This window comes from Solanum lycopersicum, chromosome 8, assembly GCF_036512215.1.
Source record: "Solanum lycopersicum chromosome 8, SLM_r2.1".
Taxonomy (NCBI): domain Eukaryota; kingdom Viridiplantae; phylum Streptophyta; class Magnoliopsida; order Solanales; family Solanaceae; genus Solanum; species Solanum lycopersicum.
The window spans coordinates 62,549,344-62,832,635 of NC_090807.1; the positions used below are offsets into that span (position 1 = coordinate 62,549,344).

General features: G+C 31.4%; 32 protein-coding genes, 2 long non-coding RNA genes and 7 other non-coding genes across 68 annotated transcripts; 21 read left to right on the plus strand and 20 right to left on the minus strand.

The window, feature by feature from the left end:
- The first annotated feature begins 899 nt into the window (after positions 1-899).
- On the plus strand, positions 900-8,583 carry LOC101264047 (lysine-specific demethylase JMJ13-like). Its single transcript, XM_010327271.4, has 11 exons — positions 900-2,762; positions 3,995-4,373; positions 4,650-4,806; positions 4,884-5,103; positions 5,396-5,449; positions 5,546-5,625; positions 5,700-5,977; positions 6,164-6,559; positions 6,656-6,999; positions 7,112-7,378; positions 7,806-8,583. Exons 1-11 carry the CDS (start codon positions 2,760-2,762, stop codon positions 8,166-8,168), a joined length of 2,541 nt encoding a protein of 846 aa, XP_010325573.1. The 5' UTR covers positions 900-2,759; the 3' UTR covers positions 8,169-8,583.
- Positions 8,584-18,911: 10,328 nt separating this feature from the next.
- On the minus strand, positions 18,912-22,781 carry LOC101243626 (probable transcription factor KAN2). Its single transcript, XM_004245934.5, has 4 exons — positions 21,798-22,781; positions 21,202-21,278; positions 19,517-19,559; positions 18,912-19,374 (listed from the first exon to the last, which is right to left on the minus strand). Exons 1-4 carry the CDS (start codon positions 22,372-22,374, stop codon positions 19,280-19,282), a joined length of 792 nt encoding a protein of 263 aa, XP_004245982.1. The 5' UTR covers positions 22,375-22,781; the 3' UTR covers positions 18,912-19,279.
- Positions 22,782-26,616: 3,835 nt separating this feature from the next.
- LOC101258293 (probable inactive shikimate kinase like 2, chloroplastic) lies at positions 26,617-30,984 on the plus strand. Its single transcript, XM_004245898.5, has 8 exons — positions 26,617-26,888; positions 27,837-28,024; positions 28,095-28,289; positions 28,618-28,679; positions 28,954-29,020; positions 29,102-29,220; positions 30,217-30,393; positions 30,549-30,984. Exons 1-8 carry the CDS (start codon positions 26,646-26,648, stop codon positions 30,656-30,658), a joined length of 1,161 nt encoding a protein of 386 aa, XP_004245946.1. The 5' UTR covers positions 26,617-26,645; the 3' UTR covers positions 30,659-30,984.
- A 366-nt stretch (positions 30,985-31,350) lies between these two features.
- On the minus strand, positions 31,351-40,275 carry LOC101254819 (inactive poly [ADP-ribose] polymerase RCD1). Of its 11 annotated transcripts, none has more exons than XR_011211298.1 (8): positions 39,927-40,275; positions 38,421-38,539; positions 36,773-38,016; positions 36,079-36,320; positions 34,300-34,901; positions 33,569-33,748; positions 33,388-33,483; positions 31,351-31,914 (listed from the first exon to the last, which is right to left on the minus strand). XR_011211298.1 is itself a non-coding variant. In XM_004245886.5 (8 exons), the coding sequence occupies exons 3-8, from the start codon at positions 37,891-37,893 to the stop codon at positions 31,858-31,860; spliced, it is 1,794 nt and encodes a 597-aa protein (XP_004245934.1). In that variant the 5' UTR covers positions 37,894-38,016; positions 38,421-38,539; positions 39,927-40,272; the 3' UTR covers positions 31,351-31,857. The 11 variants fall into 11 exon arrangements, 5 of the variants coding, with proteins under 5 accessions (XP_004245934.1, XP_025888166.1, XP_025888167.1 ...); XR_011211299.1 differs by having other exon boundaries at positions 34,492-34,901; positions 39,927-40,268; XR_011211301.1 differs by having other exon boundaries at positions 33,393-33,483; positions 34,138-34,901; positions 39,927-40,268.
- A 2,730-nt stretch (positions 40,276-43,005) lies between these two features.
- LOC101261843 (uncharacterized) lies at positions 43,006-49,029 on the plus strand. 5 transcript variants are annotated; one of them, XR_011211304.1, is made up of 6 exons: positions 43,029-43,163; positions 43,992-44,239; positions 44,837-44,919; positions 46,009-46,604; positions 47,443-48,052; positions 48,673-49,029. XR_011211304.1 is itself a non-coding variant. In XM_010327268.4 (6 exons), exons 3-6 carry the CDS (start codon positions 44,840-44,842, stop codon positions 48,707-48,709), a joined length of 825 nt encoding a protein of 274 aa, XP_010325570.1. In that variant the 5' UTR covers positions 43,029-43,163; positions 43,992-44,239; positions 44,837-44,839; the 3' UTR covers positions 48,710-49,029. The 5 variants fall into 5 exon arrangements, 3 of the variants coding, with proteins under 3 accessions (XP_004245958.1, XP_010325570.1, XP_010325571.1); XM_010327268.4 differs by having other exon boundaries at positions 47,443-47,554; XM_010327269.4 differs by having other exon boundaries at positions 43,992-44,193; positions 47,443-47,554.
- A 742-nt stretch (positions 49,030-49,771) lies between these two features.
- On the plus strand, positions 49,772-54,737 carry LOC101253516 (uncharacterized). 2 transcript variants are annotated; one of them, XM_004245880.5, is made up of 11 exons: positions 49,772-49,919; positions 50,227-50,491; positions 50,605-50,688; positions 52,610-52,743; positions 52,838-52,935; positions 53,133-53,221; positions 53,297-53,402; positions 53,531-53,679; positions 53,763-53,833; positions 53,987-54,101; positions 54,264-54,737. In XM_004245880.5, exons 2-11 carry the CDS (start codon positions 50,237-50,239, stop codon positions 54,432-54,434), a joined length of 1,272 nt encoding a protein of 423 aa, XP_004245928.1. In that variant the 5' UTR covers positions 49,772-49,919; positions 50,227-50,236; the 3' UTR covers positions 54,435-54,737. The 2 variants fall into 2 exon arrangements, with proteins under 2 accessions (XP_004245928.1, XP_010325569.1); XM_010327267.4 differs by having other exon boundaries at positions 49,799-49,919; positions 50,232-50,491.
- Positions 54,738-58,449: 3,712 nt separating this feature from the next.
- On the minus strand, positions 58,450-63,289 carry LOC101260462 (uncharacterized protein At1g32220, chloroplastic). Its single transcript, XM_004245905.5, has 7 exons — positions 62,991-63,289; positions 61,437-61,536; positions 61,232-61,320; positions 60,993-61,048; positions 59,921-60,067; positions 59,074-59,196; positions 58,450-58,860 (listed from the first exon to the last, which is right to left on the minus strand). Exons 1-7 carry the CDS (start codon positions 63,119-63,121, stop codon positions 58,580-58,582), a joined length of 927 nt encoding a protein of 308 aa, XP_004245953.1. The 5' UTR covers positions 63,122-63,289; the 3' UTR covers positions 58,450-58,579.
- Positions 63,290-68,548: 5,259 nt separating this feature from the next.
- On the plus strand, positions 68,549-72,227 carry DAD1 (dad-1 protein). The gene is made up of 5 exons (NM_001246888.1): positions 68,549-68,675; positions 68,800-68,847; positions 71,559-71,646; positions 71,730-71,773; positions 72,039-72,227. Exons 1-5 carry the CDS (start codon positions 68,589-68,591, stop codon positions 72,120-72,122), a joined length of 351 nt encoding a protein of 116 aa, NP_001233817.1. The 5' UTR covers positions 68,549-68,588; the 3' UTR covers positions 72,123-72,227.
- Positions 72,228-72,862: 635 nt separating this feature from the next.
- On the plus strand, positions 72,863-74,376 carry LOC138338080 (uncharacterized). Its single transcript, XR_011211305.1, has 2 exons — positions 72,863-73,066; positions 74,089-74,376. It is a non-coding gene; the product is annotated as an uncharacterized lncRNA (long non-coding RNA).
- Positions 74,377-76,040: 1,664 nt separating this feature from the next.
- GPAT (glycerol-3-phosphate acyltransferase) lies at positions 76,041-89,301 on the plus strand. 4 transcript variants are annotated; one of them, XR_742866.4, is made up of 14 exons: positions 76,059-76,527; positions 80,246-80,343; positions 81,374-81,460; positions 81,607-81,704; positions 83,401-83,458; positions 84,766-84,867; positions 84,956-85,017; positions 85,096-85,206; positions 85,836-85,914; positions 87,081-87,200; positions 87,276-87,386; positions 88,645-88,823; positions 88,935-89,008; positions 89,092-89,301. XR_742866.4 is itself a non-coding variant. In NM_001306067.1 (14 exon segments), coding segments are annotated over 12 exon segments (1,413 nt in total). In that variant the 5' UTR covers positions 76,106-76,175; the 3' UTR covers positions 88,780-88,823; positions 88,927-89,008; positions 89,092-89,241.
- Positions 89,302-90,037: 736 nt separating this feature from the next.
- Positions 90,038-93,407, plus strand: LOC101266439 (plastoglobulin-1, chloroplastic). The gene is made up of 3 exons (XM_004245925.4): positions 90,038-90,771; positions 92,364-92,559; positions 92,773-93,407. The coding sequence occupies exons 1-3, from the start codon at positions 90,242-90,244 to the stop codon at positions 93,079-93,081; spliced, it is 1,035 nt and encodes a 344-aa protein (XP_004245973.1). The 5' UTR covers positions 90,038-90,241; the 3' UTR covers positions 93,082-93,407.
- A 3,584-nt stretch (positions 93,408-96,991) lies between these two features.
- Positions 96,992-100,055, plus strand: LOC101244797 (probable calcium-binding protein CML18). Of its 3 annotated transcripts, none has more exons than XM_004245939.5 (2): positions 96,992-97,848; positions 98,993-100,055. In XM_004245939.5, the coding sequence occupies exon 1, from the start codon at positions 97,339-97,341 to the stop codon at positions 97,828-97,830; it is 492 nt and encodes a 163-aa protein (XP_004245987.1). In that variant the 5' UTR covers positions 96,992-97,338; the 3' UTR covers positions 97,831-97,848; positions 98,993-100,055. The 3 variants fall into 3 exon arrangements, with proteins under 3 accessions (XP_004245987.1, XP_010325568.1, XP_004245986.1); XM_010327266.4 differs by lacking the exon at positions 98,993-100,055 and adding an exon at positions 98,427-98,692 and having other exon boundaries at positions 97,339-97,848; XM_004245938.5 differs by lacking the exon at positions 98,993-100,055 and adding an exon at positions 98,430-98,692 and having other exon boundaries at positions 97,339-97,848.
- Positions 98,958-99,899, minus strand: LOC104649001 (mitogen-activated protein kinase kinase kinase 20-like). The gene has a single exon (XM_010327386.2). It carries the CDS (start codon positions 99,897-99,899, stop codon positions 98,958-98,960), a length of 942 nt encoding a protein of 313 aa, XP_010325688.1.
- A 3,011-nt stretch (positions 100,056-103,066) lies between the features above and the next one.
- LOC101244216 (uncharacterized) lies at positions 103,067-106,779 on the minus strand. Its single transcript, XM_004245936.5, has 2 exons — positions 106,425-106,779; positions 103,067-103,789 (listed from the first exon to the last, which is right to left on the minus strand). The coding sequence occupies exons 1-2, from the start codon at positions 106,553-106,555 to the stop codon at positions 103,333-103,335; spliced, it is 588 nt and encodes a 195-aa protein (XP_004245984.1). The 5' UTR covers positions 106,556-106,779; the 3' UTR covers positions 103,067-103,332.
- Positions 106,780-109,387: 2,608 nt separating this feature from the next.
- On the plus strand, positions 109,388-110,632 carry LOC101268496 (uncharacterized). The gene is made up of 3 exons (XM_004245933.5): positions 109,388-109,882; positions 109,957-110,001; positions 110,211-110,632. Exons 1-3 carry the CDS (start codon positions 109,570-109,572, stop codon positions 110,354-110,356), a joined length of 504 nt encoding a protein of 167 aa, XP_004245981.1. The 5' UTR covers positions 109,388-109,569; the 3' UTR covers positions 110,357-110,632.
- A 6,341-nt stretch (positions 110,633-116,973) lies between these two features.
- LOC101261352 (binding partner of ACD11 1) lies at positions 116,974-122,561 on the minus strand. 2 transcript variants are annotated; one of them, XM_004245908.5, is made up of 5 exons: positions 122,187-122,561; positions 120,180-120,283; positions 120,003-120,078; positions 117,831-117,914; positions 116,974-117,753 (listed from the first exon to the last, which is right to left on the minus strand). In XM_004245908.5, the coding sequence occupies exons 1-5, from the start codon at positions 122,190-122,192 to the stop codon at positions 117,178-117,180; spliced, it is 846 nt and encodes a 281-aa protein (XP_004245956.1). In that variant the 5' UTR covers positions 122,193-122,561; the 3' UTR covers positions 116,974-117,177. The 2 variants fall into 2 exon arrangements, with proteins under 2 accessions (XP_004245956.1, XP_004245957.1); XM_004245909.5 differs by having other exon boundaries at positions 122,085-122,450.
- Positions 122,562-127,898: 5,337 nt separating this feature from the next.
- LOC101259184 (syntaxin-22) lies at positions 127,899-132,149 on the plus strand. The gene is given in 8 exon segments (XM_004245900.5): positions 127,899-128,328; positions 129,652-129,745; positions 129,976-130,115; positions 130,509-130,583; positions 130,784-130,941; positions 131,022-131,122; positions 131,676-131,682; positions 131,685-132,149. Coding segments are annotated over 8 exon segments (825 nt in total). The 5' UTR covers positions 127,899-128,140; the 3' UTR covers positions 131,747-132,149.
- A 960-nt stretch (positions 132,150-133,109) lies between these two features.
- On the plus strand, positions 133,110-133,305 carry LOC112942107 (U2 spliceosomal RNA). The gene has a single exon (XR_003247986.1). It is a non-coding gene; the product is annotated as a U2 spliceosomal RNA (small nuclear RNA).
- Positions 133,306-134,424: 1,119 nt separating this feature from the next.
- On the minus strand, positions 134,425-135,323 carry LOC138338069 (uncharacterized). The gene is made up of 3 exons (XM_069288543.1): positions 135,195-135,323; positions 134,898-135,131; positions 134,425-134,697 (listed from the first exon to the last, which is right to left on the minus strand). The coding sequence occupies exons 1-3, from the start codon at positions 135,321-135,323 to the stop codon at positions 134,440-134,442; spliced, it is 621 nt and encodes a 206-aa protein (XP_069144644.1). The 3' UTR covers positions 134,425-134,439.
- A 2,829-nt stretch (positions 135,324-138,152) lies between these two features.
- LOC112942092 (U2 spliceosomal RNA) lies at positions 138,153-138,348 on the plus strand. The gene has a single exon (XR_003247968.2). It is a non-coding gene; the product is annotated as a U2 spliceosomal RNA (small nuclear RNA).
- Positions 138,349-138,739: 391 nt separating this feature from the next.
- LOC101264849 (uncharacterized) lies at positions 138,740-141,463 on the minus strand. The gene is made up of 5 exons (XM_004245919.5): positions 141,228-141,463; positions 140,062-140,170; positions 139,517-139,859; positions 139,264-139,430; positions 138,740-139,063 (listed from the first exon to the last, which is right to left on the minus strand). The coding sequence occupies exons 2-5, from the start codon at positions 140,161-140,163 to the stop codon at positions 138,773-138,775; spliced, it is 903 nt and encodes a 300-aa protein (XP_004245967.1). The 5' UTR covers positions 140,164-140,170; positions 141,228-141,463; the 3' UTR covers positions 138,740-138,772.
- An 827-nt stretch (positions 141,464-142,290) lies between these two features.
- Positions 142,291-145,687, plus strand: LOC101246949 (protein SAMBA). The gene is made up of 3 exons (XM_004245947.5): positions 142,291-142,691; positions 145,155-145,265; positions 145,386-145,687. The coding sequence occupies exons 1-3, from the start codon at positions 142,526-142,528 to the stop codon at positions 145,448-145,450; spliced, it is 342 nt and encodes a 113-aa protein (XP_004245995.1). The 5' UTR covers positions 142,291-142,525; the 3' UTR covers positions 145,451-145,687.
- Positions 145,688-147,274: 1,587 nt separating this feature from the next.
- Positions 147,275-150,652, minus strand: LOC101258888 (heat shock factor protein HSF8). The gene is given in 3 exon segments (XM_010327263.4): positions 147,275-147,454; positions 147,457-148,645; positions 150,258-150,652. Coding segments are annotated over 3 exon segments (1,461 nt in total). The 5' UTR covers positions 150,510-150,652; the 3' UTR covers positions 147,275-147,434.
- Positions 150,653-155,974: 5,322 nt separating this feature from the next.
- LOC101262742 (uncharacterized) lies at positions 155,975-160,204 on the plus strand. The gene is made up of 7 exons (XM_004245913.5): positions 155,975-156,170; positions 156,272-156,361; positions 156,438-156,592; positions 157,357-157,477; positions 159,364-159,483; positions 159,564-159,634; positions 159,729-160,204. The coding sequence occupies exons 1-7, from the start codon at positions 156,063-156,065 to the stop codon at positions 159,976-159,978; spliced, it is 915 nt and encodes a 304-aa protein (XP_004245961.1). The 5' UTR covers positions 155,975-156,062; the 3' UTR covers positions 159,979-160,204.
- TRNAW-CCA (transfer RNA tryptophan (anticodon CCA)) lies at positions 160,069-160,140 on the minus strand. The gene has a single exon. It is a non-coding gene; the product is annotated as a tRNA-Trp (tRNA).
- A 1,753-nt stretch (positions 160,205-161,957) lies between the features above and the next one.
- TRNAW-CCA (transfer RNA tryptophan (anticodon CCA)) lies at positions 161,958-162,029 on the minus strand. Its single transcript has one exon. It is a non-coding gene; the product is annotated as a tRNA-Trp (tRNA).
- Positions 162,030-162,820: 791 nt separating this feature from the next.
- Positions 162,821-164,375, plus strand: LOC101262842 (probable aspartic proteinase GIP2). The gene has a single exon (XM_026032387.2). The coding sequence runs from the start codon at positions 162,936-162,938 to the stop codon at positions 164,244-164,246; it is 1,311 nt and encodes a 436-aa protein (XP_025888172.2). The 5' UTR covers positions 162,821-162,935; the 3' UTR covers positions 164,247-164,375.
- Positions 164,376-164,858: 483 nt separating this feature from the next.
- TRNAW-CCA (transfer RNA tryptophan (anticodon CCA)) lies at positions 164,859-164,930 on the minus strand. The gene has a single exon. It is a non-coding gene; the product is annotated as a tRNA-Trp (tRNA).
- Positions 164,931-166,431: 1,501 nt separating this feature from the next.
- Positions 166,432-168,070, minus strand: LOC101262548 (probable aspartic proteinase GIP2). Its single transcript, XM_069288561.1, has one exon. It carries the CDS (start codon positions 167,955-167,957, stop codon positions 166,635-166,637), a length of 1,323 nt encoding a protein of 440 aa, XP_069144662.1. The 5' UTR covers positions 167,958-168,070; the 3' UTR covers positions 166,432-166,634.
- Positions 168,071-171,136: 3,066 nt separating this feature from the next.
- On the minus strand, positions 171,137-171,208 carry TRNAW-CCA (transfer RNA tryptophan (anticodon CCA)). Its single transcript has one exon. It is a non-coding gene; the product is annotated as a tRNA-Trp (tRNA).
- Positions 171,209-173,410: 2,202 nt separating this feature from the next.
- Positions 173,411-174,902, plus strand: LOC101262240 (probable aspartic proteinase GIP2). The gene has a single exon (XM_010327262.4). It carries the CDS (start codon positions 173,462-173,464, stop codon positions 174,788-174,790), a length of 1,329 nt encoding a protein of 442 aa, XP_010325564.1. The 5' UTR covers positions 173,411-173,461; the 3' UTR covers positions 174,791-174,902.
- Positions 174,903-186,921: 12,019 nt separating this feature from the next.
- LOC101250326 (alpha,alpha-trehalose-phosphate synthase [UDP-forming] 5) lies at positions 186,922-193,165 on the plus strand. Of its 3 annotated transcripts, XM_010327261.4 has the most exons (5): positions 186,959-187,332; positions 187,597-187,645; positions 188,132-190,155; positions 191,623-191,896; positions 192,588-193,165. In XM_010327261.4, the coding sequence occupies exons 3-5, from the start codon at positions 188,168-188,170 to the stop codon at positions 192,912-192,914; spliced, it is 2,589 nt and encodes an 862-aa protein (XP_010325563.2). In that variant the 5' UTR covers positions 186,959-187,332; positions 187,597-187,645; positions 188,132-188,167; the 3' UTR covers positions 192,915-193,165. The 3 variants fall into 3 exon arrangements, 2 of the variants coding, with proteins under 2 accessions (XP_004245918.2, XP_010325563.2); XM_004245870.5 differs by lacking the exon at positions 187,597-187,645 and having other exon boundaries at positions 186,922-187,332; XR_011211306.1 differs by lacking the exons at positions 187,597-187,645; positions 191,623-191,896; positions 192,588-193,165 and adding an exon at positions 190,644-190,704 and having other exon boundaries at positions 186,925-187,332; positions 188,132-190,507.
- A 1,236-nt stretch (positions 193,166-194,401) lies between these two features.
- On the minus strand, positions 194,402-197,027 carry LOC109120954 (uncharacterized). Its single transcript, XR_002028368.3, has 3 exons — positions 196,887-197,027; positions 194,876-195,014; positions 194,402-194,789 (listed from the first exon to the last, which is right to left on the minus strand). It is a non-coding gene; the product is annotated as an uncharacterized lncRNA (long non-coding RNA).
- On the plus strand, positions 196,819-201,594 carry LOC101252314 (nucleolar protein 12). Its single transcript, XM_004245876.5, has 6 exons — positions 196,819-197,868; positions 197,980-198,038; positions 198,406-198,475; positions 198,577-198,702; positions 198,791-198,919; positions 200,984-201,594. Exons 1-6 carry the CDS (start codon positions 197,026-197,028, stop codon positions 201,452-201,454), a joined length of 1,698 nt encoding a protein of 565 aa, XP_004245924.1. The 5' UTR covers positions 196,819-197,025; the 3' UTR covers positions 201,455-201,594.
- A 789-nt stretch (positions 201,595-202,383) lies between these two features.
- On the minus strand, positions 202,384-205,911 carry LOC101263342 (uncharacterized membrane protein At4g09580). Its single transcript, XM_004245915.5, has 4 exons — positions 205,240-205,911; positions 203,528-203,798; positions 203,274-203,444; positions 202,384-202,797 (listed from the first exon to the last, which is right to left on the minus strand). Exons 1-4 carry the CDS (start codon positions 205,503-205,505, stop codon positions 202,675-202,677), a joined length of 831 nt encoding a protein of 276 aa, XP_004245963.1. The 5' UTR covers positions 205,506-205,911; the 3' UTR covers positions 202,384-202,674.
- A 6,291-nt stretch (positions 205,912-212,202) lies between these two features.
- TRNAT-AGU (transfer RNA threonine (anticodon AGU)) lies at positions 212,203-212,276 on the plus strand. Its single transcript has one exon. It is a non-coding gene; the product is annotated as a tRNA-Thr (tRNA).
- A 435-nt stretch (positions 212,277-212,711) lies between these two features.
- Positions 212,712-222,556, minus strand: LOC101248321 (MITOCHONDRIAL TRANSLATION FACTOR1-like). Of its 5 annotated transcripts, XM_069288562.1 has the most exons (5): positions 222,064-222,498; positions 220,913-220,987; positions 217,957-218,154; positions 216,710-216,770; positions 212,712-215,084 (listed from the first exon to the last, which is right to left on the minus strand). In XM_069288562.1, exon 5 carries the CDS (start codon positions 214,932-214,934, stop codon positions 212,772-212,774), a length of 2,163 nt encoding a protein of 720 aa, XP_069144663.1. In that variant the 5' UTR covers positions 214,935-215,084; positions 216,710-216,770; positions 217,957-218,154; positions 220,913-220,987; positions 222,064-222,498; the 3' UTR covers positions 212,712-212,771. The 5 variants fall into 5 exon arrangements, with proteins under 5 accessions (XP_069144663.1, XP_019070869.1, XP_019070870.1 ...); XM_019215324.3 differs by lacking the exon at positions 220,913-220,987 and having other exon boundaries at positions 222,064-222,503; XM_019215325.3 differs by lacking the exons at positions 216,710-216,770; positions 220,913-220,987 and having other exon boundaries at positions 222,064-222,556.
- A 13,462-nt stretch (positions 222,557-236,018) lies between these two features.
- Positions 236,019-240,385, plus strand: LOC101248031 (inositol-tetrakisphosphate 1-kinase 1). Its single transcript, XM_026032389.2, has 2 exons — positions 236,019-237,467; positions 240,058-240,385. Exon 1 carries the CDS (start codon positions 236,268-236,270, stop codon positions 237,363-237,365), a length of 1,098 nt encoding a protein of 365 aa, XP_025888174.1. The 5' UTR covers positions 236,019-236,267; the 3' UTR covers positions 237,366-237,467; positions 240,058-240,385.
- A 432-nt stretch (positions 240,386-240,817) lies between these two features.
- On the minus strand, positions 240,818-243,299 carry LOC101261353 (transcription factor MYB53). Its single transcript, XM_004246138.5, has 2 exons — positions 242,362-243,299; positions 240,818-241,592 (listed from the first exon to the last, which is right to left on the minus strand). Exons 1-2 carry the CDS (start codon positions 242,625-242,627, stop codon positions 240,986-240,988), a joined length of 873 nt encoding a protein of 290 aa, XP_004246186.1. The 5' UTR covers positions 242,628-243,299; the 3' UTR covers positions 240,818-240,985.
- Positions 243,300-254,137: 10,838 nt separating this feature from the next.
- Positions 254,138-255,876, minus strand: LOC101261056 (transcription factor MYB41-like). Its single transcript, XM_004246137.5, has 2 exons — positions 255,520-255,876; positions 254,138-255,064 (listed from the first exon to the last, which is right to left on the minus strand). The coding sequence occupies exons 1-2, from the start codon at positions 255,783-255,785 to the stop codon at positions 254,353-254,355; spliced, it is 978 nt and encodes a 325-aa protein (XP_004246185.1). The 5' UTR covers positions 255,786-255,876; the 3' UTR covers positions 254,138-254,352.
- A 7,519-nt stretch (positions 255,877-263,395) lies between these two features.
- ABCB13 (ABC transporter B family member 13) lies at positions 263,396-273,262 on the minus strand. The gene is made up of 12 exons (XM_004245861.5): positions 272,805-273,262; positions 272,299-272,353; positions 272,022-272,197; positions 270,006-270,206; positions 269,287-269,546; positions 267,923-268,463; positions 266,763-267,142; positions 266,092-266,507; positions 265,402-265,643; positions 265,077-265,324; positions 264,313-264,725; positions 263,396-264,216 (listed from the first exon to the last, which is right to left on the minus strand). The coding sequence occupies exons 1-12, from the start codon at positions 273,099-273,101 to the stop codon at positions 263,672-263,674; spliced, it is 3,774 nt and encodes a 1,257-aa protein (XP_004245909.2). The 5' UTR covers positions 273,102-273,262; the 3' UTR covers positions 263,396-263,671.
- Between the last annotated feature and the right edge of the window lie 10,030 nt (positions 273,263-283,292).

The window sequence follows — 283,292 nt, forward strand, 5'->3', positions numbered from 1 at the left end:
CATAAATACTTGTATGGTCTTAGAATAAAAATAAAATTTCAATTTTTTAGTGAAATGAGTTGTAATTTATTATGCTAGAAATAATTCAAATTAATATCTGAAATTTTATACAAAATAATAAGTCTCAATATATTAATCATGCAGTCTTTATCGTATCCATATTTAGCTTGAATTAAAAATTTTATTTTGAAGGAAAAAAACTAAAAATACCGTGAATTTTTCTTGTTCAAGAAAAAGTGACAGTTTTCTTCTCCTTTTTGGACCGAGAAGAAATCAACAAAGATTCTTCTAACCTGAAATTCAAATTTTCTATATGATATTTACCATTCAAATATTGTAAGAATTCAATTATTAATTCGAATCAATATAGAAGACCTGAAATGTGAGTTGCTATAACATACAAAATATTTTAAAAGATATTTCTTGAATTAATTTTTAGCATAGAAATATTATTATTTTCACTTTGATTAATTATTTTGAAATAGTTACGCCATATGTTATTATCCATCAATAAGGTGTACTAGGTTGTAGCACACAGTAATAGCATGTGACTAAATTATAGTATAGCTAAAATAATGGGAACCCATTAGCACGGCTCGGCTTGGCTCAGCCTAGCTGGATAAAAGCTAGCCGAATAAAAAGGCGAAGGATGAGCCGCCGCCAAGCGAAGCGAAGACCATTTCTCTCTCGTCCTTTGAAACCTTCGTTTTCGCTGACTCTTTCTGTGTGTGAAATTCTAATCATTACCCTCTTCCAACCAACGTCCGCGTAACCAAAATTTTAAAAGAATTCTCTCTTACGTCATTTTAATATTTCACGTGACATATCTAGAACATTTTGATACATTTCATATCTGTAATGACTTTTATAAATGTTTACTCATCTCCCGTGACGGAACTGATCACAAGGGAACATGATACATGTATGTAACAGCCCAACAATTTCCGTTCTGGCAATTTCTTTCTTATGATATATAAATAATTATTTCAGAAAGCAAAAGCACACAGTTATCTTTACCTTCTCCTCATTGGTCCACGTTTCAAATGACAATAATTTTTTTTTACATTTTAAGATTTCTTATTAAAAAATGATAGTTTATTTACTATACCACATTATCTATGTATAACTAACAGAAAGGTAGGTTAAACTAACAACAATACGTGTGAATATGGTAACTGTTATGCACATGGACCTTTGATTTCACATCAAAACGCGGAAGGATAAATCTCTACCGTCCATACAGTAATTGAGAAGTAGTCCACAAAGTTCTTCCGTGTACTGTAGCACATAGGAGTACTTTTTTCCTGCTTCTTCCCTCTTTCCTCATTGTTCAATTTTAATTCCAAAATTACCCTTTCTTCTTTTTTTTTCAAATTCCAAAATCATTTTTTAATATTGTAAATAGAAAAAAGCACATAGCCCATATAAATACTACTCATCTTAAAAAAAGAAAACTTAATCACAAGCTTTTTGCATAGGCAGAATTTGAATAAGTAAACATAGTTTAGATTTTATTTTACCAGATTTTACTGAATTTATTTTTATTGGTATATTAAAGTTTTAAATGATGATTTTTTTTAATTGAATTGTTGAATTTTTTAGTATGTATAAGTGTGATGTGAAAATTTTGTTCTTACTTTTAGAATGCAAAACTTTTGTTTTTATTATAGTTGTATGTATTGATTATCTTTTTTATCTTCAAACTTGGAAATGTTGCTTTCTGTAATTAATTCAGAAGTACATTTGAAGTTTAAGAACTAAAAATGGAAGTAATTCTATTCAATTTGTCTACCTACTTCAAAAAAAAATTGTGAAAAAATAGCATTTCATCCTTTTCAATTTTACTTATATGATTAAATTTGATTGAAATTTTGAATTAGAGATATGCATAGTATATTAAAAGATATTGATATAATATGTGGATAATTATAATTTTAATTAAATAAATAAAACAAGCTTAGTAAAATTCTACTATTATGTGGAGTATGATGAGAATAATGTGTACGTAGATAAACACGATTCAAATATATTAGGTTAATTAAATCAGGGGTATTATTGGAAAAGCACGTGTTAGTAACTGTTCAAAAAACGGGGTGTTTGAAGGACGGCTGGCATTTGGTTGAACGAACCTAACTAACCACCACTTTCCTTCACACTTCTTAGCTTTTACCAGTAAGCTATAATTATTAATTATTTTATTCAATTTTATATTATATTTTCCATCTTTATATTAATATTATTTTTCAAAAATAAAAATAAAAAAGTAAATATATTTCCAGCTTTTTGCTCTATATATAAAACTATAAATTATCCTTTATTTTCTCTTTTTTCCGTTTTTTCTAAAAGCCAATACTTCTGGATTTCCATTTACTGTTCCCCTTCTTCTTCTCTCTCTTCCCTCTCTCTACTTGCCGGGAAACCTCTTCCCCTCGCCGGCGAACAACTTTTCCGTTTACCGGTGAAAAGAGTCGACGAAAAATTCTAATGCACTCACTCTTCGTATTTCGTTCGGTTTGATTATTGCTTTTACCTTTGGCGTAACTGAGTCACTTGGTTGGTGGAATCGCTCTGATCTCTGAGTTTGACTCGTTTTGTGGAGTTCTAGGGGAATGTGGCGAGCCTAAGGGTGTTTTTCTGGCTCCTTATGCCCTAGATCAGGATCTAGGGCTTGACTGAAGGCTGTATTGTTGTTTTTGGCCTTTTTTTGTATTGTTTTTTCTGTGAAGACGAAGAAGAGTAGGGAAAAGCTTCGTAATGAGATGGTACGTTGTGAGTTGGATGTGTTTTGTATTGTTGTAACATTTTGAGTTCTGAATGTAATTTTTTGTTCCTTGCTTGGAAGTTTGGATCTCAAGTATTCTTAAGATTCCAGAGTAAACTTATGGAGTTTTCCTTCTTCTTTTACATTATGTGTTCCCAGTTATTTCTGCTGCTTTATATTAACCAGTAATTTCACATATTGTAATGAGTGCTTGTTCATGTTATCCATTAAAGAGAAAATTGAATGAAGATTAACTGTTTTATAAAGGAAAGTTTGAGCTGATTTTTTCAGTATTTACATAGATTTCTGATTGAATTGTTTGATGCTATCACCAAATTTCTGGAATTTTTTTTCTCGAACTCAATTCTGTGCTGCTTAGGAATTTTTCCTGTTTGTTTCAGATCTTATTAGTCATATTATGGGTCGTTTATAAAGATATCTGTTCATGTCTGGTTTTTGATAGCTCTTGCTTTCTTCATCTTCTATACTTTTACCCCTCGTCTTATTCCGTTGCAGAAAAAATGTTGACTAAATTTATAAAAGTTTCTTTGAACCTATGATTTTGGTTCGTAGTTGAATTGTTTTCAGTTGTCAAGTTAAATTTGTCAACTATCTTCTTAATGTTAGTTTTAATCTTCTCTGGGTTTACACCTGTTTATTCTTTGTTTCAGGAATTAGTAGTGTTCACACTGAACTTTTTTCATAATTTGTAAGCATAGTTTTGTGTGAGTAAAACTTTTTAAATACTTGTTTGGTTAATAACTAGTGCTCTCAGGTTATTATACGCCTGTAATTCATTTGTATCTATGCACTTAATCGACGTAATTGCAAGCTTCAGTAGGGCAAGGGATGGCTAATTACATGCTTGCGGCCTGAGGGCCTGTGACAGCTGGTTTCTCTGAACTTAAATTCTTGGATTTATTAATAATTGATATCGATATGTTTCAGGGTCATACTCTTTCCTCATTGTGTTGTGGGTTCCCGTGTCTCATTACGTTTACTACTTTACAAGTCAATATTAAAGCTTCGAATGATTGACTGTCTGTTCTGATTTCTGAATAAATCTTCTGGATGTTTTGGTTTGGCCCTGTCGTAAGACCTGTTTTTCTTACAGCTGAATAACAATTATTATTCCATAATGTAGCTGCATGAGGTCTTTTGTACTATGATTTTCTTTTTTAATCCTGTTTGGTTTCCATTTTCCACCTATTGAACTTATTTTCACTGCGGCAGGTGGAAGGGAGAGTCTGCATGTCGAGGGAGGCTAAATTGGAATTTTTGAAGCGAAAGAGGCTTCAACGAATGAAAACAGAATCTTTGAATGATCTTTCTTGTGTCAGCAATATGCTGAGTAGAAGCGGAGGAGATGCCCTACGATCTTCTGCTTCATGTGGTGTTAGAATCCAGGTTAATACTGATTCATATCCAGGATCTGGGGCTTCTTTTAATGGAAAGGATAATTTCTCAAAGCACAAGGTAGCAAAGTTTGACACTTCCAATCTGGACTGGATCGATAAAATTCCAGAATGTCCAGTATACTGTCCAACTAAAGAGGAGTTTGAGGATCCCTTAGTTTATCTCCAGAAGTTAGCTCCCGAAGCTTCTAAATATGGTAAGGCTTCATTGTTTTAATTTGTTCGTCAAACGAATTCAGTGGTTTTGCTATGACTCTGCATTCTGCGAGAATGTGTTAGCCTTTTTTCATTTGGAGTTGCTCTTCAAAAAAAGAATAAATTATTCACAGCTATTCTTGCAATTTACTGACTGTAAAATTATATACTATATGATTTTTCTGGATTGTGTTAGTTTTTCTTTAGGCAATTTATGGTGCTGCTGGTAGGCTTAATTGTGACTGATACAAGCTGATGCTATATTTGAAATGTCACAGGTATATGCAAGATTGTTGCCCCTATAACTGCTTCTGTTCCTGCTGGAGTTGTTTTGATGAAAGAGAAGGCTGGTTTTAAATTTACTACTAGGGTACAGCCACTTCGGCTAGCCGAATGGGACACGGATGACAAGGTCACCTTTTTCATGAGTGGAAGGTTAGTTTTTATTTGTAATTGGTAATTGCATCCTTTGGTTAGTTTTATTCCTCACTTTGACTAGCGTAATCTTTCAGGAACTATTCATTCAGAGATTTCGAGAAAATGGCGAACAAGGTATTTTCTCGTCGATATTATAGTGCTGGATGCCTTCCTCCTACATACTTGGAAAAAGAATTTTGGCATGAAATAGCTTGTGGAAAGACTGATAGTGTAGAATATGCCTGTGATGTTGATGGTAGTGCGTTCTCATCTTCTCCAAATGATCAGCTCGGAAAAAGCAAATGGAATTTGAAGGTGTGATTCCTATTTACATGTTTTTCTGACTCTTGTCATGTTTTGGAGATATCTCCCTCTCAAGTCCTCCTTTGTTTGATTTTCTATTCTTTTGGTCTTCTTCTTTTACCCCCCTTCTGGTCCCTAGGCAAATAATGTATTACCTATTTCATTTCCTGCTTAGTTTCATAGACCACAACTCTCCCCCTCCTGTCAACATTTAGCTGTAGTCCTAAAGAGGTCAACGGTGGCCTTATTGATTTGAATAACTACTTATCAAGTTCTAATTATGTTCTCTACTTTCTTTTATCAGGAACTTTCTCGGTTGCCTAAATCAGTACTGCGGCTCCTCGAAAAATCAATCCCGGTATCATGATTACCTTTTCTCATCATCTATTATTGGAAATATGAACAAACAGAAAATGTGTCTCAGTTTCTGATTGATTCAAGTGTTAATTTTCAGGGAGTTACTGAACCTATGTTGTATATTGGAATGCTATTTAGTATGTTTGCTTGGCATGTGGAAGACCACTACTTATATAGGTATGTATTATTTGATTTGAACCGTGTTAGTCCTTGTTATTTCATGGCCTGATCATCTTTTTGTCTGTTTGTAGTATCAATTATCAGCACTGTGGGGCAGCAAAAACGTGGTACGGTATTCCAGGTCATGCAGCACTTGACTTTGAGAAGGTCGTCCGGGAGCATGTGTACACCAATGATATCTTATCAGCTGATGGAGAGGATGGAGCTTTTGATGTGCTTTTGGGGAAGACAACACTGTTTCCTCCAAATATTTTGTCAGAGCATGGTGTACCTGTGTATAGAGCTGTTCAAAAGCCCGGCGAATTCGTAGTAACTTTTCCTAGAGCGTATCATGCAGGATTTAGTCATGGTAAGAGTCTTCCTTTCTTTAAACCCATAAAAGTCTGTTTTTCCTGATTTTAGTCCAAGGAAACATGTGCGTGAAACCTGCTTAATCAGACACATCCCAAACAAATAATAATCTTTTCCTCCACTATTTTATACTTGATTGTTCTGGTTCCTTTAAGGACATAAAATTTTATTTCTTTCTATGCAGGTTTTAATTGTGGTGAGGCAGTTAACTTTGCAACTGGCGATTGGTTTCCTATGGGTTCAATTTCTAGCCGTCGCTATGCACTTTTGAACAGGGTGCCCTTACTTCCCCATGAGGAACTTCTCTGCAAAGAAGCAATGCTTCTGTGTACGAGTTTGAAACTGGAAGATCCTGACTATTCCTCTTCAGACTTGATCACTCATCGTAGCATCAAAGTTTCTTTTTTGAATTTGATGAGGTTTCAGCATCGTGCTCGTTGGTGCCTCGCAAGGTTAAAAGCATTTTCATGCATATCTTTATTCACACATGGTACCATTCTTTGCAGCATATGCAAGCGTGATTGTTATGTAGCTTACCTTAACTGCAACTGCTATGCACATGCAGTGTGCCTTCGCCATGGTATTTTAGAATGAACCTTTTCTTTCTTTTCATTGTCTAGTTAAATTGGCTGTGCTTGTGAAACTGATGATTGGTTGTTTGGCTGTTGTTGATCAGAACCTAGGTCACTTGATTTTCCTTGCGGCAGCAATAGAACCCTTTGCCTAAGGGAAGATATTTTGGACATGGAAACTGCAGCTAGACAGTTTGAGCAGGATAAGGTAGTTCTGCATGAAGTTCAACAGCAACACAGAAAAACTGATGACTTTTCTAAACTTTTAAAAATGTTTCCACGAGCCGAGGATGATGGTTATGTTCCATATTGTGAAATCAATTTTGAATGGCCAGAGGACTCAGTTGAACAAACAATTTATGAGGAAGCACCAAATGGTTCTGGTCCTGTTGTGTCTGATCTCAACTCTTCAATGGAGCCAAAAGATTATCTTTCAACTGGTGTTAATGTAAGTGGTCTTCTTTTGTGTAATTCTCTATATGCCAACGTTCTTCAAGTTTTGTCTTGAAAAAGCATTACTGCTTTATATGATCTCAAGCTAATCCAGCTCTCAACTGTAGGTACAGGGAAATGCTAACTGTAACTTAGGGGATAGTTCATCAATGAAGCTCCATGGTGATGTTTTTAGTTGTGGGAGTGAAAGATCGGAGATTTCATCAAGTGCTAGCAGTAAAGTCCATCAGAAAGTAGCTCAAGAGACGGATTGTAGAACTATTATAGATCAAGACAGTGATGAGTCTGATACAGAGGTTTTCAGAGTGAAGAGACGTCCTCGAGCAGAACATAGAAGTGTACATGATTCAATGTCTATCAACGTTGAAAATCAGGTAGAGTTCAATAAGCATTGATGCTTTTTAGTTAAAACCAAATATTCATCAATTAGTTTGATAAGAGGTGAAAATGTGTGATTAAATGCTTTATTTTTCTCTTTCTTTTTTCCATATGCGTACAATTTATTCCTTTGTAAATACAAGTGCAAGGACAGTTCTTATCATCGCTTCTGTCTTCGTATGTTAGGGTTCCATGTTTGCTGGTGAATTTCCTTCTCTTTTCTTATCCAGCTTGGGGGGAATGTGGGAATTTTTTTGTTGCCTTACAAATTTCTTCAACTTGACGTGATTTGTTGTTTAGAAAGTGAAACTAATTGTCTGTTAGAAATTAGTATCCTTTCAGTTTTGAATGTAATTTCAATGACCAATTTGAGTGTATATTCATATCCTTCAGCTCTGAAGTTCCTCTCCTTGTACTTTGCAGAGTTTTAAAAGATTAAAGAAACATCAATCAGGACGATTGGGGTCATTGTGTTTGCCAGAGCATTCCTCGACTTGTGATATAAATCATAGGTCCGTTGCTATTTCAAGCCAATCGAAGGAAGCATTGGACTTCCATCCCAGAGACAAGTCAGTGAGAGGTGGTACAGTTCCAGTCTGTATTAAGTTGAAGAAAGGGGTTGGTTATGAACAAGATGAGCACAAGAGAGATGATAGGTTACCGTTTGAATTGGGGCAGAGTAAGAGGAGGGAACCAGGGAGAACAGAGAGTGGGTCGAAGCGTTTGAAAGTCAGAGGTCCTTCAGTTTTAGGGTTTGGAGGTCGGATGGATGGATTGAATAGATAGGTAACTGAAAAAGTAAAGGAGCATCGACTTTGCTAACACACAGATATTCTCTAACAACACGATAAAGAAAGGTAAGCATTAGATTAAAGAAGAGTTCTTTGTGCAGGCCTCTAAAGTTGGGGCAAGTAGCACAGTGGTGATTGTTATTGTTCTTTGTCCAGGGAGGAGAACCTCTCTCCTTGTTATTCCACTGCAGATAGATAGTAGGTGAATTCTCTCATGTACATTTTTATTTTTAACAAGTTGATCCAATTCTTGTGAGGTGCAAATGGGTATTCCCAAATAGCCCTCTGATTTAATGTCAAGCCTGTTGCCTTCTCCCTAGTTTAGGGTTCATTATTCTTTTGTAGCTACATGTCCTTTTTTGGCTTGAAACTACATGAATAAATACATAGCATTTTTTTTCCCCCTTTCACTTTGAATTAAAATGTATACTAGTAAGTTGCTACTTTCTTTGATTTGCCAAGTCAAGTGCCACAGGACCAATTAGTTTGGATGTGTTCATAATTTATCATCATTTTGGAATGGGCTATCTTCTTGAGGGCTTCCATTTACCATGGGTTAACATTTTGGTCATTTGCCTCTCATCCATAATTTAAGTAAATATTTTCATATCATAATTATGTCAGGGCATGACTACAGTTTCTAAAGAATTTATGCCCTATTAAGTATAAACACGATTGCTAAAAGGACAAAAATTAAACGTCAATCAATTTTAAAGGGTAAGGATTAACTACCAACCCATTTAAAGAACCAGAATGAAAAGAACAACCCATTTGACACAAATCCGTTTTAAGGAACAAAAATTGAAAGACAAAATATACAATTTTATCTTAACACTAGGAGTTAAAAATACAAGATGAGCTATTATTATTTTAGTTGAAGGCTTGAAGCGCATCAGATAAAAATTGGATAGTTACGTCATCACTTTCTTTTTTCTATTTACTATAATATAATATTTCTATGTCCTAATTTATATTATAAATTTTTTTTCGAGAAACATATAATTTAAGCTTGATAAAATAAGTGTATGGAATTTTTAATTTTTTTAAAAATAAAATTTATATATTTGTAAATTACGTAAAAAGTACTATAAATCACAATAATTGATAATCCAAAATATTTAAAAGATATATAAAAAATTTACGTAAAAAATTAGATTTGTTTAAGACTCAAAATCCAAACTGTCACGATTAAGTTAAACTAATTAGATTACGGCCTTAGCTCTTATCAAGTTTTAATTTCTATTTTTTTCTTATTATTTGCCTAATTAGCATATGAAATTGATGGGTTCTTTTTCTTTATTATGATATATTATATCACACAAAAATCAATTCTTTACAAAGTGATTCATGGATCAATTTAAATTATACATTTATTAATTTAAATCAACTCAATCTTTAAATAAAGTTGAATTGAGCAAATTAAAATATGTCAAACAAGAAAATGATTGGAACATCAATCTACCCACTCTCTTTCAAGTGAGAACACAGTGAATACGATTAGTAGTTATTTGGTCTTTTTCTTTGTATATTATACGAAAAATATCCGAATTTTATTTTAGCGAGTTATACCAAAAGCTTTTTTTTCAAGTAAATATATTTTATGTTTAGTCTATACGAAGCTACACTTCAGGCATAAATATCAAAACTCGTACGAGCATTTTTAATTTCAGCCGCATACTTATGAAGTTAGTTTTGAAACAATTAACTTACCAAAAAATTAGATGAACTTCCGATATAAATTAAATGTTTAATCTCAAAAACGGGTATTTGTATCCTTCACCTTGTTTTTCAGAATCTTATTATTCTCAATTTTTCTAAAAAAAAAAGTTAAAAAATTAAACCCGCTATGTCATCTTTGATAAATACTCAATAAAAGTGCATACCAAATTTCATGCAAATATATTTTATGTTGATTGTTCATCATACAATAATCATACCATATAAAGTTTGTAAATATAAAATTTACCCTCTATTTTTCAATTTATGCTTGACATAATTGAAATTTTAAGGTTCAAACTAATAAATTTTGATCATAAATTTCTTGAAAATAAAATTTTATATATTTAAAACTTAGAGTAAAAAGTATTGGAAGTTTCACTATATAACAACTTAATATTAAAAGGTCACTAGTCATGTTCACATTGTAAAAGATTCAATTGGCCCATTTATGCTAATTTTTCATGTGGGCTCACTTTACTAAACTAATTGGGCAAATCATGAAAAATTGGAGACCACGTTCTATCCCTTAACTCTCTTATATCGCTATCTAAATCGAAAATTATCTAAATATACAATTTATTTTATCATACTCTTCATAATGACCTATTATTTAAAAATTTTTACAAAAAACTCTCCTATTCTCAGAATCATTACTTTATGTGTTGTATCGTGATGTACACGATACATCAGTCGAATATCGTATTCAAAATCAAGACAAGATGTATCGGGATTTTGAAGGATGTATCCAAAACCGAGATGCTATGTGACATTTTGAAATATATTCGAATTCCACCAAATTTTTAAAAGATATAATAATTTGAAAAAAAATTAAAATTAGATTTAACTAATTCTTAACACTATGAGATTTACGTAAAATTTCTATCTAATTATTAGATTCTTAGGTTAAATTAGTAACAATCTAATAAATTCATGACACACACATATTTATGGTTGATTAGTTATAATTTAATTATTATAAATTTTTAGATATTAAATTTAATTGAACCTGGCTATCCGCTTATAATATTGTGGATTCACCTATAGACTATAGTGATAGAATGATTTATGGTCACATAAATATTTATTACTTATTTTAAATCATAAATTTCAAAAGTCTTCATTTCTTTCTTAAATTTTGTGTCAAGTGATACTAACTCAGTAACTCATATAAAATACGACATAGGAGTATAATTTTTGAGATAATTAGATTAAAGGTGCATGCATCTTCTTCTTCTTTTTTGAAAGTGGAAGGGAAAATGGAAAAAGATTACGAGGCGAACGATTAAATTCTCATAAACAAGATTAAAGTTTAGATAATCAACTAAGTAACTAATACCTTACATTCACTCCATCTATGCTTTTTTTTTTTGGTGATTTTTTGAAATTCATCTCAAAGAATTGATGTTAATTTTGTTAAGTGTGTTTGGGTTAAGCTTTTCAGAGGCTCATGTTTTTTCTAAAATGCTTATTTTACAAATGGTATTCAATCGAAAGATATTTTACTAGCTCAGTTAATCTAACTATGTAAAATCCTCACCCTTGTATATAGTAAAACAATCTTTAACATTTTCGTATATTTACTTAATTTTAAGGGATAATGTCCAAGTACTTCTTTAACCTATGCCCGAAATCTCAGAGACACACTTATACTATACTAAGGTCCTATTACCCCCTGAACTTATTTTATTAATAATTTTTTACCCCTTTTCGACCTACGTGGCACTATTTTGTGGGCCCAACAAAGGTTGACTTTTTTTTCAAACTAGTGCCACGTAGGCTAAAAAGGGGTAAAAAATTACTTATAAAATAAGTTCAGGGGGGTAATAGGACCTTAGTATAGTATAAGTGTGTCTTTGGGATTTCGGGCATAGGTTGAGGGGGTACTTATTGAGGAATATGCTAAGAGTATTGATAATAGTTGAATAACTAGTTAGTTAGAGCTCAATTAGTTAGTTAACTAGTTGTTAGTTTAGTTTGTTTAGTTTGTTAGCCACCTGTCATTCTGTTATTGGTTCATTTCCATTGATTAGCTAATTGTATATATATGTGAGTGTTATGCATTGTAATAGTTAGTTAACACATTGTAAAAGCATGAGGGAGAAATTCTCTCCATAACAAATTTCTTCTTCCTTCTTCTTCTTCTTTAATCTTCCATTGTCGATTGCATAGTATCAACAAATTGTCATGGTATCAGAGCTCTTGTCCATATACACCTCAACAAAATGGTGTAGTGGAAAGAAAACATAGACATATAATGGAGACAACAAGAGCTATTCGATTTCAAGGCAATATCCCAATCAAGTTTTGGGGAGAATGTATTTTAGCTGCTGTTCATATCATCAATAGAATTTCATCCACTGTGTTACTTAATAAGTCTCCTTTTGAAATGCTGTTTGGAAAGCTACCAGATTTGTCCTACATGAAGATCATTGGATGTTTGTGTCATGCAACTACATTGTTGAGATCTGATAAGTTTGGTTCTAGAGCCATCAAGTCAGTACTTATGGGTTATGGCACTACACAGAAGGGATACAAACTTTATTATCTACAAAATAAGGTCTTCTTTGTCAGTAGAGATGTGGTTTTTAATGAATCTAGATGATTCATCTTTGAGCTCCAACAGACGACAATCAACTAGTACTTCTAGGCCTCCACTTTGGCAAAAGGATTTTGTTACTACATTCAAGTCCAGATCAAAGTCTAACTGTTTGTACTCACTGAAAAACAGCATTGTTTACAGTAACTTGTCTCCCTCTTATCAATGTTGCATTGCTAATCGTTAAATCGACACTGAGCCTAAGTTCTATCATCAAGCTGCCAAGGATAAGAGGTGGGTCACAGCTATGAAAGAAGAGATACAGGCATTAGAAGACAATAAGACTTGGGAGGTAGTAACTTTACCTGTTGGAAAAAAGGCTATAGGTTGCAAATGGGTGTACAAGATTAAGTACAAGGCAAATGGTGAAGTTGAGAGATTCAAAGCTAGACTTGTAGCCAAGGGATACAGTCAGCAAGAAGGTTTAGACTACCAGGAGACATTTTCTCCAGTTGTTAAAATGGTCACAGTTAGAACAGTGCTTACTCTAGCTGCATCTAAAGGATGGGATGTCCAACAGATGGATGTTTATAATGCATTTTTGCAAGGTGACTTAGTAGAAGAAGTCTATATGCAGATACCTCAAGGATTCTCTCATATGCATGCTGGGGATCAACATGTGTGTAAGTTGCTTAAGTCATTGTATGGACTTAAGCAAGCTTCACGACAGTGGAATGTAAAGTTGACTCAGGCATTATTAGTTGCTGGATTTCAGCAAAGCCATTTGGATTATTCCCTATTGATCAAGAAGTCTAGTGAAGGCATTGTGATTGTTTTGATTTATGTTGATGATTTGTTAGTCACTGGTAGTAACATCACATTAATCAATGACACCAAACAAGTGCTAAAGGATAACTTCAAGATCAAAAATCTAGGATCATTGAGATATTTCCTAGGGATTGAATTTGCCAGAACCAATGAAGGAATTCTCATGCATCAGAGAAAGTATGCCTTAGAGATTATTTCAGACTTGGGTTTAGGTGGATCTAAACCTATTGCCACACCTGTTGAACTGAATGGAAAGCTCACTACTGTAGTTTTTGACAAGTATGTAGGAGTTACATCTGATCCTGTACTATCAGATATTGGTGAGTATCAAAGATTGGTTGGAAGATTGATCTACTTAACCATTACTAGACCTGACTTGTCATATGCTGTTCAAAACTTAAGTCAGTTCATGAATGCTCCCAAGCAATCTCATATGAATGCTGCTATTAGAGTTGTTAGACATATTAAACAATAACCTGGCCTAGGTGTTTTGTTGTCTGCTCAGCATTTTGGTTCTTTACAAGCATTTTGTGATGCTGATTGGGGATCATGCCCTGATACTAGAAGGTCCATTACTGGATATATGGTTAAATTTGGAGAGTCTTTACTTTCCTGGAAGTCTAAGAAACAGTCTACAGTCTCCAGGAGTTCTGCTGAAGCAGAATACAGAAGCCTGGCATCTACTGTTGCTGAAGTTACATAGATACTTGGTCTCTTTCGTGAATTAGACATACCTACTGTCTTGCCTATTGTTGTATATAGTGACAGTACTGCCGCTATCCAAATTGCATCCAACCCTGTGTTCCATGAGAGGACCAAACATATTGACATTGATTGTCACTTTATTAGAGAAAAGGTTCAAAGAGGTGATATATCCATTCAACATTTGGCTACTACTGAACAACCTGCTGATGTACTGACTAAAGGACTTGGTCGATTGCAACATGAATATCTGGTTTCCAAGCTCCGAATGAAGAACATCTTCATATCTCCTAGCTTGAAGGGGGGTATTGAGGAATATGCTAAGAGTATTGATAAGAGTTGAATAACTAGTTAGTTAGAGCTCAATTAGTTAGTTAACTAGTTGTTAGTTTAGTTTGTTTAGTTTGTTAGCCAGCTGTCATTCTGTTATTGGTTCATTTCCATTGATTAGCTAATTGTATATATATGTGAGTGTTATGCATTGTAATAGTTAGTTAACACATTGTAAAAGCATGAGGGAGAAATTCTCTCCATAACAGATTTCTTCTTCTTCTTTAATCTTCCATTGTCGATTGCTTAGTATCAACAAATTGTCATTATCCCTAATTTTAATGAATTTCTCTAATAAAAATCACAACTTTGCCAATTTAACCCTTAGTCATGCCTGAAAATTTGATGGTGCATAAGACAATATATACGTATACTGTCAGATGAGTGTTTTTTTTTTTTTATCGAAATGAATGAATAAGAATGCATGCATGGTTAATTGTTGTGTCAGTTCATTGATTAAAGTGTCAATCATAAAGCACTCGATTGCAAAATCATTGAATTAATTTTTATATTAATTTGGTCCCCTCCCTTCCTTTCTCTTATATCTATGAAGCAGCAAACATAGAAAGGTAAAAGTAATTTTTTTGTATATATGGTTTGTTACATCAAAATCCCAGTTTTTTGTTTTCAATTCAGACATTTAGATCAGTAGTTGCAGACACAATATATAATGTGTCATGCGTTGATTATGATTTATGTATGTATGTTGCTTTTTACTAGGATTACGATTGAAAAATTTGTTTGTATATTGAATTTTGTTTGTTTTTCTTTTAGGAAAAATGTTTGAAATATATATTTGAATTTCGATCGAAATTATTGTTATTATACCAAATTTTGGAAAGAATCTTTTATTCCTGCACTATTTAATAATGTATTTTAAATATATATATGTGTCCACGTGGACATAAAAAATACCATTGCATAATTATAATAGTAATGTGTCCACGTGGGCACATATATATCTTTAAAATACACTATTAGATAGTTTAGAGATAAAAGTTTATTTATAAAGTTTGGTATCGTAACAATAATTTCGATCAAAAGTTTTAGTATTTTTCAAACTATTCTCCCTTTTCGTTTTAAAAGAAAATGTATATATCACAAATGTATGTGAATCTTCTTAGCTTTTGTGTGTTTATTTTTTTATATTCGAAATTTTTTGACTTAGACACTCTACTTCTAATGTAGGACCTTTTGACGTAAATTCATATTTTTTTAAAAAATTACTAATAAATTCTTTTGTGATATATAGGAATACCTTTTCTAGGGTAAAAGTGGTAACCTTTTTTGGTGTTCACCCGCGAGAATCACGCCTTGTATTATGCGGTTCTTGTAAGAGGTGCTTTTCACTTAGGTCCCTGAAGTTTGGGGAAGTGACACTTTGATACACACTTTTGGTTAAAGTCAAGAAACACCATCTTTTCATTATTATTTTCTTTGTTTAAGGTATTTAAGTTGAATACAATGAAACAATAGATATGATTACATGTTTTATTGGGTCGAAAGCACGGCATCAAAAATGATTATTAAGGATAATTAATTTCCATTTATTGTTAAATATATATTTTTAGCAGCAATTAATACTTTTTATATATATGTCCCTTAGTGATATTGATTCTAATGACACTTAACTAATGTCGGTAACACTTTAGCACTATTTATTAATATCTATATTTATTGCTGCTAAATTGTTTTTTTTACGGTGAGTGAGGAGTACAAAACCTCTATTTGACTACTTTGCACTTGAAATGAGGGAAAAAAGAGAAAGGGGAAATCACTCTTACCCTCTATTTTCCTTCCTACATAAATTTTTCTGTACAAATGGAGAAGGCTAGATTAACATTTTAAAATGGAACATCGAATTTTTAATAATAAAACAAAAATTTAAATAGTCAATTAACTGAACTATCATATTCTTTCATTTTTCTTCCACCACTTAATTAGTGGATGAGATGAGAGTCATGGACTCATGATGATAACAATTATTGATAAAAGGTTAAAGCCTTCCACTTTTAGTATATACCAAAGAACAAGATATACATTAAGTTTAAAAGTCCTTTTGGTGCTTCACTTAATTAGTTTTAATTTGCTCTAAAATGTGCCACATACACCCACCTTTAGAAGGCTATGCCATTGTCTATATATGATATGAATGGAATTGCAACTTTAATAATATAGCAACTCATCATCCTAATTTTCTTATATATTCAACAATCATAGTCCATTATATTACCATGTGACTATTGGAATATTATATTGTTTGGGTACATGAGAATTTAGACTTAAAAGTAGATACGTCTATAAAAAAAAATATCTTTCTAAATTTAATAGCAATTCAATCGTAAACATTTTATTTTATAATTAATGAGATCATTCACATATAAATATTTATAAACTTTTCATATCATAATTTTTTTTTAAAAAAATAATCTCAAATAACGTATTTAATCAAATAATATCATATACATTGCAATAGTGAGAGTTCTTTATTATAAAGGGACCTATAGGTGGGAGCTTTGTTCTCTTGAGGTTTTAGCTTAATTTTGTTGAAACATTATCATGTGATCTTTCCTTAATGCTACTACTAAGTACTCTTTTTTAACTTTTAATTAAGAAGAGAAAGTGGAAGTTCCTTTGTCTCCACTATTTTATTGATATATGTATATATTATTGAATTTTACTTTAATACATTATTATGAAGAAAAATTAAATACTAAAATATATAACTTAATAAGAGAAATTTGATAAACACAACAAAAATAGTTTCTAATTTTTTAGACTTTATACCCTATTAAACGATCTCATATAAATTGAAACAATGAAAATTAACCGAACGCTTACAAGAATTTCGAATGTATAAACTGGGGTCCTATTATACCTTCATTTTTCTTCCTTTCAATATACAATTTCCAAGGAAAAGATATCAGTTTATTATACAGTAGATACTCCTAGTACTAGTCAAAAAGATAAGAAAAGTAGTACACAAAATCAATTAGATTTCATTGTTTCCTTTACAAGAATAATATAATATTACTCCTGTATATACTCTTAAGAAATAAAGATTTCATTTTACTAGTCTAATTTAATAAATTAAGATTTTTTTTATAAAAAAATAACCATCATTGTTAAGATTAGTTTTAAAAAAAACATAATTTTTAATTTTAATTTTTTTAAAATATATGTCAAATCAATAGAGTAATATATGAAATGGAAAAAGTATCACTAGTAACTCCAAATTAGGCATCTTTGTGTTTTGTCTCTGTTATACTTGATGACTTCACTTCTGCTGCTGTTTGTTTTTTTTTTATTTTTTATTTTTTGGAATAAAACATAATAAATGTGAGCCATGAAAGGAATAATCAGAAAAAATAAACTCAATAAAATATATAATAATCACATAAGGGAATATTTTTATCAAGCACTTTCATGTAGTACATTATAAAGTAGCCTGCGTTTACACTTTATCTTTATGTTTTATGCATTAACGACTTAAATTAGTATTTATTTAAGCAATTAATCAAAGTAAGTTTCTATTTACTTGTTCACTTTTAAATTAATATTACTATTAAGAAAATATTTTCTTCGTCCGGTATTATTTGTCTTAGTTTTTATTTTTAGAGTCAAATTATAAAAAATTTGACTAACATTTTAAGATGCATTTTTTCATCATATTAATATGAAAAAATTGTAATTGATAGTACTTTTCATATAGTTTTGGAATCTCTAATTTTTTTTGTTTGAAATATCGAATTAATGTATCTAATTTACCTTTGAAAATTAGTCAAATTAACTTTCGATAAGCGTAACATGACAAACATTTCTCGACGGAGGGAGTAATTATTGACATATAAAATTTACCATTTTACCCCTATAAATTATGAACTGAATGAACTAAAAATTTAAAATTTTTAAAAAATTCTACTTTTTCAATGTAATTAGCTGAGGGTACAATGGGTAAAAGATATTTGTCTCGTCTAAATTTATCAAAATGAACAAGTAATTAGGAATAACTAAAAAGAAAAAAATGGATAAATAATTAGAGGACAGAGAGAGTATAAAGTTAATGATGCACATATTTGTTGATTAAGCAATGATAACATGAACTACTTTTATCTTTTACAAAAGCTGAGATTCCTCTCAATAAAAAAATTTAATTAAAAATTTGAAATTTATGAATTTTTATGACGATTTTAAATTAATTTTATAATAGTAATTTAACTTGCAATCAAATATTTATAGATATTCAGTTAATTTGTTAATGTATATCAATAAAGGTCATTGCCATTGAAGAGAATAACTTTTTTCTATCATGCATGCATGCACACAAGATGAAAAGAAAAGTAAATTTTGAGAAAAAGATGACATATCTTTTTTATTTACTTTTAGTTAATTTTAAACCTTTCTTTTCCCAACTTTTTCTTACTTTGCTCTCATTTCACTAATCATATTCTTTTTGGGTTGATAGAAATAAAAGTTGCACCCAACCTATATGAAGAAGCCACATCAACTACTAAAACAACATTGGAAAAAAAAATCAAAATAATTCATTTTACATGTTGTATAATATTTTACACTATCAAGTTAACTGTAATAATAAATCAAAATTATTTATGACAATTCTGATACGATAATTTTAAATAACATTTCAATCACAATATTATAAAAATTCTTTACACTGTCGAACAACTAGTGCCCTCTTTGCTTTTGGCACAAAAACTAATTTCCACAAATATAGGTCCATCATTATTTACTAGGGTTTAGCATTCACCCTAAGACCCTTTTGGCTATAAAAGAAATACAAATTCATTTTTTTGGGAATAATTTTTTATAATAGCATATGAAATTTCACCATGAAGATTTATAATAGCATATAAAAGTTCACCATGAATATTCCTTTCATCTTGTTGAACAAACTTTCTTGAACATTCTTCATTTTCGATCAGAGGCAGATGCAGGATTTAGAGTCTCTGAGTGTCAACTAAATTCATCTATTATATCAATTTAGACTTTGGATCAAAATATTCATCAACCATCAATTCCTCTGATGTATCTCCAGATGACAAATTGTCGAATACTTCAGATTGGCCTAAAATATATTCAATGAAAAAAATTAAAATTAAAATTTGGTTCTTGACATAACAAAAAGTTAATAAGGACTCAATTTTTTTTTAGAGAATTAAATAGCTACAATAATAATTTAATCATATGCTAAGAGGTGAATAATTAACCTGAAGAAGCTGATCTATCAGTTGTCTTTACAGTCCGATACATCTGCAAGATATATGAGAAAATTTCGTTAATAGCATTATTTGTGACAATAATTTATTTGTTTTTTTTATGTGGTACGTATATAGTTTAAAAAGATAAAAAAGACGTTTGAATTATATGATTTTAAATTAAAGATATGTCAAATATATTAAAATATCTATTAATTTTACAATTTTAAACATGTCACACATGAATATAAAAATTGTAAAAAAAATAAGATATTCTTTTTTTGGGAGTGTGCATAAATAACATGTACTAGTACTTAATACTATTACAAATGACCAATTACATGAAGTTCTTGAAAGTTGAAACTGTTTTCTGTGTTGCTAACAATTTTTTATAAAGATATGGAGATATCATTGAGATATGATCACTGTGTCATGTACTAGTACAGCAGTACTTCCTTTCTCCAAAAATATAAAAAACTAAAAAAATATAGTAACTTACTAGTAGATTCAATTACAAATTCGATTTTGCAATATGAGTGAAATCTATCCGTATATTCTAGCAAAATTTAGAGGTATTTTAAACCATTTTTTCGGTTTTTAATAATAGAATCTCATGCTTATATAAGAGTTTGAAATTACTTTGTTATGTCCAGATGTGAAAACATGATTTGACGATTTTGGATGCACAAATGTTACCTTAGCTCAAATATGAGCTCTTAGATAAACTTTAAATAAAAACAGTGAAATAAACACTCTAGCTGGATTAAACTCAAGGGCCAGGTCTCTTAGGTAGATCCTCTAGCTTGTACTAGCAACACAATGACACTCCTATATTTTTCATGGGTGCATTGGTAATTAAATCTTAATTTCTGTCAGTTTTTCAAGATATATATAAATATATATGCATAATTTTTCTAAAGTTAACGGATGAACGTACACCCCTCCTAGAGGGATGGTCCACTTCCGACTATGTCATCAAGATATATATATATATATATATAAAAAATTTTCTGAAAGTTAATAAATACACATACACTTCACCTTGAGAATTAATCTGCTTCTGGCTATATCATGTTGTAAATTGAGGTTTTCGAATGGATTTATAAGAAAATAGTGTTAACTTATTTTCCTTGTCCACCTGATGTAATTATTGATGAATCATTATATGAAGGAGACTTTTTCTCCTCTCTCCTCTAATTGAACTCACCCTTTTTAACTTTTACAAGTACTATTCCTTTCACACTACACATGAATGGATGTTTGGTTCTCCCAAAGTATATAAAAAGAAAAAAAAAAGCTGCATAAAGAAAGCCTGGCATTGCAAAGGAAAAAGATAGCATTGGAATTTGAAATGTAGAATCAAAACCTTTTTTTTTCTTCAAAAATCACTTAATTAAACACATTAAAACAACTTCATATAAAAGAAAATTAATATGGCGAAAACAATTTTTAGCAGCATAAATATGCATATTGTCAATAAGTATAAAAAAATTTATCAGTAATAGTCAATTTTGTCATTAGATTTAATATTATTATAAATTTTAGAGACATTTACAAAAAAATGTCAAATGCCTCTAAAAATATACTTGACTACAATTAAACTATTACTGTTGACTAGTTACCGCTAAAAAATCATTTTAATTTGATGTAGTGGCATACTAAGGAAAAATAATTAGTAAGATGTTTAGAAAAATTACCTGTAAATGGGATTTAACATGTGCTAAGGTGAGATCTTTGACATCCATAAGCTCAAGAACTGATTTTGGTGTTGCTCCTAAAGACCCCCCAAAAAAACAAAAAACATCATATATTCACCATTATTTTACTTGGTTAACAATGAGTTTAAATTAAGTAAAAAGAAAATATAGCTTTCCTTTTCCTATCATAGTCTATTCGATAGAAAATCGAGTACTTCTTGATCGTGAATATCTAAACTAGTCTTAAATCATAACCATAGAGTATGACATATATAAGAACTACTCAAGGTACTTTGAAACAGAAACAACAATTATTGGAACACCAACAACTAGTCAGCTACTAAAAAATGAGCTCTCATCATGTGAACTTTATGTCAGTTCTTTGTCGCTCTGATTCGTTAAATTGAAGAAAAGGAGATCGAACACTACAAGAAAACTGCGAATTATATGGCTATTTTCCTGGAAATTAATATGAAAATTTTCAGGAAAATAAGTTTCATGCGAATTTTCATACTAATCCCCGTTGTAATTTACAGTTTTCTTGTAGTGAAACCATCATGAAATTCAAAGTGCACAAGGGATATGAAGAAGCTTACTTTCATGGCCACCCAAGAGTTCAACAGCATGAACAAAATGAGCATGGAGAGTACTTGTCCAACGCATCCTTGGAGCCCTAGTGCTCCGTTTAGTCGAATATCTTGATAAAAATCTTGATCTAAAAAACCCTCCTTGTTGAAAATTAGGTCTAGTAGAGGCACAAGAACTAATTGTGTTCTTAATATTATTATTGTTGATAATAGAACAAGGTGAACAAGTTATAGGAAATGTAGTAGTAGTAGTAGTATTAAAGGGCTTTTGATGATACACCGGAATGCCTCTTATTATAGTTTGATTTTGTTGTGAGATGTTGTAATTTTGGAGATTATGTAAATGATGGGAAGAATTAGGGTTAGGTTTAGTTGGATTATTGGATAAAGAAAGGTCAAAACAAGAAGAAGAAGAAGTGTTAATAGGATTTGTTGATTCCACCACATGAGCTCTTTTACAAAACCCTAAATCCATATGAATATCATCTTCACTTGTAATTTTCCTCTTCCATGTTGATGATGAAGGTTTGATGTTTGGTGGGCTAATTTTTAGGGATAAGTCTGGTTGTGCTGGGAATAGTTCCATATATCCTTGTTACTTCTTTCTACGTGGCACTGTTCAAATTTCGAGAGTCTGAAAAAAAAAAATTTTAGTACATACCTAGATTCAATTTTTTTTTTCTCTCCACCCCTTTTTCTTCTTCTCCTCTTTGTTGCTCTCTAGGTTTTCTTTATTTTGGCTAGTTGTTTTTTTTTTTTTAGCTATATGATATGTATATACACTAGAAGATGGATTATTTTTGAGAAAATTAAAGATATAGGAGGAGGGAGAGAAAATTGTGGATTTTTCCTTTGGGATTTGAGGTCATTTGTAGGGATTTGAGATTGAGAAATAAGAGAAAGGAGGTAGAAGAAAGGACAAAGTATAAATGAAGTGAGTGGTTGTTTTTTTTGTTTTTTTTGTTGAGTGGTTGATTTTTTTTGGTGTGTGAGAGGTTGTATATCTTAGAAAATGACACTTGAGGGGGCTAGTGTGGGGGAGAGGTTGGTAGAGTGGGGTTATTTCATTTCACCGGGTGAATAAAATTCAAAATTTATATTTTATGAGTTTTGAATTTTAAGAAAAGATAAATTTATTTCATATATACTTCTTAAAATTAATTATTTATTTTTTAAAATTTAATACTAAACATCAATTTATATGAATAATATAGCAAAATAATCATGTTATCATATTTTTTTCAAAAGATATGTAAAATTAAAGTGGACTTAAAAATGAACAAATCAACTACTAATATAATAAGAAAAAAAATAATGCGGACTTATAATTTTTATGAGACGTGAAAATGTGATGGAGTAATAGTCTATTCATTTACTTGTCATAATTTGACTTGACACATTTATTAAGAAAATAACGATTGATATAATGAATTTATTATTTTATTTTTATTAATTAATAGAATCTCAAATATATTTACTCATTATATTTTTTAAAGGCATCAACTCAATGTTAATAAATTAAAAGTATAATTAAAAAACCATTATTCCACAATTTGTTAAATGTGACAAGAAAAAGTAGAAATTAAAAAAAAGTATTTGATAAGTAAATCATGATGGAGAAAGTATGTAAAGGGGGCGCATATTTTACTATTCTTTTTTGGATTCTTATTCATCATTTGGAATTCACGTTGAAACTTCGATTTAGTAAAATATATTTAGATACAATATTTAATAAGAATTTTTATATATTTAAAATTTAAATTTAAAATTTTTAATTAAAAATAATATAAATATTCTAATAAAAAAATTTTCATACTTAAATTTTAAATTCAAAATTTTTAATTAAAAATAAAGCAATCACAACGCCATAATCAATGTTGACGGTATTTTTCATTTTATAAGGGTTGGTGGCCGGACAACCACAGAATTTCTAGACCTATATACACACATGAAATGATTTTGCATAAATTCCCATATTGTACCAATAATGAAACTTACTAATCACCAATTTATGATGAATTATTTCGAGTCCATATTCAAAAAGGGTGAACTATTTTGAGAAGTTTGTATACAAAATTTTCGAAGTTTAAATTTTTGAATTTAATTTTACTAATTAATGAATCACGATGAACTATTTTGAGTTCAAATTTAAAAACGGTGAACTATTTTGAGAAGTTTGTATGCAAAGTTTTTGAAGTTTGATATTTTGAATTTAATTTTGAGGTATTTTTGAGACACGTGGTGTCTAAGGAGAATATCAAAGTGAATTCGTCTGAATAGAGGCAGTTAGAGGTTGGACTAGGCCTACTTTAGTTACTGAAATACGAAATTTCATATAATTTAAAGTTCAAATTTAAAAATAATGAACTATATTAAGTTTTTGTAAAAATAAATTAAAACTTACTCATTATCTCAGAATATCAATTTTCACAATTAAGTATAAATTTATAACAATAAACAATAATGATTTACTTTCAATTATATGGCTAAAATATAGATATTTATAAATCTTCCTGAGATATCTACTTTCACTCGATACACAAGTTTTAAGAAGCAAATGATATATCCAAATTATGTAAATTATCTGATTTTCTATATTTAGTTACAAAATTTCACGGTACACACATGCCTCATAATAGGAAGATTTGTTTCGACTACAAAGGAAAATTCTCCAAACAAATAATAATATAAAAATAGACCCTACAAAAATAAAAAGACATACTCTTGTCTTTATGGATTTCATTTATTATGATTCAATTACTTAAACTCAATCCTATTGTGTGTGGTTTGATTCAATTATGTATTTTCAATTGATTTCATAACTTGAGAATTGTGCTTTTGAGGTTGAGGAAAGAAAAGTTGTAAGCGGAATTCTCCAAGTGTGAATATGTGCTTGATTTTGAGGCATTTTTGGAATACGTGGTTTCCAAAGTGGATATTGGGTGAATTCATCCAAGGTTGAGGCAGTTAGGGGTTGGACGAGGCTTACTATAATTATTGAGGTTCAAAATTTCATGCAATTGATAACCTATGACAAACATCACTCCACCATAACTTTGATCACCAAATATGATTAATGAAATAGTAACTGTCACACTCTTATTATCCAAACAATATATAACTGTCACTCTACCACAATCCTGATCACAAAACATGACTAATGAAGTAATAATGGTCACACTCTCATTATCCAAACAATGTATATTTGACATAGGTGTAGGATCCTCCTATTATAAGACTGACCAAATTAGCCAAAAAGTTGGAAACATATTGAATTTTTCTTGAGACTTTTATCAAGTGAACCTTATAGAAAATCCTCAATATATCTTATGATAAAAACTCATTGGATTATCCTCCTTTTTATTTTGATAAGACCCCATTAATTAATTAACTTTTAGTTATGAGCAACTCAATACAATTAACAGTTCAATTTTGTAAAGGGTAAAATCAAAATCTTCTACTATGTGGTATCTATAGCTCATTGGTCATAGTTTGTCTTTATTTACCTCTAAAAATATTCTGTTTCTTTTCTCGCCCATAGTTTTCTCTTATTTTTCTCAAAATTCCATGCTCATGGCAAAAAAAAAAACAAGAAATGACACTACTAGGATATTTGGGCCTACAATACACAGTAGTACAATCAAATATTTTGTTTTCCGTTCATTTTAATTTATATGACGTAATATACTTTAAGATAAACTTTTAAAAAATTATTAATACTGTTTACATAATTACTTCATTTTATCGCTGCACATAAAATGAAGGGCAATTTTCACATATAACAAACAAAAATATTATATTTATATGTTATAACAAAGTTTGCATAATTGCACTCTATAGCAAACATATAAATGTATAATTCGCACAATTGTATAATTCGCTGGCCCAAATTATATAATTCGCTGGTCTCACTATACATATACAATTGTATGATTTGCTGGCTTATTTCACTGCAATTGTATAATGCACAATTGTATAATTTACTGACCTATTTCGCTGCAGTATTTATATAAAATTTGTTTCGCATACAATTGAATCGAAGTAAAATGTTTGTATATTGTATAATTATAAGTGTATAGGAAGAAGATATATGTTTTTCTCTCGCTTTATACAAAAACAGAAACACAATTTATACACTTTTGTTATATAAAGCAAGAGAAAATTGTATTTCACTGCAATTGTATAATTCACAATTGTATTCGCTGGCCTTTTCGCTGCAGTATTTGTATAAAATTTACATTTGTATACAATTGAATCGAAGTAAAATATTTGTAAATTGTATAATTAAGTGCATTGCACAAAAATATATGTTTTTGCATGTGTATATACAATTTTTTCTCGCTTTATACAAAACAGAAACACAATTTATAGACTTCTGTTGTATAAAGCGAGAGAGGCGGGTAGAGGGAGAGTGGCGAGCGAGAATAGTAGAATGGCCAGCAAGAGTTTTGGGAGAGAGGTGACTGGCAAACTTTGACAAACGTTTGCTATGAGACATAATTAAATCAAACAGTAGTTATTTCATTTATTTTAGGTTATTAATTTACTATTATATACAATTATTTCTAAAATAAATATTTCAAATTCTTAAAAATAAAATTATAATAATAAAAATAATGTTATTCTTTTAGAGATGGAGAATAATATTACATGTAAAGTACATGGAAATTGTGATAATTTTGTTCACGATATAGCTCAAAAAATACATCGTGCAAGAATTTAAAATTTTGAAAGTAGTTCAAATTAACGGGAGCTATTTGTAATTTTATCAAACTAAGGGGAGCTATATGCAAATTCTTTAAAAGCCTATATTTCTTATCTGCTCCATTTTTTCTCAGAAGAAACAGAGAAGCAAACATGGCTTCTTCTTCTTCCTCTTCTTCTTCTTCAGTGGCTCTCAGTTTTCTCTACCAAAACCCCATTAAAGCTTCACTCTCAATTCCAAAAGCTCTTTCTCCTTACTCAAAACTCACATTCCCATCTATTGCGACCTTTTATTCTGCAATTCCCCGTTTCGATTACAGTAATTTCAGAAAAATCAATCCATGTCTTCATTGCAGCAATCTTCCTACTGCTTCCACAAATAACACGCATTACGAGGTAATTTTTTATTTTTCATTTAAGTACATGAATACTTTAATCATAGACTCACTTGGCTGCTACGCAAAATTCATCTTCTTTTGGGGAAAACTGTATTCTACTTTTTTGCCACTGACATATGCAACTTATCATTACGTTCAATCAAATAACAGATTTGTTTAGTAATTAACTTTCGTATATTTTGATTAAATGTTTTAAGTAGTACAAACACATCTTTAAGTCTAATTATTGTTAACGTTTATTTGCAAATTCGAGCTACCCAAATGATGCATATTATATGTGGAAATTGCATTAATACATATTATGTATTGTTTCATAATGTACTGTATTGTATCATATTGTGTTGTTTAATGAATACAATTGTATTGATTGTATCGTTCTCCGTCGTTACATAATGTCACACATTCATAATTTTTTGATTGGTAAACCTACAAGAAGTTGTAGGATACGGGCAGAGTCACTATGAAAAGGTAGGGTACATGATAAAAACAGAATTATTAGTAAATAATAAGTAAGAGACAAAATGAGAAGAAAATACTAAGATACAAAATGGGTCATTTCGTTGTTAACTAACGATATGGATTTAAACGATACAATACAATGGAATATAAGTAACAATCAAAATAGATATTGTACTTTAAATAACAATACAATGCAATACAACGGGTAACAACCATCCAAACAAGGTGCAAGTCTACATAGTAACCTGTATCCAACAAAATATTTTGTTCTTGGTATTTGTTTGTGAAATTTACCTCCACGAGGTAGGGGTGATGTCTGCATACACTCTACCTTAACCGAGACCGCACATGTGGAATTTCACTGTGCGTGTTGTTCTTATTGTATTTGGTAGTAAACTTTTAAGATAGTATCAACTACCTGTAAACTTTGCTATTATTCAGAATGAGTTTGCTTCTCTTTTCCGACCAATTTGTGGAACTTATGCAGTTTTCAGATGGCTCCTCTGAGGTGGAGCTAAGATTAGAACTTGGGCAGGGAGATGTAACTCCTAAGGATATATATGTAGATGCAAATGAGAGCTCATTAGCAATTAGAGTACAGCAATCTGGAATTGTTCGGACTCTCATGGAAACCAGTACTCTGTATGAGAAAATAAAACCTGCAGAGACAATATGGTAAATGAAAACATAATTTTAGTGAATCTGTTTTATCCTTTTGCAACGTTTTATGAAACAAATCGTGTAGGTACATAGATGAAGATCAATTAGTAATTAGCTTGAAGAAGCAAAACTCCGAGTTGAAATGGCCTGACATTGTGGAGTCTTGGGAGTCCCTAAGTGCTGGAATTACACAACTCCTTAGAGGAACATCAATATACTTAGTTGGGGAATCTACTGAAATCAACCAGAGGATTGCTCGAGAACTGGCTGTTGGACTAGGGTATGTTCCTCACTTTCATGAGTAAATGATAATGCTGCATAAAGTGACGGAGCTACAGTATTTCGTATATGCCATATATTAGTCCTCTTTCACCGAACCTAGGTGAAAAGAGATGAATGGATCATGATAAATAGCCTGAATGGTGGTTTTCCTTAAAAATCTGTTTTTTTGACTTGACAAAAGATATGGATTAGTTATAATTTTCCTTCTTCCACATTCATGATCGTCCATTTGCATTAAGTTACTGCAACCCCTGCACCCTTGGGATTCTTGCTTGCTTCTTTAGTCAAGATCTTCTAAATTTTCGTTCAACTCTTATGGTGGTTAGGTACACTCCACTTTGTACAAAGGAGCTGCTAGAAACATATGCCAAGCAATCAATGGAAACGTGTGAGTTACATCCATTTTTCTTTTCACAGAGAAGATAATTATTGTTAAACAATAAGTTTTACAAGGAAGAGCAATAGAAAAAGAATTGTTTACATGGAAGATCTGAATTCTCACAACTGCACAATGATAAATATTGGAATTTGAACATGTGTCAATGATGCTCACTGGAACAATTTATTTACTTTCTCCAAAACATCTAAAGGCATAGTAGCTCTTTGTTTGGCTTCACTTCCTTTTTCTTTTCTTTATTCAATTTTTCTCTAACCAATTCCAGGGGTTAATGAGGAGGGGTCTGATGCTGTAGCAGAAGCAGAAAGTGCTATACTAGAGAGTCTGAGTAGGTATTTACTTTGTCTTGCATATCTTACTCATTTCACTTGGAACTGGAAGTAAAAATGTATTTATATTTGATTCTTGTTTAGCCAAGCCCGTGCTGTTATTGCAACCTTGGGAGGGAAGAAAGGCGCTGCTGGAAGAGTGAACCAATGGAGGCATCTTTTTGCTGGATTCACAGTCTGGCTTTCCCTTTCTCAAGCTACAGGTTAGGAAACTAAGCTCTCTCTCCCCTTCTTTTGGATGTACAGTATGTTTTACAAGCCTATCTATTGTTATATCGCTTTTTTTTCCGTCCATGTGTTTCCAATCCCCTTCTTTAGATAGTCGAGCAGTGTCAGAATACGTAGTTATTACAACTTTTTCTTTTTTTGAGCAAGGAATGAAGAACTTAAGTGTACATCATAAATCAGCTGACAAACTGCTCTGCTTGCATGTGGCATCATAAATTGGTATTTGTGGTGAATGCTTCTCTGAATCGACTCAAGGGAAGTGGTAAAATTCCTTAGTTGACAGGCCAATATAGGTATGTACATGTGGACTACAAATAAGGTGGGAAAAAAAAATCACAAAAACTAGTCCCCTTCTGGGAATATCAGTTTTTGCAGAAAAGTAGTATATTTTCTTTATCTGATTATTTTTGAGTCTTTCAATTCCTAGAAACATCTCTCTACTGTTGATACTATATAACTTACACAGAGAAAGAGATAACAAATGGACATGAAAATAGGAACTGAGGTAGAAACAAGGTTCTCCTGATTCTAAGTGCTTCTGTGAACCCCTATGTGAACCAAACTTAGTAGACAACTGTAGGAAGAAACCCAAAATTGGCATTATATTATCACTGAGTAACACCACTTAGAATCACTGGTTAACACCTGATCAAGTGCGGATAATTGATCATTAAACTGAGAGCAACTGGAGTAAGCAAGGAGCATCAAAAGTAAATGGGGCTTCAACTTTCAAGTCCATGTTGAAATTTTGTAGGAACGTGACATCACCTCTCTTGCAACACGGGGACCAGACTGGGGGTATAGCAAACAGTATCCTTTGGAGGATTCCATACATACAGTACAACCCATTAAGAAACCCTTCTTTGTTGTGCTGAAACAGTTCACACCTACCAAGTGCACCACCAAATTATAATGGGAGTTTTTGTCATATTTCTTAAGCTTGTCTTTGTCTTTGCTAATATCAATTTCAGATGAAGAATCTGCAAAAGAGGAGGCAAAAAGGAATATGCAAGATAGTGGTCGTGGTTACTCTAACGCGGAAGTGGTAGTCAAGCTTGGAGGTTGGGATCCTAACTATTCAAAAGCAGTAGCTCAGGCTGTGCTTAGTGCCCTTAAGCGCTTAATATTGGCAGATAAAGACCTTCCAGGTACGCTAAGCTTCATGCTTTGTTCTATTCTTAGTTGTCCACAAATGAACTTTGAGTTTGTTGTGGATATAAAATGAACCCATCCTGTGGCATGAACCAGAAGTCTACACAAGCTTGTCATATGTTCTTTACTGTTATTTTGTTCTGCTCTGAAGGGAAAAAGAGTTTATACATAAGGTTGGGCTGCCGAGGTGATTGGCCAGACATCAAACCCCCAGGCTGGGATCCATCAACGAGCCTTGATGCATCTTCTCCGCGGTCATAACTCATAGCAGAATCACAGTATATGTATCTAAATGAAGCTATTTTTCTCTACCCTTAGGCTCTTGTATCAATGTATCAAAATTAAAAAACATTCTTCTTGAGGATATCAAGTTGGATATTCTCAACATGATCTTTCTATATTAAGGGAAAGAAAAGACTAAGGTCCTGGCGTGTATTAATTGTCCAGAAAGTTGCCATTGAGCCCCGAAGGCCATCTGGTTAGTCAGAATTTTTTTATGGAAGATGGTCAATTTTGTATGCTGTGAATAATTGCCACAAATGTTGCTTATATTCATTCTTTATTCTAATACAGTAACACCTTTTTCATTGTTGTGACTGCATTAGTGAGGTGTTCTTACATACGTATAATATATTTATATCTAATGTTTACATATCACTTAGCAAAACGAAAGAATGTATTATTAACCAATTCAACCAAATGAATATATGGATGTAAAGAATAACAATATTTTTTCCCCGTGAAATTTATCTGCATAATTGATGAGCATACGTTAAATACAATTCTCCTGAACTTAAAAATTATGTGAAAAAGATTAAACTTGATTTTCATGGATATTCTAACATTTCATTTTTATACAAAATATTTGAGTAGTTATTAAGGAATAATTTCGCGCAGAGTGTACCACTTACTATATGCAGTATACATGAAAATCGATTCTAGAGAAATTCATATTGTACCAGTGAAATATTACAAGTTCATACCAGAAGGCTATTATAACAATGTTCAAGAATTTTTAGGCAAGTGAATTAGAAACATAATAATGCGAAAACTCAAAGGAAAAATTTCACCCCTCAGCTTCAAAGTGATAACAGTACAATGCCTAAGTTTTTGTTAAAATACAACGCCACCGATGTTTGCTACAGTTTTATTCTCTTCAAACCATGATTAAACCGACTAGCAGCACTTTCAAGATGCCAACCTAAAACCAATTTAAGCTCCAGTAACTCCTGCTGTGCACCAATTATTGCCATCACAGACGGGAGAGAATTGGAAGTCGCATATATAGAAGAACAGAAGGTGCAAGTCTAGACATAACTGCATATAATCACAAAATGTTCAAAGAAACTAAAGCTACATAACACCAAAAACAAAGAGAGATAGAGAGAAGAGGACGACGCTTGATTGGTAAAAGTGGACTCTTCGCCACCACGCAGCGATCCACCCTTGCTGGTACAGCCTCAACAATTACTCTCCCCACTCGGCACATTCAGAAAGCATGGAGATGCGGAAGGCGGCTGCAAACATAAAGAACAAACTTCTAAAGGCCCCCTCAGATAACATTCTATACTATTCATTCAGTAGCCTGCATATACCAAAACTGCACATCCATTTACTTACCAAGAGTAGAATATATAAATCCCACCACATAAAAGAAGCAAAAGAGACGACAGAGAATACAGCAACAAAGGGAAGGCCCAAATAGATGTACTAATAAGTCGTGTAAAGACCTATACCAACCAGACTAATAAAATAAACCCAGGAAAATGTGTCACCAAGAGAAGTCACGTCATGGGACGAGACTTAACAAGTTCCACCCGTACATCTGAGAAATTCAAAGATCCAGGTAAAAATATATGCAGTACCACGTACTACAGGTCAAATAAATGGTATACTTAAAGAGTAAATTGCACTTGCCACTCAATTCCTAATCAATCTAGTTTTTGATTTATTGGAATACAAATTTGTCATGTACCATAAAAACAAATCCAATCAATTCTTGAATAAAACACTACAAGAGGAACAAAGTGGTACTTTACAAGTCAATAGTCACTCAACTTTGGCTAAATATCACTAGAAGTCACTAAACAATGTTTTGTAATAAAAAGAATCATTCACTTTACTCAAATATCATACAGAATGTCTTATTTGTTTCCCTCTAAGCGACTCCATGATATTCAGGCAAATTTTAGCTTCTCTCCTCAGTAACAGACTTTTATTAAAAATATAGTTCAGTGATTCTATGATATTTAGGTAAAGTTACTAACTTCATTATAAAAACATTTGTGACTTGGGTACACTAAAGTGAAAGCTGAGTGTATTAATGATATTATTAATCCCAGAGCCACTTCTAAAGTATACCAATTGACATGCATGTCCTCTACATAAATTAATCACATTAAGACATCTATGTTGTCTAGCCTTTAGATTCTAAATTATCTTTAAGGTTTTTGAAATGACCAGATTCTTGTTCTGATGTTAGGACGATCTCATGCATTACATTTAGTGGATCATTAGTTATATAGGGAATGGATTTCATCATTGCCCATACTGTAATCCGCGCCCCTACTTGTAAGCATTCTTATGATGATGATAGTACATCAGAATAAAATTCACTCCTTGGAAAGAAAGGAAAAAGACAACGGAGAAAGTATAATAATGCCGCCACAACAAGGGCATTTAAGAATCGAGCAACCACCACCAACAGAAACAACCAGATTGACTATATAGTGACAACAGTAAGGTCTCAATACACTTTAAACTAGAGGAGAGATTCTTGGACCAAAAAGGAAATATAAAATAAAAGGATACATATGCCACCTAAACTTATTGAGAAAAACTTGCCACCCAAACTAAAGAGTAAACCAACTTTTTTTCCTACTTCGCTTAAACCAAAATTAATATATCAATTCGAGACAAGTGCAGTTGTCAACAAACACCCCATCGGAAGTACAAAACTACCAAATCATATATGGATCGGAGCACAGTACCTTACACTGGAGATTGGTTATGGTAGACTTCAATAACTGATCACCCACTATCAACCTCAGCCTTCTAATGAAATCATTCCGGGAAATTTTTTTGCTCTAAGGAAAAAAAAAACAGAGATAGGTTCAGGGCGTAAGAAGAAAGTTAAAAAAGAAAATTATTAGACCTGTCAACACAACATACCCTGAACAAGTCATAATGTGCATGAACCAATTTCAAATCTTTTGGAGACACTTTAGCTGAAATAGCTCCGAATAACATAGAGAAAGGCATCCAGGGGGATTTAGGTGATTTATTGGTACCCACACCAACACCATGGGATTGCTGTATGTTTCTTACAAATTGATATTGCTGACAGTTCCCCTAATAGCATAAAACAGGAGATGTTAAAACAAGCATATCAACTTAATGAGAAAGACTTAGGCTAAAAATCCAAAGAAATTTTTTTACTTCTTTGCAAGTAAACAATAAATTATTAAATGGAAGAAAAAAATCGAGCAAAATGGAATAAATTTTCCCCAAAATTGCAAACACTGGAAGAAGGCAGAGACTAAAAATAGAAATATATCTTTTGAGTTTTGACTAGGTTATTTCTTAACAAACGGAACAGTTCCAATTATAAAACAAGCAAAACTGCCTTGCACCTAATAGTTTCTACGTGTAGATGTGCTCTGTAAAGCAATTGCATTGACAATCTCATTATCGTGCCAACATCAACAGAAGTCACAAGCCAAAACAAAAAAAATTATCACCTAGTTTGCTTCCTATGGTGTCAAGATATCATCATACTGAATGCTCCTTTAGCTAAAACTTGAGAACAGTTCCTCAACAGAAACTAAACACACCCTTTGCTCAGACTCGGAAGAATCAACTAAAAGAAGAGATCATTCTCTTTCTTCCAACAGTAAGATTACCGTAAGCGAGGAGATCAAGTGCAACAATGCTCAACATCAGAACAGTTCTGCTTTCAAAATGATCAAAATTATAGAATTCACACATCCTCTGAGAAGCTAACTTTATCCACCTCTTACAAGTTCGCCAAGGACTGTCAATGAATGAAAATTCATATATAGACAAAAATATGTGCTGATACAAAGCCTTCAAACCTCATATTGCAAATTCTTGTGCACCCGCAGCAAAGAATACTATTTCAAGTCAAAGTTCAGTTTTCTGAAGACGAGCGCACAGAAGGTACCCACTGGAGCAATCAACTTGTGCCAAGAGATGCACTTCATGTTGCCCCATATAGATGTAGTAAGGAAAATAGAACTCACGTTAGTTACCTTCCCCTCAAAACTTTTTTTACTAACCTTAATCATATTAGCAAAACAACAACAAAGACCAATCATATTTACTTAATTTTTAATGCTTGCTGTTCTTTTTTTCGGGGCGGGGAATCGGGTGGAGTGAGGGATTACCAATTCTGTAGGCAATTTATTCAAGTCCAATCGCTCCTCAGATCCCTGAGAAGTAACTCTGGAGACATCAAGCCGACTTTCTTCCTTTATTGGAGCCCCTGGAAATAAAATACAAACTAACCATCAGTGAGTGGTAATTAAGTAATTTGAGAAGTACAATTACTGAATGGCACATTAAATCGGCATAAATGTTCTTTTTACGCCTTGGATAAATAAATCAATACGTCATGCTCTAAATAGGTGGAACACCTTTATCTCTCTACATCAAAAATACCTTTGAGCAGTGTATTATGATTGCAAGTTTCCCTCTTTTAATCATTGGTAAGTTAGTCTTACTCTAGAACATTCTCCATAATGATATGAAAGTCCCTATGTATAAAAAAAAAAAAAGTCATCCTGCAACTAAATAGCTAGTGCCATCGTGCTTAATGTCCTCCAAAAGCCCAAAAAATATCAACAATGTACGCCAAAGTCCCACAAACTTCTTAACAGTGGACTATCAAGCCCAATTATCTAAAGAAGACGCCAAACAAATTAATCTACGGATTCCAAGCAATGTTCCATTAAATGCTGCCTTCAGCAGTTGCGATTACATTTTGAAAATCTAAAAAAGGAAGTCAAACAAAATATAATAATGATGACCCTCGGTTCATAAATAGTTTAGATCAAGATCCTTCAATGTGAGGCACTAGAAATAGAACAATCACATAACGAGGCTAAGAAACGTGTCATTGTCACAGTGACCCGAATCCTCAACATTAATTGTGCGGAAAGTGACAACACAACCTGAAATTTTTAAGAAAGTTACAAAGCTATTTACTTCACAAATACAAAACAATAGTCTTGCACGTCATAATAATCATTACAAGTATTCAAAACCAGAGCCAACTTCTGTGTTCAAAACTTTTCTCTAGCAGCAAATATCCCAAAATCCCATCTTTAAATAGTAGGAGAAGTAGTAACACATGACATGATCTCCAAAGCGGTGCACATCCAAATTCTTGTGTTAGTTGATCAAAAATAGTAATTGTATTTTTAAGGATGTAGAATTAACAGATAATATTTGACTGATTTCAGAGATAAAACGTGAACTAAATACTCTTTTACTTTGGAAGTCTAAAGTACTGCAATATTAAAAATAGCAAAGAGGAAATGCTGCAGTTTCTCTTTAAGGGAAGATGAGACATACTCAGGGTAATCAACACACTATTTAATTTCATACTAATCATGATATTCTGACATTTAAATGTAAGGAAAACGAGATAAATAAGACACCTTCTGCTCCTGAAGACATCCTGAAGCTCACGACATATTCAGGATATATGTGTGTATTCATATTCATGTTCCAAACAGTATAGTGAGTAGGACTCTCGAGATCATCAACACCACTATCATATCTCTCATTGCTTGGATAAGATTGATGAGAGCCAAAATGCAAAAGTTCTTCATTGCCCAAAATGACACGACAAAGAACCATGTAACGGATGCCATTTTCGTCAATATCACAGCTAGCGGCACTGATGAAGAGACAAAAAAAAGTGAAACTGAAGTTAGATCCTCCTGAAAGATAAGATCAGTGGAATACAGAGGACAATTATAATTTTTATTTTTGTTTTGACAAAATTATTGTTTCTTTCATTTTTTCTATTTTTTTTAAGGGGGAGGGGGGATGTTTTCATTAAATATCAGGAGATGATATCATAACCACAACCAAATGTGTTCAGAACACAGCATTGTGTACTTTTAAGATATTCTTTCCCCTTTTTATTTCCTGACCCCACCCCCACCCCCACCCGCAGTTATAGGAGGAGCACAGTAAAAATATTTGAACTGCATCATCACAATGATCAATGATCTCCACTAAGCAACTGGATAAATTTAAAACCCATTCTAGATCATGATATTGGAACTCCAAACAATAATGAGATCATCAATAAAAATGATTTCTCATTACAAAGTATTACCCAACCTTTTAGAGGCACAGTCCTGGGCAATGAGGTGCACTCCAACACCAAGCTTAGTCTTCTGTCCACAGGCCCCATGCATAAGCCCATAGTTCATAATTGTAGATACTACCTCTTTGGAAGCGGCAAGCCAAGCATGCCGAACATTGGATTTCCCACGATACTTTTGAGTTATCTCAGCCTGCTTCTCAAACAGTTCCAAGCGATTTCTCATATATTTACTTGAGCATTGACTAATTTTGACTATATCCACCATATAGATGGTATTCATTCCCTTAACAAACATAGTTTTAACCGATTCTGCATCCACCAACTTAAGTGTATCTTCTAATATAGGAGACAGACTTTCCTGATCCTGTTGATTTTCTGCCACTACTTCCATTTTAGGATATGATTTTTGATCAACAGCAAATTGTTGATTATCTTTTAAAGGATCGACTTTAATCCTTTTAACACGGACATTTGACTCTTCCATACCTTCATCCAATTTGCAATTGTTCGGTCCATTAATATCTATTTCAAGATGCAACTTGATATTAGTAGCCCTATCTGGCTCAGCAGCACTGAATCCTTCAGTTCTCTGCGATTGTATCTCAATGTTGTCGTGCGCTTTACAACTAACGAGACATAAATCAGGGAAGAAACAGCCACCTGCTTCGTCTATCCAGGCAATAGGTTTCTCCAATCCGGTAACCAAATTTACCTGAACCATATATAGAATATCAAGTATTACATGAAAGCCACCAAAGTTCACCTCAATCACAGCCTTCTTTGCACGGAAATCTTCTTTGACAATACGAACAATATCTTGAGGGAAATCATTCCATTCACCATTCTGATGATATAAAACACGTTGTGGCAGTCCACTTTTAATGAAATTTGAGTAGTTCTTAACTGTCGATTTCCTGAGATGTGATCTGCAATTAGTTTCACCTTCCACAGTCCTCTTCCTCTTACCAAGCGTGCTATAAAATGAGCTACAATTTGGTTGAAATGATAGCTCCTCCAGCTTCTCAGTGCCAGCTCCAACTATACGTGCCACGTACTGAGACGCTACTTTACTTTTTGAGTCGACGTCAGCTGTCCTACGGTCATTATCTAACACTTCAACCCAGTTTGACTCCATTTATCTACAGGCAACTACTATTTACAAATTTCTAACAGAAAGACTAAATCCTAAACTAGTATAGCACAGGTCTGTCATAACAAATTTCTGAGAAGCCGCATCATGGAGAACGAAATGCAAAACCTGGCAGGAGAAAGACATTTAGAAAGTCATTCATTCGAAAAAAATGGATAAGGATTTCTTCATATGAGCAGAACGATACTCGCATAAAAGAACATGTCATAGTTAAAAGTTACATAGCTAAGGTAAACTAACACTAACTGAACTGAATCCAGCAATAGAAGTAAATTTCATGTTTTTTGGTGTGCGAAACAAAAGGAAATATTTTTCGCACTCTTGTGAAATAGAAGTGAATTTCATGCCTAAATGCATATTTTTCGCACTCTTGTGAAATAGAAGTGAATTTCATGCCTAAATGCATATAACTATGTGCCAAATTTATTTACTTCCTGTAAGAGTGAATCTCTCCGTAAAATCAGTAAATTGTTCTGATGCTTATGGAATGTAGCTAGCCTATAAAAACCTACCAAATTCTGCAATGAGTGGCCATCTCGGTAGAAGCACGTTCTCTCCATAATGTTGATGTCAAGTCAACAAATTTCCCTTTGTACAAAGGTAACTTACGCGCTAATTTAATTCACCTCCTCTGAAAAACATAATTTTTGTTAGCATTGAAAGACAAAAAGATGCACATAAAAATGCCAAACCCAAATTTCCAGATAAATTAAATAAATAAAGAAAAAAGGAACTAAGGTCTATCACTATCTTTCTAGCAAACAAATAAAGATTAGCATTACACTTAAATCTCTTACTTGCTCTGAAAACTTCAGCTAATATTCAACCGTGAACAAACACCAGAGAAACAACCATGTGAACTTTTTGTGTTTTACACCTTTTTGTTTTTAAAACCTTCTTGAATTAACTTATAATCAGCAAACATGTAACTCCCACAAAATATATACATACATACATACAACTTTTTTATTATTCTATTGGGTGTACAATTGGGCAGTAAGAACTTTTTTGTTAATTATTGGGTGTACAATTGGGCAGTAAGAACTTTCTTGTTGATTATTGGCGCCTCACGCCTAACCATTCAAGATAACGCTCCTATCCTCTGTATTTCAGAGGCAGTTGGCACAGCGTTAGCTGAGTGTATAAATAGGAGTCTCCTGTCTATTGATAACACCAAGATAGAGACTATGAGTAGAACTATGAGGGACAGAGATTCTAATCAGCTAATTTCTTCACATGCCGCCTACTTGACTGGAAAGATACTGAGGATGTACTTAATACCATGTGGAAATGTCAAGGTGCCGATATCGCCAATTTACGAACTAGCTTTCATGGCTATACAAAGTTAGCATTATTCTCATATTTCAATTCTTCAATATAAACATGCGCGCAAATTCACCATATGGTCAAGTACCCCTTTAATTAGTCAGATCCCTCTCATTGTTTTCTCAACAACTGGGACACACAATCCGCATGTCTAATTAAGAACTGATAATCAAATCAAGTATTCCGCTCAAGTGTAAAAATATTTAATTTAATCTTATCTTCGTTTATATAAAACCTCAATAAACTTACTGGAAAATAAATAAAAAAATTCCTACTTCAATAATTTATCATACCGCACCGAAAATAACCAGCAATATTCAAATAATTTTCATTATCTATGTAATGATAAAAAACTTCAAAAAAAAACGATTTTTCTTCTCCTTAGCTAGAAAATTAAAAAAAAAATCAACCTTGCTACTTCAATAATTTATGACGCCGCAAAATCAATTTTTCATGATTTATATAACAAGAAAAACATCAAAAAAATCTCATAAATAGAAACAAAATCGGAAAATTTTATTTTATTACAAATTAAATCCAGAAAAATGAATTCCGAGCCGATCTACCGTGGAAACTTCGTATTTAGTAAAATCATTTCCAAAACAACGCAAATCGATACAAATCAGTCCAGATCCAAGCAGTGAACCAAAGAAAAAAACAAAAAAACTTGTTTACCCTGTTTTAACATATACCTTTCATAGATCAAACGCCGTCGTCTTTATCTTTGTCGTCGTCTCGGAGAAAGAACAAAGGATACAGGGATAACTGAGAAACAAACGATCAAACAAAGCAACGGAGATCTCGAGACGACGGCGTTGATACGGAGATGGAATTCACTGAATAGCTTGTGAAATTCATCAGCTAAATTATTATTATTATAATTAATAATAAAGATAACATTTATAGTTTGTGAGAAAAATTCAACACTTTGAATATTGTAAGTTACTTGGGCGAAAAGAAAGAAAATAAATAAAATTAAATATTTTTCAGCGAAAAAGGTAGGAAGGAGAGGTCGGCAAACATTACCTTGTAGCTTCCATTAGTGAAGGTATTATCTATGTAAAGGGGTAGTGTGAAGGCAACGACGCCGTTTCAGTTCTCGAAAATAGTTAAACGACGTCGTTGTAGTTGTTTTGTCCGTTGGTATACTTTTTTGACCTTTTGTTGGGCTATTGAAAAAGTTGTTTTCAACTTTAGCCTCTTTATTTTAAAGGTGTGTTTGGTTTTTCAATATTCTTTTTTTATATTTAATTTGTCACATCAAAATATTTTTTTAAAAAAAATAATTCAGAGAAACAAAAAATTAATAATGTTACTATGTTGATGGTGTGTCTATTCATAGCCTTCGTTTCCACTGTCGGGCAGAAAACCCTAGTTTCATTTGAGCATATTTTATGTTTATCAATCATTTTATTGAAGTGAATTAGCTTAATTTTTTAAAATTTTAAATAAGCATCATTTCAAAATTTATGAGCAAGATTTTGTGGAGTTTTAGATGTTTTTTATTTTATAATATTTTTTCTAAATATTAATATTTGATTTAATTGAATATATTAATTTTTTTAATTATTGAGACACGTCTAGCGAAATGTAGAAATCAAAATATAAAATTAAAATAAGCGGGAGATGAATGAGGGTAAATGGAATTAAAAAATTAAATTTATTATTAAAGGAAAAATATAGTTCACCTGAGGAAGAAATAAAAAAAAATGTGTTGAATACTATGAACTTCTCCCAAAAGAAGAATGGCAATTTGATTATTTACCCCATTTCTATTTTTCTATTTCTTCAATAGAAATGAGGGAGGTCAATTTTCTTGTAAAGCGGTATGCACAAAAGATGCATGTACAATTTTCATCTTTTGTTTCAACATGGAAAATAAGGAAAGCTTTTACATGAATTTTATAGTATTTTTTATATGATACAAGTAAATAAATTTGTTTCGAAAGCAATAGAATGGTGAAATTGCGTGAAATCCTCACAAAGATTTTATGCAAAAAGAACGGGCAAATCGTTTATACACTGAGATATTTTTATGTCAGCAACAGAAGCCCAAGTTTATGAAAATTGAACTGCCTTTAAGGTTGATGTTATATTATTTTGGATGACTTGGGAGTTGACGAGGAAAACAGGGTTAAGGAATGGTATCTATTTTGATGTGTGTTTCTAGAGAGGGTTCCTTTTTGTGCTTATGATTCAAAAAGTGTATATTTTAATATTGGACTATATTGTTCTTGACGAGTCAAAATTTCAATGATTTTTAAAATTTTAATTTAATTTTTTTCCGCATATAATTAGATTCATTAAACACATTACGTAAAATCCTTTAATATAAAATATTTTATATCATAAGTAACATGTTAAAAAAATTGGTAGATTTTTAAAATTATAATAGTGTCATATAATTTAGGGAAAATTATATATAATGGCAACCTAATGATTCAAATTAAATGTTATAACCAAACTCTGATTTAATTGTGTCATGTAGCAACCTGTTTGCCAGTCGTCTCTCTCCCTCAAACTCTCGCTCTCCCTCTCTCGCTTTTATACAAACACAAATGTATAAAATGTGTTTGTGTTTGTATATAGCGAGTGAAAATTGTATATATACATATATTTTTGTTCCCTCTCTTCCCTCTCCCAGATCTCGCTTGCCACTCTCCAGATCTTGCTCGTCACCATCCCAGATCTCAATCGTCACTCTCGTCTCTCTCGTTTATACAAACAGAAACGAAATGTATAAATTGCGTTTCAGTTTGTATAAAGTGAGAGAAAATTGTATATACACATGCAAATACACATATCATCCTATGCACTTATAATTATACAATATAAATATTTCCTTACGGCCTTACCCAATTTCTTTTATCTCTATTTTTTTCTCGTTTTATACACAAATTATACAATTGATCTTTTGTATACAACTATTTTCTTTTGTATATGTATAATGAATTATACAAATGATTTCTTTGTGTATGTATAACGAAATATGTGACTGTTTTTTTTAATATGTATAGAAAAATTTATATATTTATGTTTGCGATGAAACATAGTTATATAAGTATAACTATAACATATAAATATGATTTTTATGTTTGCTTTATGTGAAAGTTACTCTATAAATTATGACATAAAAATTAATGTATAATATTCTAAAATAACATAAAATATATATGAATAATATCACTAACAAATATCTTTAGAAAAATCATATTAAAATTTAATTGATTCTTCAAATTTCATTCATATATTACACAAGTTCAACAAAAAATTATTACAAATACACAAACACTTATTTGTAGTGCAAACATATAAGCAATAATAGTGTGGTATATAATGAAATATATATAAAAAAAAAACTACATAAATATACTAAAATTAAAAAATATTTATTATTTATAGAAATAATATATTTTTTTCACTTGATTACTTTTAATTCATTTATAATACAAGTTTAATGCATAATACAAAGAACAATTTATTATTCATATATAGTACAAGTTTTAATGATAGATAATGCATTTATCACACATTTTAATGTGTCAAATTTTTATCAAATAAAAAAAAATATTTCAAAAAACAATTATAATTTATATATATTGCATTTATAAAATTTACTTTTAATTTATAATTCATACTGCAGATTTAACTTAGTATTATTATACATAATAATAAATAAAAAATATTAATAAAATCAGTAATTATTTATTAACATGTAATAATTTTTCTAAAAAAAAATTAAAAAATTTAAGTAGCTAATCAATCCAAAAAGGACCCATCAAATTTAAACCCTTTGCAAAACGCAGCTTAAACCCTGCTGCAATTCTCTTTGCAACTCAGCAGAGTAGAAAGCGAAAATGGGGGAAAACGATTTGTGGGACGATTCAGCCCTTGTTAATGCGTTCAACGATGCCGTATCCAAGTACAAGGTTCTTCCTTCACTCTACGTTCTATGAAAACTCGTACTTCCATTGCTCTTACTATTTCTATTTTTCAACATCTTCAAATGCATATCAGCTGTATTTTCAATATTTGCTTTCAACGCAGTTCTGCTGAACTTAGAATTGCTCGTCTTTCTAGATGTATTAGTAATCTAATCATTTCATATGTATTTCTCTGTTTGGCGATAATTTTTGGACTTTGATTAGTATAATTTAGGTGAAAAATGAAATTCAAATGGAGTGGAATGGGATAATAGCGGGTTCATTAACCCGAACAGTGTTGTAATTGAGGGTAGCTGTTGTTTTAATATTATTTTTGCAATTGTAATACTTTCTGGCTTCAATTTAAGATATTCAGGAAGAATATTTAAGAAACCCCATTTTTTTGTTTTTCCTTGGACTACCAGCACGAAATTGACCAGGCTATAGAGTGTTGATCCCATTGTATGTGGTCAATAAGGAACATGGTGCCATTTGGTCTTGATTATAGTTGTTTTCAGGTCATCTTGTACGCACTCGACTATTCAACCAAGTAACTCATAATTCTGAGTCCTCGACTAGCACAGGTGCGGGGTAACTCCCAATCAAGGCGTCGGTATAATAGCAGCGTAGTTAGTCTCTTTTAGGTTTAATTTTTTCACTTGACAACTTTTGCTATTGGATTTTAGTCTTGAGTAAACCTCTAGGCAGTTGGACATTGTGAAGAGATTGGAAGCGTTAAGTTGGACATGAGAAAATGATATTTACATGAGGACCCATCTTTTCTACTTTAATTGTGCCTTTCATTTATTTGACTTTGGGTTCTAATATGTCAAGGGAATGATTTATGGTGTTTTTTGCTGCCAATGTATCTGAGATGACGGGGAAGAAAAGAACAGAAGCGATGTGGATTCCGTTATATTGTGTTTTAGGAGGAGCACTAGAGAATTGTGTGGTGCTGGAATGAGGGAAAGGAGGGCTAAAGAGAGAAAAAGTTGCTGCTTTCTGTTAGGGGAGGGAAGAAAGCATATCCTACAATGTATGTACCAGAGAGCAATATAAAGTTCTTTTGAAGTAATTTTTAGGTAAACTTTCAAGGATATAGTTCATTTAATTTACCATGTCCTGCGTTTGAGGATGTTATGAGAGATGTTTTTGTCTTTATCTGAGTGCAAGTAGAACTTTCCTGGGTGCATCTTCCGACTTCCATTGTGCAGGCTATTTTCGTATGTGAAGTTAGGTCTACTAATTTCTTTTCTGTCGTTCTTACTTAAAATTTTGTTGAACTTGAATTTAATTTGTTTTTATCTCTGGGATACTGGATGCCTAGGTTGAATGAAAGTATTGTGGCTCTCTTTTCTCCCCCTTTTCTGTTCCTTCTTTTTCACGATCATAATTCTTGACATCATTTTGATTCCACTACTTCTCTGCATTGGCCATGATCTTTTGTCTCCTCCTAACTTCCCTAGCTTCCATACAGCCTGCTTTTCTCTCAAACCCTCCAAATCAGTCTTCATCCCGACCCCTTCCATAAAGAGAGTAACTTAAGTCACAGCTGCTATTGCACAGAGCTTAGAATCAAACACAATACTTGTTTACTGATTGTTATCATTTCTTACTCCTTTCCCCTTTCTAAGAAAATTTTATATGTTTCTCTTGATGTTCCTCTTTCCAATTTCCAGATTATGCATAGTTTAGAAGCTAAAGTTAGCAGCAAAGAGGAGAATGTGACAGCTCCTGATGACGGAAGCAATGAGCTGAAAAGGTCCATTTATGACTCAATTTGAGTGATATCTCTTTTTATTTCTTATATCGAGCTTAATGATTAAAAATTATCATGAAGGAAATGCTACCAGCTAAGAAGACTTGGACATTTCTAGCTCTTAATGAATTCAATTTTTAGACTCAAAATGAGTGATATTAAATGGAAAAGTTTGTTATTTTCTAACTCTCAATGAATTCAATCTATGACTCTAAATGAGTGATATTAAATGAGTTTGAAAGGCCTATTCATCATTTGAATCAACAGACATTTCTTTTTATCTCTTCTTTGAGCTTTTTAGTGTTGAAATGATAATGAATAGGAAATGCTACTACTTGAAAAGATTTGCACAAATCTAGAGAATTAGAAAAGTTTGGTGTTCTCAAACTCTTTTTATTACGTAATTCTCTTAAATTGATGCATCTTGAGATGTCTGCTTTATTCTGCTTGGGTTTCAACTTAGAGGTATGTTAAGCACTTTTACTTTGCCTTTCTAGTAGGGCTCTGATTAAAATTCTTACATATTCTGGTTGGTAGACTCATAGGTCAGATATCATCTTTCTGATGATTTATCGTTGCAATACGTTGTTTATATGCCACAACTTCCCCTGTTGATTGCTTTATTATTGAACTTTAACTTCCTCCCTGTATCCACTTCTTCTACTTTTTGTTTGCTTCACATGTGCCAGCCTGGGCAGTAAATATGCAGAGGTACTTCTTCTGTCCCAGTTGTGAAGGAGTTTGGAGTACTTGGGTCAAAACACTTAATTTTTACTATGAATAAACTATACATATTTGAAAACTATCCCTCATTTATGGGATTTCACTGGGTATAATGTTGTAAAAACTTTATGACATACTACAAGTCAAATGTCAACATCTAATGATTCAAAATATTTTTAAATATTTTTAAGAATAGTCAAAGAAAAAACTGTTTTACTCCCCAAACCGTAACACCTTTACATAAAATGGGACTGAGAGAATACTTCTTGTGATAAGCTTTTTCAAGTGACATCAGGAAAAACAATTAACTGTCTGGAGACTGACGTTCTGCTTTATTTCTCTTTTTTGTTTTCACCTGTGTGGATGAAGCAAAGGGGAGGGAGGTGATAACAGCAAACTTGCACCAGATACCACTACAGAAATGGGGGATGCAAGCAGCCTTCCACCAGTAAAAGAAAATTCCTCTTTTGAGGCAGTTCCTCCTCAAAACCACACTGGTCAACTGAATGAGCAAAACACCCAGTATAAGGCCATAGAGAAGTGCAGTTCACAGAGTTTAGAAGATTACAACCAGTTACTCTACAAATATTACGAACTTGAGGATCAAAGGCAAAAGATTTTGCAGCAACTTAACCAGTTTGGCATTTGGGGTGATCAAAATTCTGGTTCTGCTTCTCAAGAACATCAAGCTTATGCATCACATAATTTAAATCCAACAGAGTCTTCTTTCTACTGCCCATATGGATGCCAAAGTTGGGTATCTCCTTGCACTGCATCACCTTGTTGTTTGGGTGTAAATGAGGATGACAAACCATGCGATGCGTCTATACGATGTGTTCAAGAAAAAAAATCATCTCCTCAAAACCCTAGTTTGGTTGATACAGCAAAAGAAGCTGCAGAAAAAGCACTCTCCTCTTTAAAGCAAGCTTCTAACACGGCTTCACTGAATTCATTTGCAAAGGAAGGTGAGCAGCTCTCTTGATGCTTTTGTGCATGACTGCTTCTTTTTATGTCTAGGGTGTGATGTGGTAGTAACTGGAAGATCCTTCAATTTTCTATTACATAATGAGGTGAAATGAATACGGACAAGAAGAAGACAGAGGTGGAGAAGAGGGGGGGGGGGGGGGAGAGCAAGTTTTGACTTGATTGGTTATGGATTACATGTGTGTTTGGTACAAAGGATTTTCCAATTTCCCATGTTTGGTTGGTCAAATATTTTGGAAAACGTTCTCTAGAAAAACGAACTCCTTGAAATCAGGAAAATGACTTGCCTAATGAAGTAGGGAAAACAAGTTTCAATAGTGACATTCCACATTAATTGTGTCCTCCCACCTTCCAACACATCTCATCTTTACCCCCACACCCCTTCCTCCCCGCCCTCACCTACCATAATATTTGTCTAAATTATATACAATTGCTTTTAGGATAATATTTGCTTACCTACCGAACACGAAAAATTAAGTAGGAAACCCACTTATTTTCCTGTGGAACATTTTTCAAGAAAATATTTCCGTGGAAAACACTTCCCTTCATACCGAAAACACCCTACAAATGAAGTCAGTATCTCTGGGTAGCAGGGCAATCGAGTAATCTTAGTCCATTGATTCTAGGTCCTGCTATACTGAATGCATGTTGATGACTTACTGCTAGGAGCACTAGCATCATATAATACAATAAGGATCTCAAATGTGCTACAGAAATTCAAAGAACAACTTAAAAATCCAATATAATGTGAGAAAGAACTTTAATCTTTCAAATGTCCTATTCCTTTAATTACTTTGTTTTTACTCTTTCTAATTTCAGGAAAACAAATAGAGATGATGAACCCTGTTGCTGCAGAGAAAACTGGCGGCTTGGAGACGGATCTATCGGAAGTGCTAAATGCATGGTATTCTGCGGGCCTTTACACTGGAAAGTAAGTTTATGTGAAGTTCGATTCTTCAATGGATGATATGATATGCCCCAGTGTACCTTTATGTGGAAACTGTTGCTTAACACCAAACTCTTGCAAATATGGTAAATTTGTAAAAAATTGAAAGCAAGCTGTTTCAGAATCAGACCATGCAAATATTTGCTCGTAAACATAATTTTCTGGTTGAATTTTAAAAAGGATCCATATCACCTCTTCAGTTTAGTGACTTTACTCTATAAAGGTTAGCTACATGAAGTTCTCTTGCTGTCCCATAGAGAAAAAAAGGGCTGCTGATATTTTCTCATAAGCTGCTTGAGAATTAGTGGGTATGGTACTCCCTTAGTTGGTAGGAGGTAGCAGGTGTGAAATAGTCAAGGTGCGCCCAAGGTCGTCCAAACAACATCGTTGTCGAAACAAAGATAAAGTCTTCACTTGATGGAACCTTTAAAGGCATCAGTGTAAGAACTCGAGGTGTGGGTCAAAGGGAAACGACAGTCAAGGGTATGGTTCTAAAGTCTTGCAATACTTGTATCTTTTCTGTTGTGAGTATTTGAAGTGCTCTCATAGAAGGATTTGGGTTAATATTCATTAGAAGATGACCTGTCTTAGGGTGTTGTTCGGTGCAGAGGTTTTCCAATTTTCCCTCTTTCGGTTGGTCAAAAATTTTGAAAAATATTTTCTTTACGAAAGTAAGTTCCTTAAAAATAAGGCAAAAATGACTTGCCTAACGTAATTAATGTAATCAAGTTTCACAAATGGTATTGAAATAAGGCCACCTTTTGATTGCAGCCAAGGCAAGAATGCCACGAATGGTGTTTAGCAACCTGAAGCAAATGTTTTCCCTATCTCTAAAGGGGGCCCTTGGGCCACCTCCAACACAACTCATCTTCCCCGCTATTCCCATAACCTCATCCGCACACCCGTACCTACACCCCAACCTTCCATAGTATTTGTTTAGACTATATACAACTGTTTTTACTTTTTAGGGTAATGTATTTGCTTACATATCGAACACAAGAAAATAAGATGCCCACTTATTTTTCTAGAAAATTTTTTCCATGAGTGTTTCCGTTTTAATTAGATTTGTAGCTCAACCCCTGAAATATTTGAATGTGATGCAGGTATCTTTCAGAGCAATCCAAGAAGAGAGATGGTTAGCGTCGTACTGATTCAGTTGGAACTTAAATGTGGTGTTGTCGATACGACAAGAGGAAAAATTCATTGTACTAATGTTTGTGCACTAGAATTCAAAGCTGTGATGTAAAACTAGATGTTGTACAGCATTTCTGGTAGGTTGATTTTTCCAAATATTGACAATACAGTTGTTTTTTCCCCTTTTTTGGGGGTGGGGTGGGGGTTCAAGTGTTGAGCTTCAGTTTTTTTCTTTCACCCTCACTGTAGGCGTTTGCACATTAATTTGATGATGTGTGAAAAATGAGAGTAGTATTTGAAGTTAAATTGAATAGTGCATTAGAAAATTGAAGTTGTGTTTGAAACGTGCAATTTACTTTAGATTTTATGAAGTTTTGTGAGGGAAATTAAATTATTTACTTGAAAATGTGGTCCAGCAAGTTTTTCAAATTTAAAAAAATGAGCTTCAAGTTGGAATGAAAAATTGACTTATTATTGGACAAATTTTGTTCTATTATTTTGGGAAAAGGAAAATGTTTTATTTGAAGTAGAAATTTTTGGGTTGATTTACTCAAATGTCCTTTTTTAAGTTTGTAAATTTTGTTTTTATTTTGATAAGTTGTGTATTTGGGAAATTACCTTTCAGACAAAAATAGATAGAGGTGTAATGTTTAAGCATATATTAACCAATGTTGCATACAAAAAAACTAGACTGTTGTTTAATGTTTGTAAAAATTTACAAATTTAAGTTTGTGATTTAACATTTTCTCCTTAGACTTTGTTGAAAGAGATCTTTTAAGTTATGATTTAAAAGGTATAGACGTTACCAGAGAATAAAAGAAAATTACTTTTCAACACGAGAAGATACAATCTTTTAACAACAGAGAACGATACAATCTATCCAAATATTGCATTCATTAAAAATACATTATGATACAATAAAATACAATATAATATAATACAATACATTATGAAACAATACGTAACAATCATCGGAACAAAATGTAATACAAGGGGCAAACGTGCATTTTTCCCATGAGTTGGGCCAATTTCTAATAACCCACATTTATTTAAGCCCAATTATAAATAGAGGTTTATGTCTCTATGCCTTTAACCCTTCTCCTTGGTTGCTCTGTTCCAGCTGTTTGCTGTTTGCTGTTTGAGGTCTCAACACTCGCTTAATCTCAGCTAAATATAATTCAAAGCTGTAAAGGAAACGAGAAAACATCTAATTTAGGTATTTTTCTCCTCTTAATCGTTGTTTTTCAAAGCTTATATGAGCTGGTTCTCTGTAGAAAAGTAAGTCTTTTTGATGGGAGTTCGTTATTTTCCCAGTTGGTTCTTCAACATGAGGTCTTTTTAACCCTTTATTTACTTCTTTCATCATGACATGAACTGGGTCTCCGTAAAAATCGAGTCTTGATGGAGTTTTAGTATTTTGCTTGTTGTGAATTCCCTTAGTTTCTTAATTGGCTCCTGAACATGAGGTTGTGTGATTTTTCTGGGAAGTAATTGGTTTGTTTTTCAATCATCATTGTGGATAGTTTAGCGAAAATGGAGGAAGAATTTAATGCTGGAAGGATCAAAGGCGCTGCTAAGAGGACTTTGCAAATTACACCTCTTGATGAGGAAGATCAAGAAGAGGTTCAAATTGATGACAGTGGAGATGTTGATTCGTATGATGATGATGATGAGACGGAGGAGGAGGATGAAGACAAGGAACCTGTGGGATTAGGGGTTCTTGAAAAGCCTGAGAATTCATGGTCACTGCTACGTGAGTTATTTCCAAGCAAAGCTGGGGGTACTCCGGTATGGTTAGAAAAGTTCTCTCGTTGAGTCGTTTCCGCTATCTTCCATATTCATTAGGGTGAAAGACGCCTCCAAGGTTGATTGAGTTTTAAATTTTGTTTCTGTGAATGTAGGCTTGGTTGGATCCAATAAACTTGCCAACAGGAAAATCCTGTCTTTGCGATATCTGTGGCGAGCCTTTGCAGTTCATGCTTCAGGTATATCTTTATGTTCTCGTGGAAGTTACAATTTTAGCTGCACGTTGTATCTTACATATCCTTTAGCCTAACAACAACAGATGCAGTGTAGGTAGCCTCACAAAGTGGGGTCTGGGGATCCTTTAGCCTACTAATTGGAAAACATTGTCTGATACAAAATGAAGTTAGAAGTGAAGTCTTTTTAAGTTTAGGGAATAATATTGATAATTCTAGGAATATATTTCATTATTTCATGTCATAATATGCTTAAACAATGAAGGAACTACCCAAATAACCAGTTAATGTTACTGAAGCTAAAAGTAATTATGGTTTTAGCTTGTAACTTTTTGGAGGTGGCCAGCAATACCCTTAATGCTGAAGAATACAACTTTAACGGTATCAAAAAAAAAAAACGTCTCGATCTAATTTACAAAAGACAACATTTCCAATCTAACTTGACTTTTATACAGCATAAAAGTCTAAATCTAACTGTACAATATACAACATAAGAGGAGATGTGGTTCTTTTTTCTTATTATCCTCTTGGAGTTGGTCAATGGAACTTTAGCTCTTCTGTAGGTTTAGGATTTAATTGTTAATGACTTCTGAATATATTTCTCCTATCTAAGTTTAAGTCTATCAATGTTTCTCCCATTGCATGTTTCTTTCAACTAGATGGTCTACCAAATGGCTTGAGCTTATAGTGCGAAAAATTAGGGCCATGTAGATACTAGTACAACGCCTCTTCTTTTGAGAATTCTCGTATAAGCCCCAACCCCCTTTCTGTTCCAGCAGTGCAGCAGCTTTGTAATGTAGATATGCATGATCCAATGCCTGAAATTTTATAATACATGCTCCATAATTGACTTGTGACCCTGCAATGGAAAAAGAAGAAACTATATTCTTTGATCGCTCCACACAATGGACACCTTCTGCAAAGCTGAAATCCCCCTGTTTGAAGGTTTATTTGAGTGAGAAAGCTTCCCTAATCAAAATCCAAGAAAAGCAAGAGACCTTCAAAGGAGCTCTAATCTATTGAACCAAATCTTCCAAGCCCATATATCCTTCTTGTAACTTGTTAGATTCCATCATAGTGTAGCAACTTTTGACTGAATAAAGTCCTTTGGAGTGTCTCATCCAACTGATGGAGTTAACTTTGTTGTGATCCAAAACTACACTGTTTAGCATCTGAAGCAAAAAGCCTAAGCTTTCTACTTCCCAGTCATTCAAACTCCTTCCCAGAAAGAGATTCCAACCTTTTGCTAAATTAAATTTTGTAATTTTCTTTCCATTGTGTTGTGGGGGGATAAACTGTATATGTCCAAGAATTGGTCTTTAAGCAGATGTAGCCTTACCATTTTTTTTGCCAAAATCTGATTCTCTTTCCATTACTGGGAAGAGAAACCGATATTTGTTTCAAATTTTCTCCAATATCCTCGAACGTTATTTCCATAATCCTGTTCAATGAGGTGCTTAAGAGATTTTGGTGTACCGTGGGTTCTCTAAAGTGAACTTCTCCAACCAAGGTTCTCTTCCAAAGTGCATTTTCCTCAATATTGCATCTCCAAAGCCATTTCATCAAGAGGCATTTGTTATGACTTTTAGGTTTTTGATTCTCAGTCACCCATTCCTTTTGTCTCTGGTCACTGTTTTCCAATAATCCAATTTACAAGGAATGCTAAAGTTGTTTGTTTATCGTCGTGCAAAAGAAAGTCGTCTCCTTAAGTTGTCCAGGCGCTTCACCTTGATTAGTTCATTTGCTGCCTATTTTTCAATAATGTATTAGTTATTTCTGCATCATATGGGCTCTACATCTACTTGTGTGCAGGGTTCCTTTTCTACCATTTGTCCTCTTTTTTGTTTTTCCCGGTGTGGCAAAAGAAGAGTGGAAAGAGGAAACTGAATCGTTGTGTTTCCTTTTTGTTTTTTTACTCATTGTTAAGGTTTACGCACCACTCACGGAGAAGGATTCGACTTTTCATCGCACCTTATTTCTCTTCATGTGTACATCAATGACCTGTCTCCTTAAAGATCAACATGAGCAGTGGAAAAGGAACCAAGACAAGCAATCCAGGAGGTACTTCGTCATAATTGAATTTCGTTGTGTGACTATAAACTACCATGCTTAGTATCCGTTCATCTAACTCTGATTACTGAATGTGTTTTTCAAGTGTCAAGGTCTTTCGTTGCCAATTGCCCCGTGATAACTCTTTTTACTCCAGTGAACCCCCAAGAAACAATGGGAAAGATAAACCTTCTAGTCCTGGAGGTAATTCCTTGGAAGGATCTACTTTTTTCATTGGTCAATGACTCAAGTTTACAATTGATTTGATTAAGTATTTGCGATTATCTATCAAAGTCGTTGGCCTTTCCTTTTCTTTCAACTCCATATTAATTGATCACCCAAAATATTTACACATAAATTTCCTGTATTTTTTGTAATACGTCTTGTCTTTCATTTCTCAGCTGTTCTCTGTGGCTGGTGTGGTACATGGAAAGGAGATAAAGTCTGTGGTGGTTGCCGAAGAGTACACTACTGCTCGGAGAAACATCAGGTCAGCAACGTGTACCATGCTTTGTTTGCTCCTTCCTGTTTGGACGGAATTTTCCTAACTGAATCCAATTTGCAGACTGTTCATTGGAAATCAGGTCATAAACAACGCTGCTTACCCTCAAGCATTTCTCAGGATGCATCTGAACCTAGTAATAGTAAGACTCTTAGGGAAGTGCAAGAAGGTAAGGGCAATCAATGCTTTGTTCTAAAATCTTTCTTTAATGATATGATACTAGAAAAACGGTAAGAATGTTATATATTTAGAATGTCAGTGCATGAGAAGTTCATGGAGATTATAATCCTTGAACAGTTGCAAGCAAGAGTCTCTGGCCAGAATATGAGATCGCAATTACTGATGAATGTGAGGATAACGTTTCTGATGATAATGGTCTAGTTAACTCATTGATTTCTTCAAGCCGTGTGGATGAATCAATTGAGGCACTTATGGACAGCTTCGAGGTATGCAGAGCTATTCTAGTGGTTGATGGATATGTCGACTATAACTTTCTACTTCACAATTCACATAATTGTTTCTACAACAGGGGGGAGATGACAAGAAGAGTTGGGCATCTTTCCAGGAGAGGATATCTCGTACCCCTGAGCAAGTATTAAGGTGATTGAAGTACTTGCGCCTTTTTTCTACTATATTAATCTTGAAAAACACTATGCGTGCATAGATAAATGACAGCCGCCACCTTCTTTGCTATTCCCAAAGAATTATGATCACATGACTTGTCACTGAGTTCGATCATTATCTTGGAAATAGGTACTATAGAGATGCTGGAGCAAAACCATTATGGCCAACGTCAAGTGGCCAACCATCAAAAGCTGACATCCCTAAGTGCACCTATTGTGGCGATCATAGGGCTTTTGAATTTCAGGTATAATGAAGCTTTTGCTTTGCTTACAAGTCAACTAGTGGTGATTCTCAAACTACTAAAAGCAGTTGTATGTCTCTGGCTGTCTTGTAGAAATTGTAGCTTAAGTTGTTGGTTGCCTGAAAAGTATTTTCAATCCATGCTCTTTTTTTCTGCCGCTTCCAGGTTTTACCACAAATACTCTATTATTTTGGTGTGGAAAATGATGTGCATTCTCTTGATTGGGCTACTATTGCTGTGTACACCTGTGAATCCTCGTGCGATGGACATATAGCTTACAAGGAGGAATTTGCTTGGGTTCAAATTGCATCTCAATCAAGCACAACCCAGAGATGAGACGCGTAAAGCATGGTTTGAAACAAGATTGATAATGGACCGCACTCTACCCTTCACTTAAATACCAGACTTCTGGTTTGCCGTGAGATTCAACTCATGATGTGCACTTAACCTGCACAACATGCCTCGCGCTAAAATTTTGTTTTCCTTTATATTAATTTTTCTCAGATCATTTTTAGTTTTCCTGGTTAATTTGCAAACGTTTCACATTACAACGTCAGTAGTGAATATTTTGTTGTAATAGTATGTTTTTCTCATCAATCGAGGTGTTCAGCGTAAAATTGGGATCTTATGATTTCAAAAGTTTGTCTCTCTTCTACCAGATTTGATAAATCTGTAATAGGTAAGTACCCTTACTACAGTAGCTAGTATTCAATCTATATATATATATATATATATATAAAAGAGGATCTTTAGTTTGCTGTTGTGGCATGCCTAAATGATCAGGAAATTTATTTATATACTTTCTCAAATTTTTTCCTATTTTTCCATATTAATGTCTTTTAACTAATTAAAGTTTAAAAATAGAAAGACGTCATTTACCGTTATAATTGTATCCCTTTAACCGTTTCCTCAAATTAAGCCCATAATAATTGCATACGTCGTTTGGCATTCTGAATTCAAAATTAACGTCTACGCAGAAGTCCCATCACATCATCCTCTTTGCGAGCAAAAACTCCATCTCCAGGTATACCTCAAAACTTATCCTATTTTTGTTTTCCTTTTTTCTGGTTGTAATTTCAACCTTTTCTTCCTTCTATGCTACTGTAATTTGATTATGAATTATCTAGCATTGGAACAAAAATGATTTGCTAATATTACTCTGATAAAATTATATTCTTTTTCTGGCAGAAGTTCACAATGTTTTGCCAAGTTCTTTCTATTGGAAGTGTGTCAGTTTTTATGGAATATTCGCACTGAAGCCCAGTTATATATGGACTCATACATAATAAGGCTCCATTGGTACGGAAGTACTCTACCAAAGATTTGAACCAAGACCTCTGTTTACAAGGATAGCAATCCCGTCCACAACATCGCATCTTGCTTATAAGTTTTTGCAGTGAGTATATGTAAATATATGTGTATAGTCATTTTTCCTTTTACAAAATACATAGTAATATTTTAGTATAAGGATTGTAGTTTATTACTAAATTGATATTGTAATGTCAAATTTGGAACTAATGAAGCCAAAGTTTATATCAACTCCGTCTAACAGAGTATCTTTGAGAAGAAAAAGTTAAATCACGTGAAGCACAAGATTGTTGATGCTGAGCACTAGGAAGAGATAACTTCTTGATGATATAGATTTTATACAAAGAGAACTAAGGTTGAGCATGCTCCGTTGCCCATGGATGAAATAAGGATGCTGCTGGAAGTGGTCGAATATCAGCAATATTATCGCAATGCAACAGGAAAGGAGAAATTTGCTTCACCTGAGAAAGGGCAAACAAACGGATTGCAAACAGACACTTTGAACTCTTTTTTAGGTGAACTCAATTTTGTTTGTCCTAAATTAGATGTTTGCTATTTTATTTTTGACAGAGAAATAATTTATCTAGCTTCAAATGTAATCTTTGAGAGTAGTTCCTCTTCATGTTCTGGAGTGGGCGTATTTGTGTATTAATCTATATCTATAACAAAAAAGGTGACGTAGTACTGGGCGTGTTTATCTTATTTATAATAATTTTAAAATTGCCTAGATAATTACTCAATTAAATGAAAAACTTCCATTTCCTAATTAAATTGCAATTCATGTTTTAATAACCAATGAGAGTGAATCTGCATAAAAATTGTGGCAAAGAGTGTTTCTAACGTTAAATCACAAAGGAAAAGTAACATTGTGATATTTAAGGCTCTCTTCTATGCAATTGTATGATTCCAATAATTGAAATATATACATATATATAATACTTTTTGTCATTTTTAGTTGTTATGTTGTGGTTTTTGAAAGTCAAATTAATAAATTTTAAATTTAAATTAAATTACATTTATTTGATATTTTAAACAAAAAATTCAGATATTCAAAAACTATACGGAAAGTACTATACATAGCAATTGTTTGCATAGCAATATGATGAAAAAATATATTGTAAAATGTTAGTCAAAATTTTTATAAATTGACTCTAAAAATGACAAGCATGACAAATTTTGATAGTGGACGAAGAGAGTCTATATAGTCAATTTCAAGCTTATGAGTTTCAAATTTTGATTCTTTTATATTATTGGATTTTAATTTAATCAATAATTTGTAGAGTTGATAGATTTATTAAGATACATATAAAGTTTGGATTGAAGTTACTCAATTCACTCAAACTTAACTGAAAGTTTAGCTTAGTTCCTGAATACAGCTGAAAAAATTTTACTGGACAGAAATTTTTTATTTTTTTTAGTATTTGCTAGCTCTTTTATTGAACTTTATTTACCTATTGTATCGACATAGTGCATAGAAACAAATTGATTAGGAGTATATAGGTTTCCGCATAGTGCTTCTGTTAGTAGTCTCTATTGAAAATGTCTATTGATTAGAGTAGCGGTGGCTCCAAGATTTTAAGGTAAAGTTTAATGGATGCTCGAGCATTTGGAAAGGTCAACATAATTTCGTCACTTAATTATATATGGTGCTTTAAAATAGATTATTATTGCAAAATTTATTAAAATTTACTTTTGCATATGATTATTATTATTATTATTATTATTATTTAAAAAAAAGTGTAGCTCAATCTATAGATTTTTGTACAAAAAAATCTACTACTATTATTCATTTATACATAACACAATTAAATAATAGTTGAAGATGGCTATTATTTTTTTAGTACATTTATCATGTTAATTATTTGCTTCCATTGTTTTTCCTGACGTTACTTTTTCTCATGTCTTTTTATATTCATGCCTTAGGATATAATAGTGGTGGTTAGTTAGATAACAGAGAAATTTTGAGATTAGTTATAATGATATTAATTTTTATTGACAGTTTTATATGTTATATTAAACGTATTTTGATTTAAATGTCTTACACTGTGACATTTCAATGGGCATATTTCCAATTCCATAGTATCATCGGACTTTATATTATATATGGGTACTGTTTCGACAATTTACAAGTAGATATTACCAACAACTTTGGCTTAGAAAGATTAATTAAGAAGGTTCTCAATTAACCTCATGCCACATGCATCTTTGAATTCCAATGTTACGTTTTGCTTGATTTTCACTAGCCAACAAAAATATAGCACAAGATATTTCAATGAAAGACTATACAAAATATTTTATAACTTTTTTACCTGTTCACATGCTTGAGAACAAGAGGGGATACATTTTAAAATTACGCGTGTCATCATGTGATAGAAAATATGATGAAAGAAGAAATTTTCAATGTTCTATGGGTCTCCTTATAACTTATAAGGCTTGACCAATTTTTTTTTTTTAAAAAACTAATCTTTAAGTTAAATTTAATTTAATATGATATTATAATCGAATTTCATGCGAACATTCAGAAAATTAAACTATTGTAAGAGTAAAAATATGATTGATCTATGAATATGATATAAAAAATGAATCAAAGACCTAATTTAATAAAATAAATATATTTTTACAAGTAGCCGTGCAACTAAAAGTTAGAACTATGCAATAAATTCTAAAGAAAAAGGAAAAACAAGTACATATATACATATGTTAAATAATACACAAAGGAAGACTATAATTTAATCTAGACACGAGTAGATCAATTGTTCTTCGAAATCTATCAACACTTTCAAGGGATGGAAAGTTATAAGGATAGTAACTGCTAATAATAAATTAGATTAAAACATGAAATTTTATTAGTTTATGTTTGTGATTAAAATATTATTACTTAAGTCTTCTAAAAGAACTACTTTAACAATAATTATGTCCGCGCGAAGCGCGGTTCAATTCACTGCTATAATTTCAATCTCCAAGACTTCCAACACATGGTGTTTTGCAAGATGGAGTATTGATTTGCTCTTCTTACTAGTAAATACAGGATGAAAATAGGCTATTTTAGCATCAAAAGGTCCATTATACTATGGATATCATAAGCAAGAGTTTTGTATGACATGATACATGTTCTACATATATAATTTTGTTACAAGATGTATGTCATTTTTCTTTTTGATGTGGACCTTATCTTACACCTTAACCCCTGCTGCTGCTTCTTTGATTTGGTTGATGGTAAAAATGCCAAAACAGTCGTCATCCTTAACAGCATTTATCACTGCATAAGCAACGTCGTCCACGCTAACAGGAGGGGCAAGAATTAAATCGGATGCTGGCAACGAGTTCAATGGTTTAGTGAAGCTCTCTGTTGCACGTAATAACTTTTCAAGAGGTTCTCCAATCAAATCTAGAGGGATCTCGAAGCCGTCAACCTTCCTCTTCCCATATATAAAGGCAGGTCTAAGAACCACACCTGTTACATTTCAGTGAGAAATTCAAGTATGTAAGTAACAAAAAAATTGTGGCTGGACTAGTTCAGGGTAAGCAACAAGCAGAACACTTTCCCTTTTCATTTACAAACTTGTTGCAGACATGGTGCTGTTGTACATAATAATTTCAAAGAGACAACCGTAAGCTTCAGACTGCCACGGTCACATCAATGGGAAGTAAACATCTAATAGAGTACCTGAGCTAGGGAATTTGGAAAGAACTTCTGATTCTGCTTTTCTTTTCCCTATGAAGTAACTTGATTGGAGGAATGATGGTAGATTGTAATCATGCACAGAAATCAATATGAACTTAGGGGTCCCTGCAAATAACAAAAAATATAATGTAACACTTGGCATGAGTAGTTATGGAGAAACAAGGGAACAATGATAACATGGTGTGCAAAATGACTAGTTTAAACCTGCCATAAGGGTTGTTCTTAAACACAGCAAAGCAGTACCATACTGTTAATTGCAAATTGTAGAGAACCTCTGTTTTAGACAATCCCAAATTATTGAATACTGGATAACAGGTCTAGGTGAAGAAAAATAGATCATGAAGTTCTATATAACGAATCCCAACTAGTTTAACATTAAGGGGTAGTAATAGTTGTTTGATAAGTAAGCTAAGTTCTATTAATAAACAGACCAGCACCCAGCCAGTGCAAGAGAAATGCAAAATATCTATAATAGCAGTTACTTCATGCATATCCTACAATTTATACTTACTCAAGCATTTTATTTCAATCTGGGGACGGATTCAGCTTTTGCTTCAGTTGGTAAATGTCATTAAATTAGAAGTGACGAGCAGAATTTTCTGCTCATTAAAATCTTTAGCTCTGAGCTAAAGTAAATAATGGAGTCAACCATGCCTCATGCTTCATCACAGGGAAGCATGACTTATCTGATTCATTATATATTGCAAGTTAAAGTAAAAATAAGATAGAGAAGATAGGCACTGCAAAAACTAACCACTCAAAAGTTTATCACTAAAGGTCACTTCAGCTTTACAGATTTCTTCAAATAAATAAAATGAAAGCTACTGACCATATTCTTTAGCAGCATTGACAGCCACAACATTAGCTTCACCATTGATCCTAAGCATTTGTTCATCAGAACCAAAACCTCCTAAAGTTGAAACAACTGCTGTAGCCCCAATAAGTACTTCATCCCAGTTTGCATAGAAAACATCTCCTGCATGATAAGATGATCATATGAATAATCTGAATTGGGTGGAAAATATCAGAAAAGGACTTAAACCAAAAGTCAAAACTACACCAACACAGATAACATCTGTTACTTTTAATGGGATCTTCTTTTTTTCTGATAGAGGTAGTTTTAATTGGAATCCTCTTTCAAGTTCGCATATGACCAATTGACCATAAAAACCACACTAGGCAAAACAGTCCAGTAGTTTAAAGACTCTTTACACTTCTTCGCTCCTGTTTGGTCCGGGATTCATATTGTTTGAAGGAACTTTAGAACTTGCTCCTTTTGTAAATCTTCACCTATGGACTATGGCAAAGATTGAATATCCAGTTTTTGACAACATGTTTTGACTTCTAGGCTTCAATCATAGAATGAATAATAGAGAATTATATTTGGTCTTTCAAATGGTTGCAAAATAGAGTCTGCCCCCCCCCCCCCCCCCATTCATCTTTAAGGGTAAACTGAACCTTTTTTTTCTAGTGACAGAGTTACTTTGCTTGACTATGAGGAACTTCAGTAGATTAATCTTTCCGTTATTTAGTGTGGCGAGAGAGTCTTCAAGTATCTTCAGCAAACACATTTACCCCACACACACATGACACACCAACCAAAAAATATATGTGGGATTCATTCATCAATAACATTATTATCCATTTTATATTTTTGACTCCACAACTTTCAGAGCACACAATAACCTCAAAATCCTAGATCCACCACTGCACACACCAACCAAAAAATATATGGGGGATTCATTCATCAATAACATTATTATCCATTCTCAATGAACTACGATGGCTTTCATCAGAAAGAGGGCCTGGAAACCAACTTCTACATTGATTTCATCCATGTAAATCTTTTAATTGAATTCATTGTCAACCTACTCAAGTGCATGATGAAGAAATGAACCTGCCTGTTATCCAAGTGACTTGATCTACCCATGAGTCTGATTTAGAGGGACGCCCTGATCTGAGTAGGAAATACTAAAATTTGAGAACCCATAATACGAAAAAGTAGCATAAGAGGATAGAGCAATTGTATAGATCCTTCTGAATCAACAGAAAATGTTTAAGATCCATCACATTCAATCTATAAAGATTCTTTTATTCATTGAAATCCCTATTGAACTGCTCAGTCATGTATTAAAAATACCTGCTCAGACTTATGACCTCTATACCCTCTGACACTGCGGCCTTGCATATTGCAGAGCCAACAAAGCCGCTGCCTCCTATAACTACAATCTGTTAAAAGAAAAAAGAAAAAAAAAGTGAATGACAAGTAGTTGCTATTGAGACAGTTGTAAATGGATTTGATCTCAAAAGGAGAAAGAGAAGATGCTTAAGTCATGAAGTAATACTCGTTCAGTCTTAACATCTGCTACAACATCAATTGCATCCGAGTTAGGATCCCCTCTGACAGCTTCGGCATAACTGCTTTTAATACAAAGTCGGCAAGAACTAAAAAGAAGAGAAACATTGCAAACATGTCAGGCTAGAATTCTGATCATCCCAAAGATTGCGAATACAGCGCATACAGTTTTACTTGGAACCTTAATCCAGTTCTCAGAAAACTAGTTTAGTCTTTCAAAGGATATAGTTTTCTGTGCAGATCTACATATCTCGCTTCTGCTGTGGAAAAAGGAAAGAAAGAAAATTCAACTATGCCTGACATGGAACTAAAAAATCAAAAAGATCATCCTGGAACATGATGTGACAACAATTGCTAAGGTACAGAACTGACAATCTGAATGATCACTCTTTTATTTCTATATACACTGACGATATAATTCTTAGTTTTCTTTGTACATTATTTTTAAAGCTGAAATTCTAATTTTTTAATCTGCATTCCTTACCTTTGTTAGGATTTTGAAAACCAACTCCACATGCGTGAGTTTTACAAAACTTCATGATCAGATAAAGGAAAAAGGTCATTGTATGTAGACAGACAGCCAAAAAGTAGTACTCCAAATAACCATATAATGAATACTCTTAGAGGTAAATGGACCTTAAAAGAGCGAAATGACTATCCCCAACTAATTTGAGACTGAGGGGTAGTTTGGTTCATTGATTGATTGATCTGGAACAGCATGGTCATGTACATTTTATGTGGATCATTTATATTCCCTCCGCCCCACTTTATATTAAGGTGTTACTATTTGGGGAATTAAACAATTTTCCCTTTGACTATAATCTTCTCAAACTTCTTAATTTTTTTTTAGAACTGTTAGCTATGTTGACTTATAGTAACTCTTCATGTAGTAACTAGAAAGACCATTTTCTTCTATTCATTTTGTAAGTGACCAAGAGATCTTAATTTCTCGAGTGTGTAACAATAACTGATCAAACGATAAATGTTTTCATCAAGATAAATGGTGTAACATTTGAGAAATGAGAAGCCTGCCTCTACAACTCTTAAAGAAACTAAATTACAACCATTAGGTTAGGTTTTGAATAGTATTTCCTTTCTCTTTCCCTGAGGCAGTGTGATTTTTTGTTTGTCATATTCTTATTCAATCAGCAAGCTCTTTTCAACCATCCTAGACAAATTACAGCCCAAAAAGTACTGGGAGCGGAGCTAGCTCTCCGGTGAACCGATCCAAACCTTGAATTTATATCAAAAATCAACTAAATATACCTAAATTATTAATTTAGAATCCAATAACTTGGGATATACAAGGATTAATCCCGAACCAAATTTATACTGCATTTCGTTGATGGTATAAGTTAATCCTATCAACCAAAAATGATTATAAATTTTATTGTAGGCTTAATACTTGATATCTAACTTGGAATTATAATCTCAGGACTTTAATCCCGAATAAATCCACCTATGGAATAGAATTCAAAACTCATAAACCTCAAATCACAAATAAAAGAGCATTAGAAGTTGAGCCAAATCAAGGAATACTGACCGAGAGCGAGAGACTTGTGAATGACTGTAACTGCGCAAAGTCGTAGGAAAGAGAGCTCTACTACTAGTGCTGCTAAGAGAAGGAGCTGATGTAACTTTGCAAATGGCACCGATGTTTGAGAAAGTCGCCATAGTTTTCTCTTCCACAGTTCACAGAGATGAGATTGAGAAGTTATCTAATCAATGGAAGAAAATGAATAGCAAAGGCAATAGTTGAACTTTGGCAAAATGCTTTCTGAAATTTGGTTTCTGTTTTGCCAGATTTGTGGTGAAGCCTTTTTGGGTGGGGCCATACTGGGTGCACATTTTTCTTGAATATAGCTATTAGTTAAGTTCGATTTTATGTATTAACTAATTTACTTAATTAATTTTTAAATATATTAAATTATTAATTAAATTAATAAAAATATTTTTATTAAGTTTTGGTCTTTAATAATTTAGTTTTTGATTTAAATCAATTCAAGATATTCATAAAATAAAAATATAATTTTTTTAATAATTTAACGCGATAAAGGATAATGTAAATTTAAGGGCAATTTTAACATATAGCAAAAATAAAATTTAAAATTTGTATGTTATAGTCATAGCAAACATATATATATATATAGAGAGAGAGAGTTCGCTATTCATATACAATTGAAAGTTATGCCTATTTCAACTATACATATATACAAAGAAACAATTGTATAATTCGTTGGTTACTCTTCAGATTGTATAATTTCACTGACAGACCATTTGTATAAGTTGTTGTTAGCCTCTCAATTCAACTGCATGTGTTTGTATATCTGTATAAAATTTAAATTTGTCTACAATTGAATCGAATTATATAAAACGAGAAAGAGAGAAATTTTATACAATTCAAATTTGTAATAACGAGAAAGAGAGAAAGACATTTGGGCATGGGAATATACAATTGAATCGAATTGTATAAAACGAGAAAGAAAAAAATTATATACAATTTGAATTTGTATCAAACGAGAAAGAGAGAAATGCAAAAGAGTCTTAGGCATGGAAAATTTGTATTGTATAATCATAAGTGTATCGGATGGAGATATATGTATATGCATATGTATATACAAATTTCTCTCGCTTAATACAAACGGAAACACAATTTGTACAATTTTATTGTATAAAGTGAGAGAGGCGAGCGACAAGGAGCTAGCGAGAGAAGGAGAGTGGCAAGCGAGAATATGAGGGAGAGAGGGACTGATAAATAGTTTGTTATGTAACACAAATAAATCAATCGGTAGCTACTGTATTTATTTCACTATTAGTTTGTCATTTTATACAATTATCTCTAAATTTGAATACTCTTATAAAATAGACATAGCACTATTAACTAATAGAAAAAAATTATATAAGTGCAATACAAATAAAAAAACAAAATAATAATGTGAATCGAAGGCTAAATAGTAAATGTGTAATGTACTGATAATAAAATTTAATATCTATCTAGGGAAAATGAGTAAATTACTACAATTTTATTAGGTTATTTGATAAAACCCAATATTAAAAAAATTAAAATTCAATAAAAAATTATAAAATCATTAAAGAATAATGACTCAATATCATATACTTCCTTCGTTCAGAATTGTTTGTCATGTTGCGCTTATTAAAAGTCAATTTGACTAATTTTTAAAGGTAAATTAGATAACATTAATTCGATATTTTAAACAAAAAAAAAATTTCTAAAACTATATGAAAAGTACTATAAATTAATTTTTTTTACATATTAATATGATAAAAAAATACATCTTAAAACATTAGTCAAAGTTTTTATAGTTTGAATCTAAAAATAGAAACCATGACAAATAATATCGGACGGAGGAAGTACTTTTTATTTAATTTATTGACCATTTTGATTTCTACACACCTCAAATAAATCAGTATGAATTGTAAGGGGAAAATGACATATATATATATATATATACACACACACACACTATCGTAAATGGTATGTAAATATCCTTCGTCATATTTTTGGAACATTGATGTCCCCATCGCTCAAACTAAAACATATATACCCTTTATATTATTAGACATACATGTGTTATAATTTTTTCTACCGATCAGACATTTATTAAATATCGAATCAACATATAAGATTACGCTAAGTATTCCTATTTAGTCTTCTGTTACAATGGAGTATATATATGCTTTAGTTTTTGGACGATAAAAATATCAATACCCTAATAATACAATAAAATATATCTTGATATCGTCTATAATTGTTCAAAAGTATATTTATTTATTTTTCCTAAATTGTATTAACACATATAGTATTGATTGAAACTTGAAAGCAACATATATGTATTTGCTATAAAATTTAAAATGTTGTTATAGTTTAATTTGTCACATCGCAAAATTTTTAAGGCCCGAAAAAATTGGTAAAAAGAAAAAGGGTAATTGCCTAATTTCTTTTAGTGGAAATAATAAAACGAGGAAACAGAAAAAAATAAAAAATTATCATTTATTGGGGATGAAAAAAAAAGAGATTCTTTTTGGTAAGTAAGAAAAAATCTCGTGGCATTTGGCATAACATGTCATCAATTTAAGTTTGTAGACTCTTGAAAGTTCTTTTTTTTTTTAATAATAGGAAAATTATTTATGGCTATTTTTCTTCAAAATTTTAACTTTTGAGGATATAATTTGTCTTGTCATTTGAACTGGTGTGTGCATTCAATTTTTCGCTTCGTTCTTATATTATTTGGTTTAGATTTTTTATTTTTGATTTTGAAGAAGTGTAAGTTAATTCAAATCAAAATAAATTTGATTTGATTTGAATTTTCTCTTTTGGGTTTGATTTTTTTTCGATTTGGTTAATCGATTACGTCAATAGTTATAAATATAACAAAGTTATATTTGTAATTTTTTAAAAAAATATATAAATATATGTAGAGAATATTGAATTTCGTAAATATACTTTTTAATATAAATGACAAGTAAAACACCAAACTCAATACTTAAAAGTATAACAATTGTAGATGTCCAAACATAAGAAAAATAAACTAATTCATAATGAAAATAACAAAAAAGAAATAAAAGTGGTTAACTCCAATTTAATTCTAAACACACACACATATATATAATTCATTTTTTTTAATTTCTAGATTTTCATTTTTTCTAAATTCGAAACCAAACAAAATAAATTATAGATTCAAAATAAAACCAAGAATCCAAAAAAAAAAAAAACAATCCAAATTAGAATTCAATTTGATTTAGTTTGGTTTTTCAATTTAATCCAAATAGTGCACACCTATATTAAAGAATAGAGGCAATATAGTTATTTCAACAATTTATAAGAAAAATATAATTTTACTCATAAAACGCTACTGAACGTGATTTATGTATAAAGAGTAGTGGAAATATAGTAATTTCAACAATTATAGCTAAAACATAATTTTACTCACAAAACGCTATCACTGAACTTGATTTATTTATAAGAGTAGGGCAATATCAAAATTTCAACAATTTATAAGAAAAACATAACTTTACTTATAAAGAAAATTAAGTAACCGATTAGCATGTTTAAAATCATAACCTAGTAACGAGCAAATAATTATGATATTTATTAATTTGTCCAAAACATATTTGTGATTTATTATATTATATAGAGAAAACGTGTGTGGTAAGTTTAAATTCATTTGCTTCAAAATATACAGTATATAAATTGTTTTATACTAACCTTCCAAAAAAATCTATTTAAAACAAAATGAAATTATGTACTAATTTCTACTTTTATTTTTCTTTTTTCATCCTTTATAATGTTGATGGGTGGTGTTTTTGTCCCGTTCACCAATCAAAAAGATAGATTTTGCTTGCCAAAAATCATTTCAACTTTCACCATAATATATATATATATATATATATATATATATATATTATGGTGAAAGTTGAAATGATATATATAGGAAATCAACAATTAATTATAGTTAATATTATTTTTCAAATTAAATTATGAAATTGTCTTTTCAAGCTCAAATTCACATGAACCCTAAACTGAATTTGAGGTGATACAAAATATAAAGGATTGTTATAACAAAGAGATGTATAAATGTGTAATCTCACAAAACTCTTAATAGTATGCAGTATTACTTATAAAATACAAGATAGTGAGTTAATTCCATATTCTTGACTAGTAGATGAATAGATGCAATGGATTAAAAAACTCATAGAAATTTGGATCAAGATCTCAATTAACAAAAACAAGTTTTTAGATGATAAAATTATTTGATGTTTATATTGATTAAAAAATAAGCATATACTTAGATTGTGGATTATAGCTAAATTATTGTAATCTAATGCCCATAGAAATTGAAACAAACCTCTCCACTTACATGTTACAATACTTAGAACATCCACACCCAAACTTATAATTCTATTCTTACATCTTGCATATTAATTTTGAAGAAGTGAGATAATTCAGTAATTCGTTATAGCTTTTGCGAAGCCAATAAAATAGCAAACGTTTTGTTCAACTTAGGTTTCAAGCTAACAATAATCAATCCACCACTCTTTTTGCTAACTCCCTTGAAGGAATCACAAGTCAAAAAAGATCAAGATGAAGCTCTATTCATTAAACTAATATATTATGATCTATAAATAATAAATTAGCTCATTTGACAATCTATCTATAATCTCTAAAAATGTTGTTACTGTGCAATTATAATAGCTAATTTGCTTACAATAAAATTATTTTAGAAGTACATAATATAAAACATAAGTACTTGTTATCTTTGACGGTTACAAAATTAAATAATAAGTTTTTTTATATTTTTAAAAAAAATTAAATAAGTATATAAGAGCAAATTATTAATTCAAATTAAATACTATAATTCTAGTTTGATTTAATTGTACCCCTTAGTAAACTATTGTTATTTCGCTTCTCTCCTAGTGAATCTCGCTTGCCACTCTCATTCTCTTCCTCGCCTCTCTCACTTTTATACAAATGCAATGTATGAAATATGTTTGTGTTTGTATAAAGCAAGAGAAAATTGTAGATATATATATGTGTTCGTTCCCCTCTATCTTCTTTCCAGATCTCACTCGCCACTCTTCCAGAAATTGCTCGCTCGCCTCGTATAAAATGCGTTTGTGTTTATATAAAACAAGAGAAAATATTATATATACACATACTTGTTCCCCTTTCTCAAATCTCACACGCCCATCTCCCAGATCTTGCTCACTCGCGCCACTTCCTAGATCTTGCTCACTCACTTGCCTCTCTTACTTTATACAAACAGAAATGTATAATTATGTTTGTGTTCGTAATAAAATGAGAGAAAATTTTATATTTAAATACTATGTATATATTTTCGTCCTATACACTTATGATTATATAAATACGAGAGAAAATTATATATATAAATGCTAATTATGAAGACCAATTATACAAACTATTACTATAACTACGAGTATGATTTTTATGTTTGCTACCTTTTGAGTATTTTAAAAATTATTTTAACACCTAAAAGGCAAATAGAGACCGAGGGCAATTTTGGTCATTTTCATTTTTACTTTTAACGCCTTCGGGGTTTAGACCGTCCATTCTCACTCCATCGAAATTGAGGTCACACAAGAGAACTGAAGAGTGACAAAAATGGCAAAGTCGTCGGCGACCAAAGACGCCCAAGCTCTTTTCCATTCTCTCCGTTCTGCTTATGCCGCAACTCCGACGAATCTCAAGGTAACTGACTCTCTCCTCGATTCCCGTGCAGCAATTTACTTTCATACAACTTTCAAATCTATACAGTTTCAGTCAATATTCACGTATTTCTATTGGGTTCTAATTGAATTGTTTTTCATCGCAGATCATTGATCTATATGTCATCTTTGCGATCTCTACTGCCTTAATTCAGGTATTTACTTAACAACTTTGCTGTCATTGATCCATTTTCTGTATGTATGTATCTTATGGGGTCAATCTTATTGCTATAGATCTGTAATTATTATGTTCTTACTGTGGTTGTATTGGTAAAATTTTGGATGATCCATGTTCTCATAAGCTGTTAACTTTCTAATGTCCTTCGAAATTTTTATTGAAAATGTATGTTATGGGGTTTGAATACTGATGGCTTAATGATGTCAGTTTAAGCATTACCTAGATTGATTTGATCTTGGTCTAATGCTTGTTTCAATTGAGCATCTGATGCATTAGAGATATGCTTTTGATGCTAATGGCGAAGTGGCTGAGGCATAATTTTTTTGGGAAGAATGTATTATAAGTAGAAAGTGGAGTTTGGGGCGGAGTATGTTTTATGCTTTGAGGGGTATTATCTTTTATTCTGTAAAGAAGATTCAAATTCAATCCTTCAATTGTTCAAACAACACCAATAAGGTTAGATAGTATTTATTATGAGAATCTGTCATTTTGGTTTGTTGTGAATAATTAGCCTAATCAGAGCTAATATGGGAGGTCTAGAAGGTCACTGTTCCCTCTGTACATCCAATGAAGAGTCATTTGGTTTGAGTCAGTTCCGTCATGAATTTTGACGTTACAGTCTGCCAACGTGATAGTCACCTTTCATGAATTTTCATAGTAGTTACTATCCAATTCCTCTAATCCTTTTTTTATAAATCAAAATGATTTCATTAATAACACCAAGAGGGTATCACCATCCAACCATCTCTTCTATATAAAGTATCCCCTTTTCAGTAAATAAAATGGAAATAAAGGTCTCTTGTCACCTCATAGTAGACTCTCTAATCCTCCAAAAAGTTCTTCTGTTCCCTTATCTCCACATCAACCAAAGACATAAAGGGGAAGCCACTCTACATGTCCTTCCAGCATCTATTTCAGGTCTCCACCTCTCCAATGTTCCTGTCAGACTCACAGAATTAGGCTGATATTTGACATGGGATGTACCGACAATAGTTCCATTGTGAACTAATTATAACCATCTCCTTGTCAAGCATCTGCTGTTAAAGGTGATTTTCAACTCTGCATACCATGTGAAGAAAGTTAGTTTCTTTGGTACCTTTTTCTCCCATACTGATCTCTATTTTTTTAAAAAATCAGCAACTGCGAAAGACAATCATAATACGATTCTAAGGCGGTGATCTTTTCCACATCACTCTATCTTCTTCCCAAAGCAGTCATGTTTACATCATCCGTTTTCCACTCTTGTATGTATCTCTAAAATAAAATTTGACAATACTTGGCTCCCTTCTCTTCTGAGGAGTTTGTCTGCTGTTGCTTCTTTGTCACTATCCTTTAGAAGTTGGATCCGAATACCATGCATCCTACCAATGTTGGATTTGGTTACATATCCTTACCTTACCTTACCATACAACCAATGAATTTGGAAAATTCATCCTTCCCTTCCTGTTTCTTCTCTGTAAGCTGCATTACGATGTAATACCTCCCATGGGAACCATCAATTTTGATGACACCAGCTTCTAGTAACAATCACCTTCATCCATAATGTATCCATTTGAGTCACACACATCTAAACTACTTTTCCTGAAGGATTTGATTAAATATTACTCAGGTCACCCAACTCTAGAGGGGCTATCACCTTATCCTATTCTACGAATGATATCATTTCTCCCCCTTTGTGTCATATCATTAAAAACTCATTAATTTTTCAGCTTTTCTTTTCCAAGTGAGAGGGATAGTGAATAATGACATAAAATAAGTTTACAGGTAAGTATCAACTTGGTGAGGGTGATCTTTTCTCCTCTTGATAAATACTGCATCTTCCACTTGTCCAATCTCTTTTCAATCTTGTTGAATTACTGGTCGCCGGAGTTCCAGTATCTTTTAACAATTCTCCTCCTATATGGTCGTGTTGATTCTTGATTCATTATAAAAAACATGATTTCTATGAAGCATGCTAAACCAGCTCCTATTAACTATGTTGCTCCGACTCTTAAAAAATGTCAATGGGTGGTTGTCAGATTCTCCAAAAGTTGTGTATTTCTTGTAAAATTCGACACGAGTGCGGCATCGAAAGTGAAGTGTCCGTGAAACTTAGCCTATTAGTCAGTGGTGCCATTCCGGCTCTTTTACCTGCTCCTTGCAACTTTCTGTTCTTTTGCAGTGATGGACATTAAGGATTGGGCAAACCGTACCTCTGCTAAAGATAGTGCTTACATAATCAGATATGACGCCCAGAAACATTGTTAGACTATCACAGCCCAAATTGCTGAAAAAGATCTTTAACCTATTTTGGCAAAATTCTCATATTTATTTGCCGATTTCAGTTTGTATTATTGCCAAGGAGCACTCCTTTTACACAAGTCACTACTTTCTTTTTCTTTGTTATCCTATTCTTCCTAAGCTCTTATCTCTGTAAAGTCATTGCAAACACAATGACGTTGTGTGAGAAAGGATCATTTTCCTGTAATTTGTTATTTGACTGTGCTTTCTTATGGGAAGGCAAATATAATGTGCCACTCTCACAAGGCAGCAATTTGCCTGTGTAAATAGCTCCTTTGCTAATTCATTTGTTGCCAATTTGAAGAGTAAAAACATGATTCAATGTCTGAGAATCAAGATATTTTTGCTTGATTTGTACAATTATCTGTTTGATGGTTGACGTATTTTTCACTTCTACTGGCAACTCAGGTGGTATACATGGCTATTGTTGGATCATTTCCATTCAACTCTTTTCTCTCTGGGGTGCTTTCTTGTATTGGCACAGCAGTCCTTGCTGGTGAGCTTGAGTGGTCTATTTAGATGCACTCCATTTTTGAGAAAACGTTTATTTGAAATGATTCATTAATATCTTTCTTACAGTTTGTCTTCGGATCCAAGTAAACAAAGAAAACAAGGAATTCAAGGTAAGCTTTCTTGGGATATGATCTTCCATTTTACAGTTTTACCTTGAATCTCCCCTCTAATTTAGTTGTGTTAAAATATGTTGCGACGTCATAGATTATCAATGAATGTGTAGCATGTCATGCACTTCTAGTTATGCGGTCTCTTCCTAGAAGAAGAGAAATGTAACTTGAGGCAGCTGGGCTTATGTTTGTTTTTTCCTTTCAAATTACTAGTGCTTACAGAGTATGTCAATGAATCTCATTTACGTTTGGTCCACCATTGCAGGATTTGCCTCCGGAACGTGCTTTTGCAGATTTTGTTCTCTGCAATTTAGTGCTCCATTTGGTGATCATGAACTTTCTTGGCTAGATTGAGGCACCAAATCTTGAAAATGTTGCTCTTACAAATCTTGGTGATTTTTATGTAAGAATAATATAGAGTCAATCGTAAAGGATTTTGTTAGGCTTTCGGAAATATTAAGTTTCTCATGCATGAAACTATTTTACATTTATGAATCTTATATGAGTATTAGTAAGTAGACAATCTTTGGCCATTCTGAGTTCTATAGCCCAAAAAGGAGCCAAACTTTTTCGGTATCAAATTATTTTGCCTTTTTCTTTCCAAGTGGTGACACCAGTAGCCTGAACTTGTTCCAACACTTGATCATGAACTGTGTGCATATCCTTGGGCAGATTACTCACAAAGAGAGGAACTCTATGACCATTTCTTTATTGGTATTTTTGATATCACTATAATGTATGGCTGATTCAAATTGGCCCCTCGTTGATATTGCTGGCTGGCAACAACATCGTGGGTAGATATGTGTTCAAATTTCAACAACGATGAATACTAGGTGTTCGGTGTTTTCTTTCTCATATGCTTAAGCTTTGATGGTCAAAGTTACTCTACGTCTCTTACGCTGATTCGTTTGAGGAATTTCGTTACTTCCAGCAAAAGAAAATTGACCATGGACTTTGTCATTCTAGGACTTGTGAGTTTCCATTGACCGTAGATTTTAATAATTTAATTGAACTGATATGCCGATATCGAGAAAGACCATTGACCATAGTTTTAAATCATTTAATTGGCCAAGTCTATGTAGGTTTCTTGCATTAGTGATTCATAGTTTTTAATCATTTAGTTGGCCAAGTCCATGTCTAGTAATCACTGTGGTCCTTTTATAGTCTGTTAGTCTTCATTAATGATGCACAGATTTTTCTGATCCATGTTGTTGTTCATAAATTTCTTGATGACTTCTACTGCAGAGGCTTTCTTTGTAAAAAAGAGCTTCCACAACTTCACAACTTAATTAGGTATGCAACGTAACTTTCTCTTCTTGCATTACCTCTTTAGGTTGTCGATTGTTATTATGGCCGCGTTAGAAAATATATTTTTTTTCAATTTTTTCACGTTTGATTGCTCAAATATTTTGGATTTTTGTTTTTAACTTCTACCATTCCCCACTTGATGAGTTTGAAAGCTGTGCCTTAAAGAATTTTTACAACAGTTATTATAAGTTTTATAAAAAGAAAATCAGTCGATAATTTTTTATTTATTACATGTGTTAACCAATGCATGCCTTCCACATAAACAGAATCAGACAGCAAAATATCATATCATGTCTGTGATTATGAGACAACTTCCGGTGGTGAGTTAAAGGACAAATGCTTAAGAGTTTTGGGATTAGCGATATAAACCAAGCAAAATTTTAGAGACTTTCTTAAAATACAAATTAACATAATCTGATTTTGGTCTACTTTCTAACACATCCTTATCTTATGGGATCTTATTGTCCTTGTTGATTTGATCCCATAATTAAGTTTTGGATTATCATTGCAAATTGCAACTAATTAATCTTTTATGTATACTTTATTATTAAATAAAAGACAGTACATGAAATACAGTCATCAAGACCATATCAAATGCAATATTTGGTCCATGAGTTTTATGGTTTGCATAGCCTATTTTAGTAATTGATTTAATAACTTCTTTTCTCATTAAAGATGAAGTATCCATTGAACATTCACATTGGAAGTGTGTTTGTTTGTATATTCTTTTTGGGTATATTCCAATTGATGAATTCTTTATAACTTGTCTTAGAAAAAACATTGTTGTTTGTGTGCTTTTAGTTAACATTTGGATAAAGTAAGAGAGGTATATTTCAAAAGTTACGATTTTTTTTTGCGCTAAATCAAATTAAATAAATAAATAAAAATGAAGAAAATGCATCAATTATAGTGTAGTTAATCCTAAGACTGCGATCAAACACAAAATATACTATATGTATTCTATTTTAAAATTATTTTTATTTACGTTGATATCAATTTAAATGCAGAGCAACCGCTACCTCTCTCTGGGACAATAAATATAAAGGTTTTGTTTTGCAAATAAGGGTAAAATTGCACATGGACTAAACAAAAATTAATGTCTATTCAAATCTTCAAAGGCTTATTCTCCTCTCATGTATGTCCCACTCCATATATTATTGCGTTAAAAGTATTTTCTTAATATTTTGTTTATAATTATGAGATATACCTTAAAGTATAGTTTAATGTAAGAAAGAATATTCACACTTTATTTGCCCCACTAACTCATGCGCGTGGAAGAAATTAATTTAAATATATTTTCATCTCTAGATATTTTTCTTAACGTGTGTTTGATTTTTTAAAAATATTTTAATACGTAATTTAATAAAATATTATAGAAATAAGATTGAATAGGCGGAAGTGGAGTTTGGTGTTGGTTGGAATGGTCGAGCGATGGGGTTTGGATGAGTTTGGTGGTGATAGCGAACTTTTAATTTCAATTTCGAAGTGTTTTTTTTTTTTTTTTACATTTCCCTTAAAAAAATTAATATTTTTATTTTTAAAGAATTAATTTTTCTAAACTTTTTAACCCGTCAACATAAAAATAAAAAATATTCTTGAAAATATTTCCTATATAACAGACACATAAAAGGATCCTTTGGTACGCATACTAAATTATGTTGGTACTATAAATTTCGAACTTATTTATCCCCAATAAAAAATGAGAAAAATATCAAAATTGAATTATACGTTCATACTTCATGCCATTAATTAAATACAATATAAATTTTATTTCATCCTTATTCTTAAAATACCCCCATCTTATTCAACCCCTCAATTGGAAATGAGTTTTACCATTCTTATATTCTATCATCATTTTTTTTCTTCACAAAAACAAAGTTTTAACAAATGTCTTCCCTCATCTCGTCGGGACGTTATATTTTCAAAAATAAAAATAAATTATATTTTTTTTCTTCAAAAAGTATTCAAGTAAGAACAAAATGAATTTTTCCATGCTAAACTTATGGGATTATTTTGTTGAAAACAACTTATACCGTCATTCTTTTTTGGGATAATGTCATAGTCTCAACCTATGCCCGAAATCTCAGAGACACACTTATACTATACTAAGGTCCTATTACCTCCTGAACTTATTTTATTAATAATTTTTTACCCCTTTTTAGCTTACGTGGCACTATCTTATGGACCCAACGATGATTGACTTTTTTTTCGAACTAGTGCCACATATACTAAAAAGGGGTAGAAAATTACATATGAAATAAGTTTAGGGGTAATAGGACATTAGTATAGTATAAGTGTTTCTATGAGATTTCAGGCATAAGTTGAGGGGTACTTGAATATTTTCTTTTTTTTTTCAAAAAAAAAGTTAATAATTATTATAAGCCAAATCATCCCACACATACAATAATTTATTTATCATTTAGTAAGATTAGGAGTAGAGTTAGGTGAAGTTTCATGAGTTTGGACGAAATTATTAGTTAGTCTATAGACTCTATATATAAACTTGTCATAACAAAATTAATTCACAATTAATAGTAAGGAAAGGGAGATAGAAATGTTTTTTACACTAGTGATTATAGGTTCAAATCGTTCTAAAATTTAAAATTTTCCCATTTCTAGTTTTGATTCCACCTTTGAGTGAAATAATAATTTAAAATTTTCATACTTCTAATTCTGATTCCCCCTCTAACTAAAATAAATAATTTTAAAACTGCTTAATATTTCGAACTAATACTTCCCTTTCATTGGAGAGAAGTTACTCAAAGGTTGGTCTAATAGGCTATTGCCACTATTTCAAAAGAAGGGTGTATAGTTGTTACACGTGTCCAGATAAGACTAGCTTAGTTCCATATAAAAGCCAATGAAATAAATGAAGAAGTATTTTCAGATAAATAACAAAAAAAAGAAAGAGAAGAAAAGAAAAACACTCAAATAACTGTATCACAAAATTCACACACACAATTGGGTGATGGAAAGCACGTGCTCGTTCCTGATAAAACACTCTCTCTCCCTCACAACACGCATATATTCATTTCACTCCTCACTTTTTTTCTCGACCCTTTCTCTCTCTAAACCTCTCCATTCTGTGGTGGTGATGTTGATCCTCTCAGCGGCTTCGTCTTCTTCTTCTTCTTCTTCCTCCTTCATGCTTTCTTCCGCTTCGTCTTCTTCTGCACGCATTCCGAGGCCGTTATCTTCATTTTCAACTTGTGTACCAGTAGTAGTAACAACTGTTTCTTCTGCAGCAACTTCGACGCTATTCCCGATTTCCTGTTTCGGTGTGAAATCGAGGACGGTTGGGATTCGGAAGCTACGGTGTGCCGTTTTTTGTGCTTCGAAGGTACGTGGAATGGCAGAAATGATTGAAGATGCCATGACAGTTTCTGCTTCTGAGAGTCATGAGCTTCCGCAGTCCCGAGACTTCCTTGACGCACGCACTGGAGAAGGTTTATCTCTAGCTATTATTACTTTTTCTTTAATTTGAAATATCTTGTGCATTTTTTGCTTTCTATTGCTACTTTCGCTTTTTTCATTTTTGAATTTGAAGTATCTTGTGCATTTTGTGCTATTTTCGTGCGGTTTGTTACTCTTGTTCTCTGTTGGAATATCTTGTGCTATTTCGGTGGGGTTTAACATTTTGTGCGTATTATGCCAGAGACTGTTGTACACATTCACGCTACAATGTTTGTTTTCTTTCGAATGCATTGAATTTCTCAATATTCTTCACAATTAACAATGCTGAACATATGAGGCGCGTTATTACATTTGCAGAAGTGCATTTATTTTTTGTTAATTTGCCCTATGCTTGTTGCTCTGAAGAAAATGTGTTGAGCCCATAGTTAAATTGAACTAATATTGCATTTAGCATGGAGTTAACTGTGAATTTTGTCAAGTAATAATTTCTTTGCCACATAAACTATTGAACTCTATGTCCATGGTGAAATTAAACATCGTTATCTAATGTTGTCTACTCTTTGGTTTTTCCTATAAGTCCTATCAAATAGACTTGTAGTACATCAGTTCCATTCTAGGAGATGAATTGGTTGGTTGCAATAGCAGTTTCAGTAGTGGTATTAATGAAATTGGTGTTGGCATAAGGTTGCAATAAGAGTACTTATCTGTGCAAGCATGCTTAACAGTTTAAACATCAAGTCAATGAGTTCTTTTAACCTTGATGCACCGGGTATAGTATGTTTTGATCTTTCTAGTAATCTATGGTGATATCTATTAGGACGGACTTACAGTAAGCTCAACGATTGTTTTATTTTTAACGGTGAACTGGATGTATTGTCTATGAAGCACGTCAGTTGGCTTTGTTGGGTCTAACTTTATAAGGGACTTCTCGAATGGATAGTTAGCAGAACTACACTTGAGGAATGGTGCTACTATAATGTAACACCAATCCATCTTGATGGAAGTTCTCGTTAACCTGTGGATGGTGAAGGACTCGACAAATTTATAGTGGATGGGATGATGGGAATGATATCAATTGAAGAGTAAGGTGAAATGATTAGGAGGTGGAAGATCTTGTTATGAACACCAAATCAAACAGGCAGACAAGCAACAGTGGATTGTTAAAGAGAAATAAGACGCTTATTGGTTTCTATTCACTTTCTGCTTTCTCTTTTGCCCCCCATTTGGTGTGAAGGATTTAATTGCTGTGAGGTAGAATCTATAGACTAGTTTGCATTCATGGAGATTCTGTAACTATTCCAAAGAGATGGGAAGTTCGAGACAATTGAGGTTTTTTCTTGAAATTGGAAGCAATTACTAATTCATGGTAGGACATGTACTGATGTACATAGTAAAAACTTCATTCTCGAATTCTCTGAGAACTTATGTTGATAATTTTTTAGCAGTTGGTTAGGCAACAATTATTTTTCATAGAAGTACTCTTTTGTTTTGTACAACAAGCTTTCTCTAGACTGTGTTTCATATTTGACATTTATTATGGACACGTGAAGTTTTGATGGTTGATTCTGGAATCACCAATTTGCATATTCATATTTGGGACATTGAAGTCACCAATTAAGACAAAAGGATCAAATTTTGACATTTTGTGGTAGTATCTCGTTTTTAGCTTTCTTTACAAAATTGTATTGCTATACAGTATCTCTTGCTCCCTGTCTTTACAGTCACCATTCAATCTCTGCCTCCCTTCATTTGACTGCTTTTTTGTCTACCGCTATGCATGCGTACTCCATTCTATTACTGATGGTTGGTGATGTATAGTTGGTTCCTTCTCTGGACATACACTAGGTTATTATGGTAACTTTAGCTTGGTTAAGTAATGCTTGGCAGTTTCTGCATTTTTTTTAAATGTATAGATCTCCTCTTGATCGACAACAAAGTCATTACTTCGTATGAAGCATTCGTGGATCTTAGTTTCAAGCTAGCTTACACTTCATTTTGTCGTATCTTAGGATCTTAGTTTCAAGCTAGCTTATACTTCATTTTGTCGTATCTTACAAGTCTCAGAACCTATGCAGGTATTGTAAAAAACATGACCTAGTTGGATCTTTTTTCCGATAACGCGTCACCTAGTTGGATCTTGACTGACATAACACACACTCATACTATGTTTGCACTTTGAATGTGGTTTCTTATTCATTTGAGAAACAGAAACAAATACGATGCTGAAGACTTATGTGGTTTGTATGCTATTCTGATAGATTTTCGTTTCAGTAAGTAGTTTAGAATGTGGATTGGAAGCTTAGTTTTCTTTCTGATTTTGGTCTTCAACTCCTTTTGGATCTTCCTTATTGCTTTCTGGGGGATTTCGATTTTCCTGGTAATTGTCATGATGTCGTAATCATATACTATCTTAATACACGTAAGTGTGCCACAGTGGCATAAGGGGGATTACCTATGTAAAGAAAATTACATAAAGCAGTTAAAGCACTATAAACTAGGTCATCTCCAATGATATAATCTTATATGGACTAGAATAGGATTTTCAGCAAGAAGTACATTTAAAGAACCGTGACTTAGCATAAATGTTAAAATTATTGTACAAATGCGGTCTTAAGTTTCTTGTAAAACAGGATGAGGTATAAAGTTGTGATTCTCAGAATGCTTCCTATTAGACTTTAATGGAGCAGTTTTCCTTCTTTTCCATGACTTGTTTTTCTTTTTTTGATAACCACGGTGTCTGAGCACAAGTACCTGGTAACTGTGCCTATCAAGGATTGGATATATGGCAAAAAGTCATTTTTTGAAAATTAAAATATGGCTGAAAATCTGGAGTGCTTTTTTTCTGTCTTTTTGGTAAACTTGGTATAATCTTCTCCTTTCTTTTTTCTTTTCGGGCTGTGGCTTGTGTCTTGTGCCTTGACAGACATCTGAAGCAGTTGTCAACCAGCACTGTCTGTCCTAGGGGCTGGTCATCTACATGAAATTTTACAAACTTGGTCTTTAAAACATGTCATGTCTTAGAGGTTAGTCATCTACATGAAGTCTTACAAAGTAGGGTCTTAGATACATATCATCTTGTTGGCTTATATTTTTGACAGGTGATATGGGATCAGGGATGAGTGCAGTATATGTTGCAAGGTATATATAAATATTTGTCAAGGTAATCAGATAGCTTGAGTCTTATACTTGTCTTATACATGTTGTATACTTGGTACTTCTTTGGGATTTGAAGTATCTCATAGGTTTTTTCGTGGTGTCTAGTTTCCTTTGAATACTTGTATGCTTCAACATTTATGGGTGCATTACCATATGGAACTATTTATTGATATTAATTACCAATCAACAAGAGAAACCGTGAACATCTGAGTAAGGGTTGGTATTGCAAGTTATAGTTCAAGAATAGCGGAAGTGCTGCAATATTCTAGAAAACTTCGTCTTAAAAGGATTTAGATACCTACTCAGATGTTAGTGGCAGTTGCAAGTATAAGACATTTGCTGCCGATTCTTATCTACTCATCCTGCTATCTTTTCAGTTGCAAGTATAAGACATTTGCTGCCGATTCTTATCTACTCATCCTGCTATCTTTCAGTGTCTTGATTCTATTGTTTGCTAAATTTAAACATACTGCTCAGCAGATGATTCCCTTGTTCTTCTGCGGGGACTTTATTTTGGTAGATCTATTCTAATTGTTCTGATTGAACCTGTGTCTCTCTTTCCCCCGTGCATTGGGTGTTCTATTTTCTGTGCAGACTTGCTATCTGCTGTTCGAAAAGCTGTGGAAGATGAAAAACTGCCACTGAATGTTGCTGAAGGAATGGAGGAGTTGTATCAGAACTATCAGAATGCAGTAAAACACCTTTCTTTGAACTTGTGGTTAAATGTACTCTTTTAAGTGTTGGGTCATGGGTGCTTTGTTCGCTTAGATATGTTTGCTCATATGCAAGAGTCTTCTTGCATGAACATACTTTCTGGGTCATAACATGCTTTCTTAAGTTACTAAAGAACAGTATATAATAGATTTAAGATGGTTGAGAATACAATTAAATAATAAACGTGTGCTCTCTCTAATGGCTTAGGCTTTTAGATGAGATGGTTACACACTTCAACAATGATGAATATTTTTTTTCTTCTAATGTATTTGATCATTTGAATTTAGTGGATGGTATTATGTAACTACACGCTGTTGGTATAAAAAAAGTTCACGTTGTACCTATAACAGTAGATAAAACGCTGGAGCTGGAAAAGCTAAAGTGGAGAGAGAAATCACAATTTGGCATGCCATTACTTTTTTGTGACCAATTATGTGGAAAGACATTATTACGGGGCCAAATGTTTTCAGAAAATGACCTGAAGATAATAGGTTAAGCCCTTGTGAAGATTCTAAATGTAGTCTAACATTCAACACGTTCAGTATCATTTCTTCCTAGAGCATGGAAAATATGATCTTGTGATGACAAAACAATAATAAAGATAAATCTAGAGGAGGTGCTTATATTTGTATGTTTGTCTTTGCCTGATTTTTCCGCACGTGTCTTTCTTGTTCCTACTTCTCTAGTATATCTTATTTTCACTAATAAATAATAACTCGCCTCCTCCTTCCCTCTTTCCTACTAAATTTTAGAGAATTTCATTTATTTCATTCTTGGAAAGACTACTACTTTTGGACTTACCATATTTGGTGAAGTAATCCAATCTATCTTTTAGACTTGTCAGATTATCAATCTGTTTGGATTTAATTTATTCATGATACTCGTGCGCTTTTCTTTGAGAGAGAACGAGTTTGTTGAGACCTGGAGTTCGGCATTTTCTTTTTTGTTTATTTGGAGAACTTGTTGTGGTCATGTGCCCTCTTGATTTTTCCTGATCGTTTTTTATAGGTTTTACAAAGCGGCGTTCCCAAAGCAGATGAGGCCATTTTGTATAACATGGCTCTTGTATTCGACCGTGTTTTTGTGGATGTGAAGGTATTCTTCTGCCGTGTTGATCTTTCAAATTCATGCTAGAAGTTTCCCCTATATCTTTGTTTCTCGTTACTTCATCTAAGCACACATGTATTCTATCAAGTTGTTAGAATGTAAAATTGTAAAATGTAGCAATGCTCTTATTTCAGGATCCTTTTGAATTCTCGCCGTATCATAAGGCCATTCGTGAACCTTTTGACTATTACAAGTTTGGTCAAAATTATATCCGCCAGCTAGTTGATTTCAGGTGAGTCTCAGTTCTCTCTCTGTAGTGTGTATCATGTAATAGTTTGACTAACTTAAAAAATGCGCGGTTCTTTCAATCTTGTTAATGATTGAATTCACAGGAAATATTCGAGTAAACAGCTTAAAATATCCTTTGATTTACATCCTTTTGTCGTTGTAATATTTGCTTGTTCAGATCAACGTATTCAAGACCAGGCATGCTCTATATGTCGTCTTTATACCTTGTAAATAATGGAATGATGTCTATATAGATTTAGGTACAGATAAGATGGTGGCTAGTTCTAGTACATATACAAGGTGGTGGGTGAATATATGTGAGAATAACTTGTTGGAATATTGGGTTAAGAGCAGATAGTAAAACTACTGAAATCATTTATATCTCTAAAGGGGAAAGGGCTTATGTCATGTTAGAATAATTGTTCTAAACATTAATGGCCAGCAGAAAATCATTTTGACCATATTGATGAAAGGGATAACTAAATCTTTTGCAATTACGTATGGGGAAAAATATTTTTGTTATTACCCTAATTATTTTTTCATTGTAGTTTAGGTATAATGATGCTATTTTCTCAATTGGTTGGGAAAATCCCAATTTCTTTAGCTGAAAGAAAGAGCTAAGCTGTTGCACTATTCTGATGAATAGTTCATCATCCTCTGGTGTCTGTATATTATTTTTACCCAGTGATGTTCTTATTAATGCCTCATAGCAATCCTTAAGTCCAAAAAGTATGACGCGATTCAAAATACTGGGTGTCTAACAATTTAATATCCATTCAATCAGACCTTATTACATTGATTTTATGATCTAAATATGGATATTTTGAAAACAACATAAAAAGTATCCTTCTTTCATGATCTAAATATGGATATTTTGAAAACAACATAAAAAGTATCCTTCTTTCAAAGAAGGATACTTTTTAAGTATGTAAGAAACCTCCTGAAAAGAGGAATAATTAGTACTTACAAATTGAAGTCCTGTAGTTATTGTATGAACAACCTAATCACCACACTAAGTTGATTTCTATTTGACTGTTTAGCAGCTAGTTAATCTGTAGCATTTTGACGAGTTGTGTGGGTTGAGTCACCAATGAAGCTTAGCCCATGTGTAAAATTACTATTGTGTAGGGATATATTTTTCTCCCTCCGTTTCAATTTATGTGTCTTAGTGTGGCTGGACACGTGTTCAAGGTAGGGAGATTTTTTAATCTTGTAATGTTAAACTAAAGATATAGGTAATGTATCAAAATGATTTTGATTCTTGTGTTCTTAAACATGCTATGCAGGATGTTTGGAATTAAAGAGTTAAGCATACCAAAAAGGAAAGTAAGACGCATTATTTTTTAAAGTAAGACGCATATTTTAAAACAAAGGGTGAAGTTGCACATTGTTGAGTAGTGGATAGGAATTCAAAATTTGTAATTCCTATATATGAAGTATGATGTTAGAGGGTTGTTTGTCTTGTTCTAGGAACTCCCTGCTTTAACTCTTAACAGGGGTGTTTGCGAACAATATCTCCATTATTGACAGACATACCGTTGCTATTGAATATTTTTAATCAGCTTTAGTGAGTGTATATCAAATGTGGTTATTAGAAATTGATCTTTCTTTGGCTCTTTGCTTTAAAGTGAACAGCCTTGTTCCCTGCAGATCTCATGATTTACTTCGGAATCTAACCTCTACTATTTTCGAGTTTGTAGGAGCTCTTATGTTGGGAATATGTCAGTTTTCAGTGAAATGGCAGAGAAGCTTAAACAGGTTCGGCATTTCAGATTGTTAAGAGTGTTTCTATTGATTAGTTTCTTCTGTAATTATGCTAACTAGTTTCTGGGAAGGTGCGTTGCATGTTTATCCCTTGATCAAGTTTAGCACATAGTGATAGAGTTCTAATTCAGACTACTTATGAAAAAGGTTGAAGGAGTAGTAGTCTCTGTTTCCTTATTTTCTTTTGGGGCACACAAAAAGTTCCTCATCATATAGATGATCAAGTGGAGATCGTAGAGAATTGTATGTTTTGTAGATTCTCACCTTTTGGTATACCTTTTGCATACAACTGTTTATGGTCATGTATATGAACGAAAATACTTTTACTTGATAAAAAATTTAAAAAAGATTTCTTAACAAGCTATTGCATAGGAGCGAGGTTTTACCATGTGCATACCAAAAGGGTAGAGGCTGTGGGTTCCCCTTGTCATAAAAAAATGAAAAAATTCCTTGATTCATCAAGCAATGATGTAAGATTTTTTTAGAGCTTATTATCAAAATTTGAGCTTAACATGACCTTGCTTTCAGACCCCCTTACGCGAAGATCCATATTTTCTTCTTATTCGCCTTACTGGATGAACCAGATAACTTTTCCCGATTTCCACGCTATTCAGCAGTTTCCTTGATTGGGGGGGCGAATGTACACAAGACTTTGTAATCCTCAGCTTTAATACATTATAAGAGTGAACCTCCAAAAGATGGTAGAAACTCTGAAGTAGGAATATTGACATATTTCATACTTCCGAACTTCTGTCATCTTTTGTTTGGTGGTTTGTCTGTCTTATTATTGAAAATATTTAGGTATCTTTCTCATTCTATGCGTTTTGTCAAGTGAAGTTACTTGCAAGTTATAGATGTATGTGGCTTCTTGTCCACCAAAATTATGTGCTCACTATTTATACTGGAGTTACGAATAACAGTCTTGGCTCAAAATGTTGTGGGTGGACCAACTATCTCTATATCACCTGCGCGACCACTGGTTTACGCCTAAAGATCTTCTTGTAAAGTTGAATATTTTTCTTCGATGCTGTATAACACTAACTACAGATGGAGAACTCTTGAGTGCTTACTGTACCCTTCATCCCCCCCCCCCCCCCAAAAAAAAAGAGCAAAAAAGAATGTCACTGTATAATTTTTATTCTCTCTTGATATCATTTTGTTAGTTCATTTACTGTTAATAAATCTCAAACTTAGTCGCTGATATGCTTACCCAGTTCTTTTTTGCATGGCTTTTTACACATTGCCTTGATCATTTTTCCTGTTGCCTTTACCAAATCACTATTTCTGTATACTAATTTCAGGGTGATAATGTTGTCTTGATGTCAAATCATCAAAGTGAAGCCGATCCTGCGATTATTGCACTCTTGATTGAATCAAAGCTCCCAGATATTGCTGAGAACATTGTTAGAACTTTTTCCACCCTCTTGCACTTCATAAGATATTTATACCTGAAGTAGCTTAATTCACTAGATTATCCTTTACTGGTAACAGATATATGTTGCTGGAGATAGAGTTATTACTGATCCTCTTTGCAAGCCATTCAGCATGGGAAGGTGCACTTAGATAGCATTGTCAGAGTATGTACAGAAATCACCATTTACTTAGACATTTGACAAACTTAATATGTTTAGGAATCTCCTGTGTGTTTATTCGAAAAAACATATGAATGATGACCCCGAACTTGCTGAGATGAAAAAGAGAGCAAACACAAGAAGCTTGAAGGAGATGGCTTTGCTATTGAGGTACTTATTCTGCTATTGCTTTGTCTTTCTTGGAGTATTTTGGTGAAGCTTTTACTTAAGAAGTTTTGATGTCACACAGTATTTTATCCTGCGCCAATCTCTCATAAACATTTTTCTGCCAAGTGTTACGAAAAAATGAAAGACTCGCTCTTCTAAGCTCTACATGTATTGAATATGATTAAATGGAAAGCTAAGCCTAATGTTGCATGTGTACTCTTAATCTTCCCTACCTATCAGAAAATCTTGTTTGCTCAGGCGTGTAATAGTTCTTTCACGAGGGGGTTAACCCTGCTTGATTATTCTGCATGGAAGAAAACCATAGAGCAAGTCACGGTAGAAATGACTTCTAACATGAATGTGCAGAAGATAATACAGATACGATAGATGGAAGTTTTCTCATGATCATGGATGTGAAATTCAATCATCATCCATTATATGATTGCTTTATCAGTTTCATACTTCAAGTCCTAGTAAACTGTTGGTATAGTTAGCACAATAATGGAAGAGGAAATCAAATGATACATGTTTCTTTGGCAATTCGAGATAGCTCACAAATGCTCTTTTTGATATTCCACTATTGCTCTTTTGATGGAAGCATACATCTGAGGATACATGTACTTGTGATCCAGGGGTGGATCAAAAATAATATGGATTGCTCCTAGTGGTGGAAGAGATAGGCCAGACCCTGTTACAAAAGAATGGTATCCAGTAAGATTCCTTTTTCTATTTAATAATTATAGTTGTCTTTCCATATATTTATCTTTTCATTCTATTTGATGGACATACCTGCAAACATGGCCAACATACATTTCTCGACAAGGTATTTTCTCCGTTTCATTCATATGACTATGTTTGTACAGAGGAGGGGGTTTAATATATTAATTTGACTCTGTATCTTAATAGTGGCAGTATAGGAAATATTTTAAATAGTGGTTCAAAAGTTAGTTTTATGAAGAACACTGAAACAAATTTGATTTCTTGGAAGTCGTATAAAACAATAATCTAAGTGGAGTGGTGAAAACATTTTGAGAAGTCCCATAGTTGAAAAGCTACCATAATTTGAAGGAGGAAGTGTTGCTACCTTATTCATTCTTTTAAGTGATTCTTAATTCCTTTGTGGGCTGATTTGCTATCCCTGCCTATGAAATATAGGGCAAGCCTCATACATCTTCTGAATTACATCTGATGCCAGTTTACATCTTAAGATTTTCTTCCACGACTTAACTGTTCTGTTCTTGATTGCTTCCATTTCCTTGGTGAGGTTGTTCTTGACTCTTTAAGAGAATAGTCATCTGCAGCCGTGTGCTGGCACATTTATGATTCAGTTCTCAGAATGTGATTGGCATTATTTGCCTGAACTTTAAATGAGAGTTAACTGTTCGTATCCAATTGGGATTTACATGGATACATGCTATGGTTCACTGCTTCTTCCTATTCTGTATGTTCAGCAATACACTTCTCCATTACACTTGCCTTGTGACAGTTCTAGGGTGATGTTGATAAGCGTGATAATATCTCTTCTTCTCCAGCATAGTTCTATGTATATGATGGGCAGTTAGTTTCAAAAGTTTTGGTATTTATGCTTCGTCATGATGCTTAATTAAGAGCCATTTTTTTAACATTTAATTTTTTTTTCCAAAAGAGCCAGATCCATATAGGTAATATCAGTTAGTTAAGACGCAGCTAATTATTTTTCAATGAACAGGTGTTTGGTTTAGATAAACCATAATTGCCTTTAAAAGGCCAAGTATTATGCATTGGAATGAAATGGGCCTGAATGGATATAGAGGAATCATATAACAGATTCCAACTGATCTGTTGATTAATTGATTTTGAGCAGCTTGTGGTTGAACATTTTGCTTGTATTTCTTCAGGCACCATTTGATGCTTCCGCGACAGACAACATGAGGAGGCTTGTACAACATGCTGGTGTCCCTGGTCACATTTATCCTCTAGCAATATTGTGCCATGATATTATGCCCCCTCCCGCCCAGGTTGGTCCTGTGTCAATTATGTTTGTTTCTGTGATGACTATGTTTTTTTACATATCCCTGCTTGCGATAGTACAGGTTGAGAAAAATATCGGAGAGAAAAGAGTTGTATCTTTTCATGGAGCTGGCATATCTGTGGCACCCAAAATTGATTTTCATGAGGTTGCTGGTGCTTTGGAGGACCCTGAGGTTAGTTTTTATGGGAAGTCCACTTTGGTTTAATACTTCAAATTATTGGAAGCTTTTCTTAAACTAAATTTGGCAGCCTAATGAGAGGTTTAGTGATATTTGTTGGTGAACCTTTTGGGGGGGGGGGGGTCATTCTATTTAATAGAGAATGAAGGAGGAGAAGGGAAGTTGGACCAAACTCTTTCTCTTTCCTATTTGAGACCCAAATGAACAGCTAGTTGACCTTTGCTAAGAGGGGCGCAGGTTCAGCAGAAATTTTGATTCCTGCAGTTGAGCTTTTTCTTGTTGGAAAAGTTAAGAAGTAAAGCTCCAAAGGAACTTTCAATATGCAAATAAAACATTCATCTAATACTGTTTTGTTTATTTATTTTTTGTCAAGTTAATTCTATAAACTGAAGAAAAGATATGCATCTACAAGCTCTCTGAGGATAGTTAAATCTGTCCCCAAACCATAGGAAAAGAAAATGAATAAAAGATGGAAATTTTGTGATACTTTTTTTCCTTAATAATAAAATTAGATAGAGAAACCTTCCCATGTGCCTAAAAAGAAAATATTGTTTCCATGAAATTCAAATGAATGATGAACTAGCGAAGAGTGTTGAATTATATCGGATAATATAAAGCTACCTCCACAGGTGTAAACCGACTTATTTGGGTGTCATCTGTGTTTTCTCCTTATATTTTAAGCTACCTAAGCTGCTGTACTTGATAGTTGTACTATTAATTTTTCTACCTCCAACGACTGTAGTATCAGTTTTCTGTTGCAAAATTCTTCTCTTCCCAGATCATTTCAGATCTTTAGCTCAAACATTTTTCTTTTGCCTCTCTTTTCTATCATTAATATATAAAGAAGATGGTTCAACTAATTTCACTGCCCTTACAAACCTTAAGCTCAAACATTTTCCACTTGCGTCTGCTTTCTACTGTTCACTGAAGGAAATGGTTTCACCAATTCAGTCTTCTTTCATTTCACTGCAAGAATTCTCTTTAATGTTCTATTCCATGGGGTTTTCAATCTTAAATCGATGTTCCATTTCACAGCCAAATATTTGCATCTTATTTTTATGAGATGCTATTGGAACTCTTTTTTTTTCTTCTCCCCAATCCCCTCCCTCCTCCCAAATAGATGGGAAATGCATCATGGCTGGTTTGATCAAGGAAATGAGAGATGAATCGAAAGCTAAAAAAACTGCACACCGAAAAATTAATTGCATATAAATAAAAAGGATCTTATGAGTAAATACTTTTCTTGATGCAGGCTAAGATGGTATATACAAAGGCAATTTATGATTCTGTAAGCCAGCAGTATAATGTGCTAAATTCTGCTATACATGGCAAACAAGGACTGGAGGCTTCAATACCTAGTGTTTCATTGTCACAACCATGGCAGTAGCTTCTCTTCCAACTTTATTTTTCATACCTTGTTGCTGTAGTCAGGTATGTACTTCACCAAAAATGATCTGTTGACAAAATTTAAACTGGAACAATTGGCTTCAATCCATGTATGTCTGATTCTTGCTTTGTCGGTATATATTACTAGTTTTGCAGATGTTTGTTTGGCAGTTACTATCAAATCACAAGGATTACACTCACAATCTTTCCACATACCACGCTTGCATGTGGTTAGTCTCTGCGGAAAGTTGATACAAACAAAGTAATTCTTGAAGTTACAGCAAACATAATCTGAAGGATTTTTTTTTGGCAGGGTTAGATGATTCTTTTGACACGAATGTACAGTTGCTTTACATTGTATTTGTATCAAATGTTAGATTCAAATTTGTTAGTAATGATAGCTTTCAAGTACTGTTATGACTTTCTAAGGTTTAGTGTTAGTAGCTATTCTAGATTGCTGCTCATCTTACCTTTGAAGTGGTAATCCAATTTGTTGGGAAATATAATATTTGATGCTCTGCTACAGTTGTGTGCGTGTATTGTAGTTTCTATAAGCGTTAGATGCTATTTGATGCAACATTTGACAGTATTGTCTCAAAAGCTCAGGTGTAGTTTCTACGGTAGTGACTATTAACCTATCTCCTTCGATTGGCCGCGTAGTGTGATTTAACCTATCTCCCACTACAACATGCATATTCCAGCGGGTTCTCCTGGCTCATTGTGGTCTCTCCTTTTAATTTATGTTCTTTGTAAACTTTCTCTACTTGTGCTTCCAGACATCCTGTAAATATTTTGTCTTAGTCCCTTTACATGGACATGTTTCTTTGATAACTACCTTTTTGGTGTCGGTTTCAACCCAAGAAATTGTTTTGGTGAGGCATTACGTATCTAAGCGTGTCTTGTTACAACAGGGTCATTTTATGCACTATGATGAAGGCACAGCACAGAATTTAATTTTTTGATCAAAATTTCTTTTTTGAGTCAGGCATACAGATGACGTTTTAAAATGAAATAAGTACTCTTTTTTGTCCAATTTTGAATTGATATGTATTAAAAATAATGATTTGCATAGTGATTTTACTATTTTATCTTTATTAGTTATGATGTGAATAAGTCGAATTTTTTTTATTATATCTTAATTTGTTTAAATAAATAAATAATTAATTATGCTAAAAAAATAAAAATGAATAAGTAATCATAATACCAATTTCTAGCAACAATCCAAAACTCAAATAATATCAAAAAAATAAAAATAAGTCAGCATGACATGTGTCCCTCCTGACAACAAAAATTACACAAATTTTGTGAAGCAGAATTTAATTCAAAATAAAGTAAAACGTGCCAAATCCATCTCCACCATCTATAAAACCGAAGGTCTCAAATCACCGTCGACAACCACCGCTTCCGCCGCCATTTCCACGGTTACACCGCCGGAGGACGTCCGTTTCCAAAAGTAATTAAATATGTCCACTCTCTACAATCCTCTAATTTTCACCATTAAAAACCCAAAAGGCAGCCTTAAACCTCACACTTCCCTTCCTTCTTCTGTCCCGACTTTTAGGCTTCGTAAATTTCAAAATTTCTCAGTTCAATCCTCCATTTCCTCATCCAATGAGCCGGAAAAACCCACCTCTATTACACCGGATAATGATAAAGCTGACGATAAAATGGTCGAGTTCGTGGATGAATGGGGAGAGAAGTCGGAGCCCGAACCCGGACCGGTTACGAAGTTAGCGGATTCGGATCCTCCGGAGTATGATGATGAGTGGGGTAATGGAAGTCCCGGAGTTGACGTGAGTGGTGAAGAGGACGAGAAGCTTCTAGAGCTGAAAAGGTGTTTGGTGGATACAGTTTATGGGACGGATTTCGGATTTCGGGCTTCATCAGAGATTCGGGCCGAGGCATTGGAGTTCGTTTGTCAGTTGGAGGCAGCCAATCCTTCTCCAGCACCAACTGAGTCTCCTGAGTTGCTTGATGGGAACTGGATTTTAGTGTGAGTTTTTTTGCTTCATTGCTGGATCATTCAGTCACTTCTTTTACTATAGTTCCTCCATTTATTACGTTTTGTGTTGTTTTTATATGAAACTAGCTGAGTTTTGATATCTTCTGCAAGCGTGCTGGCTTTGGTTCGGAAAAAATGGGTGGTTTACACTTTACAGGACAAACCAAATAACAATCTCTAATAAATTGATATTGATCTCACGGGGCTTATATTTAAGGTTAATGGGTAGTTTCAGATAATCAAATGACTTTGATTTCATTATCTATGGGTTAAGGCATTGATAGAATGGGTACTGGTATGCTTATCTTGAGCATTGACACCACAGAACAAGTTGCTCTCCCTAATTCTAGGTGCATGATAGAAGTTAATCGTACAATGTAGGCATTGCACCCAAAGCAGTAGCTAGAACTTTATGATGGGAGTTCACTATGCAAGATAGGTGCATCATAACAGTTATAAGAGGGATCTCGAGATTGGCCTCTAAATAAGCACCTTATGAGTTGAGCGGTCAGACGGTTACTTGTCAATATACTTGCATTCGGCTGTATCCTCCAGTTGTTAACAACCATAATTAAAGACCATGTATCTTTGTTTGTCCTGTAATAACATGCTTTGGATTTCCGAGAATTTCATAAACTAATTAGCCTGGTAATCTGGGAATAGGACGAACCAATGCTTCTTGGATTATTTTAATCTTGATGCCATGTATTTTCAACTAAGTATTGCACTTTCTTCACATCGCAACTACCATTAATCTAATCTAAACAATTGTCTGCAAACTTTAATGTGAAATGTATTTTGTTTTTCCTTCATACCCTTTTGGCTAGTCAAACTAGAATCTATTCAAGAGTGCAACAAGAAAATTGTTGTAGTTACTGGAGCTTGAGCTCATGATTCATATTCATTCTATGGTTCACATATCACAGAAGAAAACCTGAAGGCTGAAGATTGTTGTTGTTATTATTATGTCTTTGGTTTTACTGGGAAAGTCGAGTTTTAGTAAGTACTGTAATTTTAAATGCTTGGAAGTGGTGATAGACTGTTTTTAATAGTTCTGAAGTACAATTTTATAGGATTAAATCTATGAACTTAAAATCGATGACATTTACTATCTTGGTTCACATATCACATAAAAAACCCTGAAGGCTTAAGATATGCCTTGTAAAGCTATATTTATAGTTGATATCCTGTTCAGGGTTTATTCGTCTATAACATAGAGTAGGAAAATGTCATTGAGGCATAAATGTTGATGATACTTGCTGTGTGCTATGCATTATTAAAAGTTTATTTCTTCATAAGTTTATTTTTAAAGATTTTTGGTTGAACACATCGACAACACCTTAAAATATGTTATCTCCTTCAATTATACACAATAGTCTTAATAAGCCGTCAGGCCTATTCGATGTCGATGTATATGAATAAAGGGATGATTTGTAACTTAGCCCAATCTTAAGGGACAATTTTGGGCTTTTCCTCCTGAACATTGTAACTTTAGTTGTGAAATTTCATGCAGAAACTGATTTGAAGTAAATGATAAGTGATGTATCAGCAAAGAATCTTATTTTTCTTCCTCAATCTGTCAGGTTCACTGCATTTTCCGAGTTGTTACCTCTTCTTGCTGTGGGTAACATTCCTCTGTTGAAGGTAGAAAAGATTAGCCAAGACGTAAATACAAACAGCTCGACTATAGAGAATGCGACTACATTATCAAGCCCTGTAGCCACCTTGTCCTTTAGTGCTACTGCCACTTTTGAAGTTCGAAGCCCCTCTAGAATACAGGTATACTCGTTGACTCCATTCTGATTTCCTTAGAAAGGTACTTGCAGCAATTTTCTGCACAAAGAGAGAAAATGAGAATTTTGGATCTAATTATGCAAGATATTGAGAAATTGTAGGGGTCGATTATGTTTTTTTGGTTAACTTCTGTAGAGTATGTTGGGAGTTTTTTAATTTTTCCTTCCGCATTTGGCTGACAACTGCTTACTTTTGCAGGTTGAATTCAAGGAAGGGAATTTTAAACCTCCAGAAATAAAATCGAACATAAATCTGCCGGAAACTGTGGATTTGTTTGGGCAAAAGATAAGTCTCTCTCCTGTACAGCAATCTCTAGGTCCTCTGGAAAACGCTGTGGCAGGCATAGCACGAACTATTTCTGGTCAGCCTCCTCTCAAGATCCCAATTCCAGGTGGAAGGACAAAATCCTGGCTTCTCACAACCTACCTTGATAAGGATATGCGGATCTCCAGAGGCGATGGTGGGCTTTTTGTGCTTGTTAAGGAAGGGAGTTCTCTTCTATATTAGTAAGGTATCCATTATCCTATATTGTGATTTACAAATGTCTTAGGAACTGCAATGGTATGTACTGCTACATCGATTTATCGCGGGATGTAGAGTTTAAAACTCCTTAGCTGTAAGGTGGGACACTCTTTTAGGACTCAAGTACTTGCACTGAATTATCTCAGGATCAAGCTGTGAGATTAGTCCTAGTAAGAAGTGTGCTGAAATAAAATGTGATATAGCTTTGCATTTTCCTATGTAGTAAGATAACGATGTTTCAGTAATTTGGAGGTCAATCATCTGTAATTTCAGCTTATCTGGAAAGAAAATAACTTAACAATTACGTTTAATCTAGACTTAGCTAATTCTAATTTGGCAGCAACTCATATACACCATAACTACCCATGAAGATACCCTTCTTACTTGTTTTAGAGAAGACTGCAATATTGGTTCCCATTCATATTACCACTCTCTCAACTTGAGTAACCAAATAATTTTACTATAGAGATTTATTTGTGATCGAAGTGACTTCGATTGTATAAATATCTTTTACGACGTTATGTAACTGTGCTGCTACTGAGTCTAAGATGTGTGTGGCACACCACACTTTTTCTTTTAGGAAGATGGCAGTTAGCCTTGAAAGTCTTCTTGATGAAAGTTGAACTTTTCTTTGACCCAAAATTTATTTATGATAGTAATAATTGAAATAGTTCTAGACTTTCTCCAAGTCAACGGTAGTTCTGTAGCAACCAAGTCAAAATTGAAGACTTCTATTTTTCACCAAAAGCTTTCTAAGAATGGGTTGTTCAAAGAACACATGAGCATCTCCAGTCAACTACAAAATCCTTCAAGTCTTGTTTAGACTCGTGGATTTGAAATTTGACAAATTCACTAAATTGTTCCCTTTAGAATTTTTCTTCTTCTTGTTTTGCTATCAGATTATAATTGTTTTATTTATAATAAAAAAAAGTTAAAAAACAATTAGAACTGTTATTTCATTAGTGTGAGGTTAAAAACAATTATTACAAAAAGTAAAACAAATTAGGAAAATAATTATAATATGGCAACCCAAATTTGGAGACTATTTTGAAATTATTCCTTAACTTAATTATTGTTCATCCAATAGTTGATTAACTAGGCACTTTTTTTTTTTTGATAATTAAGTGATTTTTTGTCAGGTTATATTTTCCAAGGTCTAAATGATAATACAGGAAAATTGGCCCTGTGTTGATATAATAAAAAGTATTAAAGAACATTTCTAAGGGTTATCAATAATTGATAGCTTTTATAATTAGTGGATTAGTGGTTTGGTTATTTTTTTTAATCGAACAGGTCTTTTGGCAGCTGCATTGTGATTTATGGAGACCTTTAATTTGTGAGAATAATTAATCAAATAGAAATTAAGAAAAAATGAATAAAATATAGGAAGTCGCACATCATAATTATATGCCATAACATAAATTAGTAGCGTCATTTCACATAATTTAGTCAACCTCACCCCACACCACCTAAGCTAATACCAACCTTCCAAAAGGTCCCTTTAGTGTTAACATAATTCTTTTCGTTAATTGTTGTGATGGTTCTGATCTTTCTATCAATAATTAGAGATACGTAGTTTTAATGTTCTGGAAATGAAAGAAATTATATTGCAAGTGTTGCTTTAAGAAAATACTAGGACCCTTATAATACGTAAATCCAAATTGATTCGAATGAAAACAAAAAAGAGGAAAGTTCCAATCAAAAGCACCAACAATCATAAAGTACAATTATTGTCAACAACTCAATATACTAAATTCAGAATTATTGAATGCTAACTCATAAACTACCAAATGTCCTACCAGCAGGCTCGCTCTTTCAAAATTCTATTCAAATATCCATGTATCTCCTAAATCACCTATTTGCTTCGACTCAATTTATGTTATTGTTAATATTATTTGAATTTTGATTCGGCACAAAGTTCTGGTTTTTTTTTTTGAAAGGATTTGAAACATTTTTTGTGACTTTTTGTGCCTATAAATATTTCATTAAGATAAAAGAGAAATTATATACTTAGATCCTTTTAAAATTATAAAAAAAAAATGACATTCTATTTGGGACAGATTAAGTGAACCTTGATATCCGAAGGTTATATGTACACCAAACTACTTTTTTTTATATATATATTTTATAAATTAATTGGCCGGACTATGCATTGATAAATATCTCGTCTTTAATTATTTTATTGACTTCTCCTTTCATAATTAAACTAGTCATCGACCTTGTAGAAAATCTTTCATCATTACTTTTCGATCATTTGTGAAAAATGTTGAGCATTGTCTTTTCAAATTATTTGATTGAAAATACACTTCATCATCAACCATGGTCAGAGCTAAGGCCGTAAGGGTTCATCCAAACCTCATACTCTAAATAATTATATAGTATATACGAGATAAAATTAATATTTTTATATATGTATAATATATAGATGTTGATTTTTTTTTTAAAATCTTGATTATGGGAAATTCTGAATCAGCCAATCGGCACTATCACAATCTATTTTTGTTTGTTGTCATAAAATATTGAAAAGCCAAAACAGGCCCACACGACATGGGGAATCTGCCATGCCAATCACGAAAAGGTAGTACTAGTAATTACAATAAGAAGTCTAGGCTGAAAAAAACAAAAAGAGAATGAAATTAATAGTTTATTTGTTAAAATATTTATCGTCCTTATTGAAAATATATATACTTCATACTTGTTACTTTAATAGTTTGTTTTTGTTTGATTTAATATTTTAAATATATATTTATTTATTTATTTTTATTGTCAAATTTATCACGTTAAGAAAAAAATTATTTTACCAATATTAATTACTTTCATGACTTAAGATTATAAATCAATATATGCAGTAAAATATGTCAATTTTATGAAGAAACATATAAAGTTCAAAGTTAAGAAGTAAAAGTAAATGAGTGAACTAATTTAAAAGTATAAAGATAAAACTATTAATCTCTTTAAGATTACATTTAATTGCCATGACAGGTGGTAGATTAACTATTTATCTATATTTAATTAATTGAATGATTTTTTTTTACAAATTTAGAAATAAAATTAATAATTTATACCATTTTTTAGATACTTCTACTCTCTCTTTAAAATTAAAAAGAAGAGAGTTGACAAAGTCATAAACGACGTGCTTTATCCTCACGAAACTCCCGTGTTTTGTGCCGCAACTTTTTGCCCTCCTCGACTCTCAAGTCCATTCATTTCATGTTTCATCAATCATCATCATAATTTTATTTCTCCAAAAAAATTAAGTATATTTTACTTAAATAAAACAGGAATATTGACTACTGCACAAACTATATAAAAAAACCTTCTTTTTTTTTCTGCTGGTACAAAAGAAACTAAACAATCTGAAAATTTGCCAATTGTGTTCTTCTCATACATGATGTGTTTGCTTCTTTTAAAAGAATACGATTTACTGTCAATTTAGTGCAAGCAACTTATTACTAAAAGAATATATTAGCACTAAGCACCTTCGTAACTTAACAAAGTCTATAACTACAATTGAGTAACAAAATCATTTTTGCATAAATTTAATCAAATTATAATACAATGAATAACATTTTTTAGAAGTTCTTTTCTCTTGCTCTTTATAAATATCACAACTAATAATATGTAGCCTTTATTGTGAAAAAAATAAAATAATATATATATATAAAATATATGATAGTTAAATTTTCTTCTTCTTTGTATAACCTTTTCTATATTTATATCAAAATTTGATTAATTTAAATTTACGGCGTATTCAAATGTTCATATTTACAACTTAAATTCGAGTGTTATTTATAAGAAGAGGAGACCCCATCCCCTGCCCCATTGGTTAGATAACCTTCTTACGTTATAGGAAAACCAACTCTGTTTAAAGAAACAATATAAAAAGTCTTTCTGTAGACTAATGACAATAATCATCTCCAATTCATTTGGGAAGAAGTTGTCAATATTTTCTTTCAATATCAATTCTACAAATCTGTATAACTTTTCCTTGTAATTCAACAAATTCATAGAATTTGGTGGATCCATTACCAAGTCCAAGAAAAATAGCTATTCGAAAGTGACACAAAATTGAGCAAAGAGTAGTCAAAAGGTCAGTAGAACAGCAAGAGAAAGAGGACGGCACGAATAGCAGGAAAACAGAGTACCCAGTTGGTTGGAAAAGGGTATCCATTGATATTCTTTCTTTGAAGGACAATTTTAATCTGCAGATCAAGTGTTTGATTTATTGCTTCACAGAGAAATATGAGCAATAAAGCACCTGTTAAGTTAGATGATGAGCAGTTGGCTGAACTGCGAGAAATTTTCCGATCGTTCGACAGAAATGATGATGGGAGTCTAACCCAACTCGAGCTTGGCGCGCTATTGAGGTCTCTTGGTTTAAAACCAAGTCCTGATCAGCTCGAAACTTTGATTCAAAAGGCGGATAAAAACGACAATGGCCTTGTTGAATTCTCGGAGTTTGTATCACTCGTAGCACCGGAACTTCTTCCAGCGAAGTCCCCTTACACAGAGGAACAATTGAAACAGCTATTTAAGATGTTTGATAGGGATGGAAATGGTTATATTACGGCTGCAGAATTGGCTCATTCTATGGCGAAGCTTGGACATGCTTTGACTGCTGAAGAACTTACTGGGATGATCAGAGAAGCTGATACTGATGGAGATGGCAGGATCAGCTATCAGGAATTCACTCAGGCGATTTCTTCGGCTGCTTTCGACAACTCTTGGGCTTGATATGTGAATCTCCTTTCGGTATATCTTGTCAATTTCTGTTCATCTAGTTTAGATATATATGTTTTGTTTGTTAATGTACTTTTTGTTGTATGTTTTTAGTGAGTTTACTTTCCGACTTCCTCTGCTAATGTTAAATGTGTATATTATTTCAAACGATGATCGCTATGTTGTTTCTGGGATTTAAACTGATATACTCTCTTCTACGTGACTTTTTCTCCCATTGATTTAGCATTGTATTAAGTTTTACTGGATTATGTGATCGAGTAATACATATAAACTTTACCAGATGAATTTGGACTTTAAATGAACATGTAATTAAGTGTGATTCCTGCATTTATTTCTTAACTTTAAATGATCAAGTTAGTGTGACATAGTTATAATGGAACAGACCAGCAGAAAAGGAATATGATTGCAACGGTCTAGATGGTGGCATAGGTATAAGCATTCTCTGATTTTAACCTAATCATGAGCCAGGAAATTTACACTCTCCTTGTTAAAATTAATGTGCCATTAGATGTTGTAGCCATCAAACAGGAGAATACATCGATTTATGCTCTACGTGTTCTGATCAAAGAATTTCAATTATCTACTTGTAGCAGGCCTCCTGTTCTTAGCAAAATAGTTGGAAATGAGCGTTGGTGCCAAATGAAGAAGTAGAGGATTTAAGATGCAGAGTTGGTGTTGTTGTGTGCTTACATCTTAATGTATTGCTTCTATCTGTGATGATGCAACATTATCTTAGTTTAGCATCCGATAGAACGTTTCTTGCCTAGAGAAGAGATACTTCTTTTGTCATTCATTTTCCTTTATGATTTATTATTGTACTTTCTTTTTAGAGTAAATAATACTGTTTGAGTGATAATTTTCAGTTTATGTTAAGAGTTTTTTCATACAAGGGTTTCATTAGACATAACAATGTTTTCTTCCCAGCATAACTAAGTTTAACTAAACAGAAAAAAAATAAAATCTAGATAGGAACAAACAACTGGTTTTACTATTATTAGAAAGATAATGCAATATCCAAGTAATAATATGACACAAAATTGTTCTGTAGAATAATATATACATAAGCAGCAGACAATAAGTACTTAATTTTGCAATCTTATTGGCTTCATTATATTGTATCCTTAAACTAGTCTGAAAGAGTGCATCTTCTGATCAGGTACTCCAAGTCTGCAGCCAAAAGGATTAACCCTTGATGTTATCCCGTGAGTTTCACGCATCCTAGTACATAATAAAGCTTGTTGAATAAATGGATGTTGAAGTAGTTGTTGCGTCGTCCATCTTTTTAGAGGATCCTTTATCAAACACTTGTACAAAAAATCTCTGGCAATCTCAGAAACATCACTAGGAACCATTGGTTCTTCATTCATAATCTTCCATTGCAAATCCTTAGTGTCGCGATAAATCCAAACGCGACACCCAGTCATCATCTCTGCCACAGTACACCCTAACGACCATATATCATAACTCCTGCCATGAAAACCACTGATCAAAGATTCTGGGGGCGCGTAAGGTAGAGTCCCTCTGTTGCTCATCGCAGCACCAGTCATATATGCCACACCTTCGGGAACTCTCAACGACAATCCAAAGTCAGCCAACTTTAACTTGTGCATCCCACCACGTTCAGCGTTGTTGAAAATCAAAACATTAGCAGGTTTAATATCACAATGAACCCACCCTTTCTCATGAACGTGTTGAATACCCTTTAAGAGTTGATATGCATAGAAACCTACTTCCACTTCAGACATCCGTATCCTTCTCATCTTCGAATTAATGATCAAATCGTGTAGCGATCCACCATATGCATACTCAAGAAACAGATTGTAAGTTGAGACATTACCGTTATCGATGCTAACGTCTGATCCAATGAACTGAACCACGTAAGGTGAATCTTTGAGGGTTGTCAAGATTTCTGCTTCTCGTTGGAGTGAAACAGAACGGTTCATATCAGCACATTTAACAGCAGCAACAGAAACACATAACGAAACAGGATCCATCTTCACTGCATAATAAACTTTGCCGTAAGAGCCAGCGCCAAGAACGTAAAGCTTCTTCCACTGATCCATAATAATATTTTCACTTTCTTCTCACTAATTTTTTTTTTTTTTTGGTTATTGAATGATTGTGATAAATAATAAAAGGGTAGTTACTTCTTTTTATAGAGAAAAAAAATTATTCAATCCTTGGTTGATATGGAAAAGGTGAAGAGTTAATTTTGGTAACTTTTGCGTATCTTACCATTGTATTTATTTTTGGTAACTTCTTAAAATCAAAACTTTGAGGGCAACACGGTGTACACTTATTTGTACTTCAAATTTGTAAATTCAAAAAGTTTCTAAAACTTTTAAAGTAGTTTTTTCCCAAAATTTTATATACACGGCAACATAATTAAATAGTTACCAAAAAATTGTACGTATGGTTAAATTTACCATGAAGCTAATTACTGTTAAGTTGAGTAATCACGTAGCTTTGAAATTATTCTAGGTACTTAAACCAAATGGTGTTAAATTTAAAGAACGCAAATGTAATTAAAATGTAACTTGTTATTAATAATTATAAGAAATTAAAGCTCAACTTTAAAAAGGTTTTTCTTCTATCCCAAAATATTTATCATATTTCATTTATCGAAAATCAATTTATTTAAATTTTGTCTAATATTTTAAGGTGCAATTTTCCACCATATTAATATGAGAATAGTTGTAATGTATATTATTTTAATATTATTTTTGAATGTATCTAAATTTTAAATTTTGAATATTGAGCAAATCTAATCTAATTTAGCTCTAAGATTAATCATATGAACGTTATTGAGAAATGAGGAATGCTTGGCATTGAAATAGCTCCCTCTTATCTCCACGGGCGGAGCCACCATATACTCTTTCGACGAAAAATTATATAATTTATATATAATTAAAATAATTTTTTATGTATATATAGTAGATTTCATACCGCCTTTGGTTACTTCTGTGCTTATTTTTACATATTTGAAATTCACTTGTCAAAAATTCTAATTTCAACACTACTTATCTCCCTCTTTTATATCTCGTTTATCATAAACTAATTTATAAACATACATTTTGCCCGTGTATATAAACTACTTACAATAAATTAACTAAGATATTATTTGTAATTGCATTCGAGGTATAAATAATATTATTTAACGGTAAATCATTTAAGTGGTCTTTCTTTTACAAGTATGTGTATTAGATCATCTCCCATTCATCTCTATTTTACTCTTCATTCTCTATATTTGGAGAGTAACACAGAGAATTGATTCTCTAACCACTCTCTATTTAACTCTCTATTCTTAAATTATAGAGAAGCGCTCACTATTTACTTTTTGATTATTATAATATTATTTCTATTATATTACTAATTTAATATTTATCACTTGTAACAAGATACTACTTCCGTCAAATTAATCAAATTTTTATTTTATTTTTAAAAGGAGATTGTCACTTTAAATATAAAACTTAAAGTTATTTTAATATTAATTATATTATATAAGATTATTAATTAAATCTCTAATATTTGTAATTATTTCTCAAGTAATATAACATCTAAAACATATTATTGATTTTTAATTATTATTTTTGTCATTTAAATATGTAATTTAGATTACAATTATTTTTCATTATGAAATATGCACAAAATTTACATGATAATTCAAACTACTTTTTATGTTATGGTGATAATTATTAAACTATACTTTTAAATATCAATGAAAAATTATTTGATTCAATAGTTCAAAATAGAATATGGGAAGTAAATAGTACACAAAATTATTGGATACAAGATGAAATTGTTAATTTATACAATTTTTAGCTACGCATAAAAAATAAGGACAAAAAATGTTCATTTTGAACTCCGTAATACATTGATAGAACATTCATAACTGCAACGTAATAGTCTTGAAAGTTTAGTATTTATATAAGATTTAAAATAAATTTTATGATAATACAATATTTATGATGCAATTATATTTCATCAATGATTTCACTTTTATTTGAATTGTTCGTTAATATGTATTATATATACTCCTTCCGTTTCAAAAAGAATGTCCCTTATTTTCTTTTTAGTCTGTTTCAAAAATAATGACCCCTTTCCTTTTTTGACAACACTTTAACTTTAACTTTTCACATGTCATGTTTAAGGCCACAAGATTAAGGGGTATTTTGGTACATTTGACATAAGTTTAATTTCGAACCACAAGATTAAAAAAAATTCTTTTTTTTTCTTAAACTCCGTTCTAAATCAAAGTAGACCATTCTTTTTTAAACGGAGGGAGTAATATTTATCGCAATTTATGTTATTTAGAATAAAATATAATTTTGTATTAAATGAAGAACTTGAAAAAAAATTGAATTATATAATCTTTATAGAGTGATTATTTTCAAAAAGAAGAAATAATTTATATTATGAAATTAATAAATTAAAATGAAATAGAAATAATAAATAATATTGAGGAGAGTGAAAAAAATAATTCTTCTTTAGAGAGTAAAATAGAGATTTGGATCTGAGTTGATTGTCTGGAAAATAGAGAATTTTATATTTAGAGAGTAAACTAGAGGATACAGTTGGAGAAGATAAAAATCCGGTCAAGTATAATTAGGTCAAGTAATGTTCAATGGTCTTATAGATTCATGTCATGTGTACTACATAATAATTTATGGTTAAAATCTATTTAAATTGTATACTCATTATAATTATAAAAATAACAAAGCTATAAATTTTTTTTATTTTCTAAAACTATCAAATAATGCAATTAAGTATACCTAAGCTAATATTTTTTAAAAAAAAATTAAGATTGACAGGATTATGCAAATTTCTTTATTTTTTACCCGCCAACGTACATGTAATTTTGTACTTGAAGAAAATGTAACTTATTCTAATAATTATTAAAAAAATTAAAGCTCAATCTTATGAAGGGATTTTTTCAATCCGCAAGTACTTATCTTGTTTCAGCTACTTAAATTTTTAACTAATATTTTAAGATGCATTTTTTCACCATATAAATATGAAGATAATTGTAACTTAATAGTACTTTTAATATATTTTTTGAATTTAGATTTCAAAAGTTAATTTGATTCAATTTATCCCAGAAGATTAATCAAATCAACATTAAAGAAGTGAAGAGCCCTCTTGTCTCCCTCTTTCATAATATTACAAACTAATTTATTTTGAACACACGTTTTGCATGTATATTTTTTGTATGAGTAACTAACAAAAAAAATTGACTTCAATACTATTTGTTATTGCATTAGAGGCTACAACAGAGTAGAAACAACAGAAGAATCAAGGTTGGTTGAGGTACACACAGGTCAGAATCTGAAACGAATGTACAATATTGACTGTTCAGCCAAAAGAAAACAGAGACTAAAATTTTTTCATGACGGCACTGATCTAGTGAGCTTTTATTTGTGCCGTATATGCACCTTCTGCAGACGTTCAAGTCCACTAGTGTAAAAGCCAAAAGGCAGCAACAGAGTAGTTAATGGATTAGCTTCGTTGAATCCACTGCAATATGTCCGGTCGGATCACTCCCTCAAAACCATGTTTCATGGGTTTGAAACTAGTAGGCGAAACAGTGTTTAACTGCCTGTATTGGATATTTGTTCCAGCTGGGCTTCTTGGTTTCATCATCATGGAAATGGTCGGGTATGCTTTCTGCCATGTGTTACTAGCTGAGGTAAACAGATGCCTGCTGCTGGATTCCTTGTCTTTGCCAGCACCGTATTTCTGGAAAGCTTCAGGCTTGGGGGAGTGAGATGAGTTCCTAAGCTGCTTAGTTGCACTGGTAATTGCAATGTTATCTGAGCCTCGAATATTAGCAGATGGCTTCATTTTGTCAAGCCATCGAAGGATCCAATTACCAAGGTTCCGACCAGCTTCAATATCTCTTTCCTGTACCTTGCGATGAACGATCAGTGCCATATCAAATGCAGCTCGTGTTCGCCTGGAAAAGAAAGAAATATTTGAAAAACAATAATACAAGGATGAAGGAACAAAGCAATAAATAGTAGAAAGAAAAGATCCTAAACAAGCATAATCAATTTTGGACAGAAAAGATCATAAACAAGCATCGAACAACAGGGAAAAACCATCCTTAGGCTAATCTGGCAATATTAACAACCTTGAATATTATCCAATCAACAGGTGACAGGGTACATCTCAAATATGAAGAATAAAAAAGGTAGAGACAATGTGAAAATATTGTGTGTTGAAACAGGACCAGTAAACATTAGACATTAACACTTCCACAAGGTGAAGAATTTGATCTCACTACCGTAACAAGAAAATTGAGGAATTACATACTAAATATACCATATAAAGCTCAACACAGATTCATATTCATGATAAACTTGGATGTGTACACGCTTGACAACAAATACCTAATTAAATTTGCCACAGTTCATGTCATGGATATACTACCTTGTATCAACACACACACAACATTTTCTTCCGGGCCCTACATTACTGATTGTTGTCATGAAGAATATTCACTCTCAGCTCATCCTGCTGACTTAAAAGCTATATCTAGCCTCTTCTTCCTCCTCATATCAACAGTTGTTCATACAAGGCGTGAACAAGAGAAATTATGCTTTTATATCACTCAGAATCATTGATTGAACAGTATACTATTTCAACATGGCATAACATGGACAATGTGGTGAAGATGTGGTTAGTTTGGTCATATTAATTGAGATATTTTGACATCTACTACCAACTCAGACAGTAAACTAACTCATAGATTTTGATGAAGAGAAATATCAAAAGTTCTCTTCTAATTTTATTATCCTCATTTTCCTTAAACAGTAAAAGAATCCACTCTTTATCATTTATATATTTACTTTAAATTTTCTCAGACATGCATGCAGCATCTTTATCCATATCCTTCCATCTTGAACATAAAGGATTTGGCAAATCTAACACCTTAAAACACATAAATGATCTAATGGATGACCTAACGTGCCTACACAAATCCAGGAAATATAGGCCAGTGTTGCATGTTAAACTGAAAAGTGCTCACCTCACCACCTACATGCATCATCAGCTCTAAAAGTATTTACCAAGCAACTGTTCTTGAGATATAAGACAAGCATATATTCCAGTCCCATTGCTTATAGAAAATTTAACTTTCACGAAATTCCAGGAACAAAAGAAAGAGATGTACCTGAAACAATCTTATTCCAACAAGATTGTCAAATGTCGGGGGAGTCCGAGAGACAAAACTGAGAAATGGGACATTGAATCCACCATTACCACTTACTAGAAGATAGTTCATTTTAAACACAAAAATAAGTAATTTCCAAGCTAAGAGACCTTTATTCAATAGTTGGGAACAAAACAATGGATCTGAAAATCCATATCAACAATACTCAAACAAATAAGAACAAAATCAAGTGGTTGAAGCTGGAATAGCAAACTTTTGCCGTTTTATTTGAAAGAACAGCAACCATTGTCACTGAGAATGACTAAAAGCAGAAAGATACATGGGATGATGGGATGGGTATCATGACAAAAAAGGTCATTTAGGAGAAAGAACTGTATAGTACTACAATCAAGAACCATTACGCTGAGCTAAAATAACAATAAAAGTTGATGAAGATATAACAATAAGAAAATGACCAAGATAACATTTCGAGCTTAGACACCTATGTGAAGTTCTCCTCTTGACGGACTCCTCCAAGACAACTTCTCCATTTGCATTGGGGAAAAGTGACAAGTTTGTCACCGAGTCCTATAGAAACTATGTCAAATACTAGAACATGAAACTGCATATGCATTCAAACTGGGCCCTGAAATTGGAAATGTCCGCCAAGGACGCTGAGTCATCCTAAGCTTCTCTCTTTTTCCAACATTGTCCTAAACTTCTTTTCACCTTCCTTTCTATTAGTAGTGTTGCTCCATAGAAAGCCGAGAGTAGTAACAATAGATGATCGCTTTTGTCGATACATTAGTCTCTCAATCAGTTTTATCGTAATAATAACTCCCAATCAGTTTTACCCTACTATTACTCTTCCAATGTCTCTCACACTCTCTTTCTCTCATGGTTCTCCCAGTCCTGATAGCAAAAAAAGTTTGCCTCAAATTCAACTTTGTCTTCTATCCTTGCCTCTTTTCTCATTCTTATCCTCTCTCTCACTCGTCTTTCTCCCCTCCTCCTATCTCTCCTCTCTCATTCCTATTACCCTAGTTTTTCAATCATTAGATAAAATGCAGAGACCATGTACATTAATATCCCACAGTAACCTATCTTTAGCCTCTTGCTCTCCATTCCCCTCATTTACCTAAAAGCACGAGGACAATGACAATGGCAACCGCTGCAAACACTCATATGCTATTGCTTATTGTATGATTAATTATGAAGCTGTTTCTCCAGATACTAATTTTTCACTTTCCTCTCTGAGACTTGCCCTGAAATTGAGTGTATACACTGTAGAATCAATCACATTGAATCAAATTGCTTGTCTCTATTTCCAGTCAACGGATTGATAAATTATATAAGCTAAGAAAAACTAAACCGAATAATCACAAAAAAAAAATATCATTAGAGATCAAAATCAGATCCAATTCAAATAACAAAATACCTTTGAGCGAAATCACGAAGCCTAGGATACTTTGGACTAATGAGCTTACGCTGAATCCTCAAGAACAGCCTGTAAGTTCGCTTCAGACCCAAAAAATACGCCGTTCCCAATGTGATCTCCCATAGAACCATTTTCTTTCTAGAACTTTCTTCTTCCTCTATCAGTCTCTTTTTCAGGCCAAAAAAAAAAATCTGTTTTTCTTCTTCAAGCTTTATGAGAAAATATGGCGTTTCCGTTTACGTTTTCAACAAGGCAAGTTAAAGTAGTCCCTTTCTGGATAGCCGCCGGAAAGTACCAGCAATTTCCCTTCTGTCGGCTTTCTACCCTTTTCTCTAAATTTGGGCCATTTTGGGCCACGGTAGACTGACGGCCCATTTAAATTAGAATGACTTTCAAAAAAGGAAAAATACTAAAATACATGTATTATGTTTCTCTTTTTTTCAATATACATTCTATTTCTAAAACCCCCTAAAAAAAATTATTTCTTCAATGTATTTGAGATACATATCAATGTTTCCGAACTACGTATTATGTATCCGATTTATGTTATATTGTATTTGAGATACTGTATACGGTTTATGTTATAATGTATCCGAGATACTCTTTAATGTATCCAAGCTACATATTATGTATCCATTTTGTGTTACTTTTTAAGGGATTCATGTAATTACAAACTAAAGAGGGATAGATTGTAATTTAATATTAAAACTGTGTGATTCCTAAAATTTATACTTTCAAAAGTGACTATAGATTAGATGTCAATAATTATAGTTTACTTAATTATGATTCATAGTTATATGTCAGAAGGAGAAGAGAGGAAAACAAGGTTGGTAGAGGAAGGATAGAGGCAACAGAGAGCGTGAACACGTGTTGTATTTGTTGTTTCAAGTTGTATCGCGGAAAACAATTGATTTGTATCAATGAATACAATTATATCAAGTTGTATCAGATTGGATCAACGAATATAATTGTATCAAGTGTATATGTCACTTGTGTATTCACTTTGTATCAAGTGTATAAATGAATAATTATATCAAGTGTATTTGCTCCATGCGCATTTAGTTTGTATCGATGTATTTGAGTGTATCTGCAACTGATTATAAATCTGTATCAATATAATCAAGAGTATTTTGTCTTAAGTGTACATTTATCATGTGTTGTATACTCTTTCATAATATGATTGATACGATATCATATCTTTCTATTGTTCAGCATGAGACCTATTGAGAATTTGGGCGTGAAATCAAAGACGAAATGATTAAAAAGAGTGGTTTCCACCATCTCTCATGTGCTTTGACTCATTTTATATGAACATATTAAATTATCACTCATCTTATGTTGACACAATAGTAATTCTTCCAAATTTAACTGAATTTTCTTCAACAATCTTCAATCCTCATATTGGTCCAATTCTAAAAGCAATGATTGACGGTAGTAGATAAGGCAAAGCGTCAGTTTATAAACACATACAAAAAGTTGATTATCTTAATTAACTTTATTTAAAAAGTATATGTAAGAAAGCAAAGTTCACTTGCCCATTTTATTTCTTTTTAAATAGCTTAAGCTTCCACTTTAAGCAAGAAAAATGGTCCTTCTAGTTTAAAGCCCGGTCAATTACTTGATACTGTTAGAGCAATTTCATGAACAAAATGATTAAAAAGCAATTTTAGTACTTTTTTGTTCTTGAGTTTGACATCAAAATTGAATTTTGATCGTGTTATTGGATTTCCACAACTAATTTTTAAAAAGTCCATGCAATCAATCTTAAAGTTTTGACTTGTTTACAATTTAAAAGGTTGATATAATAAAATGTTTTTTTTATTTATAAATTTTTAAGAATTAAGAAGTGTGCAGAACTAATAGTGAACAAATTAAAAGGAATATGGCACCTATTAGGTGCGGAATAAAAACATCTTTTCGAAAAGTAATTCCTCTTATTTCGCCCACTTATAAGCTAATAAAGTGAACTACAAAATCCTTGTAGGATATTTTAAGAGATTGCAGATTTTAGAATAAATTTTCTTCTTATGTGATCTCTCTTCTTAAAGACTTGTATAGAGATATTAAATTTACGGTACTGATAATTTAAATTATTATTACATATAAAAAAGATGTTTTTTATAAATTAAAAAGGAAAAAATGTCAAATAAGTTAACTTAAAAGACAATATTAAATGAATTAATGTGTAGGATTTTCATAAATATCGGGAACTAAAGTGTCTTTGCAATACGGAAGATTATCTTTCTTACTGTGTTGTCAGAGCTACGGCTGTTTAACACAAATTATTACTCTCTTAATTTTATTTTATTATGTAATATTTTTTGACTTGATATAATATTAAATAAAAAAAATAAAAACTTTTAAAAATTCTTGTCTAGAATAATTTTTTAATATTTGTGTGATTATTATTTATTTTATTAAGAATAAAATAAAATTTTAAAGTTAAATTAATATTAATCACGATAAAATAATATTTTTTAAAAGAAAAAAAGAATAAAATGTCAAATGAAATGAATAGAAGAAAGTATATTATTTTGTTTTTGGCACATGTGTATTCTCAAATTTAATGGTACTATTTGCTGATAAATTCCTTATTAATTACTTTCGATATCTCTAATTACTGATTCACTTTTGAATTAATGTATTTATCAAAAAATTAAGTATTACGTAAATTTATTATTTTATCTTTTTTAATTATAAAATAAATATAATAAATTAAAAAAAAAAATTTGATTCATCAAAATAAACGATAAACGAGTATCATCTAGGACGTAGGGAAGATTAATGAACGACACAATTTCAATAAATATAAAGTATTCAAATGGCTAGAGATTTGAGTTTAGGTGGCTAAGTGGAATAGGTGGACAAATCTAGGAGGTAATGTGTACAATTTCATAAATATTGGGGGCTAAACTGTCTTTGTAATAAGGAAGGTATCTTTCCACCTCAACGGTTAGAGTTACGGATGCAATTTATTACTATTAATTATTATTTTATTTTTGTACTCTTATTTTAATGGCATTATTATTTGCGAGTAAATCCCCAGACTACTAAATAACCTCAACAGCTACCAAACACTCGCTTCGCGCACTCTTTCTCAATCGCCGTTTCTCTCTCATTCTCGAATCTCCAGAATCCGGCCAACATGCATAGACAATCACTCGGCTCATCGGGATCGAAGTTACACCTTGCACATGGAGTCGTCCTCGTCGGCGGCAGCAGGGACGAATCCGCCGTCGTGACGGCGGCAGAGTCTCAGAAGATAATGGCGAAGGACCAAGCCTCTCCGTCGTCACTCTCTAACAACTACGATGAAGGAGAAGAACAAGTACGCAAGTCAATCAAGGCTCTTAACAAGTCATTGTCTAGAGCTGAGAAGTACATTCACCTCATTCCTGTTCTCACATTTCTCTGCTTCTTCATCCTCTATCTATTCTCTCACAGTCCGTCTGATAAAGGTACACTGCATCTTAGTTTCGTGATTCAGAGAAAAAACGAACTCGTTTACTGATTTACATGTTTTTTGTTTCAGATTTAGCTCAATTTCAAGGATTTGAAGGCTTCGCTAAGCGTATAGGTATGCATATTGCGCATTTTGTTTCGCCGTTCCGCAATTGTTTCAATTTAGATTTCAGATTTAGTTCCATACTTCCATTATACTCAAGTATTCATCAATTTCAATTCAAAAAAATCGGCTCTCAATGTGTTTTACATACTTCTCAGATGCCTCGTGATCCGTATTTTGCTTGCTCTAATGAGTTCTCTCTTTTTGCTCTGTATATACAGAATCAGCAAATATTGACGACGAGTTGCAGAGAGTATTAGAAACTAAAAAACCGGAAGTTTTAGCGATCCGAAGCGTAAGGAACTTGCAAGAGATTGATAGACAGGATTCAAATCATCGGCGCCACCGAAAACTCGCCGATTTTTAAGCCGCTGTTTGTGCTTCTTACTCTTCTTTATTCTCCGTATATTACTCAACCACCTATTCATGGCGAATTCACCTTCGGCGGAGCTTCTCTCACGTGCGTAACTCGTTTCCTTGCCAATTTTACCGTTTCATTATTACCACGCCTGTGTGCATGTGAATTTCTTATACTAGTAATTTTGGCTGTTTTGAACAAAATCAAATTTACCGGTGAAGTACTCTGTAAATATTTTACTTTACTATATATGATGTACCAAAAAAGCAAAATATTCACTTCCAAGTTTTGGATACGTTAAATGGAAATTTCTGAGCTGGAGCTGGAAACTAGAAAGGAAAATATCAAAATTTGTGTTTGTATAGAGTTATAAGTTATAACAAAAGATCTTCGGTGAAACCGACAGTTTTTTTTTTCTTTTTCAGTATTAGCCATTTATCGTGAGTTTAAGTTGATTATTTGGTCAATTAAAAGATTTGATCAATCTCTAGGAATTTAAATCAGAATCAATGATTACTGATACTAATTTAATACTAGAAATAAATGGATTAGCATTTTTAACTTTTAATTCTCAAGAATTTAAATTAGGAATAACTATAAATATTGGATAGGGCAGAGGGAAAAGCCAAAAGGTGAGGCAGGAGAGTGAGAGTGTGATAGAAATATGAATGCAGAGTGATTGTGGAAAACAGCTGGAAATTTGGGACCGTTACAGATGCCTCGTGTTTCGTTTGGAATTTCCAGCTGGGAAATACTTATATATTCATATGCTAACCTAGCTGAGCTTATTTAATTATTATTTTTTATTATTCACATTTGAGTTTAACTATTTTAAATTAATATTGGATTCATCTTTCTTTTTAATATTTTTTTTATATTCGGGACTTGAATTTAAAATTTTCTATATTCACTGACAGTAGCTCAGTGAATCACTGCACATTTATTGGTAATAGTTCAAATACGCAGCTAGACGTTGGTTCATGGGTTCGGACGAATCTACTAGCTTTTTCATTAACTATATATTTTATTGAAAAATTAAATAAACATACGTATATTAACATGTGAACTTCAAAAAAATTGATTTAGAACCCTCAAATTTCTAACAATGGCTCTGCTGCCGAGTAGCTTAGTATATTTTTTCTTTTGCTTTTCTTTTGTATAGAACACGTTGTTTTTATTTTGCTAAAGGTATATTTTAACTTACAAATTCAATATAATTCAATAATTTTTTAATTAAATTTTATATTTATATTATTATTCATTTTAAAACTAGTTGTCCTCTTCCAAAATTCATAAATTCAATTGGTTGATTCATATATTTTTTTAAAATTATTTTTTATTAATCTAAACTAATCTAGCTCTAAAATAATATAAAACCGAAAACAAGAAAGTATACTTCTCCTTTCCCTCTATAAACTTCATCTTTTTATTTTTGTGGCTAGATAAACTTTTTTTTTAATTATTGTTTAGTACTTCCATTATACCTCAACTAATTCAGATTTATAGCTCAACTAATTCAAATTTATGTCACGTAAAGTCACATTCTAAAAGGAAGCCTAGATAAACCTTTTCCTCAACATGTAGGAAGAATCTTCTTCTGCAATTTTTCCATAACATCTCACTGTCCATATCGTAATGGGTGGTTGTCCATTTCCATTTTCCAATATCTGACCGTGTCATTTGAATTCGTCTATGTTTGGTAACTTTCCCCTATTCTTTTTAATTTACTTTTGCGACATATTAGGTGATTGAAAGATCTAACATGTAATGTTTGGTCTAAGGCATGATTTTAGTCACTAAATATTTTCATAAAATTAAATGCAATCCTTCAAATATTTTTTTGATTGACAATAAGCAGTAAATTTAAATATTCCATAGTCCTTGTCTAGTTGGAATTTTTGGTGTCCGATAATGTAGGTTGCTAGTACATGGTTTATATCCATATAAATATGTTTAACTTATTATATATCACAATTTTTAATAATTTTTGTTAAACTTGTTTCTCTATGAAACAACTTCACATGAGTTGATAGAGAGTAGTATATTTGTTTCACGAAGTTTTAAATAGCATAATGCTATGTAAAATATTACACTATCAAAAGATATATAGTATGAGAAAAGTATATCACCAAATAGTCGGTGGGTAACACAAGTATTTTCTCTTCTTCGTTGTTGGTCCCATTGAGCTTACAAATTGGGATAAGATGAAGCATTTGTGTTATTGAATCATATGTCACTACCAAAACAACCTACCTAGCTGTGATGATTTTTGTTTATTTATTTATTTTGGATAATTTAGATATTTTCTTTTTGCCCCCCAACCCCCACCCAAAAGAATATGGGAGACTGGGACCCAACTAATAAACTTTGGTCATTATAGTAGTAGCTTTTTTCTTAAAGCTGATTTTTGCGGAAGAGGCTCCTCTCCGTTACGCCAATCTCCAATTGGTATACTGTATATTTTATTTAATAATATTTATCAGTTTTAAAATTTAATGATTTATATTTATATAAATAAAGTATTTTTTAAATCATGGTTAACAATAAAAATTCTAATCAAGTAGTTTTCTCTCTTCAATCTTTTTTTTTTTTTCAGGAAACAACCTTCCTCTCTTTTTAATTTATGAAATTATACAAATTCAAGTAAGAAGAGTACTGAATTGAATTCGTTCGATGGAAATGGTGTTCTAAGAAGCTTGTTATCATCTTCAAGTCGGCAAAATTATTTTTAGTTTGGGTTTCACAATAATTATAAGGGCGTGAAAAAGGGCAAAATTGAGTAGAAAATAAAAATGATATTTGCTTTTTGCTTCAAAATTAGTTCAATGGTTATTTAGACAACGAATTATTAATGAAGAAATCCTCTAAAGAGAGCAAAATTGTAGTACTACTAACTAGAGTTCATATATTTAATCATAGTTTAAAAGTTGCTTTATTTAAATAAATATGAACCATTAAATTTTAAAATTGACAACTGTCATTAAGTTAAATATGTACTGGATCAACTGGAGAGATTGGTGTATTGGAGATGAGCCTCTTTCGAGTTTTGCTACTTTTCACTTTTCAGCAATTTGGATACAGTGAAAAATGGCAGGACAAACTTCAAATGGAGCAACACAAGAAAACTCGAAGGGGTGAAATTTTGTTAACTCCTGAGACTTGAATTTCATGTTGATAATAATTGGAAGCTAATGTGGGACGTATGTAGTTTAGTTAACTTTTGAGAAGTAATTCAGGCTTTACCTCGATTTAATAGGAAGCTAATGTGAGACTTATATAGTCGTGGACTTTCTCACCTTAATAACTAACTTTTGAGGTGTGATTTTGGATGAATTATATTAAAGACGGGGCAAAAGGGGGCACAGAATTGTGCAGTTATATTGAGTGGTAACTTTTAAGGTTAAATAACATAACATGTTGATCACCTCATAATCCCAGTTATATATTTCGGGTCTCCCAACTTTAATTAAAAATATAAGACGTCCATCGATAAAAGTATGCTCTAAAATTTGTTATAAATGTTAAAATTTGAGTGAGCATCAAAGTTTGATTAAATTTCGTCATGCCACCATTTGACCCATGATAGAATGTTTGAACAAATAGGCAAAAAGAACACTTGAAAACTGAAGTTAAGCATAAAATGGACAGCATTCGATATGGATTTATAAAGTGAGATTTGGAAGTTGATTAGATTTGTCTCACTGGATTTGTTGATCTCTTGTTGGTGGACACTCATATTTCACTGTAGCAACTTTAAGACAATTGAAAAATAAAACAAAGAAACTTAGAGACAATTATAAGTGTTCAATTATAATACTAAAGTTAGACACCTTGAGTCCCAGAGCTAATAATTGACCATAACAGTTTGAGGTTCTACGATTTATTGAAGTTAATCTGTATAATCAATGAAGTTAAGACGTTTAATAATTTAGATATCTGAAAACACAATTTGTATTGAAAGTGTTTGATAAGAACAGTTTATCACATATATCCGAATGTTCAATTGAAACAAGTCATAATTCAAGTGTCTAAATAAAATTTAATTACAAATATTAAACTTATTAAGTCTACGTGAACATATAAATTATTATAAATTAGATACAGTCTTACCCTGCGCCACCTATCGATATTATGACGTATATTATGTGGGAAGTTGAGTGGAAAAGGATAAGATTATAAAACAGAAAATAAGTCTCTACTAAAACACAAACTAAATTTCCAAGGTGTCAAATGTTATTGGCTGTAGTCCTAATAATTGAAGTAATAATGTATAATTTCTTTGTATTATTATATATAAAACTGAACCAACTGCTACGCTATCCAACTTTTTTCCCATCAGATCATCATTGAAAAAAAAAATAGCTAGATACTCATGGTAGGTTGGTTGATTTTGTCCCTAACCATTTAGCTTCTCTTTTATAGGAGGTAGCAGACTTGCAGTAGGAATAAATGATAAGAGGTTAATTTCGTGCTTTAGATATAAAATTATCTTTACTAGAAAGTTTTACTCCTAAATGAGGTTTTACAATATAAATTTAAATCAAAAAAAAAATTAAAATCAAATGAATATCGAACACCGAATAAAATAGAGTTGTGATAGGAGTCCATTATCACGAGTTCATTTCAAGGACACCACGAACTATATTTTTTTATTTTATTATATTGCATGCAATTTCTGGCCCTACTGATTTTTTGTCAAAGCTAAAAAGAGTTTGCTATCAGATAAGCATCCTATGAATGGAGAAACTGTTTCTTTTGCTTATGGAAGGATTCTTGTGTTTTAAGTCACAAACATGTCACTTTCGACCTTTTTTTTTTTTTTGGGCTAAACTTTTACTTGTTTATCTTTAAATTATTTTCGAGTAACAATGGGTGGTGGAAATATAATAGGGAAGAAATATAAAGAAAAGATAGAAAAAGAGGAATTGTTTTGATTGGTCAAACACTCGATACCTATACTTTAATAGCACAATGTAGACCTATAAATTACATTAACTAACCTAAAACTCCAAATGCTATTGAGCTGAAAATTTAAGTAGCTAAACTACTGGATTATCATAATTTTGCTAATTGATTCTTTCTTTATCCCAATTTATATGATACAAATTTAATTTCAGGAATAAAATCTGAAAATCTTTTATCATGATTTACTTGTAAGCGCCTTAACATTAAATATTTTGAATTGTTCATTCCTGTGACTTATAGTAATTTTTATGTAATTTCTAAAATATGTAGAGTAGTTTTCAAAATTTTGAAGATATCCGCATAAGAATCTAGCCTACTTTTGTATAATAATTGGTTGGGTTTTTTTCACCGGAAAGCATAGCATGGCTAATACATTATTTGGTTAATATTTTTCTTTTTTCACATAACTAATATATGTATAAATTATGAGAGATTTTTGTATTATTTTATTCGAGATATACATCATATATATATACTTGCATAACTCTTACCAACAACTAATCAGCCAGAGTAAGGACCAACAAGGCAACAACAGCCTTAGAAAATTCGGAGATAAGAGTCCATCCTTCCGCCTCTCCACTTAAATACCCCGCTTAGTTCAATGGTGAAGAACTCGACCTAAGCCACAATTCCCTCCACCTTTATTAGTTAAACTAAGCCCTCAACGCATCCTCCCATGAATTTTATATCTTAGAGACCAGAATCAAAGGAAAAGGTAGAAAACCTAATCAAGTATATGCAAGGGTTACTATTTGCGACTTGATTTGTCCCCTTTACTTCCATAGTGCTATTGGTCCCCATTGCTGAAGGCTTCTCAAGTGAAGTTCATGTCATTCCTAAGTTGTGTACATCTAAGCCTATCAAATAGACAAGAGGAGAAAATGGTAGTGATCAAATCCTTTGTTCAACAAATGAGCATGGAGATTGACATAGAATTTCGAAATATTTAATTTGATAAACAAATCTATCTGAATTCCTGACAATTAAAAAAATAGATAAACTTGAAGCTATTATGAACCTGTTGAACAAAGAATTCTTGATAGTCTGATCAAAGATTTAAATAAAGGAAAAAGCACATCCTTAACACTGAATATTAAACCAGGTTGTATGTACTCATGTGAAGAACGTCTCCAAGACTTTGATCTAAAGGTTTCAAGCAAAACCCGATTCAGATGTTTGTAGTGTAGACTGCAACATAAACGTTAAATACCTGGAATAATTGGGCATTCTCCAGTATAGATGGATTGAGGCATACATGACTAAATTACATCTGATTTTCCTATAGTACAATGTTAAAGAACTACACACACTAATAAGAGTGTGCCCTGCTTCAAATTTGGCCAATACAGAATACCCTTTGCATTGGTAAATACTCTGCATTCACACCCAATGAACTGAAAAGAATGCTAAAAAATGCCGAAATAGAATTCTGCAATGCCAGTAAAAAAGAGGTGCCCAGCAACCGCCTCACTCGATGTAAAACACAATCCGCATGTTAGGTCATTTACTCCACAGAAGTATATCCTTAAATACTATCTATGGAAATTTACTGAAGTCAAGAAGGATGTCTCATGCAAGTAACAAGAAAGATGATGAAACTTCAAGTGCAAAAGGGTGGGAGCACGTGTATGTCTGTCAAGGCATAACAAAAGACTTGCAAATTTATCTACTTGGAAATACCATTGATGTTCAATTCAATCAAATTCTGTAGCAGTAAAAAGCACAAATACAAAATAAATCATCTAAATATTTGTATTGGACATACTGTTTTACATTTGCCATTTCTTTATAAAACAGTGGATTGCAAAATGAAATGTAGTACGAGGTGGAAGTCTTCAAAGATAGTTCTTACAAGGGCCTTCAACTCAAAGGACTAAACCTTGTACTGGTGCAGGCTTGGCTGGCTGATGTTCTGTGAACTCGGAAGCTTTCGGAGACTCAGATAAATGAACCTGTGCGAAATCAGTAACCATTTTCTGCCTTTGCTCATCCTCTGTCATTCCCACTTTCTCTTTTGTCATCTGGCCTACTTCCCCTGCTGCCTTAGCAACCTTACTAAAAGCGCCGGCTACCCAAGTGGACCCAGTCAGAACATACCGATTTTTCATAATGGCTGATCCAGCGCTACTAACTGTTTGCTCAGCTGCAGAAAGTGCTGATTTTGCTTTATCAGAAACTTGGAGTTTCTGATCCACCTCTCGAACTTTGTCATTAACAATGGAAGTACCAATGCTTATCTTTTCAGTGAGACCAATTTTTTTGTCGAGAGAGGCCACTTTAGCAGTTGCAGTTGAGGTCAACTGGTGTTTCTCATCAAAAGACTTTGCTTTCCCTACAGCATCTTTACCTAAGATATAACCTTTTGCGAGCATGCTGCTAACAACGTCTTCTGCTTTCTGAAAAGCGGATTCTGAATTACCAGCACTTTTCTTTCCAGTTGGCTGCAGATCACAAATATCATATAAGAAAAGTGTTCTTTCATGTTCAAAGGACATGTATGTATATTATTTCTTTTTACCACTGATGCTGTAAAAGCAGTAGGAGGAAGCTGGTAAACTGGATCCAAAGTCACCGTAACAGACATATCAACTATTGTTGCACCCTGAAATAAATACAATCACACTATTGAGAACTCTTTCTTGTTTCTATGTTTGTAAACACTCAAGGCCTACCACAATCTCCACATTGAAAGGGAGAAGTGATAGCCATTAGGAATAAAGTGAGAAAAACTACAAATTTATTTCACAAGTATTGCCACCGACACTTTCTTGCTTCCAGAAAAGTTCACGATGTATCAGAATTTTTGAGCCCTTACAAAAGAATTTGCAGGAAAAGGCTCGAAAGAAAATGAAATCAACCACTTGGAAGAATACACTTGTTTGCATAAGAATTACATCATAACTGTTAATACCCTTTTTAAGATGAATTGTCAACATATAAACTTCAAATGTTACAGGGTAGAGGTAAGCATTGAGGATATACATGACACTGTTCTGAAATGCAGTATGGTGCTTCTGGCATAATTAATACCTCACTTGCATCATAATAATATGAAATAATAACTTGAAAGAGTTTACATTATCATTTTAGGGATCTGCTAAAGCTCACACCCAAATCTCTGACCTAATGGTCAAGGAAGCTGGAAAAGAAATTGCAACAGACAGTGTTCGATTCACAGCAAGGGGCAAACAAGTCAACTGATTTCTTTCAATCTGCCTAAGGCGTGATAGGCAAAGATACCTTGAACCTGCCATGGCAGGAGGATGCAGGTATCTAGCTGAATAGTTTAGTTTACCCCAGATGACCCAGAAACCAGTTTTATAATTTTTTTTAAAAAAGACATAAGCCAAAGGTTGCATTCATTGAATACCCTCTGATCCTAGAAAGCCCAACAATACCTAGGAAGAGAAGGAGACCAACATGAATGGCCTTCCATTTAAGCCTTCACACAGTATGGACTCAATGCTGACCTGATGTTAAACCTCCAGTTCAGTGTTCAGTCTATTTACCAAGTGCTAGCTCATGTTAACATTCCATTGAACACTAACATCTTCCCTAGAACGAAAAAGGATAGAGAAACTTTTACAAGTATCTAACAAAGTTTTGGAAGTATCTGACAATTTTGTGCAGATCACCAGACTTAACGGTCTTTGATGGAGAAATAGCATAACATCAAACTAATAAACATATGAGCAATTGACATTAGGAGAAGAGTTAAGTTTGTGTATAGAACCTAAAATAAGATTCTTCCGTAATCAACATAAATCAAGAATTACTACAACTGAACACCATCTTTGATCTTCCTTATAAAAACTTCAGACTTTCAGCTTTGCACCTCCCTCCTTATAACCTATTTAAGCAGAATTTTACACAATTCCAACAGCCCTAAGAAAGTTTATTTTCCCTTTTCTCCAATAATATTTATATGATAACTTATCTTGGGAACACAAATATGGTGAGTTAGCCAAACTCGCTCCTAGTATTTTCAAGGGAACCCTGCAGTAAAATCGTCTGCCCTACAATCAAACTCTCATGCTTAGATAAGCATTTAAGTGAGAACCTGGACTTCTGCAGATGAAAACCGAAAGCAACATCCCCAATGCCAGGCTATGTAGTAGCACTAATTTCAAGAATTTAAATTAGCTTTAAAAATTTAAATGACTAAAACAAAGAACTATCTAAATGAATACATACAATGGCCTCAAATAAAAAGTTTTTTGTCTGGCAATTGCATCGTCAATTAGCTTAAGTCATTACTTCATATCTTTATACAGTCAAACATAAAATAAAAATTATATCCATACATACATATATATATATATACACACACACAGAGAGAGTCAAACATGGCAAAGAAATCTGCCGGCAAACAGCATATTGACGAGATAAAGAAGGCACGAGACCATGATGGAGGTTCGTTACTAGAAAATAACTGTTCTAGCAGTGAAAACTACCATCTCAGTCTCATGCTAAAATGACAAATAGTAATTCGCCAGAACATTAATGAAGAAAATAATCATGAATACTACTTGATATAAATGCACTTATGCGCATAGGAGGAAACATTGTTGCAATGGTCAATCTTCAGATTTCAAATTATCAGCTTGATGTCCCAGCCACAAATAAGCATAATGCAAAGAGTAAGGGAAACAAATTGTAAAATTTGACTGATAGGGAGAACGATGATAACCGAAAGAAGAACTGCAGTGTCAGCTCCCTGAGAATCATTGAACGTAACATATGCTATTTGACTTCGTTCAGTATCACTACAAAGTAAGAAAAAAGATAAAAAAAAAAAAGTGGTGTTAATGACAAACTAACGAACGAATTCACTCAAAGAAAATGGTAAACAACCTCAAGCGCTAACCTTTGCATCTCAACATATTCAATATCACCAGAGAAAGAAAAGAATTCCTTGATATCACGCTCTGATGCCCCTAAGGAGACATTGCTAACTTTAACAGTTTTCACCTGCTCATGAAAGCACACTGTCAAGAGCTTGGGAAGACAGTCTCATTTTCAACATTTCAGTTATATATGTAATCCACAATAAGACATATTCGAACAACATTTATCATCCTTTAAAACAAAATAGAAAATGCAAAGCAAAACGATCATGCGACGATGTGTAATAGTAATTTAAAATGAAGATTTGGGACTATTAGGAGTAAGATATGATGAGAGAGGTCTTGAATTGAAACTTATCAGCAAATGTTTGAGCATTAGGTTGATTGATTCTGATTAAACGAGAAGTTACACCCGTTTATTTTGATCCCTTTCCGCAAACTAATTAACATACTCCCCAACTCCACTATTCCTATTCAACATGCATTTTTCCATTTTTGCTGCTTGACATTGTTGGAAATGTAATTTAGTGATAATTTATACTCTTTCATATCTTCGTTTTGAATTAGATGACCCCAACTTATTTGGGACCAAAGCCTAGTAGTTATTGTAATACTCTTTCACACAAAGAGCAAAGTAATGTTTTTTGAACTAGTCATTTTAGAAGAACGTCATGAAATTGCAATTATGAATATTAAATCAACTTTTATTTGATATCTCATGTATGAAAATGCCCTTGGCCTTAAAGACGTTGTACATCCACCTGTGACTTAACATTGCATATGAAGATGTTGGTCTAACTTCTTTGGTCTCCTTAAGCACAAAATTTCACATAATTGACGGCACAAAATTTCACATAATTGACGCACAATTTAGGAAACCAGCATGGGAAGTAGCAAAGCTAGTATTATACTACGCCACCTCAAATCTGAGGATGACCGATCTTATCTCCTCCAGCCTCTCCTTTCTAACACACATGTATATAGGAATATAATATTCCTCTAATAAAAATAAAAAAGTGATCTGGCCTAGAAATAGTAGTCAAATAATTACAGTTTGAGCCAGAAAATGCATGTCAGTATACTCATAATCCAAACATGTTTTTGTAAAAGTTCAAATTGTTTGTGCAGGAATTGTTTATTTGCATGATCCGCAGAATAGAGGATTCATCGAATTACAATTATCTTTAAGCTGGCTAGACATCAGAATTTTTTTATATACAAGTACATGAATGATACGGCCTCAAATAGAGTTGACTGAATGTAGAGGGGATCTAGTCGACTAGTCGACTCCAACTAGCTAGAGATCCATACTTGGTCAACTTATGATATGATTACTATATTAATCAAATGCAGAATATGTCGCATATAAGCCAGAACTCCGATAATACACAGTATTTGTTCAGATGAAAAAGGCATAAAACTAACATTTTCCAGGATTTTTTTTTAACTAGTCAACTTTTTAAATAAACGCAAATCTTATACTTTTATACTATTACAGCAAATTTTCCAACAATGTCGCTTATACTCCTTTTGATGGCTTCAACTTTGACGATTTCAAGCAAATCAATAACAATATACGAGTAACATAAATATTTCAAATATACTTAAAAAGCTATATTAGCTTATAATTGAAGTAATTAGACACTTCAAATCATCTCAATCTCAGAGCTCAAAGATAATCGTAGCTGAACTTCAACAAAGGCAATCAACAGAAGCAACATCCAAAACTATCAAATCAGACGAATATACAGCAGAAAATTCCGTTAAAAACTTATAAAACAGAATCGCAACATGAATGCTCAAAATGTAGCTTATATTTGAAGTAATCAGATAATTCAAAACATCTCAATCTCAGAGCTCGAAGATTTAAGAAGACAAGAAAAAATCGTAGCTGAACTTCAACAAAAGCAATCAATAGAAGCAACCTTCAAAGCTATCAAATCAGATGAATATCCAGCAGAAAAATCCGTTCAAAACTTGAAAAACAAAATCGCAAGTGGAATACTCAAAATGTAGCTTCTACTCACCGACATCGCAGCAGTTCGATGAGAGATCGGAAAAAATCAGATGTTGGAGAGAATGAAATGCAAAGGAGTAGAGAGAAGAGAGGATTTATGAGGATTTTGGAGATGGGGAAGAATTGAGGGTTGACGGAGTTTAGAGAATGAAGAGCCGGCGAGAATTAACGGCGTTGACGGTGGTGACGGGTGAACTTTTTCCAAATTGACGCCACGACTGAATAAAGTAGAAGATAATTTGACTAATCTCTTATTTAATACTACTTCTCTTCTACATCACATTAATATTTTTTTCCATATTTATAATTTAGATAAAAACGAATTATATTTTAATTTCTTAAAAAAAACTATTTTAAATTATCTAAATTTTAATGGAAATAACATAAAACAGTAATAGCACTCCGTCCAATTTATTGGTGGTATTCAAATTCTGAGGTTCAATCAAGTTTTTTTGTGATTTGATAAAAGTAAGATAAATTAATATTAATAATATCAAAAACTTAAAACAATTTCTATTATAAATTATTAAGTAAAATTGGTACATATTATTTTCACATTTTGAAATTTAGAATATTTTCAAAACGAATACATGTACAAAGTACAAGCTGCTTTTTTAAATATTGATAAAATTCCCATCTAAGGAAAATTAAATACTCAAATGGAAAATTAGAATTAAAAATAAGGATTTATATACTTTTTGTTGGAACAAAATGTATTTAACTTATGTAATCATTAAGGCATGTTTAATCACTTAGTACCGGAATAAAGCTTAAATGTCGTAATCACTACTACATGATCTACCTCACTTAATATCCACAACAACCTCATTTACTAGATGAATTAAATACTATATTTATGTAAATGATGATTCCTTTCAGGTTTTTGGTCACGATCATTCTTAAATTATATCGGAATTTTAAATTATAATTTTAAAATATTTTTTTAACATAAAATATTCTTTAAATATTTAAAAAATTAACAATTTTATTCTTTGATTAAAATTTATTAGAAAACTATTAGGTTCCATAACAATTAAGTTACCGATTAATATTTATTATTTTGAGATACGCTAAAATTATTATTGTGAACTTTTTTGATAATTGTGTTTAGCATTATGCAAAATCTTCTAATTTGATAATTTTCTAATTTTTTATTTTTCATGTGATTTAATATCTTTTAAAAAAATCAATTGAAATATGTTTCTTCTCAACTAAATATGCTAGTATCGTTATTTGTTGGAGACTTTCAATAATGGAGAATGAAACTCAAACGCGAGACACAATCAAAATTTTGATGACCTCAATATTAGATTGTTTCAAAAACAAAACTATTGATTAAACTGTAATTTGATTTTGAGAAAAGTAAAGATAATTAAGCTTCAACTTTTTTTGCGGTTATAAATGAGAAATAGAGCACATTATGTATCTTTACACCTTTCTAACATTTTTTTTTGTTTCAGAAAGCAATGGTGTCCAAGAATTTTAATATTCTTCTTTCATATGCTTTTTATGAAATTACGCCTGAACACTTTTGTTCATAGTCATGTAAATTGTACATGTTTTTTTATATAGGATTCTATAGTTTTTTAACGATATCTGATAGAAAGATGAAAGTTATTAACTTGCAAATACTTGAAGGACGTTCTCTGTCAAAAAACATATTTCGAAAATATAATTAAGTATATTTTTTATCAAATACTCTTTTCTTTCTTGTGTTGCGAAGAGGAGAAAAAGAAGAGAGGTTGAAAAATATTATATTGTATTTGCGTTTTGAGGGCAGAGTAATGAAAGAGAGAGCTAAGACAAAGAAAAATATTTTAAGTCTTCAATTTATTTACTATTCAAAAGATAGTAACTATATGTTAAAAGGAATATCTTTTCTTTAGTGAAGTTTTGAACTCTTCAATTAATTGAGAATTATTCAAGTGATATAACATTATTGAATAATAATTGAATCTGGATAGATCAATATATATTCATACTCTCACATGTCTTATAGAAAAATTTTACGAAGGTTGTCCAAGTATTACATAAGCAATTTTTTTCGATGAATGCATTTTGAAAAAATTAAATTTGAACTGTGTAATTTTAATATTACCTTTTTTATGAATAAATATTTCAAATTTTTAAAAATCAAATTGCATAATTTTTAGCTTTAATATTTGTATTTAATTTAATATAAAGTGAACAAACAAACAAAAAATAAGGGGTGGGAGGGGGGAGGGGGGGAGGAATTAAGCTTAAAATTAAATCATTTTTATATTTCAAGCTTTCACTAATCTATGATGATCACAACAATAACGAGACATGAATAATGGAAGCAAAATCAAACATGTGTTTTTGTGTGAGTTTTTGACTAAATTCATCTCTCAGTTATGACTGGAATTTAATGTACATCTTTATATTATCTAAGTGAGAAAAAACATTTTCATACTATTCAAAAAATAACAAGAATCATCCTTCAGTCTATTTTTGTTAAGAAACTAATTGAACAAATAAAAAAGAATATTTTTTTTAATTTGATTTTGTCTTAGCTACATCGAGAAGATCAATATTTCCCAAAAAGAACAAGGATATGGATATAAAATAAATATTTTATTCTCATAATTTAAATTTTGTGTGATGTTAGTTTATATTTTTATTTTTTTTGCATAATCAAGTAAATTGACTTGCAACAATACATAAGTTTTGAAATATATATACAGTAGGATCCAATTGTTTGAAAGATTATGCAAAAAAAAAAAAATATTTAAAAAATATTATGTGCAACTATTTAGAGATTCTCTTTAATAAAAATATATATATAGTACATATATACTATATCGACAATGCAATTCACATTTTATACAATATATAAAAATACCGGTAATTTAGTGAAATTATGTAGGCATTTTGTTGTGAAAATTAAATAATAATTACTTTATTTGAAATTTTTGAAAATGTAGTTGTATTTGGACAATTTTTTTTACAAATAATATTAAGAATTTGAATATATTTTGTCTGAATATTTTAATTCTCAATTTCTAAAAATAAAAAAAAAGTCACCCAACTTGACTAACTTAATGAACGTACGTACATATAATCATTCGACTTGACACATTTTTTGTTGATGGCCTGAGTTTCTTAAAAAGAAAATAGACACAAGAATGAATCTTGCAACTTTTTGAATAGATCAACGATGTCTTTTGTTCATTTTTATAAATACAAGGATGTACTTTAGATTTAAGTTACAGTTGAGGGATGATTTTAGCCAAAAACTCATTTTTTTTCTTTTAGTAGCTTTATAGAAATAATTTTTATTAAATTAAATAATTACATTTAAGTTTAATTTCAAATTTTAATTAAAAAATAAAAAATCAAATTCATTGAAAATTCAATAACCTACTAAACCTAGATTTCTAATTAAGAATGTGATTAATTAGCTTAGACAATCAGAGAAAAAAGTTAACAACTTAGAGTAATAATAAAATAGGAGTGTTCTATTAAAAATGATTGTAAAGAGCAGCTATGAGGAATCAAACTCACGCCTACAAGCTACAATGTAGGTAAGGAAAGCCTCACAGTGCTAAGCCGCAACATTATATTCATAATGTCCAACATGTTAAATTTAACAGTTACAAATATTTTTTTTACTTATATATATACAATTAATTTTTCGATAAAAAGCATCTAATTAGACACCCTTAAAACACTGTACTCAACACTATTTTGTCAATTCCAAACAAAAAGAGAGCTTCTATTGTAGTAGCAGTAGCTTCTTATTTTGTCATTCTGATACTCTTTTAAGTCTTGTTCATGGTCCTTGGATATATAATGTAGCTTCGTGTGATGTTTCTCTATACTCAACACTATTGTGTACTCCATTATTTTTAGTGGAGTCAATTTGAAGCTATCCTTTTATATTAAAGATGAACGTTCTTAAATAGAGTTCTTTTTTATCATTATTATTTATATGTCAAAGGAGAGGTAACAGAATAACAATAATATTAGTGTGATTTTATCAAGTATTTTTTTTAAAAAAAATGAATTTTAAGTATTATGCAAATATTAATCTTCTCTCCGAAGTATAAAAGTTATTTCTAATAAATGATTTGTAATTCAAAGAAAAACATTTTAAAGCAGTACATAAAAAGAATAATGGAAGCACAATAAAAAATATATATAATAATTTTTTTAAATAAAAATTACAACAAAATAATACATTCAAAGCTCAAAGTAATAGAAATCAAAAGATAAAAAAATTACAAAAACAATATTAAACTAGTAATAAGGATGAATATCAACACAATACATTGCTACCTAGTAACTTTCTTCGTTTCTTTCGTAACCTCTTATCCAAATTTTAAGTAAATAAAAAATATATTGTATCATTTTAATCATCTTTTTCTAATGCTTCTTCAATTGATCTTTGCCTCTCTCAAATTGTCTATAGTCAATCTCTCAATCCGTCTTTATATATTTGAATGATCTCAATTTCATTTTTCATATTTTATCCTTTTCTAATATCTTCATTTCTAATTTATATACTTTCTCCGTTTAAAAAGTAATGATCTCTTTCCCTTTTTTTAGTTAGTTTAAAAAAGATTGATCTTTCTTTTTTTTTGGTAACAATTTTTCACATGACATGTTTAAAATCAGTATATTAAAAGACAATTTTATACATTTGAAATAACTTTAAATATGATCAAAAGTTTTCTTTATTTTTTAAAATTACATGTCAAATTAAATTAGATCTCCGTGAAACGAAGAAAGTATTATGAGATGGAATACCTACACATCCATCCCGACATTTCATTACGGCGATGGAATAATTCTATAATTCTGTTGCGTCGTGCATCACTGCTTATTTGATTACACTAGAAAATGTGTTGCATGTCTTATAAACAATTCTAATATGAACAGCTAAATATACAAAGTACATACGCATAAAGCTGCCGACAATATCCACCTGTCACATTATATAACCACACCAGTCTAGCCGGCCATTACATGGCGCTGATTTATTACTATTTTATTCAAAAATATATCCCGCTAAACCTAACCCCCACCACCCAACGCATATTTAATCATTGTGTCCCTTTCCCACTATTTATTTTCTTCCATATTATAAAATAAAAAAATAATAATTTATGTTCTAAACTACTCCTCTTTTCAATCTCTTTATGAGTTACAAATGACATATCTCTTTATGAGTTACAAATGACATATTTTATATTTTTAATAGTTTCTTTATTCTAGTTTTTAGTTATAATTTTATTTTGTATTTTATTAAGAACTAACGTAATTTTATCCTTCTATATTTATTTAATATTTTTTAAAATTATATTTATTAATAAATAACAAAATTCATTATTTATTCTATTAAGAATATAATAGGTAAAATATGATACTTTATGCATAAAATATATAAAATAATAAGTATTGCCAAATGATTTATAAAATGAAATGATATATAAGATGAAATTGAAGGAGCAATAATTTAACTTTAGAATATTCATTTTACTTATAATACTCTAATCTCTAACCATATAAATACCTTTGACTTATTTTAGATTAAATTTTTTAAAATTCTGTGTTTCTTTTTTAAATTCTATAGTAATGAATTGAAGCTGAAAAAATATTTCTTAAGAGCAAAAAGGAATTTAATATTAAATTAATTTTAATTATAGTAAGGGAAAAAAAGGTTGACACGTAAAAGGTGAAGTAATAAATAAAAGAATAAAATTTTTTGTTCCTTGAATTCCTCCCTCAATTCACGCCCAATTTTCTCTCTCTTCCCTTACCCCAAAGGTTCCATCTCTTTGCCCTCTTTCCAAATCTCCCAAATCCCCCAAAATTCTAGGGTTTTCATTTCCCTGTTGAAATTTGGATCGGTGCTTTGTTTTAGTTTTTGTGTAGAGGTTCCGATTCCTGGATTTTGTGGGAGAATTTTGGGGGATTCCAATTGTATATTAAGAGAAAGAGATGAGTTTTCAAGATCTTGAAGCGGGTCGACCATTGGGGCCCCGTAGAGGGTATATGAATGGTAAGCAAGACCCAACTCAAGCTGTGGCTTCTGGAATTTTCCAGATTAACACTGCTGTGTCAACGTTTCAAAGGCTGGTCAATACACTTGGAACACCCAAAGATACACCCGAGCTGCGTGAGAAGTTGTAAGCTCTCGAAATTTTGTACGATAAATTGAAGTTGTAAGCTGAATTTTTGGATGAAATTTTGCAATTTTTAATACAGTTGGAATTGCTTACATTTCTTGTTGAATTTGATGTTTTGTGGACTTACTGTATTGTCAATTGATGGATTAATTCTGAGACAAGTTTATAGCTTTTGTGGTGATTGAGGTCGCACTTTAGCCATAATCATTTATTGAGATAGACCGGGTCAACTGATACTGTTTTGTGGTATTTTTGTTAGGCGATTTCATCTTTTACTGTGAATTCGTGAATTTATAACTCTTCCTGTATTAGTTTTAGCGTACACACAGAGAGTCAGAAAGAGCATTATACTTGAAACTGATGTTCTGCATTTGAGGAAACTCTTTAGGAAGGCCTCAGCACATGGGCACACACTAAAAATGATGTCTAAATTATCACTGAACATGTGCAAATGAGTTCTTCTGATCACTTTGAGAGTTTTGATATAGAGAAAATCAGTAAGCTTGCAAAAATATTATAAATCAAAATTTTAGAAAACCATTTTCAGTTTTTTTGTCCACCTGTACTTCGTGTGGATGACTGGGAAGTATATATTGTTCAGTATATGGTTCTGATGAATGATAAAACATGTTTTTAGGCTAATTATATACATGTTATGGGAAAAAGTTTGAACTTTATGTTCATGTGCCTTTTAGAGGGTTAAATAAGGCTTTGCTCCACTACTTACTCAAACTGGAATTGATTTACTGAAAGTATTAACTAGTGTAACTTTTCAAAAGAAAAGGGATTAACTAGTTGGATGTTTGCGCTTAGACTTTTATATGAACAAATTCTTTTAAAATGCTGCCAGCCTACTATGTTTAATATTGAAACTTCTCTTTGTGTGTGCATACAGTGTTTATTGTGCAATACTCTACAAAATAGTATTCAAGTTGTTGAGTGAGTTCTTACGGGAAGAGGTTTGCCTATCATTGCCTCTAGAATGGGAATGTGGTTGAATGTTGCGTCGCTCATTCCCATGTGATAAGTGAATGTAATATGGTTCACCGCAAATAAGTGGGGTGAGGAGAAATGTGATATGCGGCAATCATGAACCGGAATCTGGCATGTTTTGACCATCACTTGAACAGAATCTATAGTCAATACTACCTTTCTGGTTCAATTTCTGTTTTCCAGCATGGTGCTGCAATAATGAGATTCTGTTGTGTTTAGTTAGCCAATATGTGGCTTTGCTGTTATCTCGTACTAATTAATACTACCAATTAACACTGGATTAAATATCTTAGTTTCACTCGGGGATTATGCTAACTTTCTCAAGTACAGGCACAAGACGAGGGTACATATTGGGCAGTTAGTGAAAGATACATCTGCAAAACTTAAGCAAGCCAGCGAAACAGATCATCGTGTTGAAGTCAGTGTAAGTATTAAGAGCTCACCTATTTCTTCTTCTCCTTGGTGTTTTCCTTTGTCAGTATGGATTTCCATGACATATATTTGCAGAATACACATGCTCGTTTTCTTCTGTCCTCATTATATATATGAGGTTCTCATCATTTTTGATTGATTAGGCTTATGTTTACTTCTTGTTCTTCACTCTTTAACTTTCTCTTTCACTATTAACTATAAACTCCTGCTTTCTTCTATCAGGCTAGCAAGAAAATAACAGATGCTAAACTTGCTAAAGATTTTCAAGCAGTCTTGAAGGAGTTTCAAAAGGCTCAAAGGCTTGCAGCTGAGAGAGAGACAGCATATACACCTTTTGTTCCCCAAGCAGTTCTTCCTTCAAGGTAAGTTTTCCTGATGGTACTTTATCATATGAAATTTCTGTCAACTTTATAAAAGTATAAAAAGTATGAAATACATATAAGCGATGTCCCCTAGGGCTTTTATGTGATGGTAAGAGTGCAACATGGGATGTGTGGTCAAGCGCATGTTGGGGTTCCTAGTATTTAAGTGGAGAACAGTAGAGGGGTGGGTGCATTATTCATGCAGTGTCGGACCTTGTGCCGCATGTTCTCTTTCATGATAATAAAGAAAATAATACATATAGGCAACTTCTGCCTCAGACCGCAGGAAATGATAAATTCATTCTCTCTAGTTTACAATCTCAAGTGAAATGTTTTGCCATCAATTTTATTGATACCTCTCATTTTTGGGTATGGTCATCTTTTGGTAAACAGTTATACAGCCAGTGAGATAGATGTTTCTTCGGGAAAGAGTCCAGAACAGCGAGCTCTCCTTGTGGAATCAAGAAGGTCAGTTAGCTGATTTCTTGTGAAGATTTATTTAAATTTTGTGCTTATCTGTGAGATTGTTAATATCATAAATTATTAAATTCAGCTATGCGTTAAGTTTATAGACACCATGATGATTCGATTAATTTGTTTGCTCTTTCCTTGTTGGCTTGTTCAAAGAGTGTGCTTCTTAAAAGTAACTTATATTTGTTGTGTTGCAGACAAGAGGTTTTACTTTTGGACAACGAGATAGCCTTTAATGAAGCAATCATCGAAGAAAGAGAGCAGGGAATACAAGAAATACAACAACAAATTGGTGAAGTGAATGAAATTTTCAAGGACCTTGCTGTGCTTGTTCATGAGCAAGGAGCTATGATTGGTAGGTCACTTTGTTTTGTTTTAGTATTCCAAATTTCTATATGGAATGTCCTTTGATATTTACAGTTCTGTTTTCTGCAGATGATATTGGTTCTAACGTTGAGAATGCTCATGCTGCGACTGCACAGGGGAGATCGCAACTTGCTAAAGCTGCAAAGACCCAAAGATCAAATTCATCTCTGGTACTGTCTCACATATGACCATTCATCTTACTGATCATAGAACTCTTATGACTGGTATGATTAAGCATGATCGCTTTGGCTGAAGTCAAAGCTTTAATAGGTTTATGATTCTGATACTGTGAAAAAACAGTAGGACCATTTAGAAGTTGGTGAGTTGTGCTTTGCATTTGGGAATATTTTAGTTTATACCTTCTACATTTTAGAGTATGTTTGGTAGAGTAGATGGAAGGTCCAAATTTGATTAACATGCCGTCTTGACAAGTGTTCTCACTGGACATATTGACTGTGATGGTATGATAGGAGAGGGAAGTCATGAAACGACTGGCAGTGGTAGGTTTCATCCTATTGGGATACTTTAGATGGTTCCTTTTTTAGATCATACAGTCCATTCTATTTTTACATGGCCCTTATATCGAATCCGGTTGAGAAACCAATCACATTGCGTATTTTCTTTCCCTTCTGAGTACCACTTGTATTTTTTATACTTACATTCCTTACACCGAACAATATATGCTCTGTAAATGATTTCCCTAACTTATAACATTTTCTGCAGACTTGCTTACTCCTGGTGATTTTCGGAATCGTGCTCCTCATTGTGATCGTAGTACTTGCAGCCTGAGCTGAAGATTACTGGGATATAGAGAAGGGTCCCGAACTCTGTTCAGACACAGAAGTGAGTGCTTTGATTCGAAAAAAAGTGACTGTTATGATTCGAGTCATTTCAATAGGCATCCTGGAGTGTGGCTCGGTTGTCCCAACCCTTGTTCTTCTTGTCATGGTTGATAAGTCGTGTAGTTAGGGAGGTGGGATAAGAAAGGTTCCTGTTCAACTTGTAAACCTGGTGCTGTGTTTGCAAGATGTATTGCTGACATGTATTGGTGGGTCTGTCAATAACAGTTTATTTTTGTTTGAGGAGCAATCTCTTATATTTGCCCTTTGGATACTCTTGAACCAGATGACATTCAATTCTTTATTGATGCTTGTGTGTGTGTGAAGTTATCACTAATGGGATATGTTGATTTGTTTATCTTGTCTGGTGGATTATCTTGCATGAGAAGTTTCCTGCTTCTATTTCTTGTATAGCAACCTGATGTGTCCGTAATTATAAGATAAAACTTATGCACCCAAGGGTTGTGGCCACCCTGTGTGACCAATGAAGTGAGAAGAATCATCGAAGTCTTAGGTTTACGTTCTAATTTATGGCGAGACAGGTGAAGTTTGTTCCGGACTATGATCTACTTGTGCTGAATTTAGTAGGAGATAATACCCTCCATATTATGGACACTGAAGGTCGCCATGAATAAGTTCAGTCTCAAATATGTAATTCTGTATATATTTTTCATTATAAGTGGCTGTGAAATCATATTAGTAAGGCAATTTGTGGCGGTGAAAATTGTAATAGCATATGTAAACATCATTGGATGTGTTCCTTTTGTAACTATGAAAGCTGTACGTATAAATATAGTTGATCCGAGTAATTAACAAATGGCAAAAGCACGAACTCTTGAACACACAGCAGAAACAAACAGCTCGTGTTAGGTTGTTTTCCTTCATCGTGGCAACGCAGAAACCAGTCAGGTGAAGCAAATTCAACTCTTGAGAAATAACGGGTGTCCTAGTGTCTGTCTCACAACTCATGTTTCAGTCGTTCAGTGAACTTCAAGACTGGGTCTACCAAATTTTCATTTTGTTAAATTAGGATTATTGTAACATATAATTTATCAAGATTAGGTGCATGGTCCTGAAGAAGACGGGGAAAATGTAAATATGCATTAATAAAATTGAGTCTAAGGTTTCATCAGCAACACCAATCTGTTTACAGTTTTCTGTAAATTTTGAAATTGAGTCTAAGGTAGCAGCTGATATCTATGAAGCAAAGACAATGAGGATATTTTTATAGACCTTTACATATACCACATCGGAATAAGATAATGTGTAGACAGCCGAAAACTGCTACATAACGGAATGTTCATTTCATAGTAAAGGCATACCTTTCTCGGCCTTTTGGCTAAGATCAAGTGTAGTATCTGTTCTTATCAGTTTAATATCTGATATGTGGACCATTGGTTCACATGATATTAACTCAATTTTTTAAGGGGAAGAGTCCATCAAGGTAGCTTGCTGCCTGGGCTCTTGCGCGTCGCCCATGCGTTGCACTACTGCACGGGCCTGGCGCACCCCACCAAGTCTAGTACAATTTTATTACAATTTGATGAGATCTCATTTGTTTCGAATGTCTTAAATTTGAGTATTTTGATAGCAAAGTGCTTGAGTAGTCTAAGTTTTGCAATCACTTTCTTATTGTGCATACAGTAACTTTAGAAGGCATCACCACTAAGAATCAATAATAGATAAATACAATCAGATACAGCAGCCAAATCTATGAGTTATGAACATGCATCACCAGTAAAAGCTGAAACAGATCCGATAAGCTTTGAGAAATGAGGTGAAAACCAAACGCAATCTATAAACATTAACCAGCAATAAAGCTGAAACAGATCCAATATGCTCGAGAAATGAGATGAAAACAAAATGGACATTTCAAACAGATCACGTTGTCAAATAGCAATCTTTTGGAGGCACGTACACAGCTAGAAACAAACACTATGTTAGGTTCAAATCTACAAATCCTGGAAACAGCAACAACACGTAAACATGATTCCAGCTGAAACAACCCCCCTCCTCCCCCCCCCCCCCCCATACACACACACTTTGTGCAAGGTATTGGGGTTGAGTCCCACATCAGCTCTTGAGCTGTGGGGGAACTTGAATAACCCTGGGTTCTCCCATCTGTAATTACGAGCTTTTAGGGTGTGATAATCTCAAGGTTGTGTCAAAAAAGATGGATTAAAAGGAGCAGTTAACTAGGGTTATCATTATTTTTCTTGTCTGCTTTTTGAGTTATGGTAAAAACACCACTGGTTATTGAGACGAATAGAAAACGCAGGCAAAATGGCAGACAACATAGATTTTGGTCTTTGCTGTAACATAGCATTTGCAAGTTCCCAACCTTCTCAAACATCATTCCAGATATTAATTTGTATACAGAAAATTCTAACTAAAAACAATACACATGTTATGATTTTGCCAGATAATTGGATTCAAATCAGTGACCAACAGCAAAAACAATGTCTTCACATAATAGTTGATTTGAGAAATTAGTAAATGGCAAAAGCAGCAAAGCATTTCAAAACATAGTAAGCAACGGCCTAAACTGATAAAGGTTAGTGAGGCTCTCTTGCCAATGGTTAGTCCAAAAGGGGGAAAGAAAAAACTTGCTACATTTGTTAATTACTCATGATTGTTTAAAGACATTACTAGATGCATTTAATTGAGGCAACAATGATGAGAAGAGCTGATACAAGAGCTGAGATGAATGTAAAAGCAGATACAACTTCAGTGTGTTCTCGATTTCCACATGGTACTTCCCACACAGGGTGAGTATCAATTGATTCAGCATTCTGTTTGTCTAGCAGAAACAAACAGCCCGTGTCATATTCTTTTCTTTCAAGGTTGCAGCGCAGAAATAAGTCAGGTGAAGCAAATTCAACTCTTGAGAATCCATGTCCTAGTGGCTGCCAGTTAGAAGCCGGGATGTTACAATAAAGTCGAGAAGCTTAACAGATATTCATGGCTTCCTACATACTTAATGCATCTTTTCTTGTACAAGTATCAACTTAAATTTCAGGGGAGTAAAAATGACTGACTACACTGGATGCCTGGAACATATTTTAGAGACTCCGACATAATTTTGGGAATTATTTATGTGATGTACCTGATAGCGTGCATGTAGAGGAAGTTCCATGTGTATTTCCAGTTCATCCTTCTGTTGTGATGTTAAATTGGTACCCACTTCCAGATGAACCTCAACAAGCGAGCGGTTTGACAGAAAAGAAGGCAACTCTAAATTTGTATCTCCAAATACGGCAGCATCCCTGAAAACTACAACAAAACGTGGACAACAACAAGCCTCAAAATGACGGGTAGCAGTGCTAGAAACCCATAAAATCTAATGTTGTAGCTCAAAAGGATCTGCAAAGACTCTAGAAGGCAGTCTTTCAACAATTATAACCTCACAAGATTTCGGAGGCCTGGAAATGGACTCTGATGACAGACGCCGATGGGAGCCTTCACCAATAAGCTTTCCATGTAAAGCAGGACTCTTATATTTGCGCGGACATGATAAGAAAGCTTCAAGCATGTCAGTACCTAAAAGATTACCTTGTATGTTTTGTCTCCAAAAAAGTGAATTTCATTGAATTCTTCAAGGTATCTCAAACAATAAGTCTTATCCCAACCTTGGGGTAAAACCTATCATGATCAAGATCCCCAAATCATCTGTCAAATACTTAAAACGTTTAGCGGTCAATGAGAACAAGAAAAGGCTAAAAGATTTTCACATCGAAACTAATTTGGCCTCCAATGGAGAAGGTGAGATTAAAATGTGCAAACTTTTCTCTAAGCACTGATACCAATGTTTCGCGCATCTTTTGTACCTGATTATAGTTTCAATTGTCTTTAAATCACAGAGAAAAAGAATCTATTGCAGGTACATTACTGCAAAACATATATGCAATAGTAGAGCAGTTATCTATACCTTGTCATACTTTTCAAATTCGTCCCTGGCTACAGTTCCTCCCAAGAGGCGACACATTTAGCATGCGACTTCTGAACTCAATGAATGTTCCTCTACAAAGAAGAATGATTAAGAAGTTTGTCACAACGAAGCAGATAATTTAACCTTTGGTCTATGTTTGCTTGGATCCTTCAAAAATGTTGTCGGGTGTCTGTCAGGTCCTCCAAAAAACAATTTTTGGAGGATCTGACAGACTGGCATGGATGCGCGACATTTTTTGAGGATCCAAGCACCACAGAATTTGATATGCTTACCTCTTTATTGGAATATCCAAGTCAGCAACGTAATGGAGGGTAAAGTTAAAAAATTCATGCATATCATTTGCATCCCATCAAGATTCTTGGCCATCTACATATAAACTCATTTCTACTTCAATTGGGTGAACCTAAGCTATAAACATGAATTCTCACCCAATTATACGCAACTAACATACACAATTGTAAAAACTTAGTTTTCAGATTTTTATTAACTATTATAAACATTGATTTGAAAACTTACGAAATACCACCTTAGAGCAGTTTTTAACAAAGTACAAATAACATAGTAATCTCTCTTTTTTGCTCTTAGGCAAATTATTCTTCATCTTATAGATGAAGGCATACACGCAGAGACAAGTTTATCACTTCAACGAAATTATTTTTCTTAAGCTAAACAACAAATAATTAGAAGGATCACTAAGCCTTTATCGAACTGCACTTGGTTGGGTATGCTCCCCTCTTTACAATACAACAAAAATAAAACATTTTCTCATTAAATAAGAAAAACGTATTGACTAACCTTGAGCTTCTCATCTCCAAGATATGACAACAAGCTCTGCCCGCATACCAGGAAGTCGTGTCAATTCAAAACAAATCGCCCTGCTAATCAACAACTAAGGAGAACGAAAGAAGCAATGCACATTGAAGATGGGTAGATAGAAAATTTCTTCAAGTTGTTCAGTAGTTCCAATTTTCATGAGACTTTTTAACTTGGTACAAAGTGCTTAAGTAGTGGCAACAAGGATGTTGTTTTGAGTTGATATAGTATCCGAGATTTTGTTTTGTCACAGAATGAATATGAATTCACAAGTAATATAATACGGATACGATATCAAATTCTAGTCATTAGAATTACCTGTTTCCTAATAAGCTTGCCATCTTTATGTGCTACAAGGCCATTTTCAGAGAAAACATAATCATAGTCATTTGTAACTGCGCGCATCACAAATATTAGAAAGATCCAAATGTCATTATTCTCAAGGAAGGGAAAGGTTCAGCAATTGTGGTACTTTGCTCATAAAAAGGTCACAATGAATTGGAAATACTTCAATGCTCAAACACCTATATTATTATTGAATTATGTACCACAGAGTAAGATTGTGGATACCTCGTAGACCTTGCTCTGTTTGCTTTTTATGCTCTTTCACTGCATAATTTTTTACATGTGAAGGGAAGAACTAAATTCTTGGATCATATTAAATTTAGGGTATATCATACATTGCCAAAAAAAATATTTGTTCTTGTCTAGCAAACATCCTTCACTGGTGCTGTTGAACGCGTGCCTGAGATGTGAGGAATCTAACTTTGTTGGCACTAGAAATGTCTTAAGCCATCTTGATTTGAAGTTTGCTAATTGGTGACACATTTTATTGTCAATTTACGATATCTTTCAAATGCACACAGACCTATCATTCAGGGCAGTTCTAATTATCTTCTAAACCTTTACATGCAAGGTACTAGTGATTACTCACAGCTTTTAAACAGTTTTAATGGCTGAATGAGTTTTCCTTTTGGAGGATGGATACTTGCAGGAGGTTCTTCTCTCCTCTCTTTTGGACAGTCAAAGTGGCTCACTGGCATCGATGAGCTTAACAATATGATGTTTATATGTCCTAGTGTCTCACAAGTCATGTTTCAGTCGTCCAGTGAACTCTTCAACACTGGGTCTACCAAATTTTCATTTTGTTAAATTAGGATTATGTAACATATAATTTATCAAGATTAGGTGCATGGTCCTGAAGAAGACGGGGAAAACGTAAATATGCATTAGTAAAATTGAGTCTAAGGTTTCATCAGCAACACCAATCTGTTTACAGTTTTCTGTAAATTTTGAATATTACTAACGCCCAAGCTGCATATAAGGATGAACAATTGTGCATCTTGAATATAAATCTTAAAGACATTTAATTGTTCTAAGCATAGTACATTACTCCATATTTATGCAAGTTGTTTATATAACTGAGAAGCTGGATCATCAGGTATTCATTTCCATGTGAGGAGGCAGCAGCTGATATCGATGAAACAAAGACAATGAGGATATTTTTATAGAGCTTTACCATGTACCACATCGTAATAAGATAATGTGAAGACAACCGAAAACCGCTACTTAAATGAATGCTCATTTACTTGTCAAAGCATACCTTTCTCGGCCTTTTGGCTAAGATCAAGTGTAGTATCTGTTCTTATCAGTTTAATATCTGATATGTGGACCATTGGTTCACACGATATTAACTCAATTTTTTAAGGGGAAGAGTCCATTAAGGTAGCTTGCTACCTGGGCTCTTGCGCGTCGCCCATGCGTTGCACTACTGCAAGGGCGTGGCGCACCCCACCAAATCAAAGTCAAAGTTTTTTATATTTTTAAGCAGTATCATATTTTTGTTTCTCCATTACTTTTTAATGATGTAACAAATTTTGAATATTTCTTGTTTGACTAGTCTATAATTTCTCTAATAAGCAATCACTTTCTTGTTGTGCTACAGTATATTGAGTTTCCAACCTTTTCAACACCATTCCAGATTTGTAGACAGATATTATGATTGTGTCAGATAATTGGATTCAAATCAGTGACCAACAACAAAAACAAACTCTTCACATAATAGTTGATTTGAAAAATTAGTAATGGCAAACCATTTCAAAAAATAGATAAGCAACGGCGTATACTGATAAAGGTTACCTAGCATTAAGTGAGGTTCTCTTGCCAATGGTTAGTCCAAAAAGGGGAAAGAAAAAACTTGCTACATTTTTATCAATTACTCATGATTGTTTTAAGATATTATTAGATGCATTATCAGAGTACTTGATTGAGGCAACAATGATGAGAAGAGCTGATAAAACAGCTGAGATGAATGTAAAAGCAGATACAACTTCAGTGTGTTCTCGATTTCCACATGGTACTTCCCACACAGGGTGAGTATCAATTGATTCAGCATTCTGTTTGTCAAGCAGAAACAAACAGCCCGTGTCATCTTCTTTTCTTTTAATGTTGCAGCGCAGAAATAAGTCAGGTGAAGCAAATTGAACTCTTGAGAATCCATGTCCTAGTGGCTGCCAGTAAGAAGCCGGGATGTTACAATAAAGTCGAGAAGCTTAACAGATGTACATGGCTTCCTACATACTTAATGCATCTTTTCTTGTACAAGTATCAACTTCAATTTCAGGGGAGTAAAAATGACTGACTACATTGGATGCCTGGAACGTATTTTAGAGACTCCGACATAATTTTGGGGATCATTTATGTGATGTACCTGATAGCGTGCATGTAGAGGAAGTTCCATGTGTATTTCCAGTTCATCCTTTTGTTGTGATGTTAAATTGGTACCCACTTCCAGATGAACCTCAACAAGCGAGCGGTTTGACAGAAAAGAAGGCAACTCTAAATTTGTATCTCCAAATACGGCAGCATCCCTGAAAACTACAACAAAACGTGGACAACAACAAGCCTCAAAATGACGGGTAGCAGTGTTAGAAACCCATAAAATCTAATACTTAGTAATTTACCACCACGCTGAACAAGGTGTTGTAGCTCAAAAGGATCTGCAAAGACTCCAGAAGGCAGTCTTTCAACAATTATAACCTCACAAGATTTTGGAGGCATGGAAATGGACTCTGATGACATCTTCAATCTGAGAGTTGATGACAGACGCCGATGGGAGCCTTCACCAATCAGCTTTCCATGTAAAGCAGACAGTTTTGGTGAAAATTCGACGTTTCCTTGCAGTGATTCACATGCACCGTACAATATGTCATGTGCAATGAAATCTTCAAACTTTGAATCTACCAAATTGTCATGTTTGTTAAAGTAGGATTTTGACACATAATTATCAACATAAGGTGCATGCACCTGAAGAAGATTGAGAAAAAAGATAATCTGGTGAATAATGGAAAGAAGTTAATGATTGCATGATTAAATTGAGTCTAAAGTTTTCTTGGAAGTACCAATCCATTTACAGTTTTCTGTAAATTCAAATATTACCAACACTGAAAATACATGTATCGAGAAATAATTGCACATCTTGAGATATTTTAGCAGCTGGTTTACTTACTTCACTTAATACTGCAGTATTGAGACATGAGCTGATCCTAGCAATTAGTATCACTGCGATGACCATTGTCGAAGATCGTGCCAGAAGTTCATGAAGTTCCATTGTAAATCTGCGAAGGTTGCATGGACATTAGGCACGACTCCATTACACACGATAGATATTAGATATGTTATACATTTATGCTTCTGACAACAAACAACTTCTACTACAACTCATCAGATATTGTCACATTAGGTGATTTTCTATTGAAAGAACTTCCTACATCTATACATAACTTCCCATTACTAATATAAATTGAAGATTATGAGATGCAACTCAAAGTATCATTGTGGCAGGACAAAGGCAATATATAACCGGTTCCACTTAAAAGTACAGCTGAAAGTATGCTCAAAAGATGATTATTGTTTCATATTGAGAGGGGAGATTAGTATTATTCAAGTTAGTTACATTATCAAGATGGTTAGTTAAGTAAATGAAGATGTGTGACCTCCCACCAGCTCAAGCACCGGATAACTACGTCCATCAATGCTTAAACAATTGGGAAGAACCTAGTGTTTTTACCTCCGCTAGAATTTCCTGATTCTCAACCCACTTCATTATTTTTATGCTTGTATGTTTTTGTAATAACTTCGTAAGAATGTCTTATATTATATCTAATTAGAGTAACAACAAAAGAATCATTTTCGCTCGATATTGAGCTCTTTGGGATTCATAACAACATTGAATCTATTGTGTTTCCTAGTATTCGGATTCAATCCTCATCTCTATATGAAACCCAACTCTTTGTTCAATCTTGGCTCCAATATAAAAGGAGAAAGAACAAAAATATTACTTCCCAAAGAACATCAACATATTAACCACACCAATACAGTAGCTGATAAAATAGAGAAAATAACGGCAATATCATCAAAATCTACATGAAATTGTTCTCCTTCAGAAAAAAAAAAAAAGGTAGCAGCAGCATTGCAACAAGATAAAGATTCAATTTTTAGGGTGAAATCCATCATCACACTTCAATTTCCAGATGATAACAGAAGCTTCATCAATCAAATTGAAGCGAAAAATTACCAGAAATTGAGGAGATTCAGATAACAATGGGGTTATCGATTTGAAGTTAAAAAAAAAAACCCAGAAAACTTCAAAGCTGAATTTGATGAAAATCTTACCAGAGATAGCCTCTTACAGGGGAATTTTAATCACTAATTTCGTTTCAATTCAGCTGATCTGTGTCTTGTAAGGAGAAGGAAGGAGGATAACAAATCAGATCCTATTCCAGTTCTTCTGTTTTTTCTTTCTATTTCATTTTTCTTACTGAGTTTTTTTTTTGGGGGATATTATGCTGAAAATGAATATATAAAAGTAAATAAATACAGTCAATAAAATAAAATAAAGTGATTTTTTTTATGAAGTTTTGTGAATAAAATAATATTATATAAGTTCATGAAAAATATATTTAATATTTATGGGATTCAATTTTAAATGAACCTAAATTTTATGGATTTCCATTTTCCATTTCGTTTTATTCCTGGGCATATTATTCCAACGAATTTAACCACTTATGAATTATGTCAGAGTTGTATAAATGTGATATTAAATCACTAACAGGAACGGCTCAAGCATATTAGTAATCCAAAATAAAAATTAACGAAATTTTAAACTTGAGTTGTTAATAAGTTTTATATAATTGATTTCTTCTAATTTTCAATTCATAATATAACTATTCCTATTTTTAATTAGTTTTCATGAGATATACTACTTCAAATATACCATTTTTTTTTTATAAATCGTTCATTTTTCATGAGAAGTTTACTTTTTTTCGCAAATAATATTCAATATTTATTTATTTTTTTAAAAATAACCTATAATTTATTATTTTTCAAAATGAAACCCCTTAAATTTAAGGATCTAAGACACACATCTTTTTTTTAATACTGTCGAGCCACTTTAATCACTATTTTGTATCAAAACATCAAATTTTCATGAGAATTGAGAAGCAATTAACGAAATGTTAATTTTTCTTAGGTAGGTTTTAATACATTTAGTAAAGTCTGAGTTTTTTACCACTCAAATTTGAATTATTAAATATATTCTGTAAGTGCAAAATTTAGTAATAATCATTTGAAGCATATTTATTTTATATTTTATTTACAATCACTTAATGAATTTAAATAAATATGTATGTAATTAAAAATCTATAATAGAATCGTTAAATGCTACCTATTTAATGATTTTAGTAAAATTCTATTTCATCCGCCCCTACATTTATTTTCACAACCATTAAAAATACTTACCGGAAACTAAAAATGTTAACTTAGCGACAGATTTTAGATACTTAAAAGGACCATTTTGAATGTTATCTCAAACATAGGGAAATAGTTTTGTCATTTCTCGAAAATTTAATTTGTATCGCATACATAGGGTTTGGGGACTCACAAATCTGAATTTTCAGGCGAAAGGAGGGAAAATGAGCACTGGAAGTTCGCTGACGTCGTCACCGGCGAGGTCATCGAGTTCGACAATGGCGATGATCGGAGGAAATGTCGGGCCGCCATCGTCTACAGCTGTTGATGACTTCAATTTTCCAGTTGATCTCATCTCCGTTCAAGACCGCAAAGATGAGGCTCTTCAAGGTCAGTACAATTTTTCGCATCTACTTTTTCTTTTTGTTTAACCTTTTTAGTTTATCAGTTATAGTTATATTTGTTTTCATGTTATAATCTGATTGCTTGTAAAAAGATGGAGCAAGTTATTTTGCAAAATAGCTGATTAACCTCAAGCTAGGCATGTTTGTACTGTATGTTGACTATATGAGTAATTGATTATCTTAAGTTATTGAATATTTACTCTAGCCTACAAATTTTATTGCAAGAAGTTGCTTGTATATTGAAACTTAGTAAAGTTATGCTGGTAGACAAAGCTCTAGCCTTGAGAGTGTTAATATGTTTTATTAGTTGGGGAAATGTCGATAAAGCTCAATTTTTAGTTTTATACTTCTGTGTATCATCAGCATGTGTATATTGTTCTATATCTAGGTTCCAGTGAAAACAAATAAGTTTCATTGGTTTTAAGTGTTTTTTCTTACCTTTTTTTTATTCTTTAATAGTATAATGAGTACTCGTTATTATGATTCAGTGGACAGATTTTATTATGCAATAAATGAAGTTGTATTCCCTAATCAAAAGTTTTTGCAAGGAACCTGTGTCATATATCTAGATTGATCTTCTTGTTGTTAATAAAGTAGATAATGAGTGTTGGTTACTTTGTTTATAAGAAGTAAAAAGCAAGTTAGAGGGCCATTCTTATAACTTTTATTGCTCGATAGTTATAAATGGTTGGTTTAGATATGTACCGTTTAATAAGTTTGAGTAAATTCACATGTTAATAATGAAACTGAGTGACTTTACTCTCTCTGAAACAAGTCTAATTTTGAATTCTTCTTGTGAAATTTGAGGGACATCATATTTCTGATCAAATGACAAAGTAGCAATAATGTTTGCATAAATTATCAGGCATCACACCCTGTGCTATATGGGTGGAAATGATAGGGATAATGTTTCAAATAGGTGAAATGTGATGGTGATTTGGTTTATTCTTGTAGAGATCAGGTAGTGAGAATGATGATTGTGGTTTCGAGTGTGTTAATCATTAAAAGTATGCATGTTAGACTGGTTATCAAAGGATTAAGTTAGTCTTACATTTTATGTGAGAAAAATTCAAGTAGATGTGTTCCGTTTACTCAAATACTGGCACCTTTTTCTTTGTTATTGATGGAAAATGCTGAAAGCTCCTTTAAATTTAAGTGACATTGACTCCATTTTTGCTGGACGGAAGACAAACTGCTAGAGATATTAACTGAATACGTGTCTTAGTTTCCCTACAAACTGGTTTAATTTCCATTTTTCTAAGATGGAAGTAAAAGAAATCGACCATCTAACTGACTCATTTGCCATCATCATGTTTAGAAATAATCACTGGGTGTCCACTCACCAAAAAAATACTTAAAAAGTATAACTGAAACGACGTGTTTTATTAGGATCCTTTTAAGCATTGTGCAGTGATTGATGAACCACGTATCCAAGATATCATTGTTTATCCTATCAGATTTGCCTGTTATAACCTCTGCTAGATGTTTTCTTGCAGAGAAATATTTGTAAAATCGTCCAACTTTTTGGTTATTTCTTTTTCAATTTTTGACGAGATGGTTAAAGTCATGCATCTGGAACAGCCTCCGCATCCTAAAGTTCATTTGATAAATGATGAAGTAGACAATAAGTGCTCCTTATTTGTATGTGAAAGTAAATAAAGGTGAAAAACTAATATGAGCTGTATTTCAGAAGGTTATGTCTTTTATATTGAGGTTTTTTTTTATTTTTTTGCTAAAGCTATCTTATCAAGGATTTAGCATGGTGTCGTATAAGGTAGCAAGATACTTAATTTGTGCCTTATACTCTATATATGCGATACTACACTGTCTTAAATCTGTCAGTACTTCATGAAGAGTACTCATATTTGATAACTTTTAGCTGTTGGTTCAGGTATATCAGATAACTTGTGATGCAAGAACCTAATTTTTTTGGATTATTATTAAGTAACCTGTTGTCAGTTCAGTGAGCTTATTTCCTCAATTTCATCTTCTCGTGCCCTTTACCCTTGAGGAAGGATCTAAATGGTCCATGTGACTTTCTATCTGATGGAAAAAAGTTTTTGCCATTGTTTTAGGCCATCTGTACTTGGTTTATACGTGGGAGCTTTAGGGTAGCAGAGCAGTGTCATGTAACTAGGCAAACTCCAACCAAAACATCATGAACGGTTCTTTACCACCCCTTTTGAATAAGATAACATCGCTTGCAATTAGTCAAAAAAGTTTGGTCTCTGAATTTGGCTTCTTGGGTTGTTCGAAACAATTTTCTTATCAAGCTGAGAAAGCCAATGCCATAGTCTTAGCCGTATTTTCTACCGTCTTACCAGTGGAAAGATGAACTACACTAGGTCAATAATGCAACAGACTTTCTTTATTCGAGAAATTTTCAGTTGTTAGCTGATGATATAGTTTGTTTTAGTTTTGATTCAGAGAATTAATGTTCTGTTTGCAGTTCTCAAATCTGATCTGATGGCTTCACTGAACAAAGAGGTTAAATCCCTAGACGAAGATAGCTGGATGTTTGATGGACCTAGGTCTCGTATTCACAGGATTTCTAGGCCAGGTAGCTCACGAATAGCAAAAATGACAGCATCGTTCATTTAGGAAACTTGGTGATAATCTTCTTTTCATTTAGGTGACATTATGATAGTGTACTTGATGCATTACTACTGTGCATTTACAGGACGCCTTCACAAACATGTAGAAGTTGGAAAGCAGAAATCTAAGTTGGCGGCCACATTAAAATGAGGAATGTTTTCTTGTGCATTATTTGTACGAATAATTTTTTACTGTTAATTTTTGCTCTAATGATTTTCCAGAAGCGTGAATTCCATATGAGATTTTGTTAGATTCAGGAAATTATCCTTTCCGTTTCAGATATAAATGTGTATTGTACTCCTAATGTAACTACTTAGCCCAGACGAGCGATAACGAGTATAGATACTCTTATTTACTAATAGATGGATCTATATTGACAAAAAAGAATATGATATGTTTTCTCCTCAACAAAATTGGATTGTAAGACTATGTTTTATGTCTTATTTTAGACGTAGAGTTGCATCAGTTTTTCCAATCTTACGTTGTTTTGGTAGATGTTTAGTATCACCATGTTATGAGGTTATTTCGTATTTGATTCTTTTATTCCACACTTGCGATTTATTAGGAACGGTTTATTTCGCTACGAACGTTGGTAGACTTAGATTTCCAATCACAGTTTTAGTCTATTCTAGTGGACGGTTGAATTGGTTGTCAAATACTTGTATATAATGTATGTATATTATATTTATATCCTATAAATACTCGGTTTTTGTTTTTTCTTTTAAATTTGAATAATCACTTGTACATATTTCACAAAATTTGAAACTCTGATATTCCAAAAGAAGTTACTATTATTTGCACTTTACAGCAAGAAATTATCCTTTGCAGTGTGAATTTCGTCTTTTGTAAATGCAAAAGTTACCAAAAAAAAAAATACACGGATTTTCTCCACATCGTATACGTATTTCGTCTTTTGGAAATGTAAAGTTACCAAAAAAGAACAACACGAAATCCTTGTTGTCCTCCGGCGAGTTTCTGCCATCCAACTACATACAACTTGCTGAAGAAACTACTCTTACTAGAAGAACTGGAAATTACCACCTAACCATTACTTAATCCAAAGAAAATACAATGAGTGATCATACAGGAAAAGCATGCTAAGATAGAACTTAATGACGAAATTAGACGAAAACAAGGCAAAAGGAAATTCGAAAAGAGAAAACCAGACAAAAGAAAATTCGAAAGTCATTTTCTGGGGTTGGGTTACAAGAAATATTTTCAAGGGAAACATCTTCCACCCAAAGGGAGAAAATGACTACCCTTACTCTTAGTGCTCCAACCAACATACATTGCAATCATCCTTTAATACTAAAAAAAATTTCAACACTTCCTGTTTGCAACATCATAGTTATCTTAATATATATGCCATCTCAAAAAAAAAAAAAAAATCTTCTATAAATGTTTTTACTTGAAAAGTAGTTTCTGGTCTCCGACTCGATACCTGAAGATATCTTTCAAAAGATGAGTCATTTTTCAGAAAATAGTTTTTGGGAAATGTTCAGAGTTTTGCCGAACACACGAGCATGAAAATGGATAAATAAAACCAAGTTGTTTCTCTTAAATCTGCAGTGAAAGACCCCCAGCAAGCTACGGATCTCAATCTTGCATTGACTTGGTACATGCAGGATAAGTTCTCTCTCCCACAATGGCAGACCTTTCCAATTGCCGCCTTGAGAAAGGTTCTTAATTGTACTGAAGACTGAGAATCTAATTAACTACATAGTACTAAATTACTTGCTAACAGACTATAGTTTAACAAAGGGTTAAGGCATCTTCCTAATAACAACATCAAAAGTTTTATAACTTCTACGTACTTATGAAATTAAATGACCGGAGAGCTTATACAGGGAGAAATTATAAAGGGGAAAAGGAAGTGTCCGACATAGATTTAGGCATTTAGCATGGTGGATCGACTCAGCTTTATGCAAAGAAGAAACAACAAAATGGAGGTGAACTCCATAAGACTCATCCAGATGAATCATGAAGCTTTTCCATATATAAAAATCCAGTGACAAAGGTGAAAATAGGTATTAGAGCTACTATCTTATGGGAAGTTTCCCGTGACCCAATACACTAAGAGATGAGATTTCTGGATTACCTCAGGTACATCTTCTCGGTGACTGATCATACTTTTTTAGTGTTTGATGTTAGTAGCCCCATTTGCTCAGTAAGATGTTCCATATGCTGAACATTGTACCATCCATTTCCTAGCAGCTCTGTTTCAGTAGTCTTATCATTTTCTGTTTCAACCGAACCCATCTCCTCTGTCTCAGTAGGAGGGTATAGGCTTTGAAGAAACTTTTCCCAGGAGGGATCAGTAACAGTAGGAGGCTCTCCAATATCGTCAACCAAAGCACTTTCCCACTTGATTTGAAGGTCGGGGGGGAAAATATCATTTTCCAATGGCAGTTCTCCGTTTCCCCACAATGTGGGATCCATGAAAGAATCATTGCCCCTCTCTGTTCCATTAATATCCATATTGTTTTCAGGCACAATTTCTTGTAACTGTGAGGGCATAGGCATAATCATATCTGATGAAAACGGTACAATAGGTGGCAAATTTTGAGCTCCAATTGGGGAACTGCTCTCTGAAAACTGAATGTTGGCAGACAATGAACTTTGTCCTGCAATAGCTGAAGTTGTACTTGCAAACGGCTGCGAAAAAGCAGGTGAAACTTCCTGAAGAGTGACTCCTGAAATTCGACTGTTACTTCTGCCATCAAATGCATCACCAATCGGTGGACTTTCAGGACTGTTGCTGAAGTTCTCTAACCTAGGAGAAGAATCTAGTTTTGTTATCTGTGTGAGCATTCCTTTCGCTGTCTCATTCATTATAGGGTGGTACTTCACAAGCTGTCCATCAGCAGGCCTAACAGAATGATCATCTGAAGGAAAATCTTGTCTAATCCTGCGTTTCTTCTTTCCTTCCATCTTGCGCTTATTGTTGTCATTTTGCTGCTGTACAAACTGTGCAAAGAATCCAGGGCTGTTAACAGCTTTTGCCAGGAAAGACATCATCTGTTGCTGCCGCTGCTCCATAATCTGAAGGTTCTGCACCATGTTTTGCATCTGATTATCAGTAGTCTGCTGGTGTTGTCTCAGCTTAACCAGCTCTTGCATAAGCACATTCTTGTCCCTTTTCAGCCACTCAACCTCTTTCTCAAGCCCAAAATTTCCAACCTCGACACAAGCCCCAACTGACGCACTCTGACTATGCAGCTGCTGCTGCTGCTGCTGTCCATGAGCAGGCTTGCGCCTGCTAATATTTTTAAGCAGATGCTTTTGACCTCTTATGAATCCATCATTAGAAAATTTCCAGAGGTCGGAACCAACCTTTCTAAAGCCCTGTTTGTAGCACAAGAAAGAGAAATATTATAAGCCTGACTTGAGGTTCACTATTAAAATATTACTCTAACATGGGTTAATTAGTCAAGTAGGAAAAGAAAAAGGATATTTCACAAGTGACTTCACATAATCATTATGACTTGCTAACCTTACCTTAATACCCTGAAGAAAATCTACAAATAATTAGAGCTCTGTTCAAACTCAATATAGCACCTTATCTCCAAATCAACTTTTAGGCAGAAAGGAACAGGAAATTATCTATAGCCTTAAGAACAAGTATGATGAGATGGAAGCTTAAGAGTTATGCAAACTTAAGATGCATTTGGAAATAACACATTGTCTAATAGCTCCTATATAAGGAACCACTTAGTATTGAGTTTTGATTATAAAACAAGTAGTGCTCGTCTCTTTTTTAACTAGGTACCAAAATAAGGAGGAAAGACATCTGCAATACACTTATCGTTGAAGTTATCTGGCAAGTTTAAGAAGAAGTTCATTTATAGTATAAAAAGAATTGTTTTCGTCTCATCAACAAGTCAGTGAATTGACATACTAGGAGCCTCAAGTCGATGAGACTAACATAGTGACCCAAAGAGCTCACTATTCTTTGATGCATGCACCCACGTGTGACATCACTATCCCTATCACTCAATGTTTCGTAACTTCACAGGCCACATGTGCAGATATCATCGTGTGTGTCACGTCAACATTATTTCTGCATTCTCAGTCCACAACAGTAAAATGTGAATCTGGATTGAACCCTAGCATGTTGAATGCTCTCTCTTCTATCAACATTATATACTGCCTCCATCTAGCTGTATACATTAATAATATTACCATCACTAGAGTTGGTGAAGAAGGGATTAACTGTTGGAAATCTTTTTTCCTAACATTAACGCACTGAAACAGACTCTTTCACCGACTTCTAGACGAAAGAGTAGCAATGACTAAAATACTTTTGGGGATATAGATTACTCAGTCACCACAAGAATGGACATCTCTTAGAGGGAAATTTACTCTGCATATCCTGGAGGGACTGTAGGCTGATTGACTACCATTTTCAGTAGTAACACCATGTAGAGAAAACAAAAAGGGTTACTTTGTCCAAATCTTGTAGCTCTTGTTGAAATTCTTTTAGTCTGAATACAAATTAATATGCACTTAATGAAAGAGAATTAAGTAAATAAATAAAAGTGTGTTCTCTCCAGCAATTTAAACTTTTAGATAAGATAGTCGTTACACTTGAACATGGTAGCAGAGCAAACAAAGATATGGGATCAAGTCTTACCGCCGCCAATTATTTTAAAGAATTTTTGCGTGCTTACGGATGAAACCACTAAAAATGTAGCAACCAAATATCACCTGATGTTGTGAAATGACATTTTAACTAATCAAGACTAAAGAAATCCTATAAATATTGTCGCTATCAATTCAAAGTTTCTCGATAACAATCCACTTTCTACTCGAATTGAAAAATAAAATAGTCAATAATTAACATTTCAGCTCAAAAAATTCAATAAATGCCAAGCATAGAACTAAAAATCACCAAATAACCCAAAACCAGTACAGTTAAATCAGAAAAAACTCAACTAAGACCAAGAGAAATGCATACATAAGTGTTCAACTGACGAACGAAGCTGGAGAAGTTACTATGCTTAAAATACTTGGGCAGTAACTGCTTGGCGAACTCCGGTGGATCCCAAATCACAAAGCTACTATCGGTAGGACTCCACGAAACAATCTTGTCAGTACTCGGGTCATCAACCATATCATAAGTCTTCATCAAAAAAGGTGGTACCGCATTTGAGCTAGGCATCGGCGCCGGTGTTATTTCCGGCACCGGAGAACCTCCTCCGGCGTCCATTGAATTAGAACCTATTCCTAAACGAAGAAATTAAATTTTCAATTACTTAACACAACGCTGATCATATATAAATTCACAAATACACAGGGTTTTGGGGATTAGGACGGAAAATTGGAAGAAGAAAAACTAAGTTTTAGAGAGAGAAAGACGATTGGGTATTAAAGTGGAGAGAGAAAGTAGTTTGTACGGCGAGGGAAGAAGAAGTGGGTATATATATATCGGAGGGAAAAGGGAAAGAGAAGTAAGTATTTTTGTTTGTTTTTTTAAAGAAAGTCTATAATTGTAGTCTTTTTGACAAACATTTTGGAATTTTGGAAGGTTAAAAGTGCAAAAATAATAATTAAAATTGAGATATTGTTAAATATTTTAGAGAAAAAAAGTATTAAATAGTATTTCATTCATTTCATTTTTACGTGTTATTTGCATCTTTGAGAGTCTAACTCGATTAAATTTTCAGCTAAATGAATAAGATCAATTTTTCAAATTAATATTATATTTTTAAAATTATATAAAAAATATTATAAGTTATAAAAAATTTTATATATTAATATGATAAAAAAATATATTATTTATTAAATTTCATATAATTTTACTCTCAAAAAATAAAATGTAATAAGTAAAAGTGAATAGGATAGTAAATTTTCCCAAAATATTTATACATATACTTTGAGGAAATATTTTTAGCATCACTTTCTATTGGGAAAAGTATTTATTATATATACTTTTGAGGAAATATTTTTGTCATCACTTTCTACTAATAGTTGCTCAAAACTATTTTTAAATTGTTTATCACACAAATTTATTTCTCTATCATGAAAAGATATACTTCTCACAATAAGTTAATTTTAGAAATTTGACCAAATAAATTATATGATTGTATTTGGTATAAAATAAAATGTTCTTAATAAAAATATCTTTTAGAAAAGAAAACCGTATTGAATTTATCCTTTTTCATTTGATAAGCATATTAAAAAGACAATAACCACTAACCTATGTTATGATATAGTAATGAAACTGTTTTATCCTTAATTAAAAAGTCTCAAATTATAACATTAAGGAGATGTCATCCTTACGAGTCCTGTAATACGCAATTCAAATTTAATCGGATTTTTAATGCGAACTTCTGACATCATATAGAAACAAAAAAAAAGTCTTAAAATTTATTAATAATGCTCCCTCCATTTCTACGTAATTATCACCATTTTAGATTTTAATGTCCTTAAAAAATTAGGTAAATTTATATTTACATATTTATTTAGTGTTCTTTCAAAATATTTTTTTAGTAAATGAACATAAAATAATTTATTTTAATTAATTAATTTAATCAATATATATAAATAAATTAATATACATAATATTTTTATATTGATCAAATTATCTTTTTGGCTAGAATTTAATCAGAATGAGATTTTTTTTAATATAATTTTACTTTTTAAAAATATTTTTATTCGTTTAGCTTTAATACCTTATACTAAAAAGAAAAAAGAAAAATCATTTTAAAACAAAAAAATATTATAATTTTTTAAATTTTTCTTAAATTCTGATTAAATTTTCTAAACATTTATCACTTCCCTCTCGCGAAATATCAAAGTTTGGAAGATATAAATAGAAAGAGAGAAAGTGGCAACTGGTAACTATGAGTTAGAATAGGAATGTGAGTGGATAGGGGGTGGTGGAAGTTGGCAGCTTTCAAAAGCATTGTGCTTGAATTACTGAAAATTGTTTTTTTCTTTTTTTAATATCTTCGATGTGAGTTATTTTAGTTATTTTAAAGAAATGGTTTTTTCTATTTAACTATTCTATTTTGTTTTCTTCGTTTTTCTTCATTTTCTTTGTGCAAAATTCACTTAAGTTTTATGATAAGAATGTATTTGCATCAAATATATATTAAGCTAATTTTAAAATTAATTTCAAAATTCAAATAAAGTATATATATCATTCAATTACAATTAAATAATTTATAAAAGTTATATTTATAATGAAAAATTTAAAATTTGCTCCTGCGCCATATAAAGTAAGTCATATTTTCATTATTAGTTGGAAATTGGGCCTTTGCTAAACTCTCATTTGTCCTCTTTCATCATTTTTATTTTTTATAAAAATAATTCGCCTGATTTTAGTCATCGAAAGGAGGACATAAATGATAATTTTCCTTCATAGGCAATATTTCGACTTTTTCCCAAAATACAAAAAGGAGAACACATTAACTTGATTTCTTGTACGTTAAGAAAACTTATGCATTAACTCTAAGAACATGTATACACATACAAACACCTTACAAGTAATTTGGCAAGCTGTTATGCGAGTCCGTGATATAAAATTATAATTTTATTTGAATATGTAATTTTAATATTTTTATGTAGTATGTTTTTTTATTAACGTAAAAATTTTATAAGTTGTAAAATTATTTTAATTTTTTATACATATTTATCAAATAAGAATAAGTAATGATAAGTTTATGTTAGTGAGAATAATCATCATATGAGATCTTAATGGTTTAAAAAGTAATGACATGAATTATAAATTTTATTTACATGTGATATATATATATTTGAAAATTTTCAGATGAAGTATTTGAGATTTTATCTCGTAATATAAAATGAGATGAAATTAATATGAAATATCGTGATTTTAAATTGTTTTGTTCTTCTATAATCTATAAATAAGAAAAACAATTCAGTTTACATATATTACAATTTCTTTTAGTTATATCTGTTAGTAATTTGATATATTTTTTTTAATTATTATTATTATTATTATTTCATAAAAAGAGTCATTGATTTGAAGGCTATAATATTTTAATCAATACTTTAAAAACATGGAAAATATAAATTTATACTTATTGTATTCCATAAAAAAAAAAAACTCAGGATGATTAAATTTATTTACGCTTATGAAATCTAGTATACTTTATTTAAGGTATATTGAAAAAAAAAATACCTACCTATATATATATATATATAGATATAGATAGATAGATAGATAGATAGATAGATAGATAGATAGATAGAGAGAGAGTCTGGAGCCTAAAGGATATAAAATTTTATATTAATCAAAACGGTAAAATTACTGCATCAACAACAACTTACCCCATCGGAAAAAGCAAAATCGCTGCAAAAAAATGAAATCGCTGCCTAGAGAGAGAGTCTGGAGCCTAAAGGATATAAAATTTTATATTAATCAAAACGGTAAAATCACTGCATCAACAACAACTTACCCCATCGAAAAAAGCAAAATCGCTGCAAAAAAATGAAATCGCTGCCTAGGCAACGATTTTCAATTTTTTTTTTAAAATGTTAAATCGCTGCCTTGACAGTGATTTTATAAAAAAAAAATTAAAAAAAATGTTAAATCGCTGCCTTTAAAATATGTAAATCGCGCAGCGATTTTATAAAAAAAATATGAAAATCGCTGCTTAGGCAGCGATTTTCAAAAAAAAAAAATCAGCGATTTTATAAAAACATAAATTTATAATATTTTTTGAAATTCAAATATATAACTTATAAGAAAATATACATTATTTTTTTAAAAAAATAAGAATAAGTAAGGTAACAAATATATTTTCTTTTAAAAAAATATATTATATTGACTGAATTGATTGAATTGTAATTCACATGTAAATAGTGTAATTTTTATTTTGTTATAAATTGACTGAATATTCACATGCAAATAGTGTAATTTTTATTTTATTATTGATTGATTGAATTCACATGTAAATAGTGTAGTTTTTGTTTTATTATAAATTGTTGAATACAGTTCACGTGTAAATAGTGTGTCAACATTTTTCACTTTGTTATAAATTGATGAATTGTTCATTCATATTGCATTGTACTTTTTCAATTTTCCAACAATTTTAAAAGTCTTTCTATTTTTCTAATTTTCTAAGTTTTTAAAAGCCTTTCTTTATAAGGTGAATTTGAATTTATTTTATTTTTAATTTATTTTAATTAATTTTATACTTTTATACGATATTGTTGATATTTCAATATTTTAATACTTATATTAATGTTAATATTTTTTTATTATTATATGTGTATAGATATGCATCCGTCAAATGTATACGTACATCCTGGTCCAATAGAGCATGATGTATTAAAAATTCAAGCAAATCATCGTTCTGAAGGAATTTGGAATGGTAGCATAAAAGAAGAGAGGTCTTGCTTATATACGCGTCGTGGTGATATTGAATTTTGGCAATAAATAAAATATCATCCATTACATTCTCGATCCGTCAATATTTTGAAAATTGTAGATTTAAAGGAATTCTTGATGTAGGATGTATGACGTATGACTCCAGATTAATTTCTGCTTTAATTGAAAGGTGGCGTTCAGAAACTCATACTTTTCACATGCGAACTGGCGAGACTACCATAACTTTACAAGATATTAAAATTTTATTCGGAATGGTAGTAGATGGTAGTCCTATAATTTTAAATAGAGTTGATTCTTTAGGGATTATAGGTAGACAAGAAATGATATTTGAATTAACAGGATGGTTAGCCGATACTAGTTATTTTTCTGGTGTTAGTAGATTGTTAACATATAAATTGATTGATTATATTGAAGGTTTGGATGGTATTAATGATCACTCAACTGAGCATGAAGTGTAACAAAGATTTAGATTATATTTATTATGGTTATGTGGTGGATCAATATTTCCGGATAAATCTAATAATAAGATTAATTTGGACATTTTGATTGACATGAGAAATTTAGATTTAATGTCAACTCAAACATGGGGAGCAGCTGCATTATCATATTTGTATAATTGTTTATGCCGTGCATCAATGAAAAAATCAAATGAAGTTTGTGAATTTCTCTCTTTAGTGCAGATATACATATTTTTAATTAAATATTTTTTATATACTAGTAATATGCACTTTTAAATTTAAGTGCATATACATAATGGTGAATTTATTTATTGTAGATTTGGGCATGTGAAAGAATTATTTCCCTGCAACCATTGCCAAAGCCTCTACGGACCAATCAACTTGAGGCTTCAACTGCGGTTGCACGTAAATGAACGCGACGTAGAAATCATCAAAATGAGGCACGAACTATAATCGGTGTAATTAGGGATGTACTAGATAATCTAACTGATGAATAAGTATTAAATATTATTAATATCTTAAACTATTTATATTTTATTTCATTTTAAATAAAAATATGTTTGGTAGATCTTTAAATGAGGCACTTATATTTCACAATCCAAAAAAATTATGTGAATAAAATGACATATACATAAATTCTTGTTAGGTCCTTAAAAGTAAAATATCTTATGACACAATGGTACAAAAAAATTATTTTGTAAAATTGTTTATTTTCACGTACATATATTTTTTTATTTTTCTGTCAATGTTGTTTTTACGACACAATGGTACAAAAAAGTGAATAGTGCTTTTTGTGAAAATGTAAGGATGATTATGAGTATAAACACAAAGATAAAGGTCTATTTTGAACATTTAGAAAAATTAAATTTAATAATGAAACCCCCTCTCTGCTCACTCCTTTTTAAGCCAGTGTTCTCCTGGTTCCAATTTGGCGGGAAAAAAAATGAGCTCGTCGGCGGTTGAGCCGGAATCTCCCGATCTAGTGTGCCAGCTTGACAACGTTCAAGGCGTCGTCGATGCTCTCACTTCCGTTCGCTGGAAACGTCAACAGGTTCCTTCTTCAGCTTCTTTTGCAGAACAAAATACTTCTAAAATTCCTATTGTATCAATAATTTTCTGTTTACTCCGTCACTAACTCAAATTTTCCACCAGGATGCAGTCTTAGAGTTATCGGAGCACGGCATAGTGTTAATTGTTGAGGAAACCGCTTGTCTTCAGGCCAAAGTCTACTTGCAACGAGAGGTTTTGAATTTTTCTGTTATATGATGTGAATTTGTAGCCTTCTGATACTGAATTAGGTGTTTATTTTCTTGTGTAGTTATTTGTTCGATATGAGTATAGTGCAGAAGGGAGGCCGCGTTTTGGAGTGAGCTTAGGGTTATTTGTTGATTGTCTGAATACATTTTCAGTTCAAGGACATTCAAGTGCTATTGAACTACGCTATCCTGGTCCTGATATGCAACTTCTTCTCAAGTAATTATCCTCCAAGCCTTGTTCTCTGTAATTAGGTTTTCGAATAGCTTTTGGCACCTCCACGCCATTTCTATGCTCTTTTGAAATGCTCCATTGGTTTATCTAGGGTTGTTTAATCAAATGCATTTTCAAGTGAGAGTACAATTTGAAAGACTGACACAGTGAATTTAGACCAAAAAGATGAAGAAGAGAGAAAAAATGACATCTTTAGGTATTTGCGCCCCACTTTCCCATGTGAAGTCAGGGCAAGATCTTCTAACATTTGAAGTTAATGGGTGCACCTCTTGATATAATGTGCATATTTTAATAAGTTTCTTTATAATTTCTATATATGTTTATAGTGTTCGAGTATGATACAGTGAGCGCACTGCTTATATGCTGGATCCACCTTCGGTCTCGAGGTCATACCAACTTACGTGGCATTTTAATTAGCATAATTTCATTTATGTGCATGGCTTTCTATACATCTGCCTTTTAGAGAGCAGAAGTGTAGAAAGACCTCAATAAAGAGTGAAATGGGAGTTGTCAATGTTCAAGTAATTTAGTAGTTCAGCCCTTAAATCAATGTTGATGAATCACATTCTTTACAAGTTTTGTTATGTGTTAGCCTTCCCTTAACTGATAGAGGAGTTCTGCAGAATCTAGGAAGCAAATCACTTTATCTTTAGGCACATTTTTGCTTATTCCCAAGTCTTCGTTCACTGGATGGAGCACCATCGACTATCTTTAAAGTTTTGTAACCTATTTTCTAATTCTGGGGTTAGGTCTGTTGAATCTTCAGATTCTTGTACTTATGCGGAAATCAGAACAAGGATTCCTGATACAATATCATGGGACTACAATTTTGAACCTGCTGGAAGTAGTCCCCTCAGTTTTACTGTGAAGGTAAATATTCTCTTCGGCAGCAATTGAAGGTAGTAAATCCAGGTATATGGCCATTGGTGACCACCAGCTCCACAAAACACATATATCTGTATGCTTCACATCTTATGCTTTCACACTAGACAGGATGGACTAAAGAACATATACTAATCATAAGTCACTTAGAGGAACTCGCTCTTGTTTCCTAATATTTACTGAAAATTGAAATTCTGCAATTGTTCTTTTATTTAGTCTTGGGGAATAAATGCTATCTATCAGGTTAGTGAGTATATCAAGCTAAGTGATTGAATCAGGTCGTAGGCAGGTTTTCTGTGATGTTTGTTATAAAGCTTGGCTTCAATTTCTTCTAAGAGCTGGGGAATAGAAAAGGTCTTAAACATTTTAATGTCTGGTCTGTATTCAAGCAAAGTATATGTTCTTTCTCTCAGGACTGTACAGTAGGTAGTATTTCATCATTGTTCTACTCTTTTATCATTTGAGTAAAGGTTGCAGGGAAACTTCCACAAGGAAACTTGTCAAAAATGTAAAAATGTTAGTATTTCATCCATACTTCCGTTTTGTGATAGATTGGTTATTCCAATACTTTGACATGGAACTTATGCTTCTTTTGTTGCACGAGGAAGAGTTCACTATATGTTTTGCATGCCATGAATGGGGTTCTTTTGTTGGTTTTGTATTATTTCAGACCTTGAGGTCTAGGTTGTTGTAAGCGGTAAAAAAAATCACGGACAAATTCCCTGATTTTGATATGTTGAAAGATCAATATAAAATGTTTTGTTGGTAGAGTTACAAACCATTAGCATTATAATTCGGCTCAAACACCATTACATTACTGCGGATGGCCTAGGCAAAAAATAAATTTGGAGTGAGGAGTTTCTTTGCATTTGTCATTTTGTCTAGTATTTGACTTCTTCAGCAATCTGAGAGTTTGAACAACCAAACAGGTCTTTACTACCACAGATTCAGCTCAGTCTGCTAGTGCACTACACACACTGTCAAACTAACCCCATTTCCAGTTCCTTGTTCTATAGAACTTTAAACTTGAAATTAAGGTTTAGTATTTTGACGGCATTTGATTAGTTGTGTGAATGTGAAATTATCTATCTCCATATGTTACGCCTCTTTGAGGAGGCTGCATCTGGAAATATAACCTAATTTTCTGCTATTATATATTGTGGACTTTTTGTCCCTGATACTGAAACAAATGTGTGCTAATGCCCATCAACCAAATTATCTGCTAATGATGCCCCAGAAGCAGCTGCTTGGGTTCAGAACTGTTGTATCCTATTTTGACAAATTTGTCAGTGACCCTGGTCATTTGCAGAAGCTATCAACAAATCCAAGGGTAGTGCTCCGTTCTTCTGGTTTCCTCCCCATATTCTCTCTTAAGTTTGTTCAAAAAGGAGGGAAAGGGAAAGAAAGGTAGGTTAATAGCGAAAAGGAATATAAAAGAGGAATTGAAGGAGACCAATTTTATTTCCGAAGTTTGGTTCCAGGGGATTTGAAGAGGAAGAAAGTTGTATTCGTTGCCTTCCTCTCGAAGTAAAGTTGTACTCTTCTTCCATGCTTTTGAAGTTAAACTTGTTTTATTCCTCCTCTTGCATTCCTTGTGCTTCTAAATGGTAAAGCAAAAATCAAAAACAAAACTTAGGAGTTTCATTGATTTTGTCAATTGTTGGCTTGCTGTTACTTCAAGTACCATGAGTAGAGCTTAAGCGACCTTTCTGAAGTTACCTTCACGTTTTTGTAAGTGTAAAGTGCAGTGAATTCATACATGAAATGTATTTTCTGTCCTTCAGACAAAGTTAGCTAATCGGATTGTGATTGGTTGAAGTCTCATCCCTTTACCATTGAGCTAATTATCACCATATCATTGGTTCAATTGATAGTCCGCAGCTCTAAAGGAAGCCATTGATGACCTTGAGTGGCCAGGATCAAGCATTCATCTTATCCTACAACCTACACCACCATCGGTTACCTTTAGAGGTGAAGGCCATGGTGACTTACAGGTACGGCTTGACCTGATATTTCAGTAGTATTCTATCCTCATGTTCTCTACCCTCATCTGTTTTTGCATTCATTTTTGCAGATAGACTTTATGTGCCAAGCAAACACGGATCTTCTGGTTGCATTTCATTGTGATCGTGAAGTCTCTCACAGGTTTCTCTCCTGACTGAGTGTGGAGGAGTAAGAAGCCACATGCTTTACATTTGTGCTAGACTATATGATCTGATCAAGACCTTCACATGGACAGGTATAAATACAAATTCCTCCGTGCTACAACCTCAAACATACCCAGCAGTGTCATTCGGGATAATCGAGGAAGTAAACTGACCATTGGTAGAGGGGGAATGCTCAAAGTTCAGCATCTGGTCTCAGTTGCAAAACCAGCAATACCACACCCCCATGTCGATTCTGCCAGCTATCAGCAACCCAGCCGTATTGCTTATATTGAATTCTTTGTCAAGCCAGAGGTAGACGAAGACGATGCTAATGATACATAGATGATAGGAGGCTGTTGCTTAGCAAAATTAGTTGCTAAATGTGAAATGTTAGGAGAAAAAAAAGTAGAGACCGAATTATTTCGGGGATTTTGAACCCGATGTGAATCGAACACGCAACCTTCTGATCTGGAGTCAGATGCGCTACCATTGCGCCACGGTTCCCTGTTGGTTCAGAATACAATTAATTTAATTTATCAATACAACAGTAGCATGTTATGTCAAATAATATTATGTTTTATCCAATACAACAGTAGCATGTTATGTCAAATAATATTATGTTTATAACCCAGGTCCCAGCGACTGTCTAAGCCTTATAAATTAATAAAGTTTAGGATATTTATACTGATTTAAGGTTTAGTTTGAAATTTTAAATAGGATTATAGTTGGAGCATACAAAAGGTATGCGCTCTATAATTTGAATCAAAGACTTTAAAGTTAATTTTTCGTGGTCATTCACTCAAATAATAACTTTTAGGATACAAAAAGATAGGTACTCTATAGTTTGAATCAAAACTTTTTAGTTAATTTGTCAAAAAGTAACTCAATTTTGTTTTGTGAGATATAAAAGTCAATTCGACTAGTATTAATATTCTGAGAAAGAAACTCAATTTTATTTTGTAACACAAATTTCACTCAACTAATAATAATTATCTCACTAACTCACTCCGATCATTTCACTAAGATTTCAAGGAAGGTTTGTTGGAAACAAAAATTGGTCGCAAATGTGTTTATCCAGGATATGTCAAAATTGATTTGACATGCATTTTAGGTACTTTGAGTGAGTGTTGTCAAAGCAATGGCCAATGATTGCCTAGTAAGCTCCAACGTATTATGTTTAGAGCTTCACAAAACCAATTAAACAATATTTCATACCAAACAAATTTTTAAATCTCTAAATTTAGTATCTAAATTAAATAACAAATATAGTATCTAAATCTGGGATCTTCTTCTAACTTTGACAAGGCAAGTCCAGACTAACGTATTTACACTTTTTGTAGAATTTGGATGATGACAATTCTATTAGAATTAGAGAAATCAGAAAATAATGAATCGAGGGGCTAACATAAAATGTTTATATCCAACTATGGTCTACAAACAAGTGTAATTCATCTCTATATACGTAATAGAGTTTCATCGATCAATATTAATGATTTTCTATGAGAAATTATAAAAGTTGGATTTTATTTATTATAATTATGATGTTTGAATTAGCTTGCGCGTATCACAAAAAAGATCGATCTAAACACATGAAAAGACCGATAACAGAGTTTCATCAATCAATATGATGATTTTATAATGAGAAATTATAAAAGTTTGCTTTTATTTGTTATAATTATGATGTTTGAATTAGCTTGCGCGTATCACAGAAAAAATCGATATAAACACACGAAAAGACCAATAATAGAGTTTCATCAATCAATATTGATGATTTTCTATGAGAAATTATAAAAGGTTGCTTTTATTTGTTATATAATTATGATGTTTGAATTAGCTTACATATATCACAAAAAGACCGATGTAAACACACGAAAAGATCGATAATAGAGTTTCATCGATCAATATTAATGATTTTTCTATGAGAAATTATAAAATGTGGCTTTTATTTATTATAATTATGATGTTTGAATCAGCTTGCGCGTATCACAGAGAAGATCGATCTAAACACACGAAAAAATCTATAATAGAGTTTCATCAATCAATATGATGATTTTATAGTGAGAAATTATAAAAGTTTGCTTTTATTTATTATAATTATGATGTTTGAATTAGCTTGCACATATCACAAAATGACCGATTTAAACACACAAAAAGATCGATAATAGAGTTTCATCGATCAATATTAATAATTTTTTAATGAGAAATTTATACAAGTTTGCTTTTATTTATTATAATTATGCTGTTCGAATTCGCTAGCACGCACACAAAAAGATCGATCAAAAATTTAAAAAAATATAGGGACCAAATTGTTTCGGGAGTCTTGAACCCGACGTGAATCGAACACGCAACCTTCTGATCTGGAGTCAGACGCGCTACCATTGCGCCACGGATCCCTGATGCCTAGAAATATCAATAAATAATAACTCAATAAAAATATATACTGGGCGATGGCATAAAATTAGACAGGTCAGCTAATGAACTTATTAATATAATATATATATATATATATATATATATATATATATATATATAATTCCACATTTCATATTTTTGTTATGAAGCTAGCTAGGAGTAAGGTAATCTGCATGAAAAATAACTTAGATCCATTTTGTTAATGAGTTCAAATTATAGGAAAAAATGTCGGTGCATCTTAATAATATTAGTACATATTAAAAACGTGAAGATACGATAAAAAATAATAATATAACTTACAATATTATCGTATTTTTTCTATTCTTTCAAGTGAGGTACATATATTTTCTATTTAAAATTCATCTTCACATCTGGAAAGATGCATCTTCATTCAAATATGTATATAATAATCCCCGTGAATTAGAGCGTTATTTAAATATTCACATGGGTTGCATTACTGTTTAACTATATATAATAATAAACTTCTTTTTTCTCTTTTTTTCAGGATTTGGTATATATCTATATTGATGTTCGATTAAATTTTTACTCACATTAAAAAATTTCATTTAAAAAAAAATACTTCTTAACAAATACGACTATATATCTAACATGTCTCAAACTTGAGATTTCTAATTAAAAATGAAAGAATATCTAACACTCCACTTCATTTCTAGTTTGTTGTTGACTTGTTTCAACTTTCTTATGTTCCCTCCAAGAAACTTCGCTATTGGAAAGGCTCATGTATATTTCCACACATGAATAAGATTAATTAAAATAAAATCAAAGTGATTCGAATTAAAGTGTCAATCTCAAAGTTCAAACTAGCTAGCTATAAATAAAAGCCCAACATATCCATTATTTTCACACTAAAATCATTCAAATTCACAATGTATTCGTCTAGCCACTACTATCTCTTCCATTTTTGTTTACTTTTCATCACTTGTCTAGCTCAAACCAATTTCCATCCCAAAACTTTATTCCTTGCAGTGAAACAAGACCCTTCAACTCTCCAATACATCACTCAAATTCAACAACGAACACCTCTAGTCCCCGTTAAACTCACGGTCCATATTGGTAGCGAAAATCTATGGGTGGATTGCGAAACGGGCTTTAAAAGCTCAACGTACAAGCCCGCTCGTTGCGATTCAAGGCAATGTGTTCTCGCAAGATCCATAGCTTGCGGAAATTGTAATACCGAAAATATAACCCGGCCCGCTTGTAACGATCCGTGCTACAACATTGTGTCTAACCCGGCTATGAATACTTTCTATTCCGGTGGTGAAATTGCCGAGGATGTTTTGACGGTTCAATCCATTAACCATTCTACTCCGGGCCCTGATTCTCGCGGGCCCGTAGTAACTGTTCCCAAGTTTATCTTCAGCTGCTCTCCATCATTATACACCCAAAAATTAGGCAAAGATGTTAAAGGAATGATTGGATTTGGTCAACAAAGTCCAGTGTCATTTGTTACTCAACTTGCATCAGTTTTTAAATTCAGCAGACAATTTGCTATTTGCTTGAGTGCATCACCTCAAGAAAATGGAATTATTTTTATTGGGCATAGGCCTTATATTTTTGCACTGGGCTTTGATGCATCGCGAGATCTAATCTATACACCTATTATAACCCACCCAAATTTCTTTCTCATCAATCGCGGTTCACCGGAATATTATATTCAAGTTACGTCCATTACAATTAACGAAAAATCGTTGGTATTTAACAAAACATTGCTCTCGTTGGATGAAAATGAAGAAAACGGAACGAAACTCAGCACGGCCGTTCCTTATACGGTATTGGAGCGTTCTATTTACGATGTTGTGAGTAAAGCTTTTATTAGTGAAATGCCGAAAGAGGTGAAGACTGTACCCGCAGTGCAACCTTTTAAAACTTGTTTTGACTCGACGTATGTTGGGATGTCACGCCTTGGATATAATGCACCTAGAATTAATTTGGTTCTTCATAAGCCAAATGTGCGTTGGACTATTACTGGAGCGAATTCATTGGTAAAAGTTAGCGATCGCGTAGTATGTTTAGCGTTTGTTGAAAGAAATCAGACGTTTGGACAGGCTATTGTTATTGGTGGATTTCAAATGCATGACAATCTTGTGGAATTTGATCTTGCTAGAAGAAGAATTGGGTTTAGTAACTCGTTATATTTCCGTCAGACAATGTGTTCGAATCAATTCTATACTATGTGAAACTAAGTTTTTTTGTTATTCAATAAGGTTCATGTTTTGATGATCTTTTGAATCATGATTTAGTGGATCATGTAATGCAGTGTGTGCGCCATGTGACGCTGAATAATATATGGTTTCAAAATTACTTTATAGTGTGTTTCTCTTTTACTCCTATCTCTTAATAAAATATTAATTATGACGAAAATCAATTCTTTGAGTAGTCATAACCACGCTGTGTTAATCTTCATAATCAACTGTCAGCATCACTAGTTATCATCAATATCATGACAATCACCAATTGGCTCCTTATTGATAATCATTGTCATCATTCGCTATTATACATCTTCAACTAATTTATCATATCACCATCATTTTCATCGACATTCACAAATTGTCAACCAACAACAACAATCATATAGTATATTTAATAATTTTTAAATAAAGGCCATTTTTATATATTTAGATGCTCGCAAACAAACTTTAATCTTAACAAATATCAATGATGTCTAATAAAGGATATTAATATGAGAAAAACCACCAACAATAACCATATAGTATATTTAATAAATTAAATAAACGCAAATATTAATGGAAAAAAAAAAGAGTATAGGGACCGAATTGTTTTGGGGGTTTTGAACCCGACGTGAATCGAACACGCAACCTTCTGATCTGGAGTCAGACGCGCTACCATTGCGCCACGGATCCCTGTTGTGTTTTAAAGCATTCTTAATAATATATATAATAACACTTAACTAATGCCGATTATTTTTGTTGTAGTGATAGTGGTCGTCTCTTTTTTCCTTTTTAATCAATGCTTACGATACTCATTGTTGATAAAATAATTTGAATTGTTTATTGTAAATTGCATTTGTTTCGAGAGATTCACTACATCAAAAGTTATTATTAACGGTAATTAATTTTTAATTACCACTAAATATGTATTTTTAGCGATAATTAATACTCTTTATATATGTCCCTAATAAAAACTTTAGTGATATTGATTCTAATGACACTTAATTAATGTCTATAAAGAATTACCACTCTTCATTAATGTCAATAAATATTTATTGTCGTTAAAAATTATATTTGATGTAGTGATTTTACCTTCTTTATCTAATGTTGCATCACGGATCTACTCTAAATGGAAAGACCATTTTGAATTCAAAAGAACATAAGTTTGATAATAATTTCATAGTTTTTATTACAGCTCCGTCTATTTTTATTTGGCATGTTGTGTTTTTCGAAAATTAATTTGATTAAATTTTAAAGTCAAATTAGACTACATTTATTTGATATTTTAAATAAAAAATTAGACATTCAAAAACTATACAAAAAAGTACTATATATTGCAACTTTTGACATATCAATATGATTAAAATATATTGTAAAATATTAATTAAAATTTTTATAATTTAACTCTAAAAATAAAAAGTATGATAATTAATAGTGAACGAAAGGCTATACTGTAATAAGACCGTCCTTCAATATTTTGGTCATAGTTAATCTTAGGTAGAACTTAGAATGTTTGGCTAAATTTTCAACTAGTATTGAGGTTAGGAACATATACGTCCTCAATTTAGTCTAAGTACGTTTTATTTTATATGTCATTTTTTTACTTCATATTTGTATTAAGAAATGATATAACTTTATCTTTCTTAAATCAACTTTATTAATAAATAATAAAATTAATTAACTATTATATTAAGAATATAATAAATAAAATATAATAAAATATGCATAAATTTATAAAATAACAAATATCGTGATTTAACTATTCATAAAAAGAATTAATATATGTAAGACATGATTGCAAGCGTTATTTATGTACCACAAGTTACAATCACAATTAATGATAAAAATGAACAAAAATTATAGTGGGGTTCAAAAAATTTGGTTCTCTCTTTTAAATAGATTCAAGTTTATTATGATATAATATATAATGAGATACATAGTCTAATAATATAATATAATTCAAATTACTCTGAATTAGTTAAAAAGTTAAAAACTTCACCATTAAAACACATTCCTTCAAAACATATAAATTACTCTCTAATTTTGTGTAATAAATTAGTTGAAGAAAGTCTCTTCTCAGGATTTACTGTTTTTGAACTATACTAACCTTAATACAAACACAATATAATACTTCGTTCTCATCTTTCTTAACTTAATATATTTTCTTTGTACATGAAACATCACTATTAAAATATTACGAGAATCAACAAAGTATTTTAATTTAATCACCGAAAATCATGAATACATGAAGCTTATTGAACAAGAAATTGAAAACCAAGTTAATTAAGGTCTGATCATCTTCATATTTTTTTTTTTGAAGATTCCCGCCTTAAATCAGATTTGAAAATTCGTCAAACACCAAATTGAATATGAAATTTAAGAAAATAAAATTACCTCTTAAGAAGTATAGAATTGATCCGAACACATCATCTGACGGAAAAAAAGAGAATTCGTAAACCCAATTCTTCTTCTAGGTAGATCAAATTCCACAAGATTGTTCTGCATTTGATAACTACCGATAACAATCGCTTCTCCCAATGCTTTTTTCCCTTCAACAAACGCTAGGCAAAACACTCCCTGTTTTACCAATAACAATGAATTCGCTCCAGTAATTGTCCAAAACACATTCGGATCATGGAGAACAAAATAAATTCCAGGTGCATTGTATCCAAGGCGCGATATACCAATAAACGACGAGTTAAAACAAGTTTTAAAAGGTGCTACTGGAGATACTGTTTTCACGTTTTCCGGCATTTCGCTGATAAAAGCTTTACTTACAGTATCGTATATAGAAGGCTCCAGTACAGTATAAGGAACTGCCGTACTGATTCTCGTCCCGCCTAATGAGAGTAATGTGTTATTCAATGGCAATGTTTTCGCGTTAATTCTTATGGAAGATACATGAAGGTAATACTCTGGCGAGGAGCGAATGATAGGTGTGTAGAAAAGATCTTGCGAGGCGTCAAAGCCAAGTGCAAAGAGATAAGGCCTATGTCCAATAAAAATGATTCCATTTTCTTGAGGTGATGCACTCAAGCAAATAGCAAATTGTCTGCTGAATTTAAAAACGGATGCAAGTTGAGTAACAAATGATACTGAACTTTGCTGTCCAAATCCAATCATTCCTTTAACATCTTTGCCTAAATTTTGGGTTAAAAAACATGGAGAGCAGCTGAAGATGAAATTCGGGATAGTTACAACCGGCCCGCGGGATTCAGGGCCCGTATTGGATCCGTTAATGGATTGGATTGTCATAACATCCTCCGCGATTTCAGCACCAGAGTAGAAAGTATTATTCAGAGCCGGGTTGGACACAATGTTATAACACGCGTTGCTATTGCAACCGGGCCGGGTTTTATTTTTGGTTTTGCAATCTCCGCAAGATGTTGATCTTGCGAGATTGCATTGCCTTGAATTGCAACGAGCGGGCTTGTACGTTGAGCTTTTGAAGCCCGTTTGGCAATCCACCCATAGGTTTTCGCCACCAACGTGGACCGCGAGTTTAACGGGGACTAGAGGTGTTCGTTGTTGAATTTCTGTGATGTATTGGAGAGTTGAAGGGTCTTGTTTCACTGCAAGGAAGAATGTTTTAGGATGAAAATTGGTTTGAGCTAGACAAGTGATGAAAAGTAAACAAAAATGGAAGAGATAGAAGTAGCAAGAGGAATACATTGTGAATTTGAATGATTTTAGAGTGTAAATATTGGAGTTGATGTACATCTATTTATACTGATAGCTACTTCGTTTCAGTTCAATTTGATCATATTTAGTTTTATTTTTACTTTGTTTGAAAAAGAAAACATTTTTTTTTTCATGATATATTTACAATCATAAAATTTTGCTTTCAATATCATCAATTAATCATAAGTAAATTCTTTAATAACATAACTGCATAAGGATGTATCTTTCCAGATCTGAAGATGAATTTTAAATGGGTTAAAAAATTTCCACTTGCTTAATCATAATTGTGTGTAGTCATCATTCTTGTTAACTCAATATATAATTAATATTTTATAGTTTTAGAATCCATTTTATAGGGTCCCACACATATTTATCAAGGACTAGGTCAAAGTCAAACTAAGGAAGCTCAAATTGCTATACCATATTTCATTTGTCTGGGAGATTTTATTTTTGTACCATTTTATATATTTTTTTATTTTTAGTTTGACGAAGTTTTTCAGTAAGATTTGAAAAAGAAATCAACTTTTATATTTAATTTGTAAGTGACAAACTGACAATAATACTTTTCCATTTCGGAGCTCCACGCGTGTTTATCATCTGAGCAATTCTTTATCATATTAATAACGTTAATAATATTATTAATAATTTTTTTTAAATTTATAATAACAAATTAATTATTACTCTATATTATTATTCCCATTTTGTAGTGTCTATCAAGATATTTGTCTATAATTTTCTAATGAGTAATTATCTTTAATACCATTATGTTATGATAAATATATAGATATATATTCAACATTGTAACGTAGATGAATTTCTAAATTATACAAAAATAGTAGTAAACCATATGTACATGTAGCTATGTAGGCACAATGCAACATCAACAACGATTGTGGTGAAGTGGTAAATATTCTTTCATTATAGTCAAGAGGTATTATCCCCGATGCGGGACTTTTCATGTGCAAATTCGCATTTAGTCTGGGCTCAAATATTGAATATCGGACGTCTAGCAATGCACCAACGATAAAACATACAAGTGTCCTTGTTTTGTTGGTAGTGCTAGGAGAACCACCCTAACTGACACCAACCTTTTTTTTATTATTTTTATTTTAAGTTTAGCTAAATAATATTGATATTATATTTAAAATTTTTAAATTTTAAATTCTAATATTATAATATATTTTTTTAAATTGTGAATCTATTAGAAATAATATAAGATTTTACCAAAGATAACGAACGCACTTTAATTTTCACTTTGAAATATTACATTTTGATCCTCTACTTTTTGACGTTGTATTCAATCGCATTATTAAGTATTAAGGGAACAACTTCATACGCTTCTTCTAGGTTTCCTCGAATATATATGCAGTTAAGTGTAAAGGTAAAATTTGTCTTGTTATAATATTTTTATTTATTGCACATAAACTATATAAAGATATAATTTTAGGAATAGCAAATTAAAGATAATAATCATACTAATATTCTGTAGCTACAATTTTATTATTTGTGCTCATTAACTATATTTTATTTGTTGTGATGAAACCTTTGATGCAGAATATCTTAAATTTGTGAACAAATTTTTTAAAAAGAAAAAGAATAACTAAAAACAAGCTAATTTCGGCTTCTAAAAAGGGAAATAATCCCATAAATCAAAACACATTGTATTTTAATGTATTTCTTATCGATTCGTATATGATCAAACAATGAAATTGTATTATGAATATCAAATCGTTTATGCGTTCAGGTGAAATGACATAAATTATTGTGTTCTATATAATTTGATTTGAATATTTTATTTTATTTTTGTGAATTTGGACGTATACAGTACGAATTTGTTTGTGTCTACGATTGTGTTTGTATATTTACTTTATTTTCACTTATATATTTACTTAGATATCAATATTGAGACTCGAGTATATCAAAATTCGAGCATTGCAAGATTTTCAATTTTCATTCTGAGAGATTCAAAGGAAGACCTTAATTAAGAATAAAGAAATCTTAATCATCCCATTACACTTATATATATATATATATTTTTTTATGTCAATCAATATATAAATGTTTTAATAGAAGTAGTAAATATATTGATAACCTAAAAAAGAAGGTAGCTAGGTAACCAATATGGAACTGGTCAAATTGATTTTATATTGACACATTGCACTTTGCAACTTCCTTTGTTGGGTAACAAATTAATTCTTAATTAGAAGTAGAGTAATAATTAACAGGAAAGAAATTAAATTGGACCTAGTCAAATATTCACATGCGATTTTTATAAAGTGGGTTCATACTCGGATTCAATCCTGGATTGGCTCGGAGAACTTTGAACCATCTCAGCCATTCGATCAAGCTTTAAATTTGTGTTAGTGGGGTCAAAATTATATATATATATATATATAATATTTTAAAAATTGATTAAATGTATATATATATACGATGTTATTTTTTAACAAAGTGGATTCATATGAACCCACTTGCACCACTGTAGGTCCGCCCCTGATTGCTTAACCGACGTTAGGTCCTTGCACTTAGCGATCCCTCGCAAGATATTATCTATATGCCTATTGTGATCCATGCAAAAAAAAAAAATTTAATCATCAATCGCATCTCACTAGAGTATTATATTCAAAGTTTCGTCCTATACAATTACCAAAAAGTCATTGCCATTGAACAAAATATTGCTCTCGTTAGAATTACTATGGTCGTTCCTTACTATATTGAACCTTCTAATTTACAGAGTAGTAAAGCTTTTATTAGTGAAATGCTTGTTGAAAGATGTGAAGATTGTGCCCGTGGTATCAATCGAAAACATTTTCAACCGACACTAAGAACAGTCAACCACTGTTACTATGCATTGCTATTACTAGTCACCATATAACTTTTAAATGTTTCGTTGAAGGTCTAATATAGGATTTACGCAGCGTCATCACTAGTCACCATATAACTTTTAAAATGTTTCGTTCAAGATCTAATATAGGATTTACGCATCGCCATTATCAGTCACCATATAACTTTTAAAATATTTCGTTCGTGGTCTAATATGGAAATTACGCATCGCTATCACCAGTCACCATACAACTTTTGAAATGTTTCGTTCAAGGTCTAATATAGAATTTACGCATCGCTATCACCAGTCATCATATAACTTTTGAAATGTTTCGTTCAAGGTCTAATATAAGATTATTGAAAAAAAAAATTGGGACTGAAATGTTTCAGGGTTTTGAACCCGACGTGAATCGAACACGCAACCTTCTGATCTGGAGTCAGACGCGCTACCATTGCGCCACGGATCCCTGTTGTGTAACAATCTACATATTATATAACTCCAATTTTGGTTTTTATTTAATAAAGATATTTATTATTGAGAAAATATATTTTAACTGTTAACTGTAAATTGCAAGAATGGAGATTTTACCCTTTTTATCTAATATTGAACTGACTGCCTATTCTAAGTAAGAAAGTCTTTTTAATTCGAACGAAAATAACTGTTGATATATAATGGAAATTTATATAAATATACTATAATAATAAAATATTTTTCATTTAAAGTAATAATATTGTTTTTTACTTGATCACTTTTAATGTATTTATAATACAAGTTTAATTCATATTATAAAGAATAATTTTTTATTCCCATATAATATAAATTTTAATGATAAATAATTCATTTATCATACATTTTAATTCACTTATAATACAATGTGTCAAGTTTATACTAAAAAAACATAATATATTTTAAAAAAATAATCATAATTCATATATAATTCAGTTTTAATACATATGACAGATTTAACATAGTATTATTATAAATGATAATAAATAAAAAATATTACTAAAATCAGTAATTATTTATTAAAATTTATTAATATATGTAATTTTTTCATATATTTACATATTATTTATTTTATCAGAAGATCGTCCCTCATATTTGGTCATAGTTAATACTGGTAGAAACATATGGAGTACATTTTTTTAGATTAAATATTTTAGAGTACTTTGGTCAATGTATTACTCCTATGTAGTATGAGCCAAGACTTTGTGCACAATAATTTATATATTTTATGTGCTACAAATAGATAAGATTAGAAAGTATTTTATTTTTTAATATAAATTTAAATTTAATTATATTTTTATATCAAATAAGAAACACGAATAAGAAAGAAAAACAATTATAACTAGACGAATGTCACCGTTACTCTTTGCTGCAAAATCGAGAAAACTCATTTTTACTTATATTTATGTTTATAATATTATATTATCCTAAGCATTTATGACTCTTGAAGTAACTCTAAGTATTATTGTTGTCACATTTGAAAGAGTCAAATTAATTCATGTTAAAGTTAATTAATTAACGTAGAAAATAGTTTAAGTTTTTTTTTAAAAAAAAAATGTTTTATCGTTATTTGATCCAACTACATTCAAAGAATGCATTATAAAATTATCAATTTTTATTTATAGGAATTCGAACATGAGATGTTTAATTAAATCAAAAATGTAAAAATCTCAATTATTTCACCACAACTCATGTAAGTATCTTAAGTTACTCTTAAAACAATATATCCAGTACTCGATATTTAATCCAACTAAATTCGAAATCATGCATTCTTTAATTTTCGTTATGGAGAACTCAAACACAAAGAGGTTTGGCCATTTTGAACTGGTCAAACATATGGTCACAATGAAGAAGGATCTGCAATTTACAACTTACTTTGTTTGGCAGCAAATTAAAGCTTAATTAGAAGTACATTAATAATGTATTAATTCACAGGAAGAAAATAATTAAAGGGGAGTTAAGTCAAATATCCACATGGGTCACATGACTGGCGTTATAATTTGAGTACACTAAAAGGTTGTTGAAAATGAAAGCAATATGTTAGTTTAATTTAAGTTTTATATTATGAGTAAATTATGTTTATCAAATTATATCTACAGGTCAATCTTTTCAAAATTTGGAATTTAAAATCATAAAAACAAGATAAGATGTGTTACCTATCTATATTTCAAAGTGGCTGAAAAATCACTCTTGTTTAACGGATTAATCACTAATTAGCTAGCAATCATAAATAAATCACATCCTTTAGCTTAAAGATGACATAATTAGCTCATTGGATCATATCCTATTCATATTTGAGTTGATTATCAATTTCCTTATTTATTAGATCAATTATATCAGTTCAATCTTTTTAATCCATCAAGTTTGGATTGGTATATAATTCAAATTAATTAACGAGAAATCTTGTTAATATTTTTAAAAGTATTCTTTTTCCTTATAGCCATAATAATAAAGAAAAATAATAATTTTGTAAGGTACAGAATTTTACAAATACAAGTTGAGTTATGATCCGCATTATAGTCCATTTCAGCCTAAGTAATTTTTGAAAGAGTCAATAATTCGTTCGATTTTTAACTCAATCTATTTTAACCTGTCCAAATTGAGTCCTAACCATTCATTTTACGCTTTGCCTATAAATACATGCCTAAGATATGTCCAAAAATTTTGTTTACAAGCCTTTTGCTTACATTCTTTCTACTTTATACTACACATCATGAAATTATTTCCCATGTCATCGACCAAGTACTATATTTTTCTCTTTAATTTTCTTCTCATCACATCCACTACTTTATCAAAATCCAATTTCCAACCCAAAACTTTGTTCCTATTAGTCAAAAAAGATCCATCCACCCTACAATACATTACTCAAATTCACCAAAGAACACCTCTTGTCCCTCTTAAACTAGCCCTCAATCTTGGTGGTGAAAGCCTATGGGTTGATTGTCAAAATGGCCACAAAAGCTCAACGTACAAGCCCGCGCGTTGCGAATCAGCGCAATGTGATCTTGCCTGGTCAACATCATGTGGAAATTGTTATGAGAATGACACATTCTTACCAATTTGCAACTCGTGCTATAACGTTGTTTCAAATCCTGTTACCTCCACTATAGGTGAAATCGCGGACGATGTTTTGACAATTCAATCAATTAACGGGTCAATTCCAGGACCCGCTGCAATTGTCCCAAATTTCATCTTTAGTTGTCCTCCTACTACATCCAATTTAACACAAAATTTAGGCAAAAATGTTAAAGGAATGGTTGGTTTTGGGCAGCAAAGTCCAGTCTCATTTGCTACTCAATTTGCATCAATTTTCAAATTCAGTAGGCAATTTGCCATTTGTTTAAGCTCATCAACTAAACGAAACGGTGTAATTTTCATCGGACATAGCCCTTATTTCATTAGCCTTGCGTTCGATGCATCGCGAGATCTAATCTACACACCTATAATCACCCAACAACGTTTCGTTACCATTACCTACCCACATTATATAAGCGTCATTCGCCCCTCGCCAGAGTATTACATCCAAGTTAATTCCGTTAGAATTAACGGAAAAACTTTACCATTAAACAAAACACTACTCTCGTTAGACGAAAACGAAGAAGGCGGAACGAGAATCAGCACGAACGTTCCGTATACTGAATTAGAGCCGTCTATTTACGATATCGTAAGTAAAGCTTTTATTAATGAAATGCCTAAAGAAGTTACAAAGGTACCCTCAGTGCAACCTTTTAAAACTTGTTTCGACTCGACATATATTGGTGTGTCACGCCTAGGTTACGATGCACCTGAAATTAATATCGTATTTCAGAAACAAAGTGTTTATTGGACGATTATTGGATCGAATTCGCTAGTAAAAGTCAAGGAAGGTGTTATATGTTTAGCATTTGTTGAACGAAAAGAAGCAAGGGGACAAGCAATTGTTGTTGGTGGATATCAAATGCAAGACAATCTTATAGAATTTGATTTATCGAGGAGAAGAATTGGTTTTAGTAATTCACTTTTTTATCGTCAAACTATGTGTGCAAATCATAATTATGCTTAGACAAATTGTGTCATTTGTGATTCTAGTTTGACTTGATTAATTGTAATTTGTAATATTATAATCGTCATTTTAATTAATTTTATTGAATAATATTCATATACAGTTGCAATTATCTTCAAAGATGTGAAGATGCTATCCTCAAAATATATAAGCTAATATTATCATAGTATTGTTTGGACTTTGTCATATGAAAGTTTGAACAATATTCTTCTTTCAAATAGCTGCTCAGATTTACTGTTTGTATTATTTTTATTACTTTTAATTGAAAACAATTCAATGAGCAACATGAGTTGTGATGCAATGATGAGACTATTTTATCTTTAATCATGGTTCTTGAATTTGAACCCTGAGTATGATTTTTTCGTTATTGAGAGCTTTACCTCCTGAATTGATCCTATAATGCATAATGTAATTTAAATCGAAGCTCCAATATAAACTACACAGGGTGAAAAAAAAATATTAACTCGAGATACAAACTCTTTTTCATTAATGGGCTGTAAAGAGAGTGAAAAAAAGTCTGTGGGCCGTGAGTGCACGAAATGGTCAAGTTTTTAAATATTAATGTTTTTCTTTGGTAATATTTAATCTTTTATTAATCAAATTTAAATCTAATTAGGCATATGTTTTTTAAAATTGAAATCATGTCCCAATATAATTTTTGAGATATTATAATGTAAAAATATAAATTATGTTCTATAAAAATATATTTTTTTAAAATTTCATGATAATTCGTAGCCGCTACAATCTTTGTCACAGTCTTTGTCCTTTGAGTGAGTACTTTGTGCGCGCTGGATAAATCTTCTACTGCGCAATAGCTAGCAAACCACACATGGAATGTAAACTGCACTAAGCAAGCCTTGCGCGACAGATTCTACTCAGAAGACATTTTAAAAAAAGTTGATCTCAAATCATCCGTATGAATAATCACCCTCCAAACTAACTGAGTCATCGTAAACAAAAATATTGTTTTCTATGACTTGTGAGAAACAAATTGTTAATACTAGCACAAAATATGGCCAAAAGTGCAACTGTGCAAATGACCCATTTAAAAGTGGTATTGCTTGGCTTTTCACCTTTTACACTTTTTGGTGTTCTTTTGTCATATATTTAGAAAACTTATATCCCTACAGTCATTTATCAAAAATGATATGTACCCAAATAAAAACAGAAAATTATCCTAAAAAGATTTGTTCCTTTAACTTTCACGAGAAACTGTCTAGCTTAATACAAAAGGTTTTTCCGAAAATTATTTAACTATGATAAGATTTCTTTACTTTTAGTTAAAAGTTTTAATTTCGAGCCTTTGGGAAGGGAGAAAGCTCTATTGAGTGACTGCTTTTAGAAATGAATCATATAGTATATAAATTCAAATTGAATCGAACCTCAATACAAATATGAAATATCACCAGATAAAAAAGATAATGTAAATCTTTATGTATTTTACGGTAGGATTGTTTTATAAATATGATAAATATATCAATTGAAGCCAACCAAAAAAAAGTATCTTGAAATTGTTGAATTACCAAATTAAAACGATACGTGCTTAAGAGAAAGAGTTAATTATACTAAACAGTCTTAGTATATTATTTAATTTCAGATATTTTCTTTATATTTTAAAATCAAATACTATATTCTTCCTATTGTAGAAATGTTGTACTCACACCTCCTACGAGATATATCTATAACTAAATATAACTATTAAAATGTAAATTGAAATTATAAATAGAAAAGTTTGTGGATTTATTTTTATGAAATTTAATGAGGAAGATAAAAATAAAATTGTTGAATATATTTGTTCACTCATTTGATTAAAACAAATGATATAAAAAAGAAAAATTGAAATAGGTATCTTTTGAAACTTATAAATAAAAAAGAAGAAAAATCAAGTTACTTGATAGATATATATACCATGATACCAACTATTAGTAAACTGTCCTACACTTTGAACATGTAAATTATTTGTATTTTTATTAATTATATATTTTATTATACAAGATTTTTTTCATTTTTATTCTATTTTGTTAATTTGTTCTTTTACTTAAAAGTTTAAAATTACATTAAATAAACTTTTTATTTATAAATCTGATAGTAATTATATTTTAGATATATCTTATAAAGAGTTTGATTGTAGGATTTTTATTATAGATATGATGTAAGTGTTTGATTTATGATATTTAGTGTAATTAATCCTAAAATTAAAAGAAAATAAATTTTCACTCAGTACAGCGCCGTCAATCCAAAGTCCACAACAATAAATAGCATCAACATTTAGTATACTATGTAAATTAAACTATAATTTGTGTATAGTTAATGTAGATATATTTATTACTATACAATGCTTTGATTGATTTAGTTTAGGTGTATGTTTTGTCTAGCTTAATGAAGTCTAAAGAGTGAAGTAGTAGTTGGGAGATATTAGGAGATCAATCTCTTTCCTACAACATTTTATAAATTAATTTGTGTTAATATCAAAAACTTAAAATTTTCAAAATGATGTGAAGTTGTAAAATAATGATAGAATTACTTCTTTTGTGTAATTAATAAATAATAAATTACGTGTTCAAATTATGAAATCATTCACTTGACATTTTGCATAAAAAATAAATTACATCACAACTCGAGGATAATTGGATCATTGTGTGATCCATTTCCATGAAAAATTAATTAAATTAGATCGACAATTTTTACGCCAAAGTCAGACCTTCTGCAAATTATTGCAAATCAATTTTTTTTACTAATATAATGTTGGTTTGTTAGTAACTAATGACAACTTCGAGGTAAAAATTATACTAATAGTAGGAACATGAATGCGAAAAAAAATTTAACAGATAATAAAGTTAGACTTTTTCGCAAAATATGAAAATAAAAATCGAATAGTTATATCCCTAAAAGAATAATACTTGAGATATAGATATAAGATACAACTAACACTATGTTTGGATCATTATTATCCATTGTATTGTATTGTATTGTATTGATACTATACCTACCATATTTTTTTTATTGTTACTTAAAATGTATTGTATTGTATTGTTAAATTTCGTTGTTACGTAACAATGAAAATTCCTATTTTATGGAATAATCAATTTGGTGCGTTCCCATTGTTACTTAATTTCTTTTTTCAATTATATATTTACATAATATTTTAAAATACTATTTTACTCTTTATCTTAATTATTTGAATCTAGTCAAACCTCCCACCCTAAAATAATTAGGATATTTTAGTAAATTTATAAATTACAACACAATCAAACCAAACAATTAAAATCTTATTAAACAATAACAAACAATACAGTCTAACCAGACATTGTATCTACCATACAATACAGTACAATATAATACAATATATTATGAAATGATGGGCAACAATGATCTAAAAAAAATGTAACCGAAATTAACCAAAAAAAAAAACTAAAAAGAATTCTTTACAATGATTTTCTCCTATTTCTTTCTAGGAGATTGTCATTTTGATAATATTTTCGATGTTTATAAATATTTATTTACTAAAGACAAACTTCATTTTATAAGTTTTGAACAAATTATGCTTAAAAAAGAAGTGAACTTTGATGTGAAAGCAATACAAGATTAAAATATTAATTTCTTAAACCTAAGCCGTAGAGATTATTTAATAATTAATCATCCAATTCTCTGTGTTAACTTTAAAACTTTAAATTCTTATATGGTGAACCAAAATAATCATCATTAGAGGTAATCACATGTTACTTCAAGCTAATTAAGTTTCAACTAAATAATAATTCAAATTATGACAATTTTCACTTGATAATTACTAGATGACAACAATTCATTATCAATAAATATAATAATTAAGGACCATGTATATTTGACCATTGCACTATAAATTACATTAATTTTGATGAGCATCACTCTTTATCAATGGTAGCATAATTAGATGAACCAACTAAAAAGAATTATTACACTCCACTCGTCATTTTTTTAGTTGCTCTTTTGTTTTTTGATACATTATTGAAAAGTGACAATATAATGATTTAATGTACATTATATTGGTGGGAACCAATTTCCTTCCATTTTTGAAAATATCTTAGTTGTGTGTCTACTCAATTAGACTTGTCACAAATAGTACACACCATTATTGGTAGTTTGTCTTCTTACAAAAGAGTAATGCATTCGATTAACGGAGTCGGATTTAAAATATAAATTTATGATTTCAAAATTTAATATATGTTTGATTTATATATAATCAGTATTAAATGATAATTTTTATATAATATATTATAATGAGAACTGTTTAATATTATTAAATTCATATCATTAATTCTATCCGAACTCATAAAAACCGTCTTCCCCTACCATAAAAACAAAGTTTTGCAATTTAGCTTTGTCTTCAACAAGGAAAGACAATAAAGAAATGACTTGATGGTGAGGTAAATATGAAAATATTCTTTAATTTTTTTATATTTGATTGATAAAAAAAATGAAGTCACTTTTCTCCCTACTAAAAACACGCTAAGAGATATTATTAATAACAACTGAATGTCGTGTAATTAAGTCTCTTAAAAGACTGACTATAGTAGATTTTACTGATGATTAATATATTTATGATAATGTAAATAATTTATTTTTGAATTTAGTTGGATAAATTGATAATTACATGTTTAGGTTTAGTTCACACATTTATATATTTTTTCGTATTTAATATTATTTAACTTAGACTACAATATTGCTTTATTGTTTTTAATTTTTGTAAGAATGCTTTGGCATGTCTTTTCTAGTGTTTTTATTTTATTTTTTACTTGATCGGATGAAGTCTATCTAGTAGTCTCTCTACCTCCCGAAATAAGAAGAAAGTCTACTTCGATATTATTTATACTCATTATTGCTATAAATATTTCCCTATGTTCTTATTTCTTGATCCTATTATATGTTAGATGAAATTCTTTCTGTGCTTTTTTACTATGTTTCCACGATTAACTCATTCATAAAACATAATTATACATTCCATTAATTTTTATTGAGAAAAGTTGGGCAAAATGACCCAAAAAAGGGAAAATATTCATTAATTACGTTATTCCATCATGGAATGTGGACATGGGCTATAGTTACGTTGACAAAGTGAGATTAAATGGAAGCTATAATTATTATAACAAACACTTATTAACTCTTCAATAATGCACCTTTTATCAAGTTAGGTGCCTAATTAGTAATTACTAATTAGAGTAATTTTATTTTGAGTAAACTTTACCTATCAACCATTTTCATAATTTCATATCATGATAAATCTTATTCTGCTATAAAAGATATCAATACAATTGAGGAGAAACTTTAAACGTAAAGAAATTACTATCCTCAGTTCATCCATATGAAACGTAACTTCCTGATTTTTACAAATTACTTGTTATGCTCATTAGTTTGACATTACTGTTAAGAAAATGCTTATTTTTAGAAGCGTTTTTTAAACAACTTTTTAGAGAAAGAATTTTTTTAAAAATAATTGTGTTTGACAAATTTATTTGAAAAGTGAATTTGATAAGTAATTTTTGTTTGACTAATTTTTTTTAAAACGTGTTTTTGAGAGTCAAATTACGAAAAATGACAAGTACTAATGTACTTTTAATATTAAGCTTATTTTATAGAGAGAAACTATTTAAAACATCTAATACATTAACTTTAATTACATTTTCAATTTAAATATTTGACATATACAATTATACATATTCAAATTTTCAATCAATATTGTACATAGATAAATATTGTGATTTTTTTTTAAAAAAAAGGATTTTTTTTATTATTTATTACCTATTTATTTTTGAATTTAATCTTTGCTAATATTCTCCTCTTTTTTTTTTTTTGGAGATATAATACTCTTTTAAGTTTTAAAAATTCAAACTAATATAAAATAATACTTACATTAAGAAAAGAAAATTTTTTATTTGTTAATTTGTTGAGAGGGACGAAATCTTTAATTGTTAATTATCACTTTTGTAATCCTACAAAAATATTGTTGTTATTTTTATTTTTAATTTTGTAACATAGTACATAAAGTAATATATACAATATAATATATAAAATATAATATAAAACAAAAAAAGTAAAAATAAATTTTTTAATAAAAATCAGTCTTATGAGATATGTTGATTAATTAATAAGGAATATCATTGATAAATATGCATATACATAAGGGATATTTTTGTCTCAAAAAAATTAATTTGTTATTACTGCTTGTGCTTTTTTTAGAAAGCATAAATTTTTAGCGAGTTGGAAATCAAAATAAGCCACAAAAATATTAAAGTTACTAAAATAAGTCATTATTTTAGTAAGTAACTAAAATAAGTTTAGTGAAAGAAAAAGTTTCACTATATCCAATAATTTAAACGTTTTCTGTTAGTTTCATAACGTTTATTTTTAATATATAACGGAACTTTTTCTTACACTTTCTAAAGTGGAGTTTTTTCTTCCACTTTATAAAGTGGAACTTTTTATTCCATATTATAAAGTGGAACTTTTTATTCCACTTTATAAAGTGGAACTTTTTATTACTCTTTACAAGAAACATATTTTTTACGTCTTGAATAAGCTTTTTCAGTGTTGTCATATAAATTATATTTGATTTGATATGTCATTAAAACGGAATAAAATATTTCATTATGTATTTTAATTATTTTATTCTGAAAAATCTATTTAAAGACATTTATACATAGTCGATAGCACCTACAACATAAAGTCTTCTATATATTGTTCAATTCTATCTAAAAAAAATATCTTCACAAACACAATGCTAAATATCCAATAAATGTCCGATATCATAAATTTATTTCATCAATTTATAAATGAATGGGTATAAACAGTACGATTATAATTTGATTATAGCCGGAAAATACCCTACTTCATTTTTATCACATGGACAAGTAAATTTTGAAAAGTAAATTATATATAATGACGAATCGTTGACCGACTTTTTAAGGGTTCCAAATTACTATATAGATCAAATCAAGTCAACAATACTTGAAATCTATGTTAGGAAGGAGCCTAAGATTAGTCAACAACGTTCTCCTTTATTAGTCGATGTTCATCCCTAATTAGAAAATCATAATAGCATTGATGAATTTGCGATAACTCAATCTACTGATTTTCCTAAAATGACTCATTACAAAATACTCTTACCGACCGATATGATTTTGATTTAAACAAAACTATCAATGATAGTGATCGGTAATGCTCAATTATTATATTTCAATTATTGTTTGTTGATTTTGTCAATTATTTATTAATTTATATTATTTATTATTCTTATTATTGTATATTTGTAGCGGTTTACCTCAGCAAGATAGGGATATTGCTCCAAGTTATGGACTAAATAATTATTTTGGTTAGTCCTCACACTTTGAAATGATGGAAAATGTTGGGATATCCTCAAATTTTCATGTCTCGCCTACTTTTGACGCAGATGATTATCGCTATGTCTAACACTTATTTTTTTAAATGAAATTTTTTATGCAACCATCTTCAAAGTGATTTTTTTTTGGAAGCCATGAAAAGAAAAAGGAGAGAAGGTGAAGATGAAGATGAAGAGGTAACTTTTTATAAAGTGGAAGATTTTCTTCCACTTTATAAAGTGGAATAAAAAGTCAACTTTATAAAGTGGAAGAAAAAGTTCCGTTATATATTAAAAATAAACGTTATGGCAGTAACGGAAAACGTTTAGAAAATTAGATATAGTGAAATTTTTTCTTCCACTAAGCTTATTTTAGTTACTTACTAAAATAATGACTTACTTTAGTTATTTTTATATTTTTGTGATTTATTTTGGTTCCAACTCATTTTAAGCTTCTTACAACTTTTTCTGCTTCAATTCAAAAATAGTTTTAAGAAATTTTCAAACATTTAATTTTTCAAAGTAAGTATATTTTTTCTCATCAAAAAAATCATTCTGACCTTCCAACATTGATTGCCAAGCAGACTCTAAAATATATATACATTGTTATTTTTTATTCCATATTAATTGTTCACTATTAATTTAATACATAACTTATTAAATTTAATATTTTGAAAAATATATTAGATATTGAATAGTATCTAAATAATTAAAATTTGGTCAGAATTTTCAAAGTCTACAATATTCTTTTTATTTTAAAATAAATAGATTCTTTTCACTTTTAATTAAATATTACAGTTAAAAGGATAAAAAAAATTTAAAAGATAAAATAATATAGTGTAAAATATATAAATATAAACCAAATTTAATTAAATTTTCTGATGGAAAGAATATTTTAAAGATGACATAATATATATATTCGACCTTTAATTTGACTTTAAATTTTAACTTTCACCTCCAATTTTTCATAATGCTCAAATAAGCACTTTAACTATTCAATTTTTAAATAAATAAACAAATGAGTCCGACATGGCACAATACATGTAGGACACCACGTAGGACAAAAAATAACATGTAGGATGATATGTAGGATATTTGTTCAACTTTATACAAGTTAAAGTGTCTATTTATACACATCCAAAGTTGAAAGACATAATAAATATAATTTAAAATCAAGTTAAAGAGCATATTTATATATTATACCTTTGAAATGTACTGAGGGAGCAACAAGGATCTCACTGCATTTAATTCTTTTTTACCAGTTTTGAGGGAATGTTTTCGAAATCTTACTGAAACTTGATTGTTATGTCTAAAAAGTTTTATGAATGTATTCAATTATCTTTTCAAAAAGTATTTCTATGCACTTTATTTTTTTTTCTAAAAATAAAAAAAGTTGCTTCAAAACCCTTTCTTATGAACTTTTTCTGATCTTAGAAAGTATAAGCAAACAAACAATATCAGTATTTCTCATGAAGCTCCAAGAAATTATTTTTCAAAATTGATTATTTTCTTTTAGTCCATTAATAGAGCAATAAATGTAAGAAAATTTCAACGTATATCTTGCATATGAACTTTTATATTTATATACCTACAATTAAATGATATACATATATTTTCATTTTAGTTGTGACTCTTAACTTAAATTTATTGATTTGACATAATTAAGAAGTGACAATAAGTGGTTGTTAAATTATCTATATCTTCCATGAGTGTTATTTGTTTAAAATAATATCTGTTTTGATTATTATTTGAATTTTATTAGATCATAACATTATGTGCATATCATTTCTAATATTCAAATTATTTATATGTAACATTATGTAATGACATAGTATAATTTAATCCATCCAAATGAATATATTCTACAAAACAATCACTACTTAAAAATTACTATTTTCTCATTGAATTTTTAACTGAAAAAATGTTCAATAATTATTGTCACAAATATTTTTATTGAATCAATGATTGAGAAATAAACAAATAAATAATAGTGTATTGTTTTAACACTAAACAAACTTTTCAATATTTTATTAAAATCTATTTTCCTCCATAAATTTTTCTACTGAGTTAATTTTGGTGAAAAATGAATGAAAAAAAAATCATGATATAAATTTCTCATTGATTAAAAATTAAGAAAATTTCTTTTCCTAATAATGATCTAGCACGACACACAACAATATAAAACAATTTGTACAAAATGTAGCCCCGTTAACATTGTTATACGAATGAAAATAATTAGCCAATTTCTCAATATCTAATAATATCAAAATCTAAAAACTAATGTCAATAATTAATCTTCTTTATCCATTCTAACAAGGAATTGATTTTCCCAACCTAACTAATACTTTTATTATCTCAAAGAAAATATTAAGAAGTTTTTCTTTCTAAATTTCAATTTTCTCCGATAAATAAGTAATACTCTTGAATAATAATATTATTACTTGAGTATACTAAAATTAACTTTTTCTAACCGTTACAAATATTCTTTAGTATCCAAACTAGCTTAACCTCTAATTTGGTTAAGCGAGATATACTTATTTTAATTTATAATTTTTAATAGAACTTATAAGGATCGTTTAATATTGTAAGATATAATGAACTTATAAAGATTATGATTAACATGTAGGAAAAGATAAGACATGTCAAAATTAAAATTAAAAGTATTCTATTTTATTTTCTCAAATCTAAGAATATTTAAATTTCTCGTAAATTAAAATAATTTAATTCATAAAGTATATGATGTTTTGAATTTACGAAATTTAAATAGGAAAATGTATATAATAGCAAACTAATAGCCTAAAATAAATGGAGTAGCTACAGTTTAATTTAATTGTGCTCCATAGCAAACGTTTGCAAAAAATTGTTAGGCGCCTCTCTCCCAAAATCTCGCTCGCCACTCTCTTCCAATCTCTCGCTCGCTTCCTCACTTTTTATACAAACACAAGTGTATAAAAATTATTTCCAATTGTATAAAGCAGAGAAAATTATATAAATACATATATTTTTGTTTCCCTCTTCCAGATCTCGCTCGCCACTCTCACAAATCTCGCTCGCCACCCTCGCCTTTCTCACTTATACAAACAGAAGCGAAATGTATAAATTGCGTTTCTGTTTGTATAAAGTATGAGAAAATTGTATATATACATGCAAGTACATATATTTTCGTCCTATACACTTATAATTATACAATAATTGTACTCCCATGCTCAGTTTCTTTTGTATTTCTCTCTTTCTCGTTTTATACAATTTTCAAATTGTATCTAATTTATCTCTTTCTCATTTTATACAATTCGATTCAATTGTATATTCCTTGTCAAGTCTCTTTTGTCTTTCTCTCTTTCTGATTTCATACAAATTCAAATTGTATATAATCGTTCTATACACTTATAATAATACTAAATTGTTTTATACACTTCGTTTTTATACAGTTCTCTGCCCAAGTGTCTTTCTCTTTCTTGTATTATACACTTCGTTTTAAAACAATTTATTTCAACTGTATAATCTATGTTTACTATGAAACATAATTATGTAAATTTTACTATAAAATACGAATATAATTTTTTTATTTGCCATATATAAAAGTTGCCCATTTAAATGTACTGTTTAGACAAAATCCGCGAACTCTCCGCAACATTAGAAAACTCCTGAAATTTACAACGACCTCGTTTGTCAGATTAATATCAAAACAAAATAGCGGATAAATCGAGGAAAATATGTCCTTTTTATCTTTCAGTCCCACTCGAAACAGAGCGCGTAACTATTACTCTCGCCGACAAGTCACACCAAAATGTCCACACATCCCCAGAACGTTCTTGTTTCCACCGTACAAGCGATTGTCCTATACCTAATAATTACGCGTCATACTCACGCTCCATAAAATCGCGTGGAGTTAAATCCCATGTCAATTTTTTATATGTGTTTAATAATTGCTTTAATAAACTATATGTAATCTATATACTGGTAGTTTTTTTGTTTTAGTTGTTCACTGTTAACTTTATTTTTTAATATAATAAATATAATTTTTTTAAAAATATAATAAAATAATAACTATAATTAATAATAAGGATAAATTGAGAATTAAATGTAACATTATTTATTAATTTTATAAAGTAAACAAATATAATTGAACATTCAAAAATAATAAAGTAAGAAATTATTGTTAAGACTGAGGGATAATACTTGCCCTGTCTTCTTTACTTGTCGAATTTTAACTTTTTACTTTTAATGTTTAATAAATAAAAAAATAATATTTTATATCCTTAATTTATTTAAAGAGTTAGTGCTTTTGAAAAAGATAGAACATCTTAATCAATAGTAAATTGATCTTGAAATTATATCAACTAATGAAGGTAAAATGATAAATTTATTATGTTTATTATTTCTTTAATAGGTATGCTACGATAAAAATAGATAAATAACTAGGGACAAAAAAAATAATCTTGAATTTAGTTTAGATATATTCTTTCATTTAATTGTTATTTAAAATTTAATGTATATTATTTAAATTCATTATTAGATAATAATAAAAAATCTCATCGTGTATAATTAATGATATAATATGATTCCGTCTTTATTTTAATATTTTCTTCTTATTTTAACTCTACTTTCATAATATTTCTTTCCCAAATCTATTTTTTTTAATAGATTTATCAATTCATATATGTGATGTATAACATTATATAACATGAAAAACTATACAATTTAGCCATTATTATTTATTAAAATAATATAATATATAATTTAAAAAAAGATATATTTTTATGAAACAAATGTAACAATCATCATTCAAATAATAAATGAAGTGTAATAATAAAGACATAGTTTAGTGACATAAAAAACAAAAAATTAACAGAGTCCAGAGGTGGTGCTTACTGTTCTCTCTCTTCCTTCTTGCTTTCATCAAAAACTTTTTACAAAATTTAAGTGAGTTTGTTATGAGAGAGAGAGAGAGAGAGGAATCCAATTCTTTGTACAAAGACACCACCTTTTTGGGGTTTTTAGTACTGTAAAGAAGATTGCAGTCATAAGTGTATTTTGACAAGCTAAAGAAAGAAGAGGGAGAAAAAAAAAGCCTATTCTTCAAGCCATTGTTTTTTATTTGAGAAAGAGAATCTTAACTTAAGATATTCATAGTGGGAATCTTTGGGTTCTTTAAAAATTTTCAAAAATCATTCTTTGGTTTTCTTGAAAGGTAAACTCCTTTTTTTTTTTTGTTTCTCTCTTTGTACCACTGAACCCCTCAGCTAAAATTGACTGTTAATTTCTTTTATAAGTGTTGTATGGTGTTTCTTTTTTACATCTTGAGTACTTGTAATAGCATTTTCTTCATCACAATCAAGTTTCTTGTTATGGGTGGGGTGTAAATGTTTCAATTTCTACTGGCAAGTGTACTCTTTAACCAATTTTTTGTTGCTTGAAGAAATAATTTTGTTACATTTCAATATTTCTTTGCTAGGCTTTTAACATGTGGGGTAACTGGTCTGTTTCTTGGTTGCCCTTTTGAGGTAAATTTTTCTTGGAACTTTGGTTTTTTATAGTATTGTTCCTCAAAACCTTCTCTTTTACTCTCTGATTTTTGCATATGCCATCAGATTTATCCTCTAGGGTGGTGGCTAGACTTCTGTTAGTACTTATTTCTGTGTTTTTGTTTAGGTTCTGTATCAAAGTTCAAAACTTTGGTTCATGGTTTTTGATTTTTTCATTTTGTCTTCTTTTGCTTTAGTTAAGCTGCTTTAATTCTTTATAGCTGTAATTATTTGTGGGGTGTTCCCTTCTGGCTTCATCTTTAATGCTATGATTATCAATCTTTAATGGACCATATAGTGGGACCTTTGTTATATTTTACTGTGATTGTTTGCATTTCTACCTTGTCAATGATCTGAGTGTGTTTCTTGTTTGTTTTCTGTTTTCAATCTTTTCATTTCCATGCATTTACTGTTAAACCTTGATTTATAAGTTGAACATGAAGGATTCTTTTCTTCTGATTGCAGGAAAAATAAAAGAGGGATAGTTCATTAGCTAAAAAAATGGTTTCAAGGTCATATTCCAACTTACTAGATCTTATTTCTGATGATTCGCCAACATTTGGCCGAGGGGGTAGAAAGCTTTCGAGGGTAGCAACTGTGGCTGGGGTTTTATCTGAGCTTGATGATGAAAGTAGAAGTAATGCTTCTGATGCTCCATCATCAGTTACTCAAGAGAGGATGATAATTGTGGGGAATCAACTCCCTCTTAGAGCTCATAGGAGACAAGATGGTGAGGAAGGATGGAACTTTAGTTGGGATGAGGATTCCCTTCTTTTACAGCTCAAAGATGGTCTTGGAGAAGATGTAGAAGTGATTTATGTAGGCAGCCTTAAAGAAGAAATTGATCCGAGTCAACAAGATGATGTGGCTCAAACTTTGCTCGAAACGTTCAAATGTGTACCAGCTTTTATACCACCTGAGTTGTTCAGTAAATTCTATCATGGTTTCTGTAAACAGCATTTATGGCCTTTATTTCACTACATGCTTCCGCTATCTCCAGATCTTGGTGGCCGGTTTGATCGTTCGCTGTGGCAAGCTTATGTCTCGGTGAATAAAATCTTTGCAGACAAAGTAATGGAGGTCATTAATCCTGATGATGATTTTGTCTGGGTTCATGATTACCATTTGATGGTGTTACCAACATTCTTGAGAAAGAGGTTTAACAGAGTGAAGCTTGGTTTCTTCCTCCATAGCCCATTTCCATCGTCGGAGATATACCGAACTCTACCAGTAAGAGATGAGATTCTACGCGCACTGTTGAACTCTGACTTGATAGGCTTTCATACCTTTGATTATGCTAGACATTTCCTTTCTTGTTGTAGTAGAATGCTTGGCATTTCATATCAATCTAAACGAGGTTATATAGGATTAGAGTACTATGGCCGCACTGTTAGCATTAAGATTCTGCCAGTTGGAATACATATGGTTCAACTTCAATCAGTGCTGGACCTTCCCGAGACAGAGACCAGGGTTGCTGAGCTGCGAGATAAATTCCGCGGTCAGACAGTGTTACTTGGAGTTGATGACATGGATATATTCAAAGGAATAAGCTTGAAGCTTTTGGCCTTTGAGCTCCTGCTCTCTCAGCATCCAGATCAGAGGGGTAAATTGGTGTTGGTTCAAATTGCAAATCCTGCCAGAGGCCGAGGGAAAGATGTGCAGGAAGTCCAGGCTGAAACTTATGCAACTGTAAAGAGAATAAATCAGAAATTTGGAAGGACTGGATATGAACCAGTTATCCTGGTTGATAAGCCTCTTCAGTTCTACGAGCGTATTGCTTACTATGCTATCGCGGAGTGCTGTCTTGTTACTGCAGTAAGGGACGGAATGAATCTAATACCTTATGAATATGTTATATGCCGGCAAGGAACGGAGAAGCTGGATGCTACCTTGGGCTTGAACCCCACTGCACCAAAGAAGAGCATGTTGGTGGTTTCTGAGTTTATTGGTTGCTCTCCATCTCTCAGTGGTGCAATAAGGGTCAATCCATGGAATATTGATGCTGTTTCTGAAGCTATGGATTCTGCTTTAATTGTCTCTGAGGCAGAGAAGCAGATGCGGCATGAGAAGCACTATAGATATGTGTGCACTCATGATGTGGCATATTGGGCTCAGAGCTTTTTGCAAGATCTTGAAAGAGCATGTAGGGATCATGTGAGAAGGAGGTGTTGGGGTATTGGATTTGGCTTAGGATTCCGTGTGGTTGCTTTAGATCCTAGCTTCCGGAAACTGTCAGTTGAGCATATTGTATCAGCTTACAAAAGGACCAAGCACCGGGCAATCCTTTTGGATTATGATGGTACAATGACAGTCAGAAACTCTATCAGCAAGGGTCCAAATGCAGAGGTTATCAGTATCTTAAACAGCTTGTGCAGGGATCCAAAGAATATTGTTTTCATTGTTAGTGGAAAAGACACAAAGACTTTAACTCAGTGGTTTTCTTCGTGTGAAACACTAGGGCTTGCAGCAGAGCATGGCTATTTTGTGAGGTAAATATTTTATACCCTGGAATTATCTGTGTTGATTTCTACTGTTATCCCCAGAAGTGATAGATTATCAAGTTGATTTGTTTCATGGTTGTAAAATTGCTAATCACTAACAAAATCTCGAGACTTCGTGTGTGGGAAGTGTTCTCGCTGAAGTACAGAGTTTGCTTCAATTAGTCAAATAACTATTAAGCAGAAGAGTAGACGATAAGTATGCAAGATAGCAGAATTGATCAACACTTCAGGAGAAACCTGATAAGGAGGAGTTCTAACAATTTTTAGGAAACATTAACTCTGGTTCTAAATGCAGTCAGTAAACCGGAGGTAGATGACAGCTTGCTGTTCAAGTTTATCTGTGAGGCTAAATTCCACTTTCTCTATCTGTCTTTCTGCTACTAGTTGACTAGTAGATGGCATAGTTTTTCTGTTCCTTGTTTTGCTGGTGTATTACTTATCGTTGGTTCTTCATTCTTGTTTTCGCTTTCTTTTAGGCCTTAGGGTGGTCTCTGCCACCAGGGGAGAGGCACTGTGGTGTTTAAGATGTTTTAAGCTGACAAGTAACATACTGCAACTTTTATGCTTTATTTCTTATTTTGATATTTTCAGACAAATCATAATATCCCAGTTGCACTGGAAAAGATGAGGTCTAACAAAAATTAGATATTGATCGGTCCATGCCACTCTACCAAAATTAGGACTAATTGCTTTTTTCACGTCAGTTTGGTTGTGTCAAGCACCAGTTAATATTGAACTCTTCCACATGAGACATTTCAACTCCTTTTGGCACAAATTCATTGAGTTCAAACAGAGCTAGTCCTAACTACAAGAGCCAATTAAACTGTTCAATCTTCTCTGGTTGAGAGGTTGAACTAGAAGTATACTTACTACAGTACTGAGCATGCAAGGTTTGTTTCAGTGGGACCATCTACGGATATCTTTTATGGATGTCACTAACTTTAATCGTTCTCAAGGGATGGGGGACAACAGGATCAAAATTTTCTTGTCCATTTGACACACTTCAATTCAAGGAGTGCTGAATTTGCTGGTGTTTCAGATTTGATTTGATGACAGTAAAATTTCTAAAACTTAGTTAAACTTGGACTTGGCGCTTCTATGGTGGATGCTGTCAGAGTTTCGTTTTTGTAGCACCTTGATAGTCGTCATTTAGAGGGAAGAGCAACATATTAAAATCAACATTCTTTCCATAACTTAGGGCTTGCTTCTATAATGTGAAGATTTGTTCTTGGTGAAAACAGAAAACTGCCCGAGTGTATGTGTATTCTACTCCTAAGGGCAGACTCCTTCAATTTTTACAGATGTCTGTTTTCCGTCTATGCACACCGCACACAGTTTGTGGGGAAACTGGTCGGAGGAGTTTATTAGTGCTTTTCCTTAACTTTAACCGTCTCCACCTGCACTTGATGCTTGATGTTTTGTTTTCTTTATGAAGCTGAAACAATTCCTTTTCAGGCCAAATCACGATGCCAAATGGGAAACTTGTGTTGCAGTAGTAGATTTTTATTGGAAGCAGATTGCTGAGCCTGTAATGAGCCTCTACACAGAAACCACTGATGGTTCTTTCATAGATAGCAAGGAAAGCGCACTTGTTTGGAATTACCAATATGCAGATCCAGATTTTGGCTCATGTCAGGCAAAAGAGCTTCTAGATCACTTGGAAAGCGTTCTTGCAAATGAACCGGTTACCGTCAAGAGTGGCCAGAACATTGTAGAAGTGAAGCCTCAGGTGAGCAGTATGATGTCTTTTTTCACATTTCTCGCATGAAGCACTTCCACAATCATTGTATATATCGTGAAGACGTCTAAGAATCCTATTCATCCTAGTCTATACTATTTTGACCGTGTCTAAAAACTCTTCGATCGAGCCCATTGTTGTTACTCATTGCTTCAACTTCCATGATTCTCACATTTTACTGACCATAAAAATTGCTTACAGCCTCTAACTCAGCTAGTATTTTAAACCACTGTTATCAAGCATTTGATCTCTTACGGCAGATAACATGATAAAAATTTGTTTGTTGCTTCCTTGTGTAAAATTTTAGAAGTAAACCAACAAAACTGAACTTTAAGAATTGGTTCTATTATGAAACTTAATATATATGATAGCTTTGTAGTTTTTATTTGGACACTAATCACATATGGAGAATTTGGAGTTGTGTTTAGAGTTCAAACATGCTCTGCAAAAGAGTCAGCAACTCTATTTTAGAACTAAGCATGCTTTCTTAAAATAGCTTACACACTATAAATCCTGTTCATTAATAAAAGTACATTTATCATGTTAACTTTCTTTGGTTTCCTGAAGTCGGAAAATTAGAATCATATCTCTTTTTCTGATTCGAATTTCTCATCCTTGTTGTTTTCTTTGACTTCAATTTGATGGTTTACTTTTGCCATGAACGTTCATTTCAACCTCCTAGGGTGTCAGCAAAGGTCTTGTAGCAGCACGTCTCCTAGAAACAATGCAGAAGAAAGGAACGGTACCAGACTTCGTGCTCTGCATAGGGGATGATCGATCAGATGAGGATATGTTCGAGGTTATAATGGGTGCTGTCGCAAGTGCCTCACTTTCCCCCGTTGCTGAAGTGTTTGCTTGCACAGTTGGCCAGAAACCAAGCAAGGCCAGGTATTATTTGGAGGACACTACAGAGATTTTAAGAATGTTGCAGGGCCTGGCTTCTGCTTCTGAGAATTCTGCTAAACATGTTTCGATATCTCCTCAACGCGTAATCATTGACCGAGAATAGGCAAATGAATATCTGAAAAGGAAGAAAAAGAAACAAGATTTATAGAAGGCTTTTTTAAACAGTTGCTATAAGTGTATTGACTGTTTTTAATTAGTTAATTTTACTTTGGGATGTTGTTATAGTTGTCTCTTAGAAATATCAATTTTCTTATGTTTACCATTTGCTCTTAAGGTTGTTTGTTGTCCACTTCAACTTGAAATCTAAGCATAATTGTAAAAATAACTATTCATTTAGTGTATTTTCTAAGAGCATCTTTTGTTTTTACCTTACGAGAAAAGGGTCAAATGCCCCCTCAAGCTTTAGGCCATATTTCCAACTACACACTTAACTTTTGGGGGGGTTCTATTACCCCTCTGAACATTTTTTAAAAATATTGTTTCACCCTCAGACGCTGACGTGATCACATACGTGTACTCACCTCCGTATGACGCGAAGAACGCGATAAAATGTCCATGTGGAGTTTAAATAAGCCTCTCAATGGTAACTTTACTCTTTATTTAATCATACATTTTTTTTAATTATTTTTTTCACTTTGTTCTTCATCCACAATTGTCCTTTTTTCATCTTAAACAAAAACTCCCTTCTTTGTTCTTCATCCACCATTGTTCTTCATCAATCATTTTTTTCTTATTAGCAAACGTTTTCGTAACTTCTTCAACTACGATTGAAGTTAGGATTTCCAATTTTGTCAAATTTTAGCTTGATTTTCTTCTCAATTCGACAGATTGTTTTTTTTTTGTTATTAGGGTTAGTAATGTTTAACGTGAAATTGAATAAGATCAGACTCGATGCTCAAAATCATAGTAAGGTGCAAACATGAAAATTTGTTGCATATGCAGACTTCTTGGTTGAAGTCGAATCCCGATAGACGATTTTGGTCATGCCCCTACTATGGTGTATGTTACTTTTCTTCAGTTATTTGATTTTGTTTAACTGATGTGAATGTTAATAACGTAATATATTGTTTTTATTTTTTCAGTCGAACAAGTGTAATTTTTTTTGATAGAGAGATATAGAAGAAATCGATCCAAGATCCCAATTTATCTTTCCAAAATTGGTGAACAGAATTAAAGAGTTGGAAGATGAAGTTTGGAAGAGACAGATTCAAATCAATGAGCAACAAGTTCTGATTGATAATTTGACAAGAGAGAAGAGGTTCAAAAGAAGAAATTTGAAATGGTGTACGTTTGATTGAAAGGTCATTTCATGTATTTTTATTTGTGTTGCAGTTTTTTCATGAACAACCTATTTCAAAGTAGGGTTCATTCAAGTATTGAAGTAATTGATTTCCATAACGTATGTCAGTAGGTAGTAGTGAAAGGAGTTGAAACTCTATATTGATTGTCATATGTATTATGAGAAATTTTGCATATCAATATCATTAATCTTTTCAATTGTAAAACATGTCTTTAGTAGACATAACACCATTTTTAAGAGTGTCTATATTAGTGTCTATACTACGACAAATAAGGATAAGCATAACACAATTTGTAAGAGAAACGACCTTCAATAGACATAATCGATTGTAAAACAGGCCACACATAATGTCAAATTACAATAAAAGCTCAAAACAAAAACATAATTTGATGTTCAATACTAGTACATCATCATTCAAAATGGGAAATGTTTTCTTGCCTACTTAAAACAATACTGCAATATCATTACTTCCTAGATTGGATTGGTTGAACTACTTCCGCTTGATTTTCTCTGTTCCCTTCTCATTTGTTGAAGTTTTCTTGTTGTGATTGCTGCTTTTTCATTCCATTTCAACTAGGGTGCAGTACTTGGTTTGTAACCAATATCACCAGTAACATCAACAAATTTTGTCACCTTTGTTAAACCAGTAGAGAAGATCTTACAACTTGACATCCCAGGCTGTATTCAAAGTATGAAATAATACTGACTGAATTTATAGTTAAACACTAAAAAATAGTATAACTGAATCAATAGAAAACACTTACATTAAGAGCTTTGAATCCATCTTCAGCTTGAAACACACCTATTTGAATCACTGCTTGCCTTTTGTATGAGGTTGTGTTTTTCCTACCCCTTCCTCTTCCTTTGTTACTATTATCAGGCGATGGACATGTAGAAGGTGCACTAGGGAGAAAAGAAAAAGAAACAAAATCCCTAATCGAACACTATTAATCAAACACTAATAAACAAAACCCCTAATACTACGACACACATATCAAAATGACATTTGAATGCCCAGTTCAACAAAATCATAATAAACATTAAAATAACACTATCATCAAAACTAAAATAAAATATCAATATAATATTTAGTTGATAAAAAATAATCCTAATAAACATTAAATGACTCAAATAAATTACAAACTATAGCACACCAGCCAAAATAACATTTGAATACGCAGAAAAAATAAAACTTTAATCGAACACTAACATCAGAATAGTATTCAACTAGTAAAGATCTAACATTTTTCTCAGAAGGAATCGCAAGTAAGCTTTCCGATTCAACAATGGCTACTCAACGCGACTGGAAGAACAAAGAAGAAAAAAGAAAGAAGAAAGGGGTTTTCTTTGGTTTTGGAGGGAAAGAAGACTTTTGTCAAAAGGTAAAGGTAAAGATGTCACACGTGTCAATTTTTTCAAGTCTTGTAAAGTCGTGGGATCCATGATTATACACGTGTATAACATGTGTATACAAATAATTTTTATAAATCAGGTACATGTTACCACGTCAGCGTCTGAGGATGAAATAATATATAAAAAAATGTTCAGGGAGGTAATAAGACCCCCACAAAGTTACGTGTGTAGTTAGAAATATGACCAAAGCTTGTGGGGTCATTTGACCTTTTTCTCTTTACTTTATTGATCATATTGAAGTTAATCAGTCTCTTATTTAGTTCCTTTTACTCTTTTCTAGCACTATCAACCTAGGGGTGTTCATGTGTCTATTTTTTAAACCAATTAAATTGGTTTATCAAATGTTGGATTTAAAGAAAACTAATTAAGTCATTTTTTATAATTGTTTTAATTTTTGTTAGTTTTGTCTATTAGAAATTGATATTCTTTTATGCTGTTTTAGTTTTTAGAGGTATTTTTAGTAGCTAAGTCGGTTGATCATCTTAACTTTTATTTTGTTGATGATAGTTTGTTGCTATTACAACAGTTCTTTGCCAAGTGTGGCACCATAGTATTTTAAAGGTCGAATTCATAAGCAAATTTTAAACTTGTTGGGTCTTTCCCTTTAGGTACCTAAAATACGTCATATTCCTATTGGATCATTGAACCATCTATAAGTTGTTCCTTTAAAAACTGTTGACTAATTTTGATCGGCATTTTTATTGTAAATGCCTTCAATTGTGTTCGTATTGTAATGATTTTGATTGAAGGAATGGAGACAAACTGTGTGTTAGTCTCATATGTTTTCTAATGTGTTCAAATAACATGAAGTAAACCACAATTATTCTCGAATAATTTTACTAATAATTGGACAAATGAGTTTTCGAACAATATATGTATCCTTTATCAGTACTCCTCACAAAATCTGGTTCCACATCAGTCAACAGTGTTTAAAAGAAACACATTATAAGTGGTTCAATTATTCAATAGGAAAATAACATAGTTAAGATACCTGAGGAAAAAAATTCAACAAAAAATTCTCTCTCTATATACTGACGAATGAGGTGAAAAAATTATTGAAATGAAGAAATAACCTATGTTGCCCTTTGGGGCCGCCTACGATCACTTCTTATGGGCTCATTCAGAATAATATCTAATATCAAATCAGAATTAACTAAGATAGAAATAAAATGTTAAATTAATTTTATTTTTTATGTCAAAATAATAGCTATGAATAGTAATAAACTTTCGGAAAAGAGTAGAAGATTAACAGCCCTTGGCTCTAACAAAAATGTGAATAAGCAATAAATTTTGAAAAAAAGAAAGGAAGAGGGGGAAAAAAAAATATTTATTGAACAACATTAAAACTAGGGTTCACGTTACCTGAAATTATACTAAAATAAAGTGCCACTTTTTTTCCTCTAAAGTCCAATTTCTTTCTTCTTCTTCTTACAACCCCCAAGTTCTTCCCTTTACGCTTATTAAGCCAAAGAAATTTTTGCTTTCTTCTGTCTGTAATTCAATGGCAAAGAAATCCAAAGATAAGAAGAAACAACAACAACCATACAATGAAACCTCAAATTCTTCAGATATTTTCAATACCCTTTTTGGAGCAACCCCAGCAGATTCCAACATTGCTTCACTCTTTTCTGACGAAAATCCATTTAAAAGAAAGCCTAATGATAATCCAACAGCTACCGAAGAGCCTAAATTAGGTGTTGTAGAAGTTTCTATTGAGAATCAAACTGATGGGGTTTCTGGGAATAATGATTCTGGTAGTGCAGAGCTTAAGAAGAGGAAGAAAAAGGATAAAAAAGTAAACTTGGATTCTGGGTCTGTAGCTGAAGAAGTTAATGAGGAAGAAGGGGGGAAATCGAAAAGGGTTGCTTTATCTGGGGTTGAGGAATCAAATGGTGTAGTTTCTGATTCTGGGAGGAAGAAGAAGGCTAAAAATGTAATTTTGGGTTTGGAATCTGTAGGTGAAGGAGTTAAGGAATCAAATGATGGAGTTTCTAATTCTGGGAACCTGGAAAAGTCGGGTTTAGAGTCGAAGAAAGATAAGAAGAAGAAGAGGAAAAGGGATGAGATTGAGGCGGAGTATGAGGCGAAGCGATATGGGGTGGTTGCGGTGGAGGATGTGGAGAAAGGGATTGGAGAAATGGTGGTAGGGGAAAAGAGGAAGAAGATGGATAATCCAGAGGATATGATGGTCTCAAATGAGGGATTTGATGATGAGAGTAAACTTTTAAGGACAATTTTTGTTGGGAATTTGCCTTTGAAGATCAAGAAGAAGGCTTTACTGAAGGAGTTTGGGAGTTTTGGAGAGATAGAATCAGTGAGGATTCGGTCCATTCCGGTAGCCGATGTGAGTGTTAGCTATTTATTCTTTGCATTAATGTGGTTTACATGTTAAGTATTATGTCTACTTATTTTCACCTTAGAACCTATTTTTGATTTGAAATGTCCTTTTTCTCAGAGTGCAACTCCAAGGAAGGCTGCTATCATTAAGCAAAAACTCAATGATAATGCGGACAGGTTAGATAAACACATAGCAATTGAACTGTATTATGTTTTTTCTCAATAGTTAAATGTACCCCAATAGAGTGGAATGGGTACTGAGGATTAATGTAGGTGACCCCAACTAATTTATATTGAGGCGTCGTTGATTGATTGTTGATGATGCTTCTCATAATTATAGTCCAGTAAGTTGTACTATGATATCAAAGTTGCTTGATCATGCATATGGTACGATAGAGACATCCTTTCTTTTCTTGTAACGGGGATGGGAGATAAAACTTTCTTGTTCATAAACTGTTGGTTCTTTGAATTCATTGTTATGTCAGTATATTTCTTTATATCTGATTTCCTATTGTATGATAAGGTTGTTTGGTTGTAATTGCAGTGTTAATGCTTATGTTGTTTTTAAATCAGAGGAATCTGCCCAGGCATCTTTGGCTCATAATATGGCAGTGGTAAGCTTCTCTTAGAGTTGATTCATTTGCATATTCTTCTGAAGATAACTCATTTTCGGGAGTCCGATAGTTGCGATATTTGATTGTAGTTATCTATATAGGTTGGAGAAAGACATATCAGAGTTGACAGAGCATGTCCACCACGTAAGAAGATGAAGGGAGAAAATAGTGCTCTGTATGACAACAAAAGGACTCTTTTTGTGGGCAACCTTCCATTTGATGTGAAGGTTCGTTACCTGAGGGGAATGCTTGTTACTGTTCTAATCAGCCTTTTTCTTTCTGTATCCAACAATGATTTTGGTCACTTACTTGCAGGATGAAGAAATTTATCAGCTGTTCTCTGGTATGAAAGAATTTGGATCGAGCATTGAGGCTGTTCGGGTGATCAGAGATCCCAATACTCTCCTAGGAAAAGGAATTGCGTATGTTTTGTTCAAAACGAGGGTATATACTATCAACTTCTCTTGTTTTTCAAATTTATAATGGCATTACTATTTCTTTTCTTACATCATACTCGCTTGAAGTGATTCATAGTGAATAGTTGGCACTTTGATTTTGGAGACGAACTAGAACTATATCCCTTTTATGTTTGCTTTAACAACCACCTGGGTCCTCTGAATGATGAACACAGTATATAATATAACCTACTGGTTTGGAAGCAAGGCTTAGTTGATTGATTGCTTTACACCTCATCTTAGATTAAGAAAAAACTCATTTTGTTTCACCTGGGAAAAGAGAGACGAGTCTTGGTCTATCTAGTTTCTTCACTTTAGATTGTTTTAGCAATTTTGTAGGAATTTAAGATTTGTGCTGTGTGCTTCATTATATAGACTACTATTTTAGCTATTGTTGGCATGCATTTCCACCTTAAATTGGAAGATCAAATTTTAATTTGAGATCAGTTTCTTGCTTTTATTTATAGCTTTTCATAGACAAGGGTATTTGTGGTCATTGGTGCTAATCAAAAAGGCCACTTTACTTTTTGAGGTTTATTCATTTCTTCCTTTTGTCCTAGAAGATTCAATTAGCTTTTCCTTGGCTTACTTGGTGGACTTTATGGATGAAATTACATGGGTGCATTAGCTGCTTTAATTTTTCTTTTTTTTTGGGACAAGGATATCTTTTCAATTATTAAGTTATAAAAGTTGTCTTTTCAATTGTTACTCTTCTCCTGCCGTGTAACTGAGGCAGCAGTCCCTATTTCATAATCTAAATCTAGACTTAAACTGGTATTGGTTTTATCTCTGTTTTCATCAAGTAATTCTACCTTGTACTTGTCATCTTTGTTTAGTTGCACTGTTCGTCCCAATTTATGTGGCACTTTTCACTTCTTGAGAGCCAGTTTGACTAGTCTTTGAAGCTAAATTGGAGTAGATCAACTTAATATTTGATAATTAAACTTGAGATAATAAAAAAATATATGAAAACTACTAAAAGTTGCAAATTCTTTCCATGCCAATATGATTAAAAAATACATTATAAAATGTTGGTCAAAGGTTACATAGTTTGAATCTCGACAAGCAAAAAGTGCCACGTAAATTAAGACGCATGAAGTATTTATTTATTTTGATAAGGGCACTTATCCTCTTTATTCTTGTAAAACTAGAACAACTAAATAGGAGACCTACTGACTGACCCTAACCACCTTTTTCCTTTGCTTTGCACACAAGCACTAAAGGTTGTAGTTTTCTTGATCTTTAACAATATGTAGAAAGCAAATTCAACCTCTGAAAATTTTGAGCCAATTTCCTTAGGACAGGAAGAAAATGAGTTGAGGTTCAAGGAAAATGGAATTCTTTCTTTCAAACTAGCAAAACTAATGGATACATTTTCTTGAGCAATTATCCCTTGTCTCCCTCCGAACTGACAGAAAGTGTGCTGACAGGCAGGATAAATAGCAAATCATAAACCTTTCTTCTCCTCTTTTCAATAAATTAGACCAGAGTTTGTAAGGTAGTGACAAATTTTCCACATTAATGAGAAAAACTTCTTGCTTAGTGCTGCCACCTGCATTAGGAGGAGATGAGAGAAGAAAGGTCCCATTTATGTTGATCTTCCAGCAGTAGACAGTAAATTTTCTCTTCGAAGTGGATGACGCGTAATCAACCTTATGATGGGATTTTTTAGTAATCTAGCTTTCCTTCCTCAGTCGTGTTGATTGAAGGCAGTTGCCCAAATAAACAGATATGTAATCTGATGGTCTTTTACAAATGGTTGGAATATAATATTTGATATGTGCATCATTCTGTCTATATGGTTTTTCCTTGGACAAAGTAATACTTTTGTTGCAAAACACCTTAGAAGGAATAATAAAATTACCTACAGAAAGATTTGAAGGAATAATAAATTGAAACAACGGTTCGGTTTCTAGGACTCTTTTTTCTTTTCTAATACTATAGAGAAGTTGAAGTTAACTTTTTTGCAAGGATGAGAGAGTCAGTAAGTTTATATCCTAGTAGCTGAACTCGAAAGATAAGTTGTTCCTTATATATTTACTTGGGTTTGCAGGAGGCTGCGAACACTATTTCTAGAAAGCGTAACTTGAAATTACGAGATCGCGAGCTGAGAGTGTCTCATTCTAAAGCAGATTCTACTCCATCTAAGAGGAAAAGTTTATCAACCGAAGACAGATTTAGGTCCCCAGCAAAGAAGTTTGCAGCAGATTCAGCTAGACCAGGCAGTAGTAGCTATAAGGCTACAGCAAAGTCTGACATGTCCTATCAGGGCGTGAAGGCAAGCAAATCTGGTGTCCAGAAAAAAACTCAATCCAGGATGAGCGACCGGGGAAAGTTGAAACCTAAAGCACAGTTATCGACAAAGCCAAAAGAGCGCATAGGAAAGAGACCATCTGTTGCTGCCCGAAAAGCAAAAGAACTCAAGGCTGCTGCCTCTGGCTTGAAACAAATGGGAACAAAACGGAAGATGGACAACCGAACACCTGACACTGCAGGCAGAAAGAAGAAATTTAGAAAATCTTAGGTCATACATTCTCAACAATGTTATACATGAAAGTGTTCATTCATATGTTCACTTTTCAGGATTATAGTTCTCTGTTTCATCTTTAAGAATTAAATCGTGTACTACTCCCTCTTTAATCAAGATTTAGTGGATTACGTTTATTTTTTCTGTTTGTATGCCCGATTATACTTGATCGTTGTATGGACGGATAATTTCCATGGCGCGATATATTGCGGATCATCTCCTTGACATTGTATTTTTATCTACAATGTATTCTTGGATCCTATATCCTTTTTCTCTTCTAGCTGGTGAGTTCTTATATTGATTTCTCAACTCATAATGGCATTTGAGCTTATGGTGCTTAGCTTTAAGCCAAATTTGACTTTTCTATCCCTTTGAGATGGTGGTATTTCCCTGACAAGCATTAACGTGAGATACGAGATACTCCGTACATTGGGTTGCCCCCACCACACAACTGATCTTGAAACCTGAAATTGTTGCTCTCTACGTTTTGCTCATTTTTCTCCCATGCAAAGCTCTCTTTCAAAAACACCAGAAAAGGTCTAATTGCACTAAAAACTAGCATATCCAATCAAGCTGTTTAAGATTTTAGGCTTTTGGCTCTCTAACTCTTCATTTATTTAAGACAAAATACATAAATATGACCCTTAACTTGGCGTCAGTTGGCTTGTATAAAATTGACATGTAGACACGCGTGTCCTACATGACATGATACACGTAGGACATGAATTTTCCATGTGGGGTGTCATGTCGGATAAATGTGTCAACTTGTTCAATTTTATACATGTTTAAATGCTTACTTGTGCATATCTAAAGTTAAGGGTCATATAGTTGTCCACTAACATCAAGTTAAGGGTCGAGTCAAGTTAAGAGTCATTTTTATGTATTATGCCTTTATTTAAATATGAAACTAAGGGAAAGGGAACAGATGAGAGAAATGAATCCAATAGCATGCCAAATAAACTATTACAGAATCATGACTGGAGTTTACATATCAATATAATGACATCACATTTTTTCTCCTTTTTTTTCTTCTGTTGCTGTTGCAACTTATAGCTAAACAAATGCTTCAGGAATAAATTCATAACTTTCTGCGGCTGAGACTTGAGCACCATGCAACTGTCTAACGCTAATCTGTACAGATAATGAAGTCATGCCGAGGAAGATTTATGGTTGTCTAAGCACTTCACAATGCTTTCTGATGATGCTTGAGCTCTGTATTAGTTCTTGTTTCCAATCAATGTTGGGGTAATAGATACAAGGCCGATAAGGAAAAGAGTAGCTATAGAATGCATGTCATAGAGATCACCCACTGACTGCAATTCACCAAGAGTTATTCCAGCCTGCATTGTAATCCTTGGTTAGCAGAAATAAACTAATGTTGTAAAATATTGTAAACTCCTGGCTTGTAGACTAGTGCCCGAATTTTCAGCAAATAGGCTATTTGACTACTATCCTAGCTCATGTTCACACAATGAGTTCATTAAATCAGGCAATAAACTCTGCTGTCATCCTTATCTAATGTTTATTTACACAACCAGATGAACTCAAATACAAGTAAAAGATCAGTCTATTCATATATTTAAGATGTTCAACTTTTGAAATCGATTTGGTGAACCTCGTTCCCCAACTCCCCTTGCCAGGAGTTGGTGAGTCTACTTCCTCTTTACATGATAAATCTAAAATGGTTTTGTAAGTAATTTTATTCCAAGGCTACAAAAAACATGGACCAGAAACCATAGTTGGCTAAAACAAAATATGTTCCCAAATTCTTAGTCATTGGCAATTAACATAAAAGATGAATAAAGGGTATACATACCCTGACAGTGACATAAGCAGCTGGAATAATCCCAATGACAGTTGCAAAGAAGAATGTATGGTAAGGTACATCCACTATTGGTGAAGCAACATTGATAAATGTGTTTGGCAGTGTCGGTGTAACTCTCAAGAAAAGCATGTAATTAAGCAGCCCTTTTCGCCTTTTGGCGACCTGATAGATCAGAGAGATTTTAATGCAACAGTAGCATATCAGGAAAGCAGAAAATGATGACTGAGTTGTGCGTTGAAAATCACCTGGTCACGAAAGAAAGTTAATTTATCAGGCCATAGCGAGAACACAAGGGGCCGCCCAATCAGTTTGGATAGGAAATAGCAAGATGATGCACCAGCAGTAGCGGTGAATACGACCAGTGCTACACCTCTGAAGACTCCAAAGAGAGACCCAGCAAGAAGTGACATGAAAACTGTTCCTGGGATCATAAATGTCTGCATAAAGATGTAAACTACACAGTATCCGACAAGGACCTGAACAGTATAGTCACTGGTATAGCTCTCCAGGTGATCCCTACAAAACATTTGAAACGATTCATGGTATAAAATCAAAATTCAATTCATATTCTAAAAAGATGCTGAAGCACATACAAGTGTCTTATATGGAAATTAGTATGAAATAAGATGAAAGAAATATTCATGTGATGTCATCTTCAACAATAAGGACCGAAGTTTAGAAATGCAGACTTGCATGCATGTTCAAATACAAGTGCAGTATTTAGCATCAACATAATGCCAAATGTTCAACTACAGGCGCTACTTTTGTAGATATATACGTATGTGCTTGCACAAATACACTTTAGCATTTTTAAGTGCACAATTCAAAGCCAGGATATCTTTGGGATATCACCAACAAGTTTAGAGAACAAACTTTATCTTCTCACCCCCTTGTTTAATCAGTTCCTTGGTCAAGTCCTCCACTCATGCAATGCGCGTACATATGAATTCACTGCTTTCTTTTATTTGTTATATTACACATGTTACATCTAAGAATCTGTTCTAACCACCATTCATTGGGATTTACTTATGACTCTCATCAATTAGCAGGCAACTGCGAGACTTTTACTCCCGAAGTCCTTGGAACTAGTAAATGCTTGTAAAGTCGGATTATATATAACCCCTCACACTCATCCCCCTCAAGTTCATTCCAATACGACACAAGTGAACAACCAAGGGATAGCGTGCAGCCTACCCTCACTGATATTTAATTTCCCTAACATAACGTTGAATTATAAACAGCTCCCACATCCAGCCTCACAGTCAATTGCTACTCATCCCACCATTTAGTGGAATACACGAGATTATAAACATTCTACTTTGATCCATGAAATGCTAAAAGGCTAAGTTTTCCGTCCTCCTTTCCTTCAGAAAATCTGTTCACTCTTGGGAAATAAATAGTGTATACTTCACCTCCATCTAGATTCTCTTCTATGCTAATAGATTTACAGATGCTTATGGCATAGTCAAGTTGCCAACCACCTGAGTACCTTAATAATGTCACTCATAGATCAGCAAATCCGCACATTTGAAGTCTTATCAAGGATTTTTCCTGCAAGAAATCCGTGATTTGAACCAGGCTGATCAACTTCCCAAATGGTCACCACCAGGCAGCAGGCACCAAAGAAGGACAAGAAAGAATAACAAGGCTTACAAAAATGAATGAATTGGATGTAATTGTTAAGATTTCCTCTTGCAGAAATCTTTCACCGCCATTAGAGACCTTATCAAAGGTATCTTTTTTACAACTCTATTAATTGTCCATACCACTTCTATTCCCCAGTAAACAAATTATGTACTTTGTTCATTAAAAGTCTGCTTTTTTTCAGTTTTCTGGTTTTGGGCTTTTAAAAAAGACACCATTTTTGCATTTCCATCATCTCACAAAGCCAAAATAAACATGTTCAGAGGCAATTAATTAGAATTTTTTTTTTTAAAAAAAAAACTCATAAAATTACCTGAGTATTTGAAGATCTTCAAGATTTCTAGGAAGCTTGAGGAAGCTATAATCCGAAGCAGGCATGGTGAGATAAACACAACCAAGACCCAATGCATAACCCAAAACGACACTAACAGCTACACCAATCTCCCAAAACGACAAAGGAAACTTAGCAGATTTCGATTCATTTACAATAACACCACTGCCCACTTCCCCTTGCGTTTCACATTTCAATGAATCAGCTAAAGCCGCCATGGATGAACATGTTCCAACTTCTCCCTCCATCTTTTTACAACAAAAAATCTCACAAACCCAACAAATTTCTTGAACCAAATTGAAAAGAAAACAACAACAAAAAAAAACTACAACAGAAAACAGAGCAGAGAAAGGAAATTGAATTTTGAGGGGTTTTTTGTTTGCTCTTTCTTCAATCCCCTTCTTCCCCTCTTTCCCTCTCTATCTCTATCTCTGTTTGCTAAAAAAAAGTTCCCTTTTCTCTTTGTCTTTCTCAAATCAATTTATGGAGGAAGATAAAGCATATTCCTTCATTCTCTGAATGAAACCAAAAAAGTTTAAGGGGAAATTGAGACAATTTGAAACTTTTAAGGGGTCATTATGCAATTAAAGAAAGTTTTTAGAGAAAAGAAATGATTGACGTACGTTTACTTTCGACTCGTTAAACGTTTTAATCGTTTGTTTGGTTTTTCCTTTTCTCCTTTTTAAAGCAACAGGTTGTTGTTTTTTTTTTCAAAAAAAATAAATAGATTTGATTTTGATAATCTCATTGAAGTTTGATTAATTTTTATTTAAAAAATATTTTTTCATCATAACTTATGTTGATTTAATTTTTAATTATTATTTAATTATATTATTTTGACGAACAAAGATTATGATGAAATAGTAAGCAGAATTAGAGTCAACCTTTTGTTAGGAATTTGGATAAATCCTTTCACAAAAAATATTATTATTCAATACATTGTTAAAGTATATATATATATATATATATATATATATATATATATATATTATTTAGTTCTACAGACCTTTTACAAAATATTCTATAGTTTCGCCATTTATGATGGTAATTACTCTTTCATTTTTAATAAAGGTTTCGAGTTTGACTTTATGACTCGAATATATCAGTAGTAAACAATACTTTTATAATATCAAATAATTTTAAAAATAAGATATTGAATTCACTAATTTTATAAAGGTAATTATAGATATGTTATACACTAATCATATATAGATATATACATGATATATATAGAGAGAGACATTATTTTTAGTTGAAGAGATTGATAACACGGTCATTTAAGTAACAAAAAAGTATTCACAAAATCACGAGTATCTTCCTGTAACAAGTAGTATTAAATTTTGACATGCAAAAATTATAAATAATTAACTTTAACATGTTACACTACATTAATAACATAAATTGTTTTTAAAAGTGTGCTTTTAAGTAATTAAGTTGTAAAATTATTTGTAATGTCCAAGACTATCCCTCAAAATATTTTATTTATTTGTCCAATACCACAAAGAGAGATTAAATTCATGGGAAAAAAATTAAACTTTTGAAGACAAGACAATATTTGATATTACCAATTTTTAAATCGAGGCAATTGAACATAAAACGCAAATTAGGCTTAGAAAGGTACTACAACAACAGAGTATTAATGTTTTTTTACAAGTGAGATATAATATTATAAGGTGTACGCAAATCTTATCTCCATTTAAAAGAGATAGATCCATCTACTTATAATAAAATATTTTTAAACAGTTTAAAAATGAAAATATAAAAATAAGAACGATAACAATAATAAAATAGCACTATATATATAAAAATAATTATGACAATAATATAATGTGTTAGTTAACCGAAGAATAAAAAAGTACATGAATAGAAGACTAAGAAACTATAAAGATAATGTTAATAGCGCGGATAAAAAAAATACGTCTAGTAGAAAATCATACTTAAACCTAAATCATACTTAAACCTAACAAAATTCTTAATCTAATTAAAGTAGGCAAATTAAAAAGGAGTAGAAGAAATGACAGATTGACAGTGACATAAAAACAATAATCAATGCTCAATTTGCTAATCAAATTCAGTGTTAATCAACTTTAAGTTTCTGTTCAAAGAAAAAAATTAAGTTTTTCTAGAAGTTTAGCGGCGAAATATTCTATTTGTCAAATATATGAGAATTGGACTGAAATAACTAATATTAATTTCAACTAATATTATCGATCATTATTCATTACTATTATTTGGTCAAATGCATGTGATGCATATGGAGAGAGAAATAATAATTGTGGTCCATGCAAATTAGGCGAATATTATTTTCAATCGAGTTTTATGTTTTAACTATTTTTTTTTTTCTTGTTTAAGCTATTTTTAAAAAAAAATTAAAAACACACTTTAACGATGAGTTATGGCTTGAAAAATGTTCATATTTTCATTCTGTGTATTTGATGTTCTAGTTAAATTAAATATATAAAATACATCATTTTTAATTATACACATTAACATTCACAAAATGAGACGACATATATTATAAGGTTAACCTAACACAACCTCATGAACTAAAGAAAACACATAAAGAGTTTTTAAGATTTGAACTTAACATGTTTGATTGACATACTATATTAAGAATTAAGATATTTAATAAAATATAAGTTAATTTAAATATCAAATTAAAATATTCTGACAAATTTAAATAATTATACCAAAAAAATAGTCATAGAAAACATAACTCGTAGACCATATTGTATATAAATTGTGTCGTCTTAAACGAGGAACAGCATGTGGTGTTGTCAAGGGGTAACAGAAGAGCAATAATTTGCGTTACATTAAACGTGAATTAGCATATGCATTTTCCCCCCTTTTATTGTTCTTTAGCGCTCTACGCTACAAAATTAACGAGGGACGGATTTAGGTTTAAATTATGATATACGTAAATTTATGGGAGTAGATTAATTTTATTAAAAAAAATTTAAAATTATTTGATTAATATGAGTCGAATAATATTCGAATTTCTAAATTTTACAAAAATAAAATAGTGCACTTGATTAATACTATTTCTCCCTCTCTTTTTGATAAAAAGTATATTTTTATATTTTAGAAATTTTAAATTCGTATCATTATAGAAATTTTGAATCTACCTCGATTTAATTGAATTTTTCTAAGATAGAGACTTTTGAATGAGCACATGATATGGCATATGAGATATATAGAGAGAGTCTACTAATGTTTGATCACTTTCAAGTAATGCAATTTATTCTGATTTTTCTTCTACGCATTTTCGTCTTATTAGCTCATCAAAGATAGGTAGCGTAGTCACATATAATTAAGAGAGGTCAATAAAATATTTTCATTAAAAAATTATATTATATATAATAAAAATTATGTCAAATATATATTATTTTTCATACATATATATAAATTTTAGATATTTTTTACGAAATTTTTGTCATCGTCATTGTCAACTACATATATATTTTTATTTCTTGCTAGCTGCTTTTTAATTGGTGAGAAAGTCGATATATCTAAATTTCACCCAAAAAAATAAAATATTTCAATAATTTTAATTACTTAGACTAGACGATGTATGATTTTAATTGAAAGAAATAACGTTTTAAATGAAACTGAGAATTCTTTTTCTTTTTCTAGGTGCTGGTTTTGGGGGTTTGGTGGGGGGTGGGGGTGGGGGGGTTGTTGATTAAATTTAAGTCTCACACTGATTACATGGTGGACCTGTTAATTAATGTTTTTTTAATGGGCCAATGTAATTCAGATATAAAAACTTCATTTAATCTTAAATCTATATATTTAAAATTCATATAAAAAATATTTTAAATAGAAAATTATCTGGATGATAAGAGTGCCGTACTTGGGGTAGAAGAAAATTATAAGTTACAATATTAATTGCTCAAATAATAACAAATATTTAAAAAAGAGGGTGGGGTGCTAACAACATACAATATTAAAAAGTATCTTTAAAATTATGAAAAAAATATATTCTTTTAACTATTCAATTAGTAAGATAAATAAATTTAAGGGAGGGGTGTAATTTCATTTTTATAACACAAAAGCAATTTATTTTTGACATGGACCCTGGACAAATAAAACAAATGTTGCATAGATCTTATTTACTTGAATTTAATATTATGTAGCTCAAAGTTATTTGGATCTTTCAGTATAATTTAAAGAATTATGTTTATTTATTTTGATTAGTGTTTTAAGAAATTCACAACCAATTGATTTTTCAGCTAGTAGAATATTTTCAACTGAATTTTTGAAATGAAAGTAACATGTAGTTCTGTTGTAACAATATATTAATTATTAATTTCCTGAAATTGCGTGTGAACTCATGTGCAATATATATATATATATATATCAATTTATTACACTAAAAGTCAAATAATTTAATTTTTATATAAAAATTCAAAGCCTTTTGAAATATATTTAAAAGATATAAAAAATTACAAAAAAAAAGACTTATTTGAATATCGAAATTCAAAAATAATAATATACTCATTGAAATTTCACAAATAAATTTTTCGTAGATAGAATATATGTAAATTTTACCACTATTTTGTAGACAGAAAAATTATTTTCGAAAGCCTCTTAACTCAAATACGTACAATAAATTTCTATATAAAGACAACGAATTCGATGATATCGAAATTCAAAAAGGTCAAATAAATTTAAATACGGAGTATATATATATATATATATATATATATATATATATATATATTTCAAGGAATTGCGTGTCACATGCTTAATGTTATTTAATTAAACAATGATAACACAAATCCAAAAAAAGTATCCAACATTGACGTGAGACAAACACTTACAATATGAAGTACAAATCACTATTCTAATCTTTGCCATTATTTGCTTGAAAGCAATTTATATATATCCTTTCATTTTCTCATTAAAAAACTAATAAAAAATAGTGTACCTCTCATTAGGTAGGTCTAAAACCACGTTACACGCAACATGATAATTAATCATAATGATCTAGAGTTAACTACTCTTAAAGAAAATCATCACAATCATGTCGTAGTTAAAAGCATTACTAGCTTACATTCTGATTCGAACGATATATTATTAAAGTAATATCTATCGTAAAGAATCAGAGATGAAGCAAGAATTAATTTTATGAGTTCTGAATTTTTATAATAATGATTTCAAGGGTTGATAACTAGATTATAACAAACCTGATATTTGCACATGTGATTGGATAAACTTCTTAATACAAATACTCTGTTTGAGCAAAAAATATTGAATTTGATAAAATAGACTTCTAGCTCTGCTCCTACAAAGAACGAATGAAAATAGATCTTGATATATAATATATAATACTGCATAATTTAGAACTATATAAGTTTTGATATGTAAATCAAGTAATCCAATAGAAGCCATCTTTAATTGCTAGATATATTCATAGTAATCCAATTGTTATATATATTGACTATTGTTATTACACAGTAACGAATTAAGAGTAATCTAATTAAAGTAATTAATACAAATTAAACATAAGATTCCCAATATAAAAATATTTATGAGATAAAATATGAAAAGTGAATGACATATGTTTTTATATGAGAAGATTTGATCAAGCTACGTAGATTAAGTATTAATATATATATCCACAAGGCCACAACTTTAGGATCAACACTGACATAGCAAACCAAACATTAATAGTGAAACAAACAAAAAAAATAATAATAATTGATCTACTGTTATAAATTTTTTTAACTATTTCACTTCAATATCACTATAGTGAAACGATACGCATTTTATTTCAATATCACAATAGTGAAACGATACGCATTTCTTCATTTTTAATAAGATATTTCAATTCAAGTTTTAAATATGAAAACATGTTTAATAGGAAGCGTTTTACTCATCAAAATAACACATTCTAGCATAAAACTAAATTAGACCCTAGAACATATACAAAACACCGAGTGAAAAATCAAAATGAAAAAGAATATTCTTTCTAATATTTACAAGTAATTTTCACATTGCAAGTTGTGTAATGAGTTTTAAGAGATTTTGAGGGGAGGAAATGGATTATATATAACTAGGTGTGGTTGGTGGCACACTTTACTACAGCAATATATATATACACGACAAAGCATGAGACAATTTATGACATAAAAATCATTAATAAATCCACTAACATATGGTGATGTTCACATGTTCTTTTTACAGGTTTTATTCCTTTCTAAGAAACTTTTTGTACATTAGCCCTAAGTTTACAAAAAGATAAGTTTAGCACACAGAGCAAATCTTTTGTTTTTATCCATCCAATTTACTAAAATAGATACTATATGATATATATAATGTATTGAACAATTTCATATTTATACAAGCCTAGTACATAATCACTACTAGGAAGAAATTAACAAATAATAAATAGGCACTATAAAGTAAGTTGATCCTAGAAGACTAACATCGTAGCTCACTTACATCAATCATTTCAGAACAAGAGACTTTTTCTAATTTCGTTGAATTGCTTTGCTGAAATCTAGACAATAACTAAATTTCAAAGTTTACTTTTGTATTGTTTTTATAACAAAATTAAATTGGTGTATGTGGTAGGAGCAAGGAGAAAAGGTTTATAAGATGAAGAATCGAATATTTTAAACAAGGTAAAAATTTAAATAATCAACCAACTGAGTTACTAAAATTTCTCATTTACTTTTGTATTCACTTGTACATATATACATAATAAATATTTCATGAAAAACGTAAGTCGTATCGTTATGTCGTAAATTATAGTTGACAACAATCATAAAAGGATTGTTGTGTGGTCCTCCTCACATTGTTGTGGCTTTCCTACGATGAAAACAGTCTGGCAAAATAATTGAGGATATTCATATTTTCATATATAGGGCTAAGAAAAATTGACATCATTTTTTCAAAGTTTGCCATTATATTTGTAGTATTCCATCTTTGTATCAACCAGCTTTCATAGCTCAGTTGGTTAGAGCACCCGTTTAGTAAGCGGGAGGTCTTGAGTTCGACTCTCAATGAAAGCATTTTTTACTACCCTTGTTCGAGGGAAATCAATTGACACACTATATGCTATACGTTGAATGACCTTTTAGTGAAAATTTTAGCCCTGTCACTGCCCAAAGGCTAATAAATTTTCAATGAAAATGCAGGGTAGACCAAATGTTTATGTAATTTTCTTATTGTACAATCTGATACATCCCAACTTTGTGCATAAAATACAGCCAATAATCAGGGCAGAAAAAATGGTCTAGTTTACCCCAATAGTTATCATATCAACTAAACAATGTTAAGCTATAACAGAAGTTAAAGTTTCATATGATTCTTTGCACAAAATCACAAAGAACTCTTCTATTACTGCACATCGAAGACAGGAATCACAAGCATTAAGGAAAAAGAAAGACACTCGATCACAAGATGTTGTCTGTTCTTTCGAACGGACAACAAAAGAACAATAAAAATAAGAACAGCATGAAAATAATCATGTTAAGAAATGCCGGTTCTTGTTCAAATTGACTTACCTAAGTCAAAGTAGTAACTGACTCATAACTCTTTCGAACAAAATTTCTAACTAATATGTACCATGTGACACTATTGGGAATGAAACCAACAGCTATACCTCTAGTAAACAGGGTATAAGCATCATCAAGCATGCGCATTTTACAATAGGAAGAAATCAAGGTGTTATAAGTGATAGTATCAGGACAAACTCCTTCAAGTTCTAATTTTTCAAAGAGGTTCTGAGCTTCTCGAATTCGACCATTGTTACAAAGGCCATTTATTAGACTGTTATATGTGACTATATCAGGTGTCAATCCACGTTGTATCAGGTCTCTCAGAAACTCAAGGGCATTTTGAACCTTACCTATTCTGCAAAAGCCGTTGATCAAGATGTTGCACGTTACATGATTAGGTTTTGATCCTTTTCTCATCATCTCTTCAAAAAGCCCTAATGCTCTCTCAACTGCTCCATCATTGCAAAGTGCTTTTATGAGGCCATTGTATGTGATCTCATCAAGGGGACATCCTCTGAATAACATATCATTTACAAGCTTAAGCGCCTCTTGGGTTTTACCTTTCCTCAAGAAAGCATGAATCAATGTGTTGTAGGTGACTGTATTAACAATAACTCCTTCCTGGAACATATCCCGGTATATCCCCAAAGCTTCATCCATCTTGTCAATCTTGCAAAAGCCTAAAATCAAAGCATTGAATGTAAAAATGTCTGGTTTACATCCGTTGTTTGACATATCACCAAAAATTTCTAATGCCTGTTGGATCATTCCTTGTTTACTCAGAGCTGATATAAGAGAGTTATAACCCATTATATTTAGGCTGAGACTTTTTGCTGACATCTCAGTAACAAGGTCATAAGCTTCCTGTAGGCGGCCAGCCTTTGAGAAGCCATCAATCAAGGTTGTGTACGTAATTGCATTGGGCTGGATACCTTGGGATGACATTTCGCTTACAGCTTCATGAGCCGAAGACAAAATTCCTTTCTTGCAAAGACCTCGAATTAGAATGTTGTATGTATAAACATCTGGTTGATAACCTTTAATCAACATGTTCTCATTCAGAATGGTTTTTGCTTCATCAACTCGGCCATTAGTCACATAACCATTGATCAACGTATTGAAGAGGACATTATTCTGTTCAGGTGCTTTGTTGAGAAGAACCTTTGCTTCATCAACTCGCCCTGTTCGACATAAAGCATGCATCAGAATGCCATAAGTTATAGCATCGGGGGTGAAACCTCGAAGAAGCATCCGATCAACCAGTTTTGCAGCCTCATGAATCCTATCAGCTCGGCAAAGCCCATGGATAATGTCATTGAAAGTATTGACGTCGGGCATGCAACCCATAAGAAACATCTCCTCCAAAAGTTTTAACGCATCATTTACTCGATTAGACTTTGAAAGAGCATGAATAAGAATCTGGTAAATCACTGAATTTGGTACACACCCATGTTTTGTCATGTCTCTGAGAAGTGAACAAGCAGAGTCTACCTCATTGACTATACATAATGCTTGTATCACCCGAGCAAAAGTGAATACAGAAGGAGAAATACCTTTCCCCAACATTTCATAAAATACATTTGGAGCAACTTTGGGACAATTTCCGGCTAACAGAATATCCAACGCTTGATTGTATGACTTGAAAGTGGGTTCACAAGAGAAAGTATTCCACATATCCAAAAGTATTCTAGTTGCTTGCCCTGGTAAACCAGCTCTTCCATAATGCCTCATTATCATAATAAAGAGGGACTCTTTGAAAACTGTCCCTTCATCTTTCATCCGTAATAACAATCTATCTATAATCTTAAATTCCTTGGCGGCCCCAAGTTTATCAATTAAAGTAAAGTAGACATCAAATGAGTGGCAATAGCTTGTTTGGCTACCGGCCCACTGGAATAGCTCCATCGATGTTGGTACATCCAAAGGGAGTGCCAATAATTTATTGAGCTGATACGGGGTAATTTTATTGAGTGATCTTTGGAGTTGTTTGAAGTCAAAAGGCTTAAGCAATCTTTCCCATTCATTCTCAGACTCCGACCCATCGCCTCTTGCTTTAGCATTATCACACTTGTCATCAGTCACACAAGTACAAAATGCAAATGTAGGGTTCCTATTCAGAGATCCTAGCTCTTCACGTATGTGAATCGAAAGTTTCGACCTTTTTAGCATACCTTCAAATGAGCAGTGCAGAAATTTCAGAACTCAGCCATTGCATGTGATACAAGAACTTCTTCAAGAATTGTCATGATAGCTTCTCCAATTTGGTTTATCAGTAACCAAATTTAAGCTCCATCATTGTAAGCAGAGACATTTCTTTTCCTGGAATATTCAACAATAAGATAATACACCAACTTCAGATTGATATAAAAACTCAAATGTGTTTAATAGAAAAAGCAGACACAGGAATTAGGGTCCCAGTGTTCCACAGCATTTTCCAGCCATAAAGACTTAAAACCAAACAATATACTTAAAATAGAAATTAGAAACAATCGCAGAATAATGATTTCTTAGTACCAAACAATTATTATGAACATCATTTACTTCACAATCGTCTGGATGAGTTTTTGTATAGTGAACACAATCAATCATAGCATCAATCTCAAGTAAAATTAAATTCAACTCACAAACACAATTCAATATCAAATCTTAATCCAATTCAATTCAACTTTAATCACGATTGTCCAAAAAAATGATTTGCTAAGAGAAAGACAAACCTAGTTAATTTCACCAAAAGATTATTCCTTTCCTTTTCCTAATGTTTTATATTGGATTAGCTTATTAATGATGGTGTAAAAAACAAATGCTGGGAAAATAAAGGTTCTTCTTACAAGACTGTTCGATAATCAAATTTTGATGTCCTATATATTGGGCTCTTAAGATAATAGATGATGTCTTCACTTCTAAGGGTTAAAACATTGTATTGGATATGGAAATTCTATTTATGATGATGCCTACATATGTAATTAATATTCAGCAATGACTCAGCAAAGAAAATAAAACAAAATGGCATTCAATCTCATCCTTTATCCTCTGTTTTAGTAAAATGTAGTACAATTTGAATTTTCTCTATTCTAAGAGTATGTTTCTCAACAATCGTTTCCTCTACTAACTTCAAGGAAGTTTCTGCATTAAGAAGGCCATCATCCATTTTCCTTTAGGATTCTTCTTCTCTTATCTGGTTTTCCAGAACGGAGATACACTGAGGCTTAGTTTAGGTGAGTTTAAATTATGGTATATTCCGTTGCCATTTTGTTTTGGCAGTCGAAATGTAAAATCAAGGGCCGAATTTAGTAGGTGTATGGGAATTATGTGGTATATTCTGTTGGCTTTTTCATTGTTTGATGCCTAAAATGGGAATCAAATGGTGTATTCCAGGTGAAACGATTAGGGATAAGAACAAATACGTGTAAGGCAATTGTTCAATTATTATTAGTGAGTAACTTTAATCGGTAACACCTATTTCATAGACACTGTCACATTGAATTGATTGAGCCTGCGAGGTAGCAGCGGAAGGTTTATTTTGAGGGAACATAATAGGTTGCAGTGAAGTTATAGTTTGACAGTCAGAGTCAAGCTGTTTAAAATGGACAACAGGAAGTTTTTGGAAAGAGCACGCGTTCGAGCAGAATATGCTGTGTTGCATCATGCTAGAAGAGCGGTCTTCTTTTCAGGCGGCATTTGTTGGTAAGCAATTCGACTTCTAAGATTTTTGGCTTCTTTTTTGGCAGCACTTGTTTGGGCATTTAAGAGTGCATTCATTTTGTGTTTGGTGTCAGACATCTGGTAGCAAATATATTCAGTAAAATTCTTTTATTCATGGTAAAATCTTAACGTCCAGTTAGGGTCCAGGCACAAATAGTTATTTCGATAAAATAAAGAACAGAACATTATATTATTATATTAATATAAGTAAATATGTAGAACACAGAAATGGAGGAACTTACATTTGCCAGTGAAGAGTGTATCCTTTGTTTCCTTAGCTGGAAAAATGTGAGCTCTAAAATCCTACAGATGCAATTAATGATTTTTTTCTCGACTGAAAAGAAGATAGTAATGTAAAGTATCATTTTTTATAACACTTTCGTGAGTTTAACACGTGAGAACAGTTGGTTGTTCTCCTTTTCTTTTCCTACCTGAACTATCACCATCCATGTATCATATTTAACAACTCTTCGCGAGTTTAACACGTAAATAGTTGGTTGCTCTCTTTTTCTTTTCCTACCTGAACTATCATCATCCATGTATCATTTTTAATACCTCTGTTGTGAGTTTAATATGTGAACGATTGGCTGTCCTCTTTTTCTTCTCCTACCTGAACTATCACCATCTATGTATTGTAAGAGAAATAGTAATGTTTTTTATGTTCTTTTGGATAACGCTGGACAGGTCAATTAATGTCGGAGACTCAGAGTCCTAGTAGACCAATAAGAGTAACAGCGAAGTAGAAAATAGAAAACAGAGAGAACCCGAGAGTAGTTTATTGAATGCAATTACAATGCAGAAAAACTAACTCAAAATGATATCGTCACCTAAAATAACAACAACCTACTAAGAGCAAAACTTCTTGAACTCCACAACGAACCTCTTTTCATTACTACACGTACCCTCTATGTAGTTTCAAGTTGAAGCTGTAAAACCCATTGCAGCTGTGACCTTAGGATGGTTTCAGTAACAAATTTTCCCCAACTCGAAATGACATTAGGTTTAAACGGAAGGTATTTTTTTTGAAATTGTTATTTTTTTCATCTATTTCCGTTAAACATAGAAGTAAAATTCATCAGAAGTAAGAATATCAGTCTTTTGGTTGATCTTTTAGTACCTGATCACGAAATAACTCAAAATTATAAGCAGAAGCAAGCTAAATCTTTCATTGAAAATCGAAGCATGAGACAGAAATATTTTCAAATTTAAACCCACCACACTCAAATGTGAAGTACACAATAATTTGAAAAGCCCCTTGCAGCTATAACCCACACTCAAATGTGAAGTATACAATAATTTGAAAAGCCCCTTGCAGCTATAACCCTAGGATGGTTACAATAATAAATTTTCCCCAATTCGAAATAACATTAGGTTTAAATCGAAGGTAACAATTTAAAGTAAAAAATACAACATTGAACAGACGGAAAGATGCATTAGAACAAGAAAACTCAACGGAGAAAACTCAACACAGCAAAGACAGAAGGCATACCTTTATGTTCGTTCGCAAAAGAGAACCTCGGAAAAGTTGATTTCAGAGAGCACATAGTTAATGTGTTGTTTTGCCATAGAATTGAAGGAGCATCCTCACCAATCGAAGTCAAAAACACGCGCAACTGAAGAAGGGAAGCAAAGGTGATACCTTTTTGGATAACCACAAGGGGAAATGACAGGTTTGCCCCTGGAATATCTGTAAAAACTCTCTTATTAAAAATGATATATATATATAAGAACTAGTTTTGGACTTATAATATCAAAATTTTAACGATTTCAAGTAATAAGAACTTAAATGTCGAACAGATCAAATTTTATATCTTAGATTAACCTTTTATTAATAGTGCACCCATCGTCCCGAAATCCTGGATATGCCTTTAGGTTGGGAGGTTTTTTCAAAAGATTTTCAGCTCAAGTACATCCAACTCAAGTAAAAGAAGAAGAAAACAATGAAAAGAACATAAAAGTTAATCAGAAAAATAACTTTATAATCAAAACACAAAACACAACATAACAAGTCCTAACCCATGCACAACAAGATAACACTACACCTCTGCTAACCCAATACAAACCTAAGTCTTCAAATTCAATAATAATGTTCTTCAATTAAAATCAATCCTAAATGATAACAAAAATGTGTTGAGTCTTTCAATTTTTAGGGGAAAAAGGAGAAATTCTTGATGAATGTATATATTTGGCTATTTGCAGAACTTTTCAGAAGAGGCCAACCCATAATCAAACATTAGCCTTTTAAAAAGGCTACTCCTCGTAAATTTGCGCCTTCGTGGATTACAAAGCCTTAAAGAGCAAGTTGGGCCTTCCCTAAGTCCATTTCAGGTTTCAACCAGAAATTTCTACTTTGGTTATTTCACATTTCAAAAGCAATTATGTATGACAAAACTAGTGGTGTATGTGGGTGTCAACTGGAGAGATGTTGGCTAATGGTGGTGTTGTGGAAAGTAGCTAGGGGTAATGGCGGTAGACGATAATGATTACTAATAATAGTGATGAATAATGATGGTAATTGACGATCTATATTGATATCACTTGTGACGATTATCGGTTGACTGTAATGGTGATTGATAGTGATGATTGTAAATGATGGCTAGCCTTTTTTTTGTTTTTTTGTTTTTTGTTGATTAAGTAATTAGTTCTATTGCAGGCATCAAGTAGATGCATAATAGTTACAAAAGCTTAGTAGCAAAAGGTAAGCTCTCCTTTACATTGTTAATTGCGAATCAGGGAGCGGACATGGTTCAGAAATGAATCAGGGCAATCTAGAGGGGATAAATAAAACCCAACTATACAAAAACATGAGGCAGTTAGCTTTTAAAGATTGGTAGGTAGCTTTTAAATGATGGCTAGTGATAATACAAGTTGATTTCGAGATAACTATTGTGAATAACATGTGATGGTAGTTAATAATGGTATACCAATTTGTTATACTTCTGATTCACATATAATTCTGCTCTTTCAAAATACTTGATTAATTGGGAAATGTTATATAATTTCTCACAAGTAATTGGAATCAATCATACCAGGCATCTTAATTCAGTGTTTATTTTGGGTAGTTTGGTATAGTTTTTCTTCCCCTATTTAACACATTATTTAGAACAAATTAGGAGTTTCTTTTGATATTCAAAATCTCATAATACTTATTTGTATGTTGTCATAAAAAAGAAATTAGCCTATCTAAAAGACTAATTATCATATACCATACCTAATGTAAGTTACTTGATGATAAAATTATGATATATTCCAACTAATTAGTGTTTTTTATAAACACAGATCTACTTGGGTTGTTTTATAGTTTGTCGAATTCACAACTGCATATCTCACATTGAAATTTGGAAGTTTGTATTCCAATTAAACATGTATTTACTATTGAAATTGATTTATAAATTAACTTAACAACAAAGTTACAACCCTTTAGATATGGCATCATTTCAGTTTTGAGGTTTCCGTTCAAAGACGGTCCACATGTACAGGTAAGGGTGTATGTAAACAACTAAACAACTTTGACTCTAACTAGTTTTGACTTAATTCCAACAACTATATCCACAACTAAACCACATTATTTGTTTGAACTTATTTCAACAACTAAACAACTTTTTAACTCTAACTAGTTTTGACATAATTCCAACAACTAAACCACATTATTTTAAATAATGAGTCAAACTAGCTAGGGGATATTAAAACTTTATTTGAACTTATTTCTAACAAACACATTATTCCTAAATTTAAAGCTAAGTGTTAACACTAGATGGACACAAATTGATCGGGTAAGAAAATCATTTTGTCATCAATAGGATCAACTAGTGTCGATACTTATGCTTAACAAACACATTATTCCTAAATTAAAGCTTAAGATCAACACTAAATGTACACAAATCGATCTTACAAGAAAATCAATTTGTCATCAATAAGATCAACTAGTGTTAATACTTATGCTTAACAAACATATTATTCCTAAATAAAACTTAGTATCAACACTAGATGGACACGAGTCGATCTTGCAAGAAAATCAATTTTGTCATCAATAGGATCAACTACTGTTGGTACTTATGCTTAACAGATACATTATTCCTAAATTAAAGCTTAGTATCAACACTAGATGGACATAAATCGATCTTGCAAGAAAATTAATTTTGTATCAACAAGTGTTGATACTTATGCTTAATAAATATAGTATTTCTAAATTTAAAAGCTAAGTGTCAACACTAGATGGACACAAATCGATCTTGCAAAAAAATCAATTTTGTCATCAATAAGATCAACTATATTGGTATTTATGTTAAACAAACACATTATCACCTAATTTAAACTAAGTGTCAACACTCGATGGACACGAACAAATTATCACAAAATTAAAACTAAGTATCAATACTAGATGGACACAAACACATTATGAAAAACAATTGTACTTGAACTTAAGAAATTTAGATACACCAAACCTTATCTCCTATTTTGATGAAAGAAGCAGTATACTCCTGTATCAACTTTTTTAGATGTTGAGCTTCCTCAGTTGCCTAACACGAAAAGAAACAATCTATAATTTCTTTAGTGATCATTATAGAGAGATTTCGGTCATCATTAACCGTTGACCATTAGTAAACAAGTTTGTATTATTTTTTCTTTTTCTTGATAATTCAAAATCGATTTCTCCTAGTCATCCACTAAATTCCCTAGCCATTCTCACAGAACTCTAGCGATATTCCTGAACTTTTTCAAATTTTGATTTTGGTTGGAAGTTGGAACTTTGATTTCCCGATCCGTGAACTTTGGAAGTTAAAATTTAAGAGAAAATTTACTCACACCAACCTTCCTATTGCCAAATCAAAGCTTAACAATTAGCTCATACAAATATCTAAGTACCTAAATAAAATTAGAATCAAAACAATAGAGTTACAAGTCATTGTAGTCATCATAATTCACTAACATATTTGTATTTTTATGAATATTGTCGCACCCCATTTTTTGCAAAATGGATTTTGGTGCACGACATAACAACTCTTTTTTGGGTTTGTTTGAAAGAAGAGTCGCCACCTAACGAATTAAGGCGCGTTAGGGCACCTTTCTAACCTAACTAAATCTAACTAAAGGTCAATGAACCAGAGATCGGGTAAGGGTTCTAATTGTGATGCTGCCGAATCAATTACATAGAATGAGATATACTAGAATCGTTAAACAATCAAGAGAAACGGATTAATTAAGTACTAACCAGAGGAGATGATAGTTGCAATCAATTTAGCCAACATAGAGAATTCAAACTAACAAATTTAAACCTATAAAGACATATTAAATCACATTCACAGAGAACAGAGATAACACTTGTATGCAACACATTACAATCACATTAGACATATTAACAAGGACACTTAAAAAAAATTCTAACAGTAGCATTTTTAGCAAGCTGAAATTTGAAGTGACACGCACGCTAAGCAGAAGGCAAACAACAATCACATGCATTTAACTCAAGTAAGCAACTATACTAAAAATCAGTTCAAATCTAAGAGTTTGTTCTAAAGAAAACAAGAAACTGAATAGCTAGCCGATATATATTAAGAAGACATGCTTGGATTGCATTGAATAAGATCCATTTTACCTCGAGCTTTACGATTTCCGAAAAGTCTGTTGGTATCCAAGGTTGCTGTTGTAATTGACCAGAGTGTGCTGCTTCGCTGGTTGGAGCAGCGTTTGGTGTCGCTGTTGTTGTTTCGCCGAAGCAGAAGGAGGAGAGTAAAGGAGGGGAGAGGGAGGCGCTTCCTATTCCTCGCTGGCTGCTTCTCTCGCGGTTGCTGCTTGTTGTTGTTTCCCGCCGGAGAAGAGGAAAGGAGCAGGCGAGGGGAGAGAAAGAGGAGAAGCCGGCTGCGCCGCGTTCGTTGGTCGGATAAGGGAGCAGCGAAAGAGGAGAGCAGAGGGGAACGGAGGAGGCGGCGGCTGGGCGCCGGTCGTGGATGGGTGGCGGTGAGCGCCGATCGGAGATAGGTGGGCCTGAGAGAGGAGTGAGAGAGAAGTGGATATTATTTAAATAAATAATAATTTAAACGTAACAGCTCAATATTTATTAATTTATTTTAAATTTTGAACAAGAGGTTGATTTTTATTAATAAAAATTATATATATATAAAAAAAAATTAACTTTTTTTTTTACTATTATAGAAGAGTGAGTTGATTTTGTTGTATCAACATGTGTGCTTGGTATTATTTTTTTTTTTTGTGATATTTTGTCATTTCATCATTGGTTATTAGTATTTTTTGCTCTTGGTATTTTTTTATTTTTATTTTTAGGTGATATTTTGTCATTTCATGATTAGTATTTAAGTATTACCTTTTGTTTATTCCACATGCATTATATTAGGATATCTACAAAATTATTTACGCACAATACATTATACATGGTTCTATTCTTTCGTATTATTTGTTATAATTTTTTTAAATTTTTTAAAAGTACATAAATAAAGATAATACTTTGCTAATTTATTTTTAACTTTTTTAATATTTTCTTCTTTTATTTTTACTTGTCATATTTGAATTTGACACATTTATTAAAAAAGAATAATTGACATGACTATTTAAGTACCACACTATTTCTAATAATTGGTATTTATTATTAAGTCTTCAAAATTTGAGGAATGAGTAATTAATATTAAGTATGAAACATGAAAAAAAAACTATCTTTTCTTCATATTAATTATTGAAATTTAAACCCTCCAGGAAAGATCGAGCACTCATCAAGTCGTTGGCTTGAATTCAAAATTATAAAACTATAACAAATCCTATTGTAATCAATTGAATTATAATTTAATGAATATTATTTAAATTAATTAAATTATAACTCAATAAATTTTATTTAAATTAATCTAACTATAATTATTTTTATTACTAAATCATTTTCCATAAGGCCCGTGCTTGCGTGGGCTTGCCATCCTCTAGTAACTACATATGAACACAAGTTTAATTTTATAGATTTAAATTATATACTTTTTAATTATATAAATTTAGTTATTGATCAACAAAAGTTTCATGTCACATTTAATATATAAATCTCCTTGAATTAATTATCGATATTTCTTTAATTGATAATGTATTTCATATCTAAACTATTAATATATAAGACTTGATTTATCAAACTACTTGACGAGTATATAATCAACCTATTTCATACTCCGACATATTATCACTTACATATCATTGCCTACGATATGATCACTACACTTACATCTATTCAAGATTGAACGTAATAATCTTGATAAAACTTGCTTTGTGTTGTACTTGACGACTATTATCTATGATCTATCGAACACGATAGTATTCTTCAATTATCCTTAAGGATTTTAACTAGCACCTATATTCAAACAACAGTGTCTCTATAATTTTCAAATCCCGAATTTCCTCATTAAATAAGTTAAAAGAATCATTATTTGTGCACAAAAAGCAAATGCTCTAAGAAAATTCGACCTTATCTTTATGGCTTCTAGGCTCTGGCTAAGCTAGCTTGTTACAACTATTCCTCAATTTCCAACTTATTATTGCCCTTATGGCCCATTTCAAAGTTAAATAAAATAAATTGTGATGAATATTGAAAATTACACCAACTATTTAGCATATACACTACTTTAAAAAGTTAAATGATTTGTTCTTCTTATTTTCTAATTAATTAGGTTCTTTACACACAGAGTTAGGTGAAAACACACAAATAAGATACCCTTTGTTCCTATTTGGTGCAAGATTATAAGTATTTTTGAGTCATTTTCTACTTTATTTGCTTTGACTAAACAAATATTTTTAAATTTAAAAATTCAAAAATCTTTATGACTTTGTGTCGAATATAATTTTTATTTTTAAAATTTTCATTTAATAGAATTTCAAATCTCGATGTTTCATCTTTTAAGTGACACTTAAGTCTCGTTAGAAAGTAATTGGCTAGCTATCAGCATATTTAAATTGTGTATTGAATTTGTGAGAAATTTATAGAAGCACGATCTCCACCTTCCCATTCCCCCTCCCCCTCTTCATTAATTTTCTTTGGATCCTTACCCTTTTTTTATTCCTTTTCTTTAAAAAAATTAAAGTAGTTATCGGACTTTCAGTTGAGAGGAAGACTTCAATTAAATATGCGTGATAGTGTGAGATATTTCAAGATTAAATTTAAATAATTTTTTATCTTGATTGGTTGAGACCTCACAGCAATAAATTTTATAACTTCAACTAAATAAAATTAATTTTTAACTTTAATTTAATTATGAAATATCTCACCTTGTATCGTTAAATTTGAGATTATTTTATCTCATCTTTCAACTAAAATATTAAGCCAAAGCTATAATCACAAAAGTTATGCTTTCAAAATAATTTAATCCGCAAATCAAACAACACGTAACTTTTTTACTTAAAAGTAAAAATGATAATATTTATCACACACCATGGACGAAGGGAGAGAACTTTAGAGGACAAATTAAGTTTGTTTTATAAAACTTTATATTATACAAAAATAATTGAGGAGCATTATCCTAAATGGATGAGAACCATAAGTTTGTAGTGGGCATTACTGTTGTAGATGTCAATCGAAACCTAATTCCCACGTGATTATGGAGAATTTTCTTAATCAACTTATAAATAATTAAAGATTATCATCACAAAATATTCTAATGGGAATTAAGGGATCGAATCTAAAAGTGCTAAGCTTTATTGCGGATCTTTTAACATGTGATTTAATTAATTATATGGTAATCATTCCTTTCAAAATAAAATAATACATGCATAGATAAAGGAAGAAATTAAAGAGTTCATGGAATAAAAATAATTAATTATGCACTAAAATATGAGTTAATGTAAATATCTCAACCTTATTTTATTAGGAAAGAGACTTGCATCAAATAATTAGGACAGATAGTATTGGAGTTCCAATTTTAAAATTTATAAAGTTAAAAGATCAAAACCTATTAGTATTACTGGTTGTAAATGAATAACTTACGTAAATATGAAAAAATTATGTGGTTAAGTAAACTTATATTACTTAATTATTTATCTTAGTTATAGTTTATTATAATTATCATTCACGACTAACATTATTCATTAATTATGTGGGCTGACTTCAAATTTGTATAATTAGTCACATTTGTATATGCATAATTCGTCGGAATGTACAAGTACATATATATAATATATAATTATCTAACTGATATACATATATAATTCATCTCTCTCCTACTCTCGTCCTCTCTCGCTTGCCTCTATCCTCCATTCCTAATCTCGCTCGCATCTCTTCTCCCTCTCTCAATATCTCTTGTCATATATACAAATGTATAATATAATTTACAATCCTCAAACCGGTATCATATATAATTCACCTGTCTCCCATTCTCTTCCTCTGGGTGTCCATGTCACAAAACCTTTCTCTAGCCAAGAATTCCATTATTGATCGAATCGGGACGGATCTAATTCATTGGCAAATGAAAAATCTATCATTTTAACACTAAAAAAAACCTAGAAAAGAGGAAGAGTCACTAAGACAAGAGAGCAATAGGTAAGCAAGCAAGAAGGATAGGTGCGAAAAAAAGGGCGAGGCAAGTGGCCCAAGGGCCCCTTTCCTTACAGTCAAGTGGCTCTCAATCTCTAGGAAGATTGTGTCCAGGATCTGGTAATCTAAGACTTGCTTCTTTTCTCGCCTCTCTCCTCCCTCTTTCAATCTCGTTTGCCATATATACAAATACATATGTATAATATATAATTATCTAACCGATATACATATACAATTCGCCTCTCTCCCACTATTTTCCATCTCTCGCTTGCCTCTCTCATCTCTCTCCAAGTCTCTCTCACCTCTCTCCTCCCTATAAAATTAACTACAAATTATTATTATCAAACTATAGCTATAGAGAGTAATTAGACTATTTTTGAGTGGCTTTATGTGAAAATTCTTCGACAAGTATTTGATATTTCTTAAACATAAATATAAAATTTAAACCAATATTATTGAGCTTGATCAAATTCATAACATACATATTTGCTCCGCCCCAATATAGAACAAGAGAGGATTGGGTAAAATTTACAATTTTGGAATCAAGTCTAGTCATATATGTACGTGAAGCATATATATAGAATATATTCAATATTCTCAACTTAAATTATTTTGACGTCTAGATTTTGAATATATCACGTATCATAACTAATAAGTGGCATGATAATATATGTAAAAGTACGATCAAACTATAATAGTAAACGCGACACAGACTACAATCGGGAATGATAGAGGAATAGAAAAGGTTCATCAAAATCAAACTTGAATTTTGAAGTCTCAAATTATTTTGAATACGATTCTTTAAAATATATATTTACAATAAAATAAAATAGTATCATAAATATAGTATTACTTTATATATATATATTTTTATTTTTTTTTGTTTTTATAATATATAAATTTTAATTCAAAGAATAAAAGTAGTAACAACAATCACGTTAAAGTTAAATGTATTGATTCTCTTCTTAGACTTTCTCATTATTCTTTTAGGATTTTTTTTTTAATTAAAGGAAGTGACCATAGTCACCATTTTTGTTAAAATAAATGGACAAACTTGTTCAAAAGACATTTAGGATATATTCGAATAAAAATAAAAACTTTATTACTCCAAATGAACATTTAATTGTATATATATAGTGTAATATTCGCAATATTAATGTAGCAAAATTCTAAGGCATTTTCCTTTTTTGGGTACTTTTTGAGTTTTGGGACAACTTTCGGCAATGAAAACTTTTAAGTACCAATATGGATCGCTTCTTTGTCGTTAAGAATATTAGGTCTGAGTCCTTATGTATTGTTGAAAGTGCTCGAATCATGCGACGCAGATTTTTAAAGTTAGTCTGACACTAATACAAAATTATATCATGCTCTGACGTAAATATTAGATATCATATATGAAATAACTAAAACAAAACAGCTTTCGTTGGACTAGTTTGTCGATTTTGTTGTAAAATTAATTCCCTATTATTCCCTTTCGAAATATTTCACCTGTAAAAGATGATGAAGAGGACCATATTCCACTCAACTTGAGATTTAAAGTGTAGTATTCCCACATACAATGAAAGAAAATGATATGTCAACATCCAAGCTAGAAAGATAGAAGACAAACAAAAAAAAATCTCTTTTGAGTTCTGTTTTCTCTAAAAAAAAAACTGATTATGATTATGAATTTATAAATTTTTCGAGAAAAATCGTATCTACATTTGAATATTTTCTATCTATTGCACGTGAATATAGAGTTCTTTTACTTAATTATGATAAATTCTACTGCTATGACATAAACATCAATAATTAATTGTTGTTCAAATAAGTCAAAACACCCCCAACTTGTTGATGTAACACGTCTTTTTCATGGCTATCAATTTCTAATAAAATCAAGGAATTTGTCATCAATCACCAATCACATGTCTCTTAATATAAAGTAGTTGTTCTTTTTAGTACTTTTAAAATCTTTCTCCACATCTTTGATAATATTCTCGAGTTTATTCCTAAAGTATTCAAATCCAGAAAAGCTTCACAAATATTATACCAAAATCTAGCACTTATTAATTTTCTTTATTTATATATTATTGATTTATATATATGTAAACAATTTACACTTCAACTAGTTAGTTACACTTCAATTAGTTAGTTACATAACAACTTACATTTCCATTAGTTAGTTGTAGATAGTTAGTTAATTGAGTTAGTAATGTGTATATATGTAGATATGCAGACTCATCTGTAGACTCACTTTACATTCATGGTTTTACACCATTCTCTATCAATATACATGTAAGAAGAAGTGCGATCCTCTTCTTCTTCACCTCTTCTTCTGGTTCTTCTTCTGTTTCTTCTTCAAGCTCCATCAATGGAGATATAGACACACAGTTCATGGTTCTTTTATTCAACATGGTATCAAAGTGGGTGTAGATCACTGTTCTTCTTGTCAATTAAAGTTTCAAATCATATCTGAAGAAAATCGAGTTCATCTTACTATCGATTTCTGCGCTTATCTCTGAAGGTCTTGTTCTGTTTTTTGTCTTCTGTAATTGTTTCCTGTGAATCGATTTCATCATGGTTGAGATTACTTCTGGCCAAGTTTCCACATCAGGAACAGGAGGGAACACAATCGATATTAGTAACCCTCTCTACATACATCCATCTGACAATCCAAGTCTGATCTTAGTTCCAGCAGCTTTTGAAGGAATTGGTTATCGATCATGGTGACGAGGTATAATGAGATCATTGTCTGTGAAGAATAAATTAGGATTCATTACTGGAGAATTCAAACGCCCTTCTTCAACATCTCCACAATATTGCCAATGGGAGAGATGTGATAACATGGTAATATCTTGGATCCTTAATTCTCTTAGCAAAGATATTGCAGACAGTGTTGAATATGTTTCTGATGTAGTAGAGTTATAGAAAGAGTTAGAAGATCGATATGATCAAACAAATGGTGCCAAATTGTTTCAAATCCAAAGGGATATCAATGATCTAAGTCAAGGAGTTCTTGATATCACTGTGTACTACACTAGGATGAAGAAACTCTGGGAAGAGCTAAGTAATCTGAGCATCAAGAACCAATGCAGTTGTGCTTGTAGCTGTGGAGGTAAAGAGATCATGCATAAGGCTGAACAAGATCAAAGGTTGATTCAATTTTTAATGGGGCTTAATGAGGTCTATATTGTTATTAGAGGTAGTATTCTGATGATGAATCCACTACCATCCATGGCTCAAGCCTTTGCATTACTTGTACAAGAAGAGAAACAAAGGGAGTTTAAACCACAAGGTCAGATGTTTGCTGAAGGAAGTTCAATGAATTCATCCGTACGTGTTGGTTCATCTAATTCATCATGTGGAAGATCAAATTCTACTAATGCTGGTTCATCAACAGGAGGAAGAGTTTTTAGAACAAACTATGCACCAAACAATTATCCTGCAAACAATAGGCCAAGGCCTTTCTGTGAACACTGCAAAAGATCAGGGCATATCATTGATAAATGTTACAAATTACATGGTTATCCTAATCAAAATAACTCTTCTAATGGACAAGGTGTTAATCAGCAAAGATACAATAATGTTCAGAATCAAAGGGTATATACTAGAGGTAAAGGAGTAGCAGCTAATGTTTTTGCAGATTCTTCAATGGGAAAAACTGATGCTCATACAGCATGTAGTGCTAATCTCACCAATGAACAATGTGGACAACTTATTAACTTGTTACAACACCTTCAATTAGAGCAACCTGAAAATGTTGATTCTGAGGAACAAGCAACTTGTGGAGCTGCAAACTTTGCAGGTATGATAGCTTGCAACTCATCCATTGATTTTGATAAACTGTCGTGTGGTTGTCTCAAATCAAGGACTGATTTATGGATACTAGATTCAGGAGCTACACATCACATGACCTTTAATATCAGCCATCTCTCACATATTACTGATCTACCATATCCTCTTTTAGTTAAACTACCAAATGGATACAAAGTTAAAGTAACCAAAGTTGGAGATGTTAGAATCAATGACATAATCACATTGTTCAGAGTTCTTTTTATCCCTTCCTTTAAGTACAATTTGATTTCGATTAGTTCCTTGTCTCTACATCTCAATTGTACTGCCTCATTCTCTAACTCATCTTGTACCTTGCAGGGCCCTTCAATGAAGAGGCCTCTGGAGATTGGTAAAGAACAAGATGGATTGTACTTCCTTTGCTCAGATTGTTTAAAAAAGGATAGTCACTCAACTTCACAGATCTCATCTTCAATGGCTTGTTCTTCTCATAACAATAAGATAGGCTCTCAATGTAAATGTTTTTCTCATTCTTGTAGTACCTTCTGTCATTCTTGCAAGCCTTCATTCAATTCTCAAAATGCTGAATCAGCTGTAAAGGACACAATTCCTAGTAACACAAATAATATACTGGCTGGTTCTATACCTCCTTTATCTCATGGTTCTTGTAGTGATTTGTTGTGGCATTATAGACTTGGGCATGTGCCTTTTATAAAAATGAAAGGGATTACATCCATTCCTGTGAACTTTTCATCTAAACAGTCTTTTACTTGCAACATTTGCCCTATGGTCAGGCAGACTAGACTATCTTTTCCACCTAAGACTCATAATACATCAAAGGTTTTTGAGCTTCTGCATGTCGACTTATGGGGTCCTTATCATGTATCCACTCATGACAATTTTAAATACTTCATTACACTGGTTGATGACTTTAGTAGAACTACTTGGACACATTTGTTGAGTTGTAAGAGTAATGCCTTACACATTGTAAAATCCTTTGTCAACATGGTAGAAAATCAGTTTAAGACAAGTGTTCAAACAATAAGATCAGATAATGGTCTTGAGTTTGTGAATCAAGAATCTGTCCTTTATTTTCAATCCAAAGGAATATTACATCAGAGATCTTGTCCTTATACACCACAACAAAATGGGGTGGTAGAGAGAAAACATAAGTATCTTTTAGAAACAGCTAGAGCTCTTCTTTTCCAATCCAAATTACCTACCAAGTATTGGGGGGAATGCATACTTACTGCCACATATATAATCAATAGACTTCCTTCTACCTACCTTCACAACAAATGTCCTTTTACTATATTGTATAATCAAGAGCCTCAATATTCTCATATGAGAAGCTTTGGGTGTCTTTGTTTTCCTACTACACACAAACATCAGAGAACAAAATTTGAACCTAGAGCTACACCTCATGTATTCCTAGGATATCCTTTTGGAGTTAAAGGTTACAAAGTGTTGAGTTTGAGCAGCAATAAAGTACATATCTCTAGAGATGTTGTGTTCCATGAAACAGTATTTCCTTTTTCTAAAATCACTAATCTTTCTACCAGTAATCCTTCTTCAAGTTCTACATTTGATAGTGTTTTTCTTGATAATAATGATATTAATCTCACCTCTCTAGAACCTGAACAATGTGATCCCATTGAGACTACTTCCCTTTCACCAAATCTCACACCCTCAGAATATGATCTTTCCATCAGAAAATCTACTAGAATTCATAAACCCCCAGTTTATCTTAAAGACTACATGACTTCTCTACATGCATCTTTTTCACATCACCATCATATAGCCTCTACATCCTTGTATCCTGATAGTCAGTCACTTATATTGAGTGTGTCACATGATTGTGAACCATCATCATTTAATGAGGCTGCAATGAACCCTGCTTGGCAAGATGCAATGACACAAGAGTTGACTGCACTACATGACAATGATACTTGGGAACTTATGTCTCTTCCTGCTGGTAAAAAGGTTGTTGGATGTAGATGGGTTTATAAGATAAAACATAAAGCTGATGAGAGTATAGAGAGGTATAAAGCAAGGCTAGTTGTGAAGGGTTACACTCAGCACTATGGAGTAGATTATACAGAGACCTTCTCTCCAGTCATCAAGATGACAACTGTGAGAGTTTTGATAGCTACTGCTGTAAAGAGACACTAGAATGTATACCAGTTGGATGTCAACAATGCCTTTCTTCATGGAGAATTGCATGAAGAAGTATACATGGATGTTCCACAGGGCTTGAATGTTGATACAAAAGGCATGGTTTGTAAGCTCAATAAGTCCCTATATGGTTTAAAACAGGCCAGCAGACAATGGTATGCTAAATTGTCTGATGCTTTGAAGTATAGGGGATACAGTAATTCCTTAAATGACTATTCTTTGTTCTATAGAAAACAAGGTCCTTCCACTGTGTTTATAGCTGTATATGTAGATGATATTCTACTTACTGGAAATGATGCTGAAGAGATTGATCAGTTAAAGAACTATCTTCATAACCAATTCAAAATCAAGGATTTAGGAAAGCTGCACTATTTCTTGGGTTTGGAGATACTATATACTGAGGCTGGAATGCTTATTTCTCAGAGAAAATTTGTGCTTGATCTTCTCAAAGAGTATAATTGCACAGAATACTCTAGTCTAGTTTCTCCTCTTGATTGTACAATCAAGCTCAAAGCCAGTGAAGGGAAACTTCTGGAAAATCCTAAGTCATATAGAAAGTTGATTGGAAAGTTAAATTTTCTCACCAATACAAGATTAGATATTGCATACGGAGTACAACATCTAAGTCAGTTTATGCAGGAACCTAGAGAGCCTCATTTGCAGGCTGCATATCATCTACTTAGATATCTAAAGAAAGATCCAACTTTGGGTTTGCTCATGTCTTCTACTAATGACTACAAGGTACAAGCCTTTTGTGACTCAGACTGGGCATCATGTCCTGATTCAAGAAGATCAGTTACTGGTTACATTGTATTGTTGGGAACAAGTCCTATCAGCTGGAAATCAAAGAAACAAGAGACTATATCTCTTTCTTCAGCTGAGGCTGAATACAGATCCATTAGAAAAGTAGTAGGGGAATTGGTATGGTTAAGCAGGTTGTTTGAGGAGCTAACTGTGCCATGTACTAATCCATTTCTTGTTTTCTGTGATAGCCAGTCAGCATTACAAATTGCCAAGAATCCTGTGTTCCATGAGAGAACGAAGCATATTGAAGTCGATTGTCATTTTGTGCGAGCTAAACTTCAAGAAGGGTTGATTTCACTACATCATATTGGAACTGGTGAACAACTTGCTGATATCCTAACAAAGCACTCACTGGAGTGAAGCATTCAGCAATTCTCAGCAAGTTGGATCTGCTTGCTGCACCTCCAACTTGAGGGGGGGTATTGATTTATATATATGTAAACAACTTACACTTCAACTAGTTAGTTACACTTCAATTAGTTAGTTACATAACAACTTACATTTCCATTAGTTAGTTGTAGATAGTTTAGTTAGTTAATTGAGTTAGTAATGTGCATATATGTAGATATGCAGACTCATCTGTAGACTCACTTTACATTCATGGTTTTACACCATTCTCTATCAATATACATGTAAGAAGAAGTGCGATCCTCTTCTTCTTCACCTCTTCTTCTGGTTCTTCTTCTGTTTCTTCTTCAAGCTCCATCAATGGAGATATAGACACACAGTTCATGGTTCTTTTATTCAACATATATGATTGTTACATATAGTAATGCTTCTAATATAGTACAAAGTTACTAATTTGTTTGTCTTCAAAACGTTCACTATATATAGTTATGTTCGAATTAAAGTCATATCTAAATTGGTTAAGCATATAACTGCATGCAATCATACATAAATAATGTTAGAATAGTACACGTCGTGAATATAACTTTTCATATGGCAATATTATGTAATTTGTGAGTTAATCTGTAAAACTGTAACATTATTCAAATTCATGTAATTACGTCTTTACGTCTTTTAACATGAGAAAACAAATAAAATAGAAATAAAAAATAAATGGTATGTTCCAAATTAATCAGAGTATGTCTTTATTGTGCGCCATGTATTACCATGGCATCCAAAGTTAGGTAGATATTAATTTCGCGCCTTTAACTTGGCGTCAATCGATAATTATGATCTTTATTAATTTTGAATGTGCACGAGTAGACATTTAAACTTGTATAAAATTGAATACATTGACACATTTGTCCTACATGACACCCTACATGAAAATTTTGTATCCTACATGACGTCTTATGCGTATTATACCATGTAGAATACATATGTCTACTTGGTCATATATAAACTTAAGTATTTACTTGTGCACACTCAAAATTGAAGGATATAGTTATCCGTTGAAGAATCATATTTATGTATTATGCCCATTAATTTTATATTAAAAAAAAAGATCTTATAAAAGGAAAAAGCTCAATGTACCAATTGGATGACCTAATTAATCTTTGCCAATTTAAACTTATTCCTTTTCTCTTTTCAACTTTATTTACCTTTTTTTTGTGTTTTCTATACTCTCATACTGTAACGTACTAATTTAAATTTGCACAACAAGATTCATTTTTGAGGTCGATTGCTTTCGTCTAAAAAGTTTTCTATTTCCAACGCTTAAACTCAAAATCGCTGATTAAAAATAAAATAATACCATTCATTAATCCACAATAACTCTTATTATTAATTTGTTTCTCTCTTTTTGTAATATTTTGAACCATGCAAGTGTACTCAAATAGCTAACCAGTCCAAAGTAAGTCACAATCAATAGAATATTCTTTGTAGTAGTGATAACCAGTTGAGCAATATTTTATCATATTCCATTTTTCTCTATCCTAAAAGAATCTAACTCTGATTGGATATATATAAAATCAGAATATTTGTCTAACTAATGCAAATGATTAAAGGATAAATTCAGTCATGTTTAGTAAAGAATTAAGAATGACATAGTATTGAGGAAGACAAATCAATTAAAACACGTCTATTTGTAATGTTTTAGCAAATTATTCGAAAGTCAAATTAGTGTTTTTACCATGATTTTCTAACATTTTTAATCAATTTGATTATAAAATATTTAAATTACAAATTTTCATGGTATTTTTTAATTTATAAAATCTGTGTTTAAATTTATATTTCAAATTTATATAATGATCATTCACAATATATACATGTATCTAGTCATTCATGAACGAAGAAAGTGATAAGAATCTTATCTATTATTTTTAAAATGAAATTATTTTTGATGAAAACACTTTATTTTTAAAGTGAAAATTTTTAAATAAATTAAAGCATTCAAAATCAAAATAAATAGGGCAAATTAGATAAAAAATAAAAAACATTTTTAATTAATATGATGAGTTAAGTCGAAGTTAAAGAACAAATCAAAACCAAGAGAAAAATTTTCTACATTTATATACCAAAAATAAGTTTATATTTATCAAAAATAGCTGTATCAAACCCATTTCCTTTAAAATTATTATATTATAGATAAGGAAAAATGGCAAAAATCTCTCCTTTAAGTTCACTTATTATTTCTATCCCTTATTAGTTTTAAAAATATTTAAAATTTCTCATTTTTAAGTTTAATAAGGTGGATATAAAAATGTGATAAAAAATAAGGCGAATATAAAAAGGTGATAAAAAATGAAGCGAATACAAAAATATGATAAAAAATGAGACGAATATAAAAACGTAAAAATGAGTCGGATATTAAAATGTGACAAAAAATAAGGCAAATACAAAAATGTAATAAAAATGAGACGGATACAAAAATGTAAAAATGAGGTGAATACAAAAATATACGAAAAATGAGATGGATATAAAAATGTGACAAAAAATATATAATGTATACGCCACCTTTTTATTGTATCGGCCCTATTATATATCCGTATTTTTATATATTTTTAAAGAATTTTAATCATTAAAAACTTATAAGGAAAAAATGATTAATTAGCCATAAAAGTATGTTATTTACGTCATTTGCCCTTATTTTTATCAATAAACAAAAGTGGCTTAATTTTCTATTTTCTTTATATAGGAAAAAAACAAAGCTCCAAAATTAAAAATGGTTAATTTAATATTGACGTCATTATTTTGACACCATTACAGTTGTCCTTTGTCACCGTCACCGGCTCACCGCTCTGATGCGGCGAAATAAACCTGTTCTTCTAAAATTCGCCACGTGTCTACCTCAATGTCAACGCCTGTCATTTTATCAAGCCCTAAATCCCCCTCACCCACTTTTTTTTTTTTTTATATATATATATCCCCAATCTCTCAATTTCACTTCCTTCTTCTTCCCTTTACTGATAAACACACACAGTATTAAAGTTTTTAGAATCAAATTCCTCCAAATTCACCAAAACCCTAACCCTTTTCCCCAAATTCAATCCCAAATTCACAAAAAATGTGGTTCCTTTGTTCCCGAATTCAATTGTGTTGAAAACATTATCTGAATTGCTTCGTTTTTATCGCCGGGTCGGGTTATTTTGTGTATGAAAATGGCGGAGCGGATGAGGAGATACAGTGTTGGATACGCGTTAGCTCCGAAGAAACAAGCGAGTTTCATTCAACTTTCCCTTGTGAACCTTGCTAAAGAACGAGGAATTGATCTCATAAAGATCGATACGGAAAAGCGCTTGATTGATCAAGGACCGTTTGATTGTGTGCTACATAAAATGGACGGTGATGATTGGAAGCGTCAGCTGAAAGAGTACGGATCTGAATTTCCTCAGGCGCTTATTATTGATTCCCCCGAAGCGATTGAGCGGTTGCATAACAGGATTTCGATGCTTCAGGCGGTGGGGGAGGTTGAAATCGACTGTGAAAATGCTTCGTTTGGGATTCCGAAGCAAACTGTAATCTATGATGCAAAAATGGTGTCGGCTATAAACCTTGAAAATGAAGGTTTGGAATTCCCGGTGATTGCGAAGCCATTGGTGGCTGATGGAAGTGCAAAGTCGCACAAAATGTTGCTTGTTTTCAACAAGGATGGGTTGAGAAAATTGAAACCGCCTATTGTGTTACAGGAGTTTGTGAATCACGGGGCAGTGATTTTTAAGGTGTTTGTGGTTGGTGATTATGTCAAGTGTGTCAAAAGGAAGTCTTTACCAGATGTAAAGGAGGATGGTTTAGGGAGAGTAGAGAGTTACTTGCCATTTTCTCAGGTTTCGAATTTGAATAATTTTGAAAAGAATGATGATAAATACTATAAGTTGATGAATTTGGAAACTGCTGAATTCCCCCCTTTGAGTTTTCTTACTGATATAGCTAGGGGACTTAGACGGGTGACAAAATTGCATCTTTTTAATTTCGATGTGATTAGGGATAATAGAGTTGGAAATAGGTATCTGATCATTGACATTAACTATTTCCCTGGGTACGCAAAGATGCCGAATTATGAGAGAGTGTTAACAGACTTTTTCTGGGATGTTTTGAATCAGAATGATAAGAGCTTGGGGAGTTTAAAGAATGTTCACTGTGAGAAGGAAGTTAGGGTTTTGGTTGGCAATAGCGGGTGTGGCGAGGATGAAGGAACATTGCCTGTTTCACCGCTTAAGATGGAAGAAAATGAGAACCCTATTCAGGTGTGAAATGTTAAGTGCAGAACTCAATCTGGTATTTGGTTGTGGGAAGCAACAAGTTGCTCTGCAAAATTTGCTGAAGTTCAAGCAAGCTGCAGGGACTTATTTTAGGTAGGGAGTTGGTACATCAGTTAATAAGTAGGTTCTTTGCTTGTGATCATGTCGTCTGAAAACATTAGATGGTAATCTTTGTTCAACTTGTACATTCTATCTTTGCAGTGAGATAGGTACCTTTTCAGATACTCTTTATCAGGAAAACCAAAGTTTTTCCTTCAAGGCAATTGTAATTCCTGGCTGAAAATATCTTAATTTGTGCCTTTGACAACTTTGATAATTGAATATTGCTGTTTCTCTCAATGACTGTTCTTTAAAATATTTTCCCCGTCATGCTGCTTTACAGGGTGGTCTTATTGCACATGAATTTTGCATTTTGAATGATGTCACTTACTGCTTATGTAATTTATTCATGCAAGAGGGATCAAATTCCTGGGAGATTAATTTCTATGGCATCTGCATGACATATTCTTGATCGTCTCTCGCGTAGAAGTTATTATGGAAGTGTTTGTAGATGAATATTCCTTTTCTGAACTACATTTTTTATGTTCACCACAGTTCAAACCCTTATTTGGTAGTTTAAGACTAATTTATGTTGAATATCAGTATCTTTTCTTTGATAAGGTATTTTATTAATGTTGGGAAAATCAGCTGATTGTATTTTATGCTTTTAGTCTTGTCAGATGCAAATTTAGTTCATCATGAGCCACAAGTTAAACCCTTGTTGCATGTTTTATTTGCACATAATGTGGGTATATCATTAAATCTTAGAGTTAGATTCGTCAGTAGGTAAGGCTCGGCATGCACTAATGTAGTATCTCTGTATTTTTAGGGTAGTTTTCTCTTTTCCATTTGACTCTTGAGAGTGAATGCTGAATTCTGTTGCTGCTTTAGAGTTGTTCGTGGACTTTTGCTATTTAAGCAATATGACTGGGACACATCGGAAGAAAACTGTTAGTATTGGCTTTCCCCCTAAGAATTTGCTGTCGTGTTTGTGTTCAGGAAACCCTTTGGCATAGACTCAATTAATTGTGTTAGTTGGCACGTTACTTGAAGATTGATTAATATTAGGTTTTTAGTTTTGCATTGAGTTGATTCTTGTGCTGCATGGTTGTAAGACTGGCTAGGTTATATGATAATGAATATTGAGCTTCTAATCTCCAACATATCTACAAGGCGAGTGCCATAGAAATGTTGGTGTTACTATTATTTGTGCATGTAAACACGATTAGAAATGTTACGTTTAACAATAAGTGCAAGCAACACATATAGAAGATAAAATGGAGAGACTGTCTTTTGAGGCGGTTTGTTCATGACCTACATTGCCCTCCCTAGGCACCGATCTATAGGTGTAAAACCATGGTGATTGTAGGTGTTAAAAGTGGTTGAGATACAACTAAAATTACATGGAAGGAGATGTTCCAAAAGATAAACAATCTCTTGAAATCCATATAGAATTAACAAAGAGTAGGGCATGATGGAAAAAAAAAAGGTTTATACTAGGTGATACTAATTACGTAGTTGGATGAAGGTTTAGTCATTCTTGCACATTACCTTAGGTCCAAATTTAGAAATGTTCTTTTGTGCAGTCCAATGCCATCGAGCTTTCCTTCTTTACATCCAAGTTGAGACTTGGAGAAATGGAATAGGAAGTTAGGAAGTCCTAGGATTGGTCCCACTTTCAGGCTATTAGAATAAAGATTTAGACTCTCTTAAGTAGGAGCTGCTCTCTTCCATTGAAAGGTAATCTAGATTGCTAGTGAGACTTAAAAAACAAAATTATGACTAATTTTCCAGAGTGACAGTTTGTTGAATCATTCAGGCATTTGTGTTGTATCTTTCGCAAGTTTCCTGCATCCACAGGCATAGATTTAGCTCTTATTCAATAGTATCTGTAGTTGTGCACATACATATCGAGAAAATAATGATTGTTAAACTTGTGGCAATGCATTTGCCGTGGTGTGAGGTGTTAGCGTTTTCCTTGTGGGTTGAAGCGGACACCTGATGTGAGATGAAGAATGTTCATAATGAATTACTCTTATTGTAATTCGTTCTAAAAGAATGTATGAAATGAATCTTTTAGTCTTGTAGAGATGTACAAGCTACTAATGAATGTAGACAACTTCAGGTGCAAGAGAACTTAAATTTTTAAATATTGGATTGAGACATGTCTAAATGGATTCATACATTTGACCCCAACTAACTTGGGGTTGAGTCATAGCAATTGTGGTTGCTAAATTATGTATCAAGTTAGTGTTTTAGACCAGAGTTACCACTTACAAATAGTGAATGTTCTGTAAAGATATCGGTTGTACGGGGACCTTTTTGTTATCTTACGTCTTACTTGCATTGATATTTTTCCTTTCATGTAAGAGCCTTGTTTTGGTTATTAGACTGAAAGCCTTGTCTTGTTTCTTAAAATTGCATGTACTCTCCTGCTGACTTGTTTTATTTGAAGTGTTAATCGTAGACGTGATATGTGTGATTTGGCACGAGAAACTCATGGTAGTTCTTTGATCTTACTATTCTGTGTTCCGTTCTTTGTTGGATATACTTACAAGTTAAATGCTAGCAGTTTGATGTAGGATTGTATGCATTTTTTTCGTTTATCATTGTATTTTCATGTTTAGTTACATAACTGCTCCAGGTTTGGATTGGTAAACCTTGGTTGCTCGACGTCAGCTCACAAGGATGATAGCACCAACTCACATGAGTTAACATGGAACAAATTGGCAGCAACTTATCAGGTATAAGTATGAGATGTGAGTTCCTTCTCTCGTTCTAGTGCATCGTCACATCTCCTCATACATAGCGTGCGTCTCTGAAGTTTCATTATCTTGCACCATGTAAAACTTGTGTTGTAGAGTGAAAGCGAACAAAATTGAACATTTGTGTCAACTTGTATTGTACTGGTTTACAGATTTTGTTTGTGTTTCTGTTGGATATGAGTATCTTGTTTCGACTTCATCAGCTAATCTGTCATCTGGTATTTTGTGTCGATAGATCAAAGATATAATTTTATTTTCAGAAAGTGAAGTAGAGAGACAGGAGGAATTGAATTAAAAGTTATGTCTTAAGAAACGTAATTTATTCTTATGAGATTTTCATCAGTTTCTAAACTTATGCCTTGCGAATAAAATCGAAAAAACTTGATTGAACGGGCTTTCACCATTCCCGATCCAAAAAATTGAAACTAGACCATGTAATACTTGATTTTTGGGCTTTGTTTCTGGATTTAACCAAATATTCCCACAGGTTAATTCATACAAATGTTACGACATGTTTAAATTAAAGTCGTTTTTCCTTTAAATTTAAATTGGAATTTCAATAAACAGACATGTCGATACCACTTCTTTAGCTCATACCTATATGAAGTAAATGCTTTTATGTCTTCGGGCATTTTAATATCTAAACAAAGGAATTAAATGGTATACAAGTGAAGGGTTACATTGAGATTTAAAAAATTAAAAAAAGGTACACAAAAATCAACATAAAATTGAAGGTGCATTACATGTCTATATGTATGTATCTATACAAAAACATCACAATCACAATTAATTAAAAAAAAAAAATCTTCAAACAATATTTGCTTCATCATTCAGAACTTTTTCCAATTCACAAAAATCATCATAATAACTAGGATTAATCATATCAATAATCTGCTGATCAAATGGTACTGAATTCTCAGGTGTAACTGGAACTAGTGAAGGAAGTGATGAATATTCTGAATTATAATCAACATTATTAATCATATTATTCTCAAAAACGCTCGAATTTTTTATCATATTATTGTCCGATAAATTTTTTGAAATTGGAGAAGGTTCATTAGTAATAATTTGGTCATATGGAGCAATAATATTATTATTGTAAAATTGTTGCATGGGGTAATTATTTTCTTGTAAAGATGGAATTAATGTAGGAGGAGGGGTATTTAGAACTTGAATTATATTTTGAATAATATGAATTTTGGCTATTTCTGTCAATTCAGCTTGTAATCTAAGAGCAGATTCAAAAGGGTTCATCAAATTAGAAAGGCTAAGAAGTAAATTTGGATCAGTTATTGGTTGATGTGTTACTGGATCAATTCCTGATTTGAAAAGTTTTTTCTTCAGATGCGTATTCCATAAATTCTTAATTTCATTATCAGTTCTTCCCGGGAGATGAGATGCAATTTTTGACCACCTACAAAAAATATAATATAATATAATAACGTTAATGAATAACATATAAATTATATATACCGATAGCACAAAAAATTGTATATTATTATTGTATATCGACATGTCATAGTAGGTATTATTATTTAACCAACCCTATTTTCAGGTACTTCTCATCTTTTACGAAGTAGTTAAGTATTTTTAAGATTTTTAGTTAATATATCTTGTTATTCGATCAAAATAATTAACAATCACAAGAAAAATGTATAAGAAAATATGTAATACTCTATTTTCAGATTTTATGTGATATTAATTGACTTGATATAATGTTTATAAAAACATGATATTTGTGATCTAAAACAATCTTCAGATACACGTGTTACGATAAATCATTTCATTAATATAAAAGGATAACTTTAAAGTGAAATGGATTTCAAAATTATGGTAAGTTGGGGAAGTAATAAAATATGTATACACATTAATGTAAATAAATTAGATATATTTTTACTATAAATTTTATGAGTGGCTATACATTGGTGGTGTAAATACTTTTTACACCATCATACCATCGTGTCATCTTTACTAGTTATAGTAGCTTTAACAAATAACCTATCCCATTTTTAATATTTCAAAATCTCACAATATTTTAAGGAAATCGACTTACCTATAAATATCTTTGGTATAGAGTTAAAACTCTTTTTTTTTTTTTTGCAAAATATTTTTAAAAACAATGAATCAAAACTAAACATGAAACCATATCAAGAAATTAGAGGAAAAATATTGAGTAACCCTACTTGTTTCCAAGAAGAGAATGAAGGTTGATGATAATTTCTTCTTCTTCTTCTGAAAAAGCTCCTCTTTTAATATCAGGCCTTAAATAATTAGTCCACCTTAATCTACAACTTTTGCCACACCTATTTAATCCTGCTCTTTTAGGTATTAATTGCCAATTTCCATGTCCATTTTCTTTAATATATTCCACTAATTTTTCATCTTCTTCACTTGTCCATGGCCCTTTCTTTAAATCTTCATCAACTTTACAACATGGATATCTCCCCATTTTTCAAGAATTAAAAAAAAAAGCACTAAGGAAAGTGGAAAGTTTTAATTTTTGAGAAAAAAATGGAGAAATGTGATGGTTTATATAATTGCATGGAAGTGAGATTTTGGTATAGCATGAAGTCAACTATTTTCTTAATATTAAATTATTTATAGAGAGAAGTGCCCTAGTAAACCTTGTTTAGCTTATTAAGCAAATTGAATTAAATTAAGAATTAGGTAATGTATTGCTTGTGTCAATTTCACAAGAAGTGAGATTTTTTGTCAACATTTCCTCTAAAAAAATAAAAATAAAAATGTTGGTAAGCCACCAAGATTTTTTGTTTTGGATTTTAGTTCTTTTTGGTTGATTATGTTTTACTCCACTCCAACTTATTAGCAGGAGTGGATTTAACATATAATTAACAGATTCAACCCAGCATAATATTTTTTTAATGGCTAATTAATTGTTAATACTCAAATTTTAACCAATAATTTCAAAAGTAAAATAAGTTCAACGATAAAATCTAAATATTTCACTTATAATTTCATGTTACTTTTACTTTGAAGTTTCCTCGCGAAACGGACATATTTAATGTAATTCCACAGAATAGGATTAAAGAAGGATAAAGTGTATGCAAACATTATTCTTACTCGATAGAAGTTATTTTTGATAGATCCCGACTCAAAAAAAAAAAAAGTCCAAAGTAGAACTAAGGATTTTATGGAAATATATACTATTGATAACCTGACAAGTCATCTTAGTCATAACAGAATAAAACGATAGTCAAAATATAAAAAACCCACAAAATAATATTATACGACTAATAGTTGCTAATAACTCACAAAAATAAGTGAGACGACACTTATAATTAACTAACCTTCAACTTAAACCTTAATTTTTATACACTTACAATATAAAAAACGAAGATTATTTTGAAAGATAATTAATAGTTAAATCGTACTAGTAAAGAACAAAAAATTACTACACGGCCAATACTTCTATTTATTTTCTTTTTCAAAAAATTTGAGGTTAAAGAAAATTACAATATGAGAAATTAATTTTTCACTAACATGTAAAATTACACATATTTTCAGGCATTATATTTGGCCTTATAGCGTCTATGACTATCTTGCAGTCAGTTTAAATATTTATTAAAAAACTTTATTCCTCAACGTAAATAATTTTTTTTGTGAGGGCATAAATATATATTTTCGTTTTATAATATTTCATAAGATGTGTTCCACATCGTTAAAAGGATTTATGCTTCAACCGCTAGATATAAATTTAACTGCTACAAATAAAATTAAATCTCAGTTCATTTAAATGACAAATCATACGATCAAATAATTTAAATGAGTTCGGACTCTAAAGGGTATAAAATATTAACAAAAATTTTAAAACGGTACATAAAATTTTATAGTAATCAAAACGGCAAAATCGCTGGAACAACAGCGATTTCCTCCATCGGAAAAAGCAAAATCATTTTGCAAAATGTGATTTTTTTTAAAAAAAATGAAAATCGCTGCCTAGGTAGGGATTTTCATTTTTTTTTAAAAAATTCCAGGACATCGCTGCCTAGGCAGCAATTTTCTCAATTTTTTTTAAAAAAAGAATCATATTTTGCAAAATCGCTGCTACTGCAGCTATTTTGTTTTTTTCGATGGAGAAAATCGTTGTTGTTCCAACGATTTTGCTGTTTCAGTTAATATAAAATTTTATATACTGTTTTAAAATTTTTATTAATATTTTATATATCCATTAGGCTCTGGTCTCTGATTTAAATGGTATCCAATGCAAGTCATGCAACTAGTTGAATAAATTCATAGTCCATTTTTTTCTGTTCAATATATTACTCAAAATGAATTGGAAGCAGGTAAAGTACGAGTTGAACAATTTATTGAATACATGAAATTGTTGAAATTAATCCAAAAACTATAAACTATTTCAAGGATAATTAATACTATAATTCTCAAATGATTAGAGTTGTATTTGTTTGAACCATACATTATACTGTCAATGATTAGGTCTATAGGCTACTTTTAATTCTTTGATTCTGCTAGTTAAATATTTTAATCCTCTCAAAAGCATCATTAAAATTGTCATCAATTTTGTCACTTTGTATATCTTACCTCAATATAGCTCTGACTATTTTCTTTCAAATATTTTTAGTCTCTTAAGCAGTTATAAAGTATAATTAAATTATATCCCAAAATGTGGCTGTTGAATAATCCATTTACATCAATGATAATTCAGTATTTAACCGGAATATATATAAAATAGAATAAAACTCGATAATATCAGATGAAAATTTGAGTATTACAACGTGAATCATGGTTGAGTCAGTGTCATCTATATATCAACAATTAATAACAACTATAGTCTTTACTAATCAGTTGATTTGAGTCGGCTATATGAATTTTCAGTCATGATTAATCCTTGATTTTAACTATATAGAGAGATGCCATAAATAGTCGTTGAGCTATTGAAGAAAATTTAAAATAATTTTCTAATTATGTATTTATCGAATTTAATTTTTTAAATATCCAAAGTGTTATCAAACTTGATCTCTTAATTATACACTTACTAATTTTTTATCCCTTAATCATGCACTTATCGATTTTAATCGTTTAAGCATTTCATCTTTTTTTCTCCCATTTTGATCTATATTTTTCTTTCAAGTATGACTTGGTTTCAAAAAAAAAATATAGCTTTTTCGAGACAAATACATATCTGAATAATTATTTAGCTAGAGATTGATCTGAAAATAATAATTAAATAAATAAAAATAAATTATTATTAATATCTTAAATTTATGGATGAAATAGTTACAAAAATATAACATAATATCGGTCATCAAAACAAATAGAGGTAATCTAGGATTCAACCTTCAACACCATGGCACAACACATTATCCAAAAGAATTTTCAGATACTTGAATCAAAAAAGGTCAGATATTTACATGAAGCAGAGGCGAAATTAAATGAAAATTTAAAAATTTGAATAAATTTTTTTTTATTTATAGATCATATATTTATATTGAAAAGTTAAATAAATATATATGTATATTAATTTGTGAATTCTCTAATGAAATTAATTGACAATCTAATGTATCCCTGTGTTGTGATGATGAAAGAAGTGGGGCCTTTAAAGACATTAATTTCCTACGTAGATTAATTTTTTTTCTCTCAATTTTAAGTGAAAATTGAAATCTTGAGATTCAAGACTTTCAAATATTTATCGTAAATTCATATATATAAGCTTTAATTATTTTGAAATTAAATTTATATATTTAAAAACTGTATAAAATAATCGTAAATTATAATAATTAATAACTTAAAAAATTTAAAATATAATTATAAAAATTCTAATAAAAGAAAATTTGAATTAACTCTCCAAATTTCAATAATATCAAATAAATTAAATTAAAACAGAAGAAATATATAATAGCGACTCACAACATTCTTAGTGAACAAGTAAAAAGGAATTGAATTGCAAGGTAACAACGGGTTAAATTATCGATGGTTTAAAAATTAAAATAATAAAACAATTAGCATCATATTTGGTGTTAGTCAATGGGATGTTAGGAAGAAAAGTGACATTTTATCCCCTCATTTTTTTATTTGATTAATTAATACAATTCTAACCGTATCGTAAAAGCGTAAAATAAAAAATACGTCAAAGTGTGAAAATTTTTATGCCATGGAATATAGCATCTAAAAAATTACCATAAGAATCCAAAGTTTTTGGTTAGAATTTACTACCTAACTATTAATTTAATTACAAGAGAGATAAAACTTTTTCCTTACTAATTAAAAGAAATTGACCTATGTTTATTTACTATCTTTGACATTGATTTAGTGGAGTAGCTAGTAACATTAATTAAATTAAATCAAATTAATTATATTTTCATATTTTACAAATATATTCAGATAATTAAGAACTGTGACTTTGACCTTTTCATTTTTGTGTATGAATAATTTGAGGCTGTCGGCCTAGAGGAAATACAGCAACTTTTTCCTATTCATTTAGGGTATTTGTTCTTAAAATTTAGGTAATATTATACTTTTTTTCGTTTATTTTTACTTGTCACATTTAAATATAACAGATTCATTTACAGATCAATTAATATTTAGCATTAGATTTTAAAAATAATTTACAAAAAAAATAGCTAATAATAAAAATAAAACATGAGAGAAAAATTATTTTTTCCTGATATATTTCCTTGACAAATAAATTAAAAATAAAAAATATATATTTAAAATAATGAACAAATAAAACGATACTCGCTTCATAAATTAATGATTGTTATACTACTATAACTAATTTATGTAGAACATTAAAAGTTCTATCCAAGACATAATCTAGCAACGTACAAAAAAATAAAATAAAATAAGGCATGAAGCACAATATATATAATAAACACAATATATATAATAAATATGTAGGAGAGGGAAATTGGGGTCTTGTTGATCTTATTGTGTGCTAAATATATTATTGGTGAATAATTATGTCTTGTTTGGAAATTTTGAGACCAAAAAACAATTGGATAGTCCCAAAAATAGGAAGAAACTTTGTACAATATTTTATAAGTTTTTGAATATTTATTTTGGGATTCTATTTTCTTGATTTGGTCTGTGACATATACGTAGGAGAGGGAAATTAGAATAAGTGTCACTTTAAACAAAAGTACATGCATTAATCAATTAATATAATATGTAGCTTACAAAATTATTAGATGTCTTCAAAAGAATTAAACACTAATAAAAAAAAATCAAAGTTTGAGGAAATATTCACATAAATATTAAGAAATTATTTATATAATAAATTTCTACAAATCATTTTTAATTGAGTACGTCAGGTCAATTGATGTCGCATAAAATAGGATATAGACTGAGTAATTTTGTCCCTAATTACTTGTCCATCTTTTTTTTTTATTTGTTTCGCTTTACTTCTCAATTTAGACAAATTAAGAAAATATAATAATTTTTTTACCAATTATAAACCTCAATTGATTACTTCGAAAAAAATAAAAAATTCTTATCAAAAACTTAAATTTTCATGATTAATAGAGGTATACAATAATAAACTATCTTAATTAATTATAAATTGGATAATTAATTAAGCAGATAGCAGTTTATAGAAGCTAAATCATAGAGAAATAAAAAAAGTATTGCAACTTGTTGGAAGCTACAACTAACTTTAGTTAAATCTGTCATCTCATTGGTCATCTTTAAAGCAATTAATGGGGAAGATATATTACTTTATCTTTCAAAATAAATCCTAATTGATTAATTAATCCAATATTAATAGTTCAATTAATTACTATAGTATTTTGTATTCTTTAGCTAACAGTTCATTATTTCCCATTGATATCACAGGCAAAATAAATAAATAAATCTTCGATTTGGTCATGAATTTTGAAGTTCAATTTTTACGATTTGAAATTGTGTTTGGATATGTATCTTACTTGATTAATATTTAAAGATTCATGAGAAAAAGTCTTAAAAATTCAACAACTGGTTTGAGAAAGTTTATAAAGACTGATTAAATTTCATGTCCAAACAGTTATTTAAGAATTAAAATTTTTAAATTAATTTTAAAATTTATGATTAAACGCATTAGTTGAAACAGTAGATGAGAAATGGTGCTAACCGGTGCATAGATTGCAGGCTTTATATAGTACTGTATAAATTCCTTCATCCCAACATATTTGTCAATTTACACCATCAAAATTGAATAAATTAATATTTTTTTGCCTTCAAAATTAAACATTTTTTGAAAAAAAATAGAACTTATTACATTAAAAAGAGTTCAGGAATAAATTACTAAATTAGTAAAAATACTTCTTAATATTGATATTTTCTTAAAAGACGGGTGAAAAGAAAATGTGATAACTAGTATAAGGCAGGGGAGTGTGTATATGTTAATTGTTATGTAATTAAGAAGCCTAGTTTTCATGACAAATTAAGGGAAAATATCATTTGTTAATTCTCCCTCTGTCCGGTATTGTTTGTCATGATTTCTATTTTTAGAGTTAAATTATAAAAACTTTAATTAACATTTTAAGATGTATTTTTTCGTCATAGTAATATGCAAAAAATTGTAATTTATAGTACTTTTCATATAATTTAAGAATATTTAATTTTTTTATTTAAAATATTAAATTAATTTAATTTAATTTACTTTTTAAAAAATTAATTAAATTAACTTTCGATAAGTGCGATATGACAAATATTTTCAGACGGAGAAAGTATTAATTGATGGAAGTTGGAATTATTAATTAAAGAGTGTACAGGAGAACTGTGAATTAAAAAGGCAAATGACGAAAATTTGGCCTACCAACCATATTGGATGTTTGCATCAAAATGTGAAATTAGATTTATATATAAATGTCTAACAATAGTAATTATAATAATAAAAATCATATTTGTAAAAGATGTCATAAATGTGAGAGATACGAGATCTAGTTTTCATGAGGCTAGATTGATTTTATTTTTTACTCATTAACTGTCTAGTGTTTGAATTAAAAGTATAATTAAATTTAGATTATGTATTGTGAAATTTATTTTGAGGTGACACTCTTAAAATGATTTTCTCTTATTTATGAGGAGTTTGAAATTTAAAGAGTATAAAATATTAATAAAAATTTTAAAACGATATATAAAATGTTATATTAACTAAAATGGTAAAATCGCTGGAACAACAATGATTTTCTCCATCGAAAAAAGCAAAATCGCTACTACTACAGCGATTTTACAAAATGTAACTTTTTTTTTAAAAAAAAATTTAAATCACTACCTAGACAGCGATTTTCATTTTTAAAAATAAAATTTAAAATTTAAAATAAAGCTGCCTCGGCAGTGATTTTTGTTTTATTTTTATAGAAAATCGCTGCCTAGATTTCACTTTTTTTTTTTTTACAAAAAAATTAATTTAAAAAAAGGAAATCGCTGCACATGCAGAAATTTTTCAAATTTTATTAAATGTAAAAAAAAAAATTGGAAAATCGCTGCATTTGCAGCGATTTCATTTTTTAAATAATTTTTTTTAAAAAAATGAAAATCGCTACTTAGGCAGCGACTTTCTATAAATTTTTTTTTAAAAAAAAATGGAAATCACTTCCTAGGCTGCGATTTTTTAAAAATTAAATTAAAATCGCTACCTAGACAGCGATTTTCTAAAGAAAAAAGTTTTTTTAAAAAATTTGAAATTTACTGCCTAAGTAGGTCCACCACTACACCATAACTTACGTACATAATAAATTTAAATTAATTTAATTATAATGACTAGATATTAATCTACAGATTACATTTTAATCATTTTATTTTTCATTCAATAGTAATTCAATTTAACATTAGACATAACATGTATATTCGAAGTAATTTAAAGTGGGTAAATATGTAAACAAAATAAAAACTAAATTACAAGTTTGAATGGTTGTGTCCAAATAAACATGACATAATCGATATCTTATGAAATTTTCCCTACACATGTTAATATCAAATTTTAATTAAAATATTCCTCAATATTTTATTTCTTTATTTATTTATGTATGCAAGTTGAATTTCTATCCACAAATTAACTTAACAATTTTGACTCAAATTCTCACAGAAATTAAAAGATCAACGAATAGAAGTCATGCATGATGTTTGCCACAATTCACAGATATGAATTATGATCAGTCAATAAATTTGTTAATTATCTGATTTGAATATAATTATAATATTTTGAACTTTGACTTTTAAATCTTGTTTGGTAAATCTCAGATAGTTCCCTCATATCTCAATATCTCCTAAATGCATGCATCCATGCACTCCACGTAAAATATTCAAGCCGCCTCATGACAGACTAATTCGAACACATTTAATTATAATTTAAGTGGATCTTTTTATTTTGTTAAATATATATCTTTCAAATAATGATGGATTTAGAATTTTTATTCGGGAGTACGAAAAAATATAAGCACACTAATCGTGTTTATAAATGAGCAGGTTGGTTTAGATATACACTAGTCGAATATGATGCAAATTAAATGAGTTCAGAGCATAAAGGGTATAAAATATTAAAAAAATTTCAAAACGATATATAAAATTTTATATTAACCAAAACAGCAAAATCGCTGGAACAACAACAATTTACTCTGGAAAATTTTGCAAAATGTAATTTATTTTTTTTAAAAAAATTCAAATCGCTATCTAGGCAGCGATTTTCAATTTAAAAAAAAAATTAAAAATGTAAATCGCTGCCTAAGGCGGCGATTTTCAAACCAATTTTTTTTTTTGAAAAAATGTAAATCGCTGCCAAAGGCAGCGATTTTCAAAACAATTATTTTTTTTTAGAAAAAGTAAATCGCTGCAAAAAGCAGCGATTTTCAAACCAAAAAAAATAATATTTTTTTTAAAAATTGAAAATCGCTGCCTTTTCTTTAATTTTTTTTAAAAAAATAGAATCGCTGCCTAGTTAGCGATTTTCTGAAAATGTTTTTCTTAAAAAAAAGAAAATTTGAAAATCACTGTCAAGGTAGCGATTTGAATTTTTTTTTTAAAAAAATGACATTTTTGCAAAATCGCTGCAGTAGCAGCAATTTTACATTTTTCTGTGGAGTAAATCGCTATTGTTCAGCAATTTTACTGTTTTGATTAATATAAAATTTTATATATCATTTTAGAATTTTTGTTAATATATTATACTTTTTAAACTACGAACTTCAAATTAAACTTACGTATACAAGTACACCTTTCTTTTTTGTTTTCAGATATTCGATTTACGTTAATTGGTAAATGTAATTGAAGCTGGATATAATTAATCAGTTCTGTTTTAATTGGCATTGTAGAAAAACAGAAAATGAGCTCAAGTCAATATTAATTGGTGGGATTAATTTATAATTTAATATAGAAATGCATAATTAATATGATTCTTAATCTTTATTATTTATTATATAGAAGGGTAGGGAGGAAGGTAGGATATGTCGGAAACTATTCTTCTTTCTTACCTCAATTACTTGTTTGACTCTGTTTTCTCACCTAATATAGTAAAAGTAAATAATCGTTGAGATGTGTTTTGATAAATAATTAATTATAATTCAAATTAGAAATTTACTCACTTTGATAGTTTAGGTAAATATAAAACTAAAAAAAAAAGTATCATAACCTATTGAGGAAAATGTTAAAATATCATTCTAGTTTTTTAAATTGTTGGGTTTTAAATTAAGTAATTTTTTCATATTTAGCGAATATTTTGAGAAAAATGTTAAATGGTTGTGAGTGAAATTTTCTTCACTCATATTTGAGTTTGAATTTGAAGCTGTACATTTCAGATTTATATGTAAAGTTCAAATCAATAATTAATTTATATTCATGACTATATGTATATATATTTATAACTTATAAGCAACATATAATACTATACCACTTGCAGCAATAAATACTCATTATTATTTTTTATTGAATATATGTTAGACAATTAAGTGATGTTGGGTCCTTCTTAGGGAATTTATATCTAAATTTGAGAGTAGTTGGGTAAAGATTTAGGGTATGTTTGGTATGAAAGGAAATATTTTTCTGAATAATAATTGAATTTTTTATTTAATAATTAATGTTGGGTTAATAAGAAGAAAATGTTGTCTCAAATGTAATTAGATATAATCCAAACAAACACTAAGAAATCGAACCCGAACCCCTGTCTCGATACAAACCTCACCCAACATTGATCCAAGACATAACCCAAACCCACATTCTGACTCAGATCTTAATCCTTAACCAGACCCTGGCCTTTCCATAACTCGTGACCCCATAACTGACCATGCCTCAACCAATGACCAGACATAGAGTACTACTCATTGTCAAACACCTAACCCCTGCATAAAATACAATTCCTAGAGTGAGATATGACTCCCTATGCCGTCTTGGGACCCACCTTTTCTAGTCAAAGACCCAACTCCTAATCCTGACCCAACACTCGATTCTTGGCACTATCACATCTAACTAGGACCTAACCTCGATCCCAACCATATACTCAACTCCTAGCCTCGACCCAAAACCCGACATGACTCCTTACCTTGAACCGGGACCCTACTCTCAACCACATCCCGATTTCGATCCCGATTCTGACTCGAGACTCGACCTAAACCAAACCTGGGACTCAACCACGATTTGATATTGATCCTGAAATTACTATTAACATTGTCATATAAAACTACAACCTGACCACGATCCCAAATCCTATACACAACTCCTAACCTCGACCCAAAACTCGACTCTGATCTCGACTAAGGACCTAACTCCTACCTTGACTTGGGACTCAAATCTCATGCACAATCAACTCGGGACTTGACCTCGACAAAATCTGGGACCCAAACACGACCTGATATTAACACTCGACACTTGAATCATGAAACTGTCACATCAAACTAGGACTTGACCTTAATCCCAACCCTATACCCAACTCCTGACCTCGACCCAAAACCCAACTCTGTTCCAACTAAGGACCCAATTCCCTACCTCGACTTAGGACCTAACTCTCAATCATAATCCACTTCCGATCCTAATTCTAACTCAAAACTTGACCTCAACCAACCCTGGTACTCAACCACAACTGGTATTTGACTCATGCATGACCTTTCACCAAACTCACAACTCCTAACACCAACCAAGGATTATATCGAACCCAAGACCCGAATCTCTACCCTAACTTGGGTGTAGACTCTTGATCAAGATCCGACTCTCAAACTTGATCACTCGGGACCTGAAAATAATTCAAATCTCGACCTAGGACTCGAATCCTAACCTTGGACCCAATACTCGATCCCAACTCAAGATTCGGGACTTGACTCCTAATATTAAACTTGGATTTAACTATGACACTGACTCAAAACTCGCCCTAACCCTGAACGTTGCAGTAACTTGAGATTGGGGTTTGGAATTGGTTCTCGAGTTAGGAGTATGGTTCTAGGTTGGGGCTAGGGTTTGGAATTAGGTCCTAGTCAAGAGTTACAACTTGGGTCAGGGTTTAGAGCGAGTCCTAAATGTGGTCTCGAGGGTGAGGTCGAGTGTCACGATCGAGTCATGATCTCCATGATTCTTATTTCAATTTCATCAGTTGTTAGGTTGCTTTGACTATTTGATATATTTTCCTTATTTTAATTTAAACAATAATATTTTTTTTTCCTGTGTTATTTGAAAATTGAGTAATTTTTTTTAATCTATTTGACTTTGATCTAATATTACCTTCATCATTTGAAAAAACGTCTGGTTTTACTCAACCTTTGACAAAACTTCAATCTAAAGATAGTTTTAATTATAGTAAAGAATTGAGGATTAAATCTCTTTTTTTCTAAAAAATATAACTGGACATGTGGAGTCCACCCATATGGTATTGGGGCTAATCTTTCCAATAATTACTTCAAGATGTAAATCAAGTTAGTTGATTTTAACTTTGTCTATTAAATAGAATATATCTTTTAAACATTTCAACAATATTATTTACTATTTAATATAAACTAACAAAAAAATGAGATGAAAGAAACCAAATAACAGCTCCAAATAAGGTGGGATAATATATATACAAAATACAATGTACACAATGAAATTACACAATATTCATAAAATTATGGTCCTTAACAATATTTACTCATCAAAATAAAGCCTCCTCACACATTACAAAAATAAAAAATAAAAAATAAAAAATCCACCAAGATTTTAGAGCTACTAAATACAAGAGAGTTTAGAAAAACTAAACAAACACATTATGGAAAAATGTCATTCCAGAAGGAATCATCAATACCCTCATGATTAAGTTGTGAGAATGTATTAGGGTCATAATCTTGATTAACATGAGCATCATTAGCTTGATCTGGAGAAGAAGGAGTAATTAGTGATGGAAGTGAGTTATTATAATCTAAATTTGTCTTTGATGAATTGTTGTTTAGTCCTTCAAAATTATCCACCTTTGAGTTTAATTCACTTTGATAATTAGATAATTCTGATGAATTTGAAATACAAGAATTAGAATTATCCAAATTTTGAATTGTACCACATGAATTTACTAGCAAAGCATTCAAGAAGTGGGTGTTTGTAGCAACATTATTTGTAATAACATGGCTTGAACTTGTTGCAAAATAATTTTCTTGAAATTTGGTAGAAAGTGGATTATTTGTACTTATAGGTGTAAAAAGGCTTTGTACTAGTTGTTGAATTTTGGCTATTTCTGTGACTTGTGCTTGTAATTTAAGAGCATATGCTAAGGGAAAATTAGGATTATTCATCAAATGATGATTAATATTTTGTTTAGAAGTAAATTGATGGGAAAGATTTATGAGGAGATTGAGGTCAGAAATTGGTTTATGAGTCCTTGGGTCAATTCCCAATCTTAGTAGTTTTTTCCTTAAATGAGTGTTGTAGAAATTTTTGATTTCATTATCGGTTCTTCCAGGAAGATGACCTGCAATTTTTGACCACCTACATTTGAAAAGTTGATACATGAGTTTAACTTTGATAAATTGACACTATTAAAGCACTATGAGACAACTTAAAAATATATATTTTGTGTTTCAATTCACGCGACACAGTTTGATTTGAGATAGAATTTAATAAAAAAAAAAGATTTATAATCTTAAACGTATCTTGATATTTTTCGGACTTTAAAAACTTAACAATATAACCATGAAATGAAAACTTTAAAATTAAAATATTTTTCGAAAAATCAAAAAAGGTACAATTTTAATATGAAATATTTTTCTTCTAAACTAACATTAGCTAATAAACGATACCTCATAAAATGAAACAACAAGGTAAGTATATGACTACAAGTAGCCTAATTAGTAGTATTTTCAACCTAAAAATTAAGACAGATTATTTGCTACAACAACAGATTAAAATACATAAATAAAAATTAGTGAGAAATATATACTTACTTGTTTCCAAGAAGAGAATGTAGGTTAATGATGATTTCTTCTTCTTCAATGGAGAATTCTCCTCTTTTAATATCAGGCCTTAAATAATTAGTCCACCTTAATCTACAACTTTTGCCACACCTATTTAATCCTGCTTTTTTAGGAATTAATTGCCAATTAGTATGGCCATTTTTTGTAATATAATCCATCAATTTTTCATCTTCTTCACTTGTCCATGGCCCCTTCTTTAAATTTTCATCAACTTTACAACATGGATATCTTCCCATTTATAAATATGAAAAGACAATTTTTTAAAAAAGTAATTTTGTATATCTTTGATAGAGAGAATTTTGGAACTTAGAAGTATAAGTTTATGAGATAACAAAGCAAAGAAAAGATGGTTTTTATAATTTTGTTACATAAGGTCAAACATATTTTGTCATATTTTAATGGGATAATGCACAAGTATCCCTTCAACCTATACCCGAAATCTCAGAAATATGATTATACTATATTAAGGTCCTATTACCCCTTTAAACTTATTTTATTAATAATTTTTCACCTCTTTTCGATCTACGTGGCTCTATCTTGTGGGCCCAATGCTGATTGACTTTTTTTCAAGCAAGTGCCACGTAGACTGAAAAAAGGTAGAAAATTACTTATAAAATAAGTTCAGAAGGTAATAGAACTTTTGTATAATATAAACGTGTCTTTAAAATTTTAAACATAGATTAAGAAGGTATTTGTTCGTTTTTCCTATTTTAATTATTAATATAGAGTAAGCTTGAATTGACACGGCAAGGAATGTAATAAAGTCATCCAAGAGAACCTGTGTTGGCTTAATTCAGCAAAAAAAAGAACCAAGACAGTTGTTACATTGGTTGAATTAAAATAAGGAGTAGGTAATAGTGTCAATTTCATTGACATATATACAGGAAAATTAGGGGTTAAATGGCCAGATTAGTTTGAATTTAGGCGGGTCATAATTTATTTGTTTAATTCTTAGCAACTTTTAATTTTCATGGTTAAATATAAGGGAAATTATATAAATGAGTCATAAAACTCAAAATAATTATATGTTCATATTCCAATCTAAAGTAATTCAAGAAATATCAATTTTCTAAAAAAAAAAAAAATTACAGCTCATATCGCCCATCCAATAAGACTGATAATTTTCACTTAATTGATACCAAATCAGTATCATATAGTATATAGCTATCATTAAGATTTCTTATTCAGAAATTACTCATTAGTGGATGATACGATAAGATAAGAGTATATGTATATTGTTGTGGTAACATTAAAGTTTTATGTCCAGAATTACTCATCAGTGAATTATACTATAAGAGTATATGTATATTGTTGGGGTATTATTAAGGTTTTTAGTTCAAAATTTACTCATTAGTTAATTATATTATAAGAGTATATTTTAATGGTATCATTAAGATTTCTTGTTAAGAAATTACTCATTAATATCATTGACTAATGAAACCTTAATGATGTCAATACAAAATATATATATATATATATATATTATTAATTAAGCGAAATCAGTTTGAGGATATATAGTATAATTATTTAGTGGAGTATAAATGTAAAGGGTTATATATTTATAATTATTTTGCTTTTATGGATTATTTGCTCAGTTTTCCCTAAATATAATATATCAAATTTGACAAGATTTCTCGTAGATAAATTTGAATTACATATCAATTTTTTTTTATGTGAACCCCTAAAATAAGTTACGCTAAGCTAATAAATGACCAGTAAATAACCAATTCAAACTTAGACAAATTGAACGAATTGGGCTAGTTTTGTTACCTCTATGCAGGAAATGCATTGTTCATAGCTAACGTTTTTTACCACTCCTTTGTTCAATATTGCTTCTCCATAATCGACTTTGCATTCCCTTTATAAAATAATAAATGAAGTGCGTATTTTATTATACTCATAGTTTAAATGGACTTGGAATGTCATTCGAAGAATGAGTAGTTACGAGTTATTTAGTAGCTTGTTAGAGTAATACAAGTATTAATTAGACAAAATTTTAATTAAATTACAAACCAAACATCCATAAAAATCAAAAGGAAACAAGGTATCACCTCAAATAGACACAGATTATTTGTGGATATATTGTGAATCAATTTTTTAAGTAGTGGTTAAATGATTTAAGTGAAGCCGAATTATTGTGATCTAGCTACTTTGATTTGACTTCAAAATGAGATCCAAATTTTAATTTTAATTATATCATCTAATTTGTGACATGAATTTAAAATTATTGTATCTTCGAGTATCTTAGAAACTCTTTATATTACAATAGACTGAAGAATGAATTCAGTGGAATGAGATATTATTTTTTCGTGTCTTAAACAATTATTGAGTTAATTTGTATGAGGCACAAGAAAAAAAATTCCTCTTAGTAGATAAAAGTTATATATTAAAGTGTGTCATCATTTTATTTAAATTGTGATATTAAATTTATCTTATAATTAATCGAAGGTACTGACAAAAATATGTATAAAAAATAAATATTATAACCTAAGATAATTTATTCCATATATAAGATGGACGTAGAGTGTATATCTTAACACACCTTTTCATATGTGGGCATGTTTTTTTGTGTTTTTTTTTATGAAACAAATAGATGAAATTGTACTTTTAGTAAGGATAAAATTTAAATTTAAAGCCTCTATATCTTTTGACATTATAATAAAGTATGTTATTATTTTTCAAAACCTAAAGGGTCCTAAAGCACATGAAAATTTTACTTGTTTGTGTCAATTAAAAAAGATCCGTGAACTTTTATTATTACTAGCTTTTTCTGTGTAATTTTTGGCCTATTAAATTATCACAAGCCATATTATATACCTAAATTATCCAAAAATACCCACCCTAGAGGGTAGACATGCACCTAATTTAAAATGCATGTCAAATGATGATTAGTCTAAAATTATTTTCTTTCAAATATGTTTTGATTTTAAATACAATATTTGTAGAAAAAAACATTTATCATTTTTGTCATTTTCAAACTAATGTATATAGGGTATTGTATTAGGTACTACTCATTGAATATATTTCACATGTTTAGCTATTTACATACGTATACTCTTGCCGACTTTTTCTAGACATTTCCATGGCTGCTTTCAATTTAACAAAATGGCATTGTAATTTTTAAATAAGTAAAAATGTTGTCTTTAATCAGATTTCAATAAATATATTTTATACAATATAAGAAAAATTTTAAAAATTAATTATTCACTAAGGTAAAAATAACTTTTAATAACAATGAATATACACATAAATAAAGAATATTAAAGTCGGCAACATATACAAAGGGTGATAATTATCGTAAAAGTATATATTTAATTGTATTTAAGTTATTGCCGTTGATTAATAATTGCTAAGGATGATTTTTTGATGTTGTGATAGACGATTAGAACTTTAACTAATGAGAAATCAACTTTTCTATACGGTCATTTCGTAGTAAATAGTTCTATGATAATAATAAAATTTAGGTATTAAATTGATGAATTGGATTGAATTTCAAAATGTTAAAATGAATCGAGTCTAGATGAGTTATATGATTTGTTTAAATGTTATTTAGGGATGATGCGAATTGGGCTGGATATGAGCTAAACATCGGGTTGTATAACTCAATCCATCCAATCTTACGAAGTTCTAAATTTAAGGTTATTTTTTTTTATAATTTGTTTGAATACCTAACAAAATATTTTCTTTAAAAACACATCAACTAATAAAAATTTAAAACTTTTTAGATAAAATTCTTCATGAGTCAATTTCGATTACATACCAAACTAAGCAGATTAAAATTAAATTAATTAATAAAATAAATAAATTATTAACCTGATAAAAGCATAAACAAGTTGAACAATCGATCAATGATTGTTTGTACTTTATTTCCCACCCCTACTAAAAAAAAACCCATATATATACCATCTCCAAAAACAATTGGCTTTTTTCCCAACAAATTTTAAGTAGAGAAAAATATATCAAATACTTGGAAACTAATGCAATTTAGTAATTAACGTGGAAGATTATCAATGGATTAACTTAAATTCAATTTGCTTTTTGACTTCATGTCTATCTAGATTAACTTCACGGTTGCTTATACCCATAAACAACAATGACATATTTTCTTCTAGCAAGTCTCAAAGTAAAAAAAGAAAAAAGTTTTTTTGGTTGAATTTGGAAATTACTTAATTAATTACTCCAACCAAAAAAAAATAAAATTAATTAATTATAGAATGAGTACAATATAATCCAATGATGTCACTAGATAAATTTGTCAATTAGGAGTTGAGAGGAAGGTAAGATATGCTGAGCAAATTAGTTTCTCTCTCTTAATTTTATTTTAAAACATACATAGTTAATGTAAATATTTTATAAATTATTAGGTTACTATCACATGCTATAGCAAATAACATACCTTATAAATATTTTTTTATTTACCTGATAACGTAAAAGAATATTTGTTTATATTAAGCGAAGTATGTAACTTATACTCTTAATTATTATAGCTATTAGCACAAAATTAAGGAGCTGATTTTACAGATGGTCACTCATGATTTTTAACTTATAGTTATCGTTATTTTTTCTGTTAAAAAATTCAAATATTTTTTGATATTATATTTATTAGTTAAGTGACAATCTGAGAAACATTTGAACGACAACAATATTGAGTGTTTTACTCAACAAGCTTAGATTAAATATTTCTTCTTTTAAAATAGCTTGTTGACTATGGTTCTAACCTTCTAAGAAACTTCCTCATGGATTATTAACCAATATTTTACTAAAAAGGAACAGTAGTTGTTTTTTGCTTTGTTGACTACAAGGAGACAAGTATATATAAACTCATTTAACTGACTTAAAATATATTTTTTGTTCATTTTCAAGAATTGACATTTGAAGAAAATGTTAATCACGTTAAAGGATTCATGTATTAATTAAATGAGAGGCTCATTATTCAAATAGTAAGTGAGATTTCAAGTCATTTCTATTACGTATTTTTATTATATAATTGGATTTTAAAGAAAATAGAGGATAATTTGATATATAAAATGTTTTACGTTAATTAATCGGGTACGAAAAAGAGCCACATTTGAAGCAGTATGATCTAGACAAACAATTGGGACAGATTATCATTGTTGGCGCAGATTTAATTGAACTCATAATTTTTAACGCGAAGCATAAATTTATACGTAAAAAGTTATTAAAATTGCAACAAATAGTATACATAAAATATTCATAACTTTGAGATATAATGAATTTATCATCAAAAATCTTAAAAGGTTGAACATATATACACTTTTGTAGATCCTTTATACATAATGCAAGCATTAGTGGCAATTAATTAATTGGCTTGATTTATTTGCCACTATTAAGTGCAATTAAATTCCTAATTTAGGCACTAAATATATTTAAAATGTACCATACTATATAGCAAGTGTATTTATATTATTACTCAATGTACGGTAAAAAAAAATATTTTACACAATCAATACAATTTAATTTGCGATAGGAATTACTTGACTAGTTTTTAAAGTCACTAACTCCACTAATTATGGAATATTCTTTTTTTAAAAATTCACTTGTTACTCATGTTAGTATATTAAAGTAAAATCAAAAGATACTTATCGAAGTTATTTCCGTTAAGACACATATTTTAGAAACAACCTCTTATGTAAATATAAAATAAGACTATGTACAATAGATCCTTGTGAATTGAACTTGTGAGTCAGTCCTTCATTAGATATGTTACGCATATCAAAAGTTTAGTACACCAAACTGTCTTTATTTACGAGTAATTGCATGTTTCTAGAAGCAATATTTCTTCTAGTATTTACTATTGTTTTTACGTAGAAAACGTAAGAATGAGGAAATAAGGAGGAAATGAAAGTGATAGTTAAAACAATTTGACTTTTATATACTATTTTACATGGAAATAGTGAAGACTTTCTCTTTGAATTAGATTTTGATAGTAGAAAATAACTGCAACTGTCATTTTCATTCATTGATAATTAAAAAATATATTATAGTATAGTTACTTGTTGGAAGAAATAACTAACAGATTGATCTATGTGTTTTTTTGACCATTAATTGGAAATATAATATTAGAGGGTTGAGTATTGTTTTAGTTAATCTCATTGGTCTCTTTTCTGGAAGTAGTTAAACGTAATAAAATCCTTGACGTAATTGTGAGACCAAATATATATAAAAAAAAAATTAAAGAAATAAACACACAAATTAATCAAAAAAATTTTGATATCTATTTTATATATATATATATATATATATATAAAATCAGTCATCATAAATAATGAATGTATGTTGTCACCGCCCCCTGCATACATGTAATTAACCCTCTCTTAATTTACATATAATAGATAATAGATAAGTAGTTTCTTCCTTAATTAGAGGTTTCAAATTCAAATGTTGAATATAAAAAAAATTCTTAGTAAAAATTAAGCGATTCTCCCCAAATAAAACCTGCATAACACAAATCTAAATTACATAAACTCCAAACAAATACCCGATAGCGAATGAAAAGAAAAAACTCTCTCATCTTTCTCTTTAATTTCAGCTATTTGTTCATATTCTATTCACCCTCTTCATTCTTTGGGTCAAACTTTTTTCCTCTCCTTTTTTTCTTCTTTGGGTGGGTGAGGAAGGGTCGGATATTGTAATTTAATATTACTTGGCTTGATAGAGTGTATAAAAATATTATGTATTGAAAATGTTAAATACTAGTTATATTAAAAAAAAAATTATACATTATTTGATTCAATATATTAAAAATAATATTTATTGTATAATTTCGGTTGAAAATTAGTGATTTACAAAAATATCTTCTACATATAATGTGAAAAGAATTTTGAGGGATAATTATGACTTTAATAACGTGAATGCAATGTATTTTAATTAAGAACACCTTACATGGCTAATGCCATGATTTTTCAATGTATTAGTTAAATATATCATAATAATAAATAGAGTGTAAATGCAAGCATTAGTTATACATAAGTTGAAAAAGTGTAACAAACAAATTAGTATTAGTAATAGTAACGCACAACTAAAGTTAATATATACATTATTTTTTCTAAAGCATTCTAATAAAGAACCTCAAGAGGGATCGTTTGATAGAGTATATTAGTAAAAATATCAATTACTTACGCTAACTAATTATTCCGATTATTTCAATTTATTTCTCTTACTTTTCTGTTTGGAGTCTGTTCGGATGGGCTTTTAACTTATGTGTTATAAACCATAAGTAATAAGTTAGGAATCCTAACTTATGACTTTTGACTTATTTCGTTATTTTAACTTAAAATAAGTGTTTAAAAGTATTAAATTTAAAGTTTTTTTCGATCTTTAACATCACAGTAGTGAAGCTATATTTTTATTTTTATTTTCAACTATATGGTATTAGATAATGTATGCAAATTCAAATTTTTAAGATGAAAATCTCTTGTTTTCTTAAAGATAAGGAGAATACAGTCTCTTATTCCTAAAAAAATATATACCAAAAAATAAACTAATTAGGTGTTTATCTACGATATTAGAATATTTTAAAGAAAAAAAAAACATTTCTTAATATGCATATTCAATTCTTTCATTAGTAGTAATAGAAAAAACTAAATAATCCGAATTATGATCCAAAATTGAAGGAATCGTCCCATTTACCTATTTAGCCGCCTCCAAATCTTGGATCCGTCTTTGTTTAATACCATAAGATTAAAAGACATTTTGGTATCTTTCACATATCTTTAGTTTAAAATTACAAGATTCAAAAATTTTATTTATCTTCTTAAACTCCGTATCAAATTAAAACGAGAGATATACATTGAAATGAAGTAATATTTTTAGCTGACCTGCAAAATGTGTTAACTTGCCCTTTTATTTTTGGGGTGTCAAATGCGAAGTGTTTAACTAATTTTACATTTAGGAGCCTTAAATTTTTAACCCCATCCAACTAGTGAAGCCTTCAACAACCGAAAAAATATTCCAGGGGAAGAAAGAACAGTAAAAAATAGCCTATACAACAACTCTAAATACAAAGTATATTATTGCAATTATATTAAGTATAGGGGAAAAGAATTTTACACATTTTAAGTGTTTGTATGAGAAAAACATCTCCAAGTATGTTGGTGTGCTATTACTGTTGCTGCTGTTGCTGTAAGTGAATTAGCTTAAAGTATGCTCCATCTCTGTTCTCTATCAATGCAGAGTGAGTCCCTTGATCGACGATTTTCCCATCTTGTAAAACAGATATCTGATCTGCATCTTTTATGGTGGATAGTCGATGTGCCACGATGACAGTAGTCCTGTTTCGCATCAACCTGTCCAATGCTTGTTGAACTATACGCTCAGATTCCACGTCTAGAGCACTTGTAGCTTCATCTAATAGTAAGATTTCAGGGTTCTTTAGAACAGCTCGGGCAATGGCTACTCTTTGCTTCTGTCCACCGGACAATTGAACTCCTCGTTCCCCAACTTGGGTCGAGTAGCCATCAGGAAGAGCACTAATGAAACTATGTGCATTAGCAAGCTTAGCTGCTTGAATCACTTCTGCTTCAGATGCTCCCTCTTTTCCATAAAGGATGTTTTCATAGATTGTTGTGGCAAAGAGTGCTGGTTCTTGTTGGACCAGGCCAATGTGCTTTCTTAGAGAATTGAGCTTTAGTTTCCTGATGTCTTTGCCTGTATAAATTCACATCATCGATATGATTAAACTAATCCATGATGAACGTTGGAATGATTCTAGTTCGAAATAGTATAGGTGCAAATGAAACTTACCATCAATGATCACTTTCCCAGATATAGGATCATAGAACCGTAAAATGAGAGCCAATACTGAGCTTTTACCAGAACCACTCTGCCCTACTATTGCCATACTCTTTCCTGCATGCACTCTCATATTGAAGTCTCTGAAAATGTGAACATCGGGTCTTGCAGGATAGCAGAACTCAACATCCTTAAACTCAATTGTTCCCTCAACCACAGTTAGCTCCTCCCCACTGTCGGTTACAATTTCTGTCTTCCGATCAAGCACTTCAAATACTGATGCTACCATCTGGTTTCCTTTTATAAGGTCTGGTGCCATAGCAAGGGTCTCTCCCATAGCCAAAGCAGTTACAATCAAAACCATAAACGATTTCATAACAGCTTTGAAGCTGGTTAGCTCCTTCCCCATCAAAACAGAACCATACCTATACAAGGTTTAGGAAAAAATACATGTTAAACTATTGCGAGCTCAAGTGAAAACCTTATTAGTACAAGACTGTAATCTAGTAAAATAAACAACTGTCATAATGTATGTGATTGGCTATCTACTTTGCTAAACTTTTGTTGTAACATTTTCCCCAGTGGATAGTTTGTAAAATAGTGAAAGAAGGTGGTAAATTTATCTAGTCTCAAAATTGTCATCATGTCATAGCATGTGAAGTACAAGTATGCCAAAGCACTTCATTGAACTGCAAGCTGCCTCACTGACTCATAGAATCTCAACCAAAAAGCAACAAGATGAACAATTTAGATAACTAAAAACTTGAGCAACATACCACAAGGCAAGGGCATAAGAGGAGAAGATGAAAAACTGAGAGACTCCATAAAGGATCCCAGCAGTCTGTCCCCTGCGAAATGAATGCTTTGCAGGTTCAACAAGTTCACGAGCATAGAGATCAGTTACCTTCTCCTCAGCACAGAATGCAGCAACAGTTCTGATGTTACTTACAGCCTCACCAGCAAACATGTTTGCTCTAAGATAGGCTTTGCTCAAGTCACCACCAAAACCTGACATAAAGAGTTTCTGAAAGAAAGCAATGTCTATTAAAATAATGATATGGAAGATATATGGCAGATGCTGATTAAGGGAAAAGACTGAACCTCGCTGATGTGACCACTAACGATAAGTGGGTACATAGCCATGACAACAAGGGTGAGCCTCCAATTCAAGATGAATGCGATGATGAAGGAAGTGGCCACCAACCCCACATTCTGTAGGAGAATAGTAGAGCGATCAACCACTACAGTTCGCAATAGAGTAGCATCACTTTCCAATCGTGATGCAAGTGTAGAACTTGAGTTGTTCACCTCATCAAACCACCCTATTTCATTTCTTAGCATAGCTGCAACCACATCATGAAGAATGTTAGGGAACTTTTTATTTGAATAAGATGGACAAAAAGGACACATACTAAGAAAACAGATACCAATGCAACATATCAACAAATGTAGGAAAGGTATAATTCATATTTATCTGAATCATGAAAAAAATTATTTCTGGATTAATGATTCCACACAAATACGAATCGTAGCTTTCTTACATTTAGAAATCATTTATTGATACAAGTTAAGCTAATTGTCTGTTTTAACGACTGATACTAAGAAAACAGAGATGAGCGGAAAGTTTCAGAAAAGAGTACAAAAATCATCTTCTAAAATTAAATATGATGAATAGTATCAACGCAGTGAACCAAAGTCTTGCAAAGAAAGTAATTATGCAATTAAAGCTCTACATATTTACACGATAAGCAATCTCTCGTAAAGCAAACACATTGGTTTTTGTATGATTACCAGAGAACATCATTTCTCTCACGCGAAGAGTAAGCCGCTCCCCTATGATTCCAAAGCAAGTATGTGCAATGGCGTGAACGACGACGGTTAATACTGCACCAACACAAAACAGGAAACAAATCTTCTTCACTTCATGGCGTGTTGTGTCCCAATCCATGTAATAAGACACAAGGGCCTGTGACACCCCTAAGGCAAAGAGTGGCATCTGAGCTCCAGCAATAAATGCACAGATAGTTCCAATAACTCCATAATGCCATTCAGGACGAATCATAGAATACAATCTCCCTGCGGAAACATTTGGTGACTTAACATCCTCTACATCACCAGCACCAATACCGCTAACAGATTTTTCAGAACGAAAGCTAGCTCCACGGCTTCGCGTTGTCGTTCGGGATAATTCACGGGAATACCGTATGCTGTAGAAAAAAGTTTAAGCAAATTATGCATATAATGATAGAAAAATCAGTCTAATTGCTTATAAGCAGGAAATGACATTTTTTATTATTTTTTTGAACTTTATACCCTCAGTTGCAGAAATTGTCAAAGTATCACTAGAATTAGCTGTCAAATGCATGACAGTACTGAGCTGACTCCAACGCAACAATAAAGAGGATATACATCACACTCTGATATAGTAAGGAATACAACGCATCAGCAGGTAAATATTGTACCTATGAGGTCGTCCCATGGTTGGCTCTTGAGAAGGATGGAGATGTGAAGAAGCTGCTTGCTGAAGTTGAACAAGTGATGCATAGGCACTATTAGGTTTTGAAATAAGCTCCTCGTGACTTCCAGTTTCTACTATCTTGCCATTGTTTACGACCGCTATTATATCAGCATTCCTAATGGTAGAAAGACGATGAGCAACAATTACAGTTGTTCTTCCCACCATCACACGATCAAGAGCATCTTGTACACTTTTTTCTGACTCAGCATCAAGTGCACTTGTAGCTTCATCTAATAGAAGAATTGATGGATTCTTCACTATAGCACGAGAAATTGCAATTCTTTGCTTCTGCCCCCCAGATAACTGAACCCCTCTTTCACCAACCTGTAAATGACGTGGCCTCAGATATCTATGATATTATGTTATATTAAAGAAAATTTTCAGTCTTATGAGGCCTTTCTTGAATATTTTTGTGAAAAGAGAAGAAGACAAAAACTCTAATTGAATTTTCTTGTTCTTTGAACAATATACAAGAGACCTCCTTCAATAGGAGTTTTGAGTTAAGTTACTTAATCCTAGGGATTTTTAATTATGTCATAATCATAGGAATACTCTACACAATTTTCTTAATATTTTTTCACTGACATATTAATTAAGAATATTCAACACAATATTTTCAATAACTCTCTTGATTTAGAGGCAAACATTTCAACTCGAGAGAGTGAAGCATCTTGAGTGTTTTTATTTTGAAATCATGAGATACTCATAAACCACAACAATAGTAAAAAATCGCCTAATTCTGAACAGCTAACAGAAAGAAAAGCAACACAAGAATTCTTCTACTCAAATGATGCTGGTAACGGATAATGAAAGGATATAGGGAATCTATGTATTGTTTTATACAGGATAAAAGATGGAATAAGTAATACATGAATAAGTAAACCCTCCGTAACTAATACATGCATAGAATGATACATAGATTTCTTCATAACTAATCCATGTATTCCTAATACCTTCTAACCAACAACCAAACGACTCCAGGGTATAGTCAAATCGAAGTACTTAGCATGTAATAAATAAATACAAGCATCCACCAAATTCTCTTTGCTATAGCGTGGCATCTCCTAGTGCATGTACAAATAGTTTATGAAGTACAAAATGTACCTGAGTTTCAAAACGATCGGGGAGGTTGTTGATGAAAGTCATTGCCTCGGAAAGTTTGGCCGCACGTGCAATATCTTCAAGGCTAGCATCACTTTTTCCATAGAGAATGTTCTCTCTAATAGTTGTAGCGAAAAGAGCGGGTTCTTGATTTACTAGCCCTATTTGCTGCCTCAGCCACTTCAAGTCCAGGTGCCTAATATCAAATCCATCCAATAATATCTGTCCCGAGAGTGGTTCATAGAAGCGTTCAATCAAAGATATAACTGTACTTTTCCCTGATCCACTTCCTCCCACAAGAGCTACAATCTTCCCTGATGGAATATCAAGAGAGAGCTTGTCAAATATCACCACATCGGGACGAGATGGATAGCTAAAACATACATCCTTAAATTGTATGTGTCCATCTACTTTGCTCAGCTTCTGACCACTCTTGGAGCTGGTTTTACTGATAGTATCTCGTTCAATCATCTCAAAAATAGGATAGGCAGCTGACTTAGCCCTGAGGAATGCTGTAATATCTGGTGCTGCCTGACCCAGTGACCTGAGAAGCAGTTAAAGTTAAATTGAAGAGAAGATTGCATAAACAGAACAAAAGCTGGGCAGCTAGTGGAGCACCTACTTTATGACCATACAAAGTCTGAATTCAAGATGTATGCAATGAAAAACTTTCCAAGTGACATTGAGGCACGAAATGACCTCTATAAACTAAGGAAAAAGTTTGACCAAGTATAGAAGTAACAAGTAACTTGATCAATAAGGATGAGACACGATGTCATAAACATCTGGTTTCTTCCTGACTTCATTAGAGCTGGCCTATAAAGGGTAACTTTATAAATTGCTCTAAAATCTGAAATCTAGAAAGGATTAATGGACGTAATATCTATTCTTTAACCAATAGAGATACATTGAAAGAAGCAACTTCTTTAAACACAAATCAAGTCATTGAAATTTTCTGCATAACAAGACAGCAAGATTATGTTGTTTCAATTCAGTGCAACTGGTTGAGCCTAACAGGATAACCTGCCTTTTCAGCTAGTCAAAACAACACTTGGTGTTCTACACATCCAACAACTCCAAACGTTTGAAGCAATTGGACTAAGATCAACTAGTGTTTCTTGGTTTGTTAACACAATAGCAGTATGAATAAGCATTGGCTTAACATAACAGCTCAATTCCATCAATAATCACTACACTGGCATGAAAGAGGTTATTCATATATGCCTATGAGTAGTGATGAAATTCAGAGAAGCACCGGATTCTCAAGAACAGAGAGCACTAATCTCGGTTAATACTCGTAATAGTTTAATTGTTTAAGATTATGCTGTAAAAGCAGTTCGAAATTGAGTATGAAAGCAAAAACTTACAGGCCAGCAATGACAACATTGAGCATGGTGGTGAAAGAATCTCCTCCATTTGCAATGTTCTTGTGCACAACAATGCTAGTAAACCACACAAGCAATGACCAAGAAAGGAAAAGGATACAATGCAAGGTGCCCAAACCCAAGCCCTTGGCGAATCCAGCTTTTCTCCCATACTTATAAGTGTTCAACAAGGCACCTTTATACGATTTTACCGCATTCTCTTCTCCAGTAAATGCTTGCACTGTTCTAATATTAGCCACAACCTGAGTATTGCAAAAGATCACTAAGCAAAGAGCAAGGATTATGAAAATAAAAAGTTAAACAGGGTACTATTGTTATCAATACTCATTTAACATATGATCCTTTCTTGAATAAACTACTCTATTGTCCTAATTTATATGACACTCCTCCACTATCACTAATATATAATATGTCAATCTAAATTAAGGGTAATAAAGTATAACGGACAAGGTATATTTGGATCAAAAGTATAACGAGAATATATTTAAACTAGTTATGATAGTGTTTGAGCCTTTTCCGTTCATAAATTAGAATGAGATACTAAGCAACTTAGTTGTGCAGACTCTTCACTTTGATGCCGCACTCGAGTCAGATTCTCCAAAAATATGCGAATCTAACACGCACCGATGATTGATAATTTTTAAAAGAGTCCGACCAACATAGATAAGAAAAGACTTTTGTCAAACAGTTGGAGTGCATACCTCTTCAGCAATCTCTCCAGCTTTAATATAGGATTTGCGGACTCGAGCAATGAGACCAATGGTAACATAGGCATAAATACCACCAGCAAGAGCGATCAAAGGCACAATTGAAAGCGTCACCAAACTGATCTGCCATACTCTTATGAACCCAATTGTAAAACCAGCTAAGAAACGGCTGATATAATGCAAGAAATTCCCTGCCTGCATCAACACCAACCATTTCCACCACACTCATTATAATGCTTATACTCACACTCATCAATCAAAACTTTTTCTACTCAAAATTTTGAAAAAGTTTTGCAAAGGCACAAAATCTCATGCATGTCCAATTGATCTATTGACTAAATTAACCATCGCTTTGTTTAGATTTCTAATTGATCATATTGACTAAATTAATCATCGATTATCAGCATTTGTTTAGACTAAAGTAATAAATGTTTTCTTTCAAAATTAATAAATTTTGAGATTTGACAAAACAAAAAAATTAATTAAAAAATTATTTATCAACATTACTCTTTTACTTCTTTCTAAACTTTTTATTTAAAATTAGAGGTCGTTATTAGAAATTTATTTATATTAAACCGGAGCGGGTAACATAATCGTATAAAAATAACAATAATAGGACCAACATATGAGTCACATGGAGTTCTTTTCTTTTATTATTATATTATTATTATTGTTCCTCTTTTAGCATTGATGAGTATCACATTCATTAGACTTTTTTTTTTCTTCAAAAAATTAGTATTAAAACAAAATAAAAGGATTATTTTATCCTTTATTTCAATCACATTCTGCCTGGAAATCCAACTGCCACACAGAGATTAATAAAAGAAACTCTTTCATTTTTCCGTCAGGTTCAAAAGTTGTCCGGCTAAAGACTAATTCACACTAGGAAATTGCACGTTAAAAGTAAAACGCTCTATTCCGTATTCAAAGAGACTCGAGCCCAAGACCTTTTGATTAAGTATGAAGTAGTACTTACCATTAAATGTATTCGTAGTTTAGATAAAAAATCAATTCAAATCGAAAAATCAAACCAAACCGATTAAATTTGAATTTTAATTTGACCGATAGTGTTTGGTTTGATTATAATTTTGTTCAAAAAAATTAAAGAAATAACAGAATCGAACCGAACCAACAAATTATATACATAAATTTTATTACTATACATACATAATATTTATATTCATAACCAATTTTAAAGATTTTATATATGTTTCATCAAAATTTATTTATAATTCACTAATGAAAAAATGTCTAAATTGAAAACATTTTTCTTATTGGTTTCATGTATATGAGTGTATTGAAATTCCTTGTGGGACTGAAAATGTCATTGTCTCTTCTTTCTAATGCCAAAATAGTTTTAAAGTTTTATTCGGTAAATTCAATGATCGATAGTTCTATAATGACATTCATTCTAATAATTTTTTCATTTTAATTTTGAATGAATTTTTCTTTTATTTTTATGTATGATTTATAACCGAATAACTAAACCAAACCAAATCAAAACCGAAAATAAAAAATTCGATAAACGTACATTATATTCGATTTGATTTGATTTTGATAATTTTAAAATTGATCAAATTAATTAATTTTAATTTTAACGAATAACCGACCCAAACCAATCCGTGAACACCCCACTTACCACCCTTATTGATACTGTAAAAAACTTCCTATCTGTCAGTAACTCCAACAAATTTTAATTTTGATCTAAGAAAATAAAATGAAACAAATCCAAAAAATTAATAAATGCCACCAAATAGCATTAACTCTTTTTTTCCAGATTAGCTGCAGAGAGTTAAAGCCTTTTCCTCTACTTCAAAACCTATGGCCCAAATTTCCCCTTCAGTGAATAACATGATGTAATCTTGAAGCACCCAACTACTAACAACTACTTTGTTTTTAGTCGGTGAATCAGAAAAAAAAAATAGTTGATTGTAGAAATCATAAATCGTTTCAATAAAATTAGTGGTCTAAAGCTAAATATTAATAGAAGCCGATGATAAATGAGAGTACCTTCTCAGAAATAGCATCTTGAACAATAATAATATCACTGGTAATTGCAGCAATGACTTCTCCAGTAGATGCTTCAGTGTCAAAAAGACTTATATCTTGATTTAACATAGACTTTAAGTATGCCATTCTTATTTTTGCTGCTTGTCTTTCTCCACTATGCATCCAACATGCCACCTCTTTTTTTTTTTTTGTTTAATTAAAAAAAATATTAGGAATTTTAATATATAAATTAAATAAAAAATAAAATATATATAATTGTTGGGCAATAAGCTCAAACCTATCCATGATGCAAATAATATCACCACGCTTAGGTACACAAAATCCAATGAATACTGCAAACAAACAATCCAAAATTAACATAAGTTCATCACACAATATATAATAATAAAACATTAATTAATCCATTATATTTTCAGTTTAGTTTAATATAATGTAGCAAGTAATTTCCTTAATCTACTTATTTTAAGGTTATTATATGCTCCACTTCATATGAACAATTAATTAGTTACATGCAATAATTAATTGGATCTTTATTTTTTGCATCCTCAAAAAAAATAAAATACAAAAATTAACTATGAAAATCCATACTTAATTTGTAATTAAATAGTCCATAGTTAACAAAATCTATTTGCTAGAATTAGCACGTTTCTGAGATAATAATAATTTTTAGTTGAGTAACCATACGAGAAATCAAGGTTAATTTCTTATAATGTCACTTAACCATCTGTTAAGTTTTACGATTATTAGTTGAACGACTATGTGAGAAATTTTTGGATATGTTACCTTGGCAATTTTGTGAGAAGTTTGAGCAGGAAAAAGGTAAGCAAGGCCAGCAATATTAATCATTTTGCCAAAGAAAATGAAGAAAACAGGTACAGAAGCACCATGTAAACAAGCACCAATAGATCCCAAAAACATCAACAAATAATCATAGGAATCAGCAAAAGAGAAAAGCTTCAATAATGAAACTTTTTTATGAGTCTTTTTTTTCCTTTCTTCTTCTTCTTCATTATTTTTCTGATTCATTTTTGAAATTTTGCTGCTGTCAACAGATAATGCATGACTTTGTTGTTGGCTCATTTTTTTTTGGTTTTCAACTAGACTTTATGAGCAATAAAAGAAACATAAGTTTTCCTTCTTATAAAAGAAAAGAAAGTTATGAGGGGGGTGGTAAGAAAGTAGTGGTAATTAAGTTGATCAAAGTAAATGTATTAAGAAAAAAAGTTTTAGAAAAAAATAAACTTTGTTATCTTAAATTAGTATATATACAACACATGTGTTTCTTGTGATTTTAAATATATCGCGTACGTATTTGAGTTTTTTTTTAAAATAAAATATCATTTTTTTTTAACAGAGTAAAAGAAAAGCAAGACAACAATAAATTTAATAAATTAAATCTTATATATTTTTTCTTTCAATAAATATGAAATGAGCGAAAACAACACATATTCTGAGACGGTGGAAGTAACGAGACTAGAGAAAAAGTCGAGGCAAAGGAATGAGCAAAAACAGTTGAAAAAATTAAATTATACAACAACCCGCCACCATGGTTGATTGGTTGCCAAAAGACTCAACCTCTATCCGACTATTTTATGTCACATTTTTCCTTTTTTAACTTATTGCAAAAAGATTTTTCTTTTAAAATTATTTTGTTTTATCAAACAAATAATTTAGTGTCAAATGAAAAAAACTTCCGTAAATATTTTTCGATTGAATGTAATCGTATAATATTAATTGTACTCTCTCCATATGTTATCTTTCATTAGTCCTTTATTCAAAAATATTTCACTGGTTCATTTATAATAATATTACTCTTTTATCATTAAGTAACTAATTAAAGTGTCAAAGTTTATAAATAAAGGACTAATAAAAAAATGTGAGGAAAAATAATTAGATTTTAGTGTGTATATATATATATATATGTAATGGAGTTGACATAGAGTTGAATGTCTGTAAGTCTGTAACAAAGTATAATTCAAGTGAAATAATTTGTGTTGGCGCAGGCATGAGGACCTTGATGTGTTTCTATGTAATAATTAATATATATATATATATATACTAAATCATGTGGAAGCATTAAACACCTCTTCTATCTATCTTGGTTGGCATATATTAATGAATAGTAGGACACTTCAAACTCTTTTTAATAATGAATGATAGGTGTGTTTCTAAGTGTTCTTTCGAAGGGTTTCGTGGTGGAGTTAAAATTTTTATACGAAGATTTTAGAAATAAACGTGAAATAATGGAATTGAAACTAAAAAATAAAAAATAAAATGTTAACACAAGGATTTAAACTCTCGGTATGAAACTTAACTTTAAGAAGATTTGTCAGCGCTGTAAGTTTCTCCTTGTCATTAAAACGATTCAAAATATTTATATTCACGAATACTTACACAATATAATTTTTTATTGAAAGGATTTGAGTGAATCCCTGAAACCCACGTGAATCTGCCGCGCTCTTATGGCTTACCAAACCATGCGTTTACACATTTATAAAATAACAACAATAGTGATAGATAAAATTAAAACAATTATGTTTATTTCATTTAGGTATAGATTAGTGATATATTATAAAATAAATTCAATAAGTTAGGAGTCTTTTTAACAATGAATTAGCTCCAAATTATCAATAAATTTAGTAATTAATTTTATAATTTTTTTGTAGTAGATGTATATGTGAAATGTTCCATACTGCCTCAGAAATATTTTACTTGAGTAGTCATTGAAACACAATAAATACACAAGTTATTATTAAGTTATTCTCGTTTTTGTTTTTATTCTTATTTAGTAAAAGTAGATTAATTTCATCTTAAATATTGTGCAATAAATGACATGATTGAAACTTTAGTTTTGTATTTTTAATTTGATAATTGTTTAGGAAACATTTAACGTTTTAGAAATACAACAATGTTTATTACTTGATGGGTATCGCACTCGTTTGATTTGAAGATAAATTATATTCATATTAATTATTTGGAAATTATTTAATTTATTGCATTAATAAAATACCTACATTGCAACATTTTGCTTTAAAAATTAAAATTGTATTTATTTATTTTTTATAAAAACGACAATTAATTTAAGAGAGCCGGTTCTAACTAAAAAGTTATTGTTACGTGTCGAAAGGGAGTTGAGAGAGTTGACCTCCTTTCACTTTGTTTATTATTTCAAAGAGAAAGTATTTAATAAAATTATTAGTTTCATTTCTAAATTATAGATATTAGTGTGAGATTCTTAAGAAAAAGTCAATAAGAAAAGTTAAAAATACTTTTAAGCTTAGCGTACTAATGCTGAAAAATCGAGATATATTTGAGTTTAATTAAATAAATAAATATTTTTAAGACATAATAATTTAGAAATAAAATTATTAATTCACATTAAATTTAGGATATTTTCAGTAAGTTAAAAGAGTAGTTAATTGTTGCACGTGAGAAGTTGTAATCAACACCGAAACTGAATACAGTTGAGAGTTAGAAGAAGGATTTTGGTACGTATGAGTATAAACATAATACGTATACGATATACATATATGAGTTGACGATAAAGACGATAATAATGAATGAAGGCGTTGGTGGTTGAACATTGTTATAACTTGTAATAAATATTTAAAAGGAACAATTAAGTTTTGCCTTCATTATTCCTTCACCCCTTATTTTATACTTCCACGATCAATATCGGTTGTAGCTTAATAATGAGATTGTTTCATTTTTGGATAGAGATTTTAAATTTGATCTTAAGTATAAATTAAGTAAATTTTATTGGGAGCATCACGTTCAGAATGGGTAATGCATAGTGGCTGAACCCCTTTCCCGGACAATTATATTAGCGTTAAAATAATTTTTTTAAAAATATATAGTAGATGTAGAACCCTCTTCGACTACTTCGTGTGTCTAGTTTTTCAGATTATGAATTTCTTATTAAAAATTCTGACTCAACCACTAATCCGACCATACACAATTCAAATTTAATTAAAAAAATATGAGCATCAAACAACGAATAAAAAATATTTTTAAAAAATCTTAATGATTTCTTCTTCACAAAGTAAATATTACTTTAGTAAAGAAAAAATAAAACTAAAATCAGTGTATTTTTTCAATTTTTTGTATCAGAGAATTATATTTTTTAATAGTACTTCATTCTCAAGAAATATCTAATAAAAAAGGATAACTAACTAATATATTATATTTTCCGTTTAATATATTATTTTTTAATGAGATTAAAATAAGCTAAAATAATACTTATTTTCTTAATAGGATTGCAATAAGCTAAAATATTACTTACTTTAGAATGAAAGAAATTTGTAGTTCCTCTTTATTAACTATTTACTTTATTCAATATGTCACGAACTTCTCATAATTTAGGTGTTTATAGTCTTTAAAAATAGTAAAGTATGAAAAGTTTAACTAACCATCTAAAATTTCTATAGAACATATACTTTTGGGATAATTATTTTAAAAAATCAAGATAAATAATTTAAGACGATAAAAGTATCAAATTTTAAATAATATATATTTTTTTTTGGGAGGAGCGGGGGGGTTGGGTTAATAAATAAATCTTTGTTTGTCTTTTCAACATGTCAATTCTCAAAAGTCAAAACGATGAGGAAATACGGTGTTTCTTTTGTATTCATCTCATTTTTATATATCACGTCATATATACACCTAAAAATAACAGTGGAACATTTTATTTTATTTTTTGCATTTTCCGGAAAAACTATAGATAAAAAATATTACAATTTTGTTCTTATTTCTCTCCGGTAAATTTCATTTTCTTTAAGAATAAGACCAAGTTAATCTTACTTTAAGAGTATTTCATACTCTCTTAATTCCTTTTTATTTGTTCACTTTTGAATTGACACATCTATTAAAAAAATAATTAATGACATAATAAATTTACTATTTTACCTCTATTGATTATGAAATGAATGAAAAGTTCTACATTTTTCAAAGTAATTAATCATTTAGTTGAAAATATAATAGATAAAAAAATTATCTTTAAAACAATTATAAAAGAAAAAATAAATAAGTAATTCGGTACAAATAGAGTAATAAAGTAAATTAAAAGAAAGATAGTTTTTACCTACGTCATGAATAACTATTTTTATTTTTTTAATTCTTACTTCTCTCTAATAAGATTATTATATTATTAATTTATAATTTAAATAATTAATTAAAGATGTTGAAGAATTACTTGGCAGATTTTTCAAGCATTAAATATTTAGACTAAGGAATGGAAATTATCATTTTCCGAAGAAGACGAAACGCTGCCATTTATAAGCTTTTATTATTCCCTTCGGTCATTTTCAAATGACCTTTTAGCTTTTTCAAAAATAAGTAATTATTTTTTGAAAAATAAATGAAGTATTTATTCTTTTACATCCATTTAGATCTTATTTGTTTGTATTTAATGGAGATTTGAATCTTAATTATTAATATTTAGTCTATTAAGTACGTTTGGTTTTTAGGATTGAATCTGAATTTAGATTCAGTCCATTAAGTTCATTTGTTTTATTTTTTTAAAAAACTTCTTAATGGGTTTCAATGAATCAGATATGTAGAAACTCTTAACAACATTCAGACTCATTTAATAAGTTATCAAATAATAACATCGCTTCTCTGCTTTAAGTGCGTTTTTAAAACTTTCTTTCTCTCTTTTCTCAATCAAACACCATTTTTTCCCTCTTGAATTGGTAAGTTTTCATAAATCTTTTCAAGTTTTTTTTATATTAATAATTTTCTTGTATTGACTGTGTCAAGAACACTGTTGGTGTATTGTTTGTTTATCAAGATTTTTAAATGAAAAAAATTGTACTCCAAATCATGATTATTAAAACTTTTTTTTTTAATCAAAAGTGGTATATTTTGTTAAAATGAAACTTTTATGATATTCTATTAATTTAATGTTAATTTCACATGCACATCAGAAATTGAAAACAAACAACATTAATTATTTAATATTCAGATTTAGAGACCACATCTTAATATTCAGATGTGTATTCAGATCAAAACACCTGAATCTTAATGCATATCTTAATATTCAGATGTATATTCAGATTCAGACCTCGTAATCTTAATGAAAACAAATGAGGTCTTATTCTTGCTATGATAAATTGCGTGTGGTTTCTAAGAGATCTTTCAATTATTCTTCTTGAAGATAAAGGGTAATCAAGTCAAATAATTTCTTTAATTAATTAATCAATCAATTAAATTTCTTAAATGGATATGCTACACCAAAAAGAGAAACATTTGAAAATGATGGAGGAATATAATAACTCTCGGTTCATTTTAATGTGGAAGCTAGCAAAACAAATCTTGGAAGATCACGAGTAAGAAGATAAACAAAAAATATATTAAAAGATACAGAGATTGAACATGGTTTGGTTAATCGACCTACGTCCATACAAAAGGAGATGAGTAATCCACTATAAATATAAGAGTACAAAACATGGAGAGATATAACCCCAACCGATTCACTCGAAATACAAGGAGGTCCACAAATTCTTTCCCATAACTGAAACTCTCAAAACCTACGTTTAAATTGTGAATTTCAATAAAGCTAGAAAGAACAAACCTATATTTATAGAGTACCAAAACCTTTCCAACAAAAAAAGGACTACTCAAAATATTAAAACATTTTTCTAAAAAGAAAATCTATTTATGATAAGAAATCATGGCATATAAAACTCGATAATTTTTCACAATTGTCTTGAATTTTTGACAGAATAAATTTGTACACCTTCTTCACATCTATTCTCCGTAATCTCCTCCATCAAATCTACGTCTTGAAACAGAGAACCTCTCTGAAATAATTTCTCAACAAGGATCTTAATTATTGTAAAAAATGTTGCGGCTAAAATTACACCCACCAAGATGAACACCTAATTTTTAACTTGGTTATCAACAAATCGTTGACGATTTTGATACCACTTGTTAGGACCGAAAATAAGCAGATGTAATGCGAATAACAAAGCAAACCTTGAAAGATCACAAGTAAGAAGGAAAACGAGAAACACACCAAAGGACACGGAGATTTAATGTGGTTCGGTCAATTGACCTACGTCCACAAAAGGAGATGAACAATCCACTATAAATATGAAATACAAAATATAGAGAGAAATAACCTCTAACAATTCACTCGGAATACAAGGAGGTTCACAAATTCTCCCCCATAGCCAAAACTCTCAAAACCCTAGGACTATATTGTGAATGGTGATAAAGTTAGAACGAACAAGCATGTACTTATAGAGACTCAAATATTAAAACATTTTCCTACAAGAAAAATCTACTTATGATAAGAAATTAGAGCAAATAAAATTCAACGAAATGATGCGGTAAAATAGTTATATTGTTTTCTTAATAGATAATCGGTAAGAGTACTTTTTAGGTGTATATTACTAAAAGGTCATTTTATAAATAATGTCGAATGAAATGTATCAATAATGTTGTCATTAATAATGTTGATATTAGCTAGTTATTCTAAAAGTATTTATCATGCAGAGTTTGATTTGGCAAATTAAAAAAATTAATTCGTTTATAAATATTATCCTTCACAAATATAATAAGAAGGATATGAAAATTTTTTTGAGAAGCATCAGGGGTCATTTGATAATTAAATAAAAAACAAAGTTATCCATATATAATTTTCATATAACTTTATGTGAATTTAATAAATAGCTATAAATCAATAAATAACACCATATGATAGTACTATTTTCATCCAATCAATCAAACCCTAATTAAAGTAAGAACTCTATTATAGACTTTGTTACGTACCCATATATATGAGTGGCCTATATGTATTGTGAAAACATCAAATAACAAATCTGTCATTCTAGGTATTTATTGGTGATTTATAATTGAGCTAAACTATACTATTTTTTATTTATTTATTTTGGATACTTCTTCTTAGGCTAGCCCAAGTTTGGCAAGCAATAACGACCACATTTTCTTGCTTTGTTGTTCATTTTTTTGCCATTCTTGTAACCTATGAAAAAATTAGGAATTTTAATAAGAAGATAGGAAAAAAAAAATCATAAAGGGCTGTTGAGTGTTGAGGGATTTTAATATGTATTTATCCTATGTAAAGGGATTTAAATATTTAAATACATCAAAGATATTTTTTAAAATTTATGTCATAAAGAAATTTCAGTTCATTTGAATATGCTTCTCGTATATATTTAGGAATTTTTCAGATCATTGTTTTGTATATTTTGCTTGTCAATATACAAATAGGATAATTTATTATAATTTTTTCATAAATAATAGAGAAATAGCTAGAGTAAGCATATACGAAATTCTGAATTTATACAATTAAAAACCAAATTATATAAATTTTAAATTTATACAAATCAGGCGAATTAAATAAATCAAATAAATTATACAAATCAAGCTAATAGCAAAATTGGAAAAAACTATAGCTGTGATTTTAAATTTTCCTAAACAGTAGCTATAATATTTAATCTTCTTCTTCTATGATTGAAACTTCCTGAGTACATTGTTGCTACTCTTATTAAACTACTAATTATTTAAAGGTTGCTACTTGCTACTCATGTTTAATTATTAAAGCTTTTTTTAAAGTCAGATTTTGAAATTTTGATATTCCGTAAATGTGATATTGTATTGAGTGAATAATACATTAAAAGACTCAAAACATATAAAAATAAAAAAAAACTCGTACAAAAACTTGGGATGGTTAGAGGGACATTTGAGTTGGTCGGGATTGGAGAATTGCATATCCAATCATTAAAGCGTCTTCGAAATTCTATTTTAAAATTTAATGTGGCGCAAACCTGAATCCCTTCGAGTGAATAGTTTATCAAAACAATACTCGAAACATTGAGAGGAGTTCATATCTAAAATTTGAGATTGTTAAGAGAAGATTTGAGTTGATTTGAAAAAAAATGTATATTTAAATATTGTGTGCATATATTGTATAAACAACTTATCTAGATAATATATACATACATCTTTGATATAAAGTTATACAATATATATTCACTTTTATACATTATGCATACAATGACATATATATACATGCGATCATTTTATTGAATTTTTTTGGTCACATGTACAATTACGTAAGTAACCCTTTCAGCTTAATCTTAAAAATTAAACATTTTTGTTGTTTAGATTTTATCTTAAAATATTATTTCATTTATTCAAAAGCAGCCCCACGACATAGTTTAGCATGAAAAGTCATTTTATCTTAAATCATTATATCACAAAATTGAATTAATGTTTCTCATTTTACACAGACAAACAACATGAATTAATGTCAAACAATTAGTTAAATGATATTTAAATGTCTAACAATAGTGACTTGACAGGCAATTCTGTTGACAATATTGTCAAAATAAAATTACTCCCTCCTGTCCATTTCAGTGATCACATCGTTATTCAAAATAATTGGTCCAAGAGTCTATATCACTTTAACATTTAAGATAAATTAATAAAGACCCTATATCGGTTGGTTGATTATCGATTTGCAGATAATATAAACCATTATAGAAGTAATATGATATTGCTTTATCGGTTATTGATCGTTATCAGAATTTGTCACAAATATTTTTTTTGTTAAAAATCACTTTGAAATAAGGTGAAAAATCAAATGAATCATGCAAATGAGTTCACATATACCGAATGGTATAAATATTATTTATTAATTTATTCTCGAATTAACAAGTAACTTCTTAAGAGAAAAATTTCAAACGGTTAAGAACTGATAACCTAACAATTAAAATATATTAAAATCATCACAAAAACTGCTAAATTAATAATTCATTACCGATAAATCAATAACTTTTTTTATTCGAGTTATCGATTTCGATTTGATTTTGAATAATTCTAAATCATCTTTTGAATTTTGATCCAGCATAATTTTAACAAAATAAAAAATAAAATGTCATATGGTATTAATTAAAAAAATAGGTTGAAGTTATCAAAATGCTTTTTTATTCTTTTTATCTTAAAGTTATTATGTGAAAAGTTAATATTTGACAAAGTAAAAAAATAAAATAAAATAAATTAATTAAAACATAGAGAATAAATGTGTGGCTCAATTCTTAGAACTTGTCAAATAACTTTGAATGTTTGGAAATAAATAAAAATTGTATGCTTTCTAATCAAATTGAAGCTGAATGCTATCCACACTTAATTGAATTAATTAACACTCCAACCTATACTGGAATTAGCAAGTCCATATGCAAATTTCATCATCCGTTATAATTTTGGTGGACACAATTATTTAGTATAAGTTACTGATGATAAAAGATAATAAATATCTTATAAACTTAAGTCGAAACGCATGAGAATTAACTCGAGCATGAAAAAAAAGTCATCCTACAAAATTAATACTTATACGTAGTTGTTGGGGGGTGGCACTAATTATATGAAATTGATTGATTGGACTAACAAGGAACAATTATGTACTTCATTAGTTTCGATCTTATCAATAAATTTATTTGATAATAACTGGTAACTACCTAACATCGTATAATATATAGTACATATCGAAAAAGTCCTACTTTGTATATCGGATGAGAGCACAATACGTTGAAATAATTTCAATTTCGTTTGTTTAGTAATAACAGTATTACCTTTGAATATGTGGTATCTGAAGTTAGTCTTGATAAAGACTAATATATGAAGTTTCATACGATTGAAGTCTATTTTAGTTGGACTCTTTACAAATTAATGTTTACGAATGTGTATTAAATCCTTTAAAAGCAGCTTTCTCTTTTAGGAGATCAAAACGGATACGATAATATTTTTAGAGAGTTTGGCCAACACATAAACTCAAGTTTAAGCATTTATGTATACCATACATATGAAACTTCAGATACCACGAACCCTTGGGACCTCATTTTAGGATGTGATGAGTTGATATCGAGTTGTCAAATATAATGTCGGTAGTTCCAAGATGAATAGTATTGTCCAAATAGAAACCCGTTGTGAAATTTTTACAAATTCTTGGGCCCAAAACTTTACTGGGTTGGGTATAAGGCCTGCAGTCAGAGATTAATGAGCTGGTATATAGTGCTAAGGATAGTATTGCAACAATCACTCTATCTGGCCCAAAATAAGTTTAGCTTTAATGATGATTGTTATAAAAATAAACATTAACTTTACCAATGTACATGTTGTGCAACAGTTTATTGTGTTAACAGAGCAAGTAATTTTGAAATAAAATTGAAATATGATGGAATTAGGACGTATTTACTATTAAAAATTAACTGACGTATATATACCCGATAATCACTATATAGTAGCCTC

Excerpts from the sequence above, each read along its gene's own strand:
- LOC101264047 (XM_010327271.4), top strand. Across the intron at positions 5,978-6,163 it reads TCATGCAGGATTTAGTCATG|GTTTTAATTGTGGTGAGGCA; the intron begins GTAAGAGTCTTC and ends CTTTCTATGCAG. Across the intron at positions 7,379-7,805 it reads CTATCAACGTTGAAAATCAG|AGTTTTAAAAGATTAAAGAA; the intron begins GTAGAGTTCAAT and ends TGTACTTTGCAG.
- LOC101243626 (XM_004245934.5), bottom strand. The coding sequence starts at position 22,374 with ATGGAACTATTCCCAGCACAACCAGACTTATCCCTAAAAATTAGCCCA. Across the intron at positions 19,560-21,201 it reads ATGTTAAATCCCATTTACAG|ATGTATCGGACTGTAAAGAC; the intron begins GTAATTTTTCTA and ends TATATCTTGCAG. Across the intron at positions 19,375-19,516 it reads TGATAGATCAGCTTCTTCAG|GCCAATCTGAAGTATTCGAC; the intron begins GTTAATTATTCA and ends AATATATTTTAG.
- LOC101258293 (XM_004245898.5), top strand. The coding sequence starts at position 26,646 with ATGGCTTCTTCTTCTTCCTCTTCTTCTTCTTCAGTGGCTCTCAGTTTT. Across the intron at positions 26,889-27,836 it reads CAAATAACACGCATTACGAG|TTTTCAGATGGCTCCTCTGA; the intron begins GTAATTTTTTAT and ends GAACTTATGCAG. Across the intron at positions 29,221-30,216 it reads TTCCCTTTCTCAAGCTACAG|ATGAAGAATCTGCAAAAGAG; the intron begins GTTAGGAAACTA and ends TATCAATTTCAG.
- LOC101254819 (XM_004245886.5), bottom strand. The coding sequence starts at position 37,893 with ATGGAGTCAAACTGGGTTGAAGTGTTAGATAATGACCGTAGGACAGCT. Across the intron at positions 34,902-36,078 it reads GATGTCTTCAGGAGCAGAAG|GGGCTCCAATAAAGGAAGAA; the intron begins GTGTCTTATTTA and ends TTTTATTTCCAG. Across the intron at positions 31,915-33,387 it reads TAACCAATCTCCAGTGTAAG|CCGCCTTCCGCATCTCCATG; the intron begins GTACTGTGCTCC and ends TTATGTTTGCAG.
- LOC101261843 (XM_004245910.5), top strand. The coding sequence starts at position 43,092 with ATGGGGGAAAACGATTTGTGGGACGATTCAGCCCTTGTTAATGCGTTC. Across the intron at positions 43,164-44,836 it reads ATGCCGTATCCAAGTACAAG|ATTATGCATAGTTTAGAAGC; the intron begins GTTCTTCCTTCA and ends TCCAATTTCCAG. Across the intron at positions 46,605-47,442 it reads GAATTCATTTGCAAAGGAAG|GAAAACAAATAGAGATGATG; the intron begins GTGAGCAGCTCT and ends TTCTAATTTCAG.
- LOC101253516 (XM_004245880.5), top strand. The coding sequence starts at position 50,237 with ATGGAGGAAGAATTTAATGCTGGAAGGATCAAAGGCGCTGCTAAGAGG. Across the intron at positions 52,744-52,837 it reads CAAGACAAGCAATCCAGGAG|TGTCAAGGTCTTTCGTTGCC; the intron begins GTACTTCGTCAT and ends GTGTTTTTCAAG. Across the intron at positions 53,834-53,986 it reads ACCCCTGAGCAAGTATTAAG|GTACTATAGAGATGCTGGAG; the intron begins GTGATTGAAGTA and ends TCTTGGAAATAG.
- LOC101260462 (XM_004245905.5), bottom strand. The coding sequence starts at position 63,121 with ATGGCGACTTTCTCAAACATCGGTGCCATTTGCAAAGTTACATCAGCT. Across the intron at positions 61,049-61,231 it reads GAGGTCATAAGTCTGAGCAG|ATCAGGGCGTCCCTCTAAAT; the intron begins GTATTTTTAATA and ends TTTCCTACTCAG. Across the intron at positions 60,068-60,992 it reads TCAAGTCACTTGGATAACAG|GAGATGTTTTCTATGCAAAC; the intron begins GCAGGTTCATTT and ends CTTATCATGCAG.
- DAD1 (NM_001246888.1), top strand. The coding sequence starts at position 68,589 with ATGGCAAAGTCGTCGGCGACCAAAGACGCCCAAGCTCTTTTCCATTCT. Across the intron at positions 68,848-71,558 it reads TCTCTACTGCCTTAATTCAG|GTGGTATACATGGCTATTGT; the intron begins GTATTTACTTAA and ends CTGGCAACTCAG. Across the intron at positions 71,774-72,038 it reads AAGAAAACAAGGAATTCAAG|GATTTGCCTCCGGAACGTGC; the intron begins GTAAGCTTTCTT and ends CCACCATTGCAG.
- GPAT (XM_010326998.4), top strand. The coding sequence starts at position 76,050 with ATGGAAAGCACGTGCTCGTTCCTGATAAAACACTCTCTCTCCCTCACA. Across the intron at positions 76,528-80,245 it reads TGACGCACGCACTGGAGAAG|ACTTGCTATCTGCTGTTCGA; the intron begins GTTTATCTCTAG and ends TTTTCTGTGCAG. Across the intron at positions 83,459-84,765 it reads TGGCAGAGAAGCTTAAACAG|GGTGATAATGTTGTCTTGAT; the intron begins GTTCGGCATTTC and ends TACTAATTTCAG.
- LOC101266439 (XM_004245925.4), top strand. The coding sequence starts at position 90,242 with ATGTCCACTCTCTACAATCCTCTAATTTTCACCATTAAAAACCCAAAA. Across the intron at positions 90,772-92,363 it reads GATGGGAACTGGATTTTAGT|GTTCACTGCATTTTCCGAGT; the intron begins GTGAGTTTTTTT and ends TCAATCTGTCAG. Across the intron at positions 92,560-92,772 it reads GAAGCCCCTCTAGAATACAG|GTTGAATTCAAGGAAGGGAA; the intron begins GTATACTCGTTG and ends TTACTTTTGCAG.
- LOC101244797 (XM_004245939.5), top strand. The coding sequence starts at position 97,339 with ATGAGCAATAAAGCACCTGTTAAGTTAGATGATGAGCAGTTGGCTGAA.
- LOC104649001 (XM_010327386.2), bottom strand. The coding sequence starts at position 99,899 with ATGGATCAGTGGAAGAAGCTTTACGTTCTTGGCGCTGGCTCTTACGGC.
- LOC101244216 (XM_004245936.5), bottom strand. The coding sequence starts at position 106,555 with ATGGTTCTATGGGAGATCACATTGGGAACGGCGTATTTTTTGGGTCTG. Across the intron at positions 103,790-106,424 it reads CTTCGTGATTTCGCTCAAAG|GCGAACACGAGCTGCATTTG; the intron begins GTATTTTGTTAT and ends TTTCTTTTCCAG.
- LOC101268496 (XM_004245933.5), top strand. The coding sequence starts at position 109,570 with ATGCATAGACAATCACTCGGCTCATCGGGATCGAAGTTACACCTTGCA. Across the intron at positions 109,883-109,956 it reads TCACAGTCCGTCTGATAAAG|ATTTAGCTCAATTTCAAGGA; the intron begins GTACACTGCATC and ends TTTTTGTTTCAG. Across the intron at positions 110,002-110,210 it reads AGGCTTCGCTAAGCGTATAG|AATCAGCAAATATTGACGAC; the intron begins GTATGCATATTG and ends CTGTATATACAG.
- LOC101261352 (XM_004245908.5), bottom strand. Across the intron at positions 120,079-120,179 it reads GAATATGTTGAGATGCAAAG|TGATACTGAACGAAGTCAAA; the intron begins GTTAGCGCTTGA and ends CTTACTTTGTAG. Across the intron at positions 117,754-117,830 it reads CTGCTTTTACAGCATCAGTG|CCAACTGGAAAGAAAAGTGC; the intron begins GTAAAAAGAAAT and ends TGTGATCTGCAG.
- LOC138338069 (XM_069288543.1), bottom strand. The coding sequence starts at position 135,323 with ATGCTTGAAGCTTTCTTATCATGTCCGCGCAAATATAAGAGTCCTGCT. Across the intron at positions 135,132-135,194 it reads GGCCTCCGAAATCTTGTGAG|ATTTTATGGGTTTCTAGCAC; the intron begins GTTATAATTGTT and ends CTACAACATTAG. Across the intron at positions 134,698-134,897 it reads CTCTACATGCACGCTATCAG|CCACTAGGACATGGATTCTC; the intron begins GTACATCACATA and ends TCTAACTGGCAG.
- LOC101264849 (XM_004245919.5), bottom strand. The coding sequence starts at position 140,163 with ATGGAACTTCATGAACTTCTGGCACGATCTTCGACAATGGTCATCGCA. Across the intron at positions 139,860-140,061 it reads ATACTGCAGTATTAAGTGAA|GTGCATGCACCTTATGTTGA; the intron begins GTAAGTAAACCA and ends AATCTTCTTCAG. Across the intron at positions 139,431-139,516 it reads ACACCTTGTTCAGCGTGGTG|TTTTCAGGGATGCTGCCGTA; the intron begins GTAAATTACTAA and ends GTTTTGTTGTAG.
- LOC101246949 (XM_004245947.5), top strand. The coding sequence starts at position 142,526 with ATGAGCACTGGAAGTTCGCTGACGTCGTCACCGGCGAGGTCATCGAGT. Across the intron at positions 142,692-145,154 it reads CAAAGATGAGGCTCTTCAAG|TTCTCAAATCTGATCTGATG; the intron begins GTCAGTACAATT and ends TTCTGTTTGCAG. Across the intron at positions 145,266-145,385 it reads TCACAGGATTTCTAGGCCAG|GACGCCTTCACAAACATGTA; the intron begins GTAGCTCACGAA and ends GTGCATTTACAG.
- LOC101262742 (XM_004245913.5), top strand. The coding sequence starts at position 156,063 with ATGAGCTCGTCGGCGGTTGAGCCGGAATCTCCCGATCTAGTGTGCCAG. Across the intron at positions 157,478-159,363 it reads CCCTCAGTTTTACTGTGAAG|TCCGCAGCTCTAAAGGAAGC; the intron begins GTAAATATTCTC and ends TTCAATTGATAG. Across the intron at positions 159,484-159,563 it reads AAGGCCATGGTGACTTACAG|ATAGACTTTATGTGCCAAGC; the intron begins GTACGGCTTGAC and ends TCATTTTTGCAG.
- LOC101262842 (XM_026032387.2), top strand. The coding sequence starts at position 162,936 with ATGTATTCGTCTAGCCACTACTATCTCTTCCATTTTTGTTTACTTTTC.
- LOC101262548 (XM_069288561.1), bottom strand. The coding sequence starts at position 167,957 with ATGTACATCAACTCCAATATTTACACTCTAAAATCATTCAAATTCACA.
- LOC101262240 (XM_010327262.4), top strand. The coding sequence starts at position 173,462 with ATGAAATTATTTCCCATGTCATCGACCAAGTACTATATTTTTCTCTTT.
- LOC101250326 (XM_004245870.5), top strand. The coding sequence starts at position 188,168 with ATGGTTTCAAGGTCATATTCCAACTTACTAGATCTTATTTCTGATGAT. Across the intron at positions 190,156-191,622 it reads GAGCATGGCTATTTTGTGAG|GCCAAATCACGATGCCAAAT; the intron begins GTAAATATTTTA and ends ATTCCTTTTCAG. Across the intron at positions 191,897-192,587 it reads TTGTAGAAGTGAAGCCTCAG|GGTGTCAGCAAAGGTCTTGT; the intron begins GTGAGCAGTATG and ends TCAACCTCCTAG.
- LOC101252314 (XM_004245876.5), top strand. The coding sequence starts at position 197,026 with ATGGCAAAGAAATCCAAAGATAAGAAGAAACAACAACAACCATACAAT. Across the intron at positions 198,039-198,405 it reads CTCAATGATAATGCGGACAG|TGTTAATGCTTATGTTGTTT; the intron begins GTTAGATAAACA and ends TTGTAATTGCAG. Across the intron at positions 198,476-198,576 it reads TGGCTCATAATATGGCAGTG|GTTGGAGAAAGACATATCAG; the intron begins GTAAGCTTCTCT and ends TTATCTATATAG.
- LOC101263342 (XM_004245915.5), bottom strand. The coding sequence starts at position 205,505 with ATGGAGGGAGAAGTTGGAACATGTTCATCCATGGCGGCTTTAGCTGAT. Across the intron at positions 203,799-205,239 it reads GAAGATCTTCAAATACTCAG|GGATCACCTGGAGAGCTATA; the intron begins GTAATTTTATGA and ends AATGTTTTGTAG. Across the intron at positions 203,445-203,527 it reads TAACTTTCTTTCGTGACCAG|GTCGCCAAAAGGCGAAAAGG; the intron begins GTGATTTTCAAC and ends CTGATCTATCAG.
- LOC101248321 (XM_019215325.3), bottom strand. The coding sequence starts at position 214,934 with ATGCTAAAAAGGTCGAAACTTTCGATTCACATACGTGAAGAGCTAGGA.
- LOC101248031 (XM_026032389.2), top strand. The coding sequence starts at position 236,268 with ATGAAAATGGCGGAGCGGATGAGGAGATACAGTGTTGGATACGCGTTA.
- LOC101261353 (XM_004246138.5), bottom strand. The coding sequence starts at position 242,627 with ATGGGGAGATATCCATGTTGTAAAGTTGATGAAGATTTAAAGAAAGGG. Across the intron at positions 241,593-242,361 it reads CATTCTCTTCTTGGAAACAA|GTGGTCAAAAATTGCATCTC; the intron begins GTAGGGTTACTC and ends TATTTTTTGTAG.
- LOC101261056 (XM_004246137.5), bottom strand. The coding sequence starts at position 255,785 with ATGGGAAGATATCCATGTTGTAAAGTTGATGAAAATTTAAAGAAGGGG. Across the intron at positions 255,065-255,519 it reads CATTCTCTTCTTGGAAACAA|GTGGTCAAAAATTGCAGGTC; the intron begins GTAAGTATATAT and ends TTTCAAATGTAG.
- ABCB13 (XM_004245861.5), bottom strand. The coding sequence starts at position 273,101 with ATGAGCCAACAACAAAGTCATGCATTATCTGTTGACAGCAGCAAAATT. Across the intron at positions 266,508-266,762 it reads ACCATGGGACGACCTCATAG|CATACGGTATTCCCGTGAAT; the intron begins GTACAATATTTA and ends TTTTTTCTACAG. Across the intron at positions 264,726-265,076 it reads TCTTATGCCCTTGCCTTGTG|GTATGGTTCTGTTTTGATGG; the intron begins GTATGTTGCTCA and ends AACCTTGTATAG.